The following is a 210145-nucleotide window of genomic DNA, read 5'->3' on the forward strand; positions in this document are numbered from 1 at the left end:
TGCCGCAACTCCCGGAAGGGAAGGGCCAGGTGTGTGCAGTGATTGCACGCCACCGGCCCACAAGCCTTCCCCCCTTCATCAATTCTGATGTCAGAGAAAAGATCTGGGCCAGCTAATTGCTTGGCTCAGAATTGACGTCGGGGGTAAGGCTTGTGGGCCGGCGGCATGCAATCGCTGCACATGCTGAGTAGTAGGCTGACTGGCTAGTAGGGGACACTATAATGCTGTAATGGAATGGATTGTGTGCATGACATGTTTGTGGAGTATGTTGTAGATTTTTCTACATGTGACACTTGCTTTTCATGTGATTCTGGATGAATCTAGTTAGATGCATATGTGATAGTTAAGGCCACGCCCAATAGAAACTTATGGGGAGGGCTTCAATGGCTGGGAGGGTGTAGATGGGCTGGAGTAAGTCTTAACAGAGATTTCGGCAGTTGGAACCCAAGCACAGTACTGGGTAAAGCTAAGAAGAAAAAATTAAAAAATTTAAATTGAATCAGGTTGGGCAGACTGGATGGACCATTCGGGTCTTTATCTGCCGTCATCTACTATGTTATGTTACTATGAAAAGTTGGTACACAAATATAAACAAATTGAATATGGATTGCAGCAAAGGCCAGAAAAATGACATTAGAGAATATCAGGGGTTACTAGGAGGGAAAAAGTATATGTATTTTGCTGAATTAAGCTAGATCATAGGTGAAATCCGGTATTAGATATATATATAACACACTTATAGAGGTATTAAGAACTCCATTTTGTATTAATCTGCCTCCATTTTGGTTCCTGTTCTTCTTTGTGCCTGTTCTTTAAGCTAAAGAGTTTGCGCCAAGAGATCCTCATGGCCTAATTGATAACAGATATTCTTGAGTTAGTTAGCTTGGAGCTTGATTTCACATTCCAATGCTGGGTACAGAAGAAAGTGAATGTTCTAAAGTATGAAATATGAATGAAATTTGTCATGTGGTTTATGAATGTTTGGGGCCCCAAATGTGTGTGAGAATGTGTTTGATTATGTGTGTGAATGTATGTTTAAACATGGTAATTGGTTTTGAAAATTGTGTGTTTATATATTTTAAACCTGAAGAAATCCTGAAAGACACCTGCAATTTGACCTCTCTGACCTTTAAGGTAGGCAACTCTCTCTACTCTGTGACATTAGGGTGGGGGGTGGGGGGTCTCACACACAGAGGCTATCGTTTTCTGTACAGCCTTTGAGTTCCTGATACAGAAAGCTGGGTTGATGCAAAGTTTGCTCTGGATATATTTAAATGGGATATATAATTTGTGAAACTTTTCTTAAGCCTGGTAACTATGTTAAAAGGAATTTTCTTTGTTCATACCTAAGGACAGCCTCTCTCTTGGTTGATTGGTTGACAGGTATGGTATCATACTCGGCACTGCAAAAGTATATAAGTGAACCTTGTGGGAGTGGTTCTTTGAGTTCATATTTGTCAGGAGAGATGTACTTTGACATGCCTGACTATATATGATTCCTTGCACAAACTACCTTTTGAACGTTGAATTCTGGTAAAGCTAATAAAAAATAACTGATTGGAAAAGATTTGTGCAATTGTCATTATTTCGGAACACCTAAGTGCAGGGCTAGATGCTTAGCGCCTGGCCCTTCCCTTCCTGGAGTTGTTTTGGGGGATAATTAAATGTGAGTGACAGGGGTGGCATTGGACTGGGGGGAGGAAGAATCAGCGGTGGGTTGGCTTGGGGGCAGGTAGGTTTTGGTGCAGAAGGGAGGGAGGGAGGAAGGACGAAGGCTGGAAGGAAGTGAGGGGGAGGGGGCACAAAATCGGGACATAGGAAGGGGGCACTAATTTGGGATACAGGAAGGAGGGAGGGAGGGAGGAAGGGGGCACTAACTTGGGGCATAGGGAGGGAGGGAATAGAAAGGGACAATTGTTGGGCCTGAGTGTGTGAGTAAGAGGGAAAGAGATGGTGCACATGGGGGAAAAGGAAGAGAAAAACTGGGCATAGAGAGGAATGAGGTAGAGATGCATGGGGAACAGAAGGATGAGAGGGAGAAATGTTGGATATGGTGGTGGAGAGTGAACAGAGGGATAGATTGAAGGGGATACAAGGGGGAGGAATGTTGGGCATAGTGATGGAGGGAGAGATGTGGCATGGTATTGGAGAGGGGTGATAGAAGGAGAAATGGGCAGTGGTGAAAATTGATCTGGGGTATGAGAGAGAAAGAAAAGTTGGACTCATGGAGGGACAGAGAGAGATGTTGGTTGGAGAATGGAATGAGGTCTGGAGGAGAGGAAGCATGCAGGAGAAAGAAAGAAAGAACAGTCAGAAGGAAGTGCAACCAGAGACTCATGAAATCATTAGACAACAAAGGTAGGAAAAATGATTTTATTTTCAATTTAGTGATCAAAATGTATCAGTTTTGAGAATTTATATCTGCTGTCTATATTTTGCACTATATTTATCTTTTTTTTTTTAGTTGTTACTGAGGTGACATTGCATATTTTAAAGTCACCTGCCTTGACATCTTTGAAACCCCCCCAAATATAAATGCTAATTAACATTTTCTCTGTGTTTTTCTATGTTTTTTTAAAATTTTGTGGTTACCATTATATATTAATAAGATTATATTGTGTGTATGTGACCAATGGATGGAAGAAATTGTATTACAATTAATATTATTATTATGGGGGTGGAGTCATGGGTTGAGTTTGTGAAAATGTTAACATGCCCTTGTATCGCTCTGTGATACAGCCGCATCTCGAATACTAAGTGCAGTTCTGGTCGCCATATCTCAAAAAAGATATAGATGAATTAGAAAAGGTACAGAGAAGGGTGACAAAAATGATAAAAGGGATGGGATAACTTCCCTATGGGGAGAGGCTAAAGCGGCTAGGACTCTTCAGCTTGGAGACAAGATGGCTCAGGGATGATATGATAGAGGTCTATAAAATAATGAGTGGAGTGAAAAGGGTAGATGTGAATCACTTGTTCACTCTTTCCAAAAATACTAGGACTAGAGGACATGCAATGAAGCTCCTAAGTAGTAGATTTAAAACAAACCAGAGTAAATGTTTCTTCACACAATGTGTAATTAAACTCTGGAATTCGTTGCAAGAGAAAATGTGGTGAAATCAGTTAGCTTAGCGGGGATTTAAAAAGTTATGGATAATTTTCTAAAAGAGAAGTTGGTAGGCCACTATTGAGATGGCTTGGGGAAATCCACTGCTTATTCCTAGGATAAGCAGCATTGAATCTGTTTTGCTACTTGGGATCTAGCTAGGTGCATGGCCATTGTTGGAAACAGTATACTGGGCTTGATGGACCTTCGGTCAGTCCCAGTATAACAATTCTTATGTTCTTACCTCTGCAGCTACCTTTTCCCTTGACAATTCTCTAAGATAAATTGCCCATACACTTTCCTTTTTACAACTAAAGCAATATGCATAGTGTAAGCCCTTTTGTTAAATGGGGTGCTAGGCATTTGCTTAGTCCCTGCCTGGATAGTAGCAGAAGGTGTACAGAAAGAATTTATATGTCGGGATCAGGGCCAGGACCAAATTTAAGCCATTGCAAAAATGCATCAGATTGTCCATGTATTCACTCCAGGAAGGTAGACTACATCAGATGTTAAACTCCAACCTCTTGAACTTTACTCTCTCAGCTGATGAAAGAGGCAATTGGCTTAAACAGTTACATAGCACAATCATATCAAACATAAATTTATACAGTGGATATCCATTTTCCTTACTCCTTTTCTCAGTACCCATCTCAGGTATCACATCTCTTAGCTAGTAAAAGATGTTTACAGAAACATACCTTTTGGTTTATTCCAGATCCTTGTGGTATAACAGGGCATCCAGGCAGGAAGAGGGTTAATTGTTAGACATAGTAAATGACAGCAGATTAAGACCTGAACAGTCCATCTACTCTGCCCAATAGTCCTATGTATTATACATTCATGGTTAAATTGTTTTTGTCTTTAATATTTCTGGGTTATAGACCCCCATACCATTTTCGTCACTTTCCTCTGAACCGCTTCAAGTCTTTTTTTTACATCATTAGCCAGATTCAGCCTATAAAACTGAACACAATATTTAGGGATGCCAGATTTCCTCTTTGTAAAAGGAAGAAGTCTGGCCCTACCCCATTCTGTCCCCAGTTCCGCCCCATTCTGCCCCCAGCTCTGCCATATTCTTCCCCCAGCCTGCTCCCACACGAACCACCCCGAGCTCGAAGGCTGCATTTGGAAGCCTTCGCGCATGTGCGAATGTCAACGCAATGACGTCACATGCATGCGTGTGCATAACGTCATCACGATGATGGCTATACAGCGCAAAGGCTTCCAGACACGGCCTCCGAGCTCAGGATTTCCAAAACCCAAACAAACTGCCTGGTTTTGGAAAACCCTCTGGGTACCCAGACAGTCCTCTAAAAATAGGACATGTCAGGATTAGAGAATGACACGGTGACAAAATTCATCACCGTCCCCGTCCCCGCAGATAACCGCAGGAAATAAACCCATGTCATTTTCTAATGTCTATTTCATCCTCTGTCCTTCTACACCAGCATTATTCAAAGCCAAAGCTTGCGGGTCAGTGGTTTGTGGCCATTCATACTCTGATTCTTCCCTCTTTCCTTAAAGAATGACATGAAGATGGTTTCCTGCGGTTATCCGCGGGGATGGGAACGGTGATGAATTTTGTCACCGTGTCATTCTCTAGTCCGGATTTTCCTTGACGTATGGTAACCCTAACAATACTCCAAGTGGGATCTCACCAATGACTTGTACAAGGGCATCAACATTTCTTTTCTTCTGCTGGTTATGCCTCTTTCTATACAGCCCAGCATCCTTTTGGCTACAGTCACCATCTCCAATCTGCTGCTCACGCTGGCCTCGGCTCTCCCTCTGAAGTCACACTGAATAAAAGTTATCTTGATTGGATGGAATGGGTATTGCCTAAGGATTATTCTTGACTATTGGGTTGTAAGAAGCAAGCCTTGGGATGGCTGGGATGTGGGGAGGGTGGGAGAGACTATAAGTTATAGTGAGACAGCCAAGTAAGTTCCCTATCAAACAGTACTGGAGGAGGGGCAAAACAATGAGACCCTGTGATACATTCAAATTCTGCTGGAATCTAAATTTTCCCCTTTACAGTCAAATATCTCTAATAAATATAAATATAGCAGTTTCTGCACTCTAATCTCTATCTGCACAATAAACCGCCTGCAAGACTAAAGGTGCTTTCTTAGCAAGGACTGGTAATGGAATATAAATGTTGTAGAGCTTTTCCCCAGTTTAGGAACTAAGGAAAGTTCTAAAAAGTTAGCAATGTTAAAGACTAGAATCTATTATCTCTAATATCAGAGCTAGGCAGAAGGGAGAGAGAGCTTTTTTTTGAGGGGGAGGGGGTCTGGGTTAGAAAACAGAGCAATACACCACAATACAGACACAGAGTCAGCAGAGTTTAACTAAGTAATTAAAGTTTAGAGAATAGATATCAGGCAGTAAATCCTATTACCAGACAGTTTAAAAATTAAGAATAAGATATAAAAGCGCGTTTCAGTTTTGTGGTTCAGTTCTTTGGAAGAGAGCAAATGCTGAGAACCAGGTACAAATTTGGGAAGAGGCCCCCAAAACCTGCCACGATGCTGTGCTTACTTCAGATTCAGGCAGGCTTGGAGCCTCATGTGACAACAGAGCCCTCAATAAGTGCCATGGTTGTACCCTGTAAATGCTATCCCTGGACAGGAAAGGCATACATGCATATGTTGTATGTAAGTACTGTAGTTAGCTTAGCAGTGTTTTAAAAAGGATAGGATAAAATCCTGAAAGAAAAGTCCATAAACCATTATTAGGATGGACTTGGGAAAATCCACTGCTTATTTCTAGGATAAAAGCATATAATCTGTTTTAAACAAGTCCATCTTTTGAAGGTGCCAGGCCCAGATGGAATGACAGCAGAATTTTACAAAATTTTGCAAGGCAATGTTCCCTCACCATTGGAAACTTATTTTGAGAAAGTGTGCATAAATAAAACTTTTCTTCCCCATACAAGCCATTCTCTTATAGTGGAGTTACCCAAACCCGGTAGATTCTTACAGGCCCATGTCATTAATATATTTTCTTAGGAGTTTTCTGGAAGAACAAACGCTTGCTGCCTTGCCACCAAGCCATCTCTAAAGTTGGCCCCATCAGTGTTATGGCTGCCTCCTTGGAGAGCTGTAACCATGGCACTGAAGTGCAAAGATTGCCGCTTATGAAGCTGATAATCCTTTTGTTCCCGTTGGTAATCATTAGTGGCACCAGAAAAAATCCAATGTGCCTTCACAATAGCGTAAAAAAGCTAAAACCCGTGGCTTGTTAGGCAGTGCTGTAAATCATTAACATGACACATGAACCTGAGTTCAAGCCTGTATCTGGCAGACCTAGAAATATAAGCCAACAATTATACAAAAGAATGGAGCTTAGTAGTTATCGCTATATAAAAGCCTTTTAATCTTCTCAATTGTCCTCCCTGTATTGTGTCATTAAAAACTTTGATCTATTCCATATTACATTTTCTGCCCTTCTCCTCCTCCCTTTCCCATTTATCTAAAGGAGGCTCAAATTCTGTGACAGTTTTGGCTTCTATCACATTTGCTGAACAGCTTTCATAGGCATTTTCCAGACTACATAATGTTAATGAGTGCCAAAGACAAGAATGTACTGGCCTGATATTCAGTCATCCATTGGCTACTTTTCAGGTAGGCGCCTCGGTGTAGATGCCCACATGGCACCTACCGAGTTAGGTGCCTATCCCAAAAATTAATTTTGGGGTTAGCTTTTAATGGAGCTGTTCAATTAACAGTGGCAAATGAACCAATTAAAAAATTAAGTTAGTCATGTAGATTAGCTAGATGTGCTGATCTAGGCACCCGATGGCAGGTGCTTTTTATAGAATCAGGGCCTACTTTATGGAATAGTACTGTAACTGATTAAATATATGCTTAAAAATTAGAGCTGGTGTTAAGTGCCTAAATAGCCATATTTATTAAAGCTTGGTGCCCAATAAATAAAACTAGCTTCAGAAAGAGTCATTATTCAAGATGAACACAACTACTATATACTTCTTTGATAGTTACAATCCCTTTGGCCCTAGTATATTATGAGGGGGTGCTGAAAAGTTCTCAGCCTAACCAACCAACTTGCTAAATTCTGAATGCTATTTTGCCACTGTAGCTGAAAAGAGTGTTATCTTATTTCGTTAAGTGCCAACTTGCAGAAATAAAATTCTATTTTGACATTGTTTCAGATCACTGATTGAATCATAGCTTACTACCACTACTACACTACCACTACTACTAATTATTATTTCCATAGTGCTAGCAGGCACACACAGCGCTGTATATTAAACACACAAGAGATGGTCCCTACTCGCAAGAGCTTAGAATCTAATTATGACAGACATACAGGTTAGGCTGAGAACTTTTCTGCACTCCCTTGTATTACATACAGCAGCTATCCTCTCCTCTGCTCTTAGAATTCTTGATTCTTCATTGCACTCTTTTCACTCATACAATCTAGTTCAGAGGTGGACAACCATGGTCCTTAAGAGCCACAACACAGTCGGGTTTTTAAGATTGCCAAACTGCATATGTATGAGATCTATCTGGGTCAGACCAGTGGTCCATCATGCCCAGCAGTCCGCTCACGCGTTGGCCCTCTGGTCTAAGACCAGCACCATAGCCGAGACTAGCCCTACCAGCGTATGTCCTTGTTCAGCAGGAACTTGTCTAACTTTTTCTTGAATCCCTGAAGGGTGTTTTCCCCTATGACAGACTCCGGAAGATTGTTCCAGTTTTCTACCACTCTCTGGGTGAAGAAGAACTTTCTTACATTTGTACGGAATCTATCCCCTTTCAACTTTAGAGAGTGTCCTCTTGTTCTACCTACCTTGGAGAGGGTGAACAACCTGTCCTTATCTACCAAGTCAATTCCCTTCAGTACCTTGAATGTTTAGATCATGTCCCCTCTCAATCTCCTCTGTTGGAGAGAGAAGAGGCCCAGTTTCTCTAATCTTTCACTGTATGGCAGCTCCTCCAACCCCTTAACCATCCTAGTCGCTCTTCTCTGGACCCTTTCGAGCAGTACCGTATCCTTTTTCATGTACGGTGACCAGTGCTGGATGCAGTACTCCAGGTGAGAGCGCACCATGGCCTGGTACAACGGCATGATAACCTTCTCCGATCTGTTTGTGATTTCCTTCTTTATCATTCCTAGCATTCTGTTTGCCCTTTTCGCTGCTGCCGCACATTGCATGCACGACTTCATTGATTTGTCGATCAGAACTCCCAAGTCCCTTTCCTGGGAGGTCTCTCCAAGTACCGCCCCGGACATCCTGTATTCATGCATGAGATTTTCACTGTAGAAATCTTGAAAACTCATCTGGGTTGTGGTCCTCGACGATTTTAGTTACCCTCTTCTTGTCTAGGTTTTGCAGTCATGTTTCAAAGACCCTAGCTGTGTTAGGTGATATAGGACTCCCTTCCCTCATGGGTGACAGGAATATCTCCTAGAGCTCTAATGCTCCTTCCTTTCCTCATTTCAGCTCAGAGGTGACTTCCCCAGTGATGCCTCCAATCTTTTTCTCCACTTCTTGTGAGCACAGAGATCCTACTGACTTAAGTTTGTCCAGCATTCAGGCCAGCTTGGCAGAAAAAGAAACCCTTCAACATAACTGCTTGTATATGAGTCTTTTGTGGCTTGTTGGTCAGGGGGTATGATTCTTGTGTAGGGTTTGAGAGGTCTCAGGTTCATATCTTGGATGAGTCTCTTGGGTTTGTTTGTTTAAAAAAAAATAAAAAAAACTCTTTTGGGATCTTGCCAGGCACTTCTAACCTGGATTGGCCACATTTGGAAATGGGATACTGGGCTTGATGGATTTTTGGTCTGACCCTGTATGGCAACTCTTATGTTCTTAAGTACTGTACCTGAAGTGATGCTGAGCTGGGTGTAAGAAGAGTCAGAACCTCCAGGTCAGTCCACAGAAGTGATATCTTATTTTCTCTTCCTTCTTGGTTGTGGGAAAAGGCTATTTTTCCCAGCTAATCTCTTCAGAGTTCAGGGTTCAAGAAAAAGATAGTTAACCTCCAAAACCATGGATATATACAGCAGTGGCGTACCTAGCATATGTGACACCCGGGGCCCATCATTTTTTGGCACCCCCCCATCTGTACAAAAAACATGATTTTTAGTAACAAGCCACACGTCACACATGAGTACCTAGGAAAAGGCAGCATCTTACATACTGTAGTGAGTAGTACAACATCAATACACCCATTGTAAAATTAAACAAGCCAGACTAGTACAGATTAATCCTACACCGTCAATCCTAACAGAAAACCACGTCTTTCGAACACACAGAACACAGAAAACACCTTCGCCTAGTATGAAATGTCATCATAAACTAACCCCTCCCCCTATTACAAAACTGAAGTATGGATTTTAGCCACGGTAGTAACAGCTCTGACGCTCATGGAATTCTGAGCATCAGAGCTGCTACCACCATGGCTGGTGCTAAAAAACGCTCCACAGTTTTGTAAAAGGGGGGATAAAATAGAAATACATAGACAAAGGTTAAATTGAACCAGCAAGAAGTTGGACTCTGCATACAATGCAACATCACAGAAACAGTGACACATGTCTCCTAAAGCAATAAATAAATAGAAAATTTTTGTTCTACCTTTGTCTTCTCTGGTTTCTGCTTTCCTCATCTTCTTGATACTCTCTTCCTTCCATCCACTGTCTGCCATCTCTCTGCCCCTATATGGCATCTTCTCTTCTTTTATGCCCCTTCCAGAAACTGTATGCCTCCCCCTTCCATCTCTCCTTTCACCCCCATTGGTCTGGCATCTCTCTCCTCTCCTTCCCTCTCCCACACCTCTCTTCTGCAATCCCTTTCTTCCCTCATTTTCCTTTTCAATTTATTTTCTGCATCCATCTAGATTCCATTCTTACTACCCTCTCATCAATTTCCTTTTTTACTGTCTACCTACAGCTCGCCACCTCTTTCCCTCAACCCTTCCAGTATCTAACTCTATCCTCTTCCCTCAATCCAGCATGTGCCCTTTTTTATTTCTCCTCCCCACTTCCTTCCAGCATCTGCTCCCCCTCTCCCTCCACTTCCATTCAGTCTGCCCCCTCTCCCCCACACTTTCATTCAGTGTCTGTCCCTCCTCTCCCCCCACTTCCATTCAGTGTTTGCCCTCCTCTCCTCCACACTTCCATTCAGTGTCTGTCCCTCCTATCCCCCACACTTCTATTCAGCGTCTGTCCCTCCTCTCCCCCACACTTCCATTCAGTGTCTGTCCCCCCTCTCTCTACTCCTTCCATCTACTGTTCACCCTCTGTCTCGCCCCTTCCATTCTCTGCCCTTTTTGCCCTTTCCATCCAGTGTCCCTGCCCACTCTCTCTTCCATATGGTATCTTCCCTCTTTCTATGCTCCTTCCATAAACTGTCTCCTTTGTACATGATTCATTTCAGCCTCATCCCCTCTCCATTTTTCTGTCTCTCTATGCTCTGGAATCTCTCTCTTCTCCTTTCCTTCCTTCCCACTCCACCCGATGGTTTGGCATCTCTATCTCCTTCCCTCCCCCATGCCCTGGCATCTCTTTCTCTCCATGCTCTGGCACCTCTTCTCCCTCTGGTCTGGCATTTGTTTCCTGTCTCTCCCCCATGCCCTGGCTTATTTCTCCTCTCCTTCCAACTCCCCCTCCCCCTCCATTATCTGGCATCTCCTTCCTTTCTCTCCCTCCCTCCTTCCTTCCTTTCCCATGTTCTGGCATCTGTCTCCTTCCCCTCCCCCATGCCCTGGCATCTCTCTCTCCCCCTCCATGGTCTGGTATCTCCTTTCCTTTCCTTCCCTCCCATGGACTTGGCATGAGTTGTTCCTCTCCCTTTTCCTTCTCCCTCCTTCTGTGTCAGCATGCCCCCTACCTACTACTCCAATATCCAGAACCTCCTTTTTCTTTTATTGCATCCACCCCATGTGCAGCATCTCCCACCTGTCTTTCTACTCATATCATGTCTGTTTTTTCCCCTTCACTCTACAACCTCCATGTCCAGCATCTTCCTGTGTTCCTTTTTTTCTTCCTTATCTGATTTAGCAGCTTTCTTCCCTTTCCTGAGCCAGCCAACCCACCATCTTCCCACATCCCATTTCAGTACCTCCCCTCTTTTCCCCAACTTAATAGGCCTGAATGGTATAGAAGTCCCTCAGAGTGTTCCAGTGCTGCTGCAAGACTGGAGGCGATTCTTAGCTGCCATCAGCCCTGCCTTCGACTCCACCGGTAATGGGCGATCGCTTCCCCTCCCACGCTAAAGCCTGCCTCCCTCCTTCCCTCCCTACAGCACCAAAATGGTCGGGGGGGGGGGGCTGCCAGGTCCGGAATCACCCTCCCTATTCTCAGGGCCGGCATTAGGGGATGGCAAGGGGGCCCCGCGATCCAGGCAGTTCTCTTAGCTGCCATCAGCCCTGCCTACAGCTGTGCCGGTAAAGCAAACCTGGACGGTAAAAGCAAAGAGAGACGCCGCGGGACTTTTCCACTTGCCTGCATCGCTTGAAGTTCTGTCGCTCTCGATCCCGCCCCCCTCTGAAGTGACTTCCTCTTTTTGAGGGGCGGGACATTTCGGCATCCCTAAGCGGTGGGTCGGGACAACGGGTCGGTCGGTCACCTTAAGTAAGAAGGGTGGCAGTAAGGAGGGAGGGATCGCGATAGGAAGCGGGCCGGCTGTGCACCCTCCCTAAGGCTGCACCCAGGGTGGACCGCCCCCCCCCACCCTCCCTTTGGTACGCCACTGATATACAGTATATTCTTACTACCTACCTTCCCAGCCTCTCCTGTGTGCTTCACCTTAATAGCTGCTCTACAAAATTTACTGTCTTGAACTTATCATGATTCCCAGGGCACAGATATCCCTGCAACACTCAGCATGTCCAGAGATAGGCACCAACACCAGATTTTAGTGACAATCAGACCATTCTCACCCGTTTCTCACTCAAAAATTGAAAATAAGGAAATACACTAATTGGAATATATTTCAATTTCCTTATTGATCTCTTTATTAACATTATCAGTTTCTAGAACACCTGATTAATGGAGCATCTACTAGGATTAAAAGTTAAAATCCTTTACTTCCTATTTCAATCACACCACATATCCACACATCCATTTAACTTTATTCAAGTTTAAAGCATAGAGGGATACATAAGGGGCTTTCAGGGAAGAGAAGGACATAGCGGAGAGATTAAATAAATTCTTCACTGAGGAAGATGTGGGAGAGATACCAGTGCCAGAAATTGTATTCAATTCTGATGAATCAGAGAAACTCATACAAATCTCTGTAACACTGGATGATGTAATGGGTCAATTTGACAAATTGAAAAGTAGCAAATCACCTGGACTGGTTGGTATATATCCTAGAGTGCTGGTAGAATTGAAAAATGAACTTGCAGAGCTATTGTTAGTAATTAGTAATTTTTCTTTAAAAACCTGCATAGTACTGGAAGACTGGAGGGTGGCCAATGTGATGCTGATTTTTAAAAGGGTTCCAGAGGTGATCCGGAAAATTATAAACTGGTGAGTCTGATGTTGGTGTTGGGCAAAATGGTAGAGACTATTATAAAGAACAAAATGACAGCACATATACTTAAGCCTAGATTAATGAGAAAACTCCAACATGGTTTTAGTCAAGGGAAATCTTGCCTCACCAATCTACTGCATTTGTTTGAAGGGGTGAATGAACATGTGGATAAAGGTGAACCGGTAGATATTGTGTATTTGGATTTTCAAAAGGCATTTGACAAAGTACCTCATGAAAGACTTCTGAAGAAATTAGAAAGTCATGGGATAAGAGGTAATGTCTTTTTAAGGACTGAGAACTGGGTTTAAATCAGGGATCTCAAAGTCCCTCCTTGATAGACTTTGAGAGCCCTGGTTTAAATGGTTAATATTCTCAATGGAAAAGGATAAATAGTGGGGTTCAATCAAAAAATATATATTGTGCATGCAGGGCGCTGAGAGAACCGATTTAAATCTCCTACACTATACCTCTCATGATGATTCCTCTTAATGAAATCTTGAAACCATTTACATGCTGTAGAACAGGGGTCTCAAAGTCCCTCCTTGAGGGCCGCAATCCAGTCGGGTTTTCATGATTTCCCCAATGAATATGCATGAGATCTATATGCATGCACTGCTTTCAATGCATATTCATTGGGAAAATCCTGAAAACCTGACTGGATTGCGGCCCTCAAGGAGGGACTTTGAGATCCCTGCTGTAGAAGAACCACCTACTTCAATGGTGTCAATTATAATACCATTCAATTGTGTTGAAAATCTTACAAGTCTTATTGAAATCGAGGGTGATATACTCACATGGATTAAAAACTGGTTGGCGGATAGGAAACAGAGAGTGGGGGTAAATGGACAATACTCGGACTGGAAAAGCGTCACAAGTGGAGTGCCGCAGGGTTCAGTGCTCAGGCCCGTGCTCTTCAACATATTTATAAACGACCTGGAAATTGGTATGACGAGTGAGGTGATTAAATTTGCGGATGATACAAAGTTATTCAGAGTAGTGAGGACATAGAAAGATTGCGAAGACCTACAACAAGACATAAACGCATTTGAGGAATGGGCTGCGAAATGGCAAATAAGGTTCAACATGGATAAGTGCAAGGTGATGCATGTTGGTAGCAAAAATCATATGCACGAATACAGGATATCCGGTGCTTTACTCTGAGAAAATCACCATGAAAGGAACTTGGGAGTACTTGTAGACAAGTCAATGAAGCCGTCCATGCAATGTACGGCGGCAGCAAAATGGGCGAACGGAATGCTAGGAATGATTAAGCAGGGGATTACAAACAGATCTGAGAAGGTTATCATGCCACCGTTCCGGGCCATGGTGCGCCCCCACTTAGATTACTGCGTCCAACACTGGTCGCCATACATGAAGAAGAACATAGTACTACTCGAGAGGGTCCAGAGAAGAGCGACAAAAATGGTTAAGGAACTGGAGGAGTTGCCATACAATGAGAGGCTAGAGAAACTGGGCCTCTTCTCCCTTGAAAAGAGGAGACTGAGAGGGGACATGATCGAAACATTCAAGATATTGAAGGGAATTGACTTAGTAGAGAAAGAGAGATTGTTCACCCTCTCCAAGGTAGGGAGAACAAGAGGGCACTCTCTAAAGTTAAAAGGGGATAGATTCCGTACAAATGTAAGGAAGTTCTTCACCCAGAGAGTGGTAGAAATCTGGAACGCTCTTCTGGAGGCTGTTATAGGGGAAAGAACCCTCCAGGGATTCATGAAAAGGTTAGATAAGCTCCTGCTGAACCAGAATGTACGCAGGTAAGGCTAGATTTAAATAGGGCACTGGTCTTTGACCTAGGGGTCGCCATGTGAGCGGACTGCAGGGCACGATGGACCACTGGTCTGACCCAGCAGCGACAATTCTTATGTTCTATATTCTTAAAGGAGGAAAAAAGCCTCAGATCCCCGTATGCCACCAGTGAGTCACTTTGCCGGCTATACTGGAAAGGGAAACCACCTCATTGGCTTTAAAAAACCTCATTACTCAAGCAATATCCATTCAAATTCTCATAATCTGAAGTATTTCAAAACTTTCCTTATTATGTGCATCTCTTAACTGTGGCAACAAATGAATATGCATGGAAACTGAGACTTATCTTGCTTAAGTTCTTGATTTCTTAATTTCGTGATCTCACTGTGTCTGTTGCTGGATTTTTGCTACTTTTCTGATCCACCACCGACGAAGGCTAGCTGGCATTTCGCTGCAAGCTGCATTCTCCAATACAAATAGATGATTTACCTTTTCTTTATGTACTGATGTATAGATAGACCAAATGTCCATGCTGGTTAGGTATTGGATGTCTGATTATTACCTCCATTGATCTATTACCATAGTCTCTTGTTAGAAACTGTTAACCCTTATCCAAAACTTGCGCTGTTGTAATATAATCCATCATCTTTGTATGTCATTATTGACACATGGTTCAGTTGTTGTTCAGGTATGATTTCCTGAGCATTCCTTACTGTAAAACTGTACATGCACTAGTTAATGGTTGTATCTATTTTTTTATGATAAATGTTCTTATGTCTTTCTGTTTACTGAAAACTAATAAAAATATTAAACTGGAAAAAAAAGGTCTGGGACAACTTCCCTATGAGGAGAGGCTACAGCGGTTAGGGCTCTTCAACTTGGAGAAGAGATGGCTCAGAGGTGATATGATAGAGGTCTGTAAAATAATGAGTGGAGTGGAAAGGGTAGATATGAATCGCTTGTTCACTCTTTCTAAAAATACTAGGACTAGGGGGCATAGATTTAAAACAAACCAGAGAGAATATTTCTTCACTCAACATGTAATCAAACTCTGGAATTTGTTGCCAGAGAATGTGATGAAATCAGTTAGCTTAGCGGGGTTTTAAAAAGGTTTGGCTAATTTCCTAAAAGAGAAGTCCTTAGGCCATCTCTTATTGAGATGGCTTAGGGAAATCCATTGCTTATTCCTAGGATAAGCAGCATAGAATCTGTTTTGCTACTTGGGATCTAGCTGGGCACTTGGGACCTGGGTTGGCTACTGTTGGAAACAGGATACCAGGCTTGATGGACCTTTGGTCTGTCCCATTATGGCAATTCTTATGTTCTTCAACTTTCTACACACTATCAAAAAATATTTCAGAATGTCATCTGCAGGCCATTGCTAAAATTTATCAGAGCTTTAGAACCTTGAAGAGGGCATTGGTCTTATTAACACAGAACATACAGTTTTCTTAGCACAGTAGAACGAGGCCATGAATTACATTACTTTCATCACTGCAGAGTATTAACAATTCATTTAACAGCCTTTTATTCAGAATAAAATATTTTATACCTTTGTTGTCTGAGTATTTTATTTTTCTGTTCACTATTCAGCGTCAGTTTTTGTCTTGTCTTTGCAGTATTTGCTCATTTGACATTTCTTCTCTCTCCATGCCCACCATTCTCCTCCTGCATCCTTAGCCATCCTATCTAATAGCTCCCTTCTGTGGAGCAGAATTCATTTCAACCCATCGGTCCGGCCCTCCAACAATCCCAGTTTCTCATGTGGCCCTCTCCTTCACTTTCTGCCCACCCCTGGACTAGAGAATAGGCTCTCTTTCTCATTTCCAGACAAACTACATTGCAAATTGCTCTTTGCAGCTCACTCTTTCAGGAAAAATAGCTTGGTCTTCTCTTCCGTAGCGCAGATGGTGGGCTTTCCCACTGCTCCTCTCAGTCATGACTCTCTCTCTCTCTCTCTCTCTCTCAAAAGAGCAAAGTTCAATCCCAAGAGTCTCTGGCCATCTGGGGCAGCCATTCCACGAAAGATGGTTAAGCAGGCTTGAGAATAAACATAAACATTTATAGCAAGTCCTGTGATATGCATGTGTGCACCCAGGCAGGAGGATGCTACTGAAATAAAATCAAAGAAAGTGCATTATCATTTGCATTGTTTCTTTCATTTACAAGGCAATAAAAGATTCAGGTCTTCCTAAATTTATGTCGGTTAAATAATGCTGAATATTGGCCAGATGGGGGTCAGATCAAGACAGATTGCCTAGTTAGTTGCCTAAATTCCATGTGCTAAGCACAAATTCTGTAAAGGAAATTAAGCATTTAATTGCTATCATAGAATACTAGTGTAAGTCGGCAGAGATGCACCCACATTTAGACATGATAATTTATGCCATGTCGGTGGTGGGTGTGATGATGCATGCCCAGTGGTGTAGCGAGAGAGGGAGGTTGGCACCCACCTTCCACACTTCCCCGCCACTTGAGCACCCCCCCCCCCACTCTTCTCCGCTGCTTCAGTGTCCCCGTCCCCCATGTACCTCTTGACATGTTCACTGACATGAGCAACATCTTCAACTTGCTGCTTACGCTGGCCTCATCACCATTCTGATGTCATGTCCTGGTCCCATAACCAGGAAGTGGCATCAGAAGGGAGCCGAGGTCAGCACAAGCAGCAAGTGGAAGATGCTGCTCATGTCAGCAAATATTTTAAAGAAGTGCACGGGGGCAGAGAGGAGGAGAGGCACTGGGGCCACTATAAAGATGGCAACGCCACTGTGCATGCATAAATGTGGTGCCTTGTGCACGTAACTGATAATATTCTATTCTCAACATGTGGCACGGGTACGCGAGCCGCATGTTCTACTGGCCGCCGCCACTGCCGAGGATATTTCTTGCCCTTCCGCCCCCCTCTGCCAAAGCCGCTGCAAATGATCCCTCCTTCCTGCCCGCCCCCTTGGAAGGACACTGCCAGCGGCTTTTTCTGGCTGCATGAAACCTTCAGGCAGCCATGAAACCTTCTCTCCAATGTCAGAGCTGATGTTAGAGGGAAAGTTTGTGGGTCAGCCACGTGCAGCGTGTGAACCGCTGCCTGCGTGTCCCTACAAGTGCCCTGAAGGAAGCAAGTGTGGCTCAAGCAAATAAGGGAGATCTGGGACAAAGGAAGAAAGGGGGGTGGGGAAAGGAGTGCATTGGGACATGAGAGGGGCACAATTTTGGGACAAAGGCTGGAAAGCAGAGGAGGCACGAACTCGGGACACAGAAGGAAGGGAGGGGGCATGAATATACGACACAGAAGGAAGGGAGGCAGGGGGCACTAACTTGGGACATAGAAGAGAGGGAATAGAAAGGGAGAATTGTTGGGCATGAGTGTGTGAGCATGGGGAAAGGAAAAAAGAGGAAAATTGGGCATAGCGAGAGAGAGCAGTGAGGTAGAGATGCATGGGAATAGAAGGATTAGAGGGAGAAATGTTGGATATGTGGTGGAGAGGGAACAGAGGGACAGATTGAAGGGGATGCAAGGAGGCGGAATGTTGGACATAGTAATGGAAGGAGAGATGTAGCATTGTGCTGGAGAGGGGTGATAAAAGGAAAAATGGGCATGGGGCTGGTGAACAGTGGTGAAAAATGCTGCACATGATCCAGAAGATAAGAGAGGGAGAAATAATGGATGTGGCAGTAGAGGGAGTGGGAGAGAAGCACCCCACTACCTTTGCAGCAAGGGAGAGAATGAGAGAAGGATAGTGAGAGAGAGAAGGAGACATGTTTGAGAGAGAAAGAAGGAGACGTTGCCAATGGGGCTGGAAGACAGAGGAAGAAAAGTTAGACTCATGGAAGGACAGAGAGAGATGCTGGGTGAAGGAAATGAGGTCTGGAGGAGAGGAAACGTACAGGAGGTTGAAAGAAAGAAACATTGGATGCACAGTCAGAAGGAAGTGCAACCAGAGCCTCATGAAATTATCAGACAACAAAGGTAGGAAAAATTATTTTATTTTCAATTTAGTGATTGAAATGTGTCAGTTTTGAGAATTTATATCTGCTGTCTATATTTTGCACTATATTTGTCTATTTTTCTATAGTTGTTACTGAGGTGACATTGCATATTTTAAAGATATCTGCCTTGATCTCTTTGAAACCCCCCCAAATATAAATGATAATTAACATTTTCTCTGCATACAGTGTGCTTTGTGTTTTTTAAATTTACCATTATGTTTTAATAAGATTATATTGCGTATATATGAAAAATGGATGAACGAAATTGCATTACAATTAGTACTATTGTTATGGGGGTGGGGTCAGGGGCGGCACCTGGGTGGGTCTGGGGCAGAGCCATGGGCGGAGCTTGGGTAGGGTATTCGGTTGATGTTTGTTAGACTTTGGGGGTATTTGGCTTGAAGAAGTTGAGAAACTCAGGTATAAAGTGCATGCAAGAATAGTTGGACTTGCCCAGGACTTGCCCATGCTTTTCCCACATTAACGCCCCCTGTGCAGTTACAAACTAGACAATTTACATACACAATTTATAGAATAATTAGATGTGCATAATTTAAAAAAAAAGTCTAAAAACCCGCCTATATTGGCACTTGGACGATCAAAAAGACAGGTCGTCCAATTACCGATAATTGAACAGGGTTTTAGACATATCTAAAACCAGCTTAGGCCTTTTCCCTGCCTCTGTGTGCCCAGAGCGAAAAGGGGCATTTTTGGAGGAGTGGATAGGACGGGAAGTGGGAGGGATGTGGGATGACCTAGAGTTAGTTGTTCGGCAGCCAAAAAGTTTGACAGGTTGCTTGGACGGAATTTATATGTTTTGACTTAGACCAAGTTAAAACAGGTATAAGTTCCGGATTGGGCCGCTGAGCTGAGCGCAGCTGTCGTAATCAGCTCAGTGGCCCAGACAACCTGTCCCCCCACCACTGTAAGATCGTGGCAGTCCCTCCTGCCCGAACCTGCAAACCCCCCTGCAATCTTCGTCGGCAGGAGAGATGCCCAATCTCTCCTGCCAGCAACAGCGAACCCCCCCTGTAACGATCACGGCAGGAGGGATGCCGAGTCCCTCCTGCTTGAACTCATGAACACCCCCCCCCAATGAGCGTGGCAGGAGAGATGCTCAGTTCCTCCTGTTGACACACCCCCTCCTGAAAGTTCACCAGCAGGAGGGATGCCCAGTCCCTCCTGCTTACAACCTCCACCCCCCAAAAGTTCACCCCCTCTGAAAGTTCACCCCCACCTGGACCCCCTACCCCACCAAGGACCCTCCTAACCTCATCTGGACCCCCCCAACCCCACCAGGACCCCTTCTAACCCACCTGGACCCCCCATACCTGGTTTAGTTGGCCGGCCAGCAGGTCCGCCTTCACTGGAATGGCGGGCATGTCCCTTCCTGGTGCATTTTAGGATGTACTGGGAAGGCCCCTCCTGTAGGAGGAGCCTTAGGCACCTGGGCCAACCTGAATGCTAGGCCCATCTCCCAGTGCATTCTCGGATGCACTAGAAGTGGCCTAAGATTCCGATTGGCTAGTTCCCTTAGGCCACCCCCCAGAAGCCACCCCACAGGTAGGGCATTCTCGGAAAAAAAAGTATATTTTGGACATTTTTTTTGAGAATGGACATTTACCTGCTGCGTACTTTGGGTGCCTAGGGCCTTAGGCCAAAAGGGGACTTAGAGGGTTTTTTTTATTATGCCCCTCCATGGTTATAATACACTTATGTATGTAACTGCAAATTAGTGCCAAATAGTTTGTTTAAAAATGTATATTCTGCCTTTATCCAAGGCGAATAACAAAGCAAAATACATACCCCCTTTTTTCAAGACTGGGAAAGCAATTTTTAGTGCAGGCTGGCACACTGAATGATCTGTGCTGCTCCCGACAGCTAAAAAATGCTTTCATGCTTTTGTAAAAATGGGATTAATTACATAACGGACAAACACACAATATATAAGCCACCAAAATAAGAAGAAGTCCAAAAGCTGAAGCCTCAGCAGGCTGCTGTCATCAAACAAAATAGAAGTCATTTTGACTTTTTTGTCTTCCATGTTGTAATTATTTCTACATTTCTATTTTCATTATGTCTTATTGTTCTCCGCCCTGGGTGGGTTATAAATCTAAATGTGATCACGTATAGGGTTTGCCTTGGTCACCGCGTATATATACCGCGTATCACCAAGGGATCCAAGAGGAAAAAGAACAGGGAACCGGCGTGGCTCACTGTAACAGTGAAGGAAGCGATCAGAGACAAGAAAACCTCGTTTAAGGAATGGAAAAGGTCAAAAACGGACGAAAACTGGAAAAAGCACAAACAACATCAAAGCAGGTGCCACAAGGCGGTAAGAAGGGCCAAAAAAGACTATGAGGAAAAAATAGCCAAGGAGGCGAAAAACTTCAAGCCATTCTTTCAATATGTTAAGGGGAAATGACCGGCGAAGTAAGCGGTGGGACCATTGGATGACCATGGAATAAAGGGAGCACTAAAGGAGGACAAAGCCATCACCGACAAACTGAACACATTTTTTGCGTCTGTCTTTACCGAAGAGATATATGCAACATACCGGAAGCCGACAGGCTATACGCAGGTAACAAGGATGGGAAACTGACAGGGATGACGGCCAGTCTAGAAGAGATATGAAGGCAGATTGATAGGCTTAAAAACGATAAATCCCCAGGACTGGATGGCATCCATCTGAGGGTGATCAAGGAACTGGAAGGGGCTATAGTTGAACTGCTACAACTAATAGCCAATCTGTTGATCAAATCGGGAAGGATTCCAGAAGACTGGAAAGTGGAGAATGTCATGCCAGTCTTCGAGGGGAGATCCGAGAAACTACAGACTGGTGAGTCTGACCTCGGTACCGGGAAAGATGGTAGAGGCGCTGATAAAGGACCACATCATTGATCATCTTGATGGACACAAGCTATTGAGGACCAGCCAGTACGGCTTCAGCAAGGGAAGATCTTGGTTTGCTTGACGAACTTGCTGCACTTCTTCGAGGGTGTAAACACGCAGATAGACAAGGGTGAACTAGTCGACATTGTATATTTGGATTTTCAGAAGGCTTTTGACAACACCCTTGTTTTACACAGTCTAACTGTCCTCCTAAACTCATTGATGCAATGTTTGTGACTGCCCTTATGCACATCTTGAAAAATTGGAAGTCCTCTTCATTACTAAACTATACCTTCTGGTGGAATTCTTTGAGCATGTATCATAAATTTGAATCATATGCTTATGAAAAGAAAAATATAATTCGACTTTCCAAAAATTTGATACAATGTAAATCACCCTGGAAATTCCTGGACTCATATGTTAAATCTATTTCATAGACACTCCTCTCTTCTTCTTCTTCTTCCTCTTCCTCTTCTTTTTCTTCCTTCAATTTCTCTTTCCTCTTATCTTTCCTTTTACTAATTTTTCATGAACAGTCCTAGTACTTTAGATCTTTTAAAACGATTCAATTCTACATTGCACAATGTAACTGAATATTAGTTATACTAAATGTTTTGTTTTATATTTTGATACCATGTACTTGAACTGTTTCCTATATTTTTCCAAAAAATCAATAAAAAATATTGAACTTAAAAAAAAAAAAAGAAGGCTTTTGACAAGATTCTGCATGAACGACTACTTCAAAAAAATTGCGAGCCATGGAATTGAGGTTGAAATCTTCATGTGGATTAAAAACAGGTTGGTGGATAGGAAACAAAGAGTGGGGGGTAAATGAACAAAACTCAGACTAGAAAAGTGTCACGAGTGGAGTGCCACAGGGTTCGGTGCTTGGGCCCGTGCTCTTCAACCTATTTATAAACGACCTGGAAACTGGTATAACGAGCGAAGTGATTAAATTTGCGGACGATACGAAGTTATTCAGAGTGGTGAAGACGCAGGATTGCGAAGACCTGCAACATGACATAAACACACTCGAGAAATAGGCTGCCACATGGCAAATGAGGTTTAACGTAGATAAGTGTAAGGTGATACATGTCGGTAACAAAAATCTTATTCACGAATACAGGATGTCTGGTGTGGTACTCGGAGAGACCCTCCAGGAAAGAGACCAGGGAGTATTGGTCGACAAGTTGATGAAGCCATCAGCGCAATGCGCGGCGGTGGCGGAGATGGAAAGGGCAAACAGAATGCTAGGAATGATTAAGAAGGGGATCATGAGCAGATCAGAGAAGGTTATAATGCTGCTGTACTGGGCCATGGTACGCCTCCACCTGGAATACTGCATCCAGCACTGGTCGCCGTACATGAAGAAGGACATGGTACTACTTGAAAGGGTCCAGAGAAGTGCGTCTAAAATGGTCAAAGGCCTGGAGGAGCTGCCGTACAGTGAGAGATTAGAGAAACTGGGCCTCTTCTCCCTTGAAAAGAGGAGACTGAGAGGAGACATGATCAAAACATTCAAGATAATGAAGGGAATAGACTTAGTTGATAGAGACAGGTTGTTCACCCTCTCTAAGGTAGAGAGAACGAGAGGGCACTCTCTAAAGTTAAAAGGGGATAAATTCTGTACAAATGTAAGGAAGTTTTTCTTCACCCAGAGAGTGGTGGAAAACTGGAATGCTCTTCCGGAGGCTGTTTTAGGAGAAAACACCCTCCAGAGATTCAAGATAAAGTTAGACAAATTTATGCTGAACCAGAAAGTATGCAGGTAAAGCTAGGCTCGGTTAGGGCACTGGTCTTTAAACTAAGGGCCGCCGTGTGTGCGGACTGCCGGGCATGATGGACCACTGGTCTGACCCAGCAGCGGCGATTCTTATGTTCTTAAGTGTTTTGTACATAGTGACAACAGTGCCAATTATTAATAGTTATCACTAATCAAGAGTCAATTAATTAATTAATTTACATGCATAAGTGGTTAACTAAACTAAAATGATCACCTCAATGAGACACAGAAATCCAAAACAACAAAGGAAATGGAACTAATGTTCTGGACAAAAACAAATTTATTCCAAAGAGGACAAATCCTCACATTCCAACAAACAATAGCATTTCGGTACTTTTAGCAAACCTCCCAAAGAACAGTATAAAAAAGGATATTTCGGAGGTTCAGAAAACCATATAAACAAATGGTCCAACATGAGGTCCTCAACACTATACAGTAATATCTAAAAATAGTCATATGGAGAAAGAAAATAATCTCTGCAAATCTGCAGTTAGTAGGAAGGCATCTCACCTGCCAAACATGGACCTTGTTGGGTCCCCCTGTTGTGGTGAACTATTTTGTACATATGGTTTTGTCAACCTCCAAAATATCCTTTTCTTGTGTTGTTCTATGGAAGGTTCGCCAGAACTATTGCTATTCTTTGTTGCAATTTGAGAATTTTCCCTCTCTGGAATAAATTTGTTTTTGTCTAGAACATTGGTTCCACTTCCTTTACTGTTCTTGACTATACACGTAATCGTGTACATAACTGTGTGTGCCATTTATAGAACTAGTAGAGCAAATATGGTTGGGCAGACTGTATGGATCATTTGGGTCTTTATCTACCGTCATTTACTATGTTGTGTTACAGAGATGGAGGACCAATCTATGCCAGAGCATCTGTAAGGAGTCTATTCTATAGGGGAATGTAGGTGCCTATTTTTCCCTATCTGAGCCTCTGGGCTGGCCCTTTGTTGACAGGGGCTGCCTTTCAGTGTGTTTCTATTCACTGGGGGCAACATCTCCAGCTGCAACTATTCTGGATACAGTGGTTGAATATATGGCATACATATCTTTTATTGGAGCACAATCGTCCTGTTCCCTCTTTTGGGATGAGGCAATGTGATTTCTCCATGGAACACATCCATTGTACTCTTTGTGCAGCCCCTGCAGAAAAGCCATGAAAACAAAATATAGAGGGAGGAAAAACAGAATTCAGCCCTAGTGGTCCGAGCACAGGCCTGGTTTGTCTGCATAGTACGACTGAATGCTTGCTTAGGTAAGAAGTCACAGGTGTTGCCAATGGGAGGGGGAGGGAAATCCAGGCAGAGAGCACTAATGAGACTGTGCAAGTGAAATACCCCATGGATTTCCTCCTCCAAAGACAGCTACAACCATACATCTGTTGAGGTAAAACAAGAACATCTTTAGATGCATGGTATAATATCATTTGTTCCATGAAAAGAAGAATATTTCAACTGGAGGCTGTAGGTGAAGAGACAGGAAGCTTCTTTCTGCCATGATCTGGTTAGCATATTTTTCAGCGTTATTGCTGTGGATGGCTGTGGGGCCAGGGACAGGCAACATGTTACCAGGTAAGAAAGACAGCCCTCACTTTGATAGTGCTTGAAAAACAGTAATAATGTGATATTAGGTACTTAACTGAAAATGTATACAACATTTTATAGTCATAGAGACAGTTAAGGATGGCCTTTGGAATCCTCTTGTTTAGGCTTCTGTGCTCATGGACTAAGACTGATTCCAAAGGATGGTGTGGTAGCCCCTGGGTTGGCACTCAGGGAGTTGCAACCACCCTGCACCGAGCAATGGTTAGAATTTAGATAGAGCTTTTAGTCTACACAGCATTGTACAGAGTAGATGTTGTTGGAGAGGCAATCTCTGATCAACCAGTTATATTTTGTTGAATAAACATATAGACCAGTGAGGTTATTTATCTTGTCAGCCAGAGGGATTGATTCTATTACTACTGTTAATTATTTCTATAGCGCTACCAGACATACGCAGCACTGATTAAAACCTTACTCATACGTCTCTTACAGAGCTAGGACCATCCATGGGGTATTTCACTTGCACAGAACCATCCTTATCTCAGTCTGTTCCCCATGATCTCATACCCCAATAATGATAATCAGAATATAATTACTGTACAAAGATTTGCAAAATTCCACCAGTTTATTAAACATGTCAAATTAGATAGTATATCATTTTCAGCTGCTGACCACTTGACCTTAAATGGATTTTCAGCATCTGTGTACTAGTGATGCTGATGAAAATCCCTTTAAGGGATTTCTTATCCATTTCTAGCTAGACCTTCGCATAAGTCAAAATAAAAGATAGGAAAATAAAATGAGACCTTTTTAGTATATATTTTTGACCAGGTTTTGAAGGCAATCCTTCTTCTAGTCGATTATGAGCAAAAAAAATGCCATTATCAAAATTAAATATATTGAAGCATGAAAAGCATTCCGATGACAGCCTCAGGGGGGTAGGGGGAGGAGTGACAAGCAGAAACAGGGAGAGGAGGATGTGTAATTACCCTTAAAGTGGACTAACATGGCAACCACACTGTTTTATGCAGGTTAGACCAGATACTCATGCACTCAGAGTTGAACACAAGTTACCGTATCCTGGAGAGTGATTGAATGTTGCCATTCTCTGTATATCTTTTATCTATATTTATAGCCTGCTTCATATTTCTGCTAAAGTAAAATGTGTAACTTTTGGCCATAAATGGAGTAATTCTATACAGAAGGCGCTAACCTTTACATACTTAGTAGGTACATAAATGATTAGCACCTAAATACCAAAAACCTGCATAAGCGCTATCTGATAAACAGTAGAACCTCTGTAAGTTGACCACCCAAAGGACTTTAACAAACTGGCCAACATATGGAGGTGGTCAACATAAGGAACTAGGCCTACTGTACTGATACATACATGTACTTTCTTGTACAGCTTTTATTAGAGAATATCATATGAAATCATATATAATCAAAACGCAGTAAAATCATGCATACAGTATCATACAAAATCAATACATTTAGAGCTCCTTTTACTAAGGTGTGTTAGGGCCTTAACGCGCGGAATAGCGTGCACTAAATTGCTGCGCATGCTAGATCTTAAGCTGGCATTATTCTAGAAGCGTACTGTGCAGTTTAGTGCATGGTAATTTTGTGCGTATGCTAAAAACGCTAGCGCACCTTAATAAAAGGAGCCCTTATTGTTTTCTCATGGTTTAATCATTCTTTCTGAAAAAAAAAATCTAATCTAATCTAATTTCCATCTTATATACCGGGTCATTCCAGCAAGGACTCGAACTGGTTAAGAAAGTTAAAAAGAATATAATATAAAATAATAATAAAGGTAATAAAAATTGTTTTCAATAAATTAGATGAGTCCTCAGTTAAGAATCTCTGAAAGAGATAAGTTTTCAGATTTTTCCTAAAAAGTGACAGAGATAATGACGTTCTGATAGTTGAGGGAAGATCGTTCCAAACTTTTACCAAGGAATAGGCAAAGGAATGTGAGAATTTACCTAGGGTTTTAATCCCTTTAACAGAAGGGAAAAGCAAGAGTATTCCGAAGAGAGTTAAATGATAGAGGTAATAAAGGTGAAAAAATTCCATGTAAATTTTTAAAAATTACATTGGCACATTTAAATTGAATTCACCAGTAAATAGGAAGCCAATGAAGTAACCTCAACAATGGAGAGGCATGATCATATTTATGTCTTCCAAAAATTAGTTTAGCCGCAGTGTTCTGAATGAGTTGTAGCCTCTTCAGAATAAATTTGGTTAATCTGATAAACAGGGAATTTGCATAAAAAACAAGTCAATCTTGGTCTGTTTCTTATTCTTATAAAGGTAAGTGGAGAAAGTACTCTCGATGCTGGCTACACCACTCAGCATACCTAGGCATTTTTTCACAGCAAATAATTTCAACTGCATTATCAGATGTCTAACATCCTCTTCTTTTGGATGTACCTTGTGACATTTCCGCTCCCCGAGACGGTCATGTCCGAGTGAAACCCCAGCCTAAATCCTATGCCCGAGACCAGGGACTGACTGAGGATGATCAGGCAGGAGATCCTGAAAGCAGTGCTGCCTATCCTGAGCCATCTGAACCTGATCAGGAGCCAGAATACAAGTTAGCTCCACGGCCCAGTAAAAGCCCCAGCTACATTAAGAGGTTTAATCAGGCTCCCAGTGGTATTCTGCCCAGCAACCTGGGGGGGAGCCCAAGAGCATGAAAACTAGGCACACACACACCTAGTACAGGGTGTGGCCCAAAGACTCTTAAGCAGCTCTCCAAGGCAGTAAGACAGGCTGCATACGAGGACCTGGCAGAGAAGGTTCTCCAGGCCAGGCAAAGGCCAGACCTCGCTCAGGAACCCATGGAGTGTGAGGATTCCATTGCTCAGGAGCCAACAGAGCAGCTGGGTATTCCAGAAAATATGGACACGAATGAATGGACAATGCCTGAAGCTGACATCGAGGAAGCTATGGATGTGAGCTTGGCAGCTTCTCACTAAGTACTGCAGGTACGGAGCTGTATAAGAATATAGTAGTGAAGATTGATAGAAAACTATTTTTGTTTGGTGTGTAAAGCCAAGCTCAGAGCAGTGCTGCACCAGCTTGATTACGTTGCTGCACTCCAGCTGTGCAAAAGCCCAGAGAAACTGAAGAAAGTTTTCTGGCTTGTGAAGCATTTTCCCTGTTAGCTATCTAAGTTCCAAGGACTCACAGAATTGGGGTAGGAGCACCGAAGATCTGAGGGTTGGGATTCAGAGGGAGCTTGTTAAAGCTAAGTAATAAAAGGGGAACCAGCAATTCTGTGGCCCAACAGTGGGAAGGACTGAAAACTGATTATTGCTGGAATAACAAGAGCCTGCAGTAAGGCTTTATTTTTTTTCTTTTCACGATTGAAGTTTGCTTTACAATGTGAAATGTAAGTGCCTGGTGAAGAAACCGGATTTTTGGATTGAAAGTCCAGGACTCAAGAGTATTCTTGAGGACTTCTTTTGGGACTAGTTTTGTGGGCTATTACAGAGACTGTGGTTCAGTGCAGGGTGAAGCCCTAGAACCTTGATTGTGAACTTACCTAACATAAACCCTGCTGTTCTTTCACTGAACTGTTTGGAAGATAAAAATCTATTTTTTTTTTCCTTTGGGAAAAAGGAAGCTTGTACGCTAGTGCTTCTTTATATGATTTTTTGGTTTTCTAATCATTGTGTTGTGGATACAAATTAAACTTTGGACATTGTTTTGATTGGACTTGGCTCGCTGTACTTTATTGTAGCGAAGCCCAAAAATATTGGGACACCAGTGAGGTCTTCCACTTTGGGAGCCACGCCAGGGTAGTGCTGCCGCCTGTCGGTGGTCTTTCACAAGCTTCTAGAGACCCCGGCAGGTGACAACCTACAATTCAGATCAGTCCTTCACGTTGAAAAAATCTTCAGAAACACGTGATAAACAATAGGATGTTAGGCCTAATCCAACATGTGATAATAATAAAACATGAAAAAAGAACTTATACTAAAGAAAAAATAATACAACTAAGGGACAAAGCCCACATATGCTACCCCTTGGTATAGAGTGAACTCAACTGGTCAAGTTATAGGGGGGTAAATTAATATTGTGTGCCACAGCCCAAGTGATCAAGATACAACTTATAGAGGTGGTCAATATATAGAGATCAGTCTTCCATTGAGTACATGTGGTGCATGTCCAATTTATGAAAATTAGGTCAACTTAAGGAAGTGGTCAATGTAGGGAGGTGGTCAACTATGGAGGTTCTACTGTATACACAAAAGGGATTTGTGATAACACCTTTCTTTTTTTTGTAATTCTTTATTTATAACAAAATCAATACGCACTTTCATCATCATAGCAAAAAGGATATATACAACAGAAGAACCCCCAAGCCCAATGATGAACCAAGACACCCGTCAATACACTTGCTAAATATCCCCCTCCCCCACCGTTATAGCAAGTAAGTAGCTGCAAAACCCAATCACTGTAACAGTGCAAGAATCTTGAAGGTAACCACAAAAACAATGATACCTAAAAAAACAGAAGATAGTAGAAGCCAAGGAACAGGCAGGGCACCCAAACCATCCCCAAATCCAATAAGTCATCCCTGAGCAGTGCTCCCCAAATCCATGCCCTCCACTGCTAAGTATCTGCCCCAAATATCAAGATATTGTTGCCATTTCCTGGTCAATAAGGCCGATAGCCTATACCTCTTACACACCCATCCTAATTTCTCCCTCATTAAGGTCAAAGTGGGTGTGGTTGAACTCCGCCAATAGCGAGCCACAGTCAGCCGAGCTGCTGTGAATGCTAACTGAGCTAATTTATCCTGAGTATCATCGACCCACCCTCCCATGTGTATCCCCAGTAATGCCATCTCCGCCATCTCCTCTAAGGGCACCCGGAGGAGTTGCCCCACATAGCAAAACACCTATCCCCAAAATACCTGAATCTGAAGGCAACTCCACCACATGTGAAAAAAGGTGCCCTGCTGTCCACTCCCCCTCCAACAAGCATCAGTATTGGTGGCTGAGATTTTGCTCATAATGACCAGGGTCATATACCATCTCACCAAAAGTTTAATAGCATTTTCCACCAAAACTAGTGCCACAGCCATATGATGGATCATAAATGTAATCCGTTCCCAGTCTTCCTCAAAAAAAACCATCCCCCAATCCATTTTCCAAGCCAATAGGTTAAAAGGTTTCCGTCCCCTTTCCCTGTGTACCAGTATATATAGCAGAGAATTACAACCCCGTCGTACTGGGGTCCCTAACATCTGCTCAAACCCAGAACTCCGATATGCAGCAGGTTCAGTCCGATGTGCCCTCATTAAATAATTTTTGTGATACCACCTTTCTGTGGTACAGTCAAAGTAATTTATATATGATAAACAGATACCTATTTTTGTACCTGGGGCATAGAAGGGTTAAGTGACTTGTCCAGAATCATAAGGAGCCACAGGTGGAATCAAGCCCAGTTCCTCTGGTTCTCAGGCCACTGCATTAACCACTGGGCTACTCCTCCACTTTTATATAGTGTATATTTGACTGGTGGGAGTATGCATGGGTGGGAGTCATACTGCATAAATTATAGAGCATTATAAGTTGCATGTATCTCTCTGGCATTTAAGCATGAATATATAAATCTGTTGTAAGAGCTGGTGCCCAACTGCATAGATGCATATGTAGCCGGTCATGCTAGTATTCTATAAAGAAAAAGTAGGCACCTTCTTTCAGCTGGTCAACAGTGGCCTTCAGGGCTTCCCGGGAGTTAGACCAGAGGCCAGCATTCCTCCTCTCAAAGGAGCTCCTTGCTTTCTGAGCTTTCTGTGCTGAGAGCTGTTCTTTTCAGCACCACAATCCACCCAGCATGAGTAGACAGCTTCCAGTAGCACTTGCAGCTCTTATGCAAAGTAGCTTGGCTCTCATTGCCCCAGTGCACAGGCTCCTTCTGGAGGAATGCCAATGACAAGGAACTTCACCCTGTCACAGTAACAAAATGCTCTCCACTAATGGCTTAATTAACTGGTCTCTTCATTGATATTTCTAGGTCATAGACTGTAAGTCTAGAAGTCGCAAGATTGTTGGCGGTATATAAGAATAAAGTTATTATTATTAAAGTCCACCTGGTATTGTCCTAGGTTCCAAATGCTGAAGTTGAAGTGTTGACACCCATGTGTCTACTATGTAGAAGCTTGCTTTACACCTTGCTTTTCTGTTTCATCTGATGCAACAGATTGTGAGGGAAGTACATGTAACATAAACCCCCCAATTCTATTAAATAACCACTAAAAATTGCATGTGCAAATTTGAGCAAGTGCTCAATTTGCTCATGCAATTTAATTGAATAACGGGACAAACCACTGATAATTGGGATCTTAAGCAATTATAAGCTCTAATTAAGATTTATACATGCACATTTAGGCATGGGTCCAAAAAGGGGGCACAGAAATGGGAGGATCATAGGCAGATCAGGGATGTTCCTGTAAATTATGTGCATAGGGATTTAATGAGTGTCAGAGTGTTTGCTGCAAGGCAGCCACTATTGTGGCTTTATAAAATGGGGGTAAAATTGTTACTCCCTCTGTACATTGAGGGACTTTGATAGGTGGTTTTGTAAAATAGTATGTGGATTAACCATGCTCTGACTAGGACAGGGGTGTCAAAGTCCCTCCTCGAGGGCTGCAATCCAGTCGGGTTTTCAGAATTTCCCCAATGAATATGCATGAGATCTATTTGCATGCACTGCTTTCATTGTATGCTAATAGATCTCATGCATATTCATTGGGGAAATCCTGAAAACCCGACTGGATTGCGGCCCTTGAGGAGGGACTTTGACACTCCTGGACTAGGACATGTAAATTCTCCTCTTCACATGCTATTTAAAATCGTAAAAATGTATATGTAATCCCCCTGTTTATGAAGTGGGCTAAGCAGCTGCTTAGTTACTGCCCAAGATGGTGAGATGAAGAAGACAAATTATTTTATTTGTTGGGACCAGAGCTGAGATCAGGATTGTCCTGAGAGGTTGAGTAAGCTTAACATCAAACATGTAATTTCTATGTTTCTATATGGGATATTCACGTGGGATCTATAGGGGAGTAGAAGTCAGGGAGTGGGTCATGGTATGGGCAGACTCGATGGGCTGTGGCCCTTTTCTGCCGTCAATTTCTATGTTTCTATGTTTCTATGTAATCCCTTGGAAATAAAATAGTCCACACCAAGTTTTATCTTGCACCAAAGACAGCTTTACTAGCGCTTTCAATTAATGAAGCAAAACTCCAAACAATTATTCAATAATGACCAGCTATTTACACAGTTCTCCTCCTTCTCTCCAGCACAGAAAATACTTCTTAAAGTTGTTATGACTATTCCTTTAGTTACAGATGTTGTAGTTCAGAAAAGATCAGCGGTCTCAAACTCAAACCCTGTGCAGGGCCACATTTTGGATTTGGAGGTACTTGGAGGACCACAGAAAAAATAGTTAATGTCTTATTAAAGAAATGACAACTTTGCATGAGGTAAAACTCATTATAGTTTATAAATCTTTCCTTAATTGCTTTTGATCTTTTCAGCTATACACAGCTGAAAGCAGTGCAACATGCAGAAAGTGAAGTTTAGATAGTTTTTTCACTTTCTGCATGTTGCACTGCTTTCAGCTGTATATAGCTGAAATTATCAGAAGCAATTAAGGAAAGATTTATAAACTATAATGAGTTGTACCTGATGCAAAATTGTAATTTAGATTCTAAACTAAAATATCAGCTGCAAGCGACAAGATTTTTGTGTAATCCTCTAGGCTTTTTTGTAGATGGGAGAATAAATATCCAACTTGGGTCTAGAAAACTTGTGACCTAAGTGTCCGGTGGTTGTGTCCACAACCGCCTTCAGCTCTTACCTCCTCCAGCACCAGACACAACCGCCATCTTACATCAAGCAGTCACCACCAGGAGAGGTGCCAAATTTCACAAGAGTTCACGAGATTATGTACACAGGCACAAGCTGCACTGCCTCCAATGGTTACCTTAAGTTCTGGAACGTTGCCCGCCTCACTGCTGTAACCTCACGCAAGTGCTTTCCTGCGTCTGTACGCGATTGTCCTCTCCACTCCACCTCACAATTGTGTACAGACACAAGAAAGCGCTTGCGTGAAGTTACAGCAGTGAGGCAGGCAACGTTCCAGAACAATGGTAACATACCGAGGGCCTCAAAATAGTACCTGGAGAGTTTGAGACCATTGGTATAGATTGTACCTTGATGGACAATACATCCAGTTTCATGATAACTCCCAATAGTCAGATATAAATGATCTGCTACCTGAATTTAATGTAGCCAGAGGTGTAACCAGTCCCTTGGCTGCAAAAGGGCTGTAGCCTGGATTCAAATGTACTTGTTAAATAAATCTCCTTCTCCTTCACCTGTATTTCTCTGGGGTGTGATGGTTCCTTTGCAATATAGTCATTACACCAGTAAGCTCTTTCCACTATTTGGATGTCATCCTTTACTCGCAGCTCATATTTGCTTCACAAAGCTCTAATCTTTGTACTGTATATACTCAAATATAAACCGATCTGAATATAAACCGAGGTAACCCTTTTCCCCCATAAAAAGGAGGAGAAAAATGTTGACTCGAATATAAACCGAGGTTAGAAATTTGGCTGTGCGAGTGTCATTTGTCAACCCCACCTAGCCTCAGTCACACATGCAGAAAACAGAACCCCCCAACCCTTTTCAAATACAAACCCACAAACTAAAAGGACTATTATACACAAATGAAACCCTAATATGCCAGACTCTGCACACAGTGCACCACAAGAGAAATAGAAAGAAATGCATTTCTTCCTGGACAGTCCAAAATATAAAAGCAACAGATGTAAATTTTCAGAGTTGACGTATTTCAATCACTAAACTGAAAATAAAAACCATTTTCCTACCTTTGTTATCTGGCGATTTTATTTTTCTGGTCATCTTGTTCCATCTTTGCTCTTAATTCTGTTTCCAAGGCCTTCTTATGCATTTGCTGTTTCTTTCTTTTCCTTCACTTTTTGCACTACATCCTTCTTTGGCACTGATTTTCATATTCAGTTTTCTTCCATTTTTCTGCCTCCATCTCAAATCTATCTTTCCAACTCTTCCCCTTTCCACCATCTCCTTCCACTTGCTTCCCGCGGCCTCCCCTTCACTATTCCTTTACTGTGGTTCACCAAGCAAAAACAGGAAGTTGCTTCAAAGGGGGCTGGAGACCACTATCTTAGGTACTCGGTGGCAAGTCAAATGCACGCAAGACAAAAGCACCCGGACAGTTGCGCGCATGACAGTTGAACGCAAGACAACTTAGCTCAGGACAATTACGCGCAGCGAACTACAACACATGCGCAGGAAATTTTAACAACACAATCACGCGCAAGACGTTCCCGTAAGGATGTAAGGAACGTCATTGTCATACGTGACTGCGGTCTTGTAAGTGCATTTTTATCACTATGGTTACCTAGCCTCTTTCTGCTGAGAATCTAAGTCATGTGAATGCATTTTCATTACTGTGGTGACGTTGGCTCCTTTTATATGTGCTGAGCACAGCTCGCCCTTCTTTCGCTGCCTGACTGTGTCTGTTATAGGTAAAGGTCTGGTCTTGCTAGAACTTTCTCTGTAACAGGTATTTGTCTTGCGCGGATTTCACTCGCCCCTGATGAGAGCGACACTACTTCCAAATTACTTCATTTGCAGGTATGTTCATATTAACATTTCCTTACTGTAGAACGTGGCTTAATGTGTTTAAAGCTATATAAGTTGCGCGCTAGGGAATCGCAAGATAAACGAGTGTAGCAACAATAGGGCGCTGTGTAAAAGCGCACCTGGAGATATATTTATCTATAATAATAAAATGCTGAGCACGCATGCGTACTTCTACTTCAAACTTTCGCCATCCGTGCACCCGCATAATCTCACCTGCCTTGTGTCTTGCGCGCTAATGACTATGAATAGTTTAAAGCTATATAAGTTGCGCGCTAGGGAATCGCAAGATAAACGAGTGTAGCAACAATAGGGCGCTTTGTAAAAGCACGCCTGGAGGTATATTTATCTATAATATACCTGGAGGTATATTTATCTATAATATACCTAGGTATATTATAGATAAATACCTATTTTTTTAAGTGTAATTGTCTTTTCCATTTAAACTGTTTGTAATGCTCTTTTCCATTGCAAAAGATAGTGATAGTCATATTACCGTATTTTCACGCATATAACGCGCACGTTATACACGATTTTTACAAACCGAGTATAACCATGCGCGTTATATTCGTGAGCGCGTTATCCCCTTTTTTTTTTACATAGTTCCCCCCCCACATCCGATTCACCCCGCAGGACCGCTCGCACCCCCACCCCGAAGGACCGCTCACGCTCGAACACGCACTCGCACCCGCACCCCCACCCCGAAGGACCGCTCGCACCCCCACAGCCTCCCCACCCCCCCCATCATATATAAGCTGCCTACCGTCGTCCTGCTGCTTCCTCTGCCGGCGGTCCTGCCCCTTCTCTTAGCCCTGTGTCTACGCTGCTTCCTCTTCTGGCGGTCCCGACGACGGTAGGCAGCTTCTACATGATGGGGGGTGGGTGGGGAGGCTGTGGGGGTGCGAGCGGTCCTTCGGGGTGGGGGTGCGTGTGCGTGTGCGAGCGCAAGCGGTCCTTTGGAGTGGGGGTGGAGCGGTCCTGCGGGGTGGTGAATCGGATGTCGGGGGGGGGGGCATCAGGCTTTCAGGGTGGGGACAGGACTTCAAGGGGGAGAGGAGAGTCGGGGCGGGCTAAAGGAGAGTCGGGCTGGCCAGAGGAGAGTCGGGGCGGGCGAAAGGAGAGTCGGGCAGCGACGGTAGAGTCAGGGCGGCATGTGCGGTATAGGGGTGTGCGTGGTATATAAAAATTTATTTACATAAATTACAGTTTACGCGCGTTTTACACGGGTGCGCGGTATATGAGTGAAGATACGGTAGTCTGTCACCACCCTTACCAGTTTAAGTGATCATCTTTTCTTTCATGATCTAGCCTTCTACTTGTATTTCTAACAATAAATAAAACTATAAAACAGCATAAGTGCCACTGAGCAAATTACATTGCTGCTGAAAATGATGAAGGAATCTCCCTGCCCCGATAAGCTCATCAGCACCTATAATTTTTAAACTATTATGTGGTGGTCATATAATTATATTTCAATGTTATGATTCACTATTTACCTCATGTTTAATTGTGTTCATTTTAATACTTACATGGGATTTATCTTTGTCCTGGGGACCTGTTTTGTCCATTCTATATGTTCACTGGTAGTATATTTACCTGTATACCATTATACTTTGTTTAATGACACAGTTAACCAGAAATAAATAAATTTTTATACAACTACTGACTACGCACTTTCAATTGCCATGGTAATTTATTTTAACCTCAGAAATAAAATGAGAAAATGAACATCATGAACACATATAGCGATTATCATCCAAATGTAATGAGCAATTAGCTTCAACACATTTTGTGAAGTCATGGAACAAAGATATTCTGCAGGGAAAAGAAAACCACAAATAAAGGATTACAGGTGGTAAACTTAGAATAATGTAAATAACGGAACTTACTGAATTTTACATACCTCTAGTAGGTGGCCTGGTTGGATTAGCAGAAAAAAACAGGTGAAAACCCCACAGCAAAAGATAAAGACCAGGAGAGGAGACAGGAGGGATGAAGCAGTTTAGCTTGGATCAGAGGAATAGACACTGCGGGCATAGGAAGAAGGCACTAGCGGCAACAGACCACAATACTGCAAACACAATATAAACCTGCGCCCATTTACCTTGCACTATAAAATCATGCACGCTATTGTCTTGCGCTATGACTTGTGTGCTATTGTCTTGCACTATAAAGTCCTGCACGCTATTGTCTTGCGCTCTAATGACTTGTGTGCTATTGTCTTGCGCTATAAAATCCTGTGCGCTATTGTCTTGCACTATAATGACTTGTGTGCTATTGTCTTGCGCTCTAATGACTTGCACGCTATTGTCTTGCGCTATAAAGTCCTGCACGCATCTGACCGCGCACGTTTGCGCGCATTTGTCTTGCGCGCTAATGACTATGAACCTAGGTACTCCTATCCTCCACTACCAACTCCCCCCTGCCCCAGATCAACATTGCACTTATGGTAACCAATGCTCCAGAAGCCGACGCTTGAGCATGCGCATACACTCAAGGCCCTTCAGCCCAACACAGAGTGGCGGAGTTGGCTTCTGGAGCATCGAGATTGTAAGTGTAATGTCAATCTGGAGCAGTAGGAAGCGGGTAGTGGAGGATAGGAGTGCCAGTTAATGAGGGGGAGAGAGATAGGAATGCCAGTCATGGGCAGAGTGGCAATAGGACTGCCGGTCATTGGGGAGGAGGAGGAGATAGCAATGGTCATCAGTGGGTATAGCAGTGGGTTAGCGCCTAAGAAAAGGATCTGGATGCCATTGTAGATAATACGATGAAACCTTCTGCCCAATGTGTGACAGCAGCAAAAAAGCAAACAGGATGCTAGAAATTATTAAAAAAAGGATGGTTAGCAAGACTAAGAATGTTATAATGCCCCTGTATTGCTCCATGGTGTGACCTCACCTGGAGTACTGCATTCAGTTCTGGTCTCCTTATCTTAAGAAAGATATAGCGGCACTAGAAAAGGTTCAAAGAAGAGCGACCAAGATGATAAAAGGGATGGAACGCCTCTCGTATGAGGAAAAACTAAAAAGGTTAGGGCTCTTCAGCTTGGAAAAGAAACGGCTAAGGGGAGATATGATTGAAGTCTACAAAATCCTGAATGGAGTAGAACGGGTACAAGTGGATTGATTTTTCACTCTGTCAAAATTACAAAGACTAGGGGACACTCGATAAAGTGACAGGGAAATTTTTAAAATCAATAGGAAGAAATATTTTTTTCACTCAGAGAATAGTTAAGCTCTGGAACACATTGCCAGAGGTTGTGGTAAAAGTGGATAGCGTAGCTGGTTTTAAGAAAGGTTTGGACAAATTCCTGGAGGAAAAGTCCATAGTCTGTTATTAAGAGATGGGGGAAGATTCTGCTTGCCCTAGATCGGTAGCATGGAATATTTCTACTCCTTGGGTTTGGCCAGGTACTAGGGACCTGAATTGGCCACTGTGAGAACGGGCTATTGGGCTTGATGGACCATTAGTCTGATCCAGTAAGGCTATTCTTATGTTGTCTTCGAGGGGGGGGGGGGGAAGATAGCCGTGCCGGGTATTTGGAGGGGTACAAAGTAGCATTGTTTGTCATCTGGCTGGGAGGGGAGGCGCTGTAAGCACTCAACACTGCCTTCCTGGATAGTACCAAAACACGTTTAAAAGTACTATCCTCTACCCCCATCTGTTGTAGTAACCAAAAGAAATCACATGAAATAACATCCTTATTGTTTCATCTTTGCAGTGCATTTATCAAACAGGCACTCAGTATTTTTTGTTTAAAATACTCACAACTGTTAACAACGCTCCTTCCTTGTTGGCCTTTTCAGTTTTGAACTTCTCAGATTAGTTTCTTTCCATGACTCCCAGGGCTGTGGTCTTCTCTCTTCCTCCCCTTTCCAAAAGTAATATAAACCAGTCACTAGTTTCAGTAGGAAACAGGAATGTTGCAGTTACTAATCTAAGTAGGTTACTGTGAAAAATATATTCTTCCCTCCCTGTTCCAAAGCCCCCCCTCATCGTTTAAAATACAAAGGCGTCATTGGCATGGCAGTGATTTTCTAGCACTGCTTGTGGCATCTTTTGTGCCGTTACTATGCCATGGCCGCTCAAGCAGAAACAGGAAGTTGCATCAGAGGGGGTGGACTGCAGCAGGGGAACAGCATTGAGGAAGCTGTGAGCAGTGTTAGAAAATCACTGGCGACCCCTTTGCATTTTAAAAGGTAAGAGGGGCTTTGGAATAGGGTGAGGAGAAGGGAAGGACATCATGGCCCATGGGGCACCTTAGAGCTGTGGTATCCAGGGCAGTTGCCCTGCTTGTCCCCCTTCCCCCTAAATTCTGGTGGTGTGTGAATGTCTATGTTAAGGGTTCTGGTGAGACAAAATAAATGAAAGGCCTTTGCTAGAATGACATCCAGGGATGGATCACTGAAAACTTTAGAAAAAAATGAGAAGGCCATTGTGAAGCATAACTTTTAAAAAAAATAAACATATATTTATTTAGCGTATGTCCCCAAATAACGTATGTGTAGGGAAAATTTTAGATAAAAAGCAAAAGAAAGAAATAGATAGACAGGCTCAGAAAGAAAGCCTTTATCCTATTCTCTGTCCTGAGTAGGTTCCTCTGTTAAATCCCTCTTGAATCCTCTACTGGGGTCAAAGTGCCGAGTTTTGAAAAGCCGTCTGGACACCCGGACATGTCCTCTAAAAAGAGGACATGTCTAGGAAAAACCGGACGTCAGGTAACCCTAGACTGGTCCCACTTGCCTCATGAGATAAATAGGAAAAGCTCCTATGGCAGCTGGGATCTGGCAGGACTCTTGAATGGACTTTTCCTAAAGTTCTCTCCCTGAAAGCTTCTTGTTCCAAATCCTGATTTCTGCCAATCTCCTCCACTCCTTAGGTAGACTTATCCAGTCTAGGGGAATTAGCTCTGCCTGGGACCGATGCAGAAAAGCTTTCATGCACTGATATCTAAGCCCACAGCTTTCAGCGCAAACTTAATGCCCAATTTTTTGCATATCATCTGTATATCACAAAAATTACTAATGTGGGGAGTGTGTGGGTGGTCTACTCCTTATATGGTAGTACTATGAGACTATTGCTAGGAGTCATCAACTTGATTTTGAATCCCAATGCCGACTCAAGCAGAAGCAGAGGGAAATTGCTGCTACACAATGTGGCTGCTGGTTGGGCTTGAGGAGCAGAGGGCATCAGGAGAGTGGGTAGGGCTCAGGGATGTTTTCTATGTCGGGGCAAAGTTTGGAGTTAATACGCAGGTTCTGAACTTGGGTTGGCTGGGTTCTGGACTTGTGGGGGTTTGGTTGTAGATGGGAGGCTTGAGAGGATTTGACATCAGAAGGAAGGTCCATTTTCAGATTGGGGGTGGGGAATTAGGAGGCCAAAGGGTAAGCCGTCCTGCCATTTTAATTTTAACAGCTGCACTATGAACCAAGGGGTCAACATTCAGCTGGTAGCACTTGGCATTTTGATGACCACTGCTAGTTTTATGGTCAGAAACTCAATGTTGGACCATGTCCAAGCTTCGGCATTGAACTTCTGGGTTTGCAGAGCTGGCTAAAACATAGCCAGTTAAATGCAATATTCAGCTCTTATTCGGCTATAGAGTACTGCATAAAGATAGGACTGACTTTTAGTGCAGATATTGATCAGCCCTAGTCAGTTATATGCCTCTCTGAATATCTGCTTAGGCTGTTCATCCAGATTTAACTGGATAGAACATTCCTGCCCAGTTAAATCCCACTGAATATAGAGTCCAAAATGTACAGCTATTCCAGTAATTATGGAAGGTGTGTTGTTTTGTTTTTTTGCATTATCATTCCTGATGTATTTAGTATAATTCTTTTCTTCTATTTCAGAAAACAGCTTCTTGTTTGACAGCTATCACACATGCAACTATACTGTAACAAAAAATGTCACTAAAGTGGTCGCTTACCAGAAAGCCTATGAAGCAACCACTCTGTGTGGATGGTGGATTCCATGGCGGAATTGTTCTAAGACACATTACAGAACTGAGTATCATTCCATCGAAGTCCCAGAAACGATGACATTCACAGACTGCTGCCAGGGATATGAGCGAGTGGGCCTTTACTGTGTGTTATGTAAGTACTGACTGGCCATTAATGGAAACTGTATTGCACATTGGAGAAGGTATTCTCAACCCAGTCCTCAGAACACATCTAGTCAGTTAGGTTGGTCCTGGATTGGGTCAAGTAAAATATTCATTAGCACTACTTCACCTTCTAACACTGAAGTTCAAGAAAACATTTAGCCCTAATATTAGATAGCGGTATCTTTTGTTCAGGTTTGTGTGCCTTTAGTTCTTTATTAATTTTCTGATCGCTGGCCCCTTCAACTTGAGGAATAGAGTCGTGGAGGGGCATAATAAAAAAAATCATCTAAGTCCCCTTTTGGCCTAAGACCATAAATGTTGAAAGTAGAAGCAGGGAAAATGTCCATTATAAAAAAAACATCCAAAAGGAGGGTTTTTTTGATAATGGCCTGCCTATACGTTCAGCTTTTTAAATGCCCAGACCACCACTACGTCTAAACTTACAACATATAATCAACCTAATAAAAGCCTAAGTCTCAAACGCCCAAAATAAGGGCTTTTAGGCGAAGGAGGGGCCAGTCCTTCACCTAAAAGCTGGATTCTGTAACCGGTGTCTGTCAAAACCAACAACAGTTACAGAATCCACCCCCCTCCCCATCCGACAACGATACGGGCAGGATGGAGCCCAAGCCCTCCTGCCTGGCGACCCCCCCCCTGACAATGATCCGGGCAGGAGGGAGCCCAAGCCCGGGGTGTTGTGGGGTTGGTAGGGGTGTCTCACGGGTCAGCGGGTGGGGGGAGGTATTTGGCTGGCTGATCGGGGGTTCAGGGGTGGTTGTGGGGAGGCTGCATCAGGGCAAGATGGCCTGGGATCCCTCCTGACCGGATCTTAGTGGGGCTGGGGGGTAGGGGGGGTCGCCTGGGCAGGAGAGCTTGGGCTCCCTCCTGCCTGGATCGTTGTGGGGGGAAGGTGTCATGGGGCAGGAGGGCTTGGGCTCCCTCCTGCCCGGATCGTTGTCAGGGGGGGTGTCACGGGGCAGGAGGGCTTGGGCTCCTTCCTGCCCAGATCGTTGTGGGGGGAGGGGTGTTGTGGGGCAGGAGAACTTGGGCTCCCTCCTGCCCGGATCGTTATGGGGGGGGGGTTGCGGGGCAGGAGGGGTTGAGTTTCCTCCTGCCTGGATCATGGCGGGGGGAGGGGTGGATTGCTGCAGGAGAGATGCAATCAATGCTATGGGTGCTCATAATAAAAAAAAACCCATCTAAAAAGTGGCCTAAATGGGTATTTGGACAATGAAAGAGCCTGATCGTCCAAGTACCCATAATCAAAACTGGTTTTAGACGTATCTAAAACCAGCTTAGGCCTTTCCCCTGCCTCTAAACGCATAGAGCAAAAAGGCATTTTTAGAGGAGCGGAAAGGGCGGGAGGTGGGCCGACCTAGACATAGGCGTACAGTAGGTATAATCAAAAGTTTAGGCAGGTTGCCTAGTCGGCACTTATACATTTTGACTTAGACCAAGTCAAAACAGGTATAAGTGCTGAAAAAGGACCCACTGATCTGATGGCGGCTGGCGCAATCAGCTCAGCGGCCCGGCAACCTACCCACCCCTCACCGCAACCATTGCGGCAGGAGAGATGCCTCATCTCCCCTGCCGCAATAGCGATACCACCAAGTGCCACCAAACGCCATCAGCTCAGTGGGCCCTTTTTCAGCACTTATACCTGTTTTGACTTGGTCTAAGTCACAATGTATAAGTGCCGACTAGGCAACCTGCCTAAACTTTTGATTATACCTGCTGTACGCCTATGTCTAGGTCGGCCCATCTCCCGCCCTTTCCGCTCCTCTAAAAACGCCTCTTTTTGCTCTATGTGTTTAGAGGCAGGGGAAAGACCTAAGCTGGTTTTAGATACGCCTAAAACCAGCTTTGATTATTGGTACTTGGATGATCAGGCTTTTTGATCGACCAAGTACCCATTTAGGCCACTTTTTAGATGGGGTTTAAGTATTTTACTAAGGGTTAATTTTATTTCTGAAATGTAGAAGTATTTCTTGAAGTGTAATTACTATAAATAAAAAAGTTAATAAAAAACATATTTCAGGGGGTGCAACTGACGCAGGATGTAAAACCCTCTTTTTGTACCAGCGGCTACTTGTTCACAAAAAGAGTTTATAATCAATAATGACTCCCAGACACACAATTATGAGCAAGCCTGACAACCCCACCAAGACCTACCCCCTCCAGGCAATTGGGGGAGGGGTTTACTTAATTCCCCCGACTCCCTTCCCCCAACCTGGTACCTTTAAATTCTTTAGGTCGTCACCAGCAGCGAGTAGCAAACACATTCCCCTTGCTCATGCCAGCTTTGAGCCTTCCATCTGATGCAACTTCCTGGTCCTACAAACTGGAAGTTATGTGAAGAGGGAAGGCTCGGGCTGACACAATTAGAGGGAATGTATTGCTGCTTACTTCTGGGAAAGGATTTAAAGATACTGTAGGGTCGGGGAGTAGAGTTAAGAAATCCCCTGATCTCCAGGAGGGAGAGTTACCAGGAGTTTTCAGCTGGCAGGACTTGGGGATCCCCGAAAGTCACATTGCTGCTGTGCCATTGCTGGGTGGGCCTGAGTCCAAAGTGGGTGGATCTGTGCCCACCCAGGTCTTCCTATAGCTATGCTACTGCTCCCAGCTATTTAAAGCTAAATTTTGTTCCCGGGACAATAGAGGATTAAGAAATAGGACATATGCAGAGGAAAGGAGACCCAACCTCATGCTGTAAACATGCACATGTATAGAAACATGACAGCAGATAAGGGCCAAATGGCCCATCTAGTCTGCCCATCCGCAGTAACCATTATCTCTTTCTTTCTCTGAGAGATCCCACATGCCTATCCCAGGCCCTTTTGAATTCAGACACAGTCTCTGTTTCCACCACCACTACCATGCATCTACCACTACCACCCTTTCTGTAAAAAAAGTATTTGCTCAGATTACTCCAGAGCCTAACACCCCTTAACTTCATCCTATGCCTCTCATTGCAGAGTTTCCTTTCAAATGAAAGAGACTCAACTCATACACATTTATATTATGTAGGTATTTAAACGTCTCTATCATATCTCCCCTCTCCCGCCTTTTCTCCAAAGTATACAGATTGATATCTTTAAGTCTGTCCCCCATACGCCTTATCAAGAAGACCACACACCATTTTAGTAGCCTTCCTCTGGACCAACTCCATCCTTTTTATATCTTTTTGAAGGTGCGGCTTCCAGAATTGTACACAATATTCTAAATGAGGTCCCACCAGAATCTTATACAGAGGCATTAATATCTCCTATTTCCTACTGTCCATACCTCTCTCTATGCAACCTTGTAACATAACTATGAAATCAAATTTGATGCACAGGCTTTTATGTAATACTTTATCATGTGACTCAGGATGCTCAAAAATCTGCCGTGCAAATAAGACTGGTTTTACTTGCAGTCTTAGTTGCAAGGCAGCTCAGCTTCCAATGCTCAAAAGGGTTTTAGCAGCCACAGAAAACCCTATGCAAATGCATTACAAGGAATTCATTAGTACCAGTTTGGCATTGCTGGTGGTGGGTTTGTGTTGCTACTATTTGGGGTTTTGCCACTATTTGTGTTGCTACTATTTGGGGTTTGTGACTTGGATTGGCCACTGTGGAAACAGGATAAAAGAGTTAGATGGATAAAAGGAGGCCTAAATTTGGTTTACTGGAAATTTGGATTATCAAAATACAGAAACAATTAGTTTTAATCATATGTCTTTCAAAATTTTATAATTTTTATAAGTAATATCAGAGTCCAATTTAACATTGAAAAAGCTACCGAGTCTTAGTAAAATAATTTAAGGCTAATTTTGGTCACCTTTTACGAAGCTGCGCTAGAGGTTTATAGAGTGCACTGAATGCACTGGCGCTGCTCTGATGCTCATAGGAATTAAGGACGTGGCTAGAACATGACTACCCAAATTATACTATTATTGGACTAGGGTTAAGGTTAGGTTTGTTTTGCAAAATGATCAGGAAACAAATTCCCCTGTACACTCCTGATCATAGAAGGTCACACAGTTCATGGGTAGTGTGCTATCTACACCTGGCTTCCACTTAGGCCCACACTACTGGGTACTGTAGCCTTGGTTTTCATTAACAAAATCTGGCACTCTTCTAGATCCACTGGTCAGTTAGCTGCGTTCTAATCATTCCATAGGTCTAGACATTCAGTAACCTTGTGCTGGAGATTTAGTTTTTGCTTAACATCCTGTCCCATCAGGCATGCTGATTTTCAGATATTCCCAGGCTGCACTCCTAATAATGATTCATGAATACACAAGTTTCAGAATGTAGCCTGAAAATTTTGAACTTCTGTTTATCAAGATCAACAAAATTATTTAAAATTATGAAGAAAACTGCAAAATGTACCTGAGAGCGAGTAATTTAATTTAGTGATACGCTAGAAAAGACTGATAATGCAAGCTAAATAAAGAGAAAGTAGTTTGTAACTTGCTGTATGAAACCAGGTGAAGAAACTAAGAGCTCCTTTTACAAAGGTGCATTAGGGCCTTAATGCACGGAATAGTGCACGCTAAAATGCCGCGCACGCTAGCCACTACCGCCTCCTTTTAAGCAGGTGGTAATTTTTCAGCTAGCACACGCTAATCTTGTGCGTGTGCTAAAAAAGCTAGTGCACTTTAGTAAAAGGAGCCCTAAGATTTGGTACCTTTTCACAGGTCATATGCAAATGCATTACAAGGAACCTGTGAAAAAAAAAAATTAATTTCATAGCTAGACTTCCTCCCCCCCTCTCAAAGCTACCGCTCACCATACTGAATCCACTTTTTCCCCATTAACAGTACTTTGTATTCCGTATTCTCTGACTCTTCAATGTCTTCTTCACCATTTGTATTCTGTTATTCGCTGGCTTTCCAACCATTTCAATGTAATATGTTAAAATTATATTGTAATCTATGTATATCATTCTTCTTGCCAATATGCACCATTGTAATCTCTGATCGCTCTGTGACCTCTTCTCTATCTGTATGTTGTAATTCGCTGACTGTATAGCTATTCTTCTCTGTGAACCGCCTAGAAGTCGCAAGATTAAGGCGGTATAGAAAAATAAAATTATTATTATTATTATATTATGATGAAATTATTGTGGTTATTAAGTAAGTGAGCCAAAATTAACAGCATGGGTATACACTACACAAATTGTTGTATTTGATAGTCTAAAAATTTTTTTTAGTCATAAATAGAACTCAACTGACATTGTTGCCTTGTTTCTCAAGTAAGCCTGCACTAAGACTTGGTACCTTTTCTTAGATTGCGACACATTATGTACATCTTCTGTGGTAATACATGTATTTTATGAAAGGCTCAGCACTCAAGCCTTTTGTAAAATATCGGTCTAATCTTAAATGTTCCTTTTCTCACATAAATGACCAGTATAAAGTTGTTTTCCATATTTTTTTGAATATGTAATTTTATATGTTTCTGCCCCAGGCAATTTTAAAAGTGCATACTTAAACTTGTAAAGTGCTATTCACATGCTGAAATCATTTATAATATCATCCTAAGGGTATTCCTAACACAATACAGTCATTTTATCATTGCATGCGGTCAGGGCCTTCAGGGGATTCGCCCCACTCCCTAAAGGTCCTGACGGCACTTCTCTGAATTTGATTGGTTGAGCAGGCAACAGGCAGATGCTGCTCAGCCAATCAAATTCAGATCAATACTGTTAGCACCTTTAGGGGGTTTGGAGAATCCCCAGCCCAAGAGCCCTGATTTTTTTGTTTGATGCAGTTTGACTGGTTGATCAGGCTGTCTACTCAACAAATCAATAAGCATCAAGCAAAAAGTAAACAAAAAAATAAAAAAGCAGGGATGTAGAGCTGGAGATTCACTAAATTCCCTGAAAGCCTTCACTGCATTCCACTGAACCAAACACATCAAGTATTCACGGTTCACTGCATTGGGCCCATTTTCAAAAGACAAACATGTCCAAAAAACAGCATAAAGTGGTACTTGGACCTTTTTTCGCCAAAACGTCCAAATTGCCATTTTTGAAACCTTAAGCTTTAGATAGTTTTCTATACCGTTTGTCAGTAGTTCATCTAAATATCATGGGGGCATATTGGAGGTGTGGTTTAGGTGGGACTAGGACAGGCTTATGACTTGCACATTTTGCAGGAATGATCAAACATTTCACATTTTGGACATTTGGGGCTTGACCTGTTTTAACAATGAATAAGTGCCACCAAGTTAGCCACTGGTGGTCACCAGGGCCGGAATAACGGAAAGGCTCAGGAGGCACGGGCCTAGGGCCCGAAATTGTGAGGGGAGCCCACTCACCGTCACCTTTCCAATTTTTTTTTTTTTTAAACTGCCATGACAGCAAAATCAGGCCTCCCCCCTGATGATAGCAAGATCAGGCCTCCCCCCCTTCCAATGACAGCAAAATCGGAGCCCCCTCCGATGACAGCAAGATTGGGCCCCCCTCCCCCCCAAAGACAGCAAGATCGGGCCTCACCCCCCCACCGATGACAGCAAGATCGGGGCTCGCCCCCCCCCCCCCCGATGATTGCAAGATCAGGCCCCACCACGGCATCAATAGCAAGATCAGCCACAGCACCTGCAAGTGGTGCTCAGCCCAAAGCTTCCCCTCTGACGCAGCTTCCTGTTTCTGCCTGGGCAGTTCGCGGCAGAGGGAAGATTTGGACTGAACACCGTTTGCAGGTGCTGTGGCTGATCTTGCTACCCGCTGGCTGATCTTGCTACCCGCTGGCGTTCTTCACCACGTCTATGGGATGAAAGTGGGAGTCTCCGCAGCAGGTGAGTGCCGTGGGAGGGGTGGCTCCAGGATGCGTGAAAAGGGAGTTCCGGGGGGGGGGGTATTTGCTGCAGGTGTTGGGTGCAGTGGGGAAGGAAGAAGAGGAGTAGCTTGTGGCGCAAAGGGTGCTACAAACTGTAGCCCCTCCAAGAAGTCTGTAGAGGGGGTGAAGGGCCTGGATGCAGTGGGGAAGAAGGAGCTGGAGAGGAATGCGGGCTGCAAGCACCCCGAGGAGCTGAGTGGGAGAAGTGGAGGAGCAGAGGTTGGAAACCCTCGGAGGAACAGGAGAAGGTGGTGATGGGGAGGGTTACAGGCCACAAATGCTCCAAAGAATAATTAATAATGTAAGTGGTGACCCACGCAAAGGTGAGGGGAAGGGAGGGAGATGGGCCTGGGGTGGAGGCTCGGAGTAGGAGAGAGAGAAAGGGGCAGATGGGCAGATGATGGAAGTGGGAAGAAGGGAGAGAGAGAAGAGGGCACATGGATATCAGTTGAGAGGGGAGAGCAGATGCTTTATGGAAGTGGAGAAAGAGAACATATACTGGATGGAAGGAGGGGAGAAAGAAAAAGTCATATGCTGGAGGGGGGGAAGAAGAGAGTTAGTGAGATAGTGGAGGGGTGAAGGAAAGGGGTGGCAATCTCTGGGTAGGCACAGTGAAAAGAGGGAAACTGAGGACTGAATAGTAAGAGAGAATTTAATTTAGACAGAAGAAAATAGAGAAGAGAGAGATGCCAGAGCATGGGGGGAAGGAGACAGAAATATCAGATCTGAGTGGAGGAAATGGAAGGAGAGAAATGCCAGACCACGAAGGGAACAGAGGGAAGAAGATGGATGCCAGACCAAGAGGGCAGGGGGAGGGCAGGAGGAGAAATGGAAAGATGGAAGGGGGTTGGTAGACAGTTTCTAGAAGGGGCAGACAGTGGATGGAAGGAAGAAAATGACTATTTGAGGAAAGCAGAAACTGGGAGACAAAGGTTGTTAGGTGCCATCAACTCGTGCTCAAGTCTTAGTCCAATGTTAGATGAATATTGGAGAAGAACAAAGAACAACAAAACCCTCTATACAAGGGGTGCCTACACTTTTTTTGGCTTGTGAGCTACTTTTAAAATGACCAAGTCAAAATGATCTACCAACAATAAAATTTTAAAAAACACAAAGCACACTGTATGCAGAGAAAATGTTAATTATCATTTGTATTCGGGGTTTTTATCAGATGTCAAGGCAGATGACTTTAAAATATGCAATGTCACCTCAGTAACAACTATACAAAAATAGACAAATATACCCCCTCCCCTTTTACTAAACCGTGATAGCGTTTTTAGCGCAGGAAGCTGTGCTGAATGCCCTGTGCTGCTTTCGATGCTCATAGGCTCCCTACACTAAAAACTGCTATTGCAGTTTAGTAAAAGGGGGCCATAGTACAAAATATAGACAGCAGATATAAATTCGCAAAACGGACACATTTTGATCACTAAATTGAAAAAAATAATTTTTCCTACCTTTTTGTCTGGTGATTTCATGAGTCTCTGGTTGCACTTCCCTCTTCTGTAAAGCCAATATTTCTTTCTTTCTGCCTTTCTTTCTCTCTCCCCCTGCCCCCCCCCCCCTTTCTTTTACCTTTCTTTTTCTTTCCCCTTGGCCCCCCTCTTTCTTTCTGCCTTTCTTTCTCTCGCCCCCTGGCCCCCCCTTTCTTTCTGCCTTTCTTTCTCTCTCCCCCTGCCCCCCAAACCATCGTGCCGATTTCTCCACTTCCCCGATTCTTTCCCTATCCCCACCCCAAGCAACTAATACGATTTCTTCCTGCTGCTTCCCCGAGTCAGACCTGGCGCGTACAAGCGCCGGGCCCACAAGACTTCACATCTGACGTCAATTCTAACGTTGGGGAGGAAGTTCCAGGTCAGCCAGGCAGCGATTGGTTGGCCCAGAACTTTCTCTCCAACGTCAGAATTGACGTCAGAGGTGAAGTTTTGTAAGTCCGGTGCTTGTACACACCAGGCCTGGCTTGGGGAAGCAGCAGGGAGACAAAGATCGCAAAGGCAACGCGATCGACTCGCATTGCCTTTGCAATCGACCATTTGGACACCCCTGCTCTATGCCTTTGTTTTATCGACTACAGCAAAGCTATTGACTGTGTGGATTACAATAAAATATGGAGAACTCTAGTGCAAACACATAATTCAGCTGATAGAGAGCCTATATGAAAATCAAGACGACAAAGGTAGAAAAAAAATTCTATTAAAAATTTTTTTTTGTTATAGGATAAAGTAGTATTGTAGCTGTGTTGATAAATGTTTATAAATAGAAAATGGAAATATGGTGATCATTTTATTGGACTAATTTTAATACATTTTTGATTAACTTTTAGAGGCCACATTCTCCTTCTTCAGGTCAGGACAGGATACTGTAATAGCTGACCTAATGAAAGAGGGTTTGATTTTGAAACTTAATTAAAAAATGTATTAGTCCAATAAAATGATATCTTATTTTTCATTTTTTGTTTTATTTGTTAATTTGTAAAGTGATTTGAATTCTCCTTATTTTCTGCTTATCTTCTTTTGTTCCACGTTGGATTCTTTGGTAGACTGCTTGCCTTGTTGTTTTGTTACAAATTAGCATACATGGAGTGGAACATACCAGAGGAGTTACAGATTTGGTTGTTTATACATATGGGTTAAAGTTAGATGACAGAGTGAGGCAGTTGAGACAAGTTGCAAATTTGGTTATTAATATAGACATGTTTTGGATAGTATTACTGCTTTACAATGCATTTGAACACTTTTATATACGTATGGAAAGTTTTTAGAGTTAAAATCCTGGGCAAGTAGGTGGGAAGGAAGGGGGAATTTGTTCAGAGATGTTTGGGGCTTGCATAGAACTAAAACTGGAACAATAAGAAAAAATCCAATGGGATCTGCAGTAATTACACCAACAAGGAAAAACCAAACGAAAACTGCAGACTGTGTACAAGATGCAGGCAATATTTATTAAAATTAAAATGCAGTAATGTAAAACCTTATTACCAACCAAGGGACCCGACACGTTCCGTGTTTCGGACAACACACCTTCGTCAGGGGTCCAAGCTTCATTTTTGGCAGCGATTTTTAGCGTATGAACCACACAGGCATTTGTTGTCATCTTCATTTTTTGCGGTTTATTTTATACCTTATTTACCATGGACCCCTGACGAAGGTGTGTTGTCCGAAACATGGACCATGTCGGGTCCCTTGGTTGGTAATAAGGTTTGTTGTTTGTTTTGAATTTTATAATAAAAGAAAAAAAGAAATACAAGTGGAAATAAAGAAGTAAATAATAAAACAGGTAAATGGGGACGGAATATGGGCGGGGCAGGGTGTGGGGTATGGGCGGGGCATAGCTAGGGGGCCCGGTGTACTTGTGTGCCTAGGGGACCTTGAATAATTAATCCTGCCCTAGTGGTCACTGACCCCCTCCTACTCCCCAAAGATCTGAATGATACAGAACGTACCTGTTGTATGACAGCAGCAGATGTAATGGCCAGTCCTAGTAGAGCAACAAGCAGGTGTCTGGAATTGCCTGGTGGTCAGTGAAGTGGACTGCAGAGAAGGAGACTCAGGCCCATATCCCACCCTAACTAGTACACTTCTGGTGGAAAGTGTGAGCCCACCAAAACCCTACAGTTCTGACATATAAGTGATACCTGCAGGCATAAGCACTATTGGGGTGGTATATAGTTGGGAACAGTAGCTTGTGGTTGAGTTTTGGAGGGCTTCCCATACAATGTAAGGGAGTTATTGTGAGATGTGTACCTGAGACCCTTTTTGTGAAGTTCATTGCAGTGCCCTCAGGGCAGGATTAATTCTTCGAGGGCCCCTAGGCGCACAAGCACACTGGGCCCCCCTGGCCCTGCCTCACCCCACCCCACCCATGCCCCGTCCCTACCCCACTCATGTCCTGCCCCCATGTATCTGTTTTCTTATTTACTTCTTTATTTCCCCTTGTATTTCTTTCTTTTTTTAAATTCAAAACAAAGATTAGCATACCAGTGCACAGGTTTTCTTCTATGCAACCCCAAAACATCTCTGAACAAATCCCCCTTCCTTCCCTTCCCACCTACTTTAACTCTGAACCCTTTCCATGCTTATATAAAAGTGTTCAAATATTTGTAAAGCAGTAATACTATCCGAAATATAAGTCTATATTAATAACCAAGTTTACAATGCCTCTCAACTGCCCCACTCTATATCAACCAACTGTAACCCATATGTATAAACAACCAAATCTGTAACTCCTCTAGTACGTTCCACTCCATCTATGTTAACTTGCAACGAAACAACAAGGCAAGCAGTCCACCAAAGAATCCAACATGAAACAAAAGAAGATTGGCAGAAAAATAAGGAGATTCAAATCAGGTTAATTCAAGGTGCTCCCAAGAACCATGCCTGATGCATTTCGCCAAACAAGGCTAGCCAACACTAACAAAAAAAACCATGTCTTTCATACAACCAGAACACAGAAAACACCTTCACCTAATATGGAATATGTAATCACAAACTAACCTCTCCCCCTTTTACAAAACTGTAGTATGGTTTTTAGCCACGGCCAGCGCTAAAAAATGCTCTACAGTTTTGTAAAAGGGGGGATAAAATAGAAATACGTAGACAAAGGTTAAATAAAACCACCAAGAAGCTGGACTCTACATACAATGCAACACCACAGAAACAGCGATGCATGTCCCCTAAAGAAAAAAAATAAATAAATAGAAAATTTTCTTCTACCTTTGTCTTGTCTGGTCTCAGCTCTCCTCATCTTCTTGTCACTCTCTTCATTTCATCTTCTGTCCTTTCAGTGCCACTTCCAGAAAATGTATGCCTCCCCCTTCCACCTTTCCCTTCACCACATTGGTCTGGCATCCATCTTCTTCCATTCCCTCTTCCAATGGTCTGGCATCTCTCTCCTCTACTCTTCTTCCCTTCCCTCTCCCACACCCACATCCACACCCCCATAGTCTGGCATTTTACTCTCTCCTCTCCCGTCTCCCCACTTGCATCAGCATCAGCCCCCTTTCTTTCCCTCCAACCAAATTCCATCCAGTATCCTTCCCCCTTTCCTTGCACACCAATTCCATCAGCATCTCCCCCTTTCTTTCCCTCCAACCCAATTCCATCCAGTATCCTTCCCCCTTAGGTTTTCCCCCTTTCCCTGAACCCCAATTCCATCAGCATCTGCCCTCTTTCTTTCCCTTCAACTCAATTCCATCCAGTATCCTTCTCCTTATATCTCTCCCCTTCCCCTGCACACCAATTCCATCAGCATCTGCCCCTTTCTCTCCTTCCACCACCCTTCCATACCACCCTGCCCCCTTTCTCTCCCTCTACCACCCTTCTAGGTCAGAGGGGGCCCGCTGAAGAAAGAGGACTCAAGTGTTTGTTGGATTTTTTTTTCCTTTGGCAACGCGGCCCCCCCCCCCCCCCCCCCGGGAAAGTTCGGTAGTGCTGGCCCCCCCCCCCGGGAAAGATCAGAAGTGCTGGGCCCCCCTCCCGGGAAAGATCAGCAGCGCTAGCCCTCCCCCCGGGAGATCGACAACCCCCCCCAGCATCAACAGCAACAAACCGGAATGTGACGTCAGAGGGAGTGGACTGACAGATACAAAGAGTTGCTGCAAGGTCCCATGATGACTGCGTCTGCCGGCTCTGTTCAGGGAAGAAGTAAGTGACACAGTCATCGCGGGACCTTGCAGCAACTCCTTGCATCTGCCGGTCCACCCCCTCCGATGTCATTTATTCAGGTTAGTTGATGTCCATGCTGGGGGGAGGGTGGTGTTGTCGGTCTCCCGGAGGGGGGGGCCCAATGCTGTCGATCTTTCCCGGGGGGCTCGTGTTGCCAAGGGAAAAAAAACACCTGAGTCCTCTTTCATCGGGCCCCCCTGCCCGTGCCTACTGGGCCTATTCATTAATCCAGTCCTGAGTGCCTTCCTAGGGTGCTCCACTGTTCTGCTGGCATGTCTTTGTGGCCAGCCTACTAAAAGCACTGGGACCTCCTACATCCCAATGGATTATTTGGTAAACTAAACTAAACCAAACTAAAACTTGGCTTTGTATACTGGGTCTTCAACCAAAATGGAGCTCGACTCGGTTAACAGAAACTAAAAGAAGTGTTTAGCAAATAAAATAGATTTTAAAGATTTGTGAAAAAGTTGAAAAGGACCAGGACCTCTTAAGATAAGAGGAAGTCTTGTTCCATAGTTGAGATAATTTGAGAACCAAGGTTGACTGAAATTCTTGATTCCTTTGATTCCTTTCACTGAAGGAAGGGAGAGTTTGAATTGTTGGATGCCTCTTGCACAGGAGAATCTATAAGCATTCCATAATAAAGGAACAAGAGGGATGAAGATACCATATAGAATTTTAAAAGTAATACATGCACATTTAAAGTGAAACCTGAGATGGACCGGAAGCCAGTGAAGGTTTAGAAGCAAAGGAGACATATGGTCAAATTTACTTTTTCCAAAGATTAATTTCACAGCGATATTTTGTATCAGTTGGTAGTTTTATTTTTTAAAAATGGTCAAAAAAAGATAGATGCGCTAAGGGTAAACACGTCTAGAAAGGTAATTTTTGAAAAAAAGATAGACATTTTGTGGTTTCAAAAATGACAATTTTCTCTACCCAATTTTTGGACACACTTCACAAAACGTCCAAAATCAGACTTAGACATTATATGGAAAATGGCCCTTCACATCACTCTTCTTTTTCTTTCATCATTTAAATGTAAATTTGTAACTGCTTTGTTACCAGTGACTGTATCCTTTAGACCCCACTCTGAATACTTATGTAGCAGTATATCCAACAAGTTGCTAAGACCTGTCGCTTCTATCTCTTCAATATCACCAAAATTTGCCCCTTCCTCTCTGAGCACACTACTCGGACCCTTGTTCAAGCTCTTGTAACCTCACACTTAGATTACTACAATCTACTCCTAACGTATCCCTAAGTGTCGCCTCTCCCCCTTGCAATCTGTGCAAAACTCTGCTTCGCGACTCATCTTCTATTAACCTTGCTACGCTGATATCACCCCTCTCCTTAAGTCACTTCACTGGTTCCCTAACTGCCATCGCATACAGTTCAAGATCTTATTGCTAACCTACAAGCGTGTTCATTTTGCTGTTCCTCAATATCTCTCCTTGCCTCTCTCTCCTTATACACCTCCCAGAGAACTCCGCTCCTCTACTGCCAATTCCAGACTTTGTTCCTTTCATCTAGCTGCCCCCTATGCCTGGAATAAATTACCCGAGTTTGTCCATCAAGCCCCTTCCTTTGTTTAAAAGCAGACTAAAACCCCACATTTTTTATATAGCTTTCAATCCTTAACTCTACCCCTCTGCCCTCCAACCCAGCCAGCTGATTAACAATTTCCCTGGACAAGGATCCAAGTTGGCTGCTTCTAAGACGTGCTGAGAAGTACGCACCTTGCCGCTCCATTCTTCTATTCTTTTTTCTTTTTCGGAGGCTTGTGTGACTTGATTTCTTCTCTCATGCCGAAGAGGAGAGGCAGGCTGTGGTGCCGACTCTCGGCAATATTGAAGAGTTGCTGTAGCCGATGCAAGGAGTCATGACCTCGACGTCTGATGTTGGCCCGCTGAGGGCACCAGGGCTGGGCGAGACTGGAGCTGCACCTTTTTGGGCCGGATACCACCCTTAGGCCAGACTTCCGAGCACCACCCCTGCAGCCCCAGATCACCAGCTCTCCAAGGGGTGAGGTAACCCCGGAGTTGGGGGTAGTCCTTTCTCCTGAGGCAGTTTACATTACTTCGGAGAGCATGGAGGCAGAACTCCCAGCCCAGGGAGTTTCTGCTGAAGAATCAGGGGCCTGTTTAACAACCAGAGGAGGAGCAAACCAGATGGAGCAAAACTAGGGAAATTCCTCGGAGGGTGAGCTATTCTACACTCAACAAAAATTTCCTATATGGGAGAAGCCCACTCGGGTGACTCTTGAGTCCCTTTGGGATTTAGTGGCTAATTTTGCTAAAACTATTAGCTCCAATTTAAAAATACAATAGAGAATAAATTGATTCAATATACCAAGGAGCTCAAGGATTTAAAGGAAGATCTGACTGTTTCAAAAACCACTATTCAAAGGCTTGATCAAGATTTATTAGTGTTTAAACAATTGCAAGAGGCCCTAGTTAAGGATAATGTAAATCTCAGAAGGAAATTAGAAACGCTTGAGAATAACTCACAAAATAATAATTTGAGACTTATTAAATTTCCTAGACTGACAATGGTAACTCCTAGGGAAATGCTTAGGAGATACCTGGTAGAAATTCTACAAGTCCTGGAAGAAACATTGCCCCCATTTTCTCATTTGCTAAATAAAAATGGGCCTCAGTCACAGAAAAAATCTGACCAAGCAATGTTGAATGTATCAGAAATTTTGGAAACGTCTGATAAGGATATAGTAACACCTTCTACATTGATATTAACTGTAGCTCTCTCAATTGATAAAGTTTGGTTATTGAGGCTTTAATCCAAAAATAAACAGAAAGATTTTCTTGGACTTAAAATTCAAATGTTTCCTGATCTTTCAAGAGAAACCCCAAAACACCGTCAAATTTCTTCTTTTGAGACCAGGGGTCACTTTATTTGGGGCTACATTCTATCTGAGATACCCTTGCAAGTGTATTATTTGCCACCGCTCAGTTTTTGTTTTTTTTAACCTCAGCAGTTAACTGCTTTCTTAGCCTTGTCCCGAATAGATGGGGAAACATCAATTGCTCTATAATTTAAATAAGTTACTCCTACCTCAGCATTATGTATAGCATATTCCTAATTGATTTAAATTTGTCTTTTTTTTCTCTCGCTTATTTGTAATCTTGGATCCAAATTGGAGGGCTTGAGTTGAGTTAGTCAAATCTATTATTTCCTTGTTTTGTTTTAAGGAATATCAAGGTGTAAATGTTTTATACTTTGAGAAATTAATATCCTGTCTAACCAATTTTCTGTACAAGTGCATACTTGATATGTAATTTAAAAATTTATAAATAAAAAAACAAAACACAATTCCCCTTAACTGTATCCATGACATCCTGTTTAGAGTGTAAGCTCTTTCGAGTAGGGACTGTTTTCTTACCCTTTGTGACTCTGTACAGCTCTGCGTGCGTCTAGTAGCGCTATAGAAATAACTAATAGTAGTATGAGTTACAAATTTTGCTAAATGAATATGACCTAAGAACTAGTGGCACCATGTTGTGAAAATTAGTGGCATCATTTTATAACTTTGTACTATTGGTAAGGGCAAAGACTCACGAAAATATTCCTTCACAATGCTACATGTGGAAGATGGCTGTGATTTAAAAAAACAAACAAACAACAAAACACCTCAAAACAATCTAAGGACCAGGTATAAATGATTTCCTCAGTAAATTTACAAGTTGGTTATATTAGATCCTACACATGCGAAAGAGCAACAGACTTTATTAAACTGCTTATAAAATTTGCATCAGGGCAGAATGGCTAACAGATGACTTTTATCAAACTGTGGTAGAGCTTATTACTACGAGCCGATGAGATAAATGTTCTGATGCTCATTGTAATTGAATGAGCATCATAACCTTAACCTCGCCAGCCTGAGGTAAAAAGCTTCACCGCCCTTTGATACTTTTAATGTACTGTGTGCCAATGACTACCACAGGATAAACTCCCACACAAGATCTTTTTCAGCATCGTTCGTGACCCCTCTTTAACTGTGCACTACAACCCATGGTAGTTTTCTGCTGTCCTACTGGCCTCCCTAATTCTAGAAATAAAACCCATGCTACCTCAGAACTAGAAAGGTTGGTTGGAGTTTGGGATGAGAACAGTAGTGTGTAAGTTTAAGGACAAAAGAAAACAATGCCGACTTCATTATTCATTTTCACAAGAGGCGCTTTCAAAGATGCTGGGGATTATGCCACTTAGAACATACTGCTGGGTGAAGCGAGACCTCTGCTGCACTAAAGCTTGTGGTTGCTAAGTAATAAATATTTCTGGCTTGCAGAATTGTATATAGCAAGTGGTAACTGGCACAAAGCATTCAGCATCTTGTTCTGTAATATCCATTGGCTTTGTACAGGGATAGTGTTCCCATGATAATTATTATGTAACCAATTAATTGACTTCAAAGTCACCCACTTGGATCTGAAAGCTGTGATATCGGCTCCTCCTCATCCCCATAGCAGTGTAAAAGTAATGATCTCTAGATTCAGTCACATTTATCAGACTTTTTAACTATAGCTAGGGTGGCCAACTCCAGTCCTCAGGGTATATTCAGTGGGCATGCATAAAATATATTTACCGTACATGCACTAGTTTCCTTTGAATGTGTAGTCTTTTTGTTTGGGGGGGGGGGGGTATTCTAAATTGATATTTACATTCATGCTTTAAGTTAGAGAGGGAATTGTCTTGGTTCCATACACCCCTGTTTATAGGTGCAGTTTGGTACGTGCCTGCCTGGGGATATGAAGGCCTCTAAAGAGATCATGCTTTAGGCTTGGAGAGGTGTAAGGAGCGTCTGAAGAGCCTCTGAGAATAAAAAGCTGAAGAAAGTTGATCTCCAGAGAATTGCCTGTGAAGGGCTATAAAAGCCATTTCCATAAGAGAGCTTGATAAATCTTATTACTTATACCATCTTTGGTGTATTCATCTGCAAGTTAGAAGAGTGAGCACATTTGATCTTTCATGGATTTTTGTCTGAATCCAGCTTTAACAAACCTCTCAGAACAGTGCTACTGAGAGATACTCCAGATACTGATGCCCAACAATTTGAGTGTTGGCTAAAATACAGTACATTGAATCTCTCATAAAAATCTCTCTCTCTCTAATGCACACAAACTATTAAATGGTTCACTAATGGCAGACTTTAATAATATAAACCTCATGTACCCTGTAATTAGTTTATAAAATTTTCTGCTTTCAATAAAACTCATATATCTAGATTTATGTATCTTTTTTTTTTTTTTCCTACGGCCCGCTGAAAAGTGCTGAAGTACCCAATGTGGCCCTCGTGGCAAAAAGTTTGAAGACCCCTGCCGTAGACTATGGCAGTCATTTCAGAAAGGCTATTTGTGTTTGAGACATACATAAACCAGTCCTTATATCAAGAATCCAAATACACTGGCTACCTATAAATGCCTGAATAATGTTTAAACTTTCATGCATGCATAGTTCACCATGCACGGGACACCAACACCCCAGAACACTTAATCCACTTGTTCTCTTCTTTTTTTGCCTCAGCCAGGATAAACAGCACCCATCAAATGCTCATCCCGTCCTCCAAAGGAGAGATACACAAGCAAACATTCAACACTCTCTTCACCTACATCGCTACACACACCTGGAATTCCCTTCCAACACCCTTAAGATCTGAATTAAACTACCTCGCCTTCAGGAAAAAACTGAAAACTTTCCTATTTGACTAATTCCTTTCCAATTAATGACCATATACTCTCTCCAACAATGTTCCAATTCTCCTGCATTAATATAACCCTCCTTCACAATGTAACCCTCCTACAACTATGTAACCCACCCTCTCGAAACTTTGTACTCTTGTTTCCCTGAAATAGTATAACCTTCTTCATCTTTATATTGTAAATTTTCCTATGCTGTTACATGCAGTGGCATAGTAAGGAGGAGGGGGCAGGGGGGACAGACTGTCCCGGGTGCTGGGTCGGTGGGGGCACTGGCACCTTTCCACCCCACCCCATCACACTACACTCGCACCATCCCTTACCTCTGTAGATCTTCACCAGCACAAGCAACTTCTCCTGCCTGTTTCTTGTGCTGGCCTGGTTCCCTTCTGAATCATTTCCAGGTCGCAGGGTCAGGAAGTGACGTCAGAGGGAAACCCAACGCTGGTGCAAGCAACATGCTGGAGAAACCAGTTGCACTAGCAAAGATTTATAGAGGTATGGGGGGGGGGAGGGAGAGCACGAGTGTGGAGTGGAGGGCAGGAAAGATCAGTGGGAGTATGGAAGGAGTGGTGGGGTAGTGAGGAGGGTGCTGGGAGTGCCATCACCCGGACACCTCCTACCCTAGCTATGCCACTGGTTACAGGGGTCTCTTATCCTGAAAATTGCCTTGAACCTGCACTGGAAAAGAGTGATTAAGAAATCCTGATTAGATTAGATGGTCTAGGCATGTTTTGGGGGAATAAACATCAATGTCCTAGAAGATGAACTATCCATGATCTTTTCATCCACATTATGGTATCTCCTTGAAGATTGTTTTTATCTTTATTGTATGTTTTTAACTATGCATTTGTTTATATTATGTGTTCATTTTAAATACTGTGGTATGTAAATTTTGTAAACCACTTAGTTTTAAATGGTATATTAATTTTTAAAATAAACAAATAAAAATCAACATCAGCATCAAGTTTAGGTTTTGGCAAACTGCTCTGATTGAGCAGCACTCCACCTGAGAGCTGCCCCCTTAATCTCCAGTGGCTAATGTCCCCCCAAAAAGCTAAACTGGCAAAGGATATCAATTTCTGTGATAAAGTCAGGAAAATACATTTGTACCTCTAAACTGGCAAAGTATGTGCTGGCAGATACACATTTAGGGAAAGGGATTGGGACTTGTATACCACCTTTTTGTAGTTATTCAACCATACTCAAAGTGGTTTCAAGCATTTCCCTTATCTGTCCTAGTAGGCTCACAAACTTTCTAATGTACCTGGGGCAATGGAGAATTAAGTGGCATGCCCAGGATCACAGGGAGCAGCAAAGGGTTTAAACTCACAACCTCAGCGTGCCAAGGCTGTAGCTCTAACCTCTATGCCACACACTCCTCCATTTATGGGCTGGTTTTCAAAATGCTGAATTTATTTTCTCCCCCCCCCCCCTAAAATGGATGATAAAATCACACACACTTAGCACATCAGAGTTCATTTCTCCTGTCACTTTAACATCCATAACTGCTGGGAAGAGTCTTATTAAACCTTAGATTTTCCAGCCTCTTCCAGAAGGAAGAAGGATTCAGTGGCCCCATGTTTTAGAAGGGAACCTGTCTTGAGTATAAAACTCTCCTTGGCTGCTGCCCATATCCACAAAGGGAGATCCCTCTTCCTTCCAACCCAAAGCTCTAGTCATATAGACCCAGAAAAGACTACATAGTTCCATAGTTTATTGTACAGGAGACAAAAGTCACTTAAGCATCTGTTTTATTTGAGATCTATTTGCATGCACTGCTTCTCCTATATGCAAACTTGCGAGATCCCGGAGGACTGGAGGATAGCAAATGTTACACCTATCTTTAAAAAGAGATCGAGAGGAGACCCGGGAAACTATAGGTCGGTAAGTCTGACATCGGTTCCGGGCAAGATGGTAGAAGCACTGATAAAGGACAGCATCTATGAGCACATTAACAAAAATGGGCTAATGAAAGTGAGCCAACATGGCTTCTGCAAAGGAAGATCGTGCCAAACAAACTTGCTGCACTTCTTTGAGGGGGTAAGCAGCCAGATGGACCAAGGGGAACCAATAGACATCATTTATCTTGACTTCCAAAAAGCCTTTGACAAGGTGCCCCATGAGCGGCTACTTAAGAAGCTGTGGAACCACGGGGTGGAAGGGGACATGCACAGATGGGTTAAGCACTGGTTGGCAGTGAAGGGCCACTACTTGAACTGGAGGAGGGTCACGAGCGGACCGCTGCTGTTCAACGTATTTATAAATGACCTGGAAATGGGGATGAAGTGTGAAGTTATAAAATTTGCGGATGACACTAAACTCTGTAGCAGGGTTAGAACCATGGAAGAATGTGAGGACCTACAAAGGGACCTGAACAAACTGGAAGAGTGAGCGAATAAATGGCAGATGAACTTCAATGTGAGGAAATGCAAGGTCATGCATATAGGAAAGAAGAATCCGATGTTCAGCTACCAAATGGGGGGATTAGTACTAGAGGGAAGTAACCTTGAAAAAGACTTGGGTGTGTTGGTGGACACAACAATGAAGTCAACGGCACAATGCACAGCAGCCTCAAAGAAGGCAAACAGAATGTTGGGTTTTATTAAGAAGGGTATTACAACCAGAACGAAGGAAGTCATCATGCCGCTGTATCGCACGATGGTGCGACCGCATCTGGAATACTGTGTCCAATATTGGTCGCCGTACCTAAAGAAAGACATGGAGATACTTGAGAGAGTTCAGAGAAGAGCGACAAGAATGATAAAAGGTATGGAAAACCTTTCATACGCTGAGAGGCTAGAAAGGCTGGGGCTCTTCACCCTGGAAAAGCGGAGACTCAGAGGAGACATGATAGAGACTTACAAGATCATGAAGGGCATAGAGAAGATGGAAAGGGACAGATTCTTCAGTCTATTGGGAACTACCAGAACAAGGGAGCACTCAGAAAAATTGAAAGGGGACAGGTTTAGAACCAATACTAGGAAATTTTTCTTCACTCAGAGGGTGGTGGACACCTGGAATGCACTTCCGGAGGATGTAATGAGACAGAATACATTAAGAGGATTCAAAGAGGGATTGGACAAGTTCCTAAAGGATACGCGGATTGAGGGATATAGAGAGAGACAGAGATAGGATGATGAAAGGGTACTGAAAGGTTTTAGATAAAGGACCACTTACAGGTCATGGACCTGATGGGCCGCCGCGTGAGCGGACTGCTGGGTGCGATGGACCCCTGGTCTGACCCAGCAGAGGCATCTTCTTATATTCTTATGTTCTTATCTCATGCATATTAATTGTGAAAATCATGAAACCCCAACTAGGTGAGGGCCGCCATAAAGGGACCCTGTGAAAGATCTTTTACAAGGTCACCTGAATAAGACTCAGGCCTGAATGCTTAGTGTACTGTGCCTTTAAAGATCTAACTAGTTTAGCGTTGAAGTAGTTCAGCTCCTGATGCACAAAATGGCTAATGGTGGTCTTTTCCGTAGTTTGTAGCAGCCTCTGATAGTCAATTGGAAATGTATTACAATGAGCTTATCAATATTAAAATGAGCACTCCGCTCGATGCCCAGAAATTTACCAATGATGCACACAATAAAGCGCTCCAAATTTAATGGCACGTCAGGAGGTGCTGGTAGTGCTTAAAGAGCATCTCAGGCACATGTGTTAAAGGCGTGTTTCATGCGTGTTCATCAGAAGCATATGGTGGAAGTTCAAAAAAATATAAATACATATTTATCATCTTAGTAGAGAAGACCATACTTGGGAGGGGGACTATAGATATATGCATTTGTTAAAAGCAAATCTCAGGCACACATGTTAAAAGCACATTTCATGCGTGTTTGTTAAAAGGTGGGTTGCCGATTACATGACAGTAATTAATAAAAAATAAGGGGAGGAGAACATATATATCTTGTGTTTTTTACATTTGCCTGGTTTGCCCCCTCGACGTGCGCTTATGACATCCACCAATGATGTGCTACAATAAGGCAAGACTATGATTGACACACATACATGCTTACAATGTAGCTTTTTCTGGCGCATGTGCATATTTATGCCTCTTTCCGTGAACTAGTCTGCGCATGTGTTAGTCGCTTTCTGCAATGATTGATCAGCTGGGATTTCTGCAAATCTCATATGCATGCCAAATTTTTAGAGCATTGATTGTCTTTTATGAATCAGAAATTTTACCAGTGATACAACAGCCCACAGGATTTTAATGTGGACGTTAGAGCATTTGAGCCTCAGTAGTTGGCATCAATGGTGGCACTCATGACTGTAACCCTATACCTTTTGGTGACTCTCCCTATATTACTAGGGAATCCTGTTTTCTTATCTGAATTGTAGTTCCTTTCTGTTTGATATTTTATGTTTGAATTGTACACTACTTTGCTTGATTTTGAAAGGCAGAATACAATAAATAATGTTAGGTGAACATCTAATCTGATGTTCCTTTTATTTATACACAATTATTTAATAAGACACACCACTGTTGGCTGACATTATTGGTCTTTCGTTAGCTTGTTTCTATAAATTGCTCAGCAGAGACCTCTAGTGCTCCTACCGGTAATAGTACCTGTTAACATTTGGACTTTGGAAAGTTCTTGCAGTTCCAGGTCAGAAAGCTGGTTCTCCTGCTTGATGGACAGTAGGGGGAGGAGTCAACCTTTGAAAAGAAACTGTGTTTATATAAATACCAAAAACACCTAATAGTAACACGCTACTGTTAAAGAGTGATAACAATAGTATCCCTTCAACGAGACGGAGGATCTCAAGTGTCTACAGTTAAAACCTTAGAGCTAATCATAAGGAATAACCTACGTGCAGACTATCATCGGTCCTATTTGTCTCAGTGGGAGAGTTATTTTTAGCAATTTTTTAAGATTTCTTGTACAAATATAAATTTTTTATGAGGTTCTTAAGCTTTTAATTGCAGAAATATTCGTTATATTTGTTGCCCTGTACATGTGATCTTTATTTTTTCTGCCTAAATGCATCACTTTGCATTTTTCCACATTAAACTTCATCTGCCATTTATCTGCCCACTTTTCCAATTGATTCAAATCACTCTGGAGTTCCTCGCTGTCCTTCTGCGATCTGATTGCCCGGCATAGCTTTGTGTCGTCTGCAAACTTGATGATTTCACTGGATGTTCCTTCTTCTTGGTCATTTATGAAAATATTAAATAAGATGGGTCCAAGTACCGAGCCCTGGGGTACTTTTTCCCATTCTGAGAACTTCCCATTTATGCCCACTCTCTGTTTTCTGTTCTCTAGCCATTTGCCTATCCATCTTAGTGTATCTCCCTCTATTCCATGGCCTTGTAGTTTCCTGAGAAGTCTTACCTTATTTCTATGTTCTATGGTGTCGATATTCAGTGTGGTTTAAGCAGGCAGAAGACGCTCCTACCTGCGTATACCAGACTAAGGGGGCCAGGAGCTGGCATGCTGCAGCACTTAACTGGATAGTGCCAGTAAATATTAGCTCTGCCCAACACTGCACTCAGTGGTTATTGCTGAGGTGATCTAACTTTACCTGGTTAGCTATCAGGATATGGCACTAGACATTGGTCATACCTTCCTAACTTCAGGCACTACCGATGTTCAGTGCTTGTGCCCATAGGCAGCGGAATGCTTTTTTGTGGCTGCCCGCCGGCCAGATTCCTGTGCAGTTCTCTACTTCAGTATCTGTTCCCAGTGGAAGGCTGTCTCAGCAATGAAGCTAAAAATGCGCACAGACCTTAACTGGAATTAATCTTAGTTGTGGCTGAGATGCTACCCTGTACTGGTCCTTACTCAATAAGGCACATACTTGTAGTCAGTGGCATAGCGAGGGTGAGTGGTGCCCCTCCCCACTTCCCTGCTGCGTGCATGCGCCCTTTCCCCGTATCTTTTTAACTTTGGTGTGAGTAGCCACCAACTTACTGTCTGTATCGGCTTCGGCACTCTCTCTGATGACATTTCCTAGGTGTGGGTCCCAGAAGTGATGTTAGAGAAAGCACTGAGCCAATGCAGGCAGCAAGTTGGCGGCTGCTCATGTCAAAGTTAAAAAGGTACGGGGAAAGGAAAGAGGCGCGAATGCGGCAGGGTGAGGAGTGGGAAGGGGGAGGGCAGAGAGGATGAGGTGTCCTGGAGCCCTTAATAAGATTGTGCCTGGGGCGATCCACCCCCTCACCCTCCTACTATGCCACTGCTTGTAGTTCAGATTAAAGAATGACACTGGGACCAATTTGTCCCCATATCTGTGGGATCTCAGTATCCGCATCCCATCTCCATGAGTTCTGTTCCTGTCCCATTATGATTTTAAAGCGTTCAAGGCTTGTGCAGATGAGGACAGAGTTTGCAGGAATGGGGCAGGGACAGGGACAGAGCTAGATTTCATGGAGATGGGGAAAATCCGTCCCCTTGACATTCTCTAGTTCAGATCTATTATGAATTATGGGTGAGTAGCCTCTCAGAGGTATCCAGAGGAACTTGAGGTAGCACACATCAGAGAAAGGTGTCTGTCTCTTTTACATCTGTTCTTTATACTTCCTGAGAGTCTGCCTGAGTAACCCCCTACCTGAGTGTCCATCTGTTTCTCAACCATAGTCCATGATATGTCACATTGCAGATCTTTGCAATCCCCCTGCCTCTTCATTACTCCGATACAAAATTATTCAGAATAGTGAAGACGAGGGGGATTGCGAAGATCTGCAACGTGACATAATCAGGCTCGAGGAATGGGCATCATCATGGCAGATGAGGTTCAACGTGCATAAGTGTAAAGTGATGCATGTAGGTAACAAAATCTCATGCACAAATACAGGATGTCCGGGGTGGTACTTGGAGAGACCTCCCAGGAAAGAGACTTTAACTTGGGAGTTCTGATCAACAAGTTGATGAAGCTGTCCGTGCAATGTGTGGCGGCGGCAAAAAGGGTGACCAAAATGCTAGGAATGATAAAGAAGGGGATCACGAACAGATCAGAGAAGGTTATCATGCCACTGTACCGGGAGTACTGCGTCCAGCACTGGTCGCTGTACATGAAGAAAGACATGGTACTACTTGAAAGGGTCCAGAGAAGAGCAACTAAGATGGTTAAGGGGCTGGAGGAGTTGCTATACAGTGAAAGATTAGAGAAACTGGACCTCTTCTTCCTCGAACAGAGGAGATTGAGAGGGGACATGATTGAAACATTCAAGGTACTGAAGGGAATAGGCTTAGTAGATAAGGACAGGTTGTTCACCCTCTCCAAAGTAGGGAGGACGAGAGGGCACTCTCTAAAATTGTAAGAGGATAGATTCCGTTTGAACATAAGGAAGTTCTTCTTCACCCAGAGAGTGGTAGATAACTGGAACTCTCTTCCGGAGTCTGTCATAGGGGAAAACACCCTCCAGGTATTCAAGACAAAGTTAGACAAGTTCCTGCTGAACCAGAATGTACGCAGGTAGGGCTACTCTCAGTTAGGGTGCTGGTCTTTGACCAGAAGGCCGCCGCATGAGCGTACTGCTGGGCACGATGGACCACTGGTCTGACCCAGTAGCGGCAATTCTTATGTTCGTATGTTCCATGATACACTTCTCCCTCTATATTCGAGAGGGTTAGGGGCAGAACAGCCCCGCGAATACAGAAAAACTGCAAATAACTTTTTATATGTTATGCGTGGGTTTTTTTTGTAACAACCACCGTTAATATAATGAATTCGCGAATAACAAGAGGCGCACCGATTCTCCTTCAAATTAAGCAACTCCTTTTTAGCCTTGTAGCACTGGAAAAGTGCCGCCTTGTAGAGATAATTATGAACTTTGGCAATCGCCACCTGAGGGCTGCGGCGACTTTCCTCCCACCGGTCCAGTCGATGTGCACGCTCCAACTTAATGGGGCCCCTCCCCCTCCAGCAAAGGTAACTTCACTTGCAACCAGCGCTCCAACTCAGATTAAGCGGGAGTCGGCAACTGATTCCAGAAGGCGCTGATGTTCTCTCAGCGCGATTGATTTTTTAGATCCTCTAACTTTGGGGCTTGAGAACGTAATTGTGTACAAAGTTCCTCGAGATCCGATGAGGTTGATGTAGTCACCTCCAGTGTCACCACCCTAGTCTTCAGCTCCGTGGTGCAGCAAGATGACTTAGCCAGAAGCGATTTTCTCTGTGAAAGCTGGTAAGCACCAAAATTTTTATTGGTACTGTACAGTATTATACTCACAGATGACAATTTGGGGGGAGGAGCCAGCATGTCAAAAATCGCAAATAGTCGAAACCACGATTGCTGAAACTCTGAATAAGGAGGGAGAAGTATATAGAGAATATCATATCACATGTAGAACAGTTCTCTGATTGGATGAACTGGGTACACAAAGACTTGCAGGCACCCAGTGTGCACTTGGACAGTAGATGAGGAAAGACCTTGGATAATTAGGATCACTGAGCTGGCTAGATGGTAATTGTTATCAGCATAGGATGATATAATGAGGTCTCTGGCCTTGATATAATGATGCCCCAGGCTTTGGAGATGGTCCTCCTTATCAGAGATGGTACTACTGATGTCTAATGAAGGTTTAACAAGGGTAACCTCATTCCTAAGTCATTATAAATCTCACTCTGTAGATGTTGTTTGACATCACTGTTCCATCTAAGCTGAACATGAGTCCTCCACCTTCAGTTCTGCCAGTGGAGGATGCTGTTTCACTATCAAATTTTCAATAGTGAGAGACAAGCAAGCTTTGCAGGATTCCAGGGAACCTGCCTGCTCCTAGTGATTGATTGATTTATTAAAAAATTTATATACCGCATTCAACTATGCGGTTTCCATATCACATACATAAAATCTTGTTTCCCTCTGATTACAGACATGTCAAGACAACATCATTAATCATCCCTGTTATAATAGGGATAGAGCACAAATTCAATCAATTCAGAAGTACAGACAAGCTTTAAATCATACATTGATGTCAGAAAAATTCTAAAAGGCGATTATCAACTGAAATATACCTTAGCATAAGAAGGCATTGGCAAATAATTGAGTTTTCAGCATTTTCTTAAAATGCATCCTCCCCATACAAAACTGCAGGATACCAGGAAAAGCATTCCATAGTTGTACGCCAGCCACAGATATCATTGATGCTCCGATCCTAGCATGCAAAGTCAACATTCTACCCTTCAAACTTAATTTCATTCCATTTACATCTCTAAGCTCTCTTCTCAGTTTATAGATCTGGAAGAATCCTTGTAAGATATTTGGGGCAGCACGATACAATGTCTGATGTATAATCACAACAGTCTTAAACTGCACTCTTTGTTGCATAGGTAACCAGTGTAGTTTCTTCAACACAGGAGTTATATGGGCACTCCTAGGAACCTCTGTGATTAATCTTGCAGTGGAGTTGATAAGCATTTGCAAAGCCCTCAACTTCCCTTTCACAATTCCTAAGTATAGTGAATTACAATAATCCACCCTATTCAGTTGCATGTATCCCACCCTGGTTATTTTTAATTTTTGGTTTTCCATTGTCAAACAGCTATCTAAGCACACTCCCAGGACAGTCATCTCCTTTGAAAACATAATATTGATGTAGCACCCCCCACTGGCAGCAGAACAGTTGGAGGACTCCTGCTCAATTTAGAGCAGGGGTAGGCAATTCCGGTCTTTGAGAGCTGGAGCCAGGTCAGGTTTTCAGGATATCCACAATGAATATGTATGAGATGGATTTGCATGCACTGCCTCCTTGAGATGCAAATCTATTTCATGCATATTTATTGTGGATATCCTGAAAACCTGACCTGGCTCCGGCTCTCAAGGACTGGAATTGCCTACCCCTGACTTAGAGGAAGCAGTGCTTGGGATGTCAGTCAGACCAGTGCACAAAGAAATTCTTGTAGTAGCTATGACAGGATAGTTATATGGCAGTCAGAGTTTGGTCCATAGGCCCCAATTAGGCTTTTCAGGTATGAGCGATATATACTCATACAGGTTTAAAGTAGCAAATGAAAAATGCTTGTGTAAAAGGCATTTCAGTATACACCTGGAGACTATACAGTGGGACTCCTCACATAAAGAATTTATTTGATTAGGACCAGGGCTGGGACAGGAAGAAACTGGAAGGCTGTAGGCAGTTAGTACATTACACATGTGCTGCATATTCCTCTCAAGCAATAAGATAGACATAGACCACTCCAGCACTGGTGTTCTGAACCAACAAATGTTTGTTTGGGCAAGTTAATGGGACAATAACAAGAGCAGAAGCAGTAATTTTGGCACAGGCAATAAACAAACTTATACCAAATACGCAACTGAAATAATCCACAAAAACTTCACAATTCTACAAGAACGAGAAGGAAAAGCCTCAGAACGCTGAGGCATATTCGAACAACCTACTGAGAGTACAACAATCATAGGCAGAAAAACCTCCTTTAAAAGCAAAAACAAAACATTTTTTCAGCCAAAGCTCTTTGCCTAACCCCCCTTTTACAAAACTGTAGCGTGGTTTTTGGCGCCGGCTGCGGCAGTAACAGCTTCGATGCTCATCGAATTCCTATGAGCATCAGATTTGTAAAAGGAGGAGAGGAGGGAATGAGGAACAGTTCTGAGAAGTGTTTTTGATATACTTTTTGACTATAATAAGAAGGCTTTTCCGCCTATGGCTGGTGTATACTTATCCCCTCTTTTACAAAACTGCAATAGCAGTTTCTAGCGTGGGGAGCCGCGCTAAATGGCCTGCGCTGCTCCCGACGCTCATTGAATTCCTATGAGCGTTGGGAGCAGCGCGGGCCATCCAGCATGGCTCTCTGTGCTAAAAACTGCTAGTGCAGTTTAATAGAAGAGGGGGCTAGTAGATTGTTTGAATACACTTAACCATTGTGAAGTTTTGGTGGGTTATTTGAAAGCAATAAGCAAACAGTATTTACAAAGTCTTTATCTCCTTTCCAATAATTTATGTAAAAATATGTGTGTATCCTCCCCTCAGTTCTTCTTAGTAAGAGTGTAGCATCTATAATAATAAAATGGTAAGCGCGCATGTGCACTCTAAAGCCGTGTTCCCTGATCCGTCGCGATGTGGCCACAAGAGTGCGCATGCGCGCTTACCATGCATCGGGCTTACCATCGCCCCAGCCAGCCGCCGATCGCCTCCTCGAACGAAGTGAGGAGCCGGCCAGGGCGGCGCAAGGTCCATGCCCGACCCCAGCAATGTCTATCTTCTGCCGTTGCTGCTCCGCGCAACCCCGGTCTCCCCACCATCTCGCGAGCCCCGGCCTGAGCACTGAGGGCGCATGCGTGCTAAGGCAAAGGTGGTGCAGAGCAGCGGCTGCTGGGAGGAGGCTGCGGTAGCTTGAGGCGCCTGCAGGCCACGGTGGCCCTTCCCGCATACTCATGCCCCGATTGCCGGCGGTGCTGTACACTGAATGTACTGTGTCGCAGGCTTTTGTGCTGAGCCGTCTTCAGGGCAGGATCGATTCGAGCTGTCCAACTCATGAAAAAGGTGGTCCGCGGTGGGACCCAGGACCCTGAAATCTTCACAAGATAAGTGTACTACAATAGGGGTTGATGGACAGGGGAAGAGGTGCTGATGGACAGGGGGGGGGGAAGAAAAAGGAAGGGAGGCCTACTGCTGGACAGGGGGAGCAGGAAAGAGGTTATGATGGACAGGGGGGAGGTAAAACAAAGGGAGAAGGGCTGCTACTGGATAAGGGGAGCAGAGAAGGGGTGGTGGAGGACACAGGGGAGGTAAAAGGAAGGGAGAATGGACAGGGGGAGCAGGCAAGGGATGGTGGTGGACAGCCAAGGAAAAAAAAAGACAGAAAGACAGAAATACAGAAAGCGGTTAAGAAGAGAAAGAGAGAGAGAGAAAAAAAAAAAGAAAAGAAATAAAGACAGACACACATACATATATTCTAGCACCCGTTAATGTAACGGGCTATAAGACTAGTATAGTATAATTAGAATCTAAAAGAGTCAGTTGCAGTCTTTGTTACTGGACATGCTGAGAGACTCAGTGATTCTGAGGCTTCTAAGCAATGCTTTTAGGTACATTGGTCCTAGCTGGATGAGTGTGTGATGGTCCCCAGGGATGCCTATAACTGTAAGTGATTCTCGTTTCTTCAGCCCCTGCAACTGTTCCAGGAATCTGTGTAGATGATAAGTAGTCCTTGTTGCCCTGGTAAAAATACACAACTGAGCCAAGCTTCTCCTTTACTTTTGCAGTTCTAAGAGTGAATACAGCACAGTTCCCTGGCACACAGCTTAAGCAGCCTCTGTTGGTTTAAGTGCTTTTAGATCTTTCCTGATAGATTGTCATGATTAAGATAGCCAGGTAGCTATGGGGCTCAGAAAAACATCCAAAAAATGGCATAAAGGGGCAGATGGAAATTTTTCTCACCAAACCCTTCCAATTTGCTATTTTCAAAAACAATTTCTATGCTGTTCATCTGCAGTTCATCTAACTCTAAAGGGTGTGTGTTAGAGGCGTGATATAAGCGGGATGATTGTGGGCTTATTATGACTTGGATGTTTTTCTGACATAATCAAATACAGTACAACCTTGGTTTGCGAGCATATTTCATTCCAGAAGCATGCTTGTAATCCAAAGCACTGGTATATCAAAGCAAATTTCCCCATAGGAAATAATGGAAACTCAAGACAATTCGTTCTACAATCCAAAAACTGTAATACAAAATACTATACGTACTATATGTATTGCAAGACCTCGCTTATGTAGAACAGTCACTACACTCCCGCAGCGTCAGAGAGAGAAGAACCATCGGCTCAGTTATGATGATGTGACGAGTGTATACTGTATGTACTCGTATTGCAAGACCTTGCTTGTTTAGAACAGTCACTACACTCTTGCAGTGTCAGAGAGAGAAGAACCATTGGCTCAGTTGTGATGTGTGTATACTGTATGTACTTGTATTGGCACAATTTAGACGACTAGGGCTATATCCATTTTAAAATGAATAAGTGCCAAAAAGGTACCTAAATTGACCAGATGACTACTGGAGGGACGTAAGCATGACCCTCCATACTTCCCCAGTGGTCACTGACCCTCTCCACCCCCAAAGATGTACATGAAACAATACATACCTACCTATATGACAGCTTCAGATTAGAGAGCTGCACGGGAACGGGGACGACGGGAATCCTGAGGGACCCGCGGCATCCCGCGGGTTCCCCCTTCGGGTCACGGGGATCCCGTGGGGACGCCCCCTAGGGTCGCGGGAATCCCGTGGGGATGCCTCCTAGGGTCACGGGAATCCCGTGGGGATGCCTCCAAGGGTTGCGGGGTTCCTGCAGGGCTGGATGTACTCAGTCGCGCAGCTCTTCTTCTCTCTACCTGCTCTGCTTGCAGCACAGAGCCGAACGGAAGTCTTCCTGACGTCAGCGCTTACGTCGGAGGGGAGGGAGGGCTTAAACAAAGCCCTCACTCCCTCCGATGTCAGCGCTGACGTCAGGAAGACTTCCGTTCGGCTCTGTGCTGCAGGCAGGGCAGGTAAGGAGACGGAGAGTAGCCTCGCGGTTCGAGTGGCTACCAAGGGAGGGGGCGGTCTGCCCCAGATGCAGCACAGCCGGCCAGGTCCCCTTACTTTTGTGGCGCTTCCCCAACCGACTGACCGACCGACAACTTGCTCTGTTACAGCACAGCCGGCCAGGTCCCCTTACTTTTGTGGCGCTTCCACGACCGACCGACCGACAACAGCCCCGGTCCGACAATCCTCCCTGCCCTGTAGCCGCGAATCTAAATTACCTTCTTACAGCAGCTGTAAGAAGGTAATTTAGATTCGCGGTTAAGGGCAGGGAGGTTTGTCGGACCGGGGCTGTTGTCGGTCGGTCGTGGAAGCGCCACAAAAGTAAGGGGACCTGGCCGGCTGTGCTGCACCCGGGGCGGGAGAGAAGGAGGGGGGAGAAGGATGCTGAAAGCACATGGGGAAGACAAAGGAGTGGAGAAGGACGCTGAAAGGCCATGGGAAGGGCGGGGGGGGGAAGGACTCTGAAAGCACTTGTGGAAGACAGAGGGGGGAGAAGGATGCTGAAAGCACATGGGGAAGACAAAGGGGTGGAGAAGGACGCTGAAAGGCCATGGGGAAGACAGAGAGGGAGAAGGATGCTGAAAGGACATGGGGAAGCAGAGGGGGGAGAAGGACACTGAAAGCACATGGGTAAGACAGAGGGGGGAGAAGGACGCTGACAGGACATGGGGAAGAGAGAGTAGGGAGAAGACGCTGGCAGGGAAGAAGACAGATGCCAGACTATGGGGGGAGCGGAGGGAAGAAGATGGGTGCCAGACCAATTTGGAAGGGGGAAGAAAGGGAGAGGCACAGTAACAGAGCAAATGGAAGATGCAGAAGGAAGAGAGACAGTGGATGGAAGGAATTGAATGAGAACATGAGGAAAGCAGAAACCAGGAAACAAAGGTAGGAAAAGAATTCTATTTCTTTTTTTTTTTTATTTTTTGCTTCAGGATAAAGTAGTATATTAGTTGTGTTGATAAAAATTTATAAACATTAGAGGCTCTGGTAGAAACCCGTTTACAAAGTATGTATTCTTCCCAATTAATGTTTCCAAATTAATAAAGTCTTTTTGCTTATTTGTAAATGGGTTTCTACCAGAGCCTTTAATTCAGTAGCATAATTAAATGAAATAACTATTTCTGAAGTTTATAGGGACGGGCGGGGATGGAGGGGATTCGTCACGGGGAAGGGTGGGGACGGAGGTGATTCCTCTAGGGGACGGGTGGGGACTGAGGGATTCCTCACGGGGACGGGTGGGATTCCTCACGGGGATGGGTGGGGACGGGCGGGACTTTGGTGGGGACGGGTGGGATTTCTGTCCCCGCGCAACTCTCTACTTCAGATGTTATGGCCATTCCTAGTAGAGCAGTGAGAAGGTCTCTGGAGTAACCTGGTGGTCAGCAATGAACTACAGACCCATATCCCATTGCAGTGCAATGCAGTGCAGTGAACTACAGATCCATATTCCATTCTAACTACTACACTTGTAGAGCATGTGAGTCCACCAAAATCTACTCAAAATATACTGGGCCATCATATTGGTGATACCTGAAAGCATAAGGTCTATTGTTGGGTGAGTTTTGGAGGGCTCACCATAAGGGAGTTATAGCGAGTTGTGTACCTGGAACCTTTTTTGTGAAGTTCACTGCAGTGCCCCCTAGGGTGCCCCTCTGATCTGCTGGGATGTCTATGTGGCCAGTTTACTAAAAATGTTGGCTCCGCCTACATCCCAATGACTTGTTTTGTGCATTTTTCTTTTGGAAGTGTTGGGGTTTTTTTAATGGTTCAAAAAGATAGAAGCACATCTGAAAAATGGCCATTTTTGAAAAAACAAGAAAGACATTTTGCAGTTTTGAAAATGGACATGTTTGGTACTTGATTTTTGTCCGTCTTCCAAAAAATGTCCAAATTTGGATTTGGATGTCATATCAAAAGCGGCCCTCCACATCTCTTATATTTGCTAGGCTTAGATGACTAGGGCCTTTAGGCTAGATGACTCTCCCCTCATATGCAGATTATTAGCTAGGGAAGCAAGTTCCCTCCAAAATTAGTCTCCTCCCCTGATTATAATACTAGACACAGATGAATGTTTTCTCTTTAGTAAATAGTGATGCTGGGGATCTCAATTAGCTTTGTGGGGAAGCCAAGCTCCTTTCTGGTACTCACCCCACCAGGCCCAGAGGTTCAAGTGTACCAGCCTGACTCTCAGTTTTTCTTGGAGAGTCAGAGGTATCCTCTGTTTCAAAGAAGTCATCTCTGCATTTGCAGCAGCAATGGTTCTTCACACCGAAGGCCTCAGTGACACCAAATGTAGCCCACAATCTTGCCTCTCTTTACTGAAAAAAAAATCACTTTAGACTTCGGGATTGTGCCACTGCTGTATCAAAACTGATGTCTTCTGATGGAGATTGATAATCGATCGGACTGATTTTGATGTATGAAAGGCTTATTCATTCACAATCTGTGGCTTGGATTCTCTTTGCATATTTGCTCAGGTCTAAATCAGTGTTCCCTCTAAGCTGCGCTGGCGCACAAAATATTACAACGCAGCGCACAAGTTCCTCGTCACAGCGCACACAGTGTAGAGCACAGTTCTTCAACCGCTGGTCCGCAGAAAATTCCTGCCGGTCCGCGCAGGGCCGGCAAGATGGACGTTGTTAAATTTCCTGCCCTGGTGGTTTTCGCGGAAATCTTCTGTTCCTCCCAGCCTCGGGCGATCAAGACAGGCTGCCGACGTCGGGCATTCCCTCTGAGTCTCGCCTATGCGGAAACAGGAAGTTGAAACAAAATAGGCGGGACTCAGAGAGGAAAGATCCCGACGTCTGCAGCCTGTCTTGATCGCTGCCCCTGCCGAGTCGCCGAAGAGGGCTGCGGGGAAGCTGCAAGTAGAAGGGAGATGGTCAGCGTGCGCGGTGGGGGGCAGCGTGTGGATTGGGGCCATCAGCAGCGTCTGTGCTGAAAGCCTGCCCACGTGCAGAATGCGGCGGATAGGGGCCTCCGGCTCGTCTTGGGCGGCAGGGCCTGCAGTGCAAAGCTGTTTTTGCCGGCTTGGGGGGGGGGGGGGGTGTCACGAATGTGCAGGGAGCCTTCAACAGTGGCTGTCTCCTCTCCTAGCAGCTCTATACTTACCAGGGCAGTGATTCACTTTGGCAACTTCCCCTTTCCTCAGAGGCGGCAACGGACCCAAGGCTGCCTAAGGAAATCACTTCTGCAGGCAAGTACTGAGAGCTGCTGGAAGGACAGGAAGCCACTGTTGGAGGCTGGAAAGCTGATGGATAAAGGGAGAGCTGCTACTGCACCTGGAGGGAGGTAGAAAGAGAGATGCTGCTGGGAGGGGAAGAGGGAAAGGGATGGGAAGAGAGCTACTGTTGGATAGGGGGGAGGAGGGAAGGGAGAAGGAAGAAAGGAAGGAAACAGCTGGCAGGGAGATTAGAGGAGGGAAAGGGGAGAGACAGGAATGAGAAAGTAGAGAGAGATTGATGCTGGAAAGGGGGTCAGCAGAGAAATGAGAGAGGGATAAAGATGCTAGATCTGGTGTAGGAGAGATAAAAATGAAGAAAGCAGTGAAGCTGGAATGAATGATGTAAAAAGGAGAGAGGAAGCACAGGCTGGATGGAAAGGGGAGAGGGGCATAGAAAGAAGTCAGATACATATGGAAGGGGGAGAGGCCAGACAGTGGATGGAACGGGCAGACGCTGGAAGGAAGAGTGGAAAGAAGATGAAAGCAGAGACCACAAAAGGTAGAAAAAAATCATTTTATTTCTATTTTGTCATTACAATATGTCAGATTTGAAATATATATCCTGCTAGAGACATAACTGGGGACTGCAAAGCCTAATACTATTCCTGTCATGTGTTGACTGCAGTATTCTGTTAGCATGATATTTCTGTGTAGCATTCTGTAATAATTTGGCTTGTTCAGTTTTCTTGATAGTAGAGGGGATATATGTGAAGGGGAGGGGAGACAGGGGTTTTGTTGGTCCTTGCTCTGAATATTTATATTTATAAAATGACAATTGTACAGAATATTGTTTCTTTTTATACTTTAATAAAATACGTTCAATATAAAATCATAACTGAGGCTTGTGCAGATGGGATCAGATGGTTTGTGGGGACCGAGCTTGCGGAGACTGGGTGAAAATGTGTTTTTATTTCGGTCTTAGTAGTTTGCCGGTCCACAAAATAATTATTTTATTTATGCCGGTCCACGGGTGTAAAAAGGTTGAAGAACACTGGACTAGAGTATGTCCCCATGAACCTACAAATCTTAAATTCAGTTCCATAACTGGCCTGGAACTTAAGCTGGCCTGATGCCTTGACAACATATTTATTTGGCTCATAACTTGCTGGCGCCCGATATTTTTAGCTCACAGTGAAAAAAGTTTGCTCACAACACCCGCCCGCTTAGAGGGAACACTGGTGCTAGTCCTACAGAGAATGACACGGGGATAATTTTCCCCATCCCTGTGGAATCTCTCTCCCCACGTCCTGTCTCCAGAAGCTCTGTAGTTTCCAAGTTTCTTAATTTCTTGTTATACCATCTATTCCAAGTATCTAGATGATTTACAATAGGTAAATACAATACAAGTTTAAAAAAGAGTACATAGTCTAAAATATTAGGGGGGAGATGAACAAACTTGACTAACAGGCGACATAGGGAAGCTGGGGAAGGGAAAAAAGTTACAATAAAATTAAGGGAGAAAGAGATTCAATAGGGGAAACAAATCTCTTCTGTATTTCTTCATAAAGTAGAAAAGTATTAACCCATATTGAAAGTGTCTTGAAATAGGATAGTTTTAAGTTTGGATTTGAATAACGATGCTTCTTGTCTGAGTTCGTTGGGCAACGCGTTCCTTAGTGTCGAAGCCATAATGGAGAAAATTGATTTATAGTGTCGTAGAAGATTTCACAAAGAGAGGGGATTACAAGAAGATTTTGAGAATTGGATCTACATCTGCACAAGCCACTTGCAGTTAAGGCAGAGCTTGGAGCAATGAGACAGGGACAGAACTCGCAGAGATGGGACGGGGATATTGAAATTCTGTGGGGGACAGGGACAAATTTGTCTCTGTGTCATTTTCTGTGCCTAGTGCGTAGCTTAAATGCATGCCCATGCATATGTGCTCTGTATAGGGAGTGACATGTCTGGAACATCATGTCTGGAACATCATTCAGGCACAAACACTTCCATCTTTGAATTAACCCCCATTTTTTGTGCAGAAATTAGAAAAATATCTAAAACAACATAAAATCATAACAATTTCACCATATGTGGCAATTTTAATACTGGCAATACTGTTTTTTATCTGTATACTGGCTGCTTTGTCTACCTGCTCTCTGCCAGAACACACAGTCCGGGTAACCTTTTGCTTTCTTCTGCTTGAGACTCCAAACAGTTATCTTAAAACTTTGCCTCTCTGCCAGATTTGAAGTCTTTTGTCCCAAATGTGGATTTTTACTGCCTATTTAATGTCCCTGTTCATGCATCATTTATGTAAGGGCAGGGCAGAATTAATTCTTGAGGGCCCCTAGGCATACAAGGACACTGCCCCCCCCCCTGGCCCTGCCCTCCCATGCCCCACCCCCATTTATCTGTTTTCTTATTTACTTCTTTATTTCCATTTGTATTTCTTTCTTTTTTTAAAATTCAAAACAAAGATTAGCATACCAGTGCACAGTTTTTCTTCTATGCAACCCCAAAACATCTCTGAACAATCCTTCCTTCCTTTCCCACCTACTTACCCAGGACTTTAACTCTGAATCCTTTCCATACATATATAAAAGTGTTCAAATATATTGTAAATCAGTAATACTATCTGAAATAATGTATAAGTCTATATTAATAACCAAGTTTTCAACGCCTGTCAACTGCCTCACTCTATGTCAACCAACTGTAACCCATATGTATGGATAAACAACCAAATCTGTAACTCCTCTAGTATGTTCTACTCCATGTATGTTAACTTGTAGCGAAACAACAAGGCTAAGCAGTCCATCAAAGAACCTAACATGAAACAAAAGAAGGTCGGCAGAAAATAAGGAGATTCAAATCAGGTTTATTCAAGGTGCTCCCAAGAACCATGCCTGATGCATTTCGCCAAACAAGGCTAGTCAACGCTAACAGAAAACCATGTCTTTCATAAACACAGAAACAGATATACCCTCACCCTGTATGGAATAAGTAATCACAAACTAAAAGTAAAAATATATAGATAAAGGTTAAACTGAACCGCCAAGAAGCCAAACACCACAGAAACAATAACACATAGCCCCCTAATACTCTGCAAAATATAAATATAGCAGATGTAAATTTGAAGAAACTGACAAATAATCACCACTTTACAAATTAACAAATAGAAATAACACAAAAATTGAAAATAAGAATATACTATTTTATTTGACTAATCCATTTTTCAATTAACTTTCAGAGGCCATAGCCTCCTTCAGGTCAATATAGTATACTGCTGTTACATTATACTGTCCTGACCTGAGAAAGGGGGTTTTGGTCTCTAAAAGTTAGGGCTCCTTTTATCAAGCTGCACTAGTGGGTTAGCGTGTTGGACATTTCATCACGCGCTAACCCTCGCGGCCAGCTAAAAAACTAATGCCTGCTCAATGCAAGCATTAGCGGCTAGCGTGGCAGGTGGTTTAACGCACGTTAAACCCCTACCGCAGCTTGATAAAAGGTCCCGTTAGTAAAAAAATGTATTAAAATTAAAATATTACATTATTTTCTGTTTTAAAAGTTTTATCAATACAACTTCAATAATATTTTATAATAAAGCAACAAAAAAAATCTTTTTTCTACCTTTTGTCATTTCTGCTTTAATCATCTTGTCTTCACTCTCTTCTTTCTAGCCAGTCCTGTCCCTGTCTTCCATGCAGCATCAGCTCCTTCCATCCACTGTCCGCCCTCTCCTCGTTCCATATGGTATCTTCCCTCTTTCTATGCTCCTTCCATAAACTGTCTATCCTGTGCCCCTTCTCTCCTTTATACATGATTCATTTCAGCTTCACCCCCTCTCCATTTTTCTGTCTCCACCCCCCTCCCCTATGCTGTGGCATCTCTCTCTTCTCCTTTCCTTCCTTCCCACTCCACCCCATGGTCTGGCATCTCTATCTCCTTCCCTTCCCTCCCCCCCAATGCCCTGGCATCTCTGTCCTCTCCTCTCCTTCCAACTCCCTCCATTATCTGGCATTTCCTTTCCTTCCTTTCTCTCCCTCACTCCTTCCTTCCTTTCTCCTGGTCTGGCAGCTGTCTCCTTCCCTCCCCCATACCCTGGCATCTCTCCCTCCCCATCCATGGTCTGGTATCTCCTTTTCTTTCCCTCCCTCCCATGGCATCTCTCATTCCTCTCCCTTTTCCTTCTCCCTCCTTCCCTCTCTCTCCCCAATTGGGAGCAGCAGCATTTCTCTCCTCCCCTTCCCTGTGCATCAGCAGCATTTCTCCCCCTCCCTGTGCAGCAGCAGCAGCAGCAGCAGCATTTCTTTCCCTTCCCACCTTCAGCAACATTTATCCCCCCCCCCTCCTGCTGCAGCAGCAGCATTTCTCCCCATTCCCTCCTTCCCTGTGCAGCAGCATTAGCATTTCTTCTGTGCCTCCCTCCGGCGCGTGCTTCGTTTCTGGCCAGCTCCCTTGCTGTCTGTTCAAAGCCGCAGGCATCGACTCCTCTTGCGATCTGCGGCTGCGTCTAAATCCTTCTTTCTGCCCGCCGTTCCCACTTTCCGTTCCAATACCTTCTCTATCTTTTTCAAATTCCAAGCCCCATGCAACTTTCCTGTGACACAGGGGCTGATCTAAGGCTTGACTGTGTCAGCAGCAACAGGGTTTTGATAGCACTTTGGCCTGGGACTGAGCCAATGAGAGCTGTGCTTCCACAATTGCCCTCCACCCTCAATATTGCCTGGCCTAGATCATGAGTTGGTTCAGGCCCAATCTGTACATGTTCACCTAAGACTGCTCCACTTGTTACATAAAAAAAAGTCCACAAGAAAGAAGAAATCAACAGCAATGACAATTGTAAAGAGAACAGAAAATTTATGGGATGAGAGAGGAAGAAGGACAGGACAATTTGCTGGTGGTTGACAGAATACCAATGATCCCATTATTGGTTTAAAGGCCTTGTTAGCCTCTGGCCCGCCGTTCCTACCCTCCCTCCATCCCGGCTTCATCTTCAAAGCAGCCAGCATAGGATCGCCGGTCGGCTGTAGCGAACCTAGCAGACTGTGTTGGCCTTCGAAGCACATTCCCTCTGCCGCGCTCCCACTCCTCCTCTGAGGTACAAGATTGCAGCAAAGGGAACGTGCTGCGGAGGCTGACACAGCCTGCTAGGTTTGCTATAGCTGACCAGCGATCCTGTGCAGGCTACTTTGAAGAGGAGGCCAGGATGGAGGGAGGAACAGGCAAAGTCAGAGGTAGGTGCTCGTAAAGAGCAGCGGCAACGGTTCGTGCTGGCGGGCCAGCTTAAGAATAAATTGGGAAATGTCTGGTGGGCCAACTATTATTACACCGCGGGCCAGAGTTTGACATGTCTGTGCTAAGGCAATTTCTGTCAAATAAAAACATTACAGTGCGTCCTCATCCACCTTATTTACCAGATCTGGTACCGTGCAACTTATGGCTCTTCCCCAAAGTCAAAATAACCATGAAAGGCAAACATTTTGAATCGATTCAGGACATCAAGGCAGCCATGACAGCGTAACTAAAGATACGAAAGAGGATTTCCAGAACTGTTTCAGAAAGTGGCAAGAATGATGGGATATGTGTGTTCGAAGTGAGGGGGAGTATTTTGAGGGGGATTAATGGCAATGTGTCTCTTACTGTAATAATTTTTTTTTTTTTTTGGTATTTAAAAATTCACCATATTTTTTGATCACACCTCATATGCTGAACAATTCTCTCAAGCAATGAGGTAGACCTCTTCAGTTGGTGTTCTGAACAATTTGTTTGGCAAGTTAACAGGACAATAAGAATAGCAGAGGCAGTCACTTTGGCAAAGGCAGTAAGAAAACATTATCTATTAAGTCCATTTATCTCCTTTCCAATCTTTTTTCCATGTAACATTACAGTATGTGTATTTCCCCTTAATTCTCCTTAGTAACAGTTTAGCAGATAGTATAAGTTAGTATCAAAGGTCATAATCACATATAATTGTTGTTGGAGGTGCTATGGGATTATGAGGCTGCTACGCAGTGTTTTGGGTAGATTAGTCCTGGTTAGATGTGTGATGTCCCCAGAGATGCCTGTAACTTTAAGTGGTTCTTGTTTTTCCAGCCCCTGGAACTGTTCCAGGAATCTGTATAGATAATAGGTGACCTTGGTTGCCCTGTTGAAAATACACAACTAAGCCAAGCATCTCCTGTACTTCTGTAGTCCTAAGGGTGGGTGCGGCAGGTTCCCCACTCCAGTGATAGCAGAGAACTTAAGCAGCCACTCTCACTAAGGCGCCGATGCTCAAAGCTTATTGTGCCAATCTAGCTTTCAAGTTATTTCAGCTTCCAATGCACAAAAGGTTCTGCGTAGCTTTTACTATTCATGGTAGCAACCACCGAGAATCCTACGCAAATGCATTACAATGAGCTCATTAGTATCAAAATGAGAACTCCATGTGAGGAATGCCTAGCTTTAGTGTTCAAAATTATGTGGCGGGTCTGGAGCTGTTGTAGCAAGAGGGTGACTTCTCATAGGAGCAATTTGCTTGAATTTTAATTCTGCAAGCGTGTGGGATATGTGGGCATAAGTGTGCTTTGTACTAATGTGCATCCCGCACATAACAGCTGCATCCAAAGTCATCATGAAATAAAACAAACAAAAAAGACTTCCAAACTACTGCCATAGTAAGAAGCTTCAGCTGCAACTCTAGGAAAGGTGGGGGGGTTTTTTTGCCCTGTGTACTGCATCTGCCTTGTTTGGAGGTCTAAAGACCACACCGTACACTGTATTGGACTTGCACATAAAAGCTAAACCTATTGCTCAGCTCTTGTGTGCAGGCACCAGGCTTATTCCTTTCTCAAACTGTGTGCCACGGCACAGTGGTGTGATCCAAAGAGATTTTGGATGTGCTACGAGAGATTCTGGAATTTTATTTTATTTTTTAAAAATTCCCTTCATAAGTATACACTAGAATAGATGACATGTACGTCGTGTATGCAAGAGTCTATCAATGTGGTGTGTCTGTGTGCATAAGGATATAACCGCCTAGATAAGCATCAGTCTTTGATGTGATTGGTCCTTGAAAACTAACGGCAAGTAATTTTAGTTTTATTTTTTATGCAGTAGTTATCCTGACTTGAGCAATAAAGCAATCTAGGCTTTGTTATTGTTTGGATCTTCTTATCTTTGTGAACTTGGATTTTCAGTTCTTACAAAAATTAAATTAAAAAAAGAGAGAACAACTGCAGATGGTGGATAATGAAATGTGTGTTTGCTTGTCGACTAACGAGCTGTGTTTTGAATTAATTTGTACTTAAAAACAAGAACATCCATCGTATCAATTAGCAATTCTATTCTATCTACTTTAGTTTCACCAATGTTACAATTACCAAAACATAGCTTATAGAACTTTAAATAAATAACTCTCAAATTTAATTTTTTGTTGGTTTATAATTTCAATTATAATGTGCCACAAAAAACATTTGCTCCATTTAGTGTACCAGAGCTAAAAAAGATTGAGAGACACTGCTCAACACTAAGGGGCTGATTCTATAAATGGGCATCCCATTTGTAGGCAGTGGTAGCTGTCCTACCATTATCTGGCAGCCAATCGGAATGCAAGTTTTTAGAAAAAAAACTCCCTGTGGCAGGATGTCTACACTGTAGGTGTTTATCGTGAGTCTAGGACACCTAAGCTCGCCCAAGGCTGGGCGTGGGCGTGGTTTTGCCTGGAAGTGGCCTTGGGTACGATTAAGTGTCCCTAGGCGTCTCCCTAGAGCTGTGACAAATGCCTTAAATATCGGCCATCAAAATACTGACCTACATTTCAAAAGTTAAAAGTAGACATGTCCAGCTGATACTCCTGCTGCGATCAGCTGACATGTACCTCCAAAATCGGCAGAAAGGATGCTCATTCCCTCCTTCTTAACTTCGCCTGACACCACCCATCATGATTGGCAGGAGGAATACCTGCTCTCTCCTGCCACCGGCCCCTTTAACTCCCAACCCCCTCCTCACAATTAGCAGGAGGGATGTCCACTCCCTCCTGCTGCTGGCCCCTTTAATCCCCTGAACTTCCCCAAATGGTGACACCCCCCAAAACCTCAAGACTCTACTCCAGTACCCCTAAGCCCAGCCCGACACCCCCCATACCTTTCTGAAGAGAGGCCGGCCAGAGGGATGCCTACTCCCTCCGGCCTTTTCAAAATGATGGGCCTTCCCTTCCTGGTGCATCCTGGGATGGACTTAGGAGGGACCTAAGACCCTGATTGGCTCAGATGCCTAAGGTCAGCTGGGCGTCTCATTTTGGGAAATGTAGGCCAGCATTTTGCAGGCCTACATTTGAGATATCTGTCCTTCACCTAAGGAGACGCATAGGAATGCTTAAACATGTCCAAGACCACTTCTGGGTCATACCACGCCCACACCCCACCTTGGGCGTGCTCAAGAGTCCCTATGTGTCTCCCTAGACCTGCAACAGACGCCTACAATGTGGGCTTCCATCATCACACAATTTTTTTTTTTTTAAACATGCATTCCAATTGGCTTCCAGATGACAGTAGATCACATACTGCCGCCTAAAATCGGGATGCACAGTTAGAGAATTAGGCCCTAAGAGCATGCATATAATTTGCATGCTGTTGTGTTGAGCTTTGCCCAGTAGAATTTCTGTAAACCCGGTGTTTTATGATGCAGTTTTGTGCATTTGGCTGTAAGCAGGGCAGGATTAACCAATAGGCCAGGTAGGCACATGCCTAGGGCTCGAAATGGTCAGGGGGGCCTAATGAAGGAGGGTATCAATATTGGTTTTTCCAAACGGCGATGGGCCCCTCCAGCATCGAGTGGCAACGCAGGCCCCCCCTGATCAGCAATGAGGGTCCCACCCCGATTGGCAACGCGGCCCCCACCATCGACGGAAAGTAAGACAAGCAAGCAACGCAGGTAAGAAAGGCAACGGGAACTGTAATTGTGCAAGTGGTGCTGCTTGCCCAAAGCTTCCCTCTGATGCAGCCTCCTGTTTCCGCCTGGGCGCATGGTGGGGTGGGGCGGGGCAGGGGGGCCCAGTGTACTTGTGTGCCTAGGGGCCCTCGATGAATTAATCCTGCCCTGGCTGTAAGTGCTCCTAGGTTTCTTCTTATCAGTTTTCCTGATTAAGATAGCTAGTTTAGGTTATCTCTAGCTCCTGTATTTTCTTGGGCTTAGATGGTAGGGGGCCTTTGGGCTGGATGGGCTCTTGCCTCACTTGCAGGTCATTGGCAGGGGAGGCATGGAGCCAAAAACAAGAATTTGAATTGAGTACACCATCTTATACCCAAGCTGAGTACCCTCTCCCCCCCCCATTATAATACTGGATTTAGGAAAAATCGTTGGAAACTTCTGGATGCATTTTCTAACTCGTAACATTTGGACTTGTAATATATTTAATTTGCACACATACGCCTGTTTTCCTTTTAATTGATGCATGGCTCTGATTCTGTTTGTTTATTGTTCAAATCCTTAATAAAAATATTGAAATAAAAAAAAATAATAAATACTGGATGCAGGTAAAGCTTCTCTTTAGCAACTAGTGATACCATAGTTAAGTAAAAGCAAATTATTGTTGTATAGCCTCTAGGTGTCACTATGAGAACCCTTAAAGCAAGTTTCTAGGACCTCTACACGTGTGGATGAATATATCCTTCTGGGCCTGAAGTCTATTTAAATTTTATATACCTGTCTTCAGGTAATATCAGAGCAGTATACAATAAAAATTAATAAAACCATGGAAGAAAAGGAACTTTTATGTAATTAAAAAGAAAGAGACAAAACCAGAAATAATAATAATAAAAAAAATTAGTCATCTGTGGTGAATGTCTTATTTTTGTCCAGTACAAGAAAGCACATCAGGAATCTCTATAATGATAAAGCCTGAAAGACTTTGAAAATTTATAATCTAATTGCGTATCTGTATAGCTGATGTCCTGCAAAATGAGGTATTTCACTGCCCAAGAGAAACAATTTAATTTTTGTACCTAAATGGAGTGATATGAGTAGGACCCGAGATTAATATAGCGGTGGTGCCCCTATCCACTGTGCTTAGAGTTTCAAGTTTACGGCATTTCAAATCACGCATGCAAATATGGGTGCACAATTTAACTGCCAAAGGAGCTAATTAGCTTCAATAATTGAATGCTAATCAATTAATTATTGGCACTAACTGGCATTAATTTAAATTTATGTGTGTATCTTTAGGTGCTGGAATCCATGTGTATGTAAATTTAACATGTGGACCAGAAATGGGATGTAGCCATAAGAGGGCAGACAGGGGATTTCCCTCATTTTGCGCGCAGTGTTACAGATACAGAAGGTCCACACCTAATTTAGGCGAGGATTTACACCATGGTTTCAGTTAGCAAAAATCCTTGTGCTCAAAACTGAGTGCAGATCCTGACTCCAAATGTTATTCTTCAAACGATGACACCCAATCCTGAGCGCTGTTTATAGAATAGCGTTTAGCGCAAAATTTTATCTGCACCAAATATAGAATTTTGGCCTTAATGTTTATTCATAATTAATGTGTAGAATATCCACATCATCTACATGGTTTACAAGCATTGAAACAGTAAAATTTGTAAAGAAAAGAGTAAGGGCCTCTTTTATGTAACTGTTTAGCACGGGCTGCTGCGGTAATTGTCCTGAAGCAAATAGGGATCAGGGCCGTTGCTGCGCAGCGGCCACTAGTGCGGCTTTGTAAAGAGGTGGGGGAGGGGGTGTAAATCTTTTGAATATGTAGGAACCAAACTGTGGAATGATCTTCCTACTAAATTAAGGAAAGTTTCTTTATATTATGTTTTTAAAAAAAAATTTTAATAACTCTTTATTTTAATTGATTTATTGTAGATTTGTTGAGACTTTTGATGTATTTTCAAAATATTGTTATCCACCTAGAATCTGATTGGAGATTAGAGAGGGCTATAAATGTTATATAGAATAGAATTTTATCATAATAGGATTGAATAGATAAGACTGTAGATCTCTTTGGGGCATAAGAACATAAGAAGTGCCATCTCCGGAACAGACCCTAGGTCCATCACGTCCGGCGATCCGCACAAGAGGAGGCCCTGCCAGGTGTACCCTGGCATAGTTTTAGTCCCCTTATCACTCTAAGCTTCTCATGAGATGTGCATCTAGCTTACCCTTACCTTTGTCACTTTATGCCACTCCTAAGGAGATGTACATCTAACTTACCCTTAAATCCTAGAACGGTGGATTCCGCAATTACCACTTCTGGGAGAGCATTCCAGGTGTCCACCACTCGCTGCGTGAAGCAGAACTTCCTGATATTTGTCCTGAACTTGTACCCCCTTAGCTTCAGTCCATAAAAAATGGGCTTAGGGTGTCTTAATTCAGGACTTTACTGCATACTAAGCCCATTTCTAATGTGGCCCAAAATAGAGCTTTCTTCTTTTTTTGCAGATCCCATGAAAATTTTTCTGTGAGCATACAAGACCTGAAAAAATATTAATCTGGGAGCACTTAGGCAACAATTATGTATAGGTTACTTAAAAAATCAACACCAACTAGTGCGCAGCTAAGCACGATTCTATAACAGGCGCACAACAGTGTTCCCCTGCGAATTCATGATTTGTGGACTCAGTTATTCGTGATATTTTCTGACTGCCTCAGAAAATACAGGGAATGAGTCCGCAAATCAGCCTTCTGCACAGCCGATTCCTCCTCCTCTGCCCCCCGGTCAGCCAATCATCCTTCTGCACAGCTGATTCCTCCTCCTCTCCCCCCTCTCGGAGCATACCGGATATGATTTACTACATCCACTGGCACCCCAGCTGCCCTCTTCTGCTTTTTTACAGATTCAAAACCGCATTTGCGTTTTTTTTGAAATTCGCGGATGTTCCTGGAACGGAACCCCCGCGAATTTCGGGGGAGTACTGTCACTAGGCATCCTAACTTTTAGGCACACTGCATTTATGCCAAGGTTTTCTTGGCCTAAATGAGTGCACCTAAATGGCACCTAAATCAAAAACAGGCACCTAACTGCAAACCTCGCCCATGTTCTGTCCCCTAGTCATGCCCACTTTTAAGTAGGTTCTTGGGACTAGGCATTTATCACCTTGTGGTAGGTGCGTACCAAGTTAGGCACCTAATTTTCAATTAACTTAAATTAATGTCAGCTTAGAGGTGCTAATTGAGAGTCACCAGTGCCAAGTAACCCTATTAAGTTAGGCGCCTACATTGGTTAGGCACATGGATGTAAATGCATAACTTTAGGTGCACTTTATAGAATTTAGGAGTTACTGCTTCATTTAGGAAGCAGAAAGGGGGACATTCTAAAATTGGCGCCTTAACTTAGGCGCCAGTAGGCGTCCTACTGGCACCTAAGTTAATTGAAGAACGCCATTAGAAATGGCAAAAGTCACCAAGGTTGAAGCGACTACCAGCGTTTAAATAAAAGGCATTGGAATTGTGCCCATATAGGTGCTTTAGGCCGCCGAATGCCAAAGTAGGCATGGCCAATGCTGGAAGTGGCATTAGGTGACCTAAAATGCCTATGTAGGAATGCAAAGATAGGTGCCGGAAATGTAGGCCTGGAAAACCCTGGCCTAAATTTCTGGTACCTATCTTTCCCATAGGCGCGATTCTGACACTGGCGCCGATGCGCGATTGACATGCAACTGGTGGCCACTTTTAAGGCGGCCACTGATATTAGCTCCTGTTACAGAATCTGGCCCTAAGTGCTCCCACATTGTCTGCATTATCCAGTTAGCATGTGCTAATGTGAATGCTCAAGCTAGATGGCCCTTTCATTCCCATTCCCCACCCATGACATGCTCCCTCTTGAAAAAATAAAAAAAGAAATAGCACACAATTAGCACTTGATGACAGGCAAATTGCTGCATAACAGTTTAATGCATTATGTAGTAAACCTTTTATCCCACATTAAGTATACATTAGCACTTAATATGGTTTAGTCAAAGGGCCCCTCAGTCTACTATGTATTGCAGTCCAGCACTGCTGGCATCACACAAAAAACTATGTAATATAGTTCCCTAATTATTAAATGTATTTTCAAAATAATAGGCTTTAAGTCCTGCTTTAAATTTTTGATAGGTGTTCTCAAATTGCAAATGATGGGACAAATGATTCCAAAGTGTGGGTCCTACAACACTGAACATGGAGCAGCAAATATCAGCGAACCAAATTTGTCAAAATGATGGAATTATTAGAAGATTCTGTTGAGTTGAATGTAAAATATGACATGAAGTGTAAGGAATGAGTACGTGGGTGAAATAGGAATAAAAGGAAACCTGTATTTTGTACACAATGCGCTAATTTTAAAATTTTGTAAGGGATGACTCGCTTGTAGTAAAGTAAGCAATGCAGATGATACTGAACTTAATCAGTCATTGTTCTCAACTAGCTCTTAACAGATCCAGTGAGTTTGCCTCAAGACCCGGGAAGTGTCCAGCAAGGCGACTGGAAGATTTTAATGCACCATGTGTGTATGACATTGACTGTCCGGGACTGCAGAAATGCTGCAACACATCCATGGGATTAATGTGTGCTACTCCTATCCCACAAGGTATTTGCTTCTCTGTAGCTCTTTACAAATTAGATGCTAAGTGGTTCCATCCCATCAGAGATAGGCTGCGTCAACCCTGGATTTACCTCTGTGGCATTTATGGACTTGCATCTATTTTCCTGCCTTTCCTAGAGAAATTAGAATTACAGAGACTCAGCCTTTCCAGATGACATGGAGCTATCGGACAGTTCAGCTTTGTTAGGTGTACCACTATCTCATTCAGTGGCATGGCAAGGGTGAGAGGCACCTGGGGCAGTGGCACCCCTCCCCCGCCCTCTTCTTCATCTCCCCGTTCCTTCCCTGCCCCTGCCACGCATGCCCCCTTCCCTTCCCCCATACCTCTTTAACTCCCCTGACGCAAGCAGCATCACCAACTTGCTGCTCCTGTCGGCATTGGCTCCCCCCCCTCTGATGTCACTTCCTAGGCGAAGGACCCAGAAGTGACATCAGCGAGAGAGCTGGCACTGACATGAGCAACAGGTTGGAGTTGCTGCTCATGCTGACGAACAGTTAGAGGTACAGTGAGTGGGAAGTAAAGGCAGGAGCAAGTGGTAGAGAGAAAGAGGGGTGCCGGTGTTCCCACCAAGATGGCACCTGGGGTGGACCGCCCTCCCCCCACCTCCTTTACTACACCACTGATCTCACAAGTGGTTTATAATAAAAACATTTTTTTAAAAAAACCTAAATAAAATAGAAAAGAACTCCATCATAAAGAGAAAAGCCCATCCCAAAAGCTTCCCATAGTCAAACCCAAAAAGACACCATCATACCCATCATACTAATCTCCCATACACACACACACATATACAGGGGCAGATTCTGTAAAGAACATCTATAAATTAGGCATTGTTTAGACATCCAGCAGCAAGCAGAATGCTGAGCATGATTCTATAATGCATAGACGCCTTTTAGGCATTACATAGACATCCTAATAATGTCTATAATGTTATCATGTGTTAGTGTTATGTTGTCATTAGAATGGCAATTTTATGCTGGTTTTTTTATATTAAAATTGTATGCAGTAAAATGCTGGCACCACTATTATATTTTATTTATTAATGTATACCACTTATATCCTATATGGTATTTAAATTTGGCTCCTTTATCATATTTCTCTTCTGTTCCGGTTGCCCAGGGTCATTAGGAGCAGTGGGGGATTTGAACTGACAATGTCAGGGTGCTAAGGCAGTAGCTCTAACCATTGTACCACACACACTCAGATAATAAACTACATATCAATTTCAAAGCTAAGCTTATATCCTCTTGATTTATTTACAAGCAGTTATTTCTCTAAGATAAATATCAAACATGTACCTTCAATGCTTGTCCAGTTCCTCTTTTGGCCTCTAAATTCCTCAAAGTATATTCGCTATAATAAAACCCGTAGCTCGCATGCGCACTTCAAACTCCGTGCATCTGTGATCCGTGCTTCTATGCCACGCATGCGCAGTGTCTGCCTCAGCTGATTTCCTGCCCTAATCTTCTACACCGGCTGACTTTCTGCCTTTTGACTACTCTGCTGCTGCCGGGATGCCTCTTCTTCTCACCCCTGGATCATCAGTAGCAGCAGCCGCAGTTTCATCAAGCAGCTATGGGGCATTTGCTAGGCCGGCCCACTTCGATAATGCGAGGTGGGCTGGCTTAGCAAAAGCCTCAAGGCTGCCCGGCCTAGAAGATGCTGGATATGGAGCAGAGAAGTGAGAAGGGGTACTACTGGGCAGGGGGGAGGTAAAGGTAAGGGAGAAGGGCTACTGCTGGACAGGGGGAGCAGGGAAGGGATGCTGCTGGACAGGGGGAGGTAAAAGTAAGGGAGAAAGGCTATTGCTGGACAGGGGGAGCAGGGAAGGGGTGCTGATGGACAGTAGGAAGGTAAAAGTAAGGGAGAAAGGCTACTGCTGGACAGGGGGAGCAAGGAAGGGGTACTGCTGGACAGGGAGAAGGTAAAAGGAAGGGAGAAGGGCTACTGATGGACAGGGGGAACAGAGAAGAGGTGCTGCTGGACAGGGGGAGAGACTGAAAGAAAGAAAGACAGACAGACAGGGGGCCAGGGAGAGAGACAGAAAGAAAGACAGATAGGCAGGGGGCAGGGAGAGAGAAAGACAGACAGAAAGAAAGAGAAAGAACAAAAGAAAGAAATGCCTAAGTCTACACATCTATTCTAGCACCCGTTAATGTAACAGGCTAAAAAACGAATGGAAAAAAATATATATATATTGAATACTAAATCCTCTATTCATTTTTTTTGATGTAAAGAGGACTCATTGCAAAAGCAGGTCTACTTTTGAGCATGATTTGGATGCTAGATAAGCTTGAGTTAGGTGGACGTGACTTAGGTGTCACTTAGGTGTGCTGGAGGCGTCTGAATATATGTGAACGGGGCTTCTATTTTTTGAGTATAGAGGTCAAAAGATGTTTAATAATGCATTACTTTAGCAAAACACATGCAAAAAATATATATATTGCATACTAAACCTATTTTGGGGGGTAAAGTAGACTCCTCTTTGATAATAAAAGAAAAAGTTGTTTAATAATTCATTACTCAAGCAAAGCACATGAAATATTTTTAGCATACTAAACCTCATTCCCAAAAGGCTAAGAAAATAAGAAGATAATCCCTACTCACAATGGCTATGGTTCAGGGCAAGTGGACGTGTTTTATGCACAATCTTGACATCATTGTGACATCATTAATATGCACCTAGACGGCAGAATGTCACTAAATAATAAAAGGAATATGTGCTGGGGTTCCTGACCATACTAGAGAATTGAACCCACCACCTTGGGAAGATGGAAGAAGTTCCTTTAATTACTGAGTCACAGGAGATTTATTTTAGGCAGTTGTTCCTGCATTGTGAGATGATAACTTAGCCATTTCAGGGAAAATATGTTTCCCTCTGCATTCTGGAAATGACAGAGTGCAAATGTTAAAGGCAAAGTCTACAACCCATACTATCTTACGAGACCAAAAAGAGACAGTTAAGGTACTGGGGGGGAGGTGTGGATTTGAACCCATGACCTGTGGAAGATAGAAGAAGTGCCTTTAACCACTGAGCTACATGAACTTTCATTTAGGCAGGGGTTCCTATTAATTTTTTTAGTGACATTCTGCCATCTAGGTGCATATTGATGATGTCACAATGATGCCAAGATTGTGCATCAGACATGTCCACTTACTCTGAATCACAGCTATTGTGAGTAGGTATCTCTTTTTATTTTCTTAACCTTTTGGAAATGAGGTTTAGTCTGATACAGATGCATTATTAAACATCTTTTTCTATTATTATCAAATAGGAGTCCTCTTTACCCCCAAAATAGAAAGTTTAGTATGCAATATATATATATATATATTTTCATGTGCTTTGCTTAAGTAATGCATTGACCTTTATATCAAACTGGAGTTCTCTTTAGCCCAAAAAATAAAGCCCTGTTCACCTATATGCAGACGCCTCCAGCACGCTTGATGTCTAAGTCATGTCCACCTAACTTGCGTCTACCTAGCGCCCAGCTCACACTCAAAAGCAGACCTGTTTCTGCAACGCCTACATTTTAGGCATTAGGTAAACACGTTAGCATGCTGAGCAGCAAGCGATTCTGTACATGGACATCTATTTTGAAGCCACGCCAACGCCTATCTTGTTAGGTGCAAATTTTCCCAATGGGCATCCACAAAATTGTTGAATCACGTCCAGCGTTTGGATGTCTAAGTTCCAATTAATATTTGTTAAAGTAATTAATTGGGCTTATTATCCACTTTATTTGGATACCTAAGTCAATGGACGCCCACATTGTGGATGCCTATAGTTAGACATCCTTTACAGAATTTACCCCACAAATACTATAACTTACAACCAAAAGCCTTTTAAAATAAATAGGCTTTAAGGGACTTTTTAAATCTAGGTAAGGAGGTTTCAATTTTTAATGGAAAAGGAAGTAAATTCCATAAAAAATTTGCTGTGTTTGTTATACACAGCTTCTCTATTTCTTTAACTCCAGGCACTAGATCTACAGTATCTAGACAGTGCTATACAGATTGCAACTAAATTGATAATGTCCCAAAAAATCAGTATCTTACTACTCGTCTGGCAGGATGATGGTTGAAGAGCCAGCATTTTATCTGTAGTAAATCAATCACATACTAAGGAGCCCATGCATACTGTTTGTGAGGTCTGTACTTTGTTGCACCTTTCAACCATGTTCACAGACAGATCTGGATGGCTTAACAAGGATTGGTTGTGATAGCTATGTGTATTGAGAGTTATAGAAACTGTGGTCTGTTTCAACTACTTCGTAAAGATGTTGGGTGGGTTACAAGATTGGTTTGTGGCTGAAGATTGAGAAAGTATTAGCCTGTAATTTACCAAAATGAATGATAAATATCCCAGGTAGTAAGGTATGCTCCAGATACTCTCTACAATGGGCTCAAAGTTCACAGTGACAGAGATCTCTCTGAGGTTTAGTACATGTTTGGCTGTATTCCAACATGAGCTGGTGATCTGAATGTAGATACCGCCCCCCAGTCTCACCATATGTTCCTCACTGGAGTCTTTTTCAGTGCTGTTTTTAAGTTAGTTTCTTGCTCTTCCTTTCCAATGACCAAAGGAGAACTGAACTAGAGGGCTGTACAGGAATGGAGATCACAGGAATCCCACAAAACACGCAGGATTCCTATGGGTATAGAAGAAATTGTCATGGAATTCCTGCAGGAATGTAGTCAAAATCTCTGGTAACTTCAGGACAAGGCTTGGAATACATTACATTACATTACATTACATCAGGGATTTCTATTCCGCCATTACCTTGCGGTTCAAGGCGGATTACAAAAGGTTAGTTTAAGGACAGAATTACAATGAATAAAGAATTACAATGAATAAAGAATTACAGTGTTACTGAATGACAGACTTATATGAATTGTAGAGAATAGCTAGAGAGATAATATGAAGATCTTGAGGGTTTTTAGTGGTCGTGTTGTTATTTCTGTTTTAGGAATTTCTTGAAAAGTGTGGTTTTTATTTCTTTTCTGAACGTCTTATAGTCTGGGGTGGTCATCAGAAGGTTGGAGATTTGGTTATCCAGTCTTGCAGCTTGTGTGGCTAGGAGGCCGTCATGTAGTTTTGTTCTTTTCACTTCTTTGGATGGGGGGGGTATGAATGGGGAGTGCGTTTTTCTGTGTCTGGTGCTGGTTGCTTGGATGAGGCGATTGTTCAGGTATGATGGGCTGTCTCCATGTAGTGTTTTAAATAATATGCAGTAAAATTTAAATTGGATTCTTTCTTGGATTGGGAGCCAGTGTGAGTTGATGTAGGCTTCAGTGATGTGGTCGTGTTTTTTCAATGAATAGACGAGTCTTAAGGCTGTATTTTGGATTGTTTGGAGTTGTTTTATCGTGGTTGCCGGACATGGGAGGAAGAGAATGTTACAGTAGTCCAGTATTCCTAGTACTAGGGATTGTACTATAAGTAGGAATTGTGTGCTTTCAAAGAATTTCCGTACTTGTCTCAGGTTTCTCATGATTGCGAATGATTTTTGAGTTGTTTTGTTTATTTGTGGCTGCATTGTGCAGCATCTATCTATGGTCATGCCTAGTAGTTTTATTGTTGTTTGGATGGGATATTTGGTTGTGTTTATTTCTAGGATGGTTGTGGTTTGGATCCTGTCGTTTTCTAGGAGGATGAATTTGGTTTTGTCTTGATTGAGTTTAAGTTTGTGATTTTCCATCCAGGTTGTGACCGCTTCCAGTGTTTGGTGAAGTTCCTCTGTCATGGTAGGTTTGGAATGATCGTATGGGATGAGGATGGTGATGTCATCTGCATAGCTATAGGATGTTATGCCTTGATTATCCAGATGGGTTCCTAGAGAGGCAGTGTATAGATTGAAGAGGGTGGGGGACAGTGGAGATCCTTGTGGTACGCCGCATGGGTTTGACCAGGATTCTGATTTTTCTTTGTTTGATTTTACACTGTAGGTTCTGAGTTTTAGGAATCCTTTGAACCAGGCGTATACTTTGTCTGAGATGCCTATTGCATCTAGTATCTGTAGAAGGATGTTGTGGTCTACTAGGTCAAATGCTGCCGATAGGTCCAGTTGTATGAGTAGCATTTTTTTCCCTATACTAAGTTGTTGTCTGGCGGTATCCATGAGGGAGCCTAGTAGTGTCTCTGTGCTGAAATTTGTTCTGAATCCTGATTGCATGGGGTGTAGTAGGTTGTGGTCCTCTATGTAATTGGTGAGGAGTTTGGCTACTAGGCCTTCTGTAATTTTGACATATAGCGGTATTGAGGCTATAGGTCTATAGTTGGAAGGGAGGTTTTGTGGTGCCTTTGGGTCTTTTTGGATTGGGGTGATGACAATTTCGCTGAGGTTGTCAGGGAATGTGCCCTCTGTGAGTGTGAATTGGATCCATTGTAGAATTATGGTGCGGAACTTTATACTAGAGGTGGTAAGGAGATATGAGGGGCAATGGTTGAGGTCACAGGAGGCATGGCTGTATTTTTTGTATAATTTGTTAAATTCTGGCCATGTTATGTTTGGGAATTGAGACCAAGTTCTGTCTGCTGCGATTGCTTCTTTTCCTGTGGGGTGGATTGTGATTGGATTTTGGTTGGATGGGTTGAGTATGAGTGTGGCTCTGGTGTTGGTGATTTTATTCTTGAAATGTTCTGCTAAGATGGTGGGTGATGGTGGAGGTGTGTTGGTGGTGGTAGTGTATGGTTTGGTGTCTGTTAGTTCTTTTAGTATTTGGAAGATTTTTTTGGAATCTTGTGTTTCTGTGCCTATGAGCTTGGTATAGTAACTTTTCCTCTTGTCTTTTAGTAGATTTTTGTATTGTTTGTTGATTTTTTTCCAGTCGGTTTTTGTTTGTTCTTGATTCTTTTTTCTCCATTTTCTTTCTAATCTTCTACACTGTCTTTTGAGTAGGAGTAATTCATTATCAAACCATTGGTCTGATTTCCTTCTGATTCTGGTTTTGGTTTGTAGGGGTGCCAGATTATCAAGTATGTTGGTGGATGCATTTTTCCAGTGGGAGATGAAATTTTTTGGGTCGCAGTCTTGGATGGTTTCGTCTACCTTTGCCCAGAAGATGGTTGGGTCGATATGTTTGCGTGAGGTATATGTGGTTTTTTTTGTTTGAGGTGTGTGTTTGGTTTTGGTCCAGTTGATGTTGAAGTTGAAGACGTAGTGGTCTGACCATAGGGATGGGGACCATGTTCCGTTAGGAGTTTGGATTTCTTGATTGGTTGGTTGGTGAGTCATGAATGCTGCAATGTCCAGTTGATGACCTTTTTCATGAGTGGTTTGTGGGTTTAGGATCTTGAAGGATAATGCATTGAGGAAGGATAGACTGAGAGAAACAACTGGGGCACTAGAACAAACATTGAAATGTATGGAGAGAGGCAATTGGAGTACCAGAATAAGGCTTAGAATGCCTAGAGAGACATCTATAACACCAGACTGAGGCTTGGAACACTTGTTGGTTGAATAGTGAATACCATCCAAACAGCTGCAGGAGGCTGTTGGAATTGGGAGAAGGAGAGGGCTGCGAGTAAGTAAATAATAGTATCAATTCCTTTGGATACAGGTGGGGAAGGAAGAGTTTATCGGGATGGGTGAGGATAGAATGGATTTTAGTGGGTATAGGTGAGTATAGGTTGGATTTAATCAGGGATGGGTGATATTTCTGTCTCCATACAACTCTCTAAATTAAACATCTCTCTACATTACAATCTTGCGACTACTTTCTCAGGTTCAGAAAACTTTTAATAACATTTCTGTACCAAGACAGGGAGCCAACCCTGAAGTAACTGAAATGGTAATTGTAAAAGTTCATTTCTAAACTGTCTAATGCAGTGGTTCCCAACCCTGTCCTAGAGGACTACCAGGCCAATCGGGTTTTCAGGCTAGCCATAATGAATATGCATGGAGCAGATTTGCATGCCTGTCACTTCCATTATCTGCAAATCTCTCTCATGCATATTCATTAGGGCTATCCCTAAAACTCGACTGGCCTGCGGTCCTCCAGGACAGGGTTGGGAACCACTGGTCTAATGCAACTCCTGGGACAAAACGAAGAGCCAATGATGATCTATTTGTACTTGTAACTATGTATTTATAACTACAACGTAATTGTATTAATAGTTGTACTGATGTACCTGTACCAGCAACCATATTGATTGTCTGTGTCAAACTGTCCATTGTAACTTCTGGGTAACTGACCCAACCTCTTCTAATGTAATCTGACCTTGAACTGAATAGGTAAAGGTGGAATAGAGAACCTGATTATAACGTACAGGAATTCAGGCCTTGAGTGCTACAGAATATCAGGTTATCCTGGCCAGATTTCAGGATATCCCTAATGAATATGCATAAGATTGATTTCAGGATATCCTGAAATCTATCTTATGCATATTCATTAGGGATATCCTGAAAATCTGGCCTGTTTGTGGCACTTGAGGTCTGAACTCCATCATACCTGGAGTACGGCATTTAGAAGCCAGTTTCAGACCATGTGCACCTATTCTTACTTTGGAAGGGTGATCCAGTCCAAGTTTTACTTCCCTTGTTTTCACTGGAAGTAAAACCCAGACATGCTCAATCCGTCCTCTATGACCTGGAGCCCTCTGGTAATCTTAGGTAATGGGCAGATGGCTCATGTTGATTAATAGCTCAGTCTTCCTTCTACAGAGCTCATCTGGCCTCAATGGAGGGAACTCTTCTTGTTCTTAATATGCTAGTGATTTCTGATAGAAGTATGAGTCTTCATCATTAGCTTTATATTCAGTTTATACAGTCAACTAAATGTACTGGGACTAAGCATATGTGATGTAAAATAAAAATGTGTTTCTTCAAATAAATTCCTGCAGTTTTGCCAACTTTCATCATTACAGGTAAATTTTCACTGGAAGAATTACCGTAATGGTGACAGTTTGTGGGGAAAATGGCAAAAAACAAAAACAAAAACAAAACCCCACCGCATCTTTTGTGAATCTGTGAAAACTTGCTTCTGTGAACATTCAAAGAGAAACATATTCTTGGTAAATAATTTACTAGGGCAAAGTAATCCCTTGTAATTTCTGGTGTGAAAAGCTTTGCACATCCTTCAGCTGGGATCGGAAAATGTGTCCCAGAAAACCAATGCTCTTATAATTCAAAGGGCCAAAAGCAGAGGCAGATAGAAACCTAAACCAAACCACTGTTTCCATCTTATCTTTTAAATAACAGGTGTGAACAAGACACGTTACTGGTACATTGTAATCATTCTTGTGAAAATGGATTTAAAAGAATTAAGACGCATTGATCCTAAACTGTTGCATCATATCCGCTTGCTACACTCCCTGGTATGTATTGCATGTGGAATCATATCCTCCTGTTGCTTTCCCTAATAAGTATTGTACAGTTGAATCGCACCTACCTTCTAGACCAGCTTATACATTCTCTGGCTTGTATAACACTCCTGGATAACCCCCCTCCCCTACTTGGCTTATGGTAAGTATTACAATACTGAGCCTGCATTTCTTGGAACATATTGCACTTTGAATTTAAATTTGATTACTTACTTTTCCAAATCTAAGCTCCACAATACGAGGGGCCATTGAAAAGTTCTCAGCCCAACTAACAAATCTGGGGCAGTCTCCATCAAGGGCCATATTCTTAGGGCTATAAGTTAGGGCCAGATTAGGGCCACCTAATTTAATTGCTGTAATTGATGATACACAACTACGTCATTTAAAACCAGCAGTGCATAGCAGTGCATAGTGACGGCAAAGCCCAGAAGGGGGCATGGTTAGAGGCAGTGCTGGACTTTGGTGTCACTATGCACCACTAGCCATAATTCTGATGTGACCCTAGGAAGAAATGAGTTTGAGAAGAACAGGAGAGAGTGCATAGGGGAGGAATTAATATCTATATGGCAAAAAGCATGCACAGACATATCAGCACATCCTCCACACCACTTCCAACAACCCCTTATACCCACACAGATCCCTACAAGTACATACATACTTTCTCAAGATATTCAGGATACCACTTAGTCTCTCACTACCCCCTATAGCTCCCACCCATCCACACAGCCATATGGTATCTGTCACTCTATTGAAGCACACTTTACCATGTCTCTTCCCATCAAATAAGAACATAACATAAGAATTGCCATACCGGGACAGAACAAAGATCCATCAAGCCCAGTATCCTGTTTCCAACAGTGGCCAACCCAGGTCCCAAGTACCTAGCTAGATACCAATTTTATTTTCTCTGATAGTGAAATTGCTTCTGTGGAAGTTTTACTATATTTTTTCAGTTAGCCAGTGGAGTACATGTTCGTGGAGATAAGGTGAGTCTTCATTGTGCTGGGTACCACATGACAGGAAAGCACGGATATGACTGGCTCCTGTGAAGCTCCAATAAAAAAAGAAAAGAAAACAAATACATCGGGTTTATGAGGTTAAAAGATTTAAACTGGATAGACAAGGGTTTGGAAGGGCTCCCCTTACATCAGTTCTGCAGCCATAGATTTAAAAGTAAAAAAAGCATAACAGCCCTACTGGAAGAAAGGAAAGCTTCCTAAGTCCTCCTCTCGGAAAAGAGCCAGTGACTGTTTCCTTATCAAAGTCTGTTCTGATGGTGGCTTCGGCAACAGATCTGGAAATAAAAGAGTCTCTAGGAAAGGATTTAGATATAAGAAGCCTTGATATACACCGTTCAGAGTTAGCTTTCAGGGAGGAGCTTAGCCGTCCAAGTACACTTCCAACTAAGGAAGCTGCTTGTGAAGAGTTTAAAAATGATTGAAGCAGTGAGCTCAGTCGAATCTTCAAGGAGGACAAAGCCATTCTGATTGACAGAAGTAAAAAGATAGCAGAAATAACCCAGAGGATAAATATTACAAAACAGGAGATTGATAGTACTAATTAGACAATTTTGGATAAGAAATATGAGCAGGAGACACAAGGAGAATATGTCAGAGATGGAGTCCAGACTATAATTGAAGAAGAATTTATGCTGAAGAAACAATACAGGTTTGATTATGATGAACTGCAGGACTTGATTGCAGAAGTCCAATATTGTCAGTGCCTTGTGGATCAGTGTCAGTAGAGACTACTCTCAGAGTTTGATAAATGGTATAATGAGTCCTTCCTAGTTCCTGTGAATACACAGTTCATCCTAAAAGGGGGAGGCAGCATTAGGCCTGGACTGATGCCTATAAGCAAGCTAACAACTTTGAGAGAGGATAACCAAAACAGGTTTGAGATACCTACAGCAGACTCGAACACTGGATAATCCAAGTGCACTTTCCTTTTACAATGCTAAAATGAAAATGGATCACAGACATCTGTATGCTAAAGCAGCATCTCATCTGATCCCGACACGGAAGAAAGCTGGAGGGATCACTGCATCCATGAGAAACAAGTCCTCAACAGATCTCATCAGATTCGAATTGGGTTTTGTAAGCAAAGAAAGATAAAATGCAGTCTGCTTATTTTCCTCTTAAAAAAAAGTGCAGTCTTGTAGTGTCACTGTAAAATGCTGTCTTTAATTAGAATGTACCTGCTAACTACAATTGGAGGATTTCTTATAGATGTGTAGGAACTTATGTAAAATATTCATGTTATTATTTTTTCTTATCTATGAGGATATGCATACCTGCTTGCATGTTATGGACCTTTCCCATGTTACTTATGTTACTTGGGTTGGGTTTCCTTGTTCTTTTTATTTATCAAATATAGCTCTCTTTTAGAATTCTGGATGTGAAGACATTTACTGCAGCCTAAGGAAGTAGGTTTAGAATAGTTTTATTGATTAATAGGGAAATGTATTTGTCCTTCTTATTAATTCAGATCCATCTGCTTTTTACTTAAGGATTATAAAATATTTTCTTTAAAGGTTTTTTTGGGGGGATTTTGAGTCTGGGGGTTTGTTGTAATTTTTTAGATGATCTAAAAATGAATTTCTCATTATTATTGAACAATGTAGTTTAAAATAATAGGCGATGTTTTGAATTAATATATAGAGAGATGATAATTTTCTTTTAAATTTTATTATGTAGTGAAATTTTATTGGGATTGGACTTAAATTGTTCATATTACTTAATATGTAGAGGATTAATTTTGGGGAAAATTTAGGGTACGGGGAGGGAGGATGGTAGTCACCTGGTCTATAAGCTTGAATACAAGCTTTCGTGTTATATAATGGGATGGGTTTGGGGAGGGGAGTGGCAAATTTTAAGGTTTGGGTCCTGGATGTATGTGGAATTATTATATATTTATTTGATCAAAGGGAAATTAAGGGATTATTCATTATCACGTATTAATCAATCAAAATGCCTTTAAAATTATATTCATTAAATGTTAATGGCCTTAACCATCCCATCAAAAGAAAAAAGTTGCTTAATTTTTTGATACAACAGCAGGCAGATATTTATTTCATACAAGAGACACATTTATCATCAATCGAGGCAGCCAAATTGGAAGGAGGGTGGATAAAACACTGTTTTTTTGCACCAGCAACAGGAAAAAAGATAGGTGTGGCAATCCTGATTAATAGGAAGTGTTCTGCTACATTTGGTAACTTTCGGGCAGATCTTATGGGTAGATGGCTCCATGTTAATATTACTTCAGGAAATGATATCCTTACGCTTCATAATATCTATGCTCCTAATTTTTATCACAGTATTTTTTATCATTGTACTTTTTTAATTGAATTTTCATGGTTTTATATGTCAGTGTTTAATAATTATCTCCAGAACATCTGTATCCACAGTTTTTGTTTTCATTGGCCTAATTCAAATCAGGCAGATTTCTTCAAGGAACTCCAACAACTAATTCTGTCACTGGCTACGACTAATTTAATCGTAGCTGGAGACTTCAATGCTGTTATAGATCCATTAATGGATAAACAACCGAGTAAACAATTAAAATCATTAGATCTGGATAATCTTATACATACATGTGGATTTAAAGATATATGATAGATTTTTCATTTTAATGCTCGTGAATTTTCATTTTGCTCCCAAGTGCATAAATCATTTTCAAGAATTGATTATTTTTTATTTCGGATCATTTAATCCAACAGGTTACAAAGGCCAGCATAGATCATAGAAACATAGAAATAGACGGCAGATAAGGGCCAAGGCCCATCTAGTCTGCCCACCCCAATGACCCTCCCCTACCTTTCTCTGTGAATAGATCCCACGTGTCTATAATAATAATAATAATAATAATGTATTTCTTATATACCGCTATACCGTGAAGTTCGAAGTGGTTTACAATAAAGATACATTTGACAGTACATGGGATAGAAACGGTTTACAATAAAGATACGTTTAGTCAGTACATGGGATGCAAGTGGTTTACATTAAAGATTCATTTTGTCAGTACATGGGATACAAGTGGGTTACAGTAAAGATATATTTTGTCAGTACATGGGATACAAGTGGGTTACAGTAAAGATATATTTTGTCAGTACATGGGATGCAAGTGGGTTACAATACAAGTGGTTTACTATCAAGGTGCATTTTGTCAGAGTAAGGGATACAGGTGGGTTACCATAAAGATACATTTAGTCAGTACATGGGTTACAATAAAGATACGTTTTGTCAGTATATGAGATTCAAGGTGGAAAGTATAATTAGTTTCGGGCCTTGGAATTAGGGGGCGAGGTGGAAGGGTCATGGCGAGGAAGAGTTGGGTATGGGAATTTAGAATTTGTTAAACAGTCGAGTTTTCAGGGATTTTCTAAAGTCTGCGTATGTAGTGGCCTCAAGTATGGGTTTACCAAGCCATGTGTTCAGCCTAGCTGCCTGGAATGATAACAATCTATCTAGAAACTTTTTGTATTGGTAAGATTTCATGGAGGTGTAATTAAATAGGTTTGTTCTGCGAGTGCTCTTGTTGGACTCGTTGGAGGAGAACTGGGAGATTAGGTAAGCTGGAAGAATCCCAAAGACAGCTTTGTAGCAAAAACAAGCAAACTATCCCATTTGGCCTTAAAATCAGGCACGCTGCTGGCCTCAATAACCTGAAGTGGAAGACTAATAGAAACATAGAAATAGACGGCAGATAAGGGCCACGGCCAATTCTTTTGATCCAATTCTTTTGTCAGATCATGCTTGAATTTGGATAGAATATCAGGTCACTGAAGAAGATTCTAATAGACCTGTTTGGAGATTCAGTACGGTAATACACTGCTTGCAGATTCAAACTTTCTGAGGAAATTCAAATAAAAATGAATGAATATTTTTGATTTAATACCTCAGAGGAAATCTCTTTGGAAACCATATGGGATGCTTTCAAAGCTACAGTGAGAGAGCAGATAATTTCATATTCGGCGCATATTAGGAAATTACTTAAATTAGAATTTTCCAATTTGGAACAAAATATTCTGACTTTAGAGTCACAATAGGCTTTGAAATGGGAGCAAGATACATTGCATGCCCTGTTGAAAGCTAAATATAAATATAATGAGATTTCCTCACAATTGGCTAGGAAAGATTTGTTTTCTCAGCAGGCTCTGTATTATGGAAACGCGAATAAAGCGGGAGAATTATTGGCTAATTATCTTAAAGCTAAAAAAAGAAAAGTAAAGATTACGGCCATTAAAGATGAAAAAGGAAAAATTCATACCCACATTGGGGGGATGTTTTAAAACAATTTTTGGATTATTATAAGGCTTTATATTCTTCTGAGCTTTATTCAAATAAAGAAATTGGAGGATGAAAATTTTTAAACTTAATTAATGAGCCAAAAATACCCGAGCATATAAAAAGTAAACTTGAAGTGCCTATATCATTTATAGAACTCCAGGCAGCATTGAAGTCTCTCTGAGTTGGATCCGCTCCGGGTTTCACAGTGGAGTTTTTCAAATCTTTTCAACATATACTATTACCTCATCTTTTAAATTTATATCAATCACAACTGACTAAGGGTTGTATATCAGGTACTATCGCGGAAGCGTTAACAATTGTTTTGATGAAGCCAAACAAAGATCCCATGTTGTTTTCAAACTACAAGCATATTTCTGTAATTAATGTGGATGGGAAAATTTTGGCTAAATTATTGGCTCTACGACTAGCCAAGGCTCTCTCATATATGATTGGTATGCACCAAACAGGTTTTGTTGCTCAAAGACATTCTGCAAACAATACTAAATTGGCACTTCATATGCTAAATTTAGCAAAAACAGTGGATAATCCGGCATTCTCTGTTTCTCTGGATGCAGAGAAGGCCTTTGATCGTGTAGAATGGACATTTATGTATCAAGCAATGGATTGGTTTGGAATAGGTTCCGGATTTATTCAAATGATTCAAACCTTGTACAGTTCCCCTTCTGCAAGATTATATATTAATAATATATTCTCAGAGTGTTTTTGTTTGAAGAGGGGAGTTAGACAAGGATGTCCCTTATCTCCTTTGCTTTTTGATATTGTTTTGGAACTCTTGTTTGCCATTCAGCAGGCAAAAGAGATACAGAGAATTTCATATGCAGGTCGGGATTATAAGATTTCAGCTTATGCGGATGATATTTTGCTTCAATTGAAAAATCCTGAATCGACTATCCCGCATTTACTGGAATTGATTGGTTAATTTGGTAAATTTTCTGGTTACAAGATAAATTGGAGTAAATCAGAGGTTCTTCCATTGAATGTACATTGTGTAAAAGGTTTATTTGATCCATTCCCATTCCTTTGGAAGGAAGAGGGTATAAAATATTTGGGTATTATGATTCAAAGAGCATTTCCAAATTTTTACAGGTATCACCAAGCCTTTATTTTGCGTCAGGTTATGTATTGGATCCTTCCTGAACTTATGGAGAATCTACTGGATTGGCTGATATTAGAGAATCATCTTATGGCCCCATTACGTCTTCACCATATTTTGAGTATCAAGCTTCCTAGAATATATAAGGACAATAGTATTTTTCTTTCCACCTGGAATACATTAAAATTTATTAATACATTAACTCCTACTCCAATACAACAATCCACGTGTCAATCCCTATGGTTGAACAAACTCTAGATGATGTAATTCAGAATGGAAAAATGGTAAATTTATTAAAATTGCAACAATCTTTTGGTATATCAAAATCTCAAAGTTATAAATGGTTGCAGTTGAAACAAGCCATTCAGAAAGGGTTCCCTGATTGGTGTAACTTTAAAAAAATCAGTATAGGTTGCTGGGCCTATGTTTCCAGACAGATTTGCAAGGGCACCAGGCTGCTAAGTGGTGCAAATTAATATCTGAATATTTGAATAAAAAAACAAAAACAAGCTTAAAAGATATTTGGAGTATTGAAACAAAGCAGCATATTTCTGCTACACAATGGCTACGGATTTGGACTTGGAGGATGAAATGTACAGCATCAGCATCTATGAGACAAACTTGTTTTTTTTTGTTACATAGAATTTTCTGGACCCCAGTTCGTTTGCAAAAATTGGATAGTTCCAAGTCTAATAGATGCTAGCTCTGTCATCTTGAAATAGGGACACTGGATCACTTGTTGTTTCATTATCTCAACTTTTGGGGTAAAATTAATAGGATATTGGAGGCTTCTATTCCACTGTCATATGACATTGTTTTATTTGGGACTTTATTGCAACTAAAGAGTCCAGTTGATACAAACAAAAACAGACTTCTTATTATTATGACGAGGGTAGCTATACAGTTAATAACAAGAAATTGGAAGAACTGGGACAGATTGAACTTTAACTTTTGGTGGGAAACTTTATGTCAATACTATAGATTTGAAAGAATGAATTCTGAACAATTGGGACATAATAAAAAATTTAAGGAAACATGGGGTCCATTAGCAGAATTTGTTAAAACTGAGTAATCGTATAAGCCTTTAATTCCTAATTGATTTTTCCACATATCCAGGGAGGGAGGGGGAGAGAAGAGGGGGGAAATGTACTTTGTATTATTATCTGTTGGGATACAAGTGCTGTTTGATGTTTCAATTGCTTGTATATTCTTTGCACTTTGTACTTGATTTGAAAATTAATAAAGAATTATTAAAAAAAAAAAAAAATAAAAAAAATACAAGGAATATATCTAGTCTGGGTTTCCAGGATGGTAATTTTGAGTAACATCCATGCCTGATGTATATTTTTGACCTTTGCAGCTGCTCCTTTAAGTTTCTTTTGTACCATTCTTTTTGTAGTATCATAGTCTCATTTTTTTAAGTTAAATGCTGTTGTATTAGATTTCCTGTGTGAACTTATTCCAGGGATTACATCAAATCTGATCATGTTATGATCACTGTTATCAAGTGGCCCCAGCACCATTACCTCCCGTGCAAATTCATGCGCTCCACTAAGAATTAGGTCTAAAATTGCTTCGCCTCTTATTGGTTCCTGAACCAGCTGCTTTATAAAGCAGTCTTTGATTTCACCTCCCTGGCATGCCCTGTTACATTTACTCAGTCAATATCAGGGTAATTTAAATCATCCATTATTATTGTGTTACCCAGTTTGTTAGCCTCCCTAATTTCTGATATTTCAGCATCTGTCCATTCATCCTGGTCAGGCAGAGGGTAGTACACTCCTATCACTATCCTTTTCCCTTTTATACATAAAATTTCTACCCATAGTGATTCCAAGATGTGTTTCTGCTTCTGTAGAATTTTCAGTCCATTTGATTCAAGGCCCTCCTTAACATATAATGCTATGCCTCCACCAGTTTGCTATGCCTCCACCCACAGACATGCATGAGTTTGTGAATACAGGAAGAGGCAATGCACACTATAACTTTGCATTAATAAAAAAGGTTTATATCAGTAGAAGTGTATGACCTGAGGAAGCAATAATCATACTTTGTTTTATGCAGGTAAACACATTTACCTGTGTAAACATGTTTGATTAAAATCTCTAATATGAGGTAGGCAGAAGCAAAGGGTACTGAAGTTGTGAATGGGGTAGGATGAGCTCAGAAATGGGACCCCTCAGCTCCTTGAATCTGGGACCTTTTCCCTTCCGTCTAACTGTGTTTGTTGGTGCTTTCTCTTCTTTTCACAGGTCACTGGTGCCCTGTGGCCTGGGAATACTTCCATTCATTACCTCTCCACTGTCCCTTCCAGAGGTTTTACCATCTCCTCACAGCTCCTGGTTGGATTCCGCACTTTGCAGTCACTAGCAGATTTGTTATCTCAACTCAGTGAGATCCCAATGCGCCTTCTGGAGGTCATTGATGTGGATGTACAAGGTGCTGATATTCTCTATGCTCAGTTTTAAGCAGAGTAGTTGGGAGTAGGGAGGCAGTTTAAAAGGCAGTAATTAGTGCACTGGGGCTCTGAATCATAGGCAGCAGAATGCTTTTTTCTTTGGGTGGGGCAAAAACTCCACCATAGACCCTACCCAGACCCGCCAAAGCTCTGCCTCAGACCCTACCCAAGCTCTGCCCCAAACCCCATCCCATAATAATAGGACTAATTGTAATGCCATTTCTTCCATTCATTTTTCATATACACACAATATAATCATATTAACAACACATAATGGTGGCCACAAAATTAAACTACACAAAGCACACTCTTTATCCCCTCCCCACTCTTGCACAGCATTTCTTCCTCTCTCTCCTCCACTCCCATTTGCACCATGTCTCCCTCTCTCTCATTGTCCACCATCTCTCTTTCTATCATTCCCTTCCTTGATGCAAAGGGAGTGGGGAAAGTGAGTGAGAGAAGGATTCAGGGTGCATCTCTCTCACCCATCCAACATTTCTCATCCCCGGACTGTATGCAGTATCTTTCTCCGCTACTCACCAGCCCTATGTCCAACATTTCACATTCTATCATCTCTCTCCAGCACCATGCCACATCTCTCCCTCCATTCCCTCTACCACCGTGTCCAACATTCTTCCCGCTTGCATCCCTTTCCATCTGTTCCACTGTTCCCGCTCCACCATCACATCCAACATTTCTCCTTTTTATCTCTCTCTTCCCTAAGCATCCCTACCTCACTCCTCTCCCACCACAATGTCCAACAATTATCTCCCTCCTTATGCCCAATAATTCTCCCTTCTTTCTTTCCCCATGCACATTCTTTCTTTCTTTCATACCTCCACCTCAGCATTTATTTCTCTATCTTCCGCCATCCTTCCTTTCTATGTCCCAAATTTGTAACCTCTCCATCTCTTCTGTGTCCCAAAGTGCTCCTTCCCTCCCTTCTGTGTCCCAAGTTCGTGCCTCTGCCCTCCTTCATTCCTTCCAGCCTTTGTCTCAAATTCACACTCCCTTTCTTCCTTCTATGTCCCAACGCATCCCCTCTCCCTCCCTCCTGTGTCCCAATGTGACCCACTCATTCCCTCTCTCCATTCTGTGTCCCAGGTTCGTCCTCCCCCCCCCCCCACACACACACAGGTGTGTACCTGTGCTCTGGTTGGCTCTAAGACATTCAAGTAGGCCTCCTCCTCCTTCCTTCTAGCCGCACTTGTCTCTTCACAAAGTTGTGGACAGCGGTTCCCACATGTTGCCCACGGCTGACCCAGAAGCCTTCCCTCTGGTTAGAAAAACTCCTTTGATTTTAAGGAAGCTGTTTCATATACAGTATTTAAATATTGTGAGGAGGAACATTTTAAAACAGTGGCACAGTCATGTAGTTTCTCTTGTGTTGATTATTGTAATGTGATTTATGTGGATAGTACTGATAGATTTATTTAAAAACTACAAACAATAAAGAATAGAGTAGCCAGAATGTTGTGTAAGGCAAGTAAATCTGACAGAATGAAACCACTGTTGCAAAGTTTACATTGGTTGTTGATAAGTGCAAAGGTAATTTTTAAAGCTGTTAATTTTGACCTGCAAAATATTGTATGGTCAATCTTTTGTACTGCATTTATTTTCTCTGCTGAATGCTATCCCAGTTTGTAAGACATGGCAATCACTTTCCGGCATACACTGTTATCCCAGGACAAGCAGGCAGTATATTCACACGTGTGGGTGACGTTATCCCTGTATGGCCAGTCCAAAAGTGTCCTTTCACTTTATAGGTGTTGAGACCACATGCACTCTGCATGCATCAGTGCCTTCTTATTCAGCATCAGTCCACAGGATCCTCAGTTTTTTTGTTTTTCATGGAGCGAAAAAGTCATTCTAAATGCCCAGTTTCCATGTCCAGACGTGTCCACTATTAATGCACTTGATAGATGTCCAGCATTGGAATACAGACATGCCTTGTCATCAAGGGAGCACAGTTTCTCATCCTACTCTCGACACTCCTCTAAATGCTCCCCATGTTGATCATCATTCCAGCAGTCTCTTTGATACTCCTCAGGGCAATTGCCTCTTTGCTCTCCTCAACATCCCTTTTGACGTCCAAGAAAGTCTAACATCCAGGAGTACATTTCTGACCTATCTCTCTGCTCTTGTAGCGACTATCTCTCTGCTCTTGTAGGGACTATCCAGATTTGTCAGCTGATGAGTCTTTGGATCCATCTCCTCCATTACCTCACCAAAGATCACTCCCAAAAAGCCTGTCCTTCACAAGGTTTATCAGACGGAACAGGCACTGCCAATAAATATGGAATCTACAATGTAGCCTTGAGTACAGCTCATGGAGGCACTCTTCTACAAGGAGTTACATAAAGACAATATAAGATTTCCTCTCCACACCTTTATGAGAGAGGCCTTATCTAAAAATTGGGAAGCCCCCCCCTTGATGTCCCAGTAGTGCCATGCACATTGGACACTCTCTACAGCATCCAATCTTGCCCTGGCTTTAACAAGCCACAATTACAACACCAGACTTTGGTGGTGGAGTCTGCCTTAAAAAGAGTGCATATCATGAGAACTACTGCTAGTACTACCCTGGGCAGAGAAGGCAGAACTCTGAATAGGTCTGGATGTACAGTAAAACCTTGGTTTGTGAGCATAATTCATTCCAGAAGCATGCTTGTAATCCAAAGCACTCATATATCAAAGTGAATTTCCCCATAGGAAATAATGGAAACTCACACGATTCATTTCACAACCCAAAAACAAGAAGTTCAGAGCGGTTTACAGAGGAAGAGACTGTATACAGATAGCAATGTTACAAAAGAAGACTTTCAGTTTACATTAGCATGCCAAGAGTAGTCAAGATTTATCCGGAAGCATTTCAAAGATACAACAAGACAGGAAAGGAGTCAGAGAAATTTATCAAAGAGATAGCTTTTTATTGATTTCCTGAAGGTTTGGTAGGAGGATGCATTTGAAAATGAAGTTGGTTAAACATTCCATTTGCGTGCTTGGAATGATAATGATTTATTAAGGAATCTCTTGTAGATACAGCCCTTCAAGAATGGAAAAGCAAACAGGTAGGTACTACGTGTGCAAGTGGTGCCTGGAAATTCAAAATGGTGCGACAGGTAGATTGGGGATGAACCTGTTATGGTTTTGAAGCAGAGGCAGGCAAATTTTAAAATGACCCTTGCTTCCACCGACAACCAGTGTAGTTTTTTTTCCAGGAACAAGACACTATGGGCTCCTTTTACGAAGGTGTGCTAGCGGTTTTAGCGCGCACTTAGCACGCACTACATTGCCCCGCGTGCTACATGCTAATGCCTCCATAGAGCTGGCATTAGTATTTTCCATTTAGCGCAGGATTAGCATATGCGGAATTGTAGTGTACGCTAAAAATGCTAGCGCACCTTCGTAAAAGGAGCCCTATGATTCTCATAGTGCCTCAATGGCCCTGTCAACCATGGTTCCCTCTTCTCCTAATCTAATCTAATCTAAATTTTGGATTTATATACCATGTCATCTCCCCAAAAGGAGCTCAACTCGGTTCACATATAAATCGATAATCAGAATGAAAGTACTGTAGTTAGATTAGAGAGAAAATAATTTATTAATGAAGACCCTCATCCTACATCCTAGAGAGAAGATAACTAATTTTCCTTAAAACAATTTTCTAAGAATTGTTGAAATAACAGTGTTTTCATAGATTTACAGAAAATCTGGATAGAGAAAAGAGTTCTAACACAAGAGGAAGTCCCATTTCAAATCATTGTAAAAGTATATAAGAAAGATCGAGTAATATTGCCAATGGATTTTATTCCTTTTAAAGGAACTCATCACTCTTCCAATCTTTCCAATGTTGCTGATACAGAATGACAGCTCTCTCCTCCTTCTCAATATATGCTCGTTAGTTCTCACAGTTTGGTACCTCTCTCCAGGCCATTCAAGGCCTTGGCACTATCAACTCCAGTATCAGCCATCCTTGAGGCCTATAGAAAACCTTCTACACAACACTCCTATTGTACTCACTTTACTATTTGGTATAGAACCTCCTCACCACATTCTAGCACTTGACCCCTCCCATCCATGCTGGAGTATCTCCTGCACCTCGCCAACTCCAGCCTGAAGATCTCATCCACCAGAGTCCATTTGAGTGCTATTAGTGCTTTCCATCCTCCAAGCCTTTATCTGCACATTCTGTGATTTCTAAATTTATGAAGAGCTTGCTGAATACTAGATCTCTAATCTAGTATTCAGCAGTGACCTGGGACCTTAATGTTGTCCTTTCTGCTCTCATGCAGCCTCCTTTCAAGCCACCCTCAATGACATCTCTTATCCCTTTAATTGGCAAATTGTGAAATGACTGCTATACGTAACATGATGTTGAACGAGAGCAACAGTGCCAAGTAAAACAGGCATTTGGAGATGCAGATCTACCATAAGAGCCATAGAAGGCACATGTTGCTTCTGAGCAACAATGCCAAATAAAGGGTGGCCTTTCTCATATCTCTCATCTCCTCATGTTGGGTCAGTGAGCTTCAAGCCCTTGTTTCAGATCCTCCTTACATGATGTTTTCAATTAAAATGCCAATTGATTAAGAAATTTTGAATTGCATTCGGAATTCAACTATGGTAGGTGCCACTGCATTCTTTTGATCATTTTTGAATAATATGGGATTGGAACAATGGATTTCTGATCTGACCCATAAGGGTGGTCATACCCTGGATTTGATTCTTATGGAAAGATGCTTGGATTGTCAATTGGATGATGTTAAAAAAATGTGTATTTTTGGGAACTGATCATGCTGCATTGATATTTAAAGTACTATTATCAACTATGGCATCTGAATTGTTATGCACTACCAGAGATATAGGGAATGTTGGACCCAAATCAATTGTGTCTGTTGTTTTCAAAAATTCTCTATTGATTTTGTATCTTGCTTGTTGGCAGAATAGGTGGAAAGTGGGATGAAGCACTGAGTAGGAATTTGGGTGCAATAGCTCCATCGCGGAGAAAGAGATTGAAACATACTAAATTTAAAGCATGATATCATATTGGACTTTAATTAAAAACAACTAAGATGTGCGAAAGGTACATACTGAATATCAGAAGGGCTGTTATCTGCAGATTGGCAGACATTTCAACCCTGCATGCTAACCTTTCTTGGTAAACCGATTGCTAATATGCATGTTACCTCTTGTCAACTAGACACTACGAGTTGGATTCAAATCTGAAACATGGCTTACTGCCATTGCTTTTGTTGATGGTCAATTTGAGCCTTTCTGAGGGTGTGACTCCTCTGCCTTGGAGAAACGCAGTTGTATGTCCTATTTTAGAATCTGGGTATATCTGATCTATCTGAGACCTATTTTAAATCTGTGTTTTCTCTCAAAAGTGGTAGAAAAAGTGACATTTATGCAGCTTATTTGTTGTATTGGTAATGGCAATATCCTGCATCCTCAATGATCTGGATAGTGAGCAGAGCGTATAGCACTGAAACCATTTTGACATCACTACTGAGTGATTTTCACAGTATATTGGATGATGGCAATTTGGTGTTGGTCATTTCTTTGGATCTAGCATTTGCTTTTGATTTGGTACATCACTTGCTCTTATATTCCAGATTAAAGTTTATTGGTCTTGCAGGTGAGGTCTTGAAATGGTTTTGAATTGTTTTTATCTGATCATAATTTTTTTACTTTCATTGCAGGGTGCTATTTCTAGACAATAGCAGATATGCTGAGGTGTTCCTCAGGGCTTAGCTTTATCCCCGATTTTGTTTAACATTTTGCCTTCGCTTATACAGAGTCATGGAATTAGCATTCATTGGTATGCAGATGATGTACTACTCATAGCAATGATATCACTCTTAACTTTAGATAGCTAGTGACATCAAGCAAAGCTGTTTGCATGATGTCAATAGCTATCTAAATGAGAATCATTTGGTTTTAAATGAACAAAACCATTGCCTGCTGGATCTGTCGTTGTGCTGATCATTTTATACAAGCTCCAACATTTTTGGATAAATCAGTAACTGTTGTGGATGCCTTGGGAGTTTTAATTATCAGCTTCAGGCTGAGGAACAGATATCGAAAGTGGTATAAAAAGGGTTTTTGTGTTTTTACATTAGCTGTGTGCTGTCACAGACATGCTTGATGAGGCGAGTTTGCAAACATTACTTCATACTTTGTTGATTTCCAATTGGAATGTGAATTTGTAATCTACCTCAAACATTGCAAAATTCAGCAATTCTTTTATTAGGTAACATTCGCAGATATGATCATGTAACACCTTTGTTTCTACAATTCCACTGGTTGCCCATTTCATATTGGATTACATTTAAACTTTTCATACTAGTACATAGTATACTCTGTGAAGATATGCCTCTATACTTTGGATCATTAGCTATCCCTTATATTTCAGCTAGAGCCAGAAGATCATTGTCTAGAGCCAGAAGATCATTGTCGTAACATAGATTGGTTCTTTCTTCTCCTGCATGGGCTTGCTGGGAATCAACTTATGATAGTACCTTTTTGGGGGGACTGGATTCCATTCTTTTGAATCAGCTCCCAATTGAACTCTATGCAAATGATTCTTTGAAAAGTTTTAAAAGACTCATAAGAACATAAGATTTGCTGCTGCTGGGTCAGACCAGTGGTCTATTGTGCTCAGCAGTCCGCACACGCGGCAGTCCTTAGATCAAAGACCAGTGCCCTATTTGAGTCTAGCCTTACCTGCGTATGTTCTGGTCCAGCAGAAACTTATCTAACCATTTCTTGAATCCCTGAAGGGTGCTTTCCCTATAACAGCCTCCAGAAGAGCATTCCAGATTTCTACCACTCTCTGGGTGAAGAACTTCCTTATGTTCATAAAGAATCTAACCCCTTTTAACTTTAACAAGTGCCCTCTTGTTCTCTTCACCTCGGAGAGGGTGAACAATCTCTCTTTCTCTACTAAGTCAATTCCCTTCAATATCTTGAATGTTTCGATCATGTCCCCTCTCAGTCTCCTCTTTTCAAGGGAGAAGAGGCCTAGTTTCTCTAGACTCTCATTGTATGGCAATTCCCCCAGCCCCTTAACTATTTCTGTCGCTCTTTTCTGGACCCTTTCGAGTAGTACTATGTCCTTTTTCATATAAAGCGACCAGTGTAGGACTCAATACTCCAGGTGGGGGCGCACCATGGTCCGGTACTCTTGAAAACTTACCCCCCCCTCCTTTTATGAAGCCAAGTTAGAGTTTTTATTGTCAGCCATTGCGGTAAAAGCTCTGACACCCATAGGAATTCTATGATCGTTGGAGCTTTTACCGCCGCGGCCTGCAATAAAAAAAAACCTAATGCAGCTTAATAAAAAGGGAGGGGGGTATTTTTTTGTTGTTGTTCAAGCATTTGGTTAACTTTTTCCGGGGAAGCGATTCATTATGGGGTACGTGTACCAGGGGCCGCTGAAAAGTCTTTGGCCCAACCTAGAAGAGAATGATGTAGAGCTATGAAATTTACAAGTTATTCCACACTTCTCATGACACTCTTCATTTCATTGAAACAAAAAGTGTCAAAGTGTGGAATAACTTGTAAATTTCATGGCTTCACATCATTCTCTTCTTGGTTGGGATGAGAACTTTTCAGTGGCCTCTTGTAAGATGCCTTTTGTGTGTGGTAAGCTTGTATGACTGATATAGGTCTGTCCTATTGTACTCGGTGTTCTTTTCCTTCTCTTTTATATTTTTTTTTTTATGAACTGCTAAGACTGTGTATGGCTAGGTGGTATAGAAAATTTTAATAAAGGATAAATGATAATAGCAAGAATGCAGTAGGGAGTTCAACCAAGAGAACAGACTAATCAGCAGCAATAATGCTAGTAATAATGAGCAAGAGAGCAGGCCAGGCAACAGCAGGACCTGGAGCAAACTGGACAGTGATACAAGCAGCAGCAGTATAAAGGGACTACAAAAGAGGGAATTCATTTTTATGCTTTACTATTTGGGGCTAAAAAACTCTACTGGACCAACAGTGTTTCATATTATTAGCTTTAGAAGTGGAAGTGGAGAGAGGAATCAAGATGGCGACGGGAGAGGATGCCTGAGAAGGAGACTCCGTCATTTTGGGTCTGCTGGCGTTCTTAACAGCACTCCTCTTACCTAGTTATGGGTAAGAGGAAAGGAGCCCTTCGTGGCAACCCTCCGGCGTCAATAGTGGCACCACAACGGCTTGTGCAGACAACTATTGAAGAAGCCTTTATCTGACTGGGTGAATCTGCAGCTTCTACTTCAGGGGTAAGCCCGAATTTGTCGGGCGAGCTCGGCTCACAGACTCGGGCGTTGTTAAGCCCGGAGCAAAGTCAGCCTCCACCGCAACCCGGAAGCAATCCAGTGTTGGCAGTGTCTGAGGAAGAAAAACATACAGAAAACGATACGGAAAGGGGGAGAACTACAATGTATTAAAGTACAGAAAGGAGAAGGGAAGCTACAAGAGGGAGGGGAAAACAAAATGTTTCAAGCTGAAAGGAGAAAAACGTCCTTAAGAGAACGGTTATGACTCGAAGGTATCTTGAAAAAAAAGGTTTTCAGTTTTGATTTGAAATGATTTAGGGTTGTTTCGTCTCTTAGATGGGTTGGGGCAAAGTTCCAAAGCGAAGCAGCGGTAATCAAAAAGTTATTATTACGCATGGTGTTGATGTGTCTTAGGGATGGTATGGAAAGCAGGTTGAGTGTGTGTTACTGTCTTATTTAACTAGCAGCATTCTATTCTTGGTTTGGGGGGTTAAAATTTTTTTTAAAAAATGTTATATTGTAAACTGCGTTGCAACGAAGGCAGTTTATCAAGTTTAATAAATGATAAACAGTTCAAAGTGGGATAATGAGGGCAAAAAGTGGGGAGAGTGTGGCACAGTAGTTAAATCTAAGCCTTAGTACCCTGAGGTTGTGGGTTGAAACCGATTCTGTTCCTTGTGACCTTAGGCAAGTCACTTAATCCCTCCATTGCCCCAGGTACATTAGATAGATTGTGAGTGCACCGGGACAGACAGGGAAAAATGCTCAAGTACCTGAATAAGTCCATGTAAACTTTTCTGAGCTCCCCTAGGAGAATGGTATAGAAAACTAAATCAATAATAATAAAACCCTAAGCACACATGCGCACTCCTATGTCCGTGATTTCTGCCTCCATGATCCATAGCTCCGTGGCAGAGTAGGCAGAGACATGGTAGTAGTGGCGCATGCGCGGGTGGCGGTTTTCAGCGCTTTCCTACTATACTTCCTACAGCTGAGCCAGCGGTGGTTTCTGTGTGCCGGTTGCCCTTTGCACTCTACAAAAAAAAAATGGTACGTGGGAGAAGGGCCTTTATAAAAAGACAGGCAGGGGGCAGGGAGATAGACAGGCAGAAATAAAGACACACAAAGACAGATAGGTAGGAGAAGGGGCATGAGAAACAGACAGGTAGCAGCCAAGGAGAGAGACAGCAGATAGATAGCAGCCAAGGAGAGAGACAAAAATAAAGACAGACAGCGGCCAAGGAGAGAGAGAGACAGAAAAAAAGACAGACAGACAGATAGCAGCCAAGGACAGAGAATTAAAGAAAGACAGACAGATAGCGGCCAAGGAGAGAGATAGAATGACAGAAAGACAGACAGAAAGACGGATCTATTCTACCACCCGTTAATGTAACGGGCTTAAATACTAGTAAATAAATAAAGTGTGGGCATACATTGCTCCAGTGTAACTATGAATTCAATCCTCTTCCCACTTGCGTGGAAATCAAGGGAAATCAGGCACAGGAAGTTTTTTTTAGGCACATCAGTTTTTCCACCACAGTATCCCTTGCCATGGAAAACACCCATTCACTTAGCCCACGGGTTGGTAAGCAGGAAAGATATGCTGGGAGACAAGCCCAAAGAAAGGGTTTTATCTATCCTGCTTCTGGGCTGGTCCAATACTGAATCAATGGAGCAAAATAGTTTATACAGTTTCTTGTAAACAGATCGAACACTTGGAAAAACAAAATATGACAATTAGACTTAATGAAGTTGAGGTTGTGTGTGAGAGACTGAGCAAAGGTGGAATCCCAAAGGATGAGGCTCTTATTGAGCACAGAATGTACTTTTTTCATGAGTGCACAAGATTTCTTTCTTAAACTGTAGAGTAACAGGACTGTTACCTCCACAGGTGATGAGAGAAAGATGTCTTCTTGGTGCTTCCATTTCAGCAATCTCTGGTTTCTCACACTTAATTTCATTTTTCTGTTAGAACTACTCTGTGTGCCTTATTAAGATGATGAAAATTTCCTATGAAAAATCCCTGCCAAAATCTATTCATGTAGCACTCATGCATTTATAAGCCTGCATGGAGCGTTCTGCACCCCAAAATAAAATCAAAATCACTCCATTAGTAATGTTCGTGCATCAAAGCAATAATTAACCAGCGAAAGAAAGAGCCTCAGAGCGGTGGAGGTGTGAACCCACTCTCAGCCACCCTTACATCATCGGCAGAAAAAACTTTCACACAAAGGTTAAATAAGCCTTGAGGTAAGCAATTAACTACCAAATTGACACAAGCTGTTTTAACATAGATAGCAGTGATAAGGGCCGATGATCGTTTTGTGGCAGAATCGCCACTGTTTCAGGGCCACCCACAAGAATCAGCTATCCTAAAAAGCAAATAAACATAAAGTGACCAAAAATAAAATATAAATAGGCTTACCTCATAGGCTATAAAATAATACTCACTGTTCAGCGGTCTCTATCTCAACTATTTGCCGCAAACCAGCAGAGCTTCAGCATGTCATTAAGAAGTGAGCAGGAACCAATCGAGAGCAACGTACAGCCGAAAGGACTACCCATATAGATTGGCCAATCAAGGCAAAGGAAAAGATCTTTCATTTAGTAAAAAGGATATGTGTAACACAGATGGAAATGTGTAAATGCAGACAAGAGCATACTCAGAAACCGAGAGAAATGCAAAACACGGGAAACCCTAGTAAAAATAAAACCAATCATTTTTTAATGATGTGCTCAAGCTCTGCTGGTTCGTGGCAAACAGTTGAGAGAGAGACCGCTGAACAGCCTGGTTTGCTGTATGGGAGTGGAGTCTGTCTTGAAGGGTTTCCTGGAGGTAGCATATGCTATGTCAATGGTGCAGTTTTATAGAAGCAGAGAGTCTGTTAAAGTCAGAGTAAGGAGAGATTTGGAGAGCCACTTCTAGTCTGTTGTAGTGGTTCTGTTAAAGTCTGATTTAGGAGAGAAGTGCAGCTTCTAGGGTGACTTGCAGAGCCACAGGTGAGGTAAATAGCTGTCTTCAATGTTGAAGCAGTCTTTTAGGCAGAGGGACAGTCAGAGAGATAGCCATCTTGAGTCTGAAATATAGAGGAAATACTGGCGTTGGAAGAGAGGTGATAGAATTCACTCCTAGAGCACAATGCATATTTTAAGACAAAATTTACAACAGATTAAACAATGTACAGAAGTTTCAAGGACATGCTTGCTTGATTAGGGCAGAAGTCTCTGTTAATAGAAACATAGAAATATGATGGCAGATAAAGGCCAAATGGCCCATCTAGTCTTCCCACCCGCAGTAATCATTATCTCTTTCTCTCTCCGAGATCCCACGTGCCTACCCACGTGCCTATCCCAGGCCCTTTTGAATTCAGACATAGTCTCTGTCTCCACCACCTCTTCTGGGAGACTGTTCCAAGCATCTACCACCCTTTCTGTAAAAAAGTATTTTCTTAGATTACTCCGGAGCCTATCACCTCTTAACTTCAACCTATGCCCTCTCATTGCAAAGTTTCCTTTCAAATGAAAGAGACTCGACTCATGCACATTTACATTACATTGGTATTTAAACACCTCTATCATATCTCCCCTGTCCTGTCTTTCCTCCAAAGTATATAGATTGAGATCTTTAAGTCTGTCCCCATACTCCTTATCATGAAGACCACATACCATTTCAGTAGCCTTCCTCTGGACTGACTCCATCCTTTTTATATCTTTTTGAAGGTGCAGCCTCCAGAATTGTACACAATATTCTAAATGAGGTTTCACCAAAGTCTTATACAGGGGCATCAATACCTCCTTTTCCCTACTGGCCATACTTCTCTCTATGTAACTTAGCATCCTTCTAGCTTTCACCATCACTTTTTAAAATCAGAGTAAGTGACTGAGTATCACACACACATTTCCCATCTATGCAGTCTTTTGTCTTAGAGCAGTGGTTGGCAATCTTGGTACTTGAGGACTCCAACCCAGTTGGGTTTTCAAGATTTCTCCAATAAATATGCATGAGATGTATTTGCATGCACTGCCTCCAATTTATGCAAATAGACTCATGCATATTCATTGGGAAAATTCTGAAAACCTGACTAGACTGCAGCCCTCAAGGATTGAGGTTGCCCACCCCTGCCTAAAGAGAGAGATCCAGGGTAGAGAATGACACGGGAACAAATTTTTCTCTGTCCCCATAGTAACTCAATTTCCCCATCCTGTCCTTGCAAGTTTTGTTGCTGTTCCTATCCCTGCCCCAAACCTATAAGTTCTGCCTTAACCACACAAGCCTTGGACATTTATGATTTTAAAGTGTTTAAGGCTTGTGCAGATGAGGACAGAGGTTGCAGGAATGGGGTAGGGATGGGGAAAAATTTGTCCCCGTGTCATTCTCTAAACCAGGTTACAGCCTGGAAATATTAGGTCTGTAAGATGTTCTTTTTGCTCTTGGCTGCAAATTGTCTATACTCAGCCTTTTCCCAGGAAAAATAACATAGTAGCCTGAAAAGAGTGTGAAAAATTGAGGAGAAATGGGTCTTGCAGGAGAAGATTAAAAAAATAGGATGTAAATAGACCATTTATTGAAAAGGTTTGAGTACATGATCTCTACCATCAATGACTTTCTGTGCTTTCTGCTTTGTGATTGCAGATTTTGATGAGTGCTTATCACCTTCGGAGAATGACTGCTCTGAGTTTGCCAAGTGCAGAAATGTACTGGGCACCTACATGTGTCAGTGCACGACAGCAATTGATGCCGATCCATCTCACCCTGGACATGTCTGCACTGGTGAGGAGCACTAGAACCTTTCATCCTTTCCTGTGACCTCGTTATGGGAATGACTCCAGCCTTGGCCCTATGGGAAGTATGCCCAGGCCTGGTAAAATCAGTCTTACCTTCTGTGAGCCTATGAGAAACATTACCCGGTCCTTACACAGTCAGTTTCATCTCTTATGAAATGTTAGAAGGAGGATAATCTAATCCAGTATTCTAGTTTATTTACAATAGCTTTGCCTAGAGTCTGGCTTTTTATATGAGGTCTGAGATCAGACTTACACATCTTTGAAGCCAGGGTAATTTGGATTTAATTAGGCCCCAAGGATGACTGGGTGGGGGGACCCCTGCTGGTTGATGAGAACTCGGAAGAATTCAGGGGACATTTCTTCCAGCCCTTAGCCGGCTTGATGTCACTGTCAGGAAGTAATGAAGGATGGAATGGTACTACTCGAAAGGGTCCAGAGAAGAGCGACTAAAAAGGTTAAGGGGTTGGAGGAGTTGCCGTACAGTGAGAGATTAGAAAAGCTGGGCCTATTCTCCCTTGAACAGAAGAGACTGAGAGAGGACATGATCAAAAAATTCAAGATAATGAAGGGAATAGACTTAGTACCTAAAGACAGGTTGTTCACCCTCTTCAAGGTAGAGAGAACGAGAGGGCAGTCTCTAAAATTAAAAAGGGATAAATTCCGTACAAACTTAAGGAAGTTCACCCAGAGAGTGGTGGAAAACTGGAACGCTCTCTCACAGGGGAAAACACCCTCCACGGATTCAAGACAAGGTTGGACATATTCCTGCTGAACCAGAATAAACGCAAGTAGGGTTGGTCTTGGTTAGGGCACAGACCTGGGGGCCACCACGTGAGCGGACTGCTGGGCGCGATGGACCACTGGTCTGACCCAGCAGTGGCAAATTCTTAAGTTCTTATGGAAGCTGAAAACACAGTGACCGCTCTAATGCAGAATAATTCTGTTTTGCAGAATCAGTGACCTCTTCTAAATCTGATGCAATATTACCCGGGTCAAGCACAAGCGTGGCAGTCACAGACAGAGGAGGAATGCCTGTTTCCACTGAGAATGCCACAGAAAGTATGCTCACTGCAGTGCATTCAACCCACACAAAGATGCCATCAGCCAACACCCCATTTTCAAGTATGGGAGAAAGGATGCCAGTGTCCCCTAATACCAGTTTGATGACTTTGGCTAGCACCCCATTTTCAAGTATGATGACAGTGTCCCCTAGGACCAGTTCGATGCCTTTGGCCAGTACCCAATTTTCAAGTATGATGCCAGTGTCCCCTAGGAACAGTTCGATGCCTTTAGCCAGTACCCAATTTTCAAGTATGATGCCAGTGTCCCCTAGGAACAGTTCGATGCCTTTAGCCAGTACCCAATTTTCAAGTATGATGCCAGTGTCCCCTAGGAACAGTTCGATGCCTTCAGCCAGTACCCAATTTTCAAGTATGATGCCAGTGTCCCCTAGGAACAGTTCGATGCCTTCAGCCAGCACCCAATTTTCAAGTGTGATGCCAGTGTCCCCTAGGAACAGTTCGATGCCTTCAGCCAGCACCCAATTTTCAAGTATGATGCCAGTGTCCCCTAGGAACAGTTCGATCACTACAAACAAAAGAACCACTGAGTCAAACATATCAGCACAGCCTCAGCAGAGTGCTCCTCCTCTGACTTCCGTACCATCATCCGATGCAGCACACCTCAATTTGTCTGAAGCCCAGCTGCAGAACATAACAAAATCTCCTCATATCTTCAACACGAGCCACATCATGAGAGAGGATCCGGCAGCAAACACATCTGCTTTTCTCCAAGAAATTACACATTCTTATTCCACAGCAAGTCCAGATAAGGTGAACAGCTCCTGGAATCAGCCTGTAAACTTTTCTACATCCTCTGCTGTCTTACCATTTTCTTCTTCTACTCCAGTGGACTGTGGTAAGTGGGCTTTGCTCTGCTTCTTTTTCATGGACACCAAATCTCTTTAAGGTAAAATAACATGAAACAACTAAAATATAGATATTTTGTGTGTGAGGTCCTCAGTGTGAAATTTAATAAACAGCCATGCTCGATACTCTGATAGCAGTATGATCAAAACCCTTCCAATTGGATGAACAGAACCTTCATCAGTGCTAACTCACAATCATCAGACACCTCACTTTATTCAAAAACATGTGTGCGTTTCAAAATAATTAATAAATATAGCTCAAGTCCACTACACCATTTTGAGCCAATATGTCAGTTGTCTTTTTCACACTAACTTGTGCCCAGAACGGGGGTTCCTGAAGAAGGAAGCTATTTCTGAAACAAGGATCTGTTGAACCTACCGCATAATGAGAACACCTATTCTGAGACAAGTGATTCGGACTTCTATAGTGTATTTTACTTTTGTTATTTCTAGTTAGGGTCCACCTTGGTGGAGAGCATCCAAGTAAAAGATCTAGTGTCATTGTAGACAATATACTGAAACCTTCTGCCTAATGTGCGGCAGTGGCCAATAAAGCAAGCAAGCTGCTAGGAATTATATGAAAATGGATGGTACACAAGATTAAGAATGTTATAATGCCCCTGTGTTGGTCCATGGTGTGACCTCACCTTGAGCACTGAATTCAATTCTGGTTGCTCCAAGGTGCAGCCTCACCTTGAGTTCTGATCGCCTTATCTCAAAAAAGATAAGGCGTGTTCTTCAACCTTTTGACACCTATGGACCGGCGGAAATAAAAGAATTATTTTGTGGACCGGTGGTTGAAGAACACTGGGCTAAGTCGTGGGCCAGACCCCACCCATCTCCGCCCAATCTCCACCCCAGATCCCGCCCCATAATAGTACTAATTGTAACACCATTTTTTCCATTCATTTTTCATATATACACACACACATATAATATAATCTTATTAACAACACATACCGTAATGGTTAACCACAAAATTAAACAACACAAAGCACACTGTATGCTTCTCAACATTCATTTCTACCAGAAAACAGATAACCCCATGGAAATACAGGACCAAAAACTAAAAGTGCTAATATATACAAATGAAACCTTAAGATTCAAGACTCTGCATGCAGTACAACCCCAGAGAAAAAAACCAAATACATTTCTTACTGAACAGTGCAAAATACAGACAGCAGATGTAAATTCAATTATTAAATTTAAAAGTAAAATAATTCCCCCTACCTTTGTTGTCTCTCTCCCTCCATGCTGTGCCTTACCTTCTGGCCTGCTCCCGCCTGGCCTTTTTATGCTGTCCCCAGTGTTATCTTCGGGCCGGCTCTCTCTTCCTCACTGATGCAGTGCACAAAGCCGTGGACAGCGGCTCCTACGCGCGTCCCGTACCGCATCTGGAAGCCTTCCCTCTGACGTTGCGACGTCAGAGAGAAGACTTCTGGTTCAGGTGCAGGATGCGCGTAGGAACTGCTGCCCACGGCTTTGTGCACTGCAGCACTGAGGAAGAGGGAGCCAGTCCAAAGATAATGCTGCATCGGTCATACCATGGACCAGCGGCTGAAGAACAGTCTCAGGCCCGATGCATGTGCCAGCCCTGTGGACCAATAGGGATTTTCTGCGGACCGGCACCGGTACATGGACCGGTGGTTGAAGAACACTGATATAGAGGAACTAGAAAAGGTTCAAAAAAGAGTAACCAATATAATAAAAACGCTGGAACTCGTTTTGTATGAAGAAAGACTAAAAAGGTTAAGGTTCTTCAGCTTGGAAAAGAGATGGTTGACGGAAGATATAATTGAAGTCTACAAAATCCTGAGTGGTGTAGAATGGGGACATGTGAATCGATATTATACTGAAGTATAATATCGATTCACATGTCCCCATTCTAATTACTAAGACTAGGGGACACTCGAGAGATACTTTTAAAACCAATAGGAGGAAATATTTTTTCACTCAGAAAATAGTTAAACTCTGGAATTCATTTTCAGAGGATGTGATAGGAACAGTTAATGTAGCTAGGTTTAAAAAAAAATTTGGACAAGTTCCTGGAGGAAAAATCCATAGTCTGTTCTTGAGAAAGACATGGGGGAAGCTACTGCTTGCCCTGGATTGGTAGCATTGAATGTTGCTACTATGTATTTGGGTTTTTGTCAGGTACTTGTGACTTGGATTGGCCATAGTGAAGATGGGATACTGGGCTAGATGAACCATTGGTCTAACCCAGTAAGGCTATTCTTATGTTCTTTTTCAATCCTAGTGAAGATTGGTCCATCTTCCATTTGTGATTAATTTTCTTAATGGTATAGTGGATTTGTGCTAGTTATATTGCTTTCACTTAGTAATTACACAAGGCAACAAAAAATTATTTTTCGGAATCATCTGACAACCCAGCACATTTTTCTAAATTAGTTTTTCATGCTGATTTCAGATCTATTATTAGTTTTTTCAGTCATGTAAACTTTTAATGTTATGACTAATATTAATTTATAGCATTTTAGCATACAGGGTTTTAAGAATTGCAGCATCAACTTAAAAAATGTTGCAGTATCTTCAGTCCAAAGTCAAATAAGCACACAGCATAGCATAATTATACTGGACTGTGTCACTTAGCAACCAATATTTCTTTAAAAATGCTTAAGAATATGATTTCCTTTTGTGAGTTGTATCTGGATTGTCATGGCACAACATCCAGCAGTAGTTGGCCATCATACTTTCATTCCAGAAGCCTTGGTAACGATGCTCCATTAACTGAATGTCCTAGTGAAAATGTTCTCCTTGCTTGTCACTCACCATACTAAGATTTTCTGGAAAAAAGTCAAGATGTGAGTGCAAAAAGTGTATTTTAAAGACATGCGACAGCCGAGTTTCTGATATGAGTCAAAGAGATTCTGAACTCCTTCCTTGAATGAAGGAGACTTATGGTTACCCAGAAAGTTTTCCACTAACCACTTGAATGCCTCCCAAGCTTCAAGCTCAGCTGCTGAGAGTGATTGCTTAAAATCTTCATCCTGCATAACAGGTTTGATCTGTGGGCCTATAAATATCCCTTCCTTCAGTTTTGCAGTGCTGATTTTTTGAAATTTCTTCATAAGATATTGAAAACCTGGCGAGTTTGCTTTACCCATGGCCTTTACCAGGTTCTTCATCAACCCCAGCTTGATATGAAGAGGTGGAAGAAATATTTTATGAGGATCCACCAATGGCATAAATTTCACACTGCTTTTCCGTGGGTTATAGGTATCCCTCAGCTGCCAGACACACTTGACATAATGTTCAGCTGTAGATCTGCTATCCCACAAGCACAGGAAACAGAAGTATTTAGTGAATCCTCCTTGTGTTCCCATTAGCATACCAATGACCTTCAAATCACCACAGATGTTCCACTGGTGTGTTTTATAACTGATTGCTTTTAGTAAATTCTTCATATTCTCATAAGACTCCTTTAGATGAAAAGAATGGGCAATTGGTATACTTGGTTTGGAATTTCTGTTGTGCAGTAACACTGCCTTCAAGCTTCTCTGTGAAGAATCAATGAAGAGACGCCATTCATCTGCACATTGCACTTGTGACAAACTGTTGAAGAGCCCGTTGATGTCATGACAAAAGCACAATGAGCCATTTACAGTAAAGAATGTTATTAAGTTATAATTCCTTTTTCTGTAATGAGTTATATTAGTATCTTTGCAAACAAGTGCTTTTGCTTAAGCCTTGAAGCAAGAAGTTCTTCTTTTTCTTTTGCAAGATTTAGATCACAAATAAGATCATTGAGCTCAGCTTGTGTAAAGGTCTCTGGTTCTGAATGTTCATCATTCACAAAATCAGGATCAGATAATGGATTGTGACCAGCTGCTGCATCATCATCACATTCTTCATCATGTTCCACAGAAGCAAGTCCATCTTGTGGAGGTATAGGGACATGCAGTGAGTCATCATGAGGAACAGGCCTAATAGCAGAATTCAGAGTAGGATATATCATTTTGGGATTAGTTTTAGCTAAGAATCCACTTGTGTTCACAAGGCAACAGTAGCAATCATTAATGTGGTCCCACGGTTCCCTCCATATCATTGATTGAGCCAGTCACGAAGTCCATTGGAACAACTGGTACAGATGATATGTGGAGCCCAAGACTTATCCTGGTCATCCAGTGGACAGCCAAAGTATAATTTGTATACTTTCTTCATATCTACAATAATTGGGCAATGTTATGCTTTCGTCGAGAATGAACTACAGACATAACAGAAACTATCTGGTTGATTAGTACAATGTCAAAGCATGATAAAGACTGATGTTAATCACCATCTGTAGCATAAAAAACAAAGACAACTGTCGTTAACTCTCCTTATGCGTTTATCCTATAAATGCATGCTTGCCCAATTAACATTTATCTATATATATAAAATCGGAGGTATGTATGTGTGTATGTATGTGTGTGTGTATGTGCCGCGATCACGCAAAAACGGCTTGACCGATTTGAATGAAACTTGGTATGCAGATCCCTCACTACCTGGGGTGATATGTTCTGGGGGTCTCGCGGCCCACCTGCACACGTGGGCGGAGCTACAAACAGAAAATCAGATTTCACCCATTCATGTCAATGAAAAAAAATGTAAAAAGCTGCCAACGCAAAAACGGCTTGCCCGATTTGAACGAAACTTGGTATGCAGATCCCTCACTACCTGGGGTGATATGTTCTGGAGGTCTCATGGCCCACCTGCACACTAGGGCGGAGCTACAAACAGAAAATCAGATTTCACCCATTCATGTCAATGGAAAAAATGTAAAAAGCTGCCAACGCAAAAACGGCTTGCCCGATTTGAACGAAACTTGCAACACATCTTCCTTTTCAGTTTAAGAGATTGCAAATTCCAGTGAGACTTGCATTCTCTATCACAATCAACAAATCACAGGGACAGACTATTACATACTGTGGAGTGGATTTAACATCCCCCTGTTTTTCCCATGGACAACTCTATGTTGCTTGCTCAAGGGTGGGTTCACCCAAGAATTTATATGTTCTTGCTCCTGGAGGTGAAACTAAAAATGTTGTTTATAATCAAGTTTTGTGTTAGTTGTATTGTATTCATTTTGTCAAATATTTCACATTATAATTTGAATATTGTACTTTTTATAAAGCTGTAAAAAAATAATTTCATTCACCACTATAAAGTATCTTTATTTGAATCCATTTACAGTGTTATTGCTATAATTAAATACCCGTGCAACGCCGGGGCATCAGCTAGTAATTATATATAATGAGCCTCATTAAAATGTAATGTGCTAGTGAAAAACTAAACACAGATTTGAAATCAGCATGAAAAATACTACAAAACCCACCCAACATTAACTCTGATGAAAATTATGTGTTGACCTGTGTTATTTTGACACACACATACATGATAACTTAGCATTGATGAAGGTTCTATAGCAGGGGTGCCCAAATGGTCGATCGCGATCAACCAGTAGATCGCAAAGGCAATGCGAGTTGATCGCGTTGCCTTTGTGATCGTGTTCTTCCTGCCTCCCCGAGCCAGGCCAGGCACGTACAAGTTCCGGACCCAAAAGCCTTCACCTCCGACGTCAATTCTGACGTCGGATAGGAAGTTCTGGGCCAGTCAATCGCTGCCTGGCTGGCCTGGAACTTCCTCTCTAATGTCAGAATTGACATTGTGGGGGAGGGGAGGCTTTGGGCGCTTGTATGCACCAGGCCTGGCTCAGGGAAGCAGGAAGAAATCAGCGTGGAGGCTTGGGGGGGGGGCAGGGAGAGAGAAAGAATTGGGGGTGGAGAAATTGCCACGCTGACTTGGGGGACAGGGGGAGAGAGAAAGGCAGAAATAAAGAGGGGGCAGGGGGAGAGAAAAAGAAAGAGAGACTGAAAGAAAAGGGGAGGGGGCAGAAAGAAAGAAAGGAAGGCAGAAAGAAAGAAATATTGGATTTACAGAAGAAAGAAGTACAACTAGACAAAAAGGTAGGAAAAATGATTTTATTTTCAATTTAGAGATCAAAATGTGTCCGTTTTGAGAATTTATATCTGCTGTCTATATTTTGCACTATGGCCCCACTCAGGTGCTCAGTCAAAAGCTTCCCCTGACTGAACTGCCTGGGCGGAAACAGGAAGCTGAGTCAGGGGAAGCGTTTAACTGAGCACCTGTTGCCGATCTGAAGTTCTGCTGATGCCGGGAGAAGGAGGCCGAATTTGAGTGCTGTCGCGGGGCAGGGGGGGGGGGGGCGCCGATGCCGCTGAGTGCTGTCGCAGCCCAGGAATTTTCCGGACTTGTCCGGCTGTGCATCCCCCCTAAGGCTGCCGCCCCCCACCCCCCCTTGGTACGCCACTGGTAGGCACCCCTGTCCTACAGTATATCATTCATTTAGAACAGTATTTGGTTTTTGGATTTGAGTTTTGTTTTCTGATTTTTGTGAACTTTCTGCTGCTTTTAAACACATGGGCTAGAAATTATAAAATTGCTCAGTATGTTACAGTCAGACTACAGAAAGCTGCAACAGTCTCACCCTCAAGGTCGAGCTTTCTATTTTTTTTTAATAGTGCTTGTAATAGTGCTGAGTCACTGGAAGTAGCTGTGTTAGGAAGAGTCATACCAACATATGAGTTGCCATACTGGGAGAGATGTTAGGTTCATCAAGCCCAATATCCTGTTTCCAACAGTGGCCAACCCAAGCCACAAATACCTGGTAAGATCTCAAAGAGTAAAGCAAATTTTATGCTGCTTATCCTAAAAATAAACAGTGGATTTTCCAAAGTCAATCTTAATTATGGCTTATGAACTTTTCTTTTAGGAAATTAGCCAAACCTTTTTAAAACCTTGCTAAGATAACTGCTTTCACCATATTCTCTGGCAACAAATGTCAGAGTTTAATTACACTTTGAGTAAAGAAATATTTTCTCCAGTTTGTTTTAAATTTACTACTTAGTAGCTTCACAAGTGACCTCTCACTTATTGGATCAAATTAGGGGCCCTTTTACTAAACTGTAGTGAGCAATAACTCATGCTTACCACAGGTTAAAATGTACTACTGTGAGGCGCACCCAGACATCCCATGGTAGTTTTTACATGTGTGCACTCTGGGGATATGTTTGGGGTCAGAGAGAGAACACAGCTATGCTAATCATTTAGCACACAGGTGTCAAAGTCGGTCCTCGAGGGCCAGAATCCAGTCGGGTTTTCAGGATTTCCCCAATGAATCTGCGTGAGATCTATTTGCATGCACTGCTTTCAATGCATATTCATTGGGGAAATCCAGAAAACCCGACTGGATTCCGGCCCTCGAGGAGGGACTTTGACACCCCTGATTTAGCACATGGGCATTGCCGCACACTAACTGATTAGCGCAGGATTAGTGATGAGCCCTTAGGGGCTATTTCCACAAACGTTGGAGGTGGGGTTCGGGGATGGCGGGGGTTTGTTGGGGGTGTCTGGCAGGAGGGATTGGGCACCCACCTGCCGGCAATCATTGGGAAAGGGTGGGCAGCCATCGGGCAGGAGGGGTTGGGCTCCCTCCTGCCGCGATCATACGTGGGGGGGCTGGGCTCCCTCCTGCCATGATCATACATGGGGGCTGGGCTCCCTCCTGCCGTGATCATAAGGGGGTGGGGGAACTTGCAGCTGTGGCCGCTATACTTATCGTGGCAGGGAGATCCCTTGCCGCGATACGTATAGCGGCCGTGTCTAGAGTAACCCGGTTCTGTAACCAGCGCCTGTAACATGGACATTGGTTACAGAATCGGGTTTATTTTGGGTGGGCCTAGGCCCGATTTTTTATAGGACGCCCTTCCTGGGCATCCTATACAGAATCCAGACCTTACTGCCTACAAAATAGGCATCGGTAAGTGCTCATGTGGTAATGTCCAAATACTACTGGGGAAATTAGCTTGTGGTCATCATTGCAGAAATAGAAAATTTAGCCATTTACTGAGCACTAAAAGTGGCTTTATCATGCAAGAAAAACATGCACTGGGGATAGCGCAGGCCACTTTTTAATGCTGCTTACTAAAAGGGCCCCTTAATTAGTTAAAAAGGGAAAAGAATTCCATTATAGATGGGAAAGAACGAAGCACTCAAAGAGTCATAAGCATTCCAACAGATTCAATAAATGCAGTGCAGTACCACAGAGTCCAGGCCAACTGCCCAGACCTCTGCCGCTCATCCAAAGGCAGCATTGAAATAATATGTTTTCAAAAGGGGTCCTAAAGGTTTAATAGGATTGTTCTGAGGGCAGGGGTAGACTATTCCAGAAAAAGGGCGCCAGAAAGAAATGCCCTGGTCATAGTAGATTCTCATTTTGCTTGAGAAGGCCTAGGAAGAGCTAGTCTATGATCATTCAAAGAACACAGTACTCGGGAGGGTGCAAAAGGAATTGTGAATGAAGAGGAAGAAACAGAGATACCAGTGTGCAAATAAATAAATAAATACATATATAGAGTATATTGCAATGTGGGATGAAGTGAAGGAAGGATTTAGAGAAGAGCAACAGAATGATAAAGGGTCTGAATGGCTTGGGGAAACCTACTGCTTATTCTTAGGATAAGCAGCATAAAATCTGTTTTACTACTTGGGATCTAGCTAGGTACTTGGGTTGGCCACTGTTGAAAACAAGATACTGTACTGGGCTTTATGGACCTTCGATCTGTCCCAGTATGGCAATTCTTATGTTCTTATAAGGTTAAAGAGATTAAGCCTCTTCTATTTGCAGAAGTGATGGCTAAGGGAAGATATGATAGAGGTCTACAAAATCCTGAGTGGTGTAGAATGGGTAAACATGAATCAATTGTTTATTCTTTGGAAAAGTAATAAGACTAGGGAACACTCAATGAAATTGCATGATAATACTTTTAAAACAAATAGGAATAAATATTTTTTCTCTCTATGAAGAGTTGAGCTTTGGAACGCGTAACCAGAGGATGATAACAGAGGTTAACATATCTGGGTTTAAAAAAGGTTTAGACAAGTTACTGGAGGAAAAGTCCATAGTTTGCTATTGAGATAGAAATTGGGAGAGCCATTGCTCAGATCGCAAGCATGGAATCTTGCTACCATTTGGGTTTCTGTCAGGTACTTGTGACCCTGATTGGCCACTGTTGAAAGCAGAATGGTCCAATTCAAGTTGTTACAAGGCCAAGGTTCTGTCATCAATCTAAACTCCCTAACCCTCTACTTGTCCTGTTTGTTTGATTAGATTGTAAGCTCTACTGAGCAGGGACTTTTTCTTGAATGTTTAGCAGTGCTATAGAAATGATAAGTAGTAGTAGTAGTAGTAGTAGTAGTAATAAAAAGTCCACCACTACATTAGGGAGGGAAGGAGAGGAAGAGGAACTGCATTTTTTTTTTTTGCGCAGAATTCCCCACCCCTTCAGAATTCTGTAGAGGTGGTAAATTTAGCAGCTCTGCTCACTCTCTCATACCCTGGCTTGCGTGACAAAATAAAGGAGGAAGTGAACCTCTGCATAGTGGGTCATTTCTTCTCCTGTGTTACTTTAGACCCAACTGTTTATGTGAATAGTGATCCTGTGGTTTACATTAGAGAATGGCACGGGGACAAATTTGTCCCCATTCCCACAGGAACTCAATTTCCCCATCCCCGCGAGTTTTGTCGCTGCCCCTGGCCCATTCCTGAAAGCTCTGCCGTAACTGCACAAGCCTCGAACACTTATGATTTTAAAGTGTTTGAGGCTTGTGCAGATGAAGATGGAGCTTGCAGGAATGGGGCAGGGACAGGAAAAGAATTTGCGGGGACGGGACGTGAAAATGAGTTTCTGTGGGGACGGGGAAAAAATTGTCCCCATGTCATTTTGTAGTTTTCATAAACAGTTGGGTCTAAGTTGGCATTGGAGGAGGAAGTGACCAATGTTCCCACTAAGGATTGGCCGAGTTCGTGCAAATTTTTTTTGTGTGAGTGACAAGTTCTAAATACCAGATTTGCAAGTATTTTTGTGAGCTACCATGTAAAATCTGTGCGCAATGCTCCTAGAATGTATGAGCAATTGCTTATGTGCTCTGCTTAGATGGGGACATAAGAAGTGACCCACTGTGCAGTTGTTCACTTCCTCCTCTTCTTGCTGCAGGAGTTCAGCTGGGGAGGAGAAGAGAGAGAGCAGAGCTGCTGCCTCTTGAAAGGAATAAGGTAACAGTGTAATGGGAATTGGTAGGGGGAGTAGAAGGGTGAATCACATGCGGGGAGGGGGAATATGCCATGGGGAGTGGTTGGGGGCAGACAAAAGGAAGGAATGTGCCAGGGGGTAGGAGCAGCAAGCTGAAGGCTTGCTATGGGTAGGATTACCAGACGTCCATGAAAACCCAGATATGTCCTCTTTTTAGAGGACTGTCCGGCATCCTGGGCAGACTTTCCAAAACCCAGCAGTTTGTCCAGGTTTTGGAAAGTCCCGAAGAGCTCTGGTCACGTCTGGAGGTCATCTGAGCATGCATGGATGATGTCACACACATCTGTGTAGGCTCCAGGCCCTCCAGACACAGTCAAAGCTTGTCGGGAAAGAAGAGAGGAGGTTGGGGGGGGCGGGTTGGAGGCTGAACTTGGAGGGGCTGGAGCAGTACAGGGAATAGTTGAAGGCGGAAGGAGTTGGGTGGGTCTGGGGTGGAATAAGGCAGGGCTGGAGGCATAACAGGGCGGAGTCATGTGTCCTGATTTTTGCGGCCCGAAAATTGGTAACCCTAGCCATGGGGGATGGGAGGAAAGATATGGTGACAGCTGTAAGGGTGAGGAAACTGAATAAGAGATTGAGGTATTTCATGCAAGAGAAGCCCCACCTAGCTCCATGGCACTTAGTCATAAGAACATAAGAAATGCCGCTGATGGGTCTGACCAGAGTCCACTCCCGCGGCAGCCCTCTGGTCAAAGACCAGCGCTCTAACTGAGACTAGCCCTACCAGCGTATGTCCTTGTTTAGCAGGAACTTGTCTAACTTTGTCTTTCCCCTATGAAAGACTCCAGAAGAGCTTTCCAGTTTTCCACCACTCTCTGGATGAAGAAGAATTTCCTTACGTTTGTACGGAATCTATCCTCTTTCAACTTTAAAGAGTACCCTCTTGTTCTCCCTCCTTGGAGAGGGTGAACAACCTGTCCTTATCAATAAGTCTATCTCCTTCAGTACCTTGAACGTTTCGATCATGTCCCCTTTCAATGTCCTCTGTTCGAGAAGAAGAGGCCCAGTTTCTCTAATCTTTCGCTGTATGGCAGATCCTCCAACCCCTTTACCATCTTAGTCGCTCTTCTCTGGACTCTTTCAAGTAGTACCGTGTCCTTCTTCATGTACGGCGACCAGTGCTGTACGCAGTACTCCAGGTGAGGGCGCACCATGGCCTGATACAGTGGCATGATAACCTTCTCCGATCTGTTCGTGATCCCCTTTTTTATCATTCCTAGCATTATGTTCGCCCTTTTCGCCGCTGCCACACATTGCGCGGACGGCTTCATCGACTTGTCGATAAGAACTCCCAAGTCCCTTTCCTGGGAGGTCTCTCCAAGTACCCCTCTCCACCCCCCTCATCCCCATAGCACGTAGTCACCTTGCATAGCCCCCCTCATGGCACACAATGTCCCTCTGTTCCTAAGCAGTGCGGCCCTCCCTTAAAACAAGTGTATCACCCTAAACAACACTTTAAATCATTTGGGTAATTAGTAACTGGCAGAACTGACCTACAAACCCCCCTTGCAATCACCAATCTTTCCTAATTCACACACACCTGCAACTACCAATCTTTTCCAATCTCCAAACCCCATGCCCCCTGCAACCATCATTCATTCCCAACCCCCCCCCCGCAACCATCAATCTTTTGCAATCCACCCCCCCCACACACATACACACACACCCCTGCGAACATCAATCTTTTCCAACTCCCCCACACACACCCCTGCAACCACCACTATTTTTCAACCTCCCCACACCTCCTGCAACCATCAATCTTTCCCAATCCTTCCTTTCATACACCCCTCCAGGGCCGCCATCAGAAATTTCTGGGCCCCTTACTGAGCAATCCTATTGGGCCCCCCACGCACCCCACCCCCCCGATCCCCCCCTTCTTCCATGGGCCGAATACACACATACTTTTCTCTGTCGCCGCACTCTTTGAAAAAAAGATTTGTAAGCCTGCAAACACGTCAAGGTAGACTCTTTCAGCAGGGCCCTAACCTAACCTAAACTAAACTAATCTATACCTATCTATTCTAAACTAACATATGTCTAATACTGAACTAATAACAAACTAACAAACATCTGCATAATAAATAACTAATAAATAATAGTGCTAGTAGCTATAATTCACTTTTGAATGTAAAATCTCAGTTAAGGATTTCTTTTGACCTTTGTAGGCCAGAAGTAGATCACAATTGTACAATATTTTTTGTAACAAGTATTAAATGTGTTTTTATAAATACTGTAAGCTTAATAAATATATCAGAAAAAACTACACATCTGAGTGCATATCTGAACATACACATCTGTATGATCCCATCCTCCTCAGCTTGCCTATAGCTGCATCATGCATGTTAAAAATGTACGATATGTTGATATGTGCACCTTCCTTCCTTCCCATCCATCCTCCTCAGCCTGTCCTTACACATCCACAGCTGCATGTTAATGATGATGTATATGTTATGATGATAAATAAGTGCATATGAGCACATCATTAACATGCAGCTATGGATGAATATATAATGATGTTATGAGTGTGCACCTCTTCCTTCCCATCCTCCTCAGCATGTCACATACAGCATGTTACATTACACAGACTTTGTATAATGTAACATGCTGTATGTGACATGCTAAGGAGGATGGGAAGGCAGAGATGCACACTCATAACATCATTATATATTCATGAATCAATCTGATAATCATCACCACCAGGCTGTGTATGTTATGGGATGGAGGAAGAAAGGTGCATGGGATGGAGGAAGAAAGGTGCATGTTTAAATTGATCACTGCCTTACTAGTTCTGAAGCTCCTTGTGCTGCTCCTCTCGTCCTGTCCTCTTAGAGACGTGGTGACGTCATCCGGCCGACCTGCTCTCGCAGATTCAGTGGCAGGCAAGTGATGTGTCTCCTGATTGGCTAGGCACCCTAAGCTCAAGCCAATCGGAGTGGAGACAGGGCGGGCCTTGGTGAAGGAGTCAGGAGACGAGAGGCACGCACCTAGTATATCGCCGGCTGCGGCCGCGGTCCAGGTAGACGGATCCACTTTTGTCCGGGGGGGTGCAATCAGGAAATCGGCAGGGGACAAAAAAAAGTATGACAGCAGTGTTTATTGTTGTGCACAGCAGAAGCATAATACAAGAATTTGTGCTATGGTGGCCTAGGACCCTGGGGTAGAGAGTTGCGCGGGGACAGAAATCCCACCCGTCCCCACCCGTCCCCGCCAAAGTCCCACCCGTCCCCACCCATCCCCGTGAGGACTCCCACCCATCCCCGCGAGGAATCCCTCCGTCCCCACCCGTCCCCGCGAGGAATCCCCTCCGTCCCCGCCCATCCCTATAAACTACAGAAATAGTTATTTCATTTAATTATGCTACTGAATTAAAGGCTCTGGTAGAAATACATTTAAAAATAAGCAAAAAGACTGTATTAATTTGGAAATATTAATTGGGAAGAATACATACTTTGTAAACGTGTTTCTACCAGAGCCTCTAATGTTTATAAATTTTTATCAACTCAACTAATATACTACTTTATCCTGAAGCAAAAAAAAGAATTTTTTTCCTACCTTTGTTGCCTGGTTTCTGCTTTCCTCATGTTCTCATTTAATTCCTTCCATCCACTGTCTCTCTTCTTTCTGCGTCTTCCATTTGCACTGTTACTGTGCCTCTCCCTTTCTCCCCCCTCCCAAATTGGTCTGGCACCCATCTTCTTCCCTCCGTTCCCCCGGTAGTCTGGCATCTCTGTTTTCTTCCCTGCCAGTGTCTTCTCCCCACTCTCTCTTCCCCATTTCCTTTCAGCGTCCTTCTCCCTCCCCATCTTCCCCATGTCCTGTCAGCATCCTTCTCCCCCCTCTGTCTTCCACATTTGCTTTCAGTGTCCTTCTCCCCCTGTCTTCCCCATGTCCTTTCAGCGTCCTTCTCCCCCTCTGTCTTCCCCATGCCCTTTCAGCGTCCTTCTGCCCCCATCTTCCCATGTCCTTTCAGCGTCCTTCTCCACCCCTTTGTCTTCCCCATGTCCTTTCAGGGTCCTTCTCCCCCTCTATCTTCCCCATGTGCTTTCAGCGTCCTTCTCCTTCCCCCCTCCCGTCTTTCCCATGTCCTTTCAGCGTCCTTCTCCACCCCTTTGTCTTCCCCATGTCCTTTCAGCGTCCTTCTCCATCCCTTTGTCTTCCCCAGTGCTTTCAGCGGCCTTCTCCCCCCTCAGTTTTACCCATTTCCCTTAAGCGTCTTTTCTTTTCCACTCCACCTTTCCTCCCTTTCTTCCTCCCTGCCCCTTACCTTTGTGGCGCTTCCCCACCCGACCGACAACAGAACAGGCCCGGTTGGACAAACCTCCCTGCCCTGTAGCCGCGAATCTAAATTACCTTCTTACAGCAGCTGGAGTATTGAAGCTGCTGTAAGAAGGTAATTTAGATTCGCTACTACAGGGCAGGGAGGTTTGTTGGCCGGGCCTGTTGTCGGTCGGTCGGGGGAAGCACCACAAGGCTAAGGGGACCTGACCGACTGTACACACTCCCCCCCCCATGGCTGCATCCAGGGCGGACCGCCCCCCCCTTCGGTACACGACTGCCTTTTCCCTACTTACTCTGCCACAAGCAGCCGACCGGAAGTCTTCCCGATGTCAGCGCTGACGTCAGAGGAAGGGAGGGCTTTGCTTAAGCCCTCCCTCCGATGTCAGCGCTGACATCGGGAAGACTTCCGTTCGGCTGTGTGCTGTGGCAAGGCAGGTAAGGAGAAGGAGAGGAGCCTATGCTTGCGACCCTGGGGGAGCCCGGGCCCCTGAATGCAGGACTGGTAGTACTGCCCTGATGGCGGCCCTGCACCCTTCAAGCCACCAATCTTTCTCTCCCCTATCACCAATGCTCTGTCTCACCCTCCCCCCCTCACCTGTGCCAGTGCTTCTTCCTTCTGCAGCTCTCCAGGGGGAGTGGAGCAGTGGCAACAATGGCAGCTCTCTGGAGACAGCGGCTGCAAGGGCTGAAAACAGGGATCATCCAGTTATTACAGATCTTGTAGTAACACCTGTCAATAACTTTTTAAATAATAGTATATTTGTTTTTGAGTTATTTGGAAAAATGTTGGGGGTCTCATTTTTTCTGGACACCACGTATATATAAAGATATATACCAAAATGCAGACATATTCTCACCAGTACCCTTGTCTTTAAAGAATAAGCTCGTGTAGTGCATTTTCACCTTTTGGTTAATTTAGTTTTTTTAAAAATAATGCAGTCTAACACTCTACTTTGAAGGGTGCATACATGGTTCCAAGGATTTTTGAAGTCATGTACCTACCGAATCCGAATGGTATTCTGAAGAGTGGAGAAACCTGTGTGGTGTTCCTCAGGGTTCACCAGTCTTCCCCCTTCTATTTAATGTATATCTATCTTTGTTGGGTAGCAGATTCTTCAATGCTGATGATATTACAATTGTAATTCCTTGTCCATCTCGGCTTTCTAATATTTATATTATTGCCGAAGTAATAGAACTTATTGAGGATTGGATGTCGGACTTTAGACTGAAATTAAATTCTGAGAAGACCAAATTTTTCTTTGCCTCACCTCGTGAGAATGTATTAGAGGACTCTCTTATTAAGAATACATAATATCCTGTTTGTTCCTCTGTTAGAATTTTGGGAGTTACTCTTGACTAGAATTTGTCCATGAAGAGCCAAGTGGATTTGGTAGTCTGTAAGGGCTTCCATATCCTATAGAAATTACGTTCTATTAGACCTTATTTGACCTGGTGGACCACAACATCCTACTACAAATACTAGATACAATAGGAATCACAGATAAGGTACACACATAGTTTCAAGGATTCCTACAATCCAGAACTTACAGAGTAAAGTTGAACAAAGAAAAATCAGAACCATGGTCCAACCCCTGCGGCATACCCCAATGATCTTCACTATCCCCAACTCTCTTCAATCTCTACATTGCATCCCTCGGCACCTGCCTGGACAAATTAGGCTTAACCTCCTATAACTATGCAGACGACATCACCATTCTTCTTCCTTTTGACCAACCAATGTCCTCCATGACAGACACACTACACAGGACACTTGAAACAGTAACAACATGGATGAAAAATCACAAACTGAAACTGAACCCAGACAAGACAAAATTCATTCTCCTTGAAAATAATAAAACCCCAACCATAACAAATTTAGTAATAAACTAAATCACATACCCCATATAACCCACTCTAAAACTTCTAGGAATGACGATAGACAGATGCTGTACCATGCAACCACAAATCAACAAAACAATACAAAAATCATTCACGGTCAAAAGAAACTTAAGGCAAGTTTAAAAATTCTTTGACAGAACACAATTCCAGCTTTTGGTCCAGTCCCTAGTCCTAGGTCTTCTAGAGACTACTGCAACATACTCTATCTCCCCTGCCCCGTAAACATGATAAAACAACTACAAACAGTTCAAAACACAGCACTAAGACTTATCTATTCATTGAGGAAACATGACCACATCACGGCGGCATACTTCAACTCACACTGGCTCCCAATACAAGCAAAAGTACAATTCAAATTCTACTGCCTACTATGTAAAACCATAAAGGGAGACAGCCCAGCCTACCTAAACAACCGCATAATCCAAACTACCTCAACCAGACATAGGAGAACCCACAAACCGTTCATGCATCCTACAATCAGAGATATCAAACGAAAAAAAACTATACGATGGCCTTCTAGCCACACAAGCAGCAAAACTAGACTACCAACTCTCCAATTTACTGATAATGACCCCAGACTACAAATTGTTCAGAAAAGAAATAAAAACCATGCATTCAAGAAATTCTTGAAGACAAACTAACACCGCAAGACTCGTTCCAATTCTCTGAAGCAACCCGCTTTACTTTTCAATTGCTCTGGAAATGGCCAGATAATTCCTTTTGAAATCTGCCTTGAACCTCAAGGTAATGGCGGAATAGAAATCACTAATGTAATGTATAATGGCATTCAAGCTACTAGTTCAATCGCTAGTGTTAGGCCATTTGGATTATTGTAACATCATTTACTTTACCGGAACAAAAAAGACCATCTGCGAGTTATACAGTATACCGTGGTCAGGCTTATTTTTGGTTTAAAGAAATGACCATCTAACTTTGGATTGGTTGTCGGTTGAGGCACAATTTAGTTTTAAGTTGGCTTGTGTCTATTATAAAGTCTTGTTGGGTCAATCTCCAGCTTATTTGATTAATTCATTTTCCTTTGCTACTCAAAAACATTCACATAAAGCTCATGCTTTTTTTGTTTTTCCATCTGTGAAGGGTTGTAACAAGTTCAAAAGATATGAACGTATGCTTTCATATCAGGCTGCCAGTTGAGACAAATAATTCAAACAACTATCTCATGTCTTTCTCATATCTGGAATTTATAAAACATTTGAAAACTTACTTATTCTCTAGATTTTTGTGCAATTAAATTCCATGATGATTTTTCGGTTGTAGTAGATGTAATCTTTTATAAATCGCATAAATCTGCAATGTTTTGCGGTCTAGAAGTCGTTTTTTATGTTATGATATATTATGAATTTTTGTGTACTCCCTCTTTTGTTTTCCAGTGTTACATCCACATCCAGTTAGGAGACTTGTGGCCACCAATGTCAGCAGCACCAGCTTCTCTGTCTCCTGGTCTTCAGACGCTCTCCTGACATCCCACTTCAGAGTTCTGCTGTTTCAGGGAGACCAAAATCTGTCTGATGTCAGAACAGGAAATTTGAACTTCACTGCCTGGGGACTGAAACCTGGAACCTTATACACCATCAAGGTCCTGACTGAGGGCTGTGGGCAAGAGAGCAAAGAGACTCAGCTGATGCTGAGGACTGGTAATACCATGTGGAAGTGTGTTTAGCTCTTTGAGACTTCTGTGTCTTTCATGCCACTGCTATATTGTTGCTTATCAGTTTTCTAGTTTTGCAAGTTGTATTCAGCCCTATACAGATAGACAAAGATGATCCTTGCTGTTTGGATCTTACAGTCTAGTAATCAAGACACAAAATCTGGACAAATAAGAGGTTTAAATAATTTTGTCAATTTATATTCTGTTTCTATTTTGCCATTCTCCAAAAATGAACACAAGGCAGATTATAAAACCAGATTAAACATACAATATTGCATTACAACATAGCAAACTTAACTAATTACATTACATTACATTAGAGATTTCTATTCCGCCATTGCCTTGCGGTTTAAGGCGGATTACAAAAGAATTACAAAAAAGGTATTACATGAAGAAGATATCTGGTAATTTCTAGAGGAGATACGGAGTAGATGTGGTTGCTTTGGGGAATCAGGAAGGTATTAGGGAGTGGTATTGGGATGTGGGAAGGAGCTAGCAGTATTAAGTCGTTTGCAGGAATTTTTTGAAGTGTAGAGCAGGGGTGCCCAATACGTCGATCGCGATCGACCAGTAGCTTAGGATGGCAACGTGAGTCGATCGCAGAGCCCATCCCGTGCTCCATGATAGACTCGTGTTGCTGTCCTGATCTACCGGGCCGATCAGCCTTCTTCTGTGTTCTCCCTAGGGCCTTTTAGCTGATAGGTCCACCTAGCTGTCATCTGCTGCTGCCGCCGCTGCTGAACATTAAAAAAAAAACCCGGCTTGGAGATTTCAGCCCGTAGCGAACTTAAGCTCCGGGCTCTAACGTGTGCGTGCCGGCTTCTCTTCTCTTCCCTCCGAAACCGGAAGTTATGTCCGGGGGGTGGGGAGAGAAGGGAAGCACATGTTGAGAGCCCTGAAGCAAGCGTTCGCTATGGGCTAAGGCGGGAGACAGGTTAGTGAAGCATTTCCTCTTCTTGCTGCCGGGTCCTGCCTACTTTCTGTTTCCGCGAAGGCAGGACCCGGCAGCATTTCACCCAATAGGTCGATCGCGATGATGGTCGGCCGAAGCAGGGCGAGCTTGGGGCGGCGTCGGCTTTCGCGCCTGTTATTGGTGGCAGTTTGGGTCCTGGTCCCCGATGGCAGTGGCAGTGGCTTGGGGGAGGACAAGGAGAAAGAAAGAAAAAAAGCAGGCAGGGAGACAGAAGGAAAGAAGAGAAACAGAAAAAAAAGAAAGGGAGGCAGAGAGAAAGAAAGGGCAGGGAGAGAGGAAGGAAAAGTTGGGGGAGGGAATGAGGTCTGGAGGAGAGGAAGCATACAGGCTAAAAGAAGGGAAGAAAGGTTGGATGCACAGTCAGAAGAAGAAAGTGCAACCAGAGACTCATGAAATCACCAGACAAGGTAGGAAAAATGATTTTATTTTAAATTTAGTGATCAAAATGTGTCTGAATTTATATCTTCTGTCTATATTTTACACTAAGGTCCCCTTTTACTAAACCGCAATAGAGGTTTTTAGCGCAGGGAGCCTATGAGTGTCGAGAGCAGCGCTGGGCATTCAGGGCAGCTCCCTGAGCTAAAAACTGCTATCGTGGTTTAGTAAAAAGGGAGGGGGGTATATTCGTCTAATTTTGTATGGTTGTTACTGAGGTGATAGTGCATAGAGTCATCTGCTTTGACCTCTTTGAAAAACCCTGGAATAGGAATTATAATTAACATTTTCTATGCGTACAGTGTGCTTTGTGTTTTTAAAAAATTTTATTGTTGGTAGATCATTTTGACTTGGTCATTTTAAAAGTAGCTCACAAGCCCAAAAAGTGTGGGCACCCCTGGAGTAGAGTCTTTATTTCTTTTCTGAATGTTTTGTAGTCTGGGGTCATAATTAGTAGACTGGACATTTGGTTGTCGAGATTTGCTGCTTGTGTGGCTAGGAGGCCATCATATAGTTTTTTCCGTTTGACTTCTTTGATTGGAGGGTACGTGAATAGAGTGTGGGTTTTCCTATGTCTAGTCGATGTAGTTTGGATGAAACGGTTGTTCAGGTAGATTGGGCTGTCGCCATTTATGGTTTTAAATAGTAGACAGTAGAATTTGAATAGTATTCTTGCCAGAATTGGAAGCCAGTGTAAAATAAGGCAAAAGAATTCTGCCTTGTCTAAAAAATATAACAGTAGAGTAATTATGATGTAAATTCATGTCTATATAACATCTTTCTAAAACACAGTAAACAGGAGATTGTACGAGTAGATTCCTAATGCAGTTGGCAAGTCCCTTAACCCTCCATTGGCCCAGGTACAAAATAAGACCTGTATATAACTTTTATTTATTCAATTTTCTATACCGTTCTCCCAGGAGAGCTCAGAATGTTTTACATGAATTTATTCAGGTACTCAAGCATTTTTCCCTGTCTGTCCCGGTGGGCTCACAATCTATCTAGTGTACCTGGGGCAAGGGGGGGGGGATTAAGTGACTTGCCCAGATTCACAAGGTGTAGTGTTGGTCTGAGCCCACAACCCCAGGGTGCTGAGGCTGTAGCTTTAACCACTGCGCCACACTCTCTCCCCCCCCTATGTAAACCACTTTCACTGTAACCACTTTCACTGTAACCACAGAAAGGCAAAATATCAAACCCCGTCCCCTTTCCTTTTTCTTGGTTAGATTGATAAGCTTGGTTGCCATGGTTGGAAACAATGTGGCCCAGATTCTATAAATGGCGCCCCAATTGTAGGCATCCTACTGCTGTCTAACCAGCCAATCAGGATGCACGTTTTTGTTTTTTTTAAAAAAAGCTCCCGAGGCAGGCCACTCACATTGGAGGTACCTCTGGGAGCATAGGGAGGCACGCAAGCCCGCCTATGCTCATCTAAGGCTAGACGTGGGCGTGGTTTCACCCGTAAGTAGCCTTAGGTGGACCTAGGTGGCTGTACACATCTCCCTAGACCAGCGCAAGATGCGTACAATGTAGGCCAGCAAAATGCTGGCCTACATTGTAAGTAGATGCAGCTGCTAAGCTTATCGCAGCAAGGGATCTCCCTGCCACATAAGTTTAGCAGCCATGACTGCGGCTGCCAGTCCCCCCCGAACAAACGCAGCAGGAGGGATGCCAAATCCCTCCTGCCCGGAACCCCCCCCTCAATGATCGCCAGCAGGAGGGTGCCCAATCCCTCCTGCCGGAATCCCCCCTCACCCCCCCAACGAAACTGGCAGGAGGGGGGGCCTAATCCTAAGGCCTTGCCTTAAGCAAGCCCTTAAGCACCTGGGCCAATAAGGCCTTAGGCCCATCCCTGGTGCATCCCACAATGCACCGGGAAGGGAAAGGCCCACCTCATTTTGACGTAGGAAGGCCTGCCAGCTGGCTGGTGGGAAGACCCGTACGTCTGGCCATCATTCATGGTTAGCGGGGGGATCCAGGGAGGGGGGTGGGTGGGGCGTCCGTGTGTGGGGGGTGATAGCATTGTGCTTTCTATGCTGGGGGGAGGGTTTTTTTGGCAGGAGGGATTGGGCCCCCTCCTGCCGGTTTTGTTCAGGGGGGTTAGGGTGGGGGATGTTCTGGCAGGAGGGATTGGACACCTTCCTGCCGGCGATCATCAGGGTGGGGGGGGATGTTCCGGGCAGGAGAGATTGGGCATCTCTTCTGCTGCATTCGTTTGGGGGGGGGGGGGGACTGGCGGCCACAGTTGCAGCTGTTAAACTTATTGCGGCAGGGAGATCCCTTGCCACGATAAGCTTAGCAGCTGCTTCTACAGTAACTCGATTCTCTAACCAGCATCTGTAACATGGATGCCAATTACAGAATCGGGTTTATTTTAGGCAGCCTTAGGCCCAATTCTATATAGGACACTTGTCAGCTTCTGAGACCGGGCGTCCTATACAGAATCCATCCCTAAATGTTCTTATTATCACAACCTCCAGAGACCTCAGACTTCTCCCTTCCAGAAAGATGTTCATACTATGTTTGCTTTGCTAATAGCAGAAAAGGTTCCTTGTTAACATTCTCCAATTCCAATCTGACTTCTTCACAAAATGTAGTCACATCATTGCCTATGTCCTTTATGTCCTTTGGCATAATAACCTTCATCACCCCCATTTGATTCCCTCCAGCTGGCAGGAAAGACCTCCTCTGCTGGTTTTTCTATTCATTTGGAACTGTGTGGGGTCAGTAGGTCTCACAAAATTATTGGGTTTTGCACAATCTTAGCAGCAGAGGAACGCTGTAGTTCTCACAGAAGTGAGTTCTACATAATGGGAGCTATGAACAAATTGTAGATGATTTTTTTCTTATTGGTCTAACTTAGAAACATAGTAAATGATGACAGATAAAGACCCAAGTGGTCCATCCAGTCTGCCCAACCATACATGCTTCATAAATTAATTATTTAGTTTAAATGGTCCTTTTTCTTAGATATTTCTGGGCCAGAAACCCAGAGCCCTGTCCAGTAGTGTGCTTAGGTTCCATCTACTGGAGTCTCCATCAAAGCTCACTCCAGCACATCTTAACTATCCCAGCCATCGAAACCCTCCCCAGTCCATCCTCAACTGAATGTTCATATATGAGACACAGACTATGCATCTGCCCAATACTGGCCTTAGTTCCTTCAATATATACCCATTATTTTCTGATTATAGATCCTCATTGTTCATCCCATGCTTGTTTGAACTCTGTTACCGTTTTCTTCTCCACCATCTCCCTCGGGAACACATTCCACACATCATCCATCCTCTCCGTAAAGAAGAATTTCCTAACATTACTCTTGAATCTATCACTCCTCAAACTCAAATTATGCCCTCCTAGTTTTACCATTTTCCTTTCTCTGGAATAGATTTTGTACTACGTTAATACCGTTCAAGTATTTGAACGTCTGAATCATATCACCCCCTATCCCTCCTTTCCTCTAGGGCAGGGTTTCTTAACCTGCGTTATGCGTACCCTAGGGGGTATGTAGACTGCCTGTTGGCTGTACGTGGGCTTTCTGCCACCTGCCACCCACCGCCACGGCTCACCGCCTGTCCGCTCGCCACCTGCCATTGCAGCTCACTGTCTTCTCCATTTAATTACCCTCGCTACTGCCACAACTCCAGGAAGGGAAGGGCCATATGCATGCAGTGATTGCACACTGCCGGCCCACAAGCCTTCTCCCCGATGTCAATTCTGACGTCGGAGAGAAGGTCCAGGCCAGCCAAGCAGTGATTGGTCAGTAGCTATTTTTATTGCTCCTTTCAGTTTAGACCAGGGGTCCCCAAAGTCCCTCCTTGAGGGCCGAATCCAGTCTGATTTTCAGGATTTCCACAATGAATATGCATGAGATCTATGTGCATGCACTGCTTTCAATGCATATTCATTGGGGAAATCCTGAAAACCCGACTGGATTCGGCCCTTAAGGAGGGCCTTTGGGGACCCCTGGTTTAGACCACTGTTTTTCCACTTCCCTTATGTCATCCCATCCTAACAGCTCTTTCTTCAGGTACATTCCCATTTTACTAAAGTCCATATGTTTGAAATCTAGGACATCTTCAGAAATCGCCAAAAGTTGCTGCATCAAATTTTGCTTTATGTCTTCAGTGGTGTTGAATTGCTTTCCTTTCACCGTGGATTTAAGTTTAGGAAACAAGAAGAAATCAGGAGGGGCCAAGTCAGGAGAGTAAGGTGGCTAGGGAAGAACTGTCATCGTGTTTTTGTGCAAAATTCGCAAATTTTGACACATTCAAAACATCTTCCATGACTCATGACATGTTCCCCATAAGCCACTTTCAACATTTCATAAGATTCTGTAGCAGTATTATCCAGTTTTAAACAGAACTTCATGCTTTAGTGCTGCTCATTGAGGTTGCACATGTTGAAAAATAGCCAATCATGAAAACACACTTTCACAAAATCTGCTGTAGCTTGGAGACAAAAACAGATATCAGTGAACGGAAAAAAGGAGGTTACTCTTGAGGTTTCAAGCTACTCAACACCAGCTAGCACATCTCAAAAGAACTTCCCATTGGCACACAATTCAAACTGTCCTGGAACTTTTTGAACATATATATACATAAATGCACCCCATATTCTTTCTATGAAGAAATTCTTCATAATGACAAATCGATGCTGATCTCAAAAGCCACAGCATTGTGTTGATCTGGAATCAGAGAAGTCCATATTAACTCAATCTGGAATTGAGCCATTAGGCATAGATCACTAGATGGATGAACCACAAGCTGCTAGCTTCATCTCTGAAAAATCACTTCTATCGCATGGACATATATAAAAGGAAGTCCTTGATATTTTACATCTTGTGATATGAGTAGCAAATGGATAACCACATCTACTTGAGTCAGGGCACTACAATGTTCTCAGTTTAATTGATGCTCACTATGAATTCAAATACAGATGCTTTAGTAAGGAAAAGTTTCTATATTTTGTGAAAATTACAGACTATTAGACCATATTTTAATTGATTTATTTTAAAAATTTCTATACCGTTTAAACCTAACAGTTTACATAATTTTACATACACAAAGCTATATACAAAAAATAAAATCAGCCAAACATGAACAAATAATCCTTAGAGAACCAACTATATGCAAGAGAGAAGTTGAGAAGTTTTTAAATTAGGAAGAAGGGGAAAGCTGACAGTCGACCAAGAGAAAGAGTCAATGGTTCGGGAACCAGTATACCCAGAGGATACCGTACAGGAAGATAGAGGGGGAGACTCATCGGTGGATACTGTTCAGGAAGATATAGGGGAAGACTCACCAGATCACAGGCAAGACAGACTGATAGGGACACAAGAGGGAAGAAAATGCAAGAAGGGAACAGGCCACAAACTCAAGTGTATGTACACGAACGCAAGGAGCCTAAGGAATAAGATGGGTGAACTAGAAGCAATGGCACAAAAAGATAACGTTGACATCATCGGAATCATGGAAAAATGGTGGACTGAGGAAAATTTCTGGGACACTGTGATACCGGGATACAAGCTATACTGCAGAGACAGAGTGGCTCAAAAAGGTAGGGGCATTGCCATATACATCAAAGAGGTTAATTGAATCCACTGGAGAGAACATGCCACAACTGACGGATAAGTTAGAGTCTCTATGGGTCAAACATCCGGGAACGAATGGACTGGAAATGAAGATCGGTATTTACTACCGACCCCCAGGGTAGTCTGAAGAAATTGATGGAGAAATGACAGACAAGATTAAACGCAACTGCAAGGGAGGCAACACAGTTATCATGGGTGACTTCAACTATCCGGGGATAGACTGGAACCTAAACACCTCTGGCTGTGCTAGGGAGACCAAGTTCCTGGATGCTTTAGGCGATTGCTTCCTGGAACAACTTGTCAAGGAAAATACTAGAGGAAATGCAATACTGGACTTAATTCTAAATGGACTATGAGGACCGGCACAAGGGGTAGAAGTAGAAGGAACGCTGGGAAACAGCAATCACAACATGATCCGCTTTGACCTGGATACAGGGGTGAAATATCGGACCAGAACAACTGATAAAACTTAGGGGGGGGGGTGCGGGGCTTCATTTAATAATTTATATCGTAACCCATGTATCTTTTGGGGCAATGTTCAAAGACCCCTGGAGGATTGTTCCACCAAATGTATTTATTAATCCTTCTATGTAAAGCTGGCATTCTTTGTATTGCATTCTCAAAGCTGTACCATTCTGATGCATAACAATTACTTGTAATAAACAATCTTTTTGCCACAAATTCTGTGAATCCTCCTTTTATTGGTACTTGTAGTGGGTATCTATCCATTATTCTCAATAACTCATCAAATTTAATCCATCCATAAAAATCATCCATTATTACATCATCATCGGAAATTCATTGAACAGCATTGAGCTTCCGAAAAGGGAATTACGAAGGGATGAGACTCATGGTGGGAAAGAAGATTAAGAAGAGGATAAGTGCTGTTGGTCCCTTTTTAAGGACACAGTCACCGAGGCGCAAGATCTTCATATACCACGTATCAACAAAGGATCCAAGAGGAAAAAGAGCAAAGAACTGGCATGGCTCACTGTAGAGGTGAAGGAAGCGATCAGAGACAAGAAAACTTTGTTTAAGGAATGGAAAAGGTCAAAAACGGACGAAAACTGAAATAAGCATAAACAACATTAACGCATAAGGCGATAAAAGGAGTCAAAAGAGACTACGAGGAAAAAATAGCCAAGGAGGCGAAAAACTTCAAGCCGTTCTTTCGATACATTAAGGGAAAATGACCCGCAAAGGAAGCAGTGGGGCCGTTGGATGACCATGGAATAAAGGGAGTACTAAAGGAATATAAAGAAATCGCTGAAAAACTGAACACATTTTTTGCGGATGTATTTACCAAAGAGGATATACGCAACATATTGGAACCCCTCAGGCTCTATGCTGGAAATGAAGACGGGAAACTGACAGGGCTGACGGTCAGTCTAGAAGAGGTATACAGACAGATTGATAGACTAAAGAGCGATAAATCCCCGGGACCGGATGGCATCCATCTGAGGGTCATCAAGGAACTGAAAGGGACTATAGCTGAATTGCTTCAACTAATAGCCAACCTGTCGATCAAATCGGGGAAGATTCCGAAAGACTGGAAAGTGGCAAATGTTACGCCGATCTTCAAAAAGGGTCCGAGGGGAGATCCGGGAAACTACAGACTGGTGAGTCTGACCTCAGTACCGGGAAAGATGGTAGAGGCACTGATAAAGGACGCATCATTGATCACCTTGACGGACACGGTCTGATGAGGACCAGCCAGCATAGCTTCATCAAAGGCAGATCTTGTCTGACGAACTTACTGCACTTCTTCGAGGGGGTAAACAGGAGGATAGACAAGAGCGATCCAGTCGACATTGTTTATCTGGATTTTCAGAAGGCTTTCGACAAGGTTCCACATGAATGACTACTTCGGAAGATTGCGAGTCATGGAATTGAGGGTGAAATACTCATATGGATCAAAAACTGGCTGGAGCATAGGAAACAGAGAGTGGGGATAAATGGACAATACTCGGACTGGAAGAGCATCACCAGTGGGGTGCCACAGGGCTCGGTTCTTGGACCCGTGCTCTTCAACATCTTTATAAACAATCTGGAAATTGGTACGACGAGCGAGGTGATTAAATTTGCGGACGATACTAAGCTATTCAAAGTTGTGAATACGCAGGAGGATTGTGAAGATCTGCAATGTGACATAAACATGCTTAAGAAATGGGCTGCGACATGGCAAATGAGGTTCAACGTAGATAAGTGTAAGGTGATGCATGTCAGTAACAAAAATCTCATGCACGAATACAGGATGTCCGGGGCTGTACTTGGAGAAACCTCCCAGGAAAGAGACTTTGGAGTTCTGATCGACATGTCGATGAAGCCGTCAATGCAATGTGTGGTGGTGGCAAAAAGGCAAACAGAATGCTAGGAATGATTAAAAAGGGGATCACAAACAGATCAGAGAGGGTTATCATGTCACTGTACCGGGCCATGGTGCGCCCTCACCTGGCCACTGGTCACCGCACACGAAGAAGGACACGGTACTACTCGAAAGGGTCCAGAGAAGAACAACTAAAATGGTTAAGGGGCTGGAGGAGTTGCCGTACAGTGAGAGATTGAAGAAACTGGGCCTCTTCTCCCTGAGAGGGGACTTGATCGAAACGTTCAAAATACTGAAGGGAATAGACTTAGTAGATAAAGACAGACTGTTTACCCTTTCCAAGGTAGGGAGAATGAGAGGGCACTCTCTAAAGTTGAAAGGGGATAGATTCCGTACAAACATAAGGAAATTCTTCTTCACCCAGAGAGTGGTGGAAAACTTCCGGAATCTGTTATAGGGGAAAACACACTTCAGGGTTTCAAAACAAAGTTGGACAAGTTCCTGCTAAACTGGAATGTACGCAGGTGAGGCTGGACTCATTTAGAGCACTGGTCTTTGACCTGAGGGCCACCGCGTGAGCGGACTGCTGGGCAGGATGGACCACTGGTCTGACCCAGCAGCGGCAATTCTTATGTTCTAATCATAACAAGTTCTTCAGCCAACAATAGTCATAAAGGATCATTATCTAAAAAACGGCATGTACAAATAACTGTGTCTTAAGTAGTTTTCTGAAACTGCCCCTTTTTAGACTGTGTGTATAGTCATTAATTCTAAGTATTTTGGATTACTGTAATATAGCTTACTTAGCGGGTTATCAGAAAAATCTTCATAGACTCCGCATAATACAAAACACGACAAGTCCGATTAATCTGTAATCTCAAAAAAATCAGATCATGTCACACCTTATTACCAAAGACTACATTAGTTACCAGTCAAGGCCAGAGTCAGATTTAAGTTTGGTTTTATATGCTATAAAATCTTAGGGCTAGATTCTCAAAGCAAACCAATAGTGTACAGATCTGTTTGCGACCCCTTTGCGACCCGATTTTACTCCGGCTCAATTCACTTACCTCTCTGCTGATCCGATTCCGATCCGCACATGCAAATGAGGGGAACGGCATGCAAAGTAGGCAGGGATGTGATTCCCAACACAAATTTTGCGAACCAACTGGGCTGGCCGATCAACTGAAGAAGAGACTGCTGGGAACCAGTCACAAATGTCCTTTCCCACTCTCCAGCTCCAGAGCCGCCCTGCTCTCTGCCCTTCTCCTGCCTTTCAGCCTTACCGCCCCAAACTCCCCCTAATCTCTGCCACCCAGACTGATCTCTGCTGCCCCGACTCTCCGGCTCTCTGCCTCCTTCCCTGCAGTGCGAGCCCTATCTTTAAACACACGGGCTCACACTTCAGGGAAGGTGGCAGAGAGCAGGAGAGTCCGGATCTGTGAGTTTTAGCTGAGCTTCCTTGTGCATGGAGAGCGCCTGGCGCTCATCCCCAAACTGTTGCAAACTTTTTGATCTACAGGGTTTGAAAATGGGGAGTTTTAGCTGAGGCTGCCGCCGCTTGGGATCGCCCTTCTAGACAAGTAGTTGAAGAGACAGAAGAGTAGGGCCCCCCCCCTCAAATACCCCCTGCAAAATGCAGCATAAATGAAAAGAAATGCATGCGCAGACCATCTACAGGGAAAACAGATGGTCTGCGCATGCATCAAGATCACATACTAGCGATCCGTGTCGGCGGATGGGGACATTTCTCCAATCGCCCCCATTAGAATATTACTGCTTTCTGAATCTATCGGACCTGCCTGGATCAGACACATATCGGTCACGATCGGGCAGGTTGATTATCTTGTGGATCATTTTTTTATTCATTAATTCAAAACGCCCAGGACGTAATTGTAATTTGTTTGCTTGTCCATTGGTAAAGGGTTGTTTATACAAGAGCTATTTTCAACGACTCCTATCTTTTCAGGCAGCTTCTTGTGATAAAGAGTTTGTAAATCTGTTAGTTAGCTCTGTTTCTTACCAGCAGTTCAGGAAATTATTGAACATAAGCATAAGAACATAATTTCTAGGTCATTTGTTTTTATTGTCACTGGTTCAATTTTCTTTTGTAAACCGCATAGAACTCCTAAAGTACTGTGGTATATAAATAATTTTTTAGATGCTATGTTATGTTCATATAGCAATCATCAACTTATCTGATTATCCTTTCATACATATTTTTTGTTTGCAGCTGTACAGATCCTTGAGGGAAGAGCAAGAATTATAAATGCCAACTATACTCCCGGCTTCAGTAATTCAAGCACCGAGGAGTACCAGAATTTTACTCAACTTTATATAGCTGATGTAAGTGGATGATATAACTTTAATCTAAAGTAAGAATTAAAGAACTAGATATCCTGTTTGGGGGGAGGAGTGGATTGTAAAATGTTCCATTTTTTCTGGTCAGATTGATTCAGTCCTGGTTCTAGCCTGATTGTGGCTGGCTTGTCCCAGAGGATCCCAGACTAATAAACTAATTGAACCAGTAGCCTTGTAATATTATCAGACTGGACTCTGTATTCCTTAAGTCAAATTCTTTAATATAAACTTATAGAAATAAATAAACTCACAGTTCAGTTGATCTCAAGAAATTCCTTCTTCTTTCTTGGTTTTTCCAGCTCTGGATTGTTTGTCGCTACCAATGGGGTCCTTTCTATGGTTTTCTTGTCCTTGTAGTGCAACAAGTTTTCTCTGGGTATTTTAAGAGATAAGGCGATATTCTTGGAGACTATTTAAGGGTTGTATCCTTTTTGAGTGAAGGATTCAGTCAGGGTCTTTAGGTGATTATCTCTGTCTCTTGGGTCAGAGCAGATAATGATGGTATTATGTGGCCTGGCTGTATATAATGGATTTTTTTTTAATAAGTGAAGGGTGAAAACTGGAATTGTGGAGGTAGCTGCATCTGTCTATAGGTTTCTTGTATATAGATATTTTTATGTAACCATTTTTTATAGAGACTATGGTACCTTGAAAATCAACATTTTCTGGAGAATAGTCAATTTTGAATTTGATTGTAGGATGGTGTGTATTGAAAGAATTGTAAAATTGTTTGTCTCTTCTCCCTCGGTCCAAATTATAAAAATACCATCAATATACCCAGTGGTATTTCAGGGGTTTTTGTCTGATAACTATTTAGAAATATCTCTTTTAAGAGGTTTGCATATTGTGGGGCCATCCTGGTGCCCATGATTTGCAGACAGATATAATTATTAAAGCAGAAATAGTTATGAGTTAGAATGAATTTGATTAATTCTGTAATAGCCTCTGGTGAGCGTTAGTGGTCCAGGGTAGAAGTTTTTAGGAATTTTTCACATGCAGCAATGTCATCTGCATGGGGGATGTTGCTGTATAGTGTGCCGGGTGGTAGCTGCTTGATTTTATTTAATTTGTTCAGGTGTCTTATATGAAGCTGTTTGTCTTCTGCACTAAAGGGCTCATAATCAAAAGAGAAAGACGTCCAAAAACCGGCCTAAGTTGGCACTTGGACGAACATTTCCCAAAAACGTCCAAGTGGATGTATTTCTAAACGACCTAGGCTTTCATAGTGCCGTTCAACGGCCAGAGCTAAACAGGGCATTTCGGGAGGAGTGTTGAGGGTGGGAGTGGGGCGGGACTTAATTGTACAGCATGTATAACCGAAAATTATACAGCCCAGGATCGACGGAACTTGGACGTTGTGACTTAAACCATATAAAACATGGTCTAAGTCACATAAATTCACCTAAAGTCACCATATAAGCACTGCAAACACATAATACAGACCCCCACACACTACCCCAGTGATCACTGACTCCCCCACCCCATAAAAATCGTAATCACACCTTTAAAATTCAGCCTCCAGACTATCATCACCTGGCAGCCTGGCATAAGAAAGCCCAGTCGTCTTAAGCTATCTTGGGGGTGGGTTAGGGACTCATGGAGAAGAGGACCCATGCCCATAAGCCCTGTAATCACTGCATTGATAATGAAACATGTGCACACCCCTAAAACCCTTTTTTACTGGCATATAAGTGGCTCCTGCAGCCATAAGGGCTATTGGGGTGGTAGATAAGTGGGTCTAGGGGATTCTGGAGGTGGTTTGGGGGGGCTCACCATGACTTATAAGGGAGCTGTAGTGAGGAGAAGACATGGCACCTTTTTTGTAAAGTTCACAGCAGTGCCCTGTAAGGTACCCCACTATTTAGGGGGCATGTCTGGGTATTCAGTCCATCACTTTGCAGACCCCTCCCATGTCCACCAGGGCTTGTTCTAGTTGTTTTTGACTTGGACGAAAAGTTGGATGGAAATGTGGTATAAAGATGGACGATTTAGCGGCTTGGACGATCAGATCGGCAGGACGTATAATTAGTCGATTTTCAAAACAAAAAAATTTTTGGACGTATTTTTCGAAAATGTGTCCTAGACTGTTTTTTAGTTTGGACGACTTGCGACTTAGACACAAATGGACTTAGACGTCCCTTTCGATTATTCCCCTCCACGGGTTTAAGAATCTCTTCTATAAATTCAGATATTTCTTCCTTTGAGTGTGCCAGTACCAGATATGATTGGTCCTTGAATGGTTTCATTCTTTTCTTTCTGATTGTTCTTCTACAGTCACCTTTAAAAATACAGTTTCAAAACCTTATACCACTAGCTATGGTATTCCCCAAGGATCAATATTGTCACCACTTTTATTTAATATTTTTCTTTCTCCATTGCTCTGTATGTGTCAATCAATAGGCTTTACTACTTTCACCTATGCCGACGATGTTCAACTGCTTCATCCATTGAATCCAGATAATAAAAATGAAATAACTGAAATAAATAGAAAACTAGGAGAAATCAAACATTGGCTAAACTCAAACATGTTAGCCCTAAACATCCAAAAATCCAAAGCACTATTTTTCCCTTGGAAAAAAGATATAAATTTAAATGCTCCGTTTACTTTAGATAATGTACAACTAAACCTAGTAAGTTCCCTAAAAATATTAGGAGTCAAAATTGATGATAGGTTATCTTTCCACGAACATATTACTAATACTGTCAGAACATGTATGTTTCTTTAAATTGCGCATGATCCGATCAACTGCTAAATTTTTAGAGCCAAAATCATTAAACATACTTATTCACTCATTAATTATTTCAAAATTGGATTACTGTAACACTTTATTAATAAATATCACCCAGAAAGAGAAAAAACGTCTTCAGATAGTTCAAAATACAGCAATAAAACTAATACACAATTGCAAAAAATTTGACCATGTCACACCACTCTTGATTGAATCACACTGGCTTCCTATTACTCATCGGATTACTTTTAAAATATTACTTTTAGTTTTTAAAACACTGACTACAAACGAATCCCAATTCATCAACAGATTACTCATTCCATATAGTACTTCACGCTCTTTAAGATCCACTAACAGTTCCATCATTAAAAATTATTGGAACTCGTCGCACTGACATTTTTTCTGTTATAGCCCCTCAATTATGGAATAGTTTGCCCCAATATCTCAGAGTAGAAAATGATTTGAAACAGTTTTAAAAGTAGTTTAAAAAGTTTCCTTTTTAAAGACGCATTTAATGTATGAATTTAATTTTATTGATTCTTTTTCTTTCCACTTTTTTATTTCTCTGATATTCCCCATACCTGTTGTTTTTTACCATTAATGTTCTTTTAATATATACAATTGTAGTTCTACCCATTCTCTCCTTATGTGTCCGTTAGTCTGTATGTTTTTATTTATTAGTTTTTATGATAATGTATCTAATTTTAATTAATCTGTTATATATATTTTTATCTGTAAATCGCTTAGCAAATTAAATTAAGCGATCCAACAAGTCAAAAATAAACTTGAAACTTGAAACTTGTCTGCCAGGATTGCCAGGTTCATGGATTTTTAGCAGCATGTAGAATGTGCCCACAACAGGATGGTTAGGTATGAGTTTCTTTAAATGTGTCTGTACTTGCTTTGGACGTGTTTTGATGAGTATTTTTTAATAGCTGGTTAGTATAATATTTTGTGGGGTCTTCAGCCAGTTTGTTGTAGTATGTATTGTCTGTGTCCTTCTCCAATGTAATTTTGTGTGTCCATAATTACTACAGAGTCTCATTTATCTGCAGGTTTGATGACAATGATTTGATTATTTTGTAAGCTTTTTATGGTGACTTGTTCTGGTGGGGAAAGACTGTACAGAATTTTCTTTTATTTGCTGGAAAGTTGTGATGTTACCCCAGGGGTGTCCAATGTCGGTCCTCGAGGGCCGCAGTCCAGTCGGATTTTCAGGATTTCCCCAATGAATATACATGAGGTCTATTTGCATGCACTGCTTTCATTGTATGCTAATAGATCTCATGCATATTCATTGGGGAAATCCTGAAAACCCGACTAGATTGCGGCCCTCGAGGACCGACATTGGACACCCCTGTGTTACCCTATGTTGTTGCACACTGGAAATTTTTTAGTTTCGAATGCAATAATAAGTAATGAAGAAGCTTGAAACATTGAGCAACAGACATTATTTGAAATACTGTGGAACAGAGATTGTTCATGATATGCCATTTATGAAGAACTATTGTGTAGAGTTCCCTGAAGCAGCGGTTTTTCAAAACATAGTCTGTGTCAGGACCCGGAACTAACTGCAAGATAAGTTTGAGCAAAGTTTGTTTCTCATGATTATATACACTTCAGTGTGCAATGACTGAATGAGTTTGAGACACAGTTAGAGTAACTTTCTTAACTGTGTCTCAAACTCATTCAGTTTGTTGTTGCACACTGAAAATTTTGTTAAATTCTCATCTCCTCTGAGTGTAATTTTGAATTTATTCACTGGACTTTATTAAAACATCTAAATCAATATTACCGTGAGTTATCACTAGTTTGCATGTGTTATATTTTTCCTCCCGTGGTTGAATTATACCCTGTATTTTATGGTGACTAACATGTTTTAAACTCAGAAAAGGACTTTCGTGAAACTGTATGACCACATATGCACATAAAACCTATTTGCCTGGAAACTCTTTTCCTATTTTTACTCAGTCTGTATATAGTCATTCATGGGAACATATTTTGGGTAGAATGGAATGGAGTTTTACTTTATATTCATCCACCTCAACTGAAGTTTACCCTCTATTTTATGAACACATAGCACGGGTTTTAGCGCTGGCAGAGGTGGTAACTACTCCAGTGCTCATAGGAATTCTATGAGCGTCGGAGCAGTTACCTCCACTGCCGGCGCTAAAACTCGCACTATGCATTCATAAAAGAGGGGGCTAGTGAGGTGAGAGCAACTTGGGGTACATATTTAGCTACAACAAGAACCCCAACAAGTTCCACAGTGCAAAAAGTGAAAACCAAAACAAGAATAGCACTGTGGAATCAGCAGCATAGTAGGGAATGTTGGTGGGGGGCGCTGGTACCCCTCCTCCTCTCTGTCCCCCACCTCTTCCCACTCCTCCCCTCACCATGTGTGCACCCCCTTCCCTTCCCCTGTACCTCTAGCTGTTCACCGCCGTGAGCAACAACTTTAACGTGCTCCTCGCGACCTCCTCGTCTCTCTCGCTGACATCACCTTTGGGTGCCGTGCCTAGGGACGTCATAGGGAGAGGCCATGAGGAGCACGTTGAAGTTCTTGTTGCTCATGGCAGTGAACAACTGGCGGAATGGGGGAAGGGAAGGGGGGCATGCGCGTGGGAGGGGGGATCAGGGAAGGAGGGGGTGGAGACAAGGGTGGGGGAGGAGCGTCACCGCCCCTGGTGCCTCTCGCCCTTGCTACGCCACTGTGTGGACTTGATGTTCTTGATATAAAAGTTATTTATTGCAACAAACTAAATCCAAAAGATGTTTAAAACTTATCCAATTCATGCAGGGACCATGAAACCAATTAAACAAGGAAACAGTCCCTGCCTTGGAATTCCATACTTCATGACTTCTGTGAGGGAATATCTTACTCCTCCTTCCGGAAACTATTGAAACCTATTCTCTTTCATCTTCACTATGGATTCATCCAAAGTCCATTAACGAATGACTCTAGCTAAATATTGTATCTGACGCTAGCCTTTCTTGGATGATAAATTGAAGCATTTGTTCTCTCTATTGGGCCAGAATGAAACTGTCTAGAGTAGAGAGTTGCACGGGGACAGAAATCCCACCCATCCCCACCAGGATCCTCTCCGTTCCCACCCATCCCTGCAAGGAATTACCTCCATCCCCGCCCGTCCCCATAAAAGGCAGCAATTACTTCTGACAGGATCATCAATTCCACAGTTTCTTTTGTGTTTGTGCTGCTGTTTTCCTTGTGGAATCTCTTTGGTGGAACCCTTTTTTTGTTTTCTGTTCAGGTAATTAACTTATAAACCCCCTCTTTTACTAAGGCTGACATGTCCATTATATTATATGGACGAACCCTGCTTCCAAAGCCTTCCATCCCCGTGGGAGTCCCATTGGCTAGAGGGGGGTCCCTGTGGGAGTCCCATGGGCCAGAGGGGGGTCCCCGTGGGAGTCCTGTGGGTTAGGAGGGGATTCCCGCGATCCTCGTTCCCGTGCAGACATCTAGTCTAGAGCAGGGCTGCCCAAGTCTGGTCCTCAAGATCTACTGGCAAGCCAGGTTTTCAGGATTTCCGCAATGAATATGCATGAGAGAGATTTGCATACCAAGAAGGCAGTGCAGGCAAATCTCTCACATGCATATTCATTGCGGAAATCCTGAAAACCTGGCCTGCCAGTAGATCTCGAGGACTGGACTTGGGCAGCCCTGAGTTTACAGTACTTCAGTTTCATTTTTAATCTTTCTCCTTTTCCTGTTGAGCAATTTTCCTGTTGAGCAATTTATAAATTTAGATTGTTAGCTTGCCTTATAATATAACTATAGTACAAATTTTCTTGGATCTTGAGGGTTTTTTTTCTTTTGCCTTCAATATTCTTTACTTTCCATGGGGTACTTTCTCTTCCTACCTCTTATTATATATTTCTGTAATGTTTGTGATGTCTTTTCTTGTATGCTTAATTAGATTGTGAGCCGTTCGGGACAGAGGGAGTAGCTCAATGCCTCTTTTTAGCATTGTAAACTGTGTAATACCTATCTATGTCAAATGTAATAAATCCAATCTAAGCACAGGCATAATATGATATAGACCCGACACAGTCCGTGTTGCAGCAATTATTGCTTTCCACGGGAGTCCAGGAGGAAGAACAACATACTGATTAAGCATGAATTAAATCCAAATAAGTGGTTATAACCACATACCAGTGCTGTGTTTATATTATAATAGAAGCGCAAGCCTGAATAGTACCACTTGCATAATGAAGAATGCAACGAGAAAACACAGACTGTGTCAGGTCCGCATCATATTATGCCTACCTTTCCTTGTTTTATTGGTCATCGACTAGATAAGTTTTTAATATCTGTTGGATATAGTTTGTCACAATAAATAACTTTTACATCAACATCATCGATTCCACAGTGTTATTCTTATTTTGGTAAATATTCAGATGACAGCAGTGAGCATATTACTGACCACTGCCGACATTGTTCCTGGATTATTCACTACCGGGCCATGTCCAGGCTTCGACATTCAATATCCAGTTTATGCGGTGCTAATTAACACATAGCCAGTTGCTATTTAGAACTAACTGACTATATAGATTGCCACATATAGATAGGACTGTGTTTTATGCAGTCTCATTTATGTAGTAATCCTGGCTCATTGGAGTATTGTGTTCAATTCTAGTCTCCTTATCTCAAGAAAGATATAGTGGCACTAGAAAAGGTCCAAAGAAGAGGGACCAAGATGGTAAAGGGGATGGAACTCCTCTCGTATGAGGAAAGACTAAAATGGTTAGGGCTCTTCAGCTTGGAAAAGAGACGGCTGAAGGGAGATATGATTGAAGTCTACAAAATCCTGAGTGGACTAGAATGGGTACAAGTGGATCGATTTTTCACTCCGTCAAAAAGTACAAAGACTAGGGGGACACTCGAAGTTACAGGGAAATACTTTTAAAACCAATAGGAGGAAATTTTCTTTTCACTCAGAGAATAGTTAAGCTCTGGAACGCGTTGCCAGAGGATGTGGTAAGAGCGGATAGTGTAGCTGGTTTTAAGAAAGGTTTGGGCAAGTTCCTGGAGGAAAAGTCCATAGTCTATTATTGAGGAAGACAGGGGGGGGGGGAAGCCACTGCTTGCCCTGTTAACGGTAGCATGGAGTATTGCTACACCTTGGGTTTTGGCCAGGTACAAGTGACCTGGATTAGCCACCGTGAGAACGGGCTACTGAGCTTGATGGACCATTGGTCTGACCCAGTAAGGCTATTCTTATGTTCTTATGTTAAGTGTTGAATATCGGTACTTAACCAGTCAAGTGTTGATTCTGCTCCTGGAACAGCAGCAATAACTGGTTACATACCATTGAAAATTAGCAGCTAGCCCCAAACAAGTGATTTCTGGCTGCTTAAATCATTTTGAATATCGACCTGTTAGGGATTGTATATTATAACCTGTCCCCCCTCCCCCCCTTAGGCTATGTTTACCCAGTAGACAATGTTAATCTCAGGAAGTACATCTTAAGAAAATTAAACTTTATCAAGCAGTTAAGCTCGTGATATTATAAGATATTGTGAAGGCTACTTTGCATTTAGACACTGAGAGCCAAATTCTCTAAGCAGCGCCGTAAGTTAGACAGTGTTAGGCACCCTACCGCCATCTGACTTAGTCATTTTAATTGGTGTTAATTGGCATGGTAATTGGCTGTGCCGGTAATGTAGGCCTGCAAAGCCCTGGCCTACATTACCGGTGCCTATGTTAGATGTAAGCCACAATTCTCTTAACAGTGCCTACACATGATTGACACGCTGCTAGCACTGTTTCTAGAGGTGCCGTTAACAGAATTTGTGCCTGACTGCATTGAACTGTTTCATACACTGCTATACGATACTTTCTGACAACTCACTGTTCTTAGTTAATTTCATGGCAGGATTATAATACATTTCCCAGATCAATGGAAATAATAATAATAACTTTATTTTTTCTATACCGCCATAATCTTGCAACTTCTAGGCGGTTCACAGTGAAGAGAGCTGTACAATCAGCGAATTACAGAGTACAAATAGGGAAGATGTCACTGAACAGTTAGTGAATACAGAATACAATTAGTGAGAATACGCAGTATCAACATGTTGAGTAATAGTTTTTAAAGGGGGGGAGTTATCTGACTAGGAAATAAATCTATTGAACAGAGCTGTCTTAATTTCTTGCCGAAAAGCGCCGTAGGTCGACCTGGCTCTATCAATGAAATTGCCTAGCCAGATTTGCTGTCTGCCAGCTTGAAACTTAAAGGTTCTGTCCAGAAAGGACCTGTATTTGCAATCAGTGATCTTTGGATAGGCAAAGAGATTGCGATTTCTGGTTGTCCTTGTGGCTACTAAGGGAGTCTGTGTTCTGAAGTTTTGTGTCTATAATAAAATTTGCATCATACATTGGGTTCTTAGTCTGAAACCCTTTTTGGCACAGCCTGTTGTATGTCTCACCCACTTTCCTCCCCTTTACTAAGCTGCGGTAGTGTTTTCAACCAATGTTAAATGCTCCGATGCTCATAGAATTCTTATGAGTGTTGGAGCACTTAGCGCTCTAGGCCGAAGTAGAAACTTCTATCACAGCTTAATAAAAGAGGGCCTTTATTTCCTCTGAGAGTTTTCAGACTTAACCTGGAGATTCTCAAGATTTATGCTCCTGCTGGAGTGCTGCTGGGTTTGTTGAAGGCTGAATTGCATTGAGTGGAAAATTATAGTGTCTCTAGCAGAATGCTGAGACCATAAGTATATTTTTAAAATCTTGTCCTGATTTACTGCATTTTTCTTGCACAGGTTTATAATTCTTTACCACCACACATCCTAAGGCTTGTCAATGCAGGACAGATTAAGATGGTAATCACAAACCTCACTATTGGCAGTGTGGTTGCTCATTTTCATTTGCTGATTGATAAGTCTTTGAATTCGATGGATGTCTCGTCAGCTTTCTTCAGTGCCTTAGGAAATACATCACGCTTTCTGATCAACAGCAGTGACCTCAGTATACATGGTAAGGACAGTGTCATGGTGTTGTCTTTTTTTTTTTTTTTTTTTTGAGACAACAATTTAATTTGAATAGCTCTTAATCTGCTGAACAGTCACAGTTATGACATTTGAAATTTCCAGATATTTGACTTCTCAAGATCATCTAGTCCACCACTGTTTGTACTATTAACATTGACCTCAAGGTGTTCCCCCCTTCTTTCTGTTGCAGGTAGATGAGCATTTCAAGAGGACATGAATAGACATGATCTCTTTGTCAGGCTAAGTAGACAGGGACAGATTTTTCAAATTAAGGGGCACCACGAGCACAAGGGGGCACTCGGAGAAATTGAAGGGGGACAGGTTTAGAACAAACGCTAGGAAGTTCTTTTTCACTCAGAGGGTGGTGGATACATGGAACGCGCTTCCAGAGGCTGTTGTAGACAAGAAAACCTTAAATGGTTTCAAAGAAGGTTTGGATAGATTCCTAGAAGAAAAAGGGATTGAGGGGTATAGATAGGTATAGACCATTGCTCAGGCAATGGGCCTGATGGGCCGCCACGGGAGCGGACCACTGGGCAGGATGGACCTATGGTCTGCCTCAGCGGAGGCAACTTCTTATGTTCTTATGTTCTTAATAGATGTTTGGGATAATTTTATAAGTGCTCACATAAGTAAGAGTTCATGCATACATTTCTCTGTGTGGGTCTTGTCAGATTTTTAAAGAAAAAATGTGGAGCTATTTCTCTGTTGAAAATTAGCCCAAGAAAACCATACCGTATTTAAACCTGATGAGGTACACAAATCTTCTGAATTAATTTATGTATACATGCTAGAATTTTCAAAAATATATATGTAACTGCAAATCCCACCGCAACACAGTCCTCAGAAATCACTCCTCAAACTTACATTGGCCAAGATTCACTAACCTGTCCGATCCCGATCTGGGGAGGTCCGACAAATTCAGCAAACTCCAACATGCAGAAGAGGGCGATCGGAGAAACGTCCCCATCTGCAGGCACAGATTGCACTAGAGCGATCCCCGCGCATGCTCAGACCATATGTAGATGGTCTGAGCATGCGCGGGACCTCCGAGCCGTCTGAGTTTTTTTGGAGGGGTTCTTCTTCTATTTTTTTTACACTGAGCACAGCGAGGGAACCTGAAAAGTGCTGGACCTCAGGGCCAGCATAGATTTTTTAAAAATAGGCGATTGAGGAACTTTTGGGAGCCCATGGTTTTAACCCGCTTCAGCCCTCAGGCTAAAACCATGGGCTTGCAGTGCAGGGAAGGGTGGGAGAGTTGGGGCAGGCAGGCAGGGTGTTCGGATTCGGGGCTAGAAGGCAGGCGTGTTCGGGGCAGGCAGGCAGGCACGTTCAGGGCAGCAGGAGATCGGGACTGACAGGACAGAGAACAGGGCTGCAGAAGGCAGGGCAGTCGCAAAGGGCTTCAGCGACTGGTCCTCAGAAGTCACTTTTTTTGATCAGCCAGCCCAGTTGGTGTTGCAGGGCTTTGTTTAGTGAATCGTATCCCTGCCTACTTTGCACGCTGTTGCCCTCATTTGCATGCACAGATCGGAGGATGGTCGGAAGACAGGTATGTGAATCGGGCCGGGGTTGCTAAGGGGTCGTAAACCGATCGGTACATGATTGGTTTGCTTTGTGAATCTAGCCCATTGCCTCTAATTCTATAAAAAGTGCTGAAATTTATGTGTGCAAATTTGAGTACTACCCAATTTGCATGTGCAATTTAATTGAATAACCAACTAATTAGCACCAGTAATTAGCATTTTAACAAGCATTGGTGCTAATTAGAATCAATTAGAAGTTTTGTTTTTTAAAAAAATAATTTTCAAACAATTCTTATACAGAACAGTAAAGAATGGAATTTAAAACAATTAGTTCAATCAAGAAAACTTAATCAAAAGAAAAGTAAATTTCCATCCAGCCCACGTTTAGAGAGAATATTACTTAAATATTTTTGACAAGCAAATTCAGAAGAAAAGTCAGGATCATAAAAATTAGTTGTTTTGAAAAAAGGAAAAATAAATTATAACTTAAACTTTGATCCAACATTACTCGGTGTTTACTTTTATTCCAAACAAAAAGTCAAGTAGTTGTTTATTTTTAGATTCATGAAGTTGCAAAAATTGTTCAAGCTGAAAAGGATCCCCAAAAAACAAATTCTTTTTCATGATATTTCAGTAAACATTTACATGGAAACTTTGCTTTTCTCCTGAGTTGAGCAGCTTTGGCCACATCCGGAAAAATTAATACATTATCTCCACAAAACTTTGTGCTCTTATTTTGAAAGTAAGTTTTCATAATTAATGTTTTATCTACATAATTTGAGCACACTACCAAAAGAGTCAAATCTTGCAAATACGTCATTGGGAAATTAACAAAACGCAGATTTCTTACATGTGACAAATTTTCCATCATTTCAATTTTGGAATATATAATATGAGAATCCTTTATAGCTGAAGATGAAACCGCTTGTAAAATAGATATTTGTGGTTCAGTTGCTGATAAACGTTTATCAAGAACTTTTAAATTTAAGTCAATATGTTCCAGCTTCTGAATATTACATTTTGACTTACTTGATTTTAACAACCCCTCAACTCTAGTATTTATTAACCATTGGTCTGTAAGGGAAATATCTTGTGGAATCTCCTGACTCTCCTGTGCAAATAAAGCCTCCTCCTGAAAGGAGATGGCCTTAGGCATTTCCATGAAAACCATCAAGGATGATATATGCAAACCAGGGGAGAATTTTTTCGTCGGAGACGCGATGGTGGGAACACATTGGGCCTTTGTTCTGAGCCCAAACCACAAGATAGTATAGAGGGGGTGGGGGGGGGGAGTTCTATCTCAGGAGCTGAGAGATGCCCCTGACAAAGAGTCAGCATTTCCAATTGGTACTGAAGTCACATTAATGGGCAATAAGTGCCGAACCATGGGGCCAGCTGGTACTGGAGTTGAACTTTGGGGGTTAACATTTCTCTTCCTCATAATTGTTTTAAATAGAAAATTAAACAATCTCACCCCGATCGTTAAAGGCCCTCATTACTCCAAATAGCTCCTCATGGCTCTAAGGGGCTCCCAAGGGGCCTGGCATGCCCCTTGCTACAGTCATAACATCTTTTTCACTTGAAAAAGAAAGACCACGATGATGTGGGCCAATTGTCTCCACAGGTGCCTGTTGAAAGTTGGCACCCAAAATCACCACCCTTCAAGATGAAAATTGTAGCGCTGAGCCTCACAGAAGAAGGAAACAGTCCCTCTAATCTGCCAACACGATAAGTAAAATCTCCGTTGTAGCTCAGTCACTGCGTATTTTTCACTTGAAAAAGAAGAACCCTATGACGTGGGCTGACTGTCTCCACAGGTGCCTGGTGGAAGTTGGCACCCAAAATTTCCACCCTTCAAGATGAAATACTACTACAATACTACTTTATCCTAAAGCAAAAAAAAAAGAAGAGAAATAGAAATCAAAATTTTTTTCTACCTGTTGTCTAGTTTCTACTTTCCTCATCTTCTCGTCATTCTCTTCCTTCCATCCACTGTCTGCCTTCTTTCTGCCTCTTCCATATGGCATCTGCTCTTTTTCTATGCCTCTACCAGAAACAGTCTGCCTCTCCCTTCCATCTTTCCCTTCCTCGATTGGTCTGGCATCCATCTTCTTTCCTCCACTCCCCCCATAGTCTAGCCTCTCTGTCTTCTTCCCTTCTATCTTTCACTCCCTCCCCCAGGTGGTTTTTAGTTTCTCTCTCCTCCTTTCCTCCCTTCAGATCTGATATCTGTCTCCTCCCCCACCTCCAATGCTCTGGTATCTTTCCCTTTCTTTTCTTTTGTGCTCTTCCTTCTCAATTTGTTTTCTACCTCTTGTCAACTTTCTTACTTTCCAGTCCTCAATTTCCCTTTCATTATGTCTACCTACAGCTTGTCACCTCTTTCTCTCACCCCTTCCAGTATCTCACTAACTCTATCCTCTTCTCCTAATCTCTTCTCCCCCACTTCCCTTCAGCATCTGTTCCCCTCTCTCCCCTCCCTACTTCCTCCCTACTTGCTTGTCTCTCTCTCTCTCTCTCTCTGCTTCCCTTCAGTGTCTGCTCCCCTCTCTCTTTTCCCCACTTTCTTCCAATGACTGCTCCCCTCTCTCTCCTCTCCACTTCCATACAGCATCTACTCTCCTTTCCCTTCCCACTTCCATGTGCATCTGCTCCCCCTCTCTCCTCCCCATTTTCCTTCAGTGTCTGTTTCTCCTCCCTTCCCCCCTCTCTTCCCACTTCCCTTCAGCATCATTCAACCTCTTCCCCTTGTCAGGCCATCTCCCTCCCTTCCCGTCATCTTCACGGGTGCTTTTCAGAATCTGAGCAGTCCGGATGCCACAGCCTTCTCACAAGTCGCTTACAACTGCCCCAAAACTTCTCCTTTGATGCAATTTCCTGTTTCCGCCTGGACAGCTCGTGTCTACCAGGAATGATAAGGTACTACCAAGGATGATAAGGTAGGGCACAGGAGAGGTCGAGTTGGCATTGAGGGAGGGTGTCCTGGGTCCCCATTGCCATGGTATTATTGTGGTAAGTTTCGGGGAGAAGTTTCGGGGCAGTCACATGCGACTTGTGAGAAGGCCGCTCGGAGAGAGAAAACTCTGAAAAGCGCAAGCGAAGGTGAGGGGAAAGGAAGGAATGGCCCAATGAGGGAAAGAGATACCCAGATCGCAGCAATCGGGAGGGAGGGGGCTGCTGGACCACATGATCATGAGGAAGGCTGTTGACCGTGATAGTGGGAAGAGAGACAATGCGTGGCAGATACTTTACTGCGGGCACAAGGCCATTCGCCACTCCACAGGATAGTGAATGGCCTTGCCCCCATACTCACAGCTACTAGTCTTTTTTTCACCCTGTTCCTGCGAATTACTGCGGGTAACACTCACGATGCCCACTCCCTCCTGCCACCAAACGCTGACACTCCCGCCTGCGAGCAAAAAAAAAAATGGTAGGAGGGATGCCCATTTCCCTCCTGCCACCAGACACCCCTCCCCTCCGCCGAACTTAAATATGGCAGGAGGGATGCCCACTCCCTCCTGGCACCAGACTCCCCCTGCCAGACTTAAATATGGCAGGAGGGATGCCCATTCCCTCCTGCCAAAAGAGGCCAACCTCCATCGCTCCTCCCTTCTCCCTCAGTCCCCCTCCTGCCTGGTACCTTTAGTCAGGAGCAGGAGGGGTGCTCAGTCAGTCCCTCCTGCTCCTCTGCCGGCTGCCTTAGGCCCTGCCCCGTGCATCAGCAATTGGGTTTTAGGATTGGTAAAACCCGATGCTAAATAGCCCAGCGATGTAAGTGAATTAGTCGCTTGGCTATTTTGCATGGGGTTTTACTAATTTGCATGGCCAGATCGGAAAATGGGCAATCAAGGGGAAAAACACAAAGTGGGCCATTTTGTGAATTGGGTTGGTTAGCAACAATCGATGACTTTAGTGAATCTAGCCCTTAATCCTCTACTGCCCCAGGTACATTAGATAGATTGTGAGCCCACTGGAACAGATAAAGAAAATGCTTGAAATACCTGTATGTAAACCACTTTGAGAATGGTTGTAAAAATAGAAAAAGGTGGTATACAAGTCCCAATCCCCCACCCCCTATTTTATGAAAGAATATAGACAGAGAGAAGGCAGTATTAGAACAGTGTACAAAGGAATTTGTCTGGGAAACTTAATAGCAAGTTGGGTTAATTCCCTAAGCTGAAAACAATGCAGTAGAGAGCGGCACAGTAACCGTTACCTTGGGAATTCCATGATTACCGCGTTAACAGGAAAACGTTGTCAATTTTGCCTGGTATTACTGCAGTAGCAGTAATACCGTGGTAAAGGGAACTGTTACCACAATAATACCATGGCAATGGGGACCCAGGACACCCTCCCCCAATGCCAACTCGACCCCTCCTGTGCCCTACCTTATCATCCCTGGTAGTCTAGTGGATTCTTTGGGAGCAGGAAAGAGACCAACTCTTTTCTGCCCCTTCTGCTGCTAGAGCCGCTGTTGGTCCAAAATTTGCTCAAAATAACTGCTAAGACGTCCCACTGTCTGGCATCCCTCTCCCCCTCCTTTCTTTCCCTCCTACCCCTTTTGTGGTCTGGCATCTCTCTGTCTTTCCCTTCCCTCCCCATCTTAATCTGGAATTCTTCCCTCCTCCTTCCTTTCCCTAGTCTGACATCTCTCCCCCTTTCCCATCTCTCTCTTTCCCTTCTCCTTTCCCGCCCCCCCCCTCTCTTATCCTTCCCATGCTATTCCCCCTACCCCTCGGGATCTGGTGCTTTCTCACCGTTCTCATCATGAGTGAAGTAAACATGCTGCCTTCAGTGACCCAGAAGTTATCTCTCTGCTACTGCTTCCCGCCTATGCGGGAACAGGAAGCAGTAGCAGAGGAAAAGCTTCTGGGTCTCTGGAGGTGGCGTGTTTACTTCACTCACGCTGCTGGTGGCCCAAAGAGTTAGAGCTGCATCACTGGGAATGAGAACAGTGAGCAAGCACTGGATCTTGCTGGGGGAGAAGTCTCCAGAATAGGTCCGCGAGCCTCCCAGGTCTCCACAGGCCGCCATTGGCTCAGAGGCCTTGCAAAGAAGACCACTGCTGTAGGGTTACTAGATGTCTGGTTTCCCCGGACAAAAGTTGTAAAATAAAAAAGTCGCCCGAACTAACGAGTCCTCAAAAAGAGGACTTGTCTGGGAAAACCCGGCCATCTGGTAACCCTAACTATGGATAAAGATGGTAGAGTGAGAGGCAATGCTTTCTGTTGAATAAGATCCTTCTGCAATCCAGTTATAAACATCCAAAGTGTTATATGACTGCACTGGAATCTTGTAAACTGAAATGTCAGCCCTCCACAATGTTAGTTATACAAGCCAGTCCACCAACTGCTGATTCAAATTGATTCCATGTTTCAGTCCTAAAATGTAGGCGTGAATACAGATTGCCACAACCCTACCACTGGCCTCTGATGTTAGTGTGTTCAAAATACATTAAGAGTTATTTAGATTATCATAAATATTATGGTTAGACAAGGGAAGGAAGGAGTGCTGTCTATGAATGAAACAGAAGATCTCGTATACTTATCTATCCAAGATGGTAGAGTATAAATGAGAAAGATGATAAAAACTCTCCTAGATAAGGATAAATTTCTCACAGGTTTTAAAGCAATATGACTTTTCACTGAAGTGTGTCTGTAGCAGTATGAGCAGGAATAACTGGTCAGACTGGATGGACCATTTGATCTTTTTCTGCTGTTAACTATAGTATTACAAGGTCAAGATCTTTCTTCCATCAAAGGCTTTAAGCAGGCAACAAAGCAACCACAATCATAAAGACTCTTCTCTGGTTTAACCCACCAGATTATAATGAATGTGAGAATCATGTTGATGACTGCTGCCTGCATGCAACCTGTACAAACACCTATGGCTTCTACAACTGCAGCTGTAATGATGGATTCAAGGATCTTAGTCTGAATTGGCCTGGGAGAGCCTGTGAAGGTAACTTTTATCTCTCATTTGTGGGAATGTCATTGAGATGCCAGCTGGAGTTTCCAGTCATAGCTACTACAAATATGGATCGTCAACATTTTAATCTTATTTTATACTTATTGAGATCCACCAGTCAAATCTACCCTTAATCATGGTAAACTGTCGAACAAACTATCTAACATTGCAGTGCAGCACTTTGAGTTGGCATTCTATCACTGGTTTTAGGATGCCAACTCAAAGTCGCTTCAATTTTAAATTTGTTTATGTTTGTTTTATTAGAACTTGTTATACCGCTTCAGCATATGACAGATCTAAGCGGTTTACAATACAAATATTTTATGAAAGGAACTCCATTAAAGATAGGAAAGTAAAGAGATAGGATACATATAGCATAATGTTATAAGAGGTGGATATCATTTTTGTGAGATTGTAAGGAGGTCTGAGCATGGTTAATTGGACGCCAGCGCACTCATAAAGCTGCAGTTGCCAATTAAGCTGCTAGCTTTCACTCAAGGTGTGCAAAATAACAAAAACATGGAAATGAAGCATAACGCAAGTTTTACCAATATATAATTATTTATTTATTGCTTTTATTTTTCCATCACGGAACTCAAAAGACCAGTTGCTTTAGCGGGAGGTCGTTATAGTTGCCAAAATGCTGGCCTTCTGATAACGAACTCAGCTCAATACATCGAAGCTCCCCAATATATACTTTCAGTCTAGTGTGACATCATTGGCCCGTGGGACCAATCAAAAACAGAGGTGGTGGTCTTTAAAGTTAGACAAAGAAAATTCCTTTACATGTTTAAAAGTTTCAGAAATCATATTTGTTTTGTTTACATTCATTTCTGAATATACATTAACATTTTATTACATATCCAATATTCTTTTTGTACTTTTCACAAAGGTATATTAAGAGAACCTGCATTTGTTAAGTGCTGAGATATTCTCAGCCTCCCTGTCAAGGAGAAGGAGGGGCTGTTTCCCCCTCTCCCTGAGCTGACAGCTTCATGTTACCCCTACATAGTCCTAAGCGTGGGCTTCTCCTATGCTTGAGACTGCTACAGTTTCTGACTAATTATTTCCAGATGTTGTGCTCAGGCTTCCTTTAAATTTCTTTAGGTTGCAAATATATATATGTTTTTTCAAAACCAATTCTTTTGTTCAATACACATCCATACACATATCACACATTCAGGGGCCCCTTCCATACATTCACAGCTGCACACATTATACGTCATTCATATTTAATACATGTTATATCTCAGTTTGGGATATGAAATCTAATATACTTTTCCTAACCAGCCTAAGGCACATTTGGTATCAATTAGAACCACGAGGTTAGAAGTGGGAAACTAAACAAAAGGGACACAGGCTGAACACAAAATGAAGTAAAAACCAAGCAGAAGATACAGAAAGACAGAGAACAAAATGGAGTCCATGTATATCCTGATTTCCTTCATGATCTAGCCCAGTGGTTCCAAACCTTGTCCTGGAGGAACACCAGGCCAATTGGGTTTTCAGGCTAGCCCTAATGAATATGCATGAAGCAAATTTGCATGCCTATCACTTCCATCATATGCAAATCTCTCTCATGCATATTCATTAGGGCTAGCCTGAAAACCCGATTGGCCTGGTGTTCCTCCAGGACAGGGTTGGGAATCACTGATCTAGCCTAATAGCAAAGTACATAAAAATAATATTATTATGCTTTTCCTTAATATTAATCTATAGTGTGTTTTTCTGGCCTTGGCTACATCCATATTCAGATTTTTATTCACCAATTTTTCGTATGCTTCTATTGGGTGTGGCCTTAACTAACACATATGCTTGTATCTAACTAGAGTTACCCAGAATCATATGAAAAACCGGCACTTTTGTAGAAACATTACACAAAAATACTGCACTATCATGTCCTGACGTCCATTCCATTACCATCCCATAGACATCACCCCCTACTGGCCACGAGCCACTACTCCTCAGGTCTGACAATGCTTAATGACCCCAGATGCAGGTGCTTTCATGCCAAAACACGGCCCATGTCAGGTCATCAATAAAGAACTCTTGACGATCCCTCACTTGATGACCCTTGGTGCAAGCTATGTTATCCTATTGCAGTTTTCAAAAAATAATTAAGACCACTTTGTTCGATAAGTTTTTACTCAGTGAGTTTTATTATTGAAATTCTATTTTACAAATATTTGTATTTTTTACTGTATTATTGTATTTTGCTGATTGTCCAGCTCTTTTTATTCTAAACTGCCTAGAAATTTTGGTTATGGCAGTATAAAAGAATAAAGTTATTATTATTATTATTTGTTTGTTTGTGTGCTTTGACCCTCTGCATTGCTGTGCATGGTTAAATTTGAGGATCTCTTGGACCTCTAAGTCTGCCCAATTGACCCAATTTACTTTGGCAGCAAGGAACCTACTTCATTTGTGGTTATTATCTACCTTGCTGTAATCCCTGTCCTTTCTGTTTGTCCCAAGTAGACTTGAATTCTGTCTGCATATTGATTTTGAAGGTTACTGAAATAGTTTGCAGAACCTTTTTGTTTAAAAGTCAGATAAATTAAGACATGTCAAAGTGAGAAGGAGCAACTTGTCCCCAAGTCATACATAGAACCAGGGTGCTGCATATTTCGAATATTTTCCAGAAAACTGGCATTTCATTCAACAATGCTTATAGAAAAAGGAATTCTGTACTTACAGATCATCTTTGAGATTTGTCCAGTTTCTGATTCTGCTTTCTATTATTTTTTTTCCTCCCTTGCAGCAACGCAGAACAGCACAATCCCTCCCCAGGCAGTATCACCTGAAGACCGGCCCAGCCCTACATTTGGAACTACCTTAGGGACCACATTCCGCCCAGAGGTGACAATGGCCCGGGCCTCCAGCACTCTTACTCGTGCTATGTCCCTGAAAGATGCAGCAAGAGTCAACTGTGAAATCAAGTACATTGTTATTACGATGGACAAGATTTTCTTGAAACAGAAATCAATCCCTGAATCTTCTCTGTACCTGGGTCAACCTAAGTGCAATGTCAGTGCGAGCAACGAGACACATGTAGAGCTTCGGGCAGGGTGGACCGAGTGTGGTACCCAGGTGCAAAGTGTAAGTCATGCCTTCTATCTCTTCCAGGTGAATTACTTCTGCTTGGCTGTAAAGCTGGTTTATGAAGATGAGACCATTGCACAGGGTCTGTGTGCCACTCATTGGTGGCTTCCAGCTCATACTCAATCAGTTTAATGACTAAAATCTTATTTCTAAATGCATGTTTTTGCTGAAAGGAATTGGAATGCAAAGTTGTGGATGTGTTCATTTTGTAGCTGATGAAATAAGTCAACTAATCACTATCCTATTGACTGTTGACATAAACATTAAAGATAGCATCTTGCTGTAATTTATGAAACAGTTTCATTTACTCTGGATTTTCCATATTTTATTACAGATACAAAACTACAAAAAAAATTCCATAACTCAAAAATATAGAAATCAGAATATTATGCAAAACATACCCTCTGAACATTTTGGGATGCCAGACCAGGGTGGCCAGCATTATTAGCACAATTAGCATAATTATTATCATCATCATTAAAAGGGTTTATACTTTTATGGACAAACCATTCAAAATGTTTTACATCATTAATAAAATCCAATAAAAGGGAGAGCAGAAGCGAACCAGACAGAAACTTTGGGGGAGAGAGGGGAATTTGTCAAGGCCTAGTAAAAGCCTACAATCTGTGGGATCCCAGTACTGCAGGTTGCTGAATCCTGTGGTAAAAGGATAATGCTGCTTACAAGCCACCTCACAAGCAGCATTATTCTAAGTGCCTATGAACATCAGATAGCAAAGCTATGGCCCAATGCTTCTAGGCTTGATGCTCTTGGGGCTGTGGGGCAGAATGTAAAGGCCTCCCCTTTCATCTGTCCACCTCTGCCGCATCCATGTTTCCTAATTCCCCCCACCCACATGGCATGCATGCCTCATGATTGCAGCCCCCTCTGACAGCATCTTTAAGCCATAGCCCCCCCCTACTCCTAGACAGGCCTCAGGTCCCTTATCTGGTGGTCCAGTGATTGTCAGGCAGAAGCAGTCCTTCCTCCTGCCTAGCCTACGCCACATCCAAAATGGCACCCCTAAACATAGTCTCACTCAAATACCACTAGGGGGGGGGGGTCATCTATCCATATGAGGAAATATGACCCCTAGTGGGAGTTGCACTATTTTGGATGCAGCACAGGCTGGGGAACTGCTCTTGCTTGGCAACCAGTGGATCACCAAGTAAGGGCCCAGAAGCCCTCTCTGGGGGCAGAGGGGTCTATGGTTTAAAGATGCTGCACGGGAGGAGGGCTGCAATCAGGAGGCATGGATGCTGTGGGGGGGGGGGGAGGAGGGAGAGGAGGAGGGGGTATGTGTGGCTGATTTGCAAATAAAACCATCCAAAAAACATCCGATTGCTGGACATTTTTGTGTTTTGAAAATGCCCCTGATAGTAAGACAAGTTTCAAGTTTTATTAAAATTTGATTCAATTGCTTATCAAAGTTTCTAAGCAAAGTACAAAAATTAAAAAGGGTACAATAAAATTTAAGACAATTTCATACCCCTTCTTTTCTCAACTGACTTCTGATCCTGTGTGTGCCATGCTGAACACTAAGCTCCACCTAGCAAAATCTCCTAGTTATTCCATCCTTTAGATGTGTTTTTTATGACACAACACATAATACGATATTTTTCAGTAGATGCACCCACACTTTGGAATGCACTTCTAGCTTCGGTCCACTTAGAATCCTCCCTGGACAAATTTAAGGTCGCTCTTAAGACATTTCTATTCACCGATGCCTACAGCCCGAACCTATCATATTAGCAATCCATTTAAAACACTTACCACATTGCTTTGCGACCATCAATGCTTTATTCCTCAGTTAGAAGCCCAGCCTATGAATGGAATGTTCTCCTCCCACCCCTCTGGCAGCAGAGGTGGAACCCATGCAGGATACTACTTTGGTTGGCATGGTTTTGCACCCCCATTAGCAAAGTAATACTTTAATGTGGTGGTGACGAGTAGTAGGGGTTGGAGGTGGAGGTGGAGAGAAAACCTGGCCCCTCAGTCCACCTTTAACCCCCCCCCAACCCAAATAAACTTCTAACTAAGACCCTGCTTGAAAATTCCCCTTGATCCTCCCACAGATCATCCCAATGCTTTCTGGATATCACAGGAGTGATCTGCAATGATTTTTCAGTGGAGTCATCACTGCTGAAAATCAGGGTATTGCTTTAGTCAGTGTTATTTATCCAGATAGCAGCACTGCCACATATGCATGCAGTAGTCTGTGTGTGCAAAGAATCCTTTGTGATAGTGGTCTTCTTTCCCAGCCCCTGAGAATGGCCAACAGGTCAGGTTTTCAGGATAACTCTAATGAATATGAATGAGAGAGATCTGCATGCAATGGAAATGGTAGGCATTCAAATCTCTCTCATACATATTCATTTTAGGGACAAGCAGAAAATCTGATTCATCGGTGGCTCTCAATGACTGGAAGTGAAGACTAGGGTTTTATAATATTACCCCACTAGCGTCAGGCCAAAGTATGAATAGTCTGCAGTTTGTTCTACATGATTATTTAGATAATTTTTTTTTTTCTTCTTTTTCAAAAATCATAATCTTTATCTTTTCAAAAATCATAATATTTACCTGCAGGGCTCATTATTTGCAGTATGGCTCTATCACAGGGGCAAAGCAAGCCCTCCAATTTTGGAAGAACCCAGAGTGGATGGGGTTCAATACATTCTTCCTGCATCCTCTCCCCTCTATTCCCTGTATGCGTGCTAAACATGCCTTTGCTGGTGAGGATGCCAAGGTTCTGCCAACCAAAACTAATACAGTTCCTTAGCCACTCCCCTCCTTGTGCTGCCTCTTTGATGCAGAAGTTGGAGTATTTTAGCTGCTGACGTCAGACTTCTCGCACATGCTCAGTTCGTGGAAGAATTGAGCAAGTTCAGGTAGTCCTGCAGTTAGCGGCTGGACACACGCAGTGGACTTCTGTATTAACAGATGAGTGCAAGGAGAGGGGAGAGGCCTAGGAACTGTATTTCTTTGGTTGGTGGGACTTCAGCATCCCTGCAAGTCATTTAAAGGGGTGCTGAAGTTCTGGAGGGGGCCTGGCCCCTATGCCCCCTCCTCCCCCTCTAGCCCAGTGGTTCTTAAACCTGTCTTGGAGGACCCCCAGCAAGTCAGGTTTTCAAGATATCCCTAATGGATATGAATTCCACTTCACTGGGCTAATATAAAAATAAATAAAAGCTTCCTCCCAAAATGATTTATATTCAATATACAAAATAGAAGCTTTGCTTAAATAAATATTTATTATATCAAAAACATCATTATCAGTACTTCACATACAATATAATTAAATGGATCCACATTGCATATATAAGCAATAAAACGATTAAATCACTAAAGCTTTCATAGCAATAACAGAAAACCTGGAGTTCTTAAAGTCCTTCTCAACAGAACAGAGTTTCATAATGATTTTCAGTTTTTTTCTTTGTTGCTTGTTGCTCTTGTTAAGTAAAAATTCCTGTTATGGATATAGCAAGACAAAGTTGATAAAATGCCTTCTCTGTTTATATCCAAACTGCAACCAGTCAGCCCAACACAGCACCACGTTTTGCTATTCTAGCGTCTTCAGAAGCTGTATCTGTATCAGGTTTTCAAATCTCAACCTTCTGAAATGCTTTATGTCATCATATATCAACAGCAGCGTGGGTTCACAAGCCACGGCACCCTCTTGAAAGGAACCAAACTTTACCAACTTTGTCTTGCTATATCCATAACAGGACAGGTTTAAGAACCATCATATTAGCATATTTCAGTATTTCATGATATGTTATCTATGTTTATTTCTGGTGCCTACATTGATGCTGGTGCCTGTTTTACCTTTGCTTACTTGGGGTACTCATCCTTTTCCTTGTCTTGTTACAGAATAGGACTCACACAATGGTGAACTCAACTCTTCGGAATAAAGTGCTGTCTCAGAAACCAGTGCAGAATATTCAGCTAATAAGTCCTATCCGCTGCCTTTTTCCAAATGATGTTTTAGCTTCATCTGGATATACTCCTGAGGGGTAAGATAAACTCCACAATAGACTGTCATATACCGATGACATCATTGCCCAAGGGCATGCTATCCAAGCTCTCATGTCATCACCTCACATCAGTTTTGTTTCAGGTACAATGTCTCCAAATGGGTTATTTTTGCACATACCATGACAGTAATGAGGCTCACTCCTAATCCAGAGTCTCTCAAATTTACTGCTAACACTTGCCATAGTACTTGCATTGTGCCAAAGAGAGCATCCTTTTGGAGTTCATAAGATGTAACATAAGAACATAAGAATAGCCTTACTGGGTCAGACTAATGGTCCATCTAGCCCAGTAGCCTGTCCTCATGGTGGCCAATCCAGGTCACTAGTACCTGGCAAAAACGCAGAGTAGCAACATTCCATGCTACCGATCCAGGGCAAGCAGTGGCTTTCCCCATGTCTCTCTCATAACAGACAATAAAACCTTTCCTCCAGTCCAAACCTTTTTTAAAACCAGATATTCTATCCGCTCTTACCACAACCTATGGCAATACATTCCAGAGCTTAACTATTCTCTGAGTGAAAAAATATTTCTTCTTATTGGTTTTAAAAAGTATTTTCCTGTAACTTCATTGAGTGTCCCCTAGTCTTTGTAATTTTTGACAGAATGAAAAATCGATCCACTTGTACCTACTCAGGATTTTGTAGACTTCAATTAGGATTTTGTAGACTTCAATTAGGATTTTGTAGACTTCAATCATATCTCCCCCTCAGCCTTCTCTTTTCCAAGCTGAAGATTCCTAACCTTGAACACTAATCTATCAAAACTTAGACTCATTCCTTATGGTTTTTATTTGTTAAGTTAACTACTGTAAACCACGTCGAGCTTTCTTGGATTGATGTCTTGGTATATAAAGCCAAGCCTTAGATTAGATTAGATGAGAGGAGTTCCACCCCTTTATCATCTTTGTTGCTCTTCTTTGAACCTTTTCTAGTTCTGCTATGTCTTTCTTGAGATAAGGAGACCAGAATTGAATGCAATACTCCAGATGAGGTTGCAGCATGGAGTGATATAGAGGCATGATAACATTCTTAGTTTTATTAACCAACCCTTTTTTATTACTTCCTAGCATCTTGTTTGCTTTTTTGGTTGCCGCCACACATTGGGCGGAAGGTTTCATCATATTGTCTACAATAACACCCAGATCTTTTTCTTGGATGCTAACCCCCAAGGTGAACCCTAGCATCTGGTAATTATGATTTGGATTATTCTTCCCAATGTGCATCACTTTGCATTTGTCCACATTAAATTTCATCTGCCACTTGGACACTGAGTCTTCCAATTTCCTAAGGTCTGTCTGCAATTTTTCACAATCTGCATGCGTTTTAATAACTTTGAATAGTTTAATGCCATCTGCAAATTTAATCATCTCACTCATCGTTCCAATTTCCAGATCATTTATAAACATAAGAACATAAGAATTGCCGCTACTGGGTCAGACCAGTGGTCCATCGTGCCCAGCAGTCCGCTCACGTGGCAGCCCCCAGGTCAAAGACCAGTGCTCTAAATGAGTCCAGCCTCACCTGCATAAGTTCCAGTTTAGCAGGAACTTGTCCAACTTTGTCTTGAATCCCTGGAGGGTGTTTTCCCCTATAACACCTGCACAGATCCCTGTGGCACACCACTGTTTACTCTCCTCCATTGAGAAAAATGACCATTTAACCTTATCCTCTGTTTTCTTTCCAATAACCAATTTCTAATCCACAACTGAACTTTGCCACCTATTCCATGGCTCTTTAATTTTCTCAGGAGTATCGGATGAGGAACTTTGTCAAAAGCTTTCTGAAAATCTAGATCAATGTATCACAAACTGTGTGCTGCGGCACACCAGTGTGCCTTTTGAGATTTTAAGTGTGCCGCGACTCACAGAGCAGGAAGAGAGGCTCCAGCACCTGTGTCAGCTTCTATCATCGTGTTGTGCGTATCTGCCGGGACTCCTGTCTTCCTCGTCTCCACACCTCTGGACCAGCTGTGGCAGCTCTGTGTGCTTTTAACTTTGGCACACTGCTGCCACTAGCAGTAGTTTAGCCTGGTTTTATCAGGCAGCCTTGGGGCCTTTGCTAGGCCGGCCCGCATCACATCATCGAAGCGAGCTGACCCAGCAAAGGCCCTGAGACTGCCGGATGAAACCGGGCTAAACTACTGCTAGTGGCAGCTGTGTGCTGAAGTTAAAAGCACACAGTGAGCTGCCGCTAGCAGTGATATGAGAGGTATTGCTGGACAGGGAAGGGAGGAGTACTGCTGAACATGGGGAGCAGGGAAGGGGAAAGTAGTACTGCTGGACAGTGGAGGGAAGGGAGAAGTGGTAATGCTGGACAGGGGAGGAGGGAAGGGAGAAAGGGTACTGCTGGACATGGGAGCAGGACAGTGGGGAGGTAAAAGGAAGGGAGAAGAGGTGCTGCTGAACCTGGCAGAAAGGGAGGGAAAGGAAAGGTGCTACACACTGGAGGGGAGAGTGAGATGGTGCATGGGGAGAGAGCATGTTGGGTTGAGGGGTGGGAAGGAGGGCTGCCACTCGAGTAAAGAGGCAAGGACAGAGAAAGCGTGCAGGAGGGAGAAAATGTTGGACTCATGGAGAGGGTGAGATGGATAAGGAGGGAAGGAGAAATGTTACACTCTGGGGAAGCGGGAGAGGGTAGAGAGGAAAAGAAGGAAGGAGGACCAGAGGAGAAGCATGCAGGAGAAACAGAGAAAAAAGTTTGGACTGGTAGAAAGGAGGGAGAAATGTTGGACTGGGAGGGGGGCCAGAAAGGAGGAAGGGAAGGGAGATGGACTGCAGGGAGCAGAAAGGAAGAAGAGAAAGAGAAATGTTACGCTGGGGGGGGGGGGAGAGATGACTAAAGGAAGGGAGAAATATCAGACTAGGGAAGGAGGGGAGTCTGGTAGCGCTATAGAAATAATAATAGTAGTACTGTAGTAAAGAGAGATGCCAGATTATGGGCAGGAGTGGAGAGAGATGCCAGACTGGGAAGGGGGGAAAGGAAGGAGAGAGATGTCGTCGGACCACTGGGAGGGAGGGAAGGAGAGAGATGTCAGATCATGGAAATAGGGAGGGAAGGAGAGAGAGATAGTATATTTTGAGAAGAAAGCAGAAAAATGGAAATATTGAATGTTAAGTTAATGCCAAAGATGGATGCAAGGCAGAAAGTGAAGATGGAGAGAAAAACAGTCAATGGATAAGAAGGCCCTGGAAACATAGTTAAAAGCACAGAAAAATAAAGTCACCAGACAACAAAGGTAGGGAAAATGATTTTATATATAGTGATTGAAATGTGTCAGTTTTGAGAATTTATATCTGCTGTGTATATTGTGTGTATATGAAAAATGAATGGAAAAAAATTACATTACAATTAGTAAAGGGGGTGGGATCTGGGGAAGAGCTTAGGTGGGTCTAGGGTGGAGTTTGCGAGGTCTGTGGTTGGGGGTACTCAGTTGATATTTGTTAGACTTCCCTGCTGGCATGCCCTACTGGCATTTCAGGCCCTGTCTGGAGGACCTCTGCGCATGCCTGGATGTCAGCGTGATGTCACGCATGCGCGTGATGTTATCACAGCAATGTCCACGCACTTCTGGGTGCCTCAAGCCATGGCCACTACCTTTAGTGTGCCCCAGCTCGAAAAAGTTTGAGAGACACTGATCTAGATACACTACATCAACTGGTTCACCTTTATCCACATGTTTATTCACATCTTCAAAGAAGTCAAACCTTAGATATCTACTTATAAAAATAGAAGCAAAACTTAGCTTATAATTCAGACCAACCCCTCTGGCCGGATATCTGTCAGCAGTAAGTTGCCAGAAATCTCTCAACAGCTGAGTGTGGTAACATGTCTGCCTAACATTGAGAATTGGTGTCCATACAAATTCTCATAGTCACTGATAGAAATCTGCCAGTAGGTGACCGCCATATACTACTCAGACCGGTAACATCCCTGACCTTTAACTGCCCTATGCCATTGACTGCCCTAGGCAAGGAATTTGTGTTGTAAACACCCCATTCTTGGAAAATTACTGCTTAGATATTATACTGGGTATTACTGTTGCTGATGAGAGCAGTAGATGTTCCCTGGCAAGAACAATTTCAATGAGGTGCAAAAACATTCCCATTATACCCTCTTGTTCTGCAGGCTTTACACCATTATTGAAGACCTCCAAGGAGATGGGAGCTTTCAGCCTCAGTTTCAGCTGTTCGATGGAGAAAACCCAATTCCAAAGAACTCTACATTGTCTCCTAGTGATGAGGTGAGGATCCAGGTGCAGATCACCACAGACGACAGTCAGTTTAAGGTTGTCCTGACTGAGTGCTGGGCCACACCCACCAGCAACTCTCTGGATCCTGTCTCCTTCGTCTTCATCAATGGCAGGTAGTAACAGCATTTGTTTCAATATACCAGTATATATTAAATACAAATATAATCATTGCATGCACATAATAGGTTCCTGTGACTTCCTTTCACAGCTGTGCACTTCCAAACACGTTTACTAGCATGGTAGAGAATGGAGTTTCTCATAAGGCTCAGTTTATGACAAAGATCTTTGCTTTTGTGAACACATCTGTGGTTTACCTGCACTGCAAACTTCATGTCTGCTTGGAGGCCTCTGGAAAGACCTGCATGACGGTGAGTTTCAGCAGACTACCATTTCACACTGTCTGCTGCTGCTCCTAGCTGGTGGGAAGGAATTATTTGCAAAACAAAATGAGGCAGCTGGCAGTGTGATCAGATCAAAATTAATCTAGAGCAGATGATTGTGAATATAGCATGGCAATGATTACAAAACTCAGAAAATTCCAAGGTACCAAATAATTAGAATTCACATACTGATGACTACCGGTATTACCATGATGCCATTCATCTTCAGTTTGCTACTTGAATGTCCAAGGAATTGATGGTTGCAATTTTGGGCATCAATAATAGAGCTCCTTTTCACAGATAACATGAAGCTCTGACTTTTAAGCAATGTTTGAAATATAATCCTATGAGAAAGGAATAGAGACATCTTGGGGGCATGGAAAGATCAATGGCAGATGAGATTCAGGTGAAACAGTGCATGCATGGGGATGCTATTAAGCCACTACAGAGAAGTAAACAGGTCACTTCTCTCTGTGGCCACCCTCAAAAATGACTTCAGTAGACAAACTAAGCATAAACATTAATACCTAGGTATTAGACGTTTAAGCTAGTTGAGTGCTGGGGATTTTTTTAAACATAGGACAAAATCAACAACTACAGAAGTAATCTAAGAACATAAGAATTGCCATACTGGGACAGACCAAAGGTCCATCAAGCCTAGTATCCTGCTTCCAACAATGACTAACCCAGGTCCAAAGTAGAGAGTTGTGAGGGGACAGAAACCCCACCCGTCCCACCAGTATCCTGCCTTTCCCCACCCATCCCCACCAGAATCTCCTCCGTCCATGCCCATCCCTGCAAGGAATCACTTCCGTCCCCGGCCCGACCCCATGAGGAATTTCCTCTGTACCTGCTTGTCCCCCATAAAAGTTACCTGTCCCCATAAAAACCAGCAATTACTTCTGACAGTTTTGATTTTTTTTTTTAAGTCTTACCCCCTCTTCTACAAAACCGTCTTAGAGATTTATGGCGTAGAGAGCCGTGCAAAATGGCCCACGCAGCTCCCGTCGCTCATTGAGTTCCTATGAGTGTTGGGAGCAGTGCGGGTCATTCAGAGCGGCTCTTTGCACTACAAACCGCTAGCGCGGTTTCGTAGCAGAGGGGGTTAGTTTATTTAAACCAAGAATAAAATACAATATAAACAAATAACAGTGAATAGAATTAAGAGATGCATACATCACCGGAAAGAGTTAGAATAGACATTAGGTCATGTGCCTGTAGGGTCGACCATTTCTTGTTAAAATAAATAAAAGAGTTGGGCTTTTTGGTAATATAAAGCTCATATCTGTAGAGCAAACAAATCTGGTTCTACTATCTGGCATGGGTAACTTGTGAGAGGTCCTTCCAAGATCCACAAATGGTTTTTAATGCAGCAGTGAGTAAAGAATCAAACAATACAACATCAAAATCATTTAAAGCAGAATTGAGAGAGGCACTTTTCAGGACAATGGTTGCATAAGGAAAATGTGCCAAAACTGAACTGGAAACCCCAAAACAAACTCAGCAAGTACTTCATTTTGTACTAAATATAATTGGTGGTACATAACCATGAGAGAAGGCTGGGCCTCCCACTTTGAGCTTAGCCCCCCTCAAAATGAACATCTCACTTGCTGTAGCTGATGGGAACTCAACGGCAACCATTTTTGTTGACAGCTCTGCACGGGGCAGGAGCGTAGTAAGATCGCTCCTGCCCCGTGTCACCGCTAGACCACCAGGTAAGGTCTGGGGAGGTCTGGGATGCAGGAGGGAGGCGGTGTGTGTGTGTGTCAGTCGGCCCTAAAAGTTATCTGCGATTTTCCATATTTGCGGGCCAGCTCTGCCCCTAACCCTTGCGCATTCGGAGGGAGAAGTGTATATAGTTGGCATTCCTTTTCTGTATTTTATAATAGGATTGATCATTGTGTAAACTGCTGTGACTTGTTACATTCAGCGGTATATCAAGTTTATAATAAACATAAACATGATGATGATGGATTTTTCTTTGGTTTTATTTTTCTTCAGTTGTTTTCATATTATTCCTTCTTGCTTTCTTATCTTCTTTTGGGGCCTTAAACATCAGCATAATTGTGGATTTGTAGTTCTATATAAGAATAATTTAATATTTATATTTTATTCTTTTTCCAGTATTTCTTTGGTAATGTTTATGCATAAAAAGAAATATAAAAGACTGATGTATACGTGTGCTGTTTCCATGTTACAGAGCTGCAGTGGCTTCCGTTCTCTGATGAGCAGTGACATGTATGTGACACGCCGTACTTCCTGGGGGCCCCTGTGCCAGAGGGACAGTGGTAAGTTTCTCATGCATAACTCATCAAGCCACTATTTTATTTTGTATCTCCCACAATAAGTTTTTGATTAAAATAATTCTAAAGAAATCATTAATATTAAAGTATTTTACAGCTGATCTAATAAATGTTCTGTTTACATCTTATGGCAGTAACACAGATCAGGATAGAAAATTCTGACAGCAAATTCTATGATCAAGACTTTAGCTGTATTTGAGATTGTATTACTATATTATTACAGTGCCCCAGGTGTGTATAGACATGGGAAACTGTGATGTCATAGAAACATAAAAAACATGATGGCAAATAAAGGCCAAATGGCCCATCTAGTCTGCCCATCCACAGTAACCATTATCTCCTTCTCTCTCCAAGAGATCCCATGTGCCTATCCCAGGCCCTCTTGAATTCAGACACAGTCTCTGCTTCCACCACCTCTTCCGGGAGACTGTGCCACGCATCTACCACCCTTTCCATAAAAAAGTATTTCCTCAGATTACTCCGGAGCCTCTAACCTCTTAACTACATCCTATGCCCTCTCATTTCAGAGTTTCCTTTCAAATGAAAGAGAGTTGACTCATGCACATTTATATTACGTAGGTATTTAAACGTCTCTATCATATCTCCCCTCTCCCGCCTTTCCTCCAAAGTATACAGATTGAGATCTTTAAGTCTGTCCCCATACTCTTTATCATGAAGACCACACACCATTTCAGTAGCCTTTCTCTGGACCGACTCCATCCTTTTTATATCTTTTTGAAGGTACAGCCTCCAGAATTGTACACACCAGAGGTCTCACCAGAGTCTTATACAGAGGCATCAATACCTCCTTTTTCCTACTGGCCATAGCTCTCCCTATGCAACCTAGCATCCTTCTATCTTTCATCATCACCTTTTCAACTTGTTTGGCCATCTTAAGATCATCACATACAATCACACCCAAGTCCCGCTCTTCCATCGTGCACATAAGTTCTTCACCCCCTAAACTGTACCATTCCCTCTGGGTTTTGCAGCCCAAATGCATTTCTTAGCATTAAATTTTATCTGCCAAATTTCAGACCATTCTTCAAGCTTCGCCAGGTCTTTCTTCATGTTATTCACACCATCCGGCATGTCTACTCTATAGCAGATTTTGGTATCATCTACAAAGAGGCCAATCTTACCCGACAACCCTTCAGCAATATTGTTTATAAAAATGTTAAAAAGAACAGGCCGAAGAACAGAACCTTGAGGCACAACGCTGGTAAAATCCCTTTCCTCAGAGCAGTGGCGTACCTAGCATATGTGACACCTGGGGCCCATCATTTTTTTACCCCCCTCCCCCATCTGTATGAAAAATATGATTTTTAGTAACAATCCACATATTGCACAACAAGAGTGTACCTAGGAAAAGGCAGCATCTTAAACACTGCAGTGAGCACTAGAACACCAACACATACATTGTAGAACTAAACATGCCAGATTCTGCACAGTCAATTGATCCTGTACAATCGATGCTAACAGAAAGTCATGTCCCTTTCATATACACAGACAGATACACCCTCACCCAATATGGAATAATCACAAACTAAAAAAAGAAATATGTAGACAAAAGTTAAACTGAACCGCCAAGAAACCAGACTCTGCATACAATGCAACACCACAACACCACAAAAACAGTAATACATGTCCTCTAATACTGTGCAAAATATAAAGACAGTAGATGTAAATTTGAAAAAAACTGATACATAACAATCACCACTTTACAAATTAACAAATAAAATAAAACAAATAATGAGAAATAAGAAAATACTATTTTATTGGACTAATCCCCATAAGCTCGGTCCCCATCCCTGCAAACCACCTGATTCTATCCACACAAGCCTTGAATTGTTTTATATTGAACTTATTATATTAAAGTATAAAAAGAAACAATATTCTGTACAATTGTCAATTTATAAATCAGCGTATTCTCCCCACTCTCTCTTCCCCATTTCCCTTCAGCGTCCTCAGTCCACTCTCTCTCCACTTTCCTTTAGCGCATGCACATAAAAACAAGCAAGTAATTTTATATCATTTTCATTCTATTCATTCATAGAAATTAAAGTCTAAATAATGCCAGTCACATAACAAAACATGATTTTACAAAAATAATTCCCTGCACAGTCAAGCCTGCAAGGATTACTAGATGTCTTTCAGCAGCTCCTCTCCCTCCCTCCCCCTTACCTTTGTGGCCAAGTTAAAAATGATCTACCAACAATAAAATTTTAAAAACACAAAGCACACTGTACGCAGAGAAAATGTTAATTATCATTTATATTCCGTGGGTTTCCAAAGAGGTCCAGGCAGATGACTTTATGCAATGTAACCTCAGTAACAACTATACAAAAATAGACAAATATACCCCCTCCCTTTTTACTATACCGTGACAGTGGTTTTTAGCGCAGGGAGCTGCGCTGAGTGCCCCACGCTGCTCTCGATGCTCATAGGCTCCCTATGCTAAAAACCGCTATTGCGGTTTAGTAAAAGGGGGCCATAGTGCAAAATATAGACAGCATATATAAATTCTCAAAATGGACACATTTTGATCACTAAATTGAAAATAAAATCATTTTTCCTACCTTTGTTTGGTAATTTCATCAGTCTCTGGTTGCACTTTATTCTTCTGAATGTGCATCCAATATTTCTTCCCTTCTTTCAGCCTCCTGTATGCTTCCTCTTCTCCAGACCTCATTTCCACCCCAAACTTTTTCTTTATTTCACCCTGCTCCTTCTTTCTTTTTTACTCCATGCCCCCTTTCTTTCTGTACGTCTGTCTTTCTCTTTCTCTCTTCGTGCCCCATTTCTTTATTTGTTTCACCCTGCCCCCTTCTTTCTTTCTCTCCATGTCCCCTTTCTTTCTCTATGTCTGTCTTTCTCTCTCTCTCCGTGCCCCATTTCTTTCTTTCTTTCTTTCACCCTGCCCCCTTCTTTCTTTCTCTCTCCATGCCCCCTTTCTTTCCCTATGTCTGTCTTTCTCTTTCTCCGTGCCCCATTTCTTTCACCCTGCCCCCTTCATTCTTTCTCTCTCCATGCCTCTTTTCTTTCTCTTTGTCTGTGTTTCTCTCTCTCCGTGCCCCATTTCTTTCTTTCTTTCTCTCTCCATGCCCCCTTTCTTTCTCTATGTCTGTCTTTCTCTCTCTCTCCGAGCTCCATTTCTTTCTTTCACCCTGCCCCCTTCTTTCTTTCTCTCTCCATGTTCAAGTTAAAGTTTCAAGTTTATTAATTTTTAATATACCGACCATCAACTGGTATCTAGCCGGTTTACAATAAAATGATAAAATAAGAATAAGAGTAATGTTTATAAAAAGTAATACTTATGAGTAAGAGGGAATGTGTACATAGAAGACAATTTTCAATGACAAACATGATGGTGGGGTTAGAAGAGAAGGGAGGGGAGTAAGAGTACATTATTAGTGGTGAAGAGAAAAGAAAAAGGAAAGAAAAAAAAAGAGTTGAAGTGAAAAGGAAAGAAAAGGGGTAAAACATTAGGGATGGGATCGCTTCTTAAAAGCGGTTGGCTGACTTAATGATGAGGGGTTCAAGAGCAATGAAATGCATCTTGAAATAGGAATGCTTTTAGGTTTGTCTTGAATTTATCGATTAGTTTTTCATGACGAAGTTGGGATGGCAGAGCATTCCATAAAGTTGGAACGACTACAGAGAAGTTAGATTTCCTGGTATAAACTAATTCCTTAATTGAAGGGACGGATAGTAGATTCTGATCAGCTGATCTGAGAGTTCGAGAAGGGCAAAAAGGGATAAGAAGTTTGTCGAGGAAAGGTGGTTGATGGGAAGATTTGATTTTAAAGACCAACATATGGGTTTTGTAGGTAATGCGGTGTGTAATAGGTAGCCAATGGGCTTCTTTTAGAAGAGGGGATGACATGATCATATTTCCCTAACTTATAAATAAGTTTTATTGTCCCCTTTCTTTCTCTATGTCTGTCTTTCTCTCTCTCCGTGCCCCATTTTTTTTCTTTCTTTCTTTGTTTCACCCTGCCCCCTTTCTTTCTTTCTTTCTCCCTGCCCTCCCCCATGCCACCGCCATTGGGAAAAATTCTGCTGCTACCGCCACCGGGGAAAGACTGTCACTGCCAGCATTGAGAACAGGCCGGCGCCGAGTTCTCCCTCCCTGCTTTTCTTCCCCACGGGGCCGACCAACTCTCGCCACCCGACATCAATTCTAAAGTCGGAGAGGACGTTCCGGGCCAGCCAGGCAGTGATTGGCTGGCCCAGAACGTCCTCTCTGTGAAAAAACGGAGGCCTGGAACTGTCACAAGGTCGACCATAAAAAGTGTCATAAGGCGGTAAGAGACGCCAAAAAGGTCTACGAGGAAAAGATAGCGCAAGAAGCCAAAAACTTCAAGCCCTTTTTTAGATATATAAAAGGGAAAAAACCAGCAAGAGAGGCAGTAGGCCCTCTCGACGACCAAGGAAGAAAAGGGTGCATCAATGAAGACAAACAGATTGCAGATAGGCTAAACTCATTCTTTGCCTCTGCTTTACCAATGAGGACACAACAACAATACCAGAAACAGGGAGGGTATTCGAGGGAGGCATAGAGGAAAGCCTCCCACAGTGAATGTGGATTTGGACAAAATATACTATCAGATTGACAAACTAAAAAGTGACAAATCCCCTGGACCAGATGGAATTCACCCGAGAATATTAAAGGAGCTTAAGGTGGAAATTGGAGAACTATTACAAACCCTAGCTAACATGTCAATTAGAACCGGGCAAATACCAGACGACTGGAAGATAGTGTAGGAAGAGATATGGTAAATACTCAGTTACATAAACAAATTACGTCTCTGATAGTGTTGTCTAGGGAAAACCATAAACTCTGATCCAGGTCCAAATTTCTTGGTCTATTTATACGACACAAGACCCAGGCTAATGAGAAATACTTTTATTATGAAAATAGAAAAATATAAATCACAAGCCAGTTGCAATATCTAAATATTGTACACAAAATATTTGATTACATAAATGAAACTCAGTACATAATTATCACAATATAATTGTACGATAATTAAGTAATACTACTTGTTACACACACACTAAACAATTCCTTATAATAATAATAATCCCTGATTAGCAAATGATTATATTATCACCAATGGAACTTTACAACCCTTGTCCCAGGTCACAATCGGATCCTTATCTAACCCAGCTGATAAGAGTGTAAATTCCGTATCCTCACCTTTTGATCAGCCTCTCTGGCGAAATTAGGTGGAAGGGAAACCTTCTTGTTAGCTTCAGGAGACGTCAGAAATCCTTTTGTTAAAGGTACACGTGTTTGTCAGTCCTTGGTAAGGCTACAATTCATCAGCAGACAAGTTCCTTTTAGTGCTGAATTCAGAACTGTTTAAAAGTCCGAATTTCTCTCTCTTAGGCAGAGTCACACGAGGTAACTTACAGGTCTAATTATTAAAAGAAAAGGTTACGTGCAGAACACCTGTGGGAAGATGTGAGCTTCCCCCATCTCAACACAGAATAACTATTAATTAGCACCTTCTCACTTGGATCTCATCAGATGACTTCCTCGGACCAATCCAGAAACAGAACTTGGATGAATAGCCTTTCTGTGTAAAGTATCATATAGGCTGGAAGACCCAGGGCCATTAGACAGATAAGAACAGGATAATTTCCCCAGATTCACATAGTCCTATAATGAAGACACAGATAGAAGTCCTTGAATAGTATAACATTTTGGTACATACCCATAATGCATCAGGCAGAAACAGCAAAGCTGTGTACTTCTTTCTTCTTGCAATTCATGCTGGAAAGATTTCTTGTGCAGCAGAAAGATTTCTTGAGACAATGGTTCAGGCTTGGTGACATCATAGAGGCCTAACCTTCAGGTGTGAATACGGAAATACCCTTACAATAGCGAATGTCATCCCAATCTTCAAAAAAGGATCGAGAGGAGAACCGGGCAATTATAGACCTGTGAGTCTTACATCGGTTCCTGGGAAGATGATTGAAGCACTAATCAAGGATAGCATAGTGCAACACCTGGAAAATCACGACCTGATGAGAGCAAGTCAACACGGCTTCAGGAAGGGGAAGTCATGTTTGACAAATTTACTTCAATTTTTTGAGAAGGTGAACAAACAAATCGATAGCGGAGACCCGGTGGATATAATTTACTTGGACTTCCAGAAAGCGTTCGACAAGGTCCCGCACGCAAGGCTTATGAGGAAACCTCTAAGCCACGGAATAGAAGGGGATGTACTCAGATGGATAGGCAAATGGCTAGAGAACAGATTGCAGAGGGTAAGCATAAATGGGAATTTCTCGGACTGGGAGAAAGTGACAAGCGGCGTGCCCCAGGGCTCGGTTCTTGGGCCCATCTTATTCAATATCTTCATAAATGACCTGGAAGAGGAAACAACAAGTAATATAATCAAGTTTGCAGATGACACAAAACTGTGTCGGGCAGTTGGGTCACAAAAGGACAGCGAGGATCTCCAGAAGGATCTGAACCAGCTGGAGAAATGGGCGGAAAAGTGGCAGATGAAGTTTAAAATGTTAGGTGTAACATTGGGCAAAAGCGAACAAGAAAGGGACCTGGGGGTACTGATAGACAAGACCCTGAAACCGTCAGCTCAATGTGCGGTGGCGGCAAAGAAAGCAAACAGGATGTTGGGCATGATAAAGAAGGGGATTATGAGTAGATCAGCGGGCATCCTAATGCCGCTTTACAGAGCAATGGTCAGACCACACTTGGAATACTGTATCCAACACTGGTCTCCATACTTAAAGAAGGATATAACCCTGCTGGAGAGGGTGCAGAGGCGAGCCACGAAACTAGTAAAAGGAATGGAAAATTTGAGCTACAAAGAGCGCCTCGGAAAGCTGGGACTGTTCACCCTCGAAAAGAGGAGACTGCGAGGGGATAGAAACATAGAAACATAGAAACATAGAAAGATGACGGCAGATAAGGGCCATAGCCCATCAAGTCTGCCCACACTATTTACCCACCCTCTTAAATCTACTGACCCCCTAAAGAATAATTGTAATTATACTGTCACTCTACTGACCCGCTCATTCAGTCCTAGTGACCCTATCCCTTGGCATGACCTCGTAGGGATCCCACATAGGTATCCCATTTGTTCTTGAAGTCTGAGATGCTGCGTGCCTCGACCACCTGCACTGGAAGCTCGTTCCAATGCTCAATCACTCTCTCCGTGAAGAAGTATTTCCTGGTGTCTCCACGAAACTTCCCTCCCCTGAGCTTGAGCGGATGTCCTCTTGTGGTCGAGGGTCCCCTGAGAAGAAAGATATCATCTTCCACCTCTACCCGTCCCGTGATGTACTTAAATGTCTCAATCATGTCTCCCCTCTCCCTACGCTCCTCGAGAGTGTAGAGCTGCAATTTGCTCAGTCTTTCTTCGTACGGGAGACCCTTTAGCCCCGAGACCATCCTGGTGGTCATCCGCTGAACCGATTCAACTCTGAGCACATCCTTACGGTAATGTGGCCTCCAGAATTGAACACAGTATTCCAGATGCGGTCTCACCATGGCTCTGTACAGTGGCATCATGACTTCAGGTTTCCTGTTGACGAAGCTTCTCTTGATACAGCCTATCATTTGCCGTGCTTTAGATGAAGCCTTCTCCACTTGAGTGGATGCTTTCATGTCAGCACTGATGACTACTCCTAAGTCTCGTTCTGCCGTAGTCCTGGCTAAAGTTTCTCCATTCAGGGTGTAAGTTCTGCAAGGATTTCCGTTGCCGAGATGCATGACCTTACATTTCTTGGCATTGAAGCCCAGCTGCCAGATCGAGGACCAACTTTCTAAAGTACGCAGGTCTTGCTCCATAGCATCCTGAAGATTATAGCCGTTTACTACATTGCATAGTTTGGCGTCATCAGCGAATAAGGTTACCTTGCCTTGGAGCCCTTGAGTCAGATCCCTAATGAATATGTTGAAGAGGAGTGGGCCCAGGACCGAACCCTGTGGCACTCCGCTGGTCACCTCTGACATTTTAGAAAGGGTACCGTTGACCACCACCCTCTGAAGTCTGCCACTAAGCCAATCTTTAACCCATGCAGTTAGAGTCTCTCCTAATCCCATAGATTTCATCTTGTTCAGCAGCCTGCGGTGTGGGACGCTGTCAAACGCTTTGCTGAAGTCCAGGTACACGACGTCCAAGGACTCTCCTGAGTCTAGTCATCTTGTTACCCAGTCAAAGAAGCTTATTAGATTGGACTGGCATGACCTACCCTTGGTGAATCCATGTTGGCTGGGATCCCGGAGATTTCCCTCGTTCAGGATCGTATCTAATTCATACTTAATTAGTGTTTCCATGAGTTTGCACACTATTGAGGTGAGGCTTACCGGTCTATAGTTCGCAGCCTCAGCCTTGCAACCCTTTTTATGTAGAGGAACGACGTTGGCTGTTTTCCAGTCCAACGGAACTTTCCCCGTACTTAGTGAGAGATTGAAGAGCACCGCCAACGGTTCTGCCAGGACATCTCTCAATTCTCTGAGCACTCTTGGGTGTAAATTGTCCGGTCCCATGGCCTTGTTTACCTTTAGCCTTGCCAGTTTGTTGTAGACGTCCCAAGGAGTGAACTCAAAGTTCTGAAACGGGTCATCCACGTCTTGTATTATCATCAACTGTGGTCCGTGTCCCGGTGCTTCGCAGGTGAAGACTGAGCAGAAATATTCATTTAGTAGTTCTGCTTTTTCTGAATCCGCCACCGCGTAGTTTCCGTCCGGTTGTCTAAGGCGTACTATACCGTCTGTGTTCCTTTTCCTATCGCTGATATACCTAAAGAAGGATTTGTCCCCTTTTTTAATGTTTTTTGCCAGAGTTTCTTCCACTCGATGTTTGGCCTCCCTAACTGCTGTTTTGACCGCTGCCGATCTGGTCTTATATTCTACTTTAGTTTCTCTTCTCTGGGTGCGTTTGTAGGAAAGAAATGCTTTTTTCTTCTCCTTAATGAGGAGTGAGATCTCTTCAGTGAACCATTGGGGTTTGTTGTTTCTTTGCCGTTTATCTACTGATTTTATGTAGCGATTAGTTGCTTCGTGTATGGATGATTTCAGGTACGACCACATAGTTTCCACATTGCCGGTCTCTGCTTGGTCCTGTAGCGTCTGATGAACGTGATCTCCCATACGTGCGAAGTCGGCGCCCCGAAAGTTGAGCACCTTTGTTTTTGTAATTGATTTAGGGGATCCTTTCCCAATGTTGAACCATACCATGTTATGGTCGCTGGAGGCTAGCGTATCTCCTACCGAGACCTCTGAGATGCTTTCCCCGTTTGTGAGTACCAGGTCTAGGATCGTCTGGGCCCTAGTGGGCTCCGTTACCATCTGTCTGAGATGTACTCCTTTTATGGAGTTCAGAAGCCTCCTGCTGCTGCTGGTTGCTGCTGAAAATGTGTTCCAGCCTGCGTCAGGCATGTTGAAGTCCCCTAGCAGCACAGTGTCACCCCGTAGAGTTATATTCTCTATGTCTTCAATTAATTCTGCGTCCATGTTTTCCGGTTGTCTTGGAGGTCTGTATACCACACCAAGATACAGGCATTTTTTACTACCTCGTGCCAGGTTAACCCAGAGGGACTCCCCGGTATACTTGACATCAGTGATCCTGGTAGTTTTGATGTCTTCCTTAATGTATAGTGCTACCCCTCCACCTAACCTGCCCTCTCTGTCCTGACGAAGTAGATTGTACCCCGGTATAGCCATATCCCACCCATGTGCATCAGTGAACCAAGTCTTGGATATTGCCACCACGTCCAGGTTGGCATCCCTTATTTCAGTTTCTAGTTCTAGAATTTTATTGCCTAAACTGTGTGCATTAACATACATGGCCCTCCACACTTTGTGTTTGCTGAGTCCCTGTAAGGCTATTCCTGACCGAGTCTGTGTGGCTCCAAGAGAACTGTTTGCATATTGGGTCCTTACCTCGGAATCTGAGTGTCGACTCGTCCCATCAGGATAGTTCCTTTCCACCCCAGTATATGAGTAGGTCCCCTCCCCCAACTTACCTAGTTTAAAGCCCTGCGAAGTAGGCGGGCTAGTCGGTGTCCGAAGATGTTCTTACCTCTGCTGGTTAAATGGAGTCCGTCTGGTCCCTGTAGTCCTTGCAGCGCCTCTCTATGATCCAGGAATCCGAAGTTCATATCTCGACACCATCCTCGTAGCCATTCGTTCGTTCTCAGGATGCATTCATCTCTGGCTCTTCCCTTGCCTCTAACTGGTAGGATTGATGAGAAGACTACCTGCGCACTTGTCTGCTTCAGCCTCTCACCCAAGGCTCCGAAGTCTCTGGCGATGGTTTCTGGGGTGTTCCTGGCAGTGTCATTCGTACCTATATGGATAAGAAGCATAGGAAAATGGTCATGAGGTGTAAGTAATTTCCCTAGGCTGGTGGTGATGTCCCGTATTTTGGCACCAGGCAGACAGCAAACCTCTCTTGATTGTGCATCCGGTCTGCAGATTGGTCCCTCGGTGCCCCTCAGCATGGAGTCCCCGATGACTATAACTCTGCGCTTCTTCCGTTGTGGAGGAGGAGGAAGTCGGTCAGCAGATGGGGTTGCGTGTTGGGCCTGTTCTTCGAGTTCTTCGTGCTGGGCCTGCTCCTGTACCTTGTCGGCAGCTTCTTCCTGAAGAATCTGGAATCTATTCTTCAGGACGAGATGAGGGGTTGATGTAGGGTCGGCCTGTTGGGGAGAAAAAGAAGAGGATGAAGAGATTGAAAAAAGGAGGGGGGATCTTCTATGTTTACCTGTGGAAGAGGTCACCAACTGCCAGGTGTCATTGCCGCCAGCCATTTCCTGTAACCCAAATGTTGGCTTCAAAACTGATGATTTGGGTGTCTCAAGAATGGACTTGTCGTGGGTCTGCTCTGTAATTTGGGACAACTCCTGAACGACTCCGTCGATGTAGGCTTCATCCTCTCGGATGCTTCTCAGGCGAACCACCTCCTCCCTGAGGCTCCGCAGTTCTTGCATGAGGGCTCCATCCAGCTGAGCAGCCTCCTCTGTCTGTGTGGAGACTGTAGTGTAGTGTCGGGGGATGGATTCGGTCTGCACGGAGACCTCTGTCCACCGCCCTGAGTCCTCCTCCCTTCGTTCGCCGTCCGTGATCTCCTCCAGGGTCCCCATGGTGACTGGAATGCTGGATGTGGTTGTACCCTTGGCGCTTCTAGTCCTCCCTGCCATCTTCAAGTTGTGAATTAGGTCAGCCTGTCAGTAAATTAGAAAAAGAAAGGAGAGTTAGAAAAATCCTGCTGAGAGCTAGTGCGAGATTATGAAAGATTTAGGTGTCTGAGAGAATAAGAAGTTAAGAGCTGAGGGTATCTGAAAGGGGTTAGCTGAGTGTGAGTTAGCTTGGCGTGCAGCTAGCTGAAAGAATAGAGAGAGAAGAGAAGAATGGGAACAGAAGAAAAGGTATTTTTTTTTTTTTTTTAGTTAGAAGTTTAGAATTTTTTATTAGTTAGAAGTTTAGAATTCGCTGCTGGGCTGCCTGTGCTCCTTCTAAGGCTCCTTCGCCGCGCGCCGTTGGCACCCCCCTCTTAAGGGGGAGTCCGGCGCTGGTGTCGCGGCTGGTGACGCGGGTGGGCGGAGCTAACTCTCGCCGCTACCCGCTCCTCACCGCCGCACCTCTCCTCTCCCGGCTCCCTGCTTACAAGCCGCTGCTTGTTTCTTCAGCCACGCGGCTGCTGTGGCTGCCTTCGCGCCGGCTCCCTTCTCTTAAGGGGGAGTCCGGCGCTGGTGTCGCGGCTGGTGACGCGGCTGGTGACGCGGGTGGGCGGAGCTAACTCTCGCCGCTACCCGCTCCTCACCGCCGCACCTCTCCTCTCCCGGCTCCCTGCTTACAAGCCGCTGCTTGTTTCTTCAGCCACGCGGCTGCTGTGGCTGCCTTCGCGCCGGCTCCCTTCTCTTAAGGGGGAGTCCGGCGCTGGTGTCGCGGCTGGTGACGCGGCTGGTGATATGATAGAGACTTTAAAAATACTAAAAGGATTCGACAAAATAGAGCAAGAAACATCGTTATTCACATTGTCAAATGTGACACGAACAAGAGGTCATGGACTGAAACTGAGGGGCGACAGGTCCAGGACAAATGTCAGGAAGTTCTGTTTCGCATATCGAGTGGTGAACTCTTGGAATGCTCTCCCGGAGGAGTTTGTGACGGAGACTACTATTCTGGGATTCAAGCGCAAGTTGGATGCACACCTTCTTGCAAATCACATTGAGGGATACGGGTAATCAAGGTCTCCATCAGGGAGCCCCTAGCTTGGCCTCCGTGTGTGCGGGTCGCCGGACTAGATGGACCTAAGGTCTGATCTGGTGAAGGCGTTTCTTATGTTCTTATGTTCAGAATTGACGTCGGGTGGAGAGAGTTGGTCGGCCCCGCGGGGAAGAAAAGCAGGGAGGGAGAACTCGAAGCTGGCTTGTTCCCGATGGCGGCAGTGGTAGCCTATCCCCAGCAGCAGCCTATTCCCTGGTGGGTGGCCAGCTTTGCACCCCCTTGGGGCGTGCACCCGGGGCGGACCACCCCCCCGCCCCACCTTGGTACGCCACTGCCTCAGAGCGATCTCCACTGATCACTACCGTCTGTCGCCTTCCACTCAACTAGTTCCTGACCCAGCCTGTCACTTTGGGACCCATCCCAAGGGCACTCAGTTTATTTATGGAATGTTTCTGTGGAACACTGTCAAAGGCTTTGCTAAAATCTAAATACACCACATCTAGCGCACATCCTCTATCCAATTTTCTGGTCACCCAGTCAAAGAAATTGATCACATTTGTCTGACAAGATCTACCTCTAGTGAATCCATGCTGCCTTCAGTCCTGTAATCCACAGGATCCCAGAAACTTGACCATTCTCTGTTTTAAAAGTGTTTGCTTACCACAGAAGCCATACTAACTGACCTGTAATTCCCTACTTCTTCCTTATTGCCACTCCCCTCTGTTTTGAGTTATAGGAAAAGTATGCTAATCCACCCACCGAATCTCTAATGAGTTTCTTGTACTCTCCCAAACTGAAATGCATCTCTTGTATGAACGCCACATCCACTTTTTCCCATTTTAAGTAAGCTAACATCTTTGTTCTCTTAATAAGGGAATTCAGCCCTGCCACATTTATTGTCAAAAATTAACCATAATCCTCACATGAGTTAGCAAAAAAATTAATCTCCCAAGGCCTTCCAGCTGGTCCTCCAGGGGATTATAGTGCTAACTGGACTGCTAGAGCTTATCTCCTCCCCTCGCCCCTCTGTATACACTCTCCACATCCATGCCACTTATCCCATACATAACCCACTCTAATACCATTCTCAAACCCACCTCTCCCTCCCCCATCCAATTCACCTCCAATGGCATGGCTTATACCTTGAGAAAACTCGCATGAGCCATTAAGGAAACCGCTCAGCACCCAGCAGCAGCGCCAAATCGCGCTCCTGCTGGTTCCGCTCAGCAGCCACAGAAACTCGATCTGCGGCAGCTGGTTACCAGCAGGGCAGGAGTTCAGAAAGCTTGCTCTTGCCCGCTGAACCTCCACCAGGGATCAGCAGAGGGTCCGCTGCACCTCCACCAGGGATTGTCAGAGGTATGAGGATAAGGCAGGGAGGGGGGACAGAGGGCAGAGCCTGGGAGGGAGGGTGCATTGCCTGACAGGGGAGGGAGGGTAGGGGTCTGGGTGCAGAGCCTGACAGGGCAGGGCACTTGAATATTAAGCTGCTCGACTTATATCCGAGTCAACCAGTTTTTTCCCTCTTTTGGGGGGAAAAAGGGGGGGTCTTGGCTTATATTCGGATCGACATATTCAAGTATATACGGTACGTCTACTACTACTTATCATTTCTATAGCGTTACTAGATAAGCGTAGCACTGTACATCAAAACAGTCCCTGCTCAAAAGAGCTTACAGTCTAATTAAGACAAACAAACTGGGCAAGAAGGTTCATCAATACACAGTGCTCAGGTGGGGTAATTGCATATCCATAAGGTTTCAGATTTAATTTGAATTTTTTGCCCAGGAGCTAATTTGTGAGGGTATTAATGTGGTGTTGTGGAAAGAGATGCATCACTGGATCATATCACATGAATCTGCCATTTTAAAAGGAAACATTTGCACATCAGCACAAAGCATGGATGCATCCCACTGGGAAGCTCACAATTGAACTCTTAGTGGTTAGAGGTGCTGCCTCAGCATCCTGAGGTTGTGGGGTTCAATCCCAGTGCTACTCCTTGTGACCCTGGGCAAGTCACTCAACCCTCCATTGCCTCAGGTACCATAGCTAAATTGTGAGCCTGCTAGTACAGATAGAGAAACACTTAAGAGTACCTGATAAATTACTGGGTTGTAAACTGCATAGACACCACCATAGTGGTATATTAAGAATGATAAATAAATAAACTTAGACTGATCCCCTGACTTTTTGCATAGGGTGTACAAGGATGTGAACTTAACTTGTGCCTTTGTGTGGTGCCCCTCCTGTTAACATGCGGTGACATAGCCACCATTGCACAATGCAGATCCCCAGCTGAACCTCAGTGGCAGCTTAGATGATGGTAGATAAGTTGTGCGTCATTGCTATGGTCACAAACAGCAGCGCTACTCTTCAGGCCCACTTATTCACTGCATTATTTGATTAATCAGATCCAGTGTGATGGTGGCTGTGGCACTGCTTTTATGTACCATGGAAAATCTATACCAGGAAAAAGTGAGAAAGTAATTTTTCATATCTAACTTTGCATTGTCAGAAGAGAATTAAAGAGAAATTACTTCATCTTGTACCTTTATCCTTTTATTTCTGCCATTTTCCTTTCCTTTTCCCATATCATCCCCCTTTCTCTTTTCCCTTTCCCCAACCCTCTATTATCCCAGCCCTCCTTTTTCCTCTTAGAACTTTCCTTCTTATCTGTTGTCTGACCCATTCCTCCAAATGTAGCTCTTCTGTACCATCATCTTGCTATAAGAGGCCTTCCATTTCTCATTTTGCTCTTTTCCTGCCAACAACTGGTTCTCCTTCCCTTCCGTTCCTCTTTTTTCACCCATGCCTTTTTACTCTTGACATGATCTGAGGGTCAAATTGTATGGTTGCAGCCCCCTTCCAGTAACTTCCTGCACCAAGTTTTTAAATGCCAACTCTCATTTCTCTTTTCTGCTTCTAGATTACCATCTGAAGAGCACAAAAGATCAGTACCTTGCTCCAGGATACATCGCTCTTATTGTTATCGCCGTATGTGTCTTTGTGGCAGGGGTCACAGCACTCGTGGCTTGTCATCGCCGTCGGAAGACCGGAAAATATGATTTCAAACTGAAGTCTGACAATGTTGGCTACCAAGTGTTCTATAACTGAGCATTTCCGCAAAGCTGCAAAAGCATTGTTAACTACAAAAAGATAAATCACTGCAACGAGGCATCCTATAATGTCTGCTTAGCAACACCTGGAGAATCCCTTCCTTCCAAGGATAGAATCAAGAGCTCAGCCCTCGTTCTACCTCTGTCGGCTGCAGCCACTCTGACTAGCAGGTTATATCTATGCTACGTATTGGTAAAAGAATCAGGCAGATTTTAGAGGCTGCTACTGAAGCGAGAAAGTAAAGTAGGAATCACAGGCTGTTTTTCTTAATGTTTTCAAATAACATCATCATTCAGTTATACCATCACTCCTTTTTCAGAAGGAGCCTAACTCTTATTAGAACAAAAATAATAATGTTCTTATTACTACTTTCTTCCTCTTTGTCACTGCCATTTTGGTAATAAAGTCCTTTGTAGTAATAAAACCTCCTGGTAATGTCTGTGCCTCCATGCTCACCTTTGTACATTTTACTGCTTAAAGTATTCTGTTGTTCTGCATTCCCAAGTCCTTCATTGTGAGAATAAATTAGAAAGCTCTGGCAGTGTTTCTTCTTTAGTTTTTTGTGGCAGGCACTTTCCTGTCATCATAATATATAGTTTCTTCTCATTTTTATACCAGTAGCTACAGAAGACTCACATCTGAAGCTTCACATTTTGAGGGTAATTCTATAATAGGGCACCCACTATAGGTACTGGTTATAGGTTACAGCACTACTTTTCTTTACAGAGTGGTAGCGCTAATGGCTGGATGGGCCATTTGGCTTTTATCTGCCATCATGTGTCTAAGGAGTGATCACTTACATTAGCCTTATAGCAAGGGTAAATGCTCATGCCTAGATGTTAGCATATACCATATATCCTTGAATATAAATCCATCTGAATATAAGCAGTGATAACATTTTCCCTTCCCTTTTTTAAGTAAAAATATTTTTAACTCAAATATAAACCGATGGTTTAATTCAAGTAATCCTCTCTCCTTCCTTCCCTCCCTCTCTTCCCCATGGTATCCAGCATTCCTGCCGCTCCCTCCTTTCCACACGGTGTCCAACCCTAGCCGGCCTGCTTTGCCCCCAGTCCCCCTCCTCCCCGATTCACTGTAATCCCCTTCCTGGGTCTACCTTACCGTCCTGGTGGTCCAATAGTGATCCTCCTAAGCTCCTGCCCGTGAGCTGCTGTGAAAGGTCATGGCAGCTATTTTGCAAAGGCACTGTAAGGGACAGGAGCAAATGGGCTATACTCTTGCTCCCATCAAAGCTGCAAGGCCTGAATGCAAGGATACAGATAGGCCCTGGGAGAGGGGCACCTAGACAGCTGGGGGACAGGGAGCCCCCTGGGAGAGAAAGGAAAGGAGAGAGGGATAGATTTTGCCATGGGCAGGGGCAGGGGGAAGGGGAAGGAAAGAAAGGCCGTGATCAATGGATGTTGGGAGGGGGATCAGAGCTCTGGGCTCTTCATTTTGGTTTGTAAAAAAAACAGTTATGTAGGTGCAGGCCCGATATTCAGTGCTGGCAGGGGGAAGGAAACAGGAGCTGTGATCAAGGAACGTTGGGAGGAGGATCGGAGCTCTAGGACTCTTTTAGTTAAAACAGTTTGTGGGTTTGAGCTGTTCTAAATTAATCCGCTTACCCAGTGTTACCAGATTTTCCCGAAGGAAATTCTGGACCCATGGCCATGCCCCCCGGCTCACCCAGTCACACCCTATCCCTGCCCCAGCCCAACTCCCCCTTAACCTGTTCGCACGTCAGGCTGACATCTGTGCATGCGCGGATACAACGCAATGGGTCACACACATGCGCGGATGTGCGTTTGCGGATGCCGTCCCAATGTCGGAAGATTTTCAAAAACTGGACACAGTGCCGGGTATTGAAAAGCCATTTGGACCCCCAGACATGTCCTCAAAAAGAAGACATGTCCGGGGAAATCTGGACGACTGGTAACCCTACTCTTACCTATGTGGGTGCCAGTTCTGAATATTGCCAACACCCGCATAACCTGGGTCTCCTCCCCGGTACCACCTCCAGCGCCATCCCTAATCTGTCCACTTTTCAATTGGGCGGTCCTAGGGGATATTCAGTGGCATTCTCTGGTTAAGTGCCACTGAATATTCCCTCTTAGACGGCCAGAAATGATTTAAGTAGGAAATTATTTAATTAAGTTGTACACATACATCGGTTCATGCACAACTTTGGGCACCATCTATAGAATCTGTGGGTATATAGGAATCTGACTAGGCTATAATGGAGCATATTGGATAAGGAGACAATGTACTAATGCTCAAAGTAAGGGAAAGAAGGTTCTGAATCTAGACAGGCTATGATTGAAGAGGCTGAACTGGATTTAATAATAATAATAATAACTTTATTTTTGTATACCGCAGTACCACAAGCAGTTCAGAGCGGTTTACAGTGTAAGAGACTGTACATTTACAGCGAAGATACAATGCGAACTGTACATATTCAGTAAAGGTATTTATACAGCAAAGAAACAGTGTAGATTTACCATGCCGGAGACTGTACATATACAGCAGAGATATGTATATAGTGGTGAGGCAGTGCATTATTAAGAACAAAGCAGTGTACAAAACCAATGCAGGGTGGTGAATGTCAGGAAGACAACTAGTATCAGTTATAGGATGGTAGTATTTGATTATTTGGTGATGGAGGAGGTTCCAGAAATTTGTCATAGAGGAAAGATTTGAGAGATTTCCTGAAGGATGAGTAAGATGGGGCAGATGAGATGAGGGTGGTCAGGCAGTTTGCCCATCTGCCAGCTTGGTATAAGAGAGTTCTATTGAAGAATCTTTTGTAGGTGCATCCCTTTGTGGAAGGGTAGGTAAACAGGTTGGCATTACGCGTGCGAGTGGTTCCAGGGAACACGAAGTGGTGAGACAGATAAATCGGGGATAAGCCAGTTAAGGTTTTGAAGCTGAGACAGGTGAATTTGAAGATGACTCTCGCTTCTATTGGCAACCAGTGCAGTTTTCTATAATAAGGGGTGATGTGGTCTGACTTTTTGAGGCCAAAGATTAGGCGGACCGCGGTGTTTTGGATAATTAAAGAGATGTGGTTCATGGAAAACCATGACTTGGATATACTGTAGTTATACTGGGCTATAATCTGTTCAGGAAAGACAGGGTAGGAAGAATAGGAGGGGGAATGGTGTTTCTATTACTACTACTATTAATTATTTCTATAAAGCTACCAGACATACGCAGCACTGTACAGAGTCACGAAGGAGACAGTTCCTACTTCAAGGAGCTTACAATCTAAAAAGACAAGACAGACAAGCAGGATGCTATGGATACAGTTAGGGAGAATGGGTAATCTGCTGGCTAAGGTTGTGGGTACTTGGGAGTAGGGTTATGGATTGAAGGATACATCAAAAAAGTGAGTTTTCAGTCTGCTTTTAAACAAGGGAAGGGAAGGGGCATGGTGGACAAACTCAGGTAGTTTATTCCAAGCATACAGGGCAGCTAGATGAAAGGAATGAAGTCTGGAATTGACAGTGGAAGAAAAGGGTGCAGCTGATTTGAGGAACAGAGTTCTCTGGGAGGTGTATAAGGAGAGAGAAGAGAGGTGGCTGGTGTTATATGTTAAAGATCATATTAAAGCCACAATTGCAGGATCTTCAGGGTAAGAAAAAGGCATTGTGGGTAAATCTGGAAAGAGGGAATGGAAAATTTATTTACATTGGTGTGATATACAGGCCTCCTTCACAGACAGAAGAAGTGGACAGAGATTTAATAGCAGACATTCAAAATATAGCTGTAAAAGAGGAAGTATTACTAATAGGTGATTTTAACTTGTCAGATGTTGATTAGGATATCCCTATTGCGGGGCTGTTAGAAGTAGAGATCCTGAATTCTCTACAAGGAGAAATGTTCCAGCAATCAAGCAGGATGGGGCCATACTGGACTTAGGTAAGGTTACCAGATGTCCAGATTTTCCCAGAGATGTCCTCCTTTTGAGGACATGTCCGGGGGTCCAGACGGCTTTTCAAAACCTGGCATTTTGCCCGGGTTTTGAAAAGCCTCAATTGCGTTGGGCAGGAAGCACGGATTGCCTCCTGCCCAACCAAAGCAGGCAGTGGGGGGCGGAGCTAAAGCGGGACTAGAGAGAAGATTGGCGGGCCTAGGGGCGGGTTTAGGGTGTCCAGATTTTACATCGTAAAATCTGGCATCCCTAGATTTAGGGCTAGATGCACAAAACATAGTTGCTAACACTGTGCGGGTCACTATGGGTTGATTTTTTTGGCTGATTCTGAAACAGCGACTGATGTTCCAACAAGTTTGCATGCAAATGATATGTGCGGAGGTTCACCGTTATCTCATCCGATCGGTCATTGTGAGAGCAATTTTGACACATGCACAGAGCCGGTTTGGGGAAGTCCAAACAGCTGAACGGCAGGGGAAGCACCATAGCAGCCTTCTGCCACTCAGCTGTTCGGAGCTTTTTTTCTTTTTTAATGGCACAGATGTTGTGCGTGTGTTATACATGCACAATATCTGCCTCGCCCCCGATGATGGTCTCCCCACCCCCGATGATCCCCAGTACCAAAACAGAGGCAGAAAGGATGCCCACTTTCTCCTGCTGCCGCGCCCTCCTCACCAATGCCAGCTGAACTGCCCTCCCCACACTTCAATAAAAATCAGCAGGAGGAATGTCCACTCCCTCCTGCCGCTGATAAGTCTCCCCCCACCGAACTGACACCCCACCACCAGAACCCCCCAAATTGACCCCTGCCCTCTCCTTCCCCACTTTAACAAAAATCCCACTCCCTCCTGCCATCGGATGCCAGCCCCCCCCCCACCAAACCACCCCCCACATCCCCTGAACCTCAAATCTGGATTACAACAGGATGTATGCCCAGTCCCTCCTGCTCACAAGCCCACCAATCCAAAATGGCAGTCCTTTCCCTTCCCGGTGCATCCTGGGATTTAGAAAACCCAGCACTTTGTTCAGGTTTTGGAAGACCCTGGCTCTGGAAGGTCTCTGAGCATGCGCAGATATGATGTCACACACATGTGCATCTGTGTGATGTCATCACATCTGTGCGGCCCCGAGCTCCAGGAAGAAGAGGAGATGGGGGTGGAATGGGGCAGGGCCGGGGGCGGAACGAGGCAGGGCCACATGTCCTCTTTTTTTCCTAGGTCCTTCCTATTTTGTAGACGATAAGGGTTCATGTGCTAATTATGCATGGTGCTAATCAGTGCATGGTGATGTAGCTGCCTACTCTCTGCCCCCAGTGTTAAAAATAAATTACTGTGAGATTTCTGAGTATGCCCTGTGGAAAGGGAATGATTACACATTTAAAGTGGTTTATGTATATACAGGTACTTATTTTGTACCTGGGGCAATGGAAGATTAAGTGATTGCCCAGGTTCACAAGGAGCAGCACTGGGATTGATTCCACAACCTCAGGTTGCTGAGGCATCTCTACCACTAGGCCACTGTGGTAGAGCTGCTCACTACAGCTTAGTAAAAGGAACCCTTTGTGTGTAAATGAAAGGAGGTGCTCACAAATGTGGCCATGGGTATGTCCAACACACTCATTTAACTTATAGAATACTGTATATTTACACACTAAACTGCAACATTTAGGCATATAAATTTATGGTGTAATTGGGCATGCCTAACTGTTGGCTCCCAGTTGAGGCTAGAATAATTTTCAAATTTGGCTGTATATATTATAATGTCTTACATGGTCTTGCACCCAATTATCTTGTGGATCATTTTCTATGCATCAATTCAAGACGTTTACAGCGTATTCACAATCTATCTGCTTTTCCATCTGTAAATGGCTGTCTATATAAAAGTTATTTTTTACGGCTCTTATCGTTTCAGTTGGCTACCTGGGATAAAGAGTTAAGTTGGTCTGATAGCAAGTTCTATCTCTTATCAGCATTTTTGGAAATTGTTGAAGACATATTTGTTCACATAAATTTTGTAAATTTAATGCTTTTGTATCTTGTTATTGTTTAGTTTTCTTTTGTAAACTCCATAGAACTTCTAAGATATTGTGGTATATAAATACATTTTTAGGTTGTTATAATACAAGGGCCAATTACTGTTTATGTAGCCTTAAACTGTTTGATAGGATTGGATGGCATGACATTGCAGTGCAATATACAGTACATTCATTCACCTCCCTCCCTGGTAAAACATTTCTGACATTTAACACATGTGCACTAATAAATCTCTGCCCTAATAAAACAAATAGCGTAATACCCTCCCAAATGATAAATGTAACTCTCTATTGGCCCAGCCTTCCATACACAAAGATGTGTTACCACTCTCTCGAACTACCTACCCTCAGCCCAAGTGAAACTATTCACCAGGGTGGTCCTCAGCTGGAGGGCAGAGCTACATGCCTCAGGGTGGTGTGCTGAATCTCTGAGGGTAATAAACTCTGCTCTCATCTCTAATATATGGATCTGGAAGAGGTCCATGCTACATGATCCCACTGAAGCCCTGCTCCATCTCCATGTGAAGTGCATGAACAGGCAACAGGCCTTCAGTAGGTATGGCTGTGTGTTGGATTTCCTGGAGAGCCAGATGGTCTTCGTTAGTTTCCTCAGAATTATATTGTGGTGACTGGAGCTGCAAGGAGTCATTAGCAGGAGGTTGGAACAGAGTGTTCTACATATCAGGAGGTTTTGTGGTCCTTCTATTTTCAGAATCCTGTACATCCTCACCCCAATGGGATGGCATGTTGGCATATATGTTCTTTGGCTCTGGGATTTCTGTGACAGCACTTTCCAGAATGGGTGCATAGGGGCAGATGGCATGTGTGGGGTTGTGGCCTCCTCCATCCCACAAACAGATGCTATGTGTTGTTGCTCTATATCTGGGGTGGAGGATGAGGGGGCTCTCTGGTGTCCGCTTCCCAATTCTGGGGCCTAGCTTCAAGCCTAACACATCCTCCCTTTCCATCTCCTCTTCTTCAGAATGCTCTTCTTCTGCCAGCTCCTCCTGATCCTTCTCCATTGTGCTGCTGTCTTCTGCCACATAACTTGGGTGCATGCAAGAGAGGGCAAGTCAACAATTTGCATGTAACAAATGCATTTGGTTACATTGCAAAGATAGTCCTACGGGGTTTCAGGAACAGGATATGACAAATGCAGCTTTTCAGTTGGTCATATAGCTGAACCATATTGTGCTAGTGGTCATAGTCATTTCATTTGGGATCATATGGCAGGCAGGGGGGTCACATGAGAACACGGTGCAGTATCCTTGAAAACAGTATGATGCATTTAGTACTGGAGATGCTGCCAGGGCAAGAAAGAATAGAGCTAGTGGCAGGCCTGAATTACAAGCAGTCCCTGTTGGATTTGGGGCCTCTAAGAACATGCATGGCCACAATATAGAGGAGCCTATGGGTTCAGTGCTGAGTAGAAGCATGATTCATGGCCCTGGTGTATCTGCTGGTGAGGTTGAGGGAAAAAAATGATGTAGTAAAGCCAAATGCAGAGCAAGGCTTGCACTGAGAGTGGCACCAACAGCTGCAGCTGGGAATCAAAAATATTTAACAGATTTTAAAAAACAGTGAAAACACTAAGGGGCACTGGGGTGATGGCATAGAAGGGAGTAAGGGATGTTGGGTCTCATAGAACAGAGGAAAACATTTTAAAGTATCAGCATCACAAAGAAAAAGGACAGGGGTAATTCAGGGATGGAAAAAATGTTGGCAATAGCATTGGAGGGGCCAGAACTGAAATTTGAGGTGAGTATAAGGGAGATTTTGGACACTGTGTGAAAATGACGCTGAATGGTGTTTAGAGAGGGGACAGTTACGAAAAGCAGAAAAAGTAGTGGTTCCTCTGGGGAGACATAGGGCTCCTTTTACGAAAGCGCGTTAGCGGTTTAATGCGTGTAATAGCGCACGATAAACCGCTGGCCACGCTAGCCGCTACCGCCTCCTCTTAAACAGGCAGTAGTTTTTTTGGCTAGCGCGGGAGTTAGCGCGTGATTAAAAGTCACACGTGCTGAAGCTGCTAATGCGGCTTCGTTAAAGGAGCCCATAGAGAATTTTGGGAATTCTCCAGGCGCAATTGTGTGGAGTATAAATGGAGTGTGTGGCATAAATGGGGTGTGTGGCATAAATGGGGTAGGTGGTATAAATGGGGTAGGTTATATATAATATGAGCACCAAAATAATCTAATTATGTACTTTTTTAAACAAAGGAGAAAAGATCTCAAAGAACCCCGAATGTCATGTCAATTGAAAAACGCCAATTTGGGGTTTAAGGGTACTAACATTGGTCAAAAACCTATGTGTGAATTTTTAATTATATAATTTTTAATGTTTTATTTTTATTTTTTTGATTTAATAACTTCATAATTTAACTGCTTTTACTTTAACTGCTTCAATAGCTAATTTTCTCTCATAAGAACATAAGAAGTTGCCTCCGCTGAGGCAGACCAGAGGTCCATCTCGCCCAGCGGTCCGCTCCCGCGGCGGCCCATCAGGCCCATTGCCTGTGCAGTGGTTCTTAACTATTCCTATAACCTACCTCTACTCCTATCTGTACCCCTCAATCCTTTGTTCAAATAGTGAACAAAGGATTAGCAACCAAATGCACACTCAACCAACTGTTACTTAAACTTGCTGCAAACTTCCGGGCAATGCAAATAATGCAAAAAAACGGGCACTTAGCTTAGTCCCAATAGAGGCCAAATCCGTTTCACGCTATGCTGGCTGCTTCAGGGGAACTTGCACATTACTCAGGTAATGTGCAAGCCGCTGGATAGAAGGTTGTTGAATCAAATCTCACGGTAAGCATTGTACATTATCTATATATATAAAATCGGAGGTATGTATGTGTGTGTGTGTATGTGCCGCGATCACGCAAAAACGGCTTGACCGATTTGAACGAAACTTGGTATGCAGATCCCTCACTACCTGGGGTGATATGTTCTGGGGGTCTCGCGGCCCACCTGCACATGTGGGCGGAGCTACAAACAGAAAATCAGATTTCACCCATTCATGTCAATGGAAAAATGTAAAAAGCTGCCAACGCAAAAACGGCTTGCCCGATTTTAACGAAACTTGGTATGCAGATCCCTCACTACCTGGGGTGATATGTTCTGGGGGTCTTGCGGCCCACCTGCACACGTGGGCGGAGCTACAAACAGAAAATCAGATTTCACCCATTCATGTCAATGGAAAAAATATAAAAAGCTGCCAACGCAAAAACGGCTTGCCTGATTTAAACGAAACTTGGTATGCAGATCCCTCACTACCTGGGGTGATATGTTCTGGGGGTCTCGCGGCCCACCTGCACACATGGGCGGAGCTACAAACTGAAAATCAGATTTCACCCATTCATGTCAATGGAAAAAATGTAAAAAGCTGCCAACGCAAAAACGGCTTGCCCGATTTGAACGAAACTTGGTATGCAGATCCCTCACTACCTGGGGTGATATGTTCTGGGGGTCTCGCGGCCCACCTGCACACGTGGGCGGAGCTACAAACAGAAAATCAGATTTCACCCATTCATGTCAATGGAAAAAATGTAAAAAGCTGCCAACGCAAAAACGGCTTGCCCGATTTGAACGAAACTTGGTATGCAGATCCCTCACTACCTGGGGTGATATGTTCTGGGGGTCTCGCGGCCCACCTGCACACGTGGGCGGAGCTACAAACAGAAAATCAGATTTCACCCATTCATGTCAATGGAAAAAATGTAAAAAGCTGCCAACGCAAAAACGGCTTGCCCGATTTGAACGAAACTTGCAACACATCTTCCTTTTCAGTTTAAGAGATTGCAAATTCCAGTGAGACTTGCATTCTCTATCACAATCAACAAATCACAGGGACAGACTATTACATACTGTGGAGTGGATTTAACATCCCCCTGTTTTTCCCATGGACAACTCTATGTTGCTTGCTCAAGGGTGGGTTCACCCAAGAATTTATATGTTCTTGCTCCTGGAGGTGAAACTAAAAATGTTGTTTATAATCAAGTTTTGTGTTAGTTGTATTGTATTCATTTTGTCAAATATTTCACATTATAATTTGAATATTGTACTTTTTATAAAGCTGTAAAAAAATAATTTCATTCACCACTATAAAGTATCTTTATTTGAATCCATTTACAGTGTTATTGCTATAATTAAATACCCGTGCAACGCCGGGGCATCAGCTAGTTCTTCATAAAAGTATTTTTCTTTGAATCCTTTCAACTGTCAACATTCCTATCGCTATCGCGACTGGAAAAGGAAAAAGATAAGAGCAAAGCCCTAAGTTAAAAGTGAATTGTAATGGGGCATTCTTGAGTCAACTAGATTAGCCAGGTTTTTCTTCCTTTTTTTAAATGTTACTCATTATTCTCACTTTGATAAGTCTTGAATCTCATAAGTTGAGGACTTGAGCTGAATTTAAGCATGTAAATTTTGTTTTAAAATTATATTTTCTATGTAATAATTTTCATGCTCAAATTTGCTTTCTGTACAAGTTTATACTTGATTATGTTAATTGAAAATTATAAAATAAATATTTTGCATCGTGGATGGATAGTTTGTACTCATGTAGCAGTTTTTTCCAGCAGACTTTGTCCTTTTTGTCTTTGGATTTGTACCAATTTCTTTCAGTTTCTCTTAGTTCCCTCTTCTGTTTTCTGAGATTGTTCATAAACCAGGGGGGAGAGAAGTTAGGTTTTATTTTCTTAGTTTCTGCTAGGTTTTCATATAGGGTCTTGACTTGTATGTGTCAGTTTCACATGGCTTCTTCAATTCAGGCCCAGTCATTTTGATTATTTTTGTGATGCCAGATGATAGCTTTTCTAGGTTGACTGAGTTAGGGTTAAATATCTTCTTGAGTGGGGTGGTGTTCTTGGTTGGGGGTTCTGTAGCTGTGTTCATGAGATGGAACGTGATGAGGTAGTGATCAGACAAGGATAATGGATCAGAGATGTAGTGCTGGTTGTGAGCGCTGGTCTTTTTGTGTGAAGACTAGGTCCAGAGCTTGGCCTGCTGTGTTGGGTGGTTGAGGTGATGATCTAGTGGAAGCCTAGGTCTGATATTATTGTTATGAAGTAGGCTGGTACCTCGGTTGTATTAGGGTAATTTGTAAAGTTGAAGTCACCAAGGATGGTGATTCATTGGTAAGAGATAACTAGCTTGCTGATGACCGTTATAAGGTTATCTAGGGCATTCATGGGGGAATTTGGGGTTCTGTAGATCAGGGCAAAGGTGTGGTTTGTGGTTTGACCAGTGGAGAAGGTGAGGCATTCAATGTCATTTAGTATGATAGTGTCTATCAGTCTTGGGATGTTGTTTGGTTTTATGATAGCTGCTACTCCTCCTCCTTTTTGTCTGCCTCAAACTAAATAAGACCAAAACCAAATTTCTTTGACTAAGACCCTTAACTGACCCACATTACACTCTGGCAGACAATGCAGACTTTTCATTAGAACTACAATCTCGAATCTTAGGAGTAGAAATTGATAACCACTTATCCATGAAAAGCCCATACAATCATTAATAAAACAATCTTTCCTTGTGATAAGAAATGGAGGCCTTCTGAATCTTAGTGCAATCCCTGTAATATAACACTAGTTCTCTGCTCTAAAACTTTACTATTATGCATCTTCAACTAGTTCAAAATGCAGCAGTAAGACATATACGTATTATGGAAATCAGAAAACCTACAGCCCTGTTATATGAAACTACATTGGCTGCCCATAACCGGAAGGATCAAGTTTAAATTAGGCATCACTGCCTTTAAGATCCTAAGAGGGAATGCCCATGCCTACCTAATAGAGTTGGCCACCCTACTCCACGATGCCTCCAACAGAT

At 43.0% G+C, this 210145-nt stretch overlaps 1 protein-coding gene across 3 annotated transcripts; it reads left to right on the plus strand.

The window, feature by feature from the left end:
• Positions 1 to 27384: 27384 nt before the first annotated feature.
• UMODL1 (uromodulin like 1) lies at positions 27385 to 198729 on the plus strand. 3 transcript variants are annotated; one of them, XM_033940476.1, is made up of 17 exons: positions 27385 to 27574; positions 40153 to 40395; positions 88666 to 88827; positions 98044 to 98159; positions 106823 to 107009; positions 119926 to 120063; positions 121029 to 121994; positions 139745 to 140008; positions 151583 to 151695; positions 161229 to 161442; positions 168806 to 168943; positions 171711 to 172048; positions 175922 to 176064; positions 180211 to 180447; positions 180543 to 180702; positions 182915 to 183002; positions 198158 to 198729. In XM_033940476.1, exons 2-17 carry the CDS (start codon positions 40338 to 40340, stop codon positions 198343 to 198345), a joined length of 3510 nt encoding a protein of 1169 aa, XP_033796367.1. In that variant the 5' UTR covers positions 27385 to 27574; positions 40153 to 40337; the 3' UTR covers positions 198346 to 198729. The 3 variants fall into 3 exon arrangements, with proteins under 3 accessions (XP_033796367.1, XP_033796368.1, XP_033796369.1); XM_033940477.1 differs by lacking the exon at positions 27385 to 27574 and adding an exon at positions 38411 to 38496; XM_033940478.1 differs by lacking the exons at positions 27385 to 27574; positions 40153 to 40395; positions 88666 to 88827; positions 106823 to 107009 and having other exon boundaries at positions 98117 to 98159.
• Positions 198730 to 210145: the final 11416 nt, after the last annotated feature.

The sequence above is a fragment of the Geotrypetes seraphini genome, chromosome 4 (assembly GCF_902459505.1).
Source record: "Geotrypetes seraphini chromosome 4, aGeoSer1.1, whole genome shotgun sequence".
NCBI classification, from domain to species: domain Eukaryota; kingdom Metazoa; phylum Chordata; class Amphibia; order Gymnophiona; family Dermophiidae; genus Geotrypetes; species Geotrypetes seraphini.

Coding starts and splice junctions, on each gene's coding strand:
- UMODL1 (XM_033940476.1), top strand. CDS start 40,338: ATGACATTCACAGACTGCTGCCAGGGATATGAGCGAGTGGGCCTTTAC. Junction 120,064..121,028: donor CCCTGGACATGTCTGCACTG/GTGAGGAGCACT, acceptor TCTGTTTTGCAG/AATCAGTGACCTCTTCTAAA. Junction 180,448..180,542: donor TTCGTCTTCATCAATGGCAG/GTAGTAACAGCA, acceptor TTCCTTTCACAG/CTGTGCACTTCCAAACACGT.